This window comes from Anguilla rostrata, chromosome 10, assembly GCF_018555375.3.
Source record: "Anguilla rostrata isolate EN2019 chromosome 10, ASM1855537v3, whole genome shotgun sequence".
Taxonomy (NCBI): Eukaryota; Metazoa; Chordata; class Actinopteri; order Anguilliformes; family Anguillidae; genus Anguilla; species Anguilla rostrata.
This window is the reverse complement of record NC_057942.1, coordinates 33,517,660-33,806,017: the sequence shown is the minus strand read 5'-3', so window position 1 is coordinate 33,806,017 and position 288,358 is coordinate 33,517,660. Positions and strand designations below refer to the sequence as shown.

The following is a 288,358-nucleotide window of genomic DNA, read 5'->3' as shown; positions in this document are numbered from 1 at the left end:
GCATACGATGACACCATTTGTCAAGAAATAAATGGCAGTCCTACTTTGCAGATAATCCAGGGTTTAATTCTACTTCAGTCCATTTGCATAAATGTTGAGCTGCAATTTGGTGTTATAGAAGGCCGAAGAGGGTGATATTTATTAGTCAGTCAGACAGCATTTTCCACTCAATATAACCTTTAACCCTTTGAAGAGCGGGTTTTTGGAACATTCTTTTTTCAAAATTCTAAGTCAGTGTTCTAGAACTTCATTTCTTTCAACTAGCAGTAGTGATTGTTACATCAGCATTAGAATTAAGAACATTCTGATCAGATATTTGTGAACCCACGACCCTACATTCCACCCAAGCCTAAGGTCACTGCAGCCTGAATATGGCCATGCCTTGCTAGGCCCAGATTCCCTTATCTTCCACCTGCCTCCCATAGCAAACACACATTTGTTTTTGTGAAGAGGCTCGTCAGGGAGGAAGGCTGCGGTTCCGTTTTGAGAGGGGACATTCTGGCCTGCGGTTAGGGACCCGCCGAGCGCCCGGGGAGCATTGAGCATTGAAGTCGTGCGCTCACCTTAAACTGAAAGGTATCGCTGGGCTCCCCCGCACCAGAGTGCCGGTACCAGACGACGCCCTCGTTCACGTCCTGCTGGGTGAAGGAGGAGGTGGGCGTGGCGGCCCGCCCGTCCGGCAGGCGCTGCCACCCGTCCACCGGTCCGTCGGCTGGCATTGGCACCAGGAGCACCACCTCACCTGCGCCGGGCGGACCCAGGTGGGCAGAGAGAAAGGGTGATTACTCCAGCGGGCACCTCCGCCAATCACATTTTCGAAAAATGATCAGAGGATATGAAATGTAGTTGCGATTGCTGGGCATAGCTATACAACACTGAGGGCCTGATTTACCAAGACTTTCAGCATGTGCAAAACCTTTTAGCACATGCAAGACCAATAACATGACCAATGATTGGTCATGGTATTTATTTGGCACCAATCATCGGTTGTGTTATTAGTTTTGTGTGTGCTAAAAGGTTATACACGTGCTAAAGGTCTTAGCAAAGCAGTCTTAGCAAGTGTACTGGTGGACAGGCATACAAATACGATGACTGGCATTGCGTTAGAGGTCACCGATTCAGTGCTTACCATATCTCGGCTGTTCTTTGGATGGGACGATGTTGTAGTGGATCTGAGAGTCGCTGGAGCCTTTGTACTCAGCTTTCAGGTATTTCTTAGTGATTTGGACCATGCCTCCCTCCCTTACCCAGGCCATGGGCCGGGACAGCAAGTGCGGAGAGTTCTCATCCTGTGAAAATAAAGCGAAAGTAACTGTAAAGCATGATTGAGATTGCTGCTTCAGGGTGTGTTTTTCCTTGCCGATAAAAAAAGTTCAGTTGGGGCCTCTCATCCATATATTCAAAAGCCAGGCCTGAGAACTCCATGTCAAGTAGTTTTTCTTTTCTTTTTTTTCTTCTTTTTTTTCACTGGGACCCTTTGAGGCCTCGTGTGTGGATGGTGAGGCGCGCGGACCTCACAAAAACCATGTCTCAGCAGCACGAGCTGGAATCGGCGAAGGAAGCACAAAGTCAGCACTGCGCCCGGACTTCAAAGCGCCATCGCCGGCTCTGATGAGCTCCAAGGACTCGCAAGGGTACGCACAGAGCGGAAAAAAAAGAAGACGACTCGCTGTGGAAATACCTGCGAAAGAATACCAGTGAATACCAGGTGCTACCGTTGACATATGAGGTTTTGAGAGCCTTTGGCTTGCAGTGATGCATATTCTCATCAATCTGCAGTGCAAACAGGCACTGATAATCTCTCCTGGACCAAACAGATATCAGCATGAGAAAGATCCCACAGGCTCCGAAATCTAATTTGTGAGAGCTCAGTAAAAAATAGATAAAACATAAATATAGAAAAATAAAGTAGAGAACAAAGGATAACGAATAAGTAGAACCACAGACCTTTTCTACAGTGGGTTTTTCCACTCCTTCAAAACATCAAAGTCGACGGATAAGTAAATGGGAGACCGAGCCTAGGGGGCCAATCTAAATCTCGACTTAATCATCGCTGCCAGGAAATAATAGAGTCGCTGACTGTCCAAATGCTAAAAAAAAAAAGACACGACACGCAAAGGCTTCACGTGAACCCTCACCGGGAGCCAGGGTTAACTTTCCGCCCCGCGGAGCGACAATAGACGATGGTTTCCCGGGGCCAAGAAAGGGGAGCTTTGCTCGCGGGGAAGAAAAAAGGAAATCAATCACCGCGCCGCTACGGCCTCGTTACTGTACGGCCTCGTTCATTAATCCGGCCCGCCGGACCGCCTTTCATCCCGGGACGCGGCCTGGCACCGGCACAGAGGCCTCCGCGCCGCCGCGGTCGCCAGGTAAGCGCCGCGCGGCTGATCCCGGCGATGAGCGGCGTGAGCCCCCGGGCTTCAAACGCGCCGCGCGGTTGTCCCCCCCCCCCCCCCCCCACAGAATCCCGTGGGCCTCGGGGGTCGCTCGGCTTTCGCTCCCAGCGCTGGGGCTCAGCCGACGACGCTTAGCAGGGAAGGGACACCGTCCGGATCAAATAACGGACAAAAAATACATTTTAAAAAAACAGCCGTGGAGGATTCGAGCGGAGACGAAATCTCCGACGCGGCTGTCGACTGGAGTTCACGACAACCGGCTCGGAAGGCTGTTTTGTAATTCGACGCGGGTTTGTAGGACGACATGTTCCACAGAATATGTTGTGTGAAGTGCGTGTGTGTGTGTGTGTGTCATCTGGAACGAAACGGTGTCTGCAGACAGAGAGCACCGCACGGGAACGGATGGCAGGGAACTGGAGAGGACCCAACAGACCGCTGCTATCTGTCTAGACATCGCCTCTGCGGAGGCAGGCCCTGCCTTGTTCCCCATCTCCTGGCATTCAGAAAAGGTGATAATTAGGGGAAGGAGCCGGCTTGGCCGACCGCCAACCCTGCGCCGCTCCAGGCGACTGGCTCAGCCCCTCGGCAAGGAGAGCGGGCGGCCCGCTCACCTCCTGTCCTAGCCACGGTTAGCATCTCCATACCATACACCCACATTACCCCCATGGGAAACAGCATTTTTGAAATATGTGAAGCCTTCAGACAGCAATAAAATGCTGAAGACTACCAGTGATTTTGAAAGAAGCATCTTCACCGATATTCAGAACAAAATACTTTATTCATATATAGGGCCTAATTTACTAAAACCTTTAGCATATGTGAAACGTTTTGCACATGAAAAATCAATAACATGACCAATCATCGGTCATGGTATTTATTTTGCCCCAATCATTGGTTATCTGTAATAAAAGGATTTGCATGTGCTAACGGTCTTCAGTAAATCAGGCCCATAATTGTTTCCTTTGATTGGATCCGCAGGATTGCTTTCAAACAGGACTTAAAGCAGTTAAAGCATTTAAAATACATATTTGAACAAGGTCTACACCCCACACCTCCATTGTTCTAGTACCTTCTGGGCCACATGGATGTGGAAGAGAAGATTCTGGTAGCTGTGCCCATCGTTGACCTGCAGCAGGATCTGGTCGTGGGGCCGGTCGGAGCCGTCGTGGACGTACCGCACCTGCTCCTGCGCCAGCTCCTCCAGCTTGAACTGCATCAGCGGCTGGTCGCTACGGAGACGCGTCAACCGGCCGTGCCGGGGCGGGTCCAGCACCATGACCAGCACGTCCTGCGGGTTGTCGTCGTCCTCGATCCTCAGCGTCTCCCCCTTGACGGTCGCCGCCTCCCCTCTGCTAATGAGCATGGGTCGATTGGTGAGGACGTAGGGGGCCTAGGAGGCAGGGGAAGGTCACGTTAGGCTCTGTGCCAACAGGAACAAAAGCAAGAACTGATCTCCATCTTCCCCCCATCCGAGAGGCCCCCACCCCCGCTGCCAGCGGATAAATATTTGGGCTCTGTGAAATATGGCCCATCATCTCGCACTGCAAGCCTTATGCGGGCACTGATTTTAAAACAAGGGGGAACGGCTATGGCATGTTTCCATTTGCCTCAGCCATACCTGAACCGCCTCACACCATCCGGGGTTCAGAGAGCCTAGCCAATTATGGAGCGAGGCTAAATTCTGTTCCCACTGAGATCAAAAGCTGCAGCAGACCACCTACCGAGACTGGTATTCTTTCAAGTGGCTACACATTCGCATAAGGCACATTAGCAGACATATTATTCAAGGACGTTTTAGACTTATTAATAAGACTCATTTTCCCACTGCAAATACACACTGTGGCTATGCACAGTGGGAGGGCCAATGACATATCTTCCTTTTCACAATTCTGCTTGTACAGTAGAATTTGCAGAAAATTAAGACCGAGTGGCTAGGTTTAAGCCCTTTCTTCTGGTTCCAGGCAACAAAACCCAAGCACCAAAATCCCTCACATTTTGGAAGAATCGACCAAACTGGTAGAAGAACTGACCAAACTGGTAGAAGAACTGACCAAACTGGTAGAAGAACTGACCAAACTGGTAGAAGAACTGACCAAACTGGACGAACCGACCAGACAGATGCCGAACGGCCTTCGGTCTTGAGAGCCCCCCAGCCTCTTGGATCTTGGCAGGCTCAAGCAGCGGTTAGCCACCGTCCGCAGCCGCCTAGTTGTGGCTGACAGTCTATGCCGCCAGCGTAGTGAGTTTTGGAAAACAAAGAGAAGTTCTCCCTGTCTGCTACGTGCCACAAATCGAACACTGTTGTGCAAGGCCCCGGGCGTCTGCAGGCTCTTAAAGGTCCACGCTTCTCCCTTCCTGTTTATGGACTACCCGGGAGGTTCATATTTTTAGCCGGCTGCCGCCACGTAGGCGCTGGTTGGTTCTACTATGTTTGTGAGGACGGAAAAAAGTTTTTGTTTGGTGCCCTTTTTCATTTTGAGTTTCGGATTTGAGGACACAGCATCAAAACATTATTACAAAATGGAGCCTTCCCTACGGCAAAGGTGCTCTGAACAATACTGGCACTGACTAATCTCCATCCCTAGAAAAGGAAATAAATCACTGAATAATTCAGTTATTTCCTTTTGGAAATATATACCCCAAAATATGCTTGAATCTAGAGATATGACATTGATTTCATGGCTAAAAGTTAAAAGTTGTGTTCTCTAACTAGATAGTGTTTAAGGCTCAGTATTATTAACAAAAGACACGTCACTCTGGAATACTAGGACTTTGTTCAGTCCTCAGAGACAAAAAATTCTCTTCTGATAAAGCACCTTGCATTTCACAATGCGAGCTAAACACCTGAGGTCAGAGACAAAGCCACATCCTTTGAGACTGCAGATGCTACCAGTGAAATTTTCAGCTGCATAAAAAAGAACACAGAGCAGCACTCCATTTGTATGTCACTGGAATAATTCTCGGTTCCAAAATTCCAAGATTGCTTTGCCGTGTCAAATAAGGGAGCCTTTGAATCCGTGGCTTGCCTCTCTGAATTCGTGTTGAGGATTCTTCCCACAATCCCCGGCGTGGCTGAGGATGTGTGGTGATACGGGCCTAGAGAAGAGATTGCGGAGCGTGTGTACCCAGCATGCTTCGCTCTGTCACCGTCTGGAGCAGAGCGGATGGGTGGTAGCGGCCGTTAGCTACCGGGCCTCGTATCTGGGGGCTGGCCCAGGGGCAGGGGCGCAGGCTGGGGGAACCCCCTTACCTGCAGGGACACGGCCTGGACGTTAACGGCCTCCGGCTGGGAGAAGAGCTGCTGATCGCTGACCCGCAGGGTGAAACGCCCGGTCCTGCAACAAAAAGCAGAGCGAGCCGCTAATTAGCCTCAAATTAATGAGGTGGGGGAAGAGAAGAGAACAGGACACAGAGAGAGAGAAAGAGATAGAGTGAGAGAGAGGGAGGGGGAGAGGGGACAGAGAGAGGAAGAAAGAGATAGAACGTAGACAAGAGACTGCAACAGAAAGGCAGCTATAAACATCAAAAGAGAGCGAATGAGTAACGGAGAAGTCAAGGAGAGAAGATACAGACTAACATAAAGAAAGACACAAAGAAAGAGAGAGAGGCGCGGTAAGAAACTTCTAGAGTGACCGAGCTGATACAGTAAGTGACTCGGGCAATAGAGAGAGCGGGAGGGAGGGAAAGAAATTGAGACAGAGAGAATGAAAGAGCAGAGGACGGGGACGGGGGGGGGGGGGATGGGGGGGGAACAGACGAGGTTCGACTGGATCTGCGACTCGCCCTGCGGGGAACACAAAGCGCTTCAGTGCGGGAGGCCGTGAAGAGTCACTTGGGGGGTCTGATTGGATGAACCCTCCGTGAGGTCATTATGAACCCTCTGTGAGGTCATTACATTTAATTACCTCTGTGGAGCCGCTGGAGCGTTTGACAGGGGATTGGCTCACCCCCTCCAGCCCCCCTCTCCGCACACCCCCCCCCCCCACACTAGCATCAAAGAAATTATTTTGACTCTGCAGCCCCTGCACAACTCACACCAGTGAGGGGATGAAATCACATTTTGCTTCAGTCAACCCAACACACCTGAATGTCATACAAAGAAGGTGTGGTTACATTAAAAGGATGCTAAAAACCAGAAGTTTTTCCTGAAATATCTTTCTTAAAAATAGCCTGAATTCTCCATACTGCTGCAGAAATATAAGAAATATAATATCAAATGAATGAATTATCAATGAATTTTGATCATTTTTATTATGTGTAAAAGTGGAGAACGGGTGATCTACGCAGACCCCTCCCACAAATTTTGGACACACGACATGATCCGCGATCGATATCTGACCGCACCGGCGACTCTGACCGAAAGGCAATTGCACCTGACGCGGATGTGCAGTGACCGTCACCGGGAGATGACAAACAGAGATTTCCTCAAGAGAAATCGTCTCGGAATTAGAAGAGGCGGCGCCCGGGGGAGGCGGGGAGGCCGGATTAGCCGCGTGTCACCGCTCTCACTTTGATTTCTCCTTGGCGTGGGCGAAGCGGATGGCTCCGCCCCGCAGCTCGGCGAAGGTGAAGGTGTCCTCCTTGCTCAGGCCCGCCTCTCTCCCGTTGGCCAGGCGAAGCAGCCTGCCGTTGCTGGGGGGCTGGACCAGCTGGAAGACCAGGTCCTCCGCGGAGCCGTCCGGGTCCTGGGCCGTCATGAAGGACAGGTCCAGGGGCCTGGTCCCGCCCACCTTCACCAGCAGGGAGCTGTTCACGTGCAAGGAAGGGGCGTGGCTGTTCGCTAAAGGGATGCAGAGGGATGCAGGGTAAATTCAAATTCAGTTTTTTAAGACAAACTTTTTTTTTCAAACCAAGCAATTTACCCACTACAGCTCCTATGAACAAGGGGTTTTCAATACATACAGCGCCCTCCATAATGTTTGGGACAAATACTTTTTTTTCTCTCAATTTGGCTCTGTACTACATAATTTTAGATGTGCAATCAAACAATTGGTTAAAGTGCAGATTCTTATCTTTTAATAAATGGTGTTTTTACACATTTTTGTTTCACCATGTGGAAATTACAAGACGTTTTATACATAGCCCCCCCCCACCCCCCCATTTCAGGGCACAATAACCGAACAACAAAAAAAGTGTCACTATCCCAGTTCTTTTGCATTTAACTGTATATACACACTCTCAGAAGAAAGGGTTCCAAAAGGCTCCTCTGTGTCTCCATAAAGGAACCCTGTCTAGTTCAAGCGTTCTTTGTCAGGCAACATGGACCAATCTGAAAGTTTTCACACTTTTCACAACCCACCATAGTGGGTTTCATAAAGAACGGGAGACAAAAGAATCAAATAACCTTTTCTGAGAGCGTAAACGTGTTTTCATGAAGAACAGTATTAGGTTTCCTACTTTGGGGATCAGATCTCAGTAATAAATATACTTCATATCCCTGTCTCAAGAGCAGTGCCTCCCATAGACTTTCAATATGTAGGACATCCCCAGGGCATGAATATCTGTAAAATACCTTTACAATGGCCACATGCATGTTTCGAATACCAACTTAATTACTTAATATGGTAAGAGGGAGCAACCTATCAGTTAAAACGCCCGAGAGGGGGGCGGTCCTCCAGTACCTTTGCAGGTTCTGGTCCTGGTGTCGGCGTAGAAACCGTGGCCGCAGTCGGCTGCGCAGAGCCCGTTCTTCAGGAAGGCGTTCTCACTGCACAGAGTGCAGTCCTGGGCCCCGTCACACTGCACGCAGTGAGCAGGGCATGCTGGGAAAAAAAGACTCAATGCTGAGTGCACAACCTGCGAGGCGGCCATTCTTCCTGTTTGGCAGTTTCATCTGGTGTTCGCTACAGCCCAAGCATACTAATTGAAAAGGCTTTGGCCTCAGGGTATTGGCTGCATTTTGGAATGTAGGTAAATTGCTCCATTGCAAAAGTGATCAATCAGAGGTTTGATTTTCAAAAAATCCAACAAATTCCCTCTATTCTCTGTGACAAAGCACTCCCCAATTCTACGCTTCTACCTAGGAGACATTTGTCTTTATGCAATAGATTTCACACATGAAATTACACCCATATAATACATCAATCTATCATTTGTGAATGCTAAGTGACTGAACAGTTTTGAAGGCTTTGCTCCATTTAAATAAATTACTGTTTGTATTAACAACTGCTTTTTCAGTTGTTTAGATATCTATCAAGTAATTATGTGTTAAACCGTAACAAATACATCTTATTCCCTTTAAATCACTTTAAATCACTAAATACAATCTCTGTGTTTTGCTTTGCGAGTGCACCATGACGCTCCTGCAGTGAATAAATCAATTTGATTGGCTGACAGGCACTAGAGGAACAGCTTACCAGCACACTGCCATGTAGAAGAATCTAGAAAGTGGCGCTGGCCGCATTCCTCGACGCACTGTCCCTGGAGCAGGGCATAGGGTGTCTGGCACTTTCTGCAGCGGCCTGGTCCCTGGCATTGCTCACAGTGGGCATCACAACCTGGGCACAGACAGCACTCAAGGCTCAGAGCCCACATGATGCAATACGCTACACACTACACGAGTAGTAGCTACACAAGTCACGCCAACCCTTTGAAGAGTAGATTTTTTTGGACTGTAATTTTTTTTTCAAAATTCCATGTCAGTGTTCTACAATTCCACTACTATCAACTACCAGCAATAACATTGTTACATCAGCATTAGAATGTTCTTAATGGAAATTAATCACATATTTTTGAGCTTACATCTTAAAGCAGGGGTGTCCAATGTTATCCGAAAAGGGCTTCCGATTTTTTTTGATTTTTGATTTAGCCCAGCGCTAAGACACCTGATTCTACTTATCGATGTCTTGATTGAAGACCATGTTGAGTTAATCAGTTGAATAAGGTGTCGGGCTAAAAAATAAATCTGCACCCACACCAGCCCTTTTCATTTAAGACTGGACACCACTACCTTAAAGGGTTAAAGGGAGTCTAGGTAACATTTGACCAGGTGGAAAAGGATTCATAAAAGTGAAAAGTACTTTATATTGGAATCCATTCTTGAAGTCAATCAACATTAGCAACGTCAACATCAAGTAAATGTGAGGCACTGACTCAGACAGCTGTCTCCATCCTGGAAGGACCCCACGGAGCAGCCATGGACACAGACGCTGTCCTGGAGGACATATCCCTCCATGCACTGGAGGCAGTCAGTGCGCAGCGGACCCCTGCATGCGTTGCAGCTCCAGTCGCACTCTGGGAGAGAAGGGGCGGGAGGAAGTGACACCGTCATGCACAAGAGCACCACTGGCTGCCTTCTGTAAAGTGTTGTTGTGACAGTTTTCTGTAAAAAGTACTATAGAAATAAAAATGATTTGATCTGATTTGATTCTGTCACAGTGATTCCATGGTCCGTTACCAGGGGTGACACAGAGCACCAATGGCTGGCTTCTGTCATAATCATTCCCTGGTTTGTTGCCGGGGGAGAAGCAGAGCAGAATGGCTGCATTCTGTCGCAGTCATTCGCTGGTCTGTTACTGGGGGAGACATAGCGCTGTCTGCCCCAGTAACAGAGTAAATAAAATCTAAAATTTAATGCATAAAGTTTACTTATACAGTCTTTATTTAGGACCTACAATTTAGTCAACCAAGGCTACATGAGCCAGTTCCACGTTTTTCATGTCACTGCAACACTAAGCCAATACTTGTCATTCACAGGACGCCTGTTGAATGCATGCCAGGAGGCTTTGCATGTGTTCCGATCCAAATACGTGCCAGGCGGCTTTGCATGTGTTCCGCTCCAAATGCAGGCTGACCCCGGCGACTAGATTTTAGCGCCTAGCGACAGCCACCCCTAATGCTTCCAGTGTCTTAACTGTAACATTCTATCACCTGCTCCAGACACAACACCCACCCGGCAGCATAAACCAGCTCGCGCTGCCAATGTGTTCCCCGCGTCTCCTCCCGCAGGTGGCTCAAACAGCAGCATTCATTCGCCAGGAAAGCCTCCCACCGAAAAGCCTTGGCAAGCCGGGCTCAGCCTTGGCAAACTCTCCCCGGAAACGAAACTTCTCCGCCCACCCTCCGCACTTCTTCTCTTTTTTTTTTTTCATCTCGAAACGGAGGTTCTGTGTATTCGATTTCCTCGTCTCCGCGGCGCGGCGCGGTGCGCCGCCCGAGCCGACCGGATCTCATTAAGTCGGCTTCTCCGGAGGAAATGCGGAGCCAGGAGAAAGAAAATAGCTGTTCTTTTTGAGTCGCGGTTTACTTTCCCATAAATAAGAGGACTGTCAATCTTCTATACGGAATGAGAAAAAGTTTCTACATCGACTGAGAAGGATAATGTAGAATATATGCACTCAAAGTTTCAACTGTGAAAGATGAAAACGAAATAAGAAGGATGGCTGGCTACGCCAATCCCATTTTAAAAACGAACATCAGTGTCGCCATGAGTGGTTTTCTACAAAAAAAACTGTCGCTCATCTAGCCAGTAATATGTAACGTGCGTGAGACTGAAGCTTGATGTATTTCCAGTTGCAGGAAAAAAAAAATACTTTCAAATTAATGTTACAGACAGTTTGCTTTGTCATTTTAAGCATACTACACGCATAACAAGTCAACAGTCCATACCAGAAGTCCGCAACTTTTTGTTACCACCCAGCAAACATTTTGCCAGGGTACCAGCTTCCCAGACTTACGGTAGTGCCTTTAGAGTAATAATGCTGAATTAATTCCATCTTTCCAAGAATTTCTACTGTGAGGTGTCTCCAGAAGCACATACAATCTTGCACATAAAATACAGCATAATCACAATATAATATATAATGATGAAAAAAATGCATTTGTAAGAAAAATAATGAAAACATAAAAAGTAATGGCAGTAATATTTCTGGCATCCAGACAATTTGCTCTTCAGCACTGTGTCTTGTAATGAATACAGAGAAAACTAATTTAAGTTATTTTAAAAAAAACTTCTGTACTATTGCATGATGCAGTACTGAGCCAGCCACTCTATATAACTTAATTCCCATTGCACCCGTAGAACAATTACTCATTAGAACATGTTTCAAAGGAAAAATGTGTTTTACCAATACACAAAAACCCATATCTGAAACAGCCAAAGAAACAATAAAAAATATTGAAGTATCAGCACATCTACAGCAAATCTATCACTGTGGAAAGAAATCCCAATCTTCTATTGAGCGAAGACACTCTATGGTATCCGGGTAGATCTGATTCCAGTAAGAAAGAGTGTGAAATGGCCTCCAGGGGATTGTTACCTCTGCACGCGCGGGTGGTGACGTTGAGGTAGTACTGGTGGGCGCAGGTCTCGTACTGGCACTCGCCGAAGAGCAGAACCTTAGCGGGGTCGCGGCAGGACGCGCACACCCCCGCCGTGTCGCACGTCAGACACTGGCCGTCGCAGGCTGTAAATCAGACGCACGCATTTACGCAGGAAGAAAAAAGCACACACGTATGCACAGACACACACGTGTGCACATACTCAGACACACCCACACAGGAACACACGAAAACACACGCACATGCTCACACACGCACACACACGTACACACACACACAAACACAATCCACGCGGAGACACACACAGGAGCACGCATGCACACACACACACACGTACACACACACAAACACAATCCATTTTACCCTTCACTCTACAATTCCAAGCATGAGTTTGGAACTGAGCTATCATCGAATGCTAATATCACATAAAGCACAATGAATACTCAGCGAATCCCCTGAAAGCTATCAGTGTCCTTGAGTTAAGTCTCTTGCTGAAAGCAGGAGTAAAACCCCATTGTACGACGTGTGTGAGAAACAGGTCCAGGCAGCACCCACCCTGACACACACGGCCTCCGTCGGCGTAGTATCCTTGCTGGCATCGCGGGACGCACAGGCCGGAGGGGGACAGGACCGAGGGGGCGGGGCAAGAGGTGCAGGACAGAGGCCCCTCCCCTCTGCAGCTCTCACAGGACGGGTGGCACTCTTGAGGAAAGTTTAAAGTGAAAACAGAATGCACTTACTGTGACCCCCTTACAGTGACTCACTTCAAAAAGCCATTTAAAATGTGCCAAAAAACAGAAATATGAAGCGAATATGAGCATCAGTCATATTTCATGGAGGTCCATTTGCCCTCTCAGGTCAATTGCTTCCATTATATTTTTGGAGAATAGGTAAACCGTTTTGGATCTCCAGAGTGCCACAGAATTTATATCAGACGTCTGGCGTGGCCACTTCCTGAAAACACCTTTCCAATGCCCCCTTCCAAAGCAAAGATCCGCAAAGCACAGTGAACTAGAGAATGGGGGTCTTTGTGGAAACCTGGTTCACCTCAAAGCACTTACACAAAAAAACACAGTTCCAGTGAAAACCGATAGACTGAGCAAGATCGTATGAAAACCTCTAATGTGATTCCACATTAAGTTTAATTTAAACTTGATCTGATTTCCTCAGCATATCTAGTTCTGCAAAATGCATGTTAAGTATGCACACATCTTGTTAACACATGTTCCTGATAACAATCTCATTTTCACCATATAATGAAACACTACGGTATAACAGACAGCGTTAGCCCTATAGAATGCATTTAATTAAACAAGCAATACATTTCAATGGCTAATGAAGAGAAGTGCCTCCATTTTAATTTAATTGAGAAGGTTACCAGACCAGACCAAAACTAATTCCGTCAGACAATGAAAACAACAGACGGTTCAATAAAGAATGTATGTGATGCCCCACAGAAAACTGGTTTAATACAAAGCAAGGCATTGTGGGTAAATATTGAACTTTGAAGTAGAACACACGCATCCTTTGGCGTGAAAGTTGTTCTAGACTGATGAAAAAACATAACTGCAGGACAGAGATCAATAATCAAAACATAATGGATACTACACAAAAATATTCAACAAAAAATTCAGAAATACACATATATGAGCAATACAAACTAAATTGGGCGGTATGGGTTATCAAATTGAGGGTTATATAGTAACAGATGGATATTGAGGGGTTATCCACTACAGACTGGCAGATTTGACAGGCTCATGCACAGCAGTGATAATTCAACTCTGACAGAGTACATACATATGAGTCCAATAGGGGCCGTGTGTACTCTGTAAGGACTGATTTAACACTGGACATTTTATTGTGTAATGGTGCAGTAAGGGACGACACTCACTGCGGCAGGCTCCCTGCTGACTGTAGGACCCAGCCGGACAGTGAGCGACACAGCGGTCGTCCAGGAGCAGGCTCCTCTGGCTCTTACACCACAGGCACACGCTCCTGTCGGCCTGCGGGTCAACCTGGGCCACGCAGCGCTGGCAGTCTCCATGGCAATCTGAAAGAGCGGGAGGGAGAGAGAAAGAGGGAGAGCAAGAGAGAGAGAGGGAGAGAGAGAGAGAGAGAGAGGCAGAAAGAGGTAGGGGTAGACACCAGGGGGAGAGGAAATGAGAGAGAGAGAGAAGGAAGAGGTGAAAGAAAGACAGTCAGAGAGAGGGAGAGGAGAAAGAAAGATGGACAGAGTCAGAGCGAGGGAGAGATAGACAAATGGAGAGAGAGAAAGAGAGAAAGAGGAAGAGAGAGAAAGACAAACAGAATCAGACAGAAAGGGGGGAGAGAGAGAGATAAAGAGAGAAAGATAGTGAGAAAGAATGAGAGTGTGAGTGTGAATAAGTGGAGCAATGGGAGTAATCAGTTCAGGGCTTGTTGTTACCCCCATTAGGGCCGCCCTAACCGGCGTGTGCAGACACCGGCTTAATCTCAGCCTGCCTCCATCAGATCGCACAGGGGATGCGTCTGACTGACCGTGAAGAAACCCTGACTCCGAGGCGTGAAGATACGCATCTGCAGACAGCGACAAGCGACACGAGAATAACAAACAACGCCTGGCCTGAATGGGGGTGGCGAAGCATGCCCTCAAAGAAATTCTAACCATTATTAAGTTTGCACGCGAAATCTGTGCCAACACACAAAGTTCAGTGAAAGAATTACCGTGCGTCCGGGCGTCTTAAGAACAAAAACGCAACACGAAACCAGGCTTTTCAAAAGGAGAAAAAATAATCCTATTCCTGGACCTGTTCCCGATCCACTTAAGTGAGACATTAGGAGGTATTTGGAAACCACATTTAATGAAGTCCTAACTCCCCAAATGTCAAATTACATACCTTCTAATTCCTTAATAGCGCATAAATGAAACCAAAAAGTCTGTGACCAAATCTCATTTTTAGTTGCAAGTTTACGACACGACAACTGTTTTGTGTGCTTCTGTGCATTGTTGAAGAAGTATGCAGAAAAGATTTTCATTAATACCTGCCCAGGTGGGTGCCTGTCTTTGCTGCTAGTGGGGCCAAAACCAACAGTATGGTCCCCAACCAGACTATAGCCTCATTTAGAGCCCTTGAACCCAAAGCTGCACTTTCAACAGAGAGCAAGTCTAGAAGCTTCTGCACGTCTTATAGGTTTGAACACTGACAAAGCCTCACCGTGCAAAGATTAGTCTGTCCACATCATAAAAGGGTACAGCACAGTAGCCATATGGGGGGGGGGGGGTAGCCTCTGCGTGTTTTCATTAGCGATGAAGGCATCAATGCTATGTCGCATTACATCGCATCAAGCAGTCAAAACAACGCATGCGGAATCCCCAGAGGAAAAAAATGATTGCGGCTACACGGCAAATCAAACGCGCTGACACGTGCTGCTCGCGCGGTCACATGGGAGTCAAATAATTATGTCTCCAGAGAGTTTCTTGCCACCTGAACACGCTGTCACCGGCATACGAAATCGAACGATTCAAAGCCTAATTAACATCAGGAGCGGCGGCGAACAAACGCAGACGCCTGCCTGAAGCCGCCATCGGGGATGCGCGGCTCGGTTCGCAAATAAGTGGCCATTGTAATTTGGAACAAATAAATAAATAATAAATGAATGAAAATAGCGCGGATCGCACAATATTCTAATTAACGTGTTAACGCGTTCTCTTGTTTACATTCACGGCTGCGTATGAAGATAACACCTAAATGAAAAGATGAAACGATTTCCATGGCTTGTTTATTCCTTTTATTTCTTTAATATTTAAAGGCAAAGTACGCCCTAGATCCATGTTATGGTATTTTATTGATCCCCTGACTGTTGTTAAAAAATATGTTATTTTTCAAAGTTGTGGCTGTCTAGATATCTTACTTGCCTGGTTCCGCATCCAAAATGACTCAGCTATGTAGACAGGCTAAAAATTCTTGTTAAATTCTGTAAAAAGGCAGGCCACACAGTCATTTGTGGCCAATGGTCAAATTAGGGTTCCCTCTACTATCATTTTAGTGCAATTTCATATTATGCATAGTATCCATATTAATAAAAAGAGGCACCATGCCCTTAACACCTTGGGAAGCTACCGTTGACATTATTCTTGCACCTTCCACCTTATAAACCAGAGTACACTGTAGTTAAACTGATAAGTTACGGCATGCGATGGTAACAGACAGACAGTGATTGATAGCAGCGTTAAACTCATACACCGGTGTTTCCCGCCACTCCCGCAGCTGAAATATCTGATTAAAGATTTAAAGTGCCGTACTCAGGGGACACCGTCTCGCAGCTTAAGAAGCATCCGCGACTCAGACGCAGATAAATTCATTCAGCTCGGCGCTTTAAACATTTAACAGCCCCTTCCGTTCAACAGCTGTTTCCCATAATTCAGCTGCTGCATGGGGTCACCTTGCAACAGATGATGAATTGGTTGATTAGATTTTGAGCTTACTGGCTGCTACTACCGACTGAGAAAAGTAATCGCATAGTTCACCACTGCCAAGGAAACAGATCAACAGATAAGGAATTGATCAAACCCAAAATAATACATAGAAAAGAAGAATAATTTCATAGTTTCTCTCCTTTTTTTTTCTTCTTCCCTGGTGCTGCAGTGTGTACAGCCCTCCTATGCACTATATAATGAGAAAGTGAATTTTTTAATACCATACAGTCTTCACAGAACTACAGGAGAGAGCTGGAACCAATTTGCATCTCTAGCTAATGACATTCGGTAGCCTGTGTGTACCTGGAATGTTGCTGGGAGTAAGTATACTTTTGCTACCTCATTGGGCTCTGGCTGGCATATATCAGCTACAACTTGGTTAATGGACAAGGCGTCACCACTGTGGAGTCCCAGTTCCAGTAGGTTGACCAGACCACATACCTGAGGTCGAAACATGAGTGCGAACGAGGCTTGAATCTGTGAATGTTGAACTGTGCCCATACCTGGCTGTGCCTGGCTGAGCCTGCTAGGAGGGCCTTAGCAACTCTGGATCATGTGACACAGGTTTTATAGGTGATCACAACTTTTCAAGGTCCAGGATATCTCCCATATGTCCCCTAACTGAAGAGTTACACCTATTTAACCAATCTCATTCCAGTCACGTCCTCGTACACAGACGCTCTCTGGAAATAAGGTTTCCTTATTATGAGAGTGTGGATGCCACTTCCCTTGGCATGCCCTGAGTTGGTAATGACTCATTTTGGCATGATGTAGCTGCATATGTTCTCACCAGCATAATTAATCACGATTATATGAGGTACGCACATTTCTCAAACACTGCACAGAGCTGGGGCGGCCAAGGCACAAAGTGTCACTCAAAGATTTCCGCGTAAGAAGGCATCGAAGGGTCCCATCGTCCAACATAAATGCTAAATCTCTATTCTGAATTCAAGAAGCACTTATTAAACCCAGAGGGAATCACTCTGTGGCCATGTTTTTCTCCATAAATAGCCTAGTGAATTCAGCCATCGCCAACATTAACTCACCAAGCCACGGGAAAAAATAATAAATAAAATGCTTGAGTGTGCATGCATGTCACAATTAAGGGCAAATGGGAACTGAATCAAAGACCACACCCTGGTCCTGATCTACTAAGACCTTTAGCATTCTCAAAACATTTTAGCGCATGCAAAAGTAGTAACACAATCAGTGATTGGTGCAAAACAAATACCATGACCAATCATTGGTCATGTTATTGGTTTTGCATGTGCTAAAAAGTCTTAGTAAATCAGGCTCTTTGTGTGGAAGCATGGAATTTCACCAAGCACGAGAGAGCTAATTGAGAGAGTTCAAATCAGACTCACGTGAGAGGGTCACGCTGGGCAGCATTCATGCATTTCTGGACGGGAAGATAAAACTGATTGGTAGCCATATGAGTGGTGTTGTTATAATAGTAATAAATCCAGTTAAAGTAGTTCTGGAGCATGCAGAGTTTCAGACAGGGTCATGGGGAACTATCACGGAGGGACCAGCGACCCTGGGAGGCTGGGAATTTGTGTCTTGAGTGGCCGTGAACCTAATGAGACGGAACAGATAAAAACGGGATCGTATGCGGGTAGGAGAGAGCAGGGATGGGTCAAGATGGAGGGAGACCAGGGCTACCTGGAGTAGGAGGAGTGGTGTGTGGCCACGCAGGCTAAATAAATGTGGAAAATATGTTTTTTGGGGTCTTGATACAGAACTGTAGGGCATATTTTATAAAGGCTTGCCCTCAGCATGAACAGTAAAAACGTGCACACTCACACATGCGCATAGACTAGCACACACACACACACACACACACACACACATGCAGGCAGGCATGCTGGCACGCATTGTACACACACACACTCATACACGGAAGAACATAAATGCAATTAAAATCAACTGAATGTAATTTGAGATTCATCACCCCTCTACCCTCCTTTCTCCAAAGGGGCTTATCTTCCTTGTAAGAGAGGGGTTTATCTTAGGCGGCGTGTGGGGCAAATTAATTATTCATCACGGTTTTAATCAAGGGAGAAAGTGATGGAGCATTTAAAACACAATAAATTCAATTTCATACTGTTAACTCGCAGGAAAGCTGTGCTTTATCACAGTCTATACAGTAAACCTATTTCTCAAGCGAAGGGCAGATTAGGTTACTTAAACTGCGGTGGTTACTTCTACAATTGTCTCCAGCTTCTTTCCTGTGGGAAAATCTTGAAGAAATTATTCATTTGAATTCAACAGTTTTCTTATTTTTTTTTTAGGGGAAAGAGAATCAATCAAGACACGAAAATTGAAAATGCCAACCGGGGCTTCAAATGAAAGAAAAAAACAAATGTGTTAAAATGGAGTTTGCTGACTGCTAATACGAACGGAAGCGTGGGCGAGTCACACAGCCAAAGACTTCTCCATTGTCTGCGGCAAGAGACTACGTGAATACAACTCCCTGGACAGCCCGCAAGTCTACTAATGACAAATGGCTGTGACTTAATTCATGACTAATGACTGTAATTGTGGCCTAATCTAACAGATAGAGCCCCTTTCTGGGAATCGAATCAAACCTGGTTTGTCCCGTAAGAGGTAGATTACACAGGCACGTCATCACCGCTCCGGGGGCTTTGAACACTGTTGACGTTAAAGCACAGCGTATCATTTAGCTCATTCCATCGCCGGCATGGAGCCCATCTTAAAAAAGCCTTCGCCCCTCTCATTTCAAATTTCAAAAGCGAACCGCCTGTGTTTTCAAAACAAGAGGGAAAAAAAAGAAGCGTTTAAAGCGGCAAAAGTGGAAAAACGGGGGAGCGGAGACACGGTAATCTGATTTTCCTCGCTGTGTCAGGACTGTGGCGGAGCACATCTGGGCCAATCGCCCTTCAGAGAGACAGAAAACCAATTCTGACCCGGCCGATTATGTCCTCCCCTTCGGTTCTCATGTCGCTGACGGGAACACATTGGCCTGCCGCTTCAGGCCAACCTCGCACGCCCACAGAGCTGCGCTGTCAAGGCTATCTACGCGGCTAGAGACCGATACGCTACAGACGGTTCCAGAAGGTTCCGCTGAGGTAAACCAGGAGAGCCAACATCAAAAACCCAGAGCGCCCAGGTCCCATTCATTTTGTTCTTTGTGAAAAATCTGATACTTCTGCTTTGCTGGTACATCAAGTTTAAATCCTCGACAAGCAAAAGCTTGCAGTATAACCTCCCTCACCCGCAACGCCACCTCCACCTCATCCTCCACCTTCACTCTTCTTGGCATTACCGTTAGCAGGGTGGAGGCTCAACACAGGTGACATAGAGATTAATCATTATAATAAAGGTGAGACAATGACCAGCGCCCAACTTTGTCTATGGAAGGTGCAAGACCAAAACAATACTGATCCCCCAGCCCTATTCAAAAGACCTATGATAGTGCCAAATCTGAAACAGGGGGCCACTTCCAGGTGTGACTCATACACTACCGTGAAAAAGATAAATAAGAAGGTCAAGTTAGCATGAATTTACAAGACCTGACTTAATTCACACAAATGTTCAGCTATAGTATGCCGTGCTCATGGGAGCTGAAGTCCAAAGGTGAAGTCTGTAGAGTGCATTTAACCTTGCCCTGGACTTCATTTCCCTACAGAGTACAAATTGGTATGCAGTCCAATGATCTTGGGTCAAAGTTCCTAACTTTAGACATTTAGAATAGGGCTTGGTAGTACCAATGAGTGTTTTTCAGTTGACCAATGTTTGAGTCTTTCATTTGCAGAACAAAATGTCCACTGGTAATTTGACTCTAACAGAGTACATATAAATCCAACATGGAACATTTTACTGCGTGGTTACGTATACACGGTCAATTATTGACAGCAAACAATATTTCTTTCTGACAAGAAATCTTTGAGGAAGCTCCTCCTTCTCATTATCATAAAGTGCCCGCCCACCAGCTCCCAGTCCTTACCAGCACAGTGTCCCTCAGAGTTTAGGTACTGCCCCTCAGGGCAGCTGGTTCTGCAGTATCCGTCAATCAGGCTGGCGTGGGGCAAACAGGCCGAGCAGTCCGCCTCCGAGGGGCCTGAGCAGTCCCTGCAGGAGGGGTGGCAGGCTGGGGCGGGGTGAGGGGGGGCGGGGGGAAAGGAACAACTGTCAGCACTGAACACAATACTGAACACTAAGTGCCAGAGGCCCAGGTCAAAATGAGACCCTATTATCGACCCACGCTGAATGCATTGAATAATTCATCCCTTGTGGTTAATTCATTCACTTTCAGGATTATGCGAAGCCTGGCATGAACCCAGTATCAGATTTTCAGCTTGTTTTAGACCATCCAGAAACCTTACAGCAAGCCAGCCATCAGTTTCAATCCATGTATTTAGGAAACTTTTGGCTAATAAAAAAAAATCTAATTTGCTGGGGCTCAACTTTCCGACTATGAAATCGTTCTTTCTGGATTGGCTGAATCAATCCTGCTAACGTAGCCTCTGGGATTTCCAGCACAGAGACCGTTGTCATGCCTTTCTAATATAAGGATCATATTAACAACTACGAAAACAGATCCATAACAATAAACTTTGAGTTATTCTGACGTTCAGCTAGCATTACGTGCACATTGTGACACCTCCAGCACATTTAAATCCCATACAAGTAAAATATTACTACCCCCCCTACCACACTAGATGGGAAAATACTGTAAGTGCTGCATAGAGGAGACTGCGATGTAGATCATTGAACATTAAGCACCCATCTACAGAATGCTGCTTCATCACTGCTTTTATGCAATGCAACGGTGGGGTTTAAAATGCTGACTAAGGATGCCGTGTGTTTCATTAGAGCCAAATCAGGATAATAACATGGAACTAGCTGAAATCCGTGCATATTCAACGAGGCCTTTTCAACGAATCAGATGAATTTTCCTGAATGGTGGAGATGAAATGAAATCACTTAATTCCCTGAATGATGGAGATGAAATGAAATCACTTAATTTCCTGAATGGTGGAGATGAAATGAAATCACTTAATTTCCTGAATGGTGGAGACTAAATGGAACTCAACCCGTCTCTGGTGCCTACTCACCGGAACATGTGCCGTCCTGGCCGTGGAAACCGTGGGGACACCTCTGCAGACACCGCCCCCGGTGCAGGAGGTTCGGGGCGGCGCAGGCGGTGCAGTTGAAGGCGCTCCCCCCGGCGCACTGCGAGCAAGAGGCGTCGCACTCTGAAGAGGGACACGCTAGAGGTCAGCGGGGTCATTTTTGTCGCTACGTTTTTGGTGCATCTCATGTTCTGCAGAAATGAACTACCTCCCGACCTGCCCTCAAACGACAAACCCACGTGGATTCAGGCATGCTGGGAAAAGAAGAAGGCCGCCTCCGCCAGCCCCGCGACCTCGTTCAGTCTAACGGCGAACCTCTGAACCCGGCTGTCAACACTCGCAGGCAGGAGTTACGGCTCAAAATGAGTTCAATAAGCAGACGGTCGCACCTTTTGAAGGCATCTCCATACCCCTCAGAGAAAGGCCGAGTTTAGAGTCGCCTTACACCACCCCCCCACCTCCCCACCCCTCCCACACCCACCCCTCATTCTCCTGACAACCTGTCAGGGATACACAACCTCTAAACAGCTCAAGGGCGCAGACCGAACTGACAAACACTCGACTTTTAGGAAAATAAAAGCTCGGCCTGCTTTTTTAGCGAGCCCCGCCGGCTCGTCTCGATGACACCAGACGTCCCTCACGGCAGAGACCGCGGCCCCCGCGTCTTTTATGCGCGCGTCTGTTTGGGCCGCTTAAGCTGTCGGCGAAAAAGAAAGGGCTACCTATAGCAACGATCGAGTTCTCTCCCTCCCTCCCTCCTTCCCATCACTGGAAGCACAATCAAACACCTCAGCAGAACCGCCTTCTATTGCGAAGAAATAAAAAAAAAGGCCAACAAAGTCATTTCGTTTCTTTCATTTAATTTGAGATATCTGCTCTCACACAGAGGCCGGCAGGCAAGGCTGCATATTGATTTCTGTGCCGTATGAAAGATATATTTTTTTTCGATTGACATTTTCCTGGAAACATAAGGAAAAGCCAGGGGCCTGGAACGTGACTGGTGCAATATTGTTTGAAGACTCCTCCTGATCTCAGAGGTGGGATTCTTGGTTTTTTGTGATCCGCTTCCTCGGGGGGTCTTCAATCATTGTAGCAGTGCAATGAGATTCCTCCATCGCTCCTTGCCAAACGCAATACCCAAACACAACTTTGGCGTGAGATCCCAAACACAGTAAGCCCTTCAGTAAAGCCTCTGTCTCCACAAACAGGCGAAACAAGGAATTCCGTCCAAGAATTTCCCCCGGCCGACATCCAATCTTTCAGCAGGCAGAGGTTATCCTCAGACCCCCCCCCCCACCCCTTTAGCCTCCACAGCATGGTATCCATCAAATAGTGGAGATTGTGTTTTCCCCGCCCCCTTCCTGTGACATCACAATCACAGACAGTAGCCCTGAGGAAGTGCTGCAGCTGCCTGAGCATGCTCCCTCAACACAATGGAGCCCATTGAAGTCCCTGAGACATGTCTCCGACACAGACCACTGGGCCATGATAGGGATCTCTTTGACATGTGCGTTTGCCTACAGCTCTAGTTCTGGCTGTTATAAGGACTACAAGAGATATCAGTTCCATGAAGGACAACAAAGAGTTCAACTCTGCTAACAAATGTATCGTGGCAGATTTGTTTCCATTAATAAAACAAATGGGAGAGCGTTCACCACAATGCATTATGGGAAATAATCCGCCCTTTTCTTCATTGTCAGTGTGATAATGGCTTCTACTGAATAAACCATTAATGGGACTGCCTACTTTCGTTCAACCAAACCGAGCCAACCCTTTGAAATATTGAGCATCCCTGATCACCACGTTAGGGGTCATTTGTTCAGCTGATTTTTCCTTCCTTCCAGAAGAGGCCGGAGAGTGAGCGCAGGCGGACTCGGCGGTGTGGCGGGCGGCTATCTACCGGAGGAAAGCGGCGCGGAGGAATGCGAGGAGATACGCTTGTTTTTAGAAAGGTCACCGTTTCTCCCGGCTCAGACCGTGAACTGCATGTAGCAGTCTGTTAAAAACGAACATATCATAAATCATAACGGCGAATCCTGCATAGGGATGCTCTTATAATCCCCGTGGGACCGGCGCTACCCTTTCGCAGAAAGCCTTAGCGGCGCTAGATTAATGTGCGATTCTCCAAATAAACGGGACTGACAGAAGACTGCTGTTTAAATTTGCATCAAGCATGCAAAAGCACGGTGGCGGGTGATAGTCACTATTTTTTAATATTCATTACATTTTTTGAGCTCATTTAATTTTTCATTTGTTTATTTTTTTGTTTAACTATTTGTACCTCTTACTAAATTAAAACCATTGAAAATGCTTGTGGCAAACCTGCTTACAAAAACAAGCAGGTACAATCATTCACTGGAACCTTTGCTAATCTTTAACAAAGATGGTTATAGTTTCAGCAGGCTTGTTACCATCGTGGTTTTAAGAGCTTATTATTAAGCCCAAGGCATTAGCTCAAGATGCTAAGCCCCCTGTTCATAAAGATCCTCAGCCACAAGCCCCAGGTGTAGAAAGTCCATTTTGTGGACTGTGGACAATTAAGTGTCGGTTTGCATGACTGCGCCATATTTGGGGTCTGCATTATCCTTTCTATAATTGCATGAGTTTGTCAATAATTTGTTATCGAAACGAGCACTTTTTTAATACCAACACAGATTATGGCCCAGCAGCGTGACATCGCTGACTATCTGGGAATATATTATTTCTCTACGATTGTATTGCATAGGCATAAATATATATGCAAATCCTCTCAGTGAAGGCAAATGTGGGCATGTACTGCATAATCACTATCATCATCAATTTTACCATTGTCATCACCATCAACAGCGGTTGTCATCATCAACACATTCGTCAACACAACACAAGTTATCAACACATCCATAATCTTCAATACATAATCATAATCACATTCATCGTCATCATTTGTCATCATAGCAAGTCGGGATTGTTTGCATCACCCCCACCATCATCTCCTTTCGCCACTGTTACGATGGCCATAATTACAATCGCCCTCGCCATTGCCGTGACTACCGCCCCGCGCCCAACACGACGCCCACCCTCGGGTACTCGCCTCGGCAGACGCGGTCGGGGTCCGGGTAGGAGCGGGCCTTGCAGGCGGAGACGCAGACGCCGTGCGCCAGGCGACCGCTCTGAGGGTGCAGCGCCTCCTCCGGCTTCCGGCAGCGCAGGCAGTCTGAGTGTTTGGGCCCGACGCAGGACCGGCAGGACGGGTGGCAGCCTGAAGGGGGGGGTGGGGGTGGGGGTGGGGGCGAGGGTGGGGGGTGGTGACAGGGGCCCTCATTAACTCCCTGTCTCTCAGGGGCGACGCTGGACGAGCACGTCCGAAAAAACGGGGCCGCTCAGACAGCCATTTGTCTTCGGCGCGGCAGACAAGCTGACTCATTTACATTCAGAGCCAACGGGCGCCATCCTGCAGAGCAATTCTGACTGATGCTGGAGGACAATCCAAAACGCAGTGCCCGGAGGTACAATTCAGGCTTTAAGGACCACTTAGTTTGTCAACAGAAGCTTCTGCAGTGCAGTAAACGCTGTTACAATCCCCTGAAGACTGTTTTTTTGTTGTTAAAAAAGGTTTGCTAAAAACTACTTTCTGAGAATTCATTATCAGCGTACTTTACAATTATAATTTAACCTGCATACCGAATTGGAGCTAGGAATCAATTATGGGTTTAAAGCAAAAAAAAGTCAATAAGCATTTTAAAGTGCCTGAAAGTTGAGAAAACTAAGCGTAGAACAAGTCATTGACCTTGAAAAGGCTGTCCTATCAAACATTGGCATTGTACATTGAACAAAGCAATTCGCTTCCATTTAATTATCATGTAATAGCAGGCTTTGTTCCATTTTTAGCATTCTTCTTGTTCTCTAGTTAGCTGTTGAGTGCTGCATTAATGCGTGTATTACACATAGCTCTCCAACCGAGTTCCTATGTTGCTAGTCGAAGGTGGATTTGTAAATCTTTACCAGGCAGGTCAATTAAGAACAAATCCTTATTTACAATGACGGCCTGGCCCCTAACCCCTGGACTTTCCACCTCTGGTATTAGAGGACTGTATGGCGCAGATGGGTCAGCATCTTACTTTTACAGGCCCCCTCATGGGGGTATTGACCCTGTCCGCAGCTGTCCAGACACTGTCCGTGGTACAGGGCGAACGTCCCGGGACAGAGGGTGCACTGGGATACCAAGGGGCCCGAGCAGGCCACGCAGGAGCTGTGGCAGGCTGAGAGAAGGTCAAAGGTCACATGTACCAATCAGGCAGAAACAGCACAAAGAATAAAACAGCTACCATTTCCTGTCAAAAGTACAGTATATTCTCCCTTTATATAGTATATGTGGACTCACAGATACAGTAGGTAATTGTTTGGCTTTCAGCATGTCTTAGCTATGTATCTGTGGGAAAAAAATTATGTAGCACACAGTGAATGTATATTAATAATACATACCAGTACAGTATGCTACTCATGAGAGGGTTAAAGCCTTGAGCAATTTATAACACTTTTCTTCAATCTTTAAACACATACTTTGAGTAAGAGAATAAAAAGGCGACGATGTGGGATGGATCTGCAGCATAAGGTGTTGTTCAAGCTCCTTTAAAAAAATAAAAAGATGAAAAGACACCAACCCCTGCATCTGCCATTACTGTCCCTGTAATGCTGCTCTGGGCAGTGAGGGACACATTTCCCATGATGCAGTGCGGAGTCCAGTGGGCACGTCACGCAACTGGGGTTGTCGGAGTAACAGGTCAAGCAGGATTCATCGCAAGCTGAAAGAGAAAAAGCTACATTTTAGGAAAAGTGGGGAAAAAAGCTAATAGGTAACAGCTTCTATCCATCCATCCATCCATCCATTCATTATCTCAACTACTTATTCCTGCTCAGGGTCGCTGGAGACTATCCCAGGATGCACTGGGTGAGAAGCAGGAATACACCCAGGTCCACAATCTATTGAAGGACACAGCTTCAATATATACGTACACACACACACACACACAAACATATATATATGCATGTGTGTGTGTGTGTGTGTGTGTGTGATTGTGTGTGTACATACTGTATAGTACATGTGTGAGCATTTGAAAACATATTCAATATAGTTTCATTTTACACGTCACATTTTTTCAAGAAAGTTCTGATTTTCCCAAGTTCCTCAAACTTGTAATTCTTCTAAGCACAGTTAAATACCCTAATAATAATAGTACAAAATTACATTACAAAAAAAGCTATGTAAATCCCCATCACTGTAGGGCACTAAAATACCGGTGCATGTTAAAACAGGAATATGACTTCAGTTTCCAACGCGGAGAATTACTCTCGATATTCCACACGCTCAAGGGGACAAGAACATCCCTCAACACCTCCCCTCAACACAATGAGGAAGACCGAGGGAAAGAAATTCACTGCAAACAGGGCTCATTCAGGATTTAGACTTTCCCAGTTAACCTGATTGGGACATATTCAGATTGGCATCTGTCGTCTTGTCTTTGTCTAGCTTTGCATTCACGGCGTTCTGAAGCGATAGATCTGAGCAACAGTTGCATATTTGCAGTTATTTATTCATTGTGTTTTCTTCACCCTACTTAATTAGGGACATTTGTTTGAGACCCAGGGGGACGTGCTGGGTTGAAAACAACTTCACCACACACTATGCTGGCTGAAGGGTCTGTATTTTATCGCTTTCTACCAATCAGCTGTGAATTTAGAAACTACATTTGCTTATGGCTTTTTTTAGAAGAGGGAAAGCATCATTAACAAAAACTAAAACAAAAAAAAAATCCTGCCTGATATTCTATTCTGGTTGACCATTGTGGAGTTACAGCACACACACATACATACACACATGTCACATGCTTTTTATGCTTTCTGCTGGCTAACCTTGACTAATGTGGAAAATGCAGGACCATTCACACACTCACCGTGACAGGTGTCCTCTCTGGCGTAGAAGCCCGGGCCACATTCCGGAACACAAAGTCCGGCTTTGAGCAGGAGGGAGGGGTCAGAGCATGACTGGCAGTCCTGCTGCCCAGGCCCATGGCACACCGAGCAATCGTCGTGGCAACCTGCCAGAGAGGCCCAATTCAATCAATTAGGTCCAACTAAATTACACTTGTAGGTAATATTGAGTACGTGTCCTGATATGCAATTCTTTAAATGTTTTTTTTTTCTTTACAACAACACACTAACTTCACCTCACAATTTGCTTCAATGAGGAGAGCGTTAAATTCCTAGCGAGGGTGTCCCGCATTGAGTACATGGTTTTGTCAATATAAATTTTGAATAAAGTCAATATTCGCTGATGGAATAAATTAGTCGGGCTTAAGCAATCAGAGAGAGTTCAGCCTCGGCCCACCTACAGCGCAGGAAGTTCTTTGTGTTGACGACAGACATTAATGAGAAACACGTCGGGCCACTTTTCCGAGATCACTCAAAAATGCCCTCAACGATCCCTCAATTAATTTCCAAGGCAGTATCTCACAAAGCCTTTTTTCTGGAGTCTGTGAGTTTGTGATTAGAAGTGCCAGCACAAGAGGGAACAAAAGGCCACCTTTTACGAGCTCCGGCAAAACCCATCGTCTCCAGAGGCAAGCAATAAAGAACGGCCGTAGGGAGGCAGGGGTTCCCGAATCTCAGCCCCCCCCCGAGAAAAATTTCACAAAGCCCCAACCGAGTGCACAGCCCAGCCGCGTGAGAACCTCAAGGCTTCGCGGGACCCTAATTACCGCGCCCCCTTCTAATGCCTTCATTATTAAGCCTCGCCGGGCGCTCCGGAGAGGACCGCGACGTGGCGGGGGGATCCGTAGGCACCCCAACGAAATTACCCAGGATATTGCTTTTCAGGAATGGTGACCCGGGGACACCGGAGGCTTACCGGGGGTTTTGAAAAGGGAGCAACACATCAATGAATATTTCATCTCTGCCTTTTCCTTTTTCATCGCCATTTGCATTTTGATGAAGTGCGGTGGCTTCGTCTAGCCCGCAAACTCGTTTGGGCGTACCGTAAGCAGGCCTGGTGTGCACGCGTGAATATGTACGGCTTCCGGCATGCTCCCCCCAAATAATTAAAGACCCCTCTCCCCTAAAAATGTTTTTTAATGGTTAACTCCTTGTGTAAGCATGACTTTCACGATACAGATAGATTTATGTAGAATTAATTTTTGTCACCAGAGCACTTTTTTCACATTCTTTCACAGTAGACAGAGAGTGTCTCCATATTTCTCTGTAATCTTTGAAAACATGAATATATAAAAATTTGTGATGTCACAAATATGTTGACCCTATCATGGTCCACTATGAAAAGATATGTCAATTACAGGAGAGCAACATGGGCAATTCACAGTGAGGGTAAAGTTGCTATTAAGCCATTTTCTGTAGTTTATTGAACATTTTTGGTGGAAAACCATATTAAACAAATTATTATTCAATTTTTTTAAGGTTTTAAAATACATCTGGAGGGGTAAATGACCTGCATTGTGGCTTCAAAGCTGATCAATGTAAAGTCATGATGCAATAACTTTTCAACCTATAACAGATCAGTGATTTGTACTCATCAGATTACCAATGTTAAAAAAACCTTCATTAATCAACATCATTTTGACCTCAATGACCAACGTTGACTACATTTCTAACCAATGTTAACATAGGCCAGCTGAAGTAATTTAAAGAGGAAAACGGGAATTTCCCAGGGTTTTTTCCAGGACTCCTAACCCTGACCATATTCAATTGTATCCAGCTATCCCATGATCCCTTGCTCCTCTACCATACCGCTATAAATAGACAGAGTAAATATAAGAGGGACAATTCCCAGGGAGGAGGGCATAGCAATATCAGAAACAAACAAATAACCTTTGAAGTGAGATTAATGAAATCAAAAAAAGAAAAAAGAAATGGACCAAAAATAAGCTTACTTGAACTTATTACAACCTCAGAATTTACCTCACACTCTGGCTCAGGATTTATGAGTTTTCCTGTATCATCTGCATACGTGCAGCTGCTACAATGGCTCACCAAACCCTCTGTGATATTTATATCTCCTCCAGTATCTCCCTCAGTTACTTATGTGTTTTGAAGGCTACAAATGACATGATATTCTCACATCAAAAGAACAAAGCAGAATGAGAGAACAAAACAATTTCCAGAAGGGTACTGACTACAAGGAGACAATGTGCCTTCTCTCAAGTTCTCCTCGACAAGCAATTTATTTTCCATTTGGCTGTCTCAGGTTCTGAACCACTTTTTCTCTCTTCCTGTAACCCTTTTCAGGAAAGGATATGATTTTACATGATAGTTTGAAAGCTTTAAAACTTTTAGCAATGTTTCTCACCACAACAACATAACGGATTTGCCCCCCCCCCGTTTTCCCTCAAGACGCACATTTTCACCTAACAGCTCCTGTTAAAAGTGTCATGTTTGTCACGGCAAACGTGCTGTCACAAATCAGAAAAACAAGCTGTGAAGAAACAGTTGCGGAATTCTAAGAGCTACACTACGATCAAGCAGGTCAGCCAGTCAACGAGACAGCCAACTGTTTCCAACAGCCCAACGCGGAGAGGGGTCATCAGGTGCAACGAAGACGCTAACCCGATGAGTGAAATAAGAAAGATGTTTGGCCCACATTCGTACGCGGTACAAAAGCGGGGGAATGCGCCCCCATTCTTCACCCATGATTCAGAGCGGAGGCATCCGGGACCCAGAGAGCCTGGCGCCCTGCCAGGGGCTGGGCTCCGCTCTCCTGGGATTCCCGTGCCGTCCGGGGCACCGTCCGGACGGGGGGAAACGGCGGCCGTGCCGCGCGAGCGTAGCGTGCTTGGGAATTAGCCACGCCGCGCGCGGCACCAGCGCCCGGGGGCAATAACTCAAAGCCTCGGGGAAGGGCGGGCGTCAGGAAGCGCGGGCGAGGGAGGGCGCAGAAACAACGGGCGTGCGGCGGAGGGGGAACGCAGCTGCAGCGTAGGCTAACCAAACCATCAGCCCCTATCACCACTTCACTACACAAAAAATACCGTCCGCTAGGAAGACATGCCTGCCAACCACTGAGGACCACATAACAGTTTTGTAGCACATTTAGCATATTTTAGCACATTTTATCCTCAAACTCCATTGCAAGGTGGTTCTCTAATGCACACTAACACAGTCAACAAATTGGGAGAGGTTTTTTCAAAGGTCGCTTGCTCAAAATTTTTACATATTCAAACTGCAGTATTAGTGTATGTAGTTATGTGAAATTAAAGGAATTCTAAAAGAAATTCTGAATAAATTCTAAAATAAGGTTATAGTTTTCAAAAAAAAAAAAAAAGCCGGTGTCCCATTTTTCAACAGGGCATCCAGTCATAGCTTTCCCAAACTGAGAGGGGTAAATCCATGGCACAGCCCCTCTAATAGTCTCCACAAAAGCACTGGATTTATAACCTATTTGGGCAACATTAACAGATTGAATTCCAATCTCTTGGAGATGCTCATTAAAGTGTGAAATTGAACTACAGTATGAATCACGTAATTACTTGGAACAGACCAGGGGACTTTGGTCTGGGCCTCTGAGATGAAGGGTTATTGCTAAGCCCTTTTGTTATTCCATTACATTCTCAGATCCATATTGCCCTGCGCCCTGGACAACTACAGCCAGAAATCAAGCCTAGATTACATTCAAGCACAAATCTTTACACTTCCTTTTTTATATTCCATGTAATTGAATAACTGCTTCACACCATGAAACTGTTCATTTAAAGCAGCGATTAAATAGAAGATTCAATGCTGAAAACAATGCACGCTCAGTCCTTAAATTTAAATTTAATCAATGAATCGAAAGTAGCAGCGCTAACATTCTCACACAATGTTGTGAGCTGTGATAGAAGAAATGAACAAGTATGTTGGATTATAAATAACAATTGCAATTCAAAGTAACGCAGTGAGTAAAACCTGGAATCTAGACGTCTAGAGGGGTGGAAATCTAGGTTGAGAGCTGTTTTGAAAAAAAAAAAATAATAAAAAACTTTTCACAACTTTTCACAACAAGAATGTTCATTGGGAAGGTACACTGCTCATTTTAGTTTGACTGAGTCCCACCAGGTGTCAGCCTGAAATATCTATCCCAAACAAAGAATTCCAATGAACTGTTACATTCCCCCATAGGCACTCAGCTATCTTCATTTCAGCAAACTACACAATATCCTTCTTATAGCCACGGCCAATCAAACTGTTTCATGGAAACCAATTAACCTTAGTCATGTGGTAAAGAGGAAGCGGGTCTTTCAGGAAGTGACTGATTCCTGGAGAGCTGTGGAGAGCAGCACAGATGGGTAATACTCACGCTGGCAGTGCTGGTTATCCTGGAAGAAGCCCCGCCCACACTCGGGCACGCACTGTCGGTTGCTCATCAGGAAGGAGCGGGCACAGGACGCGCACTCGAAGCCGTTTACGCAGGTGGAGCAGGAGTCCAGGCAGGCTGCAGGGGGGGGGGGAGGGGGGGTCAGGAGAGACGACATCACTACGGCGCGCATGTGAACGTTACGACACGTCACTGTCCACGTCTGCCCGCCAGAGGACCTACAACCTCTCTACCGCTGGCCGTGAGCCCTGAAACACAAGCCGCTCCAATATCCCCATCTGGATTCATGTGCTTCTCTTTGAACACCATGAGATGGGGGCCACATCAGACAAACCGGGAAGATAAAATGAAGTTCCATCTTTTTTCAGACTTCCAACAAGAAGTCTAAAAAACATCAAAAATGTCGCTATAATCATTGCCTGCACTGCACAATAACGGCAGTCCTCACACCCCCCCTCCCCCCACCTACCCACTAAAAAAAGAAAATGAAGGACAAGAGGGAAATGCTGAGCTGTGTCAGGAGCAATGGCATTATCCAAAAACTCCGGGCTCCTTTGGGCAGGATTAGGTATTCAACAAGTGATGCCTTAATCCTCCGACTGTAAGCAAAGCCTGTCCCTCCTCGGCTGAATTCCGATGACGGCCCGCCGTCCTGTTCTGACTTGTTACCTCCGAGTGTGGCACTGAGGCGGTGCCCGACAACGCCACACGGTCTTGGCGCGAGACCTCCAGGATTACAGCATCCATTAAACAGGGTGCCGTGACCCCCTTTCCAGTCAGAGATATTTATGCCACCCCTGAACTCTTACACATTGATAAGTTGTGACTGGTTCCCAAAACATTGCTACGGCTAGAGAGGAAAGAAAATTTCACTCGTCAAGCGCGAAGCAACTTAAAACAAGCTAATATTTTCTACTTGAGTGAAAAAAAGAGCTTTAGTTTCATTACAAGACCAAAACACTTTAAGACAGATGTTTTTGCAGTGTATACCCTAATGAGCATACTCTACTAACCTAAAAGCGTATCTGGTATTAAATACAATGCTATGCTTGAGCTAGAAATACAATGAGGGAGTGATAAACTGCTGACCAGACGACTGTGGGAGAAGAGGTGTAGCTGGAGGCCAGTCTCGTACCTGTGCACACTCTGCCGTCGGGGTAATACCCCCGGGGGCATGTCTGCATGCAGCGGCCATCCAGGAGCAAGGACTGGGGGTCCTTACAGCTGTCGCAGTGGTCCGGGGTTCGAGAACACGTCAGACAGTCAGGGTGACAGTGAACTGCAACAGAAAACGTTGCACACACATAAGAAACGAACCCATAAGAAACAACAAGCACAAAGCAGAATGTTCAGCGTTAACTCAACTGTAACCGAGTTCATAAGTCTGTGAATGAAATCGATTGCACTCAATCAGGGTGAAGCTTACTCTATCAAGAGCTGATTTGACTCTGATTACTATGCTGTGAAAACCCCCAGACACAACCTGAGAAAGCAACTCGGCTTGTTAAAGGCCAACCTTATTTGCGGGCACATAAATATTTCCATGGTTTCCGTACTGTAACGCGACTGAAATCCAACCGCGTGGCAAGATTCAGCCAACCGTGAATGACTGGACGGCTGGACGCCAACCAATTTGTAACATTTCCAAGGAAACGCTTTGAGACGTCCAAGAGCAAAGCATTACCCATTAGCAGCGATATTTATCGGCCAGTGGCGTTTCAGATAATGTTTTGCTTTAGGAATAACAAGACGGTTCCAGACAATTAATTATCAAAGAAAAAAAAAACGAAGGAAGGGCTTTTGATCGGACAGTTTGGCCATTTCTCTCGTTCCCGCTGTAAGCGAGCCTCGCTCCGATGGAAACACAGAAATTGCTTCTTGGCAGAAAAGTCCTGGTGCAGAACGTGTGGGGAGAGAAAGCGACTGGAATTGAGATGCCGAGAACGTTCCCCGCTATTGAAAGCTTAATTGCATTCCAGTTGCGGACTGATTATCTGTGAAGTATTCATTACCGACGGAGAATGGGACAGGTTTCAGCCAGACCCCTTTCTAGAAACGGTAAGGAACAGAAGTGAACACGTGTGTGGAAAATAAAGTTAATGCTCTATTCCCTTAATTATACAGGGGATGGTTAATAAACTCCCAAAAGAAATTCATAAAGGATTGCTCCTTTTATGTGCTTTCATAAAATAGGGGCAGACAAGGTGAGAGAACACAAAGCCAATTGAGTTTTCTTTAAACTTCAACCGCCACTTAACCAATATGAGCAGTACTGGGCTAGTGTACAGCCCATAGACCTTATAAAAGTACAGCCAACCTGCAATAGCATACGGGATAAGTGCTTTGGTTCAGGAAGTCCTGAGATGGGTGAAAAGGGTTTTCAATTGACATCTTTCAGTGCAAACAAACAAGCCCAAGTATAGAGATAAGACATATATATTTTTAAGATATATACTTTTATATTTTTAAGTGATTTAAATTCACTACAGAGAATACTGTGACTGAGGTGTGTTGTGGCTTTTTTAAAGAGAACATTATACTTGAATTTGATGCTTATGTATTATTGTGATATATGCTATCGTAAACGTACATTCTATCGTGAATGAGACATCGAGTGCCCATCAGTGCTTTCTTCATTTTGAGGCAGTTTTAGAATGGTCCTCTCAGGCTATTAAGTTTCAAAAGCTGCCACAGTGGCCAGCTTAAGGAGTGCACTGTCAGTACTTTTCCCCAACTAACTGCACAGAAGGTCACATGCAGAAATTGAAGTCTTTGGCTGCAGGGAATAAGGGAACTAAGCAGCCGTGTTAAACAGGGAGAAATATAAAACCACGGCTTCAGCTCCGTCAGAAGAAAGAGGATTAAGAGTCTTTTAAACTTTTTTTCTGGAGTTATTCCGAAGTTAAGTGACTCACGGAAATTTGGGAATACATAGCACAGTGGTGGCACGGCACCTAAATAACATTGTCTGAAAAGAGAAATTTAAACAAAAACCACAGGTGAAGGACAACTTGTCTGGTATGTATAATTTGTGTATTGTACAGTTCACTGAAAAATGTGTTATCATTATTATTATTATTATTATTATTATTATTATAGTGACACTATATATTACAAATCCGAACTAGAACTCCATTGCTTTCAGTTACAAATAGTGATTGCTACATCAGCATTAGAATATTCAGTTAAGAACATTCTAAAGACACATTTGTGTTCTTGAAGGGTTTAATGAAAATGTACACCACACACTCCTTTTTCCAGAAGTTGTACTCACCCTGGTGGCATTCGGGGCAGCACTTCCCCTCCACGGGCACGGCCAGGGTGCCCACGGGGCAGGTGGGGCAGGAGCGCTGGTAACAGGTCACCCGGGAGTCCCGACACTCACACTGTCTGCACGGCCCCTCCTGCCAGGTCTCCAGGTTCTGTCAAAGGAGAAACCGTCCTGATCCTGACCGCCTTCTACGTTGCCACCACATAACACCCAGCCAGGCTTCCCAAGCCAAAAACAGACATAATATTATATATCCTAAAATGTATAACTCCAATAACAAATGCATGTGCTAAGAATACATAAGAATGTGCATAAACAGCTTAGTTTGAAAAACACATTAAAAACACACAAGAATTGGTGACTCCAAGAAACAAAAAGGGTATGGAAAATATAGGGTTAAAGCATCCAGAAGGTGCAGTAATTACACTGTATCAGGCTTGTATATTATAAACCAGTCATATTATATTGCGTATGTACGTGAAATATACTTTCAGTAATTTATAAAATGAATAAATTAAATGAAAATGCATTTTCTTTTAATTAGTATATAAGTTAATATGTTGTTTATTTGTATTTTTCGGTACAGATTCTGGGAACTCACAGCAAGATGTTTCTGGCCAGTCAGATCTGTCTGCGGTCCCTAGGGAGACGAACATAATCAGAACCGAACACTGTGCCCACGCTAGGGCAATGCTAATTTAAATAATGCCCAAAGTTGCTCCAGCGCTGTTCATTGTTACCGCAGTTCATTGTTTGACACTTATCCCAAGCTACGAGATTCAGATTTTTCTCATTATCATTTTAAGCGCTGTGCATGCACTCGTATCGGAGGGAGCGTGTGCTTATCTTAACGCTGTTTTTCTCAGCTCGACGGTTTAGCGCTGATGTGTAACACCCGCCATTCCGTGCCTATGCCCTCGGCACGGATGTATAACAGATTTATGATATGCACTGTATACGCCAGCCACGGTGGCCTCGTAGCCCTCTCCGGATAAGCGCGCGTCAGCCAAATAAACGAAAAAGAATAATCGGATAAAAATGAAAACAAAGACGGAATTGAACGCGGTCGACACCAAAGCTTCGTCGAGAGGCAGCAGGGGGACGGTCTCATTTCTTCAGCGGAAGGCCCGTGCCCCCGAGGGTCAGGCGCGCACCTGGATCTCCAGGTTAAAAAGCATTGCCTGAACTTTGTGGAGATAAACCTGAGGTGCTTCTCCTGACTAATTGCCCGCCTTTTGAAGGCGGGACTGGAAGAACATCTGTGAATGCAATGATTTACAGCGCTTCATCAAAGAACACATGTCAGAGTTAACCTTTCCAAAAACCAATTAAAAATGATGTGCAACAGACAAGAATTATACCACCCCCCTTATATTAATACAGACCTGCAACAGTCATAACATTTTTAAATGAGTTTCATTGTGTGGTGTTTTTAGACACCTCACTCACTGTGAGAAATCAGCAGTGCAATTCACATTATAATCCATCTTAAGCAGGGAGAATGGGCGCTAATTAGCAGCACACAGAAACAATAATAACAAGCATAGGAGCAGTACTTTTCAGTTTGGTTGTAAGCTATTTACCCCTTTGGCTTGCTCCCGGAACACGCAGAAACTACTCATGGACATACATTCAGGACAGCACTTCCCCGGTAGGTGAACCAATTCTTCTCCCTGTTGAAGAGTTTTGAGAAAGTGTTTGCTCATTTCCTCTCTGCTAGGCGCCTTAAACAAATGACTCGATTCAGACAATCTCCCTTGGAACCCAACCACGTCAAACTCAATTTACAGGCCATTTTGTGCCTCCCACCACCAGCCTAATTGCTATTCACAGGAAAATCATTGTCTGTTTCTTTCTTTCTTTTTCTTTTTGACCTGGGTTGATTATCCAGGCTGTAGAATTCTCATCAGATGCTTGACACACAAATATTAAGAGAATATGAAATTCCTGGAAAAGTATAGCCATATGGATGGTAAAAGATGGAAATAAACTGAAGCATCACTAACAGGGTCTTACTCAGCTTCAGTGCTTCCCATGGGATAGCATGGAGCTAAATGAGAGGCAAAAAATTAAAAAACACTGTACCAAATATACACAGCATTTATGGTATGACAGACAAGTTCAACATTACAAAGAAACATAGTTGGGGAAATCATGTTTGATCCTATGTCTCACGCTGAGCGAGGAATGATAAAGATATTCCATATATGATTGTGCCATCAATACCACAACATCAATAAAAGAATTTAAAAAGCATTGATCTTTGAAAAATGCATGCTCTCACAATTATAGACAAGCCATGAACCGATAAAATCAGGTAGATTTGCAGGGAGCCCATACTGTGTTCAATACTATTTAATTTAGACAAGATAAAATGTTATCACAACCAAAACACAATATAAGCTCTTTCAGACTCTGTTCCGCAGTAAGCAAAATTACACTGGAAGCAAGCCAAAACTCTAGTTTTATCACAAAAGAGAACACAAACAGCGGAGCAATCCTCATATCTGAAAATGATTTATGGTTGGTTACCTAATTAATATTTTAAAGTTGATAGCAACAAAAGTAAAGGTGAAAGTGAAATTTCACACAATGGAATTTTACTTTAAATCGGATGAAAAAAAACACTGATCGCAGTGCCCCTTCCCAACCTGTAGTTGTTGCAGTCAAATGTTTTGAACATAATCCTTGCATTTTTGTCTGTAACAACTCAAATCTCAAGTTTAAAATTCTTAACTAAAGAACCTGAGTGAGGTCTTACAGCCATGCTTAGAACAGATTTTGTTTACGTTTTTGAACGAATTATGTATGAAGCATGAATTAATAAATCCATGCAGCCTTATCACAAATTTAAGGGAACAGGAAATCATTTCTCAGTTTTTCCCATAGGAATGGGAATTGTATCAGGATTGTTGGTTCCCTGGAAAAAATGTCTATTGCAAAGAGTTGTGTAGAAACCTGTATAAGAAATAAAAACCGACTGTTGTATTGCTTGATTGATTGATTGAATGGTAGATTGGCTGACTGATTGGATGATTAATTGATTGGTTGGTTGATTGACTAATTGATTGGTTGATTGAATGTTTGACCGATTGACCGATTGGTCGATTGACTGATTGGTTGATTTAATGGCTGATTGACTGATCGATTGGTTGACTGGTTGGTTGATTGATTGATTGATTGACATGTGCAATATCGCACTCAGGCAGGCACGCTTACCCACGAGCACTCCACTCTGGCACACTCCGCCCTCTGGCACAGGACCTGCCCCCTCTCGCACATGCAGAACTCGCAGCCCGTGCCGTTCCACATTTCGCCATGGTAACGCACGGTGCTCTGGTAATGGCAGGTCCCCTTGGGGGCCACGCACTCCTCGCAGCACTGCCCCTCCTTCTTCACCTTCCTCTGGCCCTGTACGGAGGAAGAGTGGGGCGGGACTCGGTGAGACATCCACTCCAAGAGGAGGGGCGGGGGCTAAATTTTAGGCGAGAGATGGTCAGTGGCAATGAGTGAGGGGCTTAGCGTAGGTGCAGGGGGTGGTTACTGACCCTCTCACAGGTGATGGAGGGGCATTAGCATAAGTGCAGGAATGGTTACTGACCTTCTCACAGATGAGGAGGGACATTACAGTAGGTGCAGGGGTGGTTACTGACCTTCTCACAGGTGAGGGGGGTTATTAGCGTAGGTTTGGGCGTGGTTACTGACCTTCTCACAGGTGAGGGGGGGACAGGGTTGGGCGTGGCAGCGGGTCTGCCCCTGGTCACACAGGCAAGTGGTGCAGCTGTCCTTCTGCCACTGTTCACCATGCGGGGACAAAAGCGGATGCAAGGCTCACTGGCAACACACACGCAACACAAAGCACCTTACCAAACCAATACGCAACTCTCCACAGCACACACACACACACACATGCACTCTCTCTTCCACACACACACACAACACACATCCACCACTCTCCACACACACACACACACACACACACACACCAACAGCACTCTCTCACACACACACACAAACACACAAACAAGCACTCTCCAACACACACACACACACACACACAACAAGCATCTCTCACACACACACACACACCCACACAAACAAGCACTCTCACACACACACACACACACACATACTCTCTCACACACACACACACTCTCACACACACACACACACACACACACATGCACTCTCTCTCTCTCACACACACACACACACACCTAGAACACAAACACTAATTCTCTGCTCATTATACTGCCAGCTCAGTTTCGTTAAATAAAAATGAGTCAAAGTCCTTGATGAGACAGGAACAATGCCAGCACTGGCAGGAAGGCAACAAGCCCAGGGGCGCCATCGAAAAAGAACACCGTGGGGACCACGGGGAGGAAGATAATGCAACATGTCCCCCAAACCGGGTCTAACCTTCCTCTCACATGACAAGTCTTTATCTAACACGCCTCCTCACTTAATCAGGCTGAGTCATACTATTAAAGCACATGCAGCATTTACACGCATGTAACGTGTTATATGCCCAGACGAAACCGCACATACGTGCGTGTTCGGTTGGCGCAAAGATAATCCTAACCCAGATGAAAAGCCACAACAGCCAAGTGTGCGCGTAAACTGATTGGCCGGCAGGGGAATAATCTTGCCATGATGAAACCTTATATGAGCAGGAGGGCGAGTTTGAATGGGCGGCTGCTCCGATGATCAAAAGAGCAGAATTCCACAGAGTGCCAGAGAGCAGCGCTATCATATCGCTCACGCTGCGCCAGGAAGCACAGGCCAATGATGGGCCCCACTGAGAGAGAGAGAGAGAGAGGGGGGGGCAGAGCAAGAGAGTGTGTGTGTGGAATATAATAATATATATATATATATAGAGAGAGAGAGAGAGAGAGAGACAGAATGAGAAGGAAAGAGAGAGAACAAATGAGAGAGAGCGGGTGAGCGCGCTGAGAGAGAGAGTGAGCGAGAGAGGGGGGGAGAGCAAGAGAGAATGTGTGTGAGAGAGAGATAGAGAGAAAGAGAGTGAGAGAGGAGAGAGAGAGAGAGAGAGAGAGAGAGAGAGGGGGGGACTGTGGCTGGCTTATCTCAAACCCCTGGCACCCTGCCAAGAAACCCTGTGGAGAGAAGGGATCCGCTGCCGAATTTCGATTCTACCCCGGCCCTCCTCGTTCTACCCTGCGCGCACCCTCAAAGCCCGCCGTGCCGCGTTATTCGCTCGCGCCCCCCAACGCCGGGGGGCCAGGGCGGCGGTGACTTTGTTCCCCCCTAAAAAAACGCCGCTCGCGGAAGCCTCCCTCAGAGCCCGGTTCAGTCAGGGTTACCTTGTACTCCTTCCCCGCCACCAAGCACGGGTTCGGCACACACTGCGGGCAGCACGTTCCGGGGTAGATCACAAGGTTCTCCCGCTGAGGAAACACACACACACACACACACACACAGATATCAGCGCTAGAACTACAAGGATATTACTTTCCTTTCAATTAGGATCAGTAGTTGGCAAGTACAGACTTCAACGTAGTGAGTTGTGGCTTCTGCCGTTGTTTGCTTCCTTTGAGGATCAAAAGCAGATCTGTATCCACTTTTTGCAGACACAGATTAAGCCTAGTTTTCAACAATATTCAATTTTGAATGAGATTCCCGATACAAAACCCAATTTAGTCAAAGACTAAGATTGATCTGTGTCCGTGAAACCAGAAGTACAGCTCATGAAAATCCTGTAAATTGCTTGTACAAGTTCCCCATAAGAATTCCAAGATCAGGACTTGAACTGCCTTCTTCCTGGCTGGAATTCTGTTTCCCTACTTCCATATCACCACACTGTCGCTGTCTTAAATGTGTGCATTTATGTGGTCAGATGCCCTGCACTGCAATGACACTTGTAATGACACTTAAGATCTTATTTTTTTAACTTTTTCGCTCAACCTCTTGAATAATAGCTTGTTTTAATTTACTTTTTGCTTGACAAGTGAAATTATCTTACCCCATTGGCCAATCTTGAAATGAGGTGAACTGTTTCATCTCACTGGCAATCTTTTTGTGACATTAAGCAAAAAGGTCATATAAATAAGATGGTAAGTCTAAATATGAGACTAAAATACTTGCTAAGATTGATTTATTCTGTACTGGATTGACTGTGCCGTACAGCACAGCGCAGTGTGGTGCCGTGTAGGCGTGGCGCACGGCGGGCAGTACTAACAGGCTGGCAGGCGACGGGCTGGCATTCGGCTGCAGAGCACTGGGTCTCCCCGCCGTCGCACACACACTTGGTGCAGGGCGTCGGCCGCCACTCCTCCCCGTCCCGGTACTCCTGACCTTCCGAAGAACAGGACGCTGCTGGACGCCATGTCGACGGCAGAACAATAAGACAGAGAGGTGAGTAAAAGTCCCCTATAACACCACCAAGAGAGCCGCCCCTAATTTGCATCGAATTACATCACTGGCATTTAGCAGACGCTCTTATCCAGAGCGACTTACACAACTTGTAGCATTTTACACAGCATCCATTTTTTACAGCTGGATATATACTGAAGCAATGCAGGTTAAGTACCTTGGCTCAGATGCTATGGTGCTAAAATACTCAAAAAATGAGAGGAAATGAAATTCAAATCAATCTGACCACTGCAAGAACCCACCTATATAACAAAAGATTACCATATCTCCACAGTGTAAATCATACAAGGAACAGTTCATGAATAGTAATTATCCATTTGCTACATGGCTAGAAAGATCACCAAAAAGTGTTTGCATAAACCTCTTTTGAAAAATTAATGACATTATGTTAACTGGAAAATGCTGGTACACTTCAAGGCAACATCCCTCACAGTTTCCCCCAGGTATTAAAAATGGAGGCACAGTGTCTCTACTGAATCCACAAGCAGCTCCACAAATATCTGAGAAAAATCAATAAAACCTCAGACTCAGACTCAGATCTCCATAACGTTATGTTGAACCGCTCAATATATGTGTGCTCTTTAGCAATGCCGGCACGGTGGAGCCATGTTTTCACCAGGTCAGAGGTAATAAATACTATGTGAATTCCACGGCTCGCCAATTCGCGCCACCGCTGCTTAACCACTGAGGCACCCCCCCCCCCCCCCCCCGCCAACTATTTCCCTGGGGGAAACCTTGCCTGGAATACTTACAGTACACATAACAGGACAAGCACGGCTCTCAGGTGGAAGTTAAATTTGTTCAAGCTTATTTCGAGGGCTAATCGGTCACTGCGCTATTCCCGGCTATTCCCGCGGTGCTGTCCAGGCCTGGCGGCTCACCTCCGTCACGCACACACTTGGGGCAGCACTCTCCGGGCGGGGTGAAGCTGCTCTCGCCCCTCCTGCACTGGAGGGCGGGGCAGGCCCGGTGCCCGCAGGACACTTTCCCGTGAGAGCAGGAGCAGACGGAGCACTCGGAGCTGCTCCACTGGCTGTCGTGCTATGGGGGATGAACGGAGAAAGAGAAGAGGAGAGGGGAGGAGAGGAAAGGAGACAGGAGGGAAGGAAAGGGGAGGATAGGAGAGGAAAGGAGAGGGGATAAGTGGAGACGAGAGGGGAGGAGAGGGGAGGAATTAACCAGCGCTCAGACAGATGTGCCATTTCCACAGGCCAAATCCGCTGCCTTTTCCCAGCAGGGAGAAGCTGGGCTGCAGCTCCTTACCCCAAGAGAGCCACGTCTGGCAACCCTGCTCCAGTCATTTTGCCATTTTCTAGGCCTTTGGCTGTTGTTTTATTAATGTGCTCGAGGTTAAGTCAGTCTTGGAGGTTTGGCTGGGAAGACAGAGCCCTTTCTCACAGTGGTGGGGTGGGAGGGGGGGCTGAAGGGTGTGGGCTGGTGCCACTTGAGTGGGGGGGCACATCAATGGAATCTTATACAGTCTAAAGTACCTCCACAGAGGTTGGGAAAGCCAGAGTGGAAAGAGGTTTGAGCAAAAGTGGGAGTTATCTGGGAAATGGTTGCACTCCTGCTGCAGCAGTCGGTGGGCGACCACCGAACAGAGAAATAAAAGAGCCTGTTCAACACCATGCCTCTGTTCTCTTCTGCTTTCGACATCACCAGCGGGAACGGGCGTGTCACTCACCCCGTACACGGCCCCGTCGTGCTGACAAGAGCCCTGGGATGGCGGATAACACTCGGGACAGCATTTGTTAGGAGGTATTCTCAACCGTTCCCCCTGCAAAAAAAAAAAAAAAGACAAGACATTCCAATACTGTATACTGCACCATTACAATGCTAGGAAAATAGCTGAAAATAATTAGCATAACTTTCAGACTCACCTGAAATTAGCATTTGTTAAAGCTATCCTTCACAAGTTAAGAATAGTATAAAAGTGGAAAGGCTACAGGTAAGCAAGAGAGGTAGACCAGTTAGCTAGCAAGTGCTAGCCAACCAACATTAAGCAAATTGGCATTACAGTGGATCACTAGCCATGGACACTTGGTTAGGATCAGCTGTTAAGAGAATGTGACACTTAAATAGTGCTGCTGCTAGCAGACCACTGTTGTGCCTATTTACCAAACACTGACAGACCTACAGCTGGCACTGTTGCCAGTCCCAATAAGTGCTTTCCGGCTTAAGTAGAAGAAGTAAAGCAGGGAGGCCATTTTCCAGAGCATGTGACAGAGTACAGGAGGCATTGTTTGTGCCCCGGCCCAGAGAGAGCGTTTTACTGAATTTAACATGACGACAGACCTGGTGTCAACCTGATGGGACCTGACGCCTGGCTGAGGAGAGGACAGAGGAGAGGGAACAGTGGGAGAGAGAGAGAGAGGGGACCAAATCTAATTCGGCTGGTTCCACCTTACCTTCTGGAAGTCACACTGGGGGTTTTGGCAGTGGGAGTTTTTGCAGATCACAATGTCACTGAGGCAGACGCAGTCTTGGCAGGAGTCAGGCTTCCACGATGTTTTATTCTAGAAAGGAAAGGGGAAAGACTTAAGAGTTGGGAAAAGTAATCCTGTGCCTCTTTCAAACAAACATCTCTGCACAGTGCTTGGGCACTTGGTTAAACATGCAGAACCACTCTCTGAAAAACATATTTTATAAAATGATTTTTTTTTTACCCACAACTGACTGCAAAGAACTGACCATGACCTGTTTTTTTCTCTTTTTTTGAAATCTCTCTAATTTTGTCAAGATATAAATAAATATTAAGATGGCATATTAGTCTCACAAGCGTTATCCATTTATTTGAATCTAGAGGACATATTAGGTCAGGCATCTCTCGTCCAAATTTAGTGCCTTTTAGTGCAACTCTTTTAAAGATTAAATCAGAAAGAAATCTGAATCGTTAAATATTTTAGCCCACAGTACAAAATGCATCTCAACAGTCTTGAGATCATCCTTATAGTCGCACACTATTATCAATATCAGTTCTCAACAAAAAATACTTGGGTGAAAGAAAATCTATTTGATATGTGGGTTATACTGACCTTGGAAACTAATAATTTATATAAATATTGACACGTTCTAAAATATTTCACTGTGTGAGTCTATTCTGTGGAAATGAAGTCTACCTGGGCCATAACATATGGGTGATAACTCCTAGGCTTCATGGGTAACCTTGCCAGCACTGACATCCTTCACTTTCACAAAACAGAATCAAACGGGAATGGTCTCAAATTTCTCTATTTAATAAAACAGAGAGGTACAAGGTAACCATAAACAAGGTACAAGGTAAACCATAAACAATACTGGAATTTCATTGTAATGTTCTCTTCTACTAGCTTAAAACTAGCTGAAATACTAGGTTAAAAAAAACTTGCATGTGTTCATTTACTTCAAAGGCATTTTTGTGTAGATATTGCTGATAAAAAGAGGAGCCAAAGAAGCAGAATGCGTTAAAAAAAAACAGCAGCGAGATTAACGTCTGAAAGAAACGGGGGAGAAAAGCTAAAAAGAAAATCAGGCTTTCTAGGCTGTATACCGGTTGTTTAAAGATGCACTCCACCTTGCATAGATGTGTCAGGCAGATAAAGCCGGTGAGAAAAGAACACGTGGCCTTTTCAACCTCCAGACCCTCCCAGGAACCATTGAGAAAGAAGCCCTCAGGCATGTTAGACCAGACACTGCCCAACGAGGGTTCGTTCAGGTCAGAGCCCTGAAAACTACCAAGCACTGAGAGTAGAAACGATCTCAGGCTGGCTATAGCAGCTGTTGAAACTTGACATTTCACTCAGATATTCACCTTCAAATGTTCGTCTACTGAAAACAACGGGGATATTCTCAAGATTGGAAAAGCATTAGAAGGCATTATGAGACTACATAAGACCAGACAGCAGAGATAATCATTTATAGCACGTAATAAGGCTGTATCTATTTTTAAAAATTATATTTCAAATTGTAAACAAGCTGTATGACTCCAGGACATAAAAACATAATGGCGGTTTACTGTATCAATCTAGACATTTCATTAAAACAAGCACCGCGCCGCTGAACATAAACACAATTCATTTTTACAATACACGGCTCTTCTGTGACAGAAGATATCTGTGTTATTAAGAGTAAATTTGGAGCAAGTGATGATGACAGGTACAAGCCAAGCGCGTGAAATGCCCAGTGTGTGAAATACTCTGCAGCAGCACAAGAGAAACGCCCTCCCAACCCACAGTGCTGATAAATGAAGAGCCCTTCTGAACTTTAATAGGCTAGTGACTGCTTCCAGTTGTGTCCTTACTTGGCAAGCTTGGACTACTATTGCTGGAATCGTGAAATGATACGTGACACCTGATAGGCTACCCACGACAAAAATACAGCAAAATGCGGATGCGTCGCCCAAGCTAGCATCCAAATAATTTTTTCTCCCAGCGCTTCAGGAATGCCTGAATGCCAGTTACACAAATATTTGTGGAATTCTGAAAAATAAAAAGAGCACTGTCGACAAAGAGCCATTTGGAGGTCTAAACAAAAAAAATTCTAAGTGGTCCTGTCGCTCTGTGATACAGCCTATTATTGCAAGTGGCTAGAATAACTACATTTAGCTGAACACACACTCGCCAATCATCGGATTCACAAAAAATAAAAGACTGTATTTACACTGTCCCATTACCAAGAAAGTTGCATACAGTTGCATCAGCTGTTCCCAATATAAACGTGCGTCAAATGAAATGTCAGAGTGCATTGGTGTACTTTCAGTGGGTACTTTTCAGTGTACTTTTCATATCAGCTGTATGACTCTGAATCCTGCGTAATAAATATAGTCTTTCTGCAGAAGGATGTCCGAAATGAATCTTTAATTGTTCCGGGTTTCAGAGATGACCACACAGCAATTTTCCCAACGGCCTCCGTTCCTAGAGCTGGGAATGTTGGTAAATGGAATCTTCCTCAGCTGAGCACTTGGCAGGACCGATGGCTTCCAGCAAAAGCCTTCAAAAAGAACCAAATCTGACAGAAACGCAGGCTCAAGGGAAATTAAAAGGGTCACAGAATGAAGAGGCAAGAGACAACTCTTGGCTAGTGTCTCTGGATGCAATACCTGCATAATGCATTGATTATGTAACTCGCTATTTCTCTGTCCTTGTGCTGGTGGTACAGACAGTTGCATAAAGTTACGACCCATCCTGACACGTGTTGTTCACGGTCTAGAGATGTGTTGGCTGTGACTCACCCCAATGTGTGACAGCAAATGAATGGCAAATTTTTGCTGGTGTCATAATACGGTTAAGTAACTTTATGTTGCTCCTTAATTTAATATGCCTTTAAATTCACGGCTAACCTTTAATATTTATTCATTATTGAATAAGTACAGAGAAAACTGCTCAACAAATCGCTGTTTTTCTTTAGCCCACTAATTTGCATTCAGAAAATTTTGCAATAAATGAGGAAGTTTCTGTAGTCCAGATGGATGCCCATGTCACTTAAAATCTGCAGCCATAATTTAACTCACGTTTCATGCAGCTGTATGGATATCATTTTCACAAGGCTTAGGTCTGAATTCCACTCACGTGAAGTCCGTTTACATTTTAATGCTGAATTCAGAGATAAGAATGGGTGATTAGAGGTGATTAAATCCAAGCCGTTTCCTGGTTGGTTTTTGAATTGGATTTCCATAACAAAATTATAACAGCACTGTCATTTTCCAGAACACACTTCTGAAGTGAAAAATGTTGACAACAATTTCACAGATTAAATGTTGAATTTAATGTTGACCAAAATGTTCACTGGCATATTGCAGCAAAGAAAGTGATACTGCATGCTACATCATCTCTGCTTTGCAATTATATTCAGCAGTCACCCAAAACCTTTTTTTATGTAGTCACCGTTTGTAAAGATGAGTATCTGATCAATTCTGACAGGTAATATCTCAAGGGGAAGAAAAAAGAATCAGTCCACACTGTACTGTTTATATTCAGATCCACCTTCAAAGGGCCTGATAATAGCTGACATTCCTGGCTCACTGAACACACTGACATGAAAAAAGACAAAGACAAGTATATTTGCATACAGTACAGTACATGGTTACACGTATGTAGACACCCACTCATTTTGGTGATAAATCTTTGCGTGCGCTCTATAACAGCTTGGTGACACCTACCCATAATTCACTTAAAAGAACAATAACCCTGACTTTCTCCCGTCTGAAGCCAACGGTGTCCTGATTTAGACTAGCATATCGCGCATGCTTTCCCAGACAGGAAAAAAAATTGGAGCGAGCTGCTAAACATAAAGGGCGGCTCTTAATTTAAGCCGTGCGCTGTCCGGCTCGTTTTAGAATCGAATGCAGCTGGACTCTCTGGAATAAGCCGAATGACTGTGATGGAATGACAACGCGAGCAATTTAGTCTCGGCAGAATGTCTCCTTGTGAAAACACAGCTGCATTTTAATCGTTTTATTCGGGGACCCGGGGTCAGATTAACACAACTGAATGTGCCAGGATCAAGGTCTGAGTGAAAGCTTGGCTCATGTTTTACTGTGAGCAGCCGAGCATCGGGCAGGCGCTAAAACAGTTTGTGAAGCTCAAACGGCAGATGCTGAGCATTGTAGCGCTGTTAGCGCAGCACAAGATCAGGATGGATTTCCCAGCGAAGCACGAAGGGCTGGACGTGACTTGCCTTCCACTTGCTTTGACACATTTATGTCAATGGGACCTATACTGGAGGCAGTGGGACGCTGCTAACCCACATACCCTCAAACCCCTGCACAGCGCTCCCTGTCAGCAAAAAACACCGGCTGCTGCCTCTGATTTACAGGCTTTAGAACTAACACCTCATTTTGTCCCCTTGAGCACAAAACAGAGAGGACCTTATTCCTACCATTGCTTTTTAAAAAATAGATCACGCCTACAGTTGCACAGAACGTTACATATAACATATACAGTTTCATTGTGAGCTTTAAATAGCAATAAATTAGCTTTAAATAACAAAACGAGAAGAGTCTCATCTAATGAATATACACTTTGGTCCACCTATTCTTAACATGTAGGTTAATACAGCGCAGCCATCTTGTGTGTCTTGCAAGCCACGGACAGAACTGACAGCCGGCATTTATGGAAAAGTACAAACATCCTTTCCAGGAGCGGAATCATTTTGAGATTAGTTGGGGGACGCGTCAAAATTAATTCAAGCTCAGGGTCTGTGAGATGTGGTACAGTCGCCTGAACGGGGGGTATCCACCTTTTTTCATCCAGAAGTCTTATTACCGGCGCCGTGGAGGGACCCCTGCCAAGTTTGCCGACTGTAATTGAGCTAAAATTGAGCTGGCCTAAAAATGAAGAACAGCGAGAGCAGCTGGAGCTTTAATCATTACCCGGGTCTCTCTATCACAAGGCCCAATAAATCTCTGTCTGTGCGACACCACCAGTATGGAGCAGTACCTGACAAATACAGCCATTACCTCTGTAACTTACAATATCCCCCTGAGATCCAGAAAAAAAAAAAAAGTTTATGCATTTCAAATTTTTCGACATAATACAAGTGGATGTCGCGGTGAAAATATTTTCAAAAATAATATTTATTTTATTTTTTATGGAATGCGCCTCGCAGTGTATGTTCAGGCACAACAGAATGTGCGGTTGTCGAGATTAAGGCCCGGAGACTCGTGTCCCCTACAGGGGACAAAAATGAATTGCCTGGCCTCGGGAGCATAAGCGAAGCCTGCAATAGCTGACACTAAAAATCGGTCTAGGTAAGCACATCTCTCATCCATGGGCTGGAATGTAATAAAATGGTCTAAGATTGGGGGGGGAACGCTAGCGGGACTTGAGGCACTTCTTTTCCACACATCTTTTCCACACGTTCAAAGAGATGAGCCTTTTAATCAGCGGAGTAGCATGTTATCATTTGCAAATTTAGGCGAGATGTAATTAAACTAAACAAGATTTCTCCTCTCTTCCACCATGGTGAAATAGTGCCAAGCCAGACCTTCCGGACCCCATAACTCAATAACCCAATCTCACCATTTAACGGAACTGTAATAAAAAAGAAGGAATACATTAAGAATTCAATTTATCTGTCTATGCATCCTCTTTTAGTTGACTGCTAATGCGAATCAATAGGGGGAAAAAATGTTGTTTGAAGCTGGCAGTTTCTTATGAGATTTTTATTGCATTTTTTTCTGTCGGAAACAACAGCTGTGCGCAGGCATTGTTGGGAATAAATCCTGGGTTAAGCACATTCAAATGTATTCTGTCTCGTGGTTTAATTGCTTTCCTCGCAACTTCCTTGAATGTCACACATTCCTGATTAAATGCAAATTTCTTGCAAGGCAAGCTGTGTAAATGAGGAGGTCCCCTAAAAGGTGAAGGACATCTAAATATCTGTCACTGCCTTCCCTTAGAAAGCTGTATGTATACTGACAACATTGAACCCCGGCAAATGCTCAGGGCATTTTGATGGCTGAACTTTTATTGCACTGTTCATTAATTACATTGTAGAGTCACGTTTTTTTTGGCTGACCCCACCGATCTCCTTTGTGCGTATTGACAGCACATTTTTTTATGTGTTATGATTGCCTATACTCCAATAGTGTTCTGGTAAGCTTTGACCTGATATGGCATTTCCTGTGAATAGTGCAGACCTCACAGCTGTATTCTGGGATAACATCAGATAGCATCCAGTTCTAAATGCCCTTATTCTCCCAAGACCCAGAAATTCATTTTTGTCCCCTGTAGGGGACATGGGTGTCCAGTCTTTTTCTCAAGATTCTACCATCCTACCAACAATATTCTACTATGCTGAAACCTACACTACAAGGGACATTCAATAAATATTAAATAAGTTATATTTTTGAAAATATTTTCACTGCAACGTTTTTTTCAACCAAGAAACAAAAAATGTAAAAACCTTTTTTCTGCTGGGGCTTGGGGTTGTATATTGTATCCTTTTTTCAGAGATTTGAAAACAGCATGGTGCTACTATCCTGGAATGTGCATGTTTTGTTAACAGCATGCTTGGCCAACATCCCAAGGCATAACTTAGGGGAAAGGCTATGTTCAAGAACACTTGATCACACTGCACCAAATGTTGAAAACACTGACGGGTAGATTGTTGACTCTCTTCCACCTTGACTAATGACCACACATGAACTCTGACCCTAAGCAGGCCAAACTGTCCTGCTGTGTCCACCCATTCACAGGGGACCCCAGAGTCTGTACCCTGACCCTCTTGCCTGATGATTTACAAGACCATGTTGTGTGGAAGACCCACAAACTACAGAAACTACATTTCTCAGCCAGTATACTTAAAACGACCTGACAGTGTGTTCTCTATGCATTCAGATTAATTTTTAATCCCAAAGCAATAATCATTATCCACCCCAAACATCACTGCTCCTGGACTATATGCAGTTAATGATGTAAGTTGCTGGTAATTACCTGAGTTTTAAAGGGTTTACTTTTGCCTTAAAAGTTATATAATGATGTATCACTGCATTTTATTTAAAAAAATACTCTAGAAATGCCTGGTTTCTATTTATTTATTTATTTCATTTATTTATTTATTCTTTACAAAAGTTAAGAGCAAAGTTAGATTAAATGCCCTGGATACTGACCTCTATATTTTGTCAATCTATCATTAAATGTCATCCAAAGTCCTCAAATTTCTCAACACAACATTCTGAGTTAAAACTTGAATGATTCCCTGACATATAAAAAAAGAGTGTGTAGGCCAAGACATTTCATCACAAGATCTGGAGCTTCCACTGTCAAATGCAACACAGAGGGAAAATTGCCCTTAAATCACAGCAGACTGAGTGCCGAGCTCATTGAACTCAATCCATTTCACTATTGCAAAGGTCATGGTCTAAAGGCTTTTCAGTTAATAGGAAATACCTCAGATAGTTCACAACTTTAATTACCGTTCTATACCGAAAGTGATAGGCTTTCGTCTTTAACAGAGCTGTGAATAGAACCCACCGCCTTTTTGAAATGGATGGCGAGTCTGTAAAATGTTTAAATGGGAAAATACATGCGGGGGGGGATGAAGCAAAACATCACTCGCTTCCATGAGAAATGGAGAGAGAGCGGTTTAGTCAGGCAAAGCACCGGGGCACTTTAAGGCAGTAAACCGTGACGGCAGACAGCGGTATTCTCTCCTGTAACACCTGCCACACAAATAGGGCCCGACCGTTAAATCATTCCCCCGTTTCACTGCTCCTCAGCTCTAATGAATAACACGGAAAGGGAAAGGCATCCCCCCCGCATGTATTTTCCATGCATAAACTTTAAGGGGATAAGCGCACGTTGGGGGACGATTCCGAGTGCGTTTTGGTTGTACAGTATCCTTTCTGCATCCTCTCTTTTGACTAATTGCAGCTCTGAACCTTAGGCGAATTTAACGGTTGACCAACCATAGCTCTGAAGAATAACAACAAAAGGATACCCATACTATGTTTATATGACAACAAAATCTCCCTCTGTAAAGGCCTTGGCATTTGCACTTATCCTATTAAGGCATTCGTCTTCTGGATTTCAGTGGCAAACACCTCCGAGGCCTGCTTGAACCTTAGATTTGAAGCTTTGTGACTGTTGAGAACCCTGAAAAATAGATCCTCCAAGTCTAGCAAGAATACTACACAGACACATTGGCTCATGAAGCTTTGTGTGTGAAGAGGAAATGCTCGTGCTGATGAGCAAACTCAACAGCATGAAACAAATAGCAAAATGAATAATATATATTGCGAAAAATAATAATCTAAATGTTTACCGGAGAAAAATGTTCGATAATATCTTGTCTTGTTAATGTTTTTTTATTTTTTTTATTATCTCGTTGATGTTTCCAGCAAGGAAGGTTTTTTAAGCCTTGCAATCCATGGGGACATAAAATCAGCCTTAAATTATTCATTATCAATAACGCAAGACTACAGGGTCATGTCAAGTGTCAGATCCGGTTTATCATCCATTCCCCTGTGACAATACAACAAACAACTAAAATTCCAACTAATTTACCTCACTGCTTATCACAAATGTGAATTTGGTAAATAGCACTTGTTTAGCATTTTAAGCGTAGAATCTCAACAGAACTTTAAAATGACAAAAGCATTTAAAAACATAATAATAAAATGTTAAGGTTAATCAGACTCTTGCAGCCTTACAATTCCTACCACTGACAACTTCAATTTCAACAAATATGTGCTTTCTGCTAAACATCCTTTGACAGGCTTAAGTGATTCTAATTTCAGCTGGTAGAAATGACTGGAAAGAGGCTGGGTGTGCTGTGAAAGGTCAAAGGTCAGGGACTTGCCCCCTCACAAAAAAATGAACCCATATTGGGGTTTGCATTCCTTGTGGACTATGCTCTCTTTCACTATACAACACTACGTCAAGTACCCTGGACAATTCACAGGGAAATCACTGCTAGTCATCCCCCTTTCAATTAATACACACAAAACAAATTTTAAAGTAAAAGCAGGCCCAACATTGGTCATGGGCTCACGGAGGAAGGAGTGCATGCAGTTATTCCATTCCCCCAACCAGTAATATTAAAATAGGGATAGGAATGGCATGCTGTTACTTTTCTCATAGAGACCAGAGAGGAACTCTTCACCAATCAAGGAGTACTTTAGTAACAACAAATAGCACAACTCCAGCAGTAAATTGAGTATCTCTTTCGGCTGCAAGGACTCCCTGAAGTACAGTCAGAAGTTATCCACCAATCACCTTCAGGGTTGTTCCAGGTCTAATTACCAATGTTCTGTGTGATTGGTGGAGCTGCTCCCTGCATGTTTCCATGTGAAAAGTAAAGACAGATCATTCCTGTCTCTATTTTATTAGCTCTACCCCCACCCTAACCACCCCTCACACCCACCCCAAGTTCAGGAAAGTACCCCGGGTGCACATGTGACAAGTGCCCCAGCTCTTGACAGCTTTAATAGACGGGAGGAACCCGACACAGGAAATGGATGCCACAGCCTCAAGCCTGAGTCAGGCGGAAGGCTGAATTTAATTCCGCACTTGAGGAGTCGGAACACATGCCTGGCAGCACCACACAGGGAGCTTAAGGAGGTCGTGGGAGGAGGGAGGTGAACTGGAAACACACGGGGGTTCCTGTTCATTTCAAGGGTCCCCGTCCCCCCTCTGTTTACCTGAGCGAGCCTGAAAAATGCACAGCCCCTCACAGCTGGGCTATTGTCATTCCCATCTAAATAGATTCAAGGGTTATTATCACTTTAGCATTTGCGCTAACAAATTGGCCAATCTAAAATGAGAACAGGTGAGGCTAAGAAGCACCAGAGACCATTTCGTCCAAATAGGTTCCTTAATTCTTTTTCTCAAAATGTAATTGAGGAGAGCCATTAACTACATTTTTCAAGTAGTCTTGTCCACTGCTGGGAAACCACTTGAATTCCCAAGAGGAATAGCTACACAACACAGAAACTTGCACCTAATGCACCTATCCACAGAAATGTTGGAAGGGATTTTCCTGAATTACACCTTTGGTTGCAATTATTGCTCAAGGTTAGCGATTCAACTTTAGTGATTTCTACAAGTTCTTTTTGAGACTTTTACAGAATTTCGTCAGGTTTCTTTTTTTAAATCAGAGGAAATCATCAACGCAGTGCCTAAAGGGATTGATCCGAAATTACAAGCATCAAGCCCTTGTAATGGTGTCAACAGGAGAACACGCCCGCAGTAAAAGAGGGCCCCCGCCATTTGAACGCAGCTCACCAGCTGTCCAAGCGGCGATGCGCCTAAGGGGGAGCAGAGACTGTAGGTACATTGTTACCGTTTGGCATTTTCAACGTCGGCTTGCAGGAAAAGAGTCATAAATCCGCTGCCACTGTCAAACGATGATTAGCCGGAAGAATTAAGAGTTGAAAAAGTTCCTCTTTAGCGTGACTGTACGTCAGACTGTGCTGTCTCCACGGCAATTAGTTGACACGGTGGAAAGGTTGACATTCGCTCAAAGGCTGCATTTTTTGCACAGTGTCATCTGTCCAGTAATTCTTCAATCAACTGTGCTCAATTCAAATTTGGGTATGTCAAATAAGCTGACAAGTGACTTTACTTTCATATCCATTACAACAGACAGACATTACAACAGAGATTTGAGCTCTCTTTAATAAACATGGAATAAATAATGCAACTGGGTTTCCCTCCATATTTTGCCGATAAAGCATTTTGAGTGATTGAGTGATCGACTACACATCATATGGCTGAATGATTGAAAGTTTGATTTTGAACAAGACAAAAATCCACAGACAGCAATAAAATACAGCTCCTACTCATGCACCAGAAAAACATCAGTTTTATAAAGATTTCCAATAATAAAAAGGATAGCAGCTCAAAAGAATAATTAAACAGATTAATTGATCAGAAGACAATATATAATATCAACTGATGAGACTGCAAGTACAAACAAATTTGATAACTACGTACTGCAATTCTTAAAATGGAAACAATTGTCTAAAAATCTATAAATATCCTGTAATGTACATTTAATGTAAATAATAGAACATCCTGTAAATAATTAATGATCGTGCCCTGGTTTTGAGTGAAATCTGGCCACAAAAGAATATCAACCAGCCCAGCTCTTGTGGTCATTACTTCTTCAACTGCAACAAAAATTCCCTTTGTAAATGCACTATTTTCACAGGTTTCTTTTTCTCTGCAACATAGCCAGAAGCCTTCAGACACCTTTACACCTGAATGTCTGAGCCAGTAAAGAAAACAACTGGTTAAGAATACATTCCCGTTCACAGTAACTACAACACAGTACAACCAGGATTTCTAATGTAAACAGAAAGCTGATGCTCGTGTAATCCCGATGCGTTTTCTTATCTTCTGCAGTACTGAACTGTTTGGCGAATGGTTAAATGCGTGAACACTGAATGTCGAGTCATCCCTGCATCGTGTCAATGACTGAGGCAAAAGAACCAAATTGCCACTGAGTAAAAATAAACAGAGAACAGCTTGTGGCCGACAGCGAGCTCCGTTTCTTTTTCCTTGCGCTGTTCAGCACAGTACCTGTTTATGTCCTGCTTAATTACAGAGGGAGATTACAGCAAAGGCATGACCCGGCTGGTACAGGGACAGGGTAACTTCTGCCCATAACGGATAGCCGTTTTCTACACGGCGTTCTTTTGGACACTTTTAGCTTTTTGAAATTTATTTGGCCAAAGATCCCCAAAGAAAGTATGCCGTTCCGCTACCTTCTAGATTGTCCATTCATTAAAAGAGATGGTGCATCGCCTCACGGAAGTCCTGAATGAGCCTGAACTTGGGTGGCATTTTTCTGGGACGCGATTCTTCGTTTTGAATTTATCTAGGTAGGGAGAGATGTCCCAGGGCACCCAAGGCAGGTGCTTGTAAAATATTTGATGATCTGGGTCAGTTTTCTTCCTTGAATCCGTATGCCTCAAAAACGTATTTAATCCGCTATACGTGTTTCGCAGAAGGAAAAGCTTTATGTCTAATCTAAAGTGAGTAAAATGTCTACAGATTTGAATCAACGGAGCTCAGCAGCCCAATATGAAGGGAAGGGGGGGTATACCTATTGCCAGTATTAAGATTCATTAACCCTTACCAATAATATCAGCTTCAGACAATCACTTTTTAACATATTCAATTTTCCTGCTCCCTCTCTCTCTCTCTCTCTCTCTCTCGCTCTTTCGCTCTCTTTCTCTCTCTCTTCTCTCTCTCCCTCAGACTTTTCAATTGAGAAAGCAGGTGTTTCCATGCATTTAATTCAGGGCCCGTCCATATTTAGTACACCCTCCCTTAACGCCTGCAGCGCAGATTATTTTGGTGTTCAGGCTTTCAAAGCATCAAAAAAGAAAAAAAAGAAAAAACAGCTGCCAGTGGCGCCAAGCTGAAAACACGCCGTCTATTTTAACTCCGTTGTAACTGTATATTGAAAAAAAAAACATCTAGAGTGCAGGCTCCAAGCCATTTGATAAGCTAGTATAATGACATGACTCATACATTCACAAACACACACACACACACACACATACCTACACACACGCGCACACACATTTTTGTCAAACAATGGGCACTGTACCAAATTCCTTTCATTGATTAACAGACGCCAGAGGTATACAGAGTTTGCTCCGATAATGAATGAGGTGATATCCTCTCGCAGATTGGCCTATATTTGAGCAGCAAACATGATACTGCAAGCCGGCTATTTGTGACCCCATAAAGAAAACAGGGGACATATTCATACATCTAAGCCTTACAGTCAGATGTGAGTTTCCATTTTGGAAAGAAAAAAAAAAAAAAAAAGATCTGTCTCAGATGTCCATGTTATAGTGTCACCCAGTTTTTCAGGATGAAAATTTTAAGACTGCCTGCTGTTTTCCTACTCCTCAAAAAAGCCCAAACACTCCATTTTACAGCTGCCGCTTGAAGATAAAAATTGATAATCCGGATGCAAGTTAAACCTGCGCTCCATTTAACCCTTGGCACATTAAGCCACTTGTATTGCTGACAACCAGTACTTTTATATTACTTATGGAATTTATACTTCTTTTTGAAAGCACAAAAACAAACAGGCCATGACCTATAATTACCAATGCAACATGTTTATCTGGACTTTTACTGACTGCTTGTAAAAAAAATAATTGCTCAGGGCTAAAGCTGCAGCAGGACCCATTTTGCCCTTGTGTTGGCCGGAGGCCTGTTGTGTTTGCACAGATGTCACTGAGCACAGCTGAAAGAGAAGCTACCTGCTATTTTGCCCCGGGCGATTCAGTGAAAACTAGCCAGGTGCCGAGGTGACTGAATGAGGAACATTAGCAATTCTAAAAATGTAAACAACTACCATGGAACGTTGGCAGAGTCATGCCCAGAGCTGAACTAGGTCATCAGTGTCTACCGTTAGCTGTTCCTTACATTAAGGCCCCAAAGTCTTATGAAAGCATATAAATATGTGCACAGCCGCAACAAACAGTACTACAGCACAGTAGTAAGCACTAAGGCAAGTGTCCGTCATAACAGGCAGACAACAACAAAGTGTAGACCATAGAAAAGTTTTAAAATATCAGAATCAAATGCCATTGCATGACCTATGTATAACAGTGACTAAAACAATGCTGACATTATTTCTGAGTCATGAGTTTTGCCAACTGAAGCAAAAGCTCACGCCTTTAAGCACTGCAACATGTCTGAAGAGTCTGAATTCCTGGATAGGCCTGCGTTTTCTCCCACCACAAGCACTCTTGGCTTCCATGCATAACTGCTCCCAAACAGCTTTCCCATTGGTCTACACTAATAATGTGACTTGCCTGGTAAAGATTTGTTACAGAATCTGTGGAAGTAAAATTCATGGGTGCTTCAGGGTGTAAAAGACTTGCTGAAATTACTTGCAGGCTAAGCAGTTTCAGCAGGGGCTGAACACACCCATCAAAACAGCTTTTAAGAACAGACTTTTCCTGTCTAAGCTGTCCGACATATCTTTACAAATTAGAGAGAGGGATCAATTGAGGTTTGCTCCAATCCTAACCTGCTCTTTTGTATTCAGTGTTTGGTCTATGTCTTCCAGTCCTATCTTCCGGAGCCCTTTGCACAATGCAATTTTTCCTATAAACCCATTCTATAAATCCCACAACTCATTAGGCAGAGTCGATTATCCAATTACCACACGCTGTTAACTATGTCCACAGGTAATGACAGTCTTTCTGTCATACACAGTTAGTCTCATGAGAAAAACGTGAAAACATATGGCCAGAACTGACTGGGATTTCAGTAGTGAATTAGTCTTCATTATGTTTGATGAAAGAAATATGCTATATTCATCACAGTAACAGAAAGAACATGGCTTCTTCAATGCACATGAAACTGCACGTATAAATAAAAAAACAAACACCAAATCTGTCGGTTTACATCCAGTAGACTGTCATAGAAAATGAGTTCCTGATGTACTGCTAAAAAGGAGTAGGAACTGGACACACACAGCCGTTATGCATTCTGCTGCCGCGTGGATGAAATGGCATCAGATAAAATATCGATTTGCATCGAGATCGATGGCGGACACAAGTTAGCAGGCAGTAATGAAGCCGCTCGCGACACACAGACACTAGATATGATGAGGAGAGGGAGGCCATAAAGTGTAGTGAAATACAGAGCTTAACTGAGTCAGCAGGGCCATAAAGTGTGGCCTGCTGGGATAGGGTGTCCCTGCTGGAACAACACAATAGTAAAAAAACTGACACTCTATCTGTGTACATAAACTACCGACTTTTTAACAACTTTCTACCCCCGTTCTGTTTTTCTTTACTCCCCAGTTTAGAGCAGGCATTCGTAACGGAAGGCCCGTCATGTCGGTGCCGTGTCCTTGGTCGGTTTGAGAAGATGAACACTAACAGGCACATCCACTGAAGCACCGCAGCTAGCCGCTCTTTATGAGCAGCTGAGCTGCACAGTCATTATGACAGGGGTCAGCACAGTTTATGCAGCTGGTACCTGGCTGACCAGAGGGGGCGCTATTGCACAAAGTGCAAAGCCATGGGGGATTCCCTCTAGACCAAACCCTCCCTCTGTGGATCACAGCACGGCCAGTTCTGGAAAGCTCCGTGAAGCTCCCAGCCCTTCTCCCATTGTGACATGGACTGTTGTTTTTCTATCTCTCCATTTCTTTTTTCTTTTCTGCAAAATTCCTCGCTTCTTATCAAGGGTGCATTTTATCTTTGACTGGTCAGGCTTTCGAGCCAAAGCAGTATTTCAGGCCAGTCTGAAGTCCCAACAGGAGTGGCGGTATCAGAGCAAGATACACATACCAGATACAAGTTTCGATAAAATTCAGAATAACTGCTTCTGTCGTGTGAACACTCAAAACCAAAAAAAAAATCAACTGAGGAGGAGCACTGAGGGGGATGCTTCCAATACATGCCTGATGTTCAAAAGACATTTTGGGAGCAGGGAACCGCCTCGCCCCGCGAATAGCACCGGCACCTCCTCAAGGGCTCCCTGATGATTGGGTAAGTGGGGGCACCACTAACTCCCCCGTGTGATGATGTGTTCAGCAGGAATGCGTCCGTCCTGTCCGAGCACCCCCTCCCTCCCTCCCGTTCTCCCTCACCGGCAGTGTGTGCTTTAATTACCCCTCGTTGTATGTTCAGCGGTTTGGGCAACAGATGAGAGAACTCCTGACCTCTCCTCCCAGCTCCTCCCTGGGTACTGAGCGTTAAGAGCTAACTCCTCAACCAGGAATTGTAAACAGAGAGAACCGTGCCAGTGGGGAGACACACTTCAGCTGGTTCTTCTGAGCCCGAGTCCCTGACCAGCATGCGCTGACTTCTTCATCAGGGAAGGAAACCATTAGCAGAGGCCAGTGACAGAGCAGCCAGCACAACCATTCATCCTCTCAGAGTACCTAGGGCTATTCTCTGGAAAAAAGAAAATCAATAACGCACCAACCAAGTATAATTTAAAATGCATATCTTGCAAGAACTTGAAGTTTAGGGTACCGTTTCTGCAACAACAACAAAAAGAAATCGATACAAATTTCTAAACGCACCCTAGGGATAGGGCACAGCCGAACACACTAAGCACAGCCCAAGTCAATGAACCCTGCATGGATGAATTTAAATGGTTGGTGTAGACAGCCAAACACATTCTATGGGTTTCCCTGCCAGAACTACTGCGCGGTCCCATAGCAAATACCTGGGGACACACAAGTACAATAGATAGCTTATACTCCCCTCAGAGTGCAGTGTCTGGCATACTCAAACAAATACCACTGCAAAGACCTGAAAAATGGCAACAAAAAAACTAATGCATCACTGTGATATACTGGCCAGGATATTTCAGTGCATGTCATTATCTCCTAGCCTTGAGATAGCAATTGTAAAAATTACTGGCAGTTCCCAGTATTTCCCACAGTGGTAGCATTACTGAATACCTGACCAAAGGGAAGGGATTTCTTGCTGAAGGAGAACAGATGCAAAACATGTCCAAGCTTTTTTTTTTGGCATAAACAGACCTGACTGTGCCCCTTTTAGTTAAACAGTACTTTGGTGTGGGAAAGAAACTGGCATTCCTGCAGCCTAATTATTTTCAAAGCCGCCCGAGGCGGATCCTTCCTACATGGGCAGGTACGACCTCTGTCCGGGGAGCGAGGTTTACCGGAGGGCAGGTGCAAACCGTCGGAGCGCGCCAGCGCATATCAGGGCAGAAAAATGCGCTAACCGGCACGTACAGCACACTTCTCAGGCCCGGGGGCCCCTGGCCCCTGCCCTACAGGACGTCTCGGCATTCGCTCTCTGTCTGGCATGGCCGAACAGCACCGGGGAAACGGTCAAGGGCACAGGGCCGGACCTTGAACCCGCGCAAACGCTTTTTACGCGGCGGAATGCGAGGCATGCAGAGGGCCTGGCTTCCGCGTATCCAGGAAGCCGAGGGGGGAGACACAAGCCCACCTTTCAGACACCGCTACCCGCCAAGCAGCACTTTTCACAAACCCACTGAAAACAGGGAATAAGGACGCGGCCAAAAGTGACACGCTGGAGCCGAGCCGGATCTCCGTCCAATGAGGACAAAGATCAGTGGTGACGGGAGCACAACTTCACAATAAGTGAAGGTGTGAAGAGGGCAGACAACACTGAGCATTTCTGTGCTTGTAATGCCATGGCCACTTTCAACCAAAGCTCCTGAGTAACGGCGCTGTCTCTTCACTGCACAGGTTACGAGTCAAAGAAATAACCGACTTCTGCGTTCGCATTTGTCGAGAACTCAGAAAAACATAACTCCCTCGCTCAAAAAAGTTTCCATTATTTATAACAATATCACTCCCACAGTGTTCATTCTTCAAATAAGATATTCCGAAGTCTGAGAAAAATGAAATAAAAAAGCAGGCTGTGTGTATTGATATATTTTGAGGGCATGCTGTTGAAGTATTTTTGCATCACTAAATCATTTTGAGAATCAACACCCACTGTTTGTTTTTATTATCGAATTTGAAATGTATTCCTCAACCTGGAAGGTTTTTTTTCATACCCTTAAAAGCATGAAAAAAGTATTATCTACCATATCAGTCGTGTGTGGGTGTAAAAATACTTGCTTGAGAGATTACAGTTTTACTCCCCGTTTCAAAGGCCGCCAGAGCTTTGAAATCAATGAGCTTCTGAAAGGGCTCTGAGAGCTAAACTTCAGAGGGAGTGGTAACAGCCAAAACACATTGCATGTTTGCAGCAGTTCCTATGGCTGCTGCACCAAACAAAGCACACAAAAGGTGCGAGCCAAAAGGGGTTTGGCATGAAGCAAAGCATACCTCACTGTGGATCAAGAGAAAGAGCCAAGGACTGGACTAAATTTATAATATAGTTTGGCATGTTCATACACTACATGGCCAAAAGTATGTGGACACCAGACATCCAACATCTCAAAATTATGGGCATTGGTTGGTCCACCCTTTGCTGCTATAACAACCTCCACTCTTCCGGGAAGGCTTTACTGTATACTAGATTTTGGAGCATTGCTGCAGGGATTTGCTTCCATTCAGCCAGAAGAGCATTAGTGAGGTCTGCACTGATTGGGCGATTAGGCCTGGCTTGCAGTTGGCTTTCCAATTCATCCCAAAGTTCAGTGCTCTGTGAAGGCCAGTCAAGTTCTTCCACAACATTCTTGAAAAAACAATTCCAATGTGGACCTTGCTGTGTGTTCGTGGGCACTGTCATGCTGAAACAGGAAAAACCTTCCCCAAAATGTTGAGGAACCACAGAATCGTCTAGAATATTATTGTATGCTGTAGCATTACGATTTGCCTTCACTAGAACTAAGGGGGCCTAGCCAAAACCATGAACAACAGTCTCAAACCAAGGGTGCAGTGTATTTTTAAAGGAGCAGCTGTGCACTGAAAAAAAGGCAGCAGCTGAATTTATTTAAGTCAAAGTTAACAGCTTTTTTATGTATAATTCAGTGGAAATCACCTGTCGGTGTGGCAGGCATGCTAAATAAGTGAGTGTCCAGAGTTTGACCCCCTTCAACACCCCCGCCCCCACCTCCCACCACAGGATCACACAGAGTTCAAAAATCTCTCACAAAAAGCCAGAGTCCTCAGGCCAGCGGCTGAATCGCGTAATCACATTGCTCAGGTAGCGCAGCGACAGGTATTGTGTCTCCGGCGGTGCCGTAGCTGTCTCGCGACGCGAAGAATGCGGCCACGCCGGGGCCTTGTCCCAGAGACACAAGTCCCTTTACAAGCGACCGGGGGGGGGAAGAAAACGAGGGAGCCAAACAGAGGCGACATTTTGTACTTTTCACCTTCTTTGTGATGCCGCGAGAGGTTGAACAAAGGACCCATTCATGGGACCTCTCTCTAATCACTGTAGCTAGATTTTTGGCCATAACTCATCCTCAAACACTCTTTTGTGGGAGATGCGCAGTGGATTTAGACCGACAAAAGAGCCCTCATTCGCCCCCGTGAGCTGTGTCAGCCCTCCCCCAGGGACTCCACACTCTGTGTCATCCTTTCTTTCAGAGCGGCAAATCAGCCATTTATGGAGGCTCACTAGCCCATCCAGCAGGTGAGAAATGCTCACTAGTAAAAAATGTATCAGTGCTGGCCAGGTGACGTTAAATGATTTTGTTAGGGGGTTAAGTGGATAGATGGTGAGTGAATGGTGTGTGTGTGTGTGTGTGTGTGCCCTGCGATAGAATTGTGTATAGGTTTTTAGTAGCTTGATTTTGACAGGTAAGTAATTCTCCACACTTATTGTTATTCAAGAAAACAGGTAATTGTACTACAGCATAAACGAATGAATAAAACAAACAACAAATTACTACACATAACTGCAAAACCATTTTGTATTACTTGTGCAAAGGGTAGGTTTTATTTTTTAGAAAATACATTGAATTGTTTTTATTAAAGCAAACACAACACCACACTCCCACAAAGACCAGATGAATAAATTTAAAATACCATATACAAGTGCCACAAACCCAAGAATGAGAAACAACTATGAATAATAATTCCATGCACCCTGTCTTGCAATCATTGTTCAAGCAAAACCAGATCAATCAGAGATAGATTATTTTGGCAACTGTTCAGAAACCAGACCTTCGCCAAACATCCACTTTTCTCCTTTATGACTGAAAAGACTATTTCCAAACACTTTTCCATTTTCACTTTTTCAAACATAATTTTCATGCTTCAGTCCTTTTGTGCAGAATTTAAACTGTCTCCTCTGTCCTAATCCCACAGTTAATGCAGCTGATCCACAGAGCGCTCATGAACAGGACCTTCCTCTTTGGAATGTTCCCTTGAACCAAATCACTTTCAGTCTAAATGAGGAAACAACACCTGACACTCTGCCTTGTGGAGCCATGTGTGCCAATTACTCATATTTTCCCCAACACAGGAGTGTGTGTGTGCGTGTGTGTGTGTGTGTGTGTGTGTGTATGTGTGTGTGATATTCTATCGGTATCTCCCACAAACAAGGAATTTATCAGAGGATACATTATGACTCTCAATACATTGTCACTGAGAAGAATAACCCAATTACATGTCCAACAAACAAACCTCTGCTTTTTATGTGAACTGCAAGGAGGCACAGGAAAATAATTTTTTGAGAAAGTGGCAGTGGACAAGGGATTCTTCAGCACTGCTTGGTCAGCTGGGCTGGGCTTCTGTTGCAGGAGCTGCCTCGCGAACACCAAAGTGAGTGACCCCCCTCCCCCCCACCCCGTCACGATGGCAGGAGCATAATAAAGTCCCGCCGGTGGACGATGAGGAGAATCCTGCTTGCAGATCCGCAGTTGTCTGCAGCTACGGCCCGTCTCTCTAATCCTTCCCCCACTGCACGGGGTCGGGCAGAGAGCAGACACAGAGCTTCTGTCTTCTCCTTAATGAGAGTCTGCCACAGGAACTCCAGGTACCAGGAATGAGCCATTCGCCCCCATTTTTTTCAACCCAACTCCCTATAATCTTTTGCGCTTCATAGACTGCCCAGACACCCCAGAGAACATTTTTGTGGTGAAAAGATGGCGAAACGCCACTTAGGCATTCAGGTGAAAACCGGGCGACATTTGGTTGAAAAGTGAAAGCTGTCTACCCAAACAGGATGTAGCCAGGCTATATCCGGGTAAAACCTGTACTACATTGGGGTTAACCTAGTCCACTCACACTTAAATGTCTCTCAACCTATATTTGCACTCCAGATTAGATTCTGTTTTTCACACAATAATGAGGCAGAAGATGCATGGAAAATTTTGAAAACATGTGCGGACCATGTTTACAAAGCCTTTGGTCCAGATCTGGAAGAGGAGGTATGCTCATCATGCTTACAAGCAGTGGCTATCTTCCTCTCAGACTCACTGATACACAACCAAAGCACAGAGATAGTGTGCAGGACATTTCTAACTTAGACCATGGATACTGATATGGTATCTTGCTGTTACAGTTACAGTTGCTGTCACTATATATAATTTATATCTAATTAAAGGATCTTGAATACCTGAGCTTACATGGAAACACCTCATCTGAAATTAGACCATCGTATACTTGCAATTTTTCATGCAACTACCGATAAAGAGACAAAAGGTACAAAACACAGAGTGAGGTTGTTCTTGAATTCATCTACATAGGTACCATACTGAATAATGCAGCGATACCAGCGAGCGCCATTTTCTCCACCATGCTTTATTGCTCTCCTCAGTGGCTTATCTCCCAAATTACCTTCAGCTCTGGCCATAGGTGTTAAGAACAACACTCCGCTCTCCAGAGACTGGGAAACCATCCACGCCCTTGTGTTGGAAATAGACATAATCTGACCATAAAAGTATTACTGCTCTATTAACAGAAGTTAATCATCCTCATAAACTGTGAAAGACGCACCGGTGAACCAGGTCCACAAAACCACGTTCCTGACGCACCTTCGCCTGTTCTGTTCTGTCCGGTTATTTTGACAGGAATGCTTGACTGCCTTGGATTTAATAGACACCCCGGGTTCCAGAAGGCTAATGAAACAGCACTCGAGTAATACGTTTTGTTGGACATTTCAAGAATTAGCAAATAACCCATTGGAGGGAAACTGTCTCAAAGGGACTCCAAGGTACATCCAAATAAATACTACCTCGGGGTCATTTTCTAATCAACCCATTTTTTTACGAGGAGTTTTATTTCAAGAAAGCTTCAAACAAACTCCCAGACAAATGTAAATGTTAAATGATAATTATAAGGTAAAACGATGCCACTAAAGAGCTATGGCAGGCTTTTTAAACAGGCTGTTAAAGGAAGGCCAGACACCTGGCTGTCGAGTGTATGCTAGGGGGAGGATTCGAGGGTCAAAACCGACAGCGAGGCGGAACTGTAGAGACCACGCGGAAAAAAAAAGAAAATCCTTCTCACAGGGTTTAAGAAGCTCATCAGAAAGAAATGTGTCGAGGCAAGCATTTCAACCGCTCTCAGTCTTGAGAGTCGATTATTTCCCTTCGAGGGATGTGTCTTTAAGCCAGGCAATCCCGCCCCCTGTCACACGTGTCCCGTACTGCACGTTTCACATAATAATAACACAGATGTTATTGAGTGAAAGAGCAGGTCATTGTTTTTTTGTTTTTTTGGAGGGGGGGGAGGTTTCCCACATGCGCCAATATGCCGAAGTTGCGGGTAATCCGGAAAAGTCCGTGGAAAAACCCCAGGGCACGTACACCCAGCTTTGAGGTGCATTATGAGGAGCCTGGTCTCGAGCTGAGGTCAGGTCAGCTCGGGGCTGACTTTTGTTGCAGGAACACATTCCCCTCAGGGCTGTCGTGTTGCTTAGGGAAGAGGAAGCAATTACTAAAAAGGGCCCATGGCACTGAGAGCAGCGCGAAACTGTAGGAAGAATACCGCTGTCGCATAAGCTGGCATCCCCGCACTCCAAAACTAATGAGATACATGACAGGTCTTCCTTTCTTCCTAAAAGATTACGACCAAAGGAAACCCCATGATAGCCTACTTTCTATGCATTAGAGTACAACGCGTCTGACAGAGCTTTCAGAGAGACTGGTGAGAAGGATCAATATTTCACTGGCTATAATCCAAGCCTTCACTGGTTAAAAAAAAAAAAAAAGGAAAGGAAGAAAAAAGAAAGGGAGGGAAAGATGATGAAAGAAGAACCGGGGGCAGATTGGGCTTTGTCGCCGGGGATTGGCCTCCGCGCTTCCGAGAACAGGAGGTCCCGGACAAACACGCGTCTTCCTCAAATTGGCGGTTTGGCATCCGGTAAAGCGCACCTTTCGGGCCATGGGAGGCGCGTTCCCACAGAAGCCCTCCGGTAGCAGGGCTTCGCGGCTCGCATGCCATCGAAAGGAGCGAGCGCGCGGCGTAATGACAGATCAGGACCCCGCGGTGAGAAACGCGCGTGGGCTATCCTCTCCTTTCATGGCTTTTATTGCTGTTCTTAGGCAAATTACAGCTCACCCCGGGGTAGCAGCACTGAGGGAGGGGGAGTTGAGGGGGGATGGGGGGGAACTTTCCAGGTGTTGCTCCATGACAACAATGCGCTAGGCTACACCTGTAACGAGGCTACGACCAGTAATCACGGCGTGCCTTTCAATTACGGACCGGCAGTGGTGCTGAGAAAGCGTTCCACCCCACCCCTGCACCCTCCCCCCCCCCCACCTTCAGGGCTCCAGGTGTGCCAAGGAGAGGGGGGGGGTGAGGGGGGTGAAGCTCTGCCACTCTGTCAGTCTGTCAGTGAATCAACACCGTGCTGGGTTCTCAGGAACCTGGCAACCGGCCAGCAGAGACCTAAGTCAGAAGACAGCCAGCACAAAGAACAAGGACATTCCTTTCAACAAAGAGCTTTCGGGACGCCATTGTGCCGATGTGCTGGTATGGGTTGGGGGGGGGGGGGGGTGTAGATATATCTATGCCCTCTATAAAGCCATTCTTTCAGCAAAATATCAACTTTCAAAAATAAACAGCCACGGGAGTGACAGTTTGAAGATATCGCTTAGCGATTTTTTTTTTCCCCTTGGCATATGTGAAGGTCTCTTATATCCTTTAGTTTATTTTATTTTATTTTACTTTTTTTGTCTGCGGCCACAAATGTGGCCACTGGTACTCATGTGCAGCCTTCAGAATGTTTCATTCATAATGCAGAAGACTCAGAATAATGCGACAGGAAGCGCAATCACCTCCACAATGGAGAGCAGCATGTTTTAGGGGGCTGCTCAATTTGTGTGATGGACATGCGTAGCTGAATTGCAACGGCTTAAATTTAACCGATCATTGTTCTTGCTTTTTGGCTTCCGGTGAAACAAAAAATAAAAAATTAAATGAATTGGGGACAAAAGGGGATTATGATTATACCTTTTGGCTTTTTGCATTTCAAAACCAACAAAAAAAGTATCCAGAAGAGGCAAGAGCTTGGCTTGCATGTCTTTTGTATTTGCATATACTCAACAACCAAAACAAAACGTGAAATGTTATCGCCACAGCACACTCAAGCCTGATGCCCACCCCATAGCTCCGAGGCTGAAGTCTTCAGACTCATTCATTTGCCAAAGCCTTTTGTATTAAAAGGAGCAGCGATTCAACAAACGCGATACTTACGGCAGTTCGAAAACTTCAGATCAGAAAATACAATTTAGGAATTAGCTGCTGTTTACGCAATTCTTCCCAGAAGCCTAAAAAGCCTGTGTGTGCGTGTGTGTGTGTGTGTTTGTGCGTGTGTGTGTGTGTTGGGGGGGCTGGGGAAAGCCTGTGTGTCGAGGGACTATTGAGACAGTGAAGTGAAGGCAGATCCTGGAACTCAAACTTGCTTGTTGTGAAATGGTGGCACGTTCACAGCCTGGATTAATGATTACTTATTGCTCCCGTGAGCCTGACCACCACCCCCCCCCCCCCCCTCCCTCTCACCACACAGAGCACTGTGCTGACTGGGACGTTGTGGAGCAGGGTAGCAGGCAGCAGGACCAGGGGGGGCTATTTCCAGAGCGCGCATGTGAGGAATGGAAGCCGTGGGCTCAGCAGATGGGAACGCCGGCTATTATTGTATCCGGCGGGAGCTTATTTACGGAGACTCTCCGTGAGCTGGAATCCGTCCTCTGCGCTCCGCAGCTTTCCAGATCTTTGCCAAAAATCCATCTGCCGCCCAGGAGCGTCCTCGGGGGGTCACATCGGCGGTTCACTTGAGGCCGAGGGCGGATCTCATTAGCCCCGTCGAAGCTCTTAGCGTACGGGGGTACGCGAGTTAACGTGGTCAAAGAGTCACTCCATCAACAATGGCCTGGAGTCGGCGAAGTTTGCACAGTTCAGTGCGTCTGTGCTGAAGCGCTAAAGGGCTAAAGAGTGGAGGGTGTGTAGTTATTGAATTCCAGCCCTCTGAAAATGTTTGCCATTGTGAAAACCTCACGTCTGTTCAGGAGTTGACTTGCGGTGGCCTTTCACCTTCTGTGGTTTTTTTTTCTCCCACAGGTGGTTGGTTGGCTGTTAATGCTGTAACCAGGCTAAATACAGACACGCTAGTAAAATGGCTCCCTATACAGCAGGCGCAAGCGGGAACAGGCGACAGTTTCTCTAACAACCAGACCTTGCATTAGGCCACAGAACTCAACTTTGAGCAGTGTCTATGTCCACACTTCTGTGTCTGAATATTCCCCCTAGGCACTGGGTTTTGGACAAGAGTCGGGCCGAGTTGCAAGTTGCCATGTGCTAGGTCTTTATCCCCTGCTGTGTCCAATGTGGGGAGGAGTCTTCATGTAGGGTCACTAACCTCCAACCACCTCACTTAACCCCAAGCTTCCACACATTCATTCTCTTGTCTTTGCTGTGTGCCAAAAAGCTCTCAGATTCCTCCTCAAAATGACACCCCATGGGGCTGGCAACAGGGAGCTGGGGGTGGGGGTATTAGGGGGAGGAGGGGGTGGGGGCACACTGTGAGAACTTCAGTCAGCCAGGGCTGTAACACAAAACATCCCCCGCTACTGTTTCCCAGGTTCTTTTGAATTGCTAATTGGGCTTTAAGAAGTGACCGTAAACTTACCAAACTTATCAGTGTCATTTTGAAATTAGCTCTATGATGAAGGAAAAGCGATAAAATGATATTTGCCTCAGGTCCATTTCAAATAAGATTTTAAAATTAAGTCCATAATTTGGTGAGTAAAAATCATATTTTTGAGTTTGCCTTAGAGGGTTGTATCCTATTTTCAATTAGGTTGTTCCATTCCCAACTTTATCTACTTCTTAGACTATTTTATTATTCACAAAGTTAGCTAACTCAAAATATCCCACTGTAGAACTAATTTCTGAACATAAATCCACACACACAGTCATATGGGAAACTGCCCTTACACCCAGATATGTGCTTTGCAATTATTACATGAATATACACATTAGCAATCAGAGTTATCTACTTATTGCATTTTCTGCTTGAACCTAAATATCAAACACATGGTATTTGCATTATTGCTATGTTGTTGTTCACACTGTTTATGTAGGGTTCTCCTTTAAGGTTTAAGATTTGGAAACAAATCCCTTTTACAGATTAGCTTTTAATACTGGTACAGTAAAAGAGTGTGGGACCGTTTTCTAAGGATTTTCCTATTTGCAGCAATTCTTAAAACCAATCCCAAATGACAAGTGTTTCCTACCAGCATGGGGCTTCCTTACTACGTTATGAGAGGGGTCCCATAACACAAGGCAAACAGGTAAATATTGACCATGAGGTCCTATAAAACAGTTCCGGTAAAAACATCACAGTTGGGTGCAACTTTCTTAATAATACCCTAATAAGGTCAGTTGGAATTCCTTCTGTCTCCACTGTTACCTCAGAAAGAATCCAACCTCCGCACAAAGTGCACTACAATGTAAACACCTTATAATGCCGTGTGCAAGCTGAACACCGCACGCACTGTACACTACGCCAGGTGCCGAGATCTTTCATTTGATTCGATCGACGTGAGCTACTTCTTAGAGCAGTGTATCCGGAGACATAATTTGGGTAGGGACATTCAACAGAACATCAGGTGCATTAGAAGGGGACCTTTAAAACCAGGGCTTGACATAACAAGACAGACCCTGTCATTCCACATCTGCACAGTGTCTGAAACTCGGTGAGACAGAGTTTGTTCTATGGTGCTTGAACTCAAACAGGGTGGTAATAAAATGAGTTGCAGGAGGTTCTTAAACTAACTAGTAGGCAAAGCGCACCCAGACTTCTGCTTGCATGCAAAACTGCACAGCCTCTTCTGTTTTCTCTCTACTTATACATAATTGTTTAGGTACTGGAGAACATGAATTTCTCACGGGAAGCATTGTTACTTTATTCAGTATACATTCTGGCGACAAAATGTATATTTAGTTGAGCAACAGAAATTTATTTAACACGTCTCAGTGTCTGAACCTATTTACAAGTGCTATGACAAAAAAGGATTGTTCTTAACAACTTGGCTCAGTTTTTAAGCCATACTTACCTTATTTAGAGTTCTAACCCAGAGGTTTTACCCACAATACACAGCACCAAGGTTACACAGCAACATAAGAATAGCAGCCTCAAAAGAAATTGGGACAGTGACTTATGCTCTTCAATTACACATTAAACATGTCAGGATCTGTATATCCTAGAGTTATAGGGCAGACAGAACAAGATGATGGATGTTTTTTTCCCCAAAAGGCGAACGGTTCCAACTTCCCTTCACAACGGAAAAAAGAGCAAGAGGCTGGTGCAATCAATGAGGGGGGAATCTCGCTGCGAATCAAAAGAAGCGTGTGCAAACTCAATCCCGGCGACTTGTGGGGCCTGCCGCGGCAGGGCCTGCTTCTCGCTTCGCCTCAAACGCACCGCGGAATAACCCAGACAGGCCTCGTCTGGCTGCGCACCTCCTCGGGCTAACATCCATCCACCCCCGTCAGCCCAGGACAGAGGCTTAGACTTAGACAGTCATTAGGCACAGGGAAATGAGCGACTGAGGCCAGTTATGGGCATAAGGTGTAGAACAATTTGGGCGGCAGTGTAGTATAATGGGTAAGGCACTGTCCTTGTAACCTAAAGGTCACACGTTCGATTTTCCCATGTAGGCGACTTCCGTTGTACCCCTGAGCAAGGTACTTAACCTGCACTGCTACAGTATATATAGTATATACCCAGCTGTATAAATGGATGCAATGTAAATGCTATGTAAATGTAAATGCTAGCATCTGATAAGAGCCTCTGCAAAATGCCTGTAATGTAATTTCATGCAACAGTTCCAACTGACAAAGTGGTGAAATCAGAGGCAGTGTCATGTATGTGTGGACCTATCCCCCGGTATGCCACTCTAATTCCTTTCAGTTTGGTGGCCTGAATATTGACCTGTGGATAGTTCCACAATATCTAGCATGAAACTAATACGCTACAGAAATACATTAGCAAAAAGTTATCTACAGCATTCAAAGCAATACTGGAAATTGGTTTCTGAAATGGCTGTTTTAAAATTGCAATGTCCAGATGAAAAGAACTTTGTTTTGGAGAGCTCTAGATCATCAATACTATAAACTCCATAGGGGAAAATAAAGTTCCAAAAGCAATGCACCTTCAAAGAGGCCATAAACCTCCTTAAGGGCACCTTGAGCGCATCCCAGAAAATTAAACTGAGGAAAAGCACCTTGATGGATATGCCAGGCATTTATAATTCAGCATTCTAAATGTCATCTGCTTGTTTTGCATTTGGTCTGTCCTACTCCAAGTGGCTTTTATATTCCTCTTTTATTAATGCTTACTAAAATTGAGCCAGGGGACATTTTCCAGCTCCTACTGATACATGAATGTTAAATAATAACAGCCAGGCGAGTGAAAGATTTTTTTTTTCCCTCTCGGAAAACGCCCTAGAGACTTTGAGAGACCTGAGAACTTTGGCAAATGCGCAGTCTGCTCACTCATCAGTGAGAGACCGCAGACCACCCATACGAAAGGACTCCACATACACAGGGGGGATCGGGGTTTGCCGAAACGGTGGTAAAATTTTTTTTAGGTTTTTTCCTGGGCCCCAGAAACCACATGGAACTCATCAGCAAACGTGGCTGCTGAGTAATGTAGAACAACACCACAATGGCCCTTGGGGGGGTCTTCTGCAACAGCTGCATTCTAAGAGGGTAAGAGTGCCGGTGAGAGGCAGCTGCCTTGGTTCCTCCCCCGAGGAGCCTGCCCACGCCGGTCGATTCGACTGAAGAGCTCTAAAGTGCCATAGTTACCTTTTAATGACAGATCAAAGACACGTAGTACAGAGCAGAACCAACAGCACTATGGACACAGGAAGAGGCATGCTGGAAGCACGTTCAAACCTAATACGAGAGGACACATAACCATAAAAGGTACAATTAGGGTGACTGTGTCCCTTGATATTAAAATTAGTGTATAAGAAATTAGTGTATAAGAGACAAAGAAAGTAATGCCTTTTACCAGTGTGTTTTCTCCTGTTTCAAGTGGAAGGTTATTACTATTCGTCAGTCTGATTTAATGGTACAGGTGGCTGGGCAGATTTGGGGATTTGGGGATTTCCTTGCCTTTGACTACCAGACTTTTTTGTGTTGGTGGCCAGCGTGTCTTGGCCTAGCAGCGCTACCGGCGGACACAATGGCCGACAGACAGGAGACGAGCCCGTCGTCTCCGGAACCCTTGTTCAGAAAAGACAGTGAGGGCAGCAGACGCGGCCAGGAGGAGAAGAGGTGACGCCTCCTCTCCGCAGCCCGTCCCGGAAGACAATGGGCTCAGGGGAGTGTGAAATCCAGCCTCTTAAACGCCGGGGGCCGCACAAGACGCCGCTCCTCTTCGTCAGGGTGGCGGATGCCAAAAAAACGCACAAAGCTGGCAACTGCGTCACAGGGACACAAAGGCCGGGCCTGATTAGAGATGAGCCAAAATGGGGGGGTGGGTCGCGGCGTGATAAAGGGCGCCGCGATAATCATCTGCAGTTTGTGGACTTACTTTTACCGGAGACTGAGAACTTAAAGGCTACGCGGGCGCACAGAGAAACAGAAGGAGAGCATTTCCAGGCAAACAGCACAGAAAAGAATCTACCAGCCAGAAACAGACTGCTCTGGAGGGGATTAGCGTCTTGGTTTGTTTGCCCATTAGCCTAGCTGGGTGTTTGCCAAAGGTTGCACCCATTCCAACATTGCTGGCTAGCCTGTGATAATGCAAGAGCTTAGTGCTGCTCCACAGACCACCACAAACACAATGGCTGTCCAGATATGGGCAAATGTACTGCAGCGGTGATAACAGTGGGTAATACTGTTCTCAACTGAGGTACAACTCTGTTAAAGCTTTCAATTATTTCTATTTTTGCAAGCAATTAGCCTGTTGTCTTTTCCCATCCAAAAAAACTTTTTTGAAAGAACACTTCTTTATTTGAAGAACACAAACGATGCACTTTTGGATCAAATACTGCTCAACCTATATGAGTACGTTTAGTTTTTGTATATTTTTCTTGTAAAATAGTGACAGGAAGCAAAAATAAATATAAAGTGTGTATTCCCACCAACATGAATCTGAAAAAAAAAAAAAAACCATAACGGCAACCATAACCTACACTCTACTGCCTGCTTGACGTCATCACTTCCAGGCCAAGTTCATTTTTGATGGTGATAGAGGAAGCTATGATTACTCACTGAACCATTTGAAATCAATAACGATGCAAATCTCTAACTGCTAGAAGGACTCATAGTGAGACATTTTATGACTGAACAGCCGGTCTGCAAAACACGGCAACTTCTTAAACTTGTAAAACTGAGCCATTGAGCACAATCCAGAAAACACACGCTAAGACTCAAGGGCTGTTTACCCAGACAAGCATATGATTGAGCAACTGCTTCAGGCAGTTTACAGCCCCTGGGAAACTTCAAACACAGCAGAGGAAAAAAAAATCTCCCTTCTGTCCATTTTTTTCTAGGTCCCTATTCAAATCTATGTACCCTCGTACCCCTTCTAGACATTAAAAAATCATCACTAGTACTCCACTGGCTTGCTGAACCACTTAAAACTGGTTAATATATGCAAGGGCTCAAAAATGCTGTTTACTCACAACAGTGAAGTTTTCCACATTTCATCTGAGGACCACTCATATCTCAGCACACATACTGCATATCTCAGCACACATACTGCATATCACACATATCTTCCAAATCTGGCATTGGGGCTCTACTGTAAATACCACTGCTGAGATTAGAAACAACTCTTATTGCATCTCCTATCATTCATCTCTGGGCTATCATCACTTTTGGTATGATACCAAAACTGCCAATCAGCTATAGCTGTACCCAGACAGAAGTATTCATCTTCCCTGGAGCAAAGTCCCGGCCAAGTTTTTTTCAGAGGAAATCAATTACTCAGTCAATAATCCTGCATTTAGCGTTCCACTCAACACCCCTTTTTGAATAGTCAAAACATGCACCAGTGAACAATTATTGTGAGTTGGCGTATTTAATTTAACAGTCTCTTGATCTCTCCTGCTGTCCATTACATTTTTCACCGTGCAATTTTTTTTTTTTTAAATCAATCAGGAGCACAAACATTCCAGACAGAGAGCAAAAGATGAGATAAAATTACGCTAAGATGAGCAGAGAAGAGTAACTTCTTCGTTACATATCTAACAGGAAAATAATTCTGCTGCTGTGCATGCAGACATACTTATATCACCTGCTCTTTATCGGCAGAAAACCTTGCCCTGTGCAACACATAATGCAATGCCGGACAGGTGTTGAACAAACCAACTATGAGCAACATCACAGGAGAATATTGGAGAAGCAGCAGCCAGTGATGTAAAACCGTGGTGCCCAACCCTGCTCCAGTGCCCCAACAGGATTGGGAACCACAGATGTAAAATATGGCCGATGTATGTCAGAGGGGGCTTCTGCATGTGAGCTGATCCACCTGTCCTGCTTTGACTCTCTCTGCTCGGGCAGAAGATAACTTCCTGAAACAGTCAGCATTTCTGCATGGAGGCAGGTTAAGTCAGGTCAGCACTGGGGTTCCTGAAGTCATACAGCAGCTCATATCTTATCACAGGGAAGTGTTGCACCCTTCGCAGCCCTCCTCCACCCCCCATGGACCAGAGCTGTCTGGTTTATACTGATCAATCCAACTTATATATATTGCAATATCTGAAAGTGGCAATAAATGGTATACTTGCACATTCACTGTGAAGTGCTGCAATATCTCAATAATATATTTTATTCAAATATTTTCAATATACAGGCCAAGCGTTTTCATAAGGAATTCCTGGTTTAGTGGTTCTTGTCTGGCTGCAATAGTAAGACAATGGTGTGTTTGCATCAGATTCAGGACAGTTGCAAACTCTTTACCCAAATGAGAACATTAACTATTAACAACCAAATTATAAAGACATTCTGGTACATTGGACATTGGAAGTGGTTAGTGAGACTGTCCTACAGTAGAAATATAATATGAACAAAGCTGCCATGACAAGTAAAAAAATGTTTTAATTTCCCTCAACATAATTGTATTCAATCATATCGACGATGTATTCATGTATTTCAAGCAAAATATTTCTCAACATGATGTATATTTTTAAATTATCTTCGCATGAACTTATTTAAATACAGCATATAGTCTGCATTAAAGTAAAAATCACCCGTTAAATTAAAAATCTCAGACAACAGCAAATAATTGCATATACATCAAAAGGCAAGTTAATGCCAACAGTTGCAACGACAGCAAAATGTACAGATCCATTCACATGCAAATCGCTCTCAACGCCCTCTCCCCTCTCATTCCTCTCATCTCCCAAAACCTCACAACAGCTTGTACCATCAGTACATCCCTAGAATTAATCAACTATAGGATGAATGCCAGTTGATCACAGTGTCCCAGAATTCCGTCTGCTGAAAAGCTTGACGCTGTACACCATTTAAACCAGGGATCACCAGTCTTATCTGCAAAGTGTCAGTGTGGGTGCTGGTTTTTTGTTTTGTCCCAGCACTGAGACATCTGATTCCACTTATAAAGGTCTTGATTGAAGCCCTGACTTGACCATGACTAGTTATTTAGTTGAATAAGTGCTGTAGTGCACCAAAACCTGCACCCACACCGGCTCATTTCGGATAAGATCGGACAGTCCTGATTTAAACAGTCCCATTCTAGCCCTGGCCTACATTTTGATCCCTACAGGGAAGAGTGCTTACTTGCAATTCCAGGAATGCATGCCCCAGAGCACTGATATATTTGGATGTAGTGCTCCCTAACGCTTTTTTTTTTTTCGTTGCGGAGGGGGAGATACAGTATAGTAAACGCGTATGATGTTGTAGGAGGACACTCTGAGCATTGGTGAATGGTGCAGGGGTGTTTATAGAGCCCTGAATGAAAATTTCAGCATTATTTCACCATTATGCCTGCAGACACACACGCACACACACACACACACACCTCACCACCAATGTTTGCCCCTCGAGAACTGGGCTTACTTGGAGAACTTTAAGAAAACTAATAGAGGTAAAAGACAAACACTGGAGTTAATATTGCTTATTAATATTGCTTTGGCCTTAGTATGCTCCCACTAGTACGCCTTTTCCTTAGAAAGCATTCAGGAAAGGTCATTCAGACACCCTGAAATCACCTACTTCAAAGTATCAGCTTGCTGTCCCTTTACTTGGGTCTATGTCATGTTAGGGTGCAGCTGGTGCTGTCACCCACGGCAGCCCTCCATGGCTGGGAACCCGCTATTTCTCACCGAATCCATTCCTGGTATCGGCAGAATGCACAAAGACTCTACTTTAATTAAGAAGGAAGAACAGTACAGAGTGATCAATAATTGATTTCGCCCTTACCACAGCTGCAAAAAAAAGAAAAAAAAAAAAGCCCTCTCGAAATCCTTCCCCCCCCGAGCCCGTGGAAAGACAGCTGTCTCCTCTCATCTGGGTCGGCCCAAGATGAGAAAGTTAACCAAGGTGAGCGAGGAACACTGCCCTCCCCACCTCTGCTTAATTTTCCAACAGACTAAACAACCCGAGTGAATTTTCTGCCCTGGCTGCGTTTCCAAAAAGATGTCGAGAGCACAGGCGAGCTCTTTCTCCTCACCAGAGCCACCCACCGTGCGAAAAACAGCCCGGCCATGCCCTCCCTGCTCCTCCTTCCCCCTCTGAGGGTGTTTTGAGTTCCAGCGCATTGTCCGGGTGTTTAAAACAACACTTTAAGAACGCAGAGCGCCCCATTGTCGATCCTTGTTTTGTTTGACCAATCACATCATCTGTCCGGTAGTTCCTGGCACCCTCGCCAGCTGTTGGTACATTTTGTCTTTGAACTTCGAAGGGGCCTCTTCCTGAGTGTGTCACAACATGCCCGTGTCTCCACCTGCCCGTTTCCCCGCCCCCTTTTTCCCCCACATCACCATGGTTACCTTCACAAGGGCCACCGGATGGTTGAAAGAGATTGGATGGGAAAGCACCACTCAACTTGACGACTGCGTTCTTAAACACACAGAGAGGGGAAGTCGCTGGTCTACACTTATGCTTACTGTAATTAAGGTCATTACATAGTAGCTGGGGCAAGAATTTGGCCGCTGTGTGCCATTAAAGTCTAGCGTGAACCCCATGTAAAGTGCTCTGCTTCCTCTAAAAACAATGTTCGTGGCTGAGATTTGGGGTTTGGAGAAACAACCAGTTGCTTCAAACAAAAACTAAATAACTATTCTCTCCATAATTGTGCTTCTCGCTTACAAAGGTATTCATACCTGAAAGCCATTCAATTACAGACAGGAGTAAAGACATGTCTGCAGCTAGGATTTGTGTTGGTTTCATAGACAAGGTACCCCTCAACTATTTGCTAAATCATTAATTTATGCCACTGTCTCTTTGGATTACAGCATCTGCACAGAGAATATGGCCGTACAAAAACTGCACATCTTTTACAGTATTTTCTCTTAAAATTTGAGTATAAAGACTTTGCTAAACTCTATTCTGTTAATCACGATAGATAGATAAATAAATAAGAATCAACAGGCACCCGCAGAAAAAAGAATTAATTTAAGATAAAAATGCTTTTACATTATACTGAATTACCATTAGCAGCCAGATCAAAAAGCAGTTCAGTCTTCCTGTGTGGCAATTAACCTGTCACACTGTGTCTCTGCAAATGACTGTGACCTTCTCCTGTGTACCGCCATAAACCACAATGGTTCTCGGGGAGAAAATTACCGATCCATCAAACACCATGATCTGGTCATCCCTGTTAACATTCACCAAGTCAGCGGCTGTGAATTATTTATGGTGCGCGTCTAGTCGCGCAGACCTCAAGCAACTATTATGTAAAGCAATCCTGAAGGATAGTGTATAGGTGAGTGCTATTAGCCGCTGCCTTCACAGACAGCGCCGTGACACCGTGCCAGAGCATTATCTGTGACAAAGGACTCAGCATCTTAAGTAGATGACCTGGCGTGATAACAAATCAACAGAGGCAAGGGTGCAGGTGCACTGTGCGTGTGCCTTTGTGTGTGTGTGTGCGGGCGTGTGTGTGTGTGTGTGTGTGTGTGTGTGTGCATGTGCGCAACACAAGACAGGTAAAAATATCAGAGTGAAAATCAGAAAATCTACCTACCGCAAACAGGGAACCCTGATAGAGGCATGCTCCTGTGGAGAGAGAAAAGGCACCATCAGGGGACAAGCTCAAAAGCAAAGGTCATTCAGCCATATGAAAAACCGCATAGCTTCATTAATTAACCGTAATTGGTCCAATGGGGTAAAACCATTTGAATTTGTTGAGGCTATAAAAATATTCCACTAGAAAGTGGACACCATCAGTAGAATTTTGCATTTTTAGAACCGTTCTTTTCACAGGAGCTGTTTGTGCAATTCTAAAGCTCAGCAAAGCTTATAACGAAGTAGCCATTTCAGTTTGCAAACCAGGACACTGTGGACCTAATATCTCCACCTTGGACACACTTTCCCATCCTTATTAAAAATACACATTTGACATCACACAAACTTCAGACAGGTTAAGTGCATAACTGACCTAGAACTGTAACCATTTGAGAGTCATGTCACTAATACTTGTGGTGCTGGTAGTGGTGGTGGTCTAAGGATAAGGAAGTTATAGCCTTCACCTGCTAATTTAATACTCAAGTGTTAGGTAAGACATTGGGTATGTACAAATGCAGTAACAAGCACAATACTGTAGTTCTCCCAATTTTGTGGTAAGTTCTTAAGTGCATTCTTCTGTGCAGTGCGTTAATTATATGTTCAATACTCGCTCTGTTTGGCATGTACTGTTTGTTCTGTGCTTCAGAACATCCGAGAACACCTTTTACCTGGAGAGAAAAGCCTACAGCAGAATTTGTGTTATTTTATTAACAGCACCTTAACATGCAATATGGCATGATTCAAGACATCAAAGAGTCTGTGATCGTTCTCCTCAATTACAGAGGGATGCTGAAAAGACAAACATCCTTGTGTGTGCATGCCTCAGAGGAAGTGGACGGAACGATAGTAAACGACTGGGAAATGTTGAAGGTACATTATTACACAGGAGCAAGTCAGGCTTTGATGGATGAGATATGGCAGCTGTACTGGAGAGCAGTAACCAAGGGTATGAAATGAGTCACCACTTTTTATTCACCCATAGCCACTTCACATAGGCCACAGACTCACTGTACTTCACTGACTCTGGGCGTATTGCCTTTAACTGATTTCTGATTCCCATGACATATGATTTTAAATAGCGAAAACTCGCTATGGAGCTAACACGTGCAACATTCCTTTGGTAAATCCAGCTAAAGATGTGCTTCTTCAAATCATCGCACATGTATTATTACCTTAGCCGATAATGGAACGTAAAGTGCAGATTCTGACATTTTGTAAAGCTTTACACACTGCGTGAACGCTTAGATCTCAGATGCCTTAAAAGTTAACACTGCCATCAACACGGAGCTATTTTGTGTCGCTTGTCAATCATCGGGTGCGTGCGCAATCCTGAAGCAGCATTCCAATAAAAAACGTGAAGCTGGGGTAGAGCTGAAAAGATAATTGCGTCCGTTCACTGCAACCGCCAAAATCCTAAAGCAAGCTAACTTTGATTGACTTCATATTTGAAGGACCTGAGCAATGAAACCGAAAGTGCTAAATTAATTCAACGATGCATGAGCCAATAAGGAAAATATTTCCGAGATACGCGTGTGTGTGTTTGTCCTAAACATGGTTGGCTTTTATTCGCCGCTTATCCGCTTATTAAATAAAACTTTATGCCTAATGTTTTTTAGATGATTGGACGTGCCTCGATGCAAAATTGCTGTCTTTGCAGGGACAATTTATGCAGTGAAACTTGCATGAATGTATCATTGGAATCTCAAAACAAATTGTAATAACGATTTGAGGAGTTCACTTTTTGTACCAGAACTGGGATGGATTATTTTAGATTACTTCCACCTAGAAATTAGCATCACTGCCGCTGCAATGCACGATAGGCTATGCCAACTATTCGTTTTCAACTTAGATACAGACAAAAAAGTATTTTTATTTTTTTTCATTTTAGAAGGCTAGAGATAATTTTATCATAGTTGAAGGAGCCCAATCTAAAATAAAGACCAAAAATAATCTTTCGAAACCTTCATGTTACCTGTGGATCAATTTCGACATAAAAGGATCCCATTAATTCATGTAAAAGATTTAAATATGAAAATAAGTGTAGCCTAATACCCGTACACCTAAGGTCGTGAAAAATGTAGCAAACAACACAATCGATCATCTATGCATTGTACTGCTCTTGCTCTTTGTACAACTCGGACCTATGGACTGCATACATTCTTACTGCATGATGCAGGATTATTTTACGTAGCCGCTACTGTCTCTATTTAACGAACGCGATTAATACCCACCGTCAGTTTGTAGAGGGATGGTGGCAACTCCGATCAAAGCCACAAAAATTATCCATATAGTAAAGCCCATAGTGTTGCCTGAAATATATGCTACGAAATACTTCCAGCGGAGCAAAAGTAAACTCGTTTTCTATAGTAAAGGTGAACTGCAATTCATACCAGTCATTGTTAAATTACACAGGTAGCATAATACGCCAGAAACTGCGGGTATCGTGATGTAATGTTTGTTATGAAGACAGAGAAGATAATAAAACTGTTCAATTAATCGCGAGGACTGCAGGTAGTATCCGCTCTGCACGGTGCCTTATTTCCAGAATGCAGTCCAACTGTTCGCAGTCAACGGAGCTCCAAAGCTGGACACATTTCTCCGGGACAAAAAGTGTAGTTTTTAAAGTCAAATTGCATGACCCAGGATCAGTTGTTTGTTGTAATAAGTGCAGTTCAAGCGCCGTCCACTTGCGACTGTTGCGTTGCGGCAGCCTAGCGAGCTGCGGAATAAAATATAGCTGTAAACTACCGAAGCCTTGCTACCGGTCTGCTTAACTCCAAAGAACGCCCCCCACACACATCACGGTAGGAGTGATTCTAGCGCAAACTTCTGATGCAGCTATAGCTATCCCCTTTCCTGTAGATAAAGCAAAGCTGTGCTTTACAGCTCTTCTTCAAAGCGACTAGCACTTCACTCATTCACAAAGTCATGTCTGGACGGATCCAACTGTGGGTTACCAATTGCAATGGCCCACATTCGTGCCTCCAAGCTATAGCCTACCTACACTTTGAATAAGCTACGGGGGGAAAAAAGGACAACAGAAACATTCTAGGGCAGCTGCAATGGCACGGCTCGATACAATTCTGAAGAACAGAAGAAAAATAATGTTTTCTTTAAAATGCATTTAAATTTCAAATTAGACTGAGCACGGGAACTGGGTGCCGGGGTGCTGAGATTCCTTTGGGTCACGTGGGAGAATCTGATCCTCAGCATGCTTTTGTCTCCGAAAGAAGCCCACTGATCAAAAAGAACCTTGCATTTGAAAGCAGCCGCGAGATCGGGTCAGCGGTGTCAAAAGTGTGTGATGTTGTGCTATTATTTTGTTTGAGAAACCAAACGTGAAATGTTTATTGTTTCCCCGGTAATGTTTAAATAAATAAACGCAATGGGGAAAAAACAATTAGGGTCTTCTGTCTTCTTCTGTTCATGCTTCAGACAACAGCGATTAACTTGAAAAATTAAGCTAATAATCTCGGAGATTGAACGCATGAAGCAGTAGAATTTACTTTTAACTTCCTCTACTTACGATCTATTTACGGGTCAGAGCAGTATCAAGGGTCTTGGATCTTCGTTATTCCAAAATAACTGTCTAACAGTGGAGGCTAAAAGTCAAATACGGTTTATAAAAGACAGGCCTCCACCTGTCTTTATTAAGTCAATATTAAGGCAATATTTTACATTTCTAAATCAAACTCCACTTATTTTTATTTGCAACTCTTAACTTTCTTATTCAGCAGCACATTCAGAAAGGCCTACTTCCATTTCTAAAGCTTCCACCCCATCCAGCCACGATCCATAGACACGAGCGTGGATACAGTAGGCAATATGTGTATGGCTGAGTCACATAGGCTACATATGCACCAGAGACATCATCAGTCACTAGTCATTCATTATTGTGATTAATTTACCATTTTGGCCGTGACACTGATTCAATTTCATACACAATTTAGGAAGGCAGTAAATGTGAATGATATTCAGCAAAAATATAACGTCAGTTTAATTTAGTTAATGCTGTCTGTATCAGAGTGCCAAATGCATCATTTTGACTGAAAGTTCCAAAATGCGGATTTTGTGGTTTGGAAGAGGAAACAGGAGAAAACTGGTCTCTTGGTAGGAATAGAGAAGGTACACCTGGCATTCATATTAATTATTCCAATTAAATTCTTAATTTTAAAAAATATTTTTGCAACATTTATGAGTTTTTATCAGACAATAATAATCCTGAGTATGCGGAATAGTGGTGAACGAGTCTTTGCATTTTAAAAATACATCATTTCATATAAATGTTGAGTGAAATTAAGTGGCTGGCTCATTGTGTTTCATCAGTGACCTGCTGAGGGTTGGACAGGGGTTGTACATCTGAGTGCAGGCATAGATTCTATATCATAACCAGATGGTCACCTCCTGCATTCCTTAGTCAGGGAGGTTCCGGCTGTCAGCAGGAGTTCCTAGTGTTATATTACCATACAATAATGTTCTTCAGAATGCCCAAGGACAAAATATCCATTGCTATTGCCATTGTTCTCAATTGTGCCACTTCATGAATATTCACAAACTGCATCTGTGATGTGGGTGGAAAGTGAGTTCAGCTCTTCATTCAACAGTGCAATGTAGCAGCGAATGGAACTCTGGAACATTCCGTGTTTCCGAATTTCTAGCCAAAGTCCCAGAGCTACCTGAATAACAGCAAAGTAAATGCCTGTGGTCACTAAGTCAACAAAATCAATGTACAGTTAACTTTGCTCCCAGACATTTAACCTTGCAGTTAGAGCTTACTCGAGAACATGGTTGCTAGCATTCATTGACCGCTAGATCAAAATTCTGACCACGGAGTAAGGGTGCTTACCAAAAGCCAACCGTTACAGCACTGTTAATCCAGGGTTCAGCGAATCAAAGAAGACCTCTCCTTGTAGTTTACAATCTCTGCACACACAACCACTCTTTCCTCAAACTCTTTATCTCTTCAAATAATTTCCCCAGTAGTGAGTGCCTGCCAATTTAAGTAATGAAAGTCATCATCACACCAACATTTATTACATCCCAAAAACATGCCACTTCTGCAATGGTCCTATCATAAGTTAACTGTAGACAACACGCATGACTCAATGTTACATGCCAACATCCGAGACTAATCCCAAAGTTTTGCTCAACTGCAGTTTGGTTAAACATTTATAATTAAATGTCCAAACACATTAATTGCTTTTTTTAAGAACATAAACTTTATGGTAAAAACAAAGACATTGCCCTTGTGTACTGCACAGATGACAACGTATACAAAGGCAGTGATTCCTGCACCTTAACAGCTCTCTGTGTGCTGACATACATACTGTATATGACACTCAGCTGTCAGTAATTAGCAGAGCAGTTAAAAAATTTCAGAAGTCAAGTACATTGATGTAGTTTTAATGTATGAATCAATCAAATTTGCATGAGGTACCGTAAATTAGGCATCAGTTTAGACAAATGATGAATCATAAACGGCAATCCTTCATAAAGTTCATATTAGTCTCTAATGTATACATTGCCATCTTGTGTTCCACGCGAGTACTGCAATAACACAGTAGCAGAAGCACTAAAATTTAATGACCATAAAACAACCCACAGCCAATCGAATTAGACACACTCTGCAATAATGATTTTTTCCCCTTCTGTGCAGGAAATACCTCTTTGTAAACTGGAATGGCATTAAATCCTCACACAATGCCAAGTTAAAACAAACTAAAACCATTACAGTGGCATGTACAAGACACAATTGCACACAGTGTTGTTCGAGAATCGGGTGCACAATTCAGGCAAAACATTTACTAACCGATCTCGGTGTGCAAGACGTCTGGTGAAGACGTGCTATAGCTCATATAAAAAGCTTATTCTAAAGCCTACCGAGAGTTTAACTGCTGGATAATTGAAAGCCTATAAAGTGCCACTATCTTCCAACAAACAGGCAGTTACAAACACACAATTCATACTGAATAAAACCAAGGTGGCTAAACGGAATGAGTGTTTCAAAGTTCACTTTAAATTTAGTTACGCAAAATACCATTCACCAGTGCTCAGTTCAATAAGTAATACCACACAAAGCAAAAAGTTACCCTTTAACCCTCCAAGATCAAGGTTTCAATTCAAAATTATGCTCAAAAAAGGGGTTATTTACAACATGCCGCTGCAGTTATTATATGACTGGTTACCTTCAAACCTGCGATTGACTGCAAGCACAAGAACAAGAGAAGGATTAAGAAACACCAAATCCAAGAGTCAGTCGAAGTAAAAAATAATTTTCCTGGACGTTATTTTAGACGTATGCACGTGGGAACATGAGAAGTGTCCTCAGGGACAGAGGGTTTCATACAGCAGGGTATTCTCTGCTTTTTATGGGCAATGCCAACTCCTCTCAGTGATTGGTCACTTACAGCCCCCCACACCAGCTGTCCAACCAGCACCGCCCTCCCTAAAGAGGGTTTTCCGAATTAAAGAATAAAGGAAACTGCATAAATAGTTCAAGAATACACCCATTAAATGAAGACCACAAAGTTGTAAAAACGATTTTCTTTTGCCATGAACAAGCAAGATAGAAACAGAAATTCACAGACTTTAATATTTTGAATTTTTGGAATTTTACAAAGGGACACAATGCGCTCGGCTTCAAATGGTCTTTCAAACTGCATCCTCCTCCACGGCTGGAGGGTGGAACTGGAATTCCAGTGCTTCGCTCGTCGCGCTGCTAATGATAGCCTTCTGAATGAAAGGACCTGTAAAATCAAGAGGTTAAAGGTCAGACGACGTGCGTGTTGAGGGATAGAGTGCCGCGCTTAAAAGAGAACCACGCTTTGATAATTAAGACACAAATTTCATGTGATAAGGCTGTGCCTGACTTCTTAAGATCTTAAAAAAAAAAAAAACACATTTACACCTGCGTGAAAAATGCTTCTGAAAATCTTGTGGGGCATTTCCTCCAAGTTTCAGAATAGATTACTAAATGAATGGAATTTCTCTGTCATGATGCCATGCTGACTTATTTTAATGACTTAGTTTAATAATCGTACACTTAGGATTTGCATCAAATTATAAAAATAAACATCCCCGAGAAGGCCTCCTTAATAGCATTTCTATGACTCCAGAAACGCTTAACAACCTCTTGTTAATTGCCTTTGGTATAACAACATTGCAGAAATATTTTTTCAACAGTCTCATTAAGACGGAGTTGGCATACAATTAAACAGAAATGAAATGGAGAAGGACCACTTAACATTTGTATAACAAAATCCCACAAAACTAGGATTACAGTACAAGGCTTTATCTTTGTGTGAAAGATAAGGTTCCTTTGAGACAACATAGGTTCCTTTTGTTTTCCTGTGTGTCAGTGAGTACCCAGTGCCTGCCCGGGATATGGCTGTTTGCTGAGCAAATAAAATGTCATTGAATGTGGCTTTTCATAAGGCAGCTGTCCAGGCTGATTTAAGGAGGCTGCAACTGACGGTGGGAGAAATCACAGGGAAACAGGCCAGGCAGAGGGGGACATTGTGTGGGGTACATACTGAAGCTGGCCAGCTTACAGTGGGAGAGATCGCAGGGAAACAAGCCAGGCGGTGGGGGGTACGTACCGAAACTGGCCGGCCTGTGTGTGCACACATCCTCAATGACGGTCTGCAGGTTGGACAGTATGTGCTCCTTTGGCATGTCCAGCTGGCGGAGACACACAGGAAGCCTCGATTAAGCGTTTGAAGGCACGTACTGTAGCACTTCCAGCTGGACACTTTCCCTAACGTTTCTTTTCAAAACCTCAACAGATTTCTCCGTAGTATCGCAAATCAATTTCGACAACCAATCTCCGTAAAACAAACCGCCGGGGATGCCCTTTCAAAAGGAGGAACCAAATCTGAATCCCGCCAGGAAGCCCATTGTGAAACTATGCCACTTTTAAAGACGAATGGCGCTTGGTTGAGCAATCACTCTCCTTACCCTGGCTGTTTGTTTTCCTTCCGTAGATTGATGTGCGGCTACATTAAGGCCTTCAGGCTCTCTGTACCTTGTTCGCCCTCATACACAAACTGGTGTTAAAGCAAACAGAATTAAAGTGCACACTAAGGGTTAAAGAGCCAGGCCTTCACAGGCACAGGAAGCTGTGGACTTCACAGAAAGCCAGCTACCATGTTCACGCCATCAAAGGGCCTTTATGAAGGCCCCATCAAAAAAAAAAACTGAAATCCCAGAGTCCTTTAAACCAGGACGGCTGTAGGATAAAAACACTGAATAATTCCCACTGTGAGAGAAAGGGAGACAGACCCCATCACAGTTCACAAAGGTTTGAGAGAACCCATACCATCGACACCTCTGGAAGTCTCTCAGTAGAAATAATAACACTTTGACAGGAATGCCAAATATTTTACTTGCATGAGTCGCATTTTGGAAATGTATCTACTGACCTACTGTATACTGTGGGAAAAGAAACAGTAGCGTAATGCAATATCATCAAGTGGGTTACAGGTTGGTGAAAACTGCATAGCAATAATTTCATCATTTACCCTTGGATTCTCAGTTGGGTTTCAACTTTCAAACTGTGCACTACATCTATGACATCTATTTGATCTGTATTCCTCTGTTAGCCTATTATTCAAGACAAAGACGAAATATTCTGCTTTACAATTAGCTTCATTGGGGTCATGACTGAATTGAACCTGAGCACTAAATGTGTCAGCCATAAACCTACAGATTTGACTTGTTTGCGAGTTATGGTTTCTCTCTGCAATGGGAACAAAGCCATTCTGTGCTGCCTTCAGCATACTAATTTAATAATGAGCTTCACACATTCCTCCACTCTCCCAGGTACAGTTATTTTCTCTTACCGCAGCCAGTCTGCATATTCACCACAAGGGCCCTCAAGAGAGCAAAATAAATGATTAACCTCCAGCGCGAACGACAAACTCCCGTGCTAACGTCAATCTCCCGTGCTAACGTCAACCTCCCACGCTAACAACAAACACCCGGGTTATATCTAACACAATCTAACACTTTCCAATGCTGCTATGAATTTTCAAACACAAATGTTTCAAAACACAACGGTGACCTCGATTGATCAGTGACCTCGATTGACCTCGACTGCAACGGTGAGCCTACCGTAGCTATTTTCGTCACGACGTAACAGTCTCTTTCCACCAGGTATTCGTGGCCCGTCTTGAATAGCTGAAGCATTTTTAGAATATCCACTCCAACCAGCCCTGAAGGAGAAAACAAGAGGGCCTGAGCAGAGCTGTAAACTGATGGAAATGTTTAACCCTCCAATGGTATGAGATCACACATGTGATTAGAATGTTCTTAACTGAACATTATAATGCTGATGTCACAGTCACTACTGGTAATTGGAAAGCAACAGAGTTCTAGAACACTGATATAGAATTTTGAAAAAACATTCCAAAAAACCTACTCTTCAAAGGGTTGACATATTAATCTGAAATGTGTGTGCACACACAGACTTCTGCAAGGTACATTTACATTATAAGAATCCCTTCCCCACCAGACTGTGGTGCACAGCCACACACCGGAACAGAGCCAACCAGCAGCCTCTCCTTAACGGACACAAAAGGTTCCTCACTGAGAGTTTAACAACCTCAGTCCAGCTCAACGCTTTCTACCTCTCTTGCTCTTGGGAAACTTCTTCCGGAGCTTGTTTTTCAAGGGGTTCAGTTTATTGATGAATCCCGGCACCGACAGGTAAAAATCGGCTACTATTTCCTCATCCAGTATCTGAAAATAATTGAAAATATTTTTTAAAAAGGTTATTAACAAGTGATTAACAAAATGCACCACAATGATGCCCAGGCACAAAACTCTAGATTTTTCCATCGCTAACAAAAAGACTACTTGACTGCAGTTGCGGGGTACTGATTTGACAGCCAGACTTGTCCTGAATCATCCGATTGGCCATCGCTCACCTTCGGAATGAGCTCCTCCCCTCCCGCAAAAGCCGCGCCGTTCTCCACTGCTAGTTTGGCCTGATCTGGATCCTGTGAGAAAAACACATACTGTAGAGATGCTCATTCACAGACAACTGCATGAGCTCAGGCACAATGTGTTGGAGGTCTCGATGGCTTAACCAACCAATGAATAGACATATTATATTTTATTTCTATTTCTTCTTATAGATATTTCTATTTATTTTCAGGGAAGTACACAATATATCCCAGTAAGAGCCAGAGGGAAAAGCACAATGCTACCAAGTACAAAGTAGCAACGCCACTGTAATGTAGAACTTATCAAAGGCTGAATTTACAATAATACTTGTATTTCCAGGGACAGTATGCAGTGTTTCCTATTAGTACAGTAACCTTTTCTTTTTTGACAGAACAGTCAAAGATTTTTTTTTTTTTTTTAAACAAAAACATTAGGTGACACCCACTCTGAAATCATGAGTCATGGATATTGTTATCTCATGATCACCACTTTTCTAACGTGCAGATAATGCAATCGTGCATCTCAAGATCAGCACTGAGATTATATGCAAGAGTTGAAATCTCCAAAATATTATACGACAGCTATCACAAGCTAGGCGCCACCACGTACGACTCACCTCTGTGAAAACCAAGACTTTGTTCATTTCTGTCTTGAATGGGTGTGGCAAATGAACCGTGCTCACAAATGGATCCACTTTTTTCTGCAAGAAACGTTTAAAGTGTCTGATAACTGGTGGTTGAATGCTGACTTTGAATAAAGAAAACTAGTGTTTTATAAAAGTTTTTTTGAGAAACAAATACTCAGAATAAGCACATTGCTTTCCTAAACGCAGAAAACATCTTCTTCAATGAGTGGTGCAGCCGGCTCATGTGACACATCTTGGCCAATCACAGTAGAATGCTAGTTCGTTGTGAAGAATAAAAGCAACGCAACTGTAATTAATTCGATTGTAGAGCTGCCAAGATGCACGTACATTCCCAACTGACTGTGGGGAGTGACAGCTGAAGCACTTACCTTCTTCTCCAGCTTCATATCCAGCTTCAAGTCGATGTAAACTGGTTGCTTTGGGGAGGTGAGATCTATCCGCTGAAAACTCTTCAGCATGTCCACTGCCGTGCCGGGGTCATAGACTGGTTTGGGATAGAACTTCGTTATGTAGACGTCATCAGTGGGGGACCAGGCCGTGTAGCCGTATGGCTTATGCCGATTTGTGTTGTCAATGATCCGCTCCCTCTTCTCCACCGTTGTCTTTTCATCTTTCTTTTCTTTTTTGGCTGGCCTGTGGTGGAGTTATTATTTTTGCTATTATTTTCTGCAAACTATGGTCATTTAAAAATATTTTCAAAATGTGTACCTCATTTAAGCAGCCCTCTCTACTACATACCTCCTTGCATAAAAAAAGATTTTACTCAGGCATATCTGACAGTTACTCTCAACAAATTATCAAAATCTTGAAACAAGCACTACCATGATGACTGGAAGCAAAACATTTGACACGACAGTGGACGTGCAATACATGGTGCGGAAAATGTATCAGTTTCTAGGTTACTTTGCGAAAACAAAACATTGCGAAAAGTCGAAATAACTACACTTACTTCGCTGCTGCAGCAAAGTTCCTGGTCGGGAGATGTCTAGAGGCAGTCTGTGAGATGCTAGTCAAAGACTGACCGCAAGGTATCAGCAAGTGTCTGTGGCATCCAGTTAAAACTATAAAAGAAAATAAAAGCCATGCAGGGTCCAGACCATTAAAAATCCTAAATGTAGAATGCAGCCATGCATTTTATGATTGCCTTGCCTGCATCACCTTATTTTATCACACATACATAACCATGATGTCAGCATCTTAGGCAGCTGGCAAGCTAATGCTCGCAAAACGTTATTAGCTAGCACTCCAACTTCCTGTAACTAAAATTCATTTTTGGGTGTGAACAAAATGTTTAGCGTTCGCTACAGTACATATATGTATCGCAACAGTATCAATATTACCTGCCCTCTTCTTAATTTACAAATTGACTGCTACTAGGTTACCTCTTGGTAAGCTAGCTAGACACAGCAAACCTGCGTTCATGTAAATGGCTTCTTTAAAATGACACTCAACACTTACATCACGAACTAGATTAGCTACTTTGGAAAAAGAGAAATACAATAATATCCAAATCTGAAACGTATCTACGTGCTGTTATTAAACTGACCTTTTGCTATATTCCTCGTGCAGGCTGCCATGTTTACTCGTCGACGTGTTACATTAAATATGTTCGTTTGGATTTAGGAACAGCCGATCTGAGTTCCTATCGCAAATGGAATTTCCTTTATCTTGAATTAAAGTGAACGGAGAGAACCTGTTACCGCTTACTTCGCGGACTCGTCCATTTGCCTCACTGTCGACCTGTCGGAATGCCATTGGATCTTTATAATGAATCGCATACAGGTCCAGTTATGTGTCGCTGATGGGCCAGATGAGCGAGCTGCTTCATGTGCCAAGTTTAAACCAGTCAGGTGCTGCATCAAATTCTGTGACCCTAGAATAGTATGTCACCTGGTTAAAACTATGTCTAAAGACTAAGAAATTCACCAAATATTGTCAGGTGAAGTCTCAAACTCATTGCTGTTGTCACTGAAGCATTTTTCGCAGGGCACTATACACTGACCATACACAAGGTGCCACCAGCTGTGGTAACACAACTCTATCAAAACAAGTGACCTGGTGGTGAATTAGCTGAAATTGCTATTCAACACCCCCTAGGGTCACAGAATTTGACAGTCTCAATTTTTGGTTTAACACCGTTATACATGCCCTGCTGAAAATTGTTGAAAAGTGTAATAATGAGCTTCACACATTCCTCCACTCTCGAAGGTACAGTTATTTTCTCTTACCGCAATCAGTCTGCATATTAACCACAAGGGCCCTCAAGAGAGCAAAATAAATGAATAACCTCCGGTGCTAACGTTAACCTCCTGTGCTAAAAGTGATGAAAACACAACTTAAACCTGCTTATCCAGCATAGGCTGGTTTAGACTGAAATGTTCACCAGGATAGGCTTAGGGAAGTATTTGTGGTAATCATTAGCAGCAGTTCTATATCTGCAGCACAGGGTGTAGATTTCTACTCTGCAAGACGTGTGGAATTTGTTTTGTTTTGAGGGGGTAATGCATGTGTCATGTGAACATGTCATATCATGTGTTACAGTACCTTTATTTCCTTGTAGTGTGTATATCATTCTGCCTAACACATTCCCCCCTCAGAAATGAAATCATTAACCAAAACAAATTTTCTGTTTTTACTGCCTTTGAGATTCCATCATGAAATGATCAATTAGTCTGCATTTTTAAAAAGTCACATTTTATTGGAGTTATTACATTCAGCAATGAGTTCAAAGTTGTTTTGTAATGCATTGTATAACTAAGTGAGAATATCCAATGTATTTAATATTTTTGTTACATACAAGAGAGATTTCACAAATTGTACATAAATTGTTACTTTCTTCAGGATGTATTTGTGGGCGTGATGATTTTCAGGTGCGTTTCTTATTCCTGTACTTTCTGGTTGTCCTTTCTGTTCCAAGATACAAGAAAAATTAGAATAGTCTTTCATTCACGGAACCATTTAGTAATGAGGCTGTCAACTGTCAATTTTAATTGTTCAACTTAATGTTTAGCACAAGTCTTAGCATTTTCCTCAAGTGGTGTGTGTGTCTGTATGTGTGCGTGTGTATGCTTGCATGTTTGTGCATTTAAACTGCATTTATGGAGACACTGTACTTACGGTATCACTCTTTCGATGACGTTTTTGATCCATTTTGCATTCGGGTTTGCACAAACAGTCCTATCATTTTTCAATGTGATTCTGTTTGGGGAATGAAAGATATGGTAAAAGTTAAATAAAACAAAACTAGGACAAAAAAATTTAATTTTAAACAGTCCTAAATTGTTAGTGTATGAGAATTTAGGCTTGAAACACTAAGTTAAAGTTTTATTGTCTAGACTAGGCTATTTGCAAATTTGTCTGGCTATTTTAAGAGCTGGAGAACTTTTCAGATTTTTTATGACACGAAAAACCCCATTTCAAATGGTGGTCCATAACTCAACGATAATATGAAACCACAGGAAGGCACGGTATATGCTGCCAAAATCTTCATTAAGTTTCACTTCTCCGCTCCGAGTAAAGGAAAATAATGTTTCACTGTAAAGTGTGAAGAGTCGCGTGGGTGGATAAACATGCCGCATGAACAATTGTGGCGTTGGAAAACAGTTGATGAGTAATGGATTATTTTCCCTGCCACCACGCTTCGCTCTCTGCTGCCCTGCCAGCGCTTTTCACGTCTTCTGACTTTTTATCTGAGGCGCTGCGGTTAGCTCTCTCCGACTCACAGTATCTCGGTTTGCCGACAGTGCGCGCCCAGCGGAATGATCTCCAGGCGCTTGAACTGGCGTGGGTGGATGAAGGTCGAGGGCGTTCTCAAGCAACGGCAAGAAACACCAACGGCGAATCCTTCGATGGGAAGAACTGGAAATAAAATGACATAATAATAATAATAATAATAATATAATGATAATAATAATAATAACAATAATAATAATAATAATAATAATAATAATAATGTTATTATTATTATATTATGTAATTATGTACGACAGAACCCTGCAGGCTAAAGACTCATACATGAATAAATGAATGAGACCGAAATAGCTTAGGCCTATACTATGTAATTATGTAGGCTAATTACGGTCTGAATTTCAATGGTAATTGAAGGATACAATATGAGCATATATTATTGTAAATAATCTTATGAATATGAAAAAAACATATATTTTTTTTCAAACCACTGCTGGAGTAAAAACGTTTCACCAAAGTGTAGAAAATGTCCATTACTGGAAATAATCTTAAGACTGAAAAGTTTTTTCCCTCAAATTAATTTTGATGACGGTATGTAGTAAAAATGCAGTATCTTACCAAAGAGTGCAGCAAAACAGCAGACGGTCAGGGCTGTCAGAAGAGAGCGTGCCATTGGCGTCATCCTTTCCGTGGTTTGCGTACTTCGAAACGTCGGTCTCGTGGAGCGGCTTGATCTCTGAAGAGGACGAGCTTCAGAGTGGTGTCCTCCCAGGAATTTATATCTGAAAAAACGGAAGCAGGGAGAACGAAAATAGAAAATCGTTCTCATATTTTCCTTATATGCTAATTGAATTATTTGAATGCACTTTTTTTTGCTTTTGTATATTCATAGGTCAAAGCAATTAGGCGGTAATATGAATGTATACATAATGGAATATAAATTATATGTATATAATCAAACAATAGATAAAATAGCATTGCCTATAAAGCCCTATATATCCATACTTCAGTAACAGTGAATTTGTGTTTGCACATCAAAAAACAGGCTATGAATCTTTTAATTGAAGTGAATCTGGATGAAATTAATTGTACAGTATTTAGTGGGTTATTACTGATGCCCCATTTGTCTTCACTGTTGATGGACACTGTTGTGCCTTACATTTATTTCAAGACTGATTGTCTGATGAAGCAAAACATGATATACATTTGGACTCAATTTGGAAAAATATATTAAATGGAACAATTTATTTACAGTAATCAAATTTACAGTTGTCCTCCAGTGCATTCAGAACTTTACCAGGAGTGTGGCAATGTTGTGGTTGATGTTTTATTTTATTTTGAGAATTAACTTGGTGGAGTTTAATTTGAAGCTGGGGTTGTAATTGTTAGTTGAGTTTTTCTCAATATGGAAAGTACACAGATACATTCAACAAGCATTCATGGCAAGGATTTTTATTTGGAGAGCATAACAATGTGTCTACCACACATTCCAATTTATACTCTGGAAATTTAGGGGGAAAAACAAAAAGAGAAAGTGAATATATGAATATATAAATAAAAAGAGGGGAGAAGAAATGGAGAGAAAATGGAAAGTAGAAAAGTTTATACAGTTGTGAGAAGGGAGGGTTTGGGCTGCATGTTTCTCCTGAACCTGTGCCCTGGGAAACCTTGAACCTGTATTTCAGTCCTCATTTTCCGGGGATCGGTTTATCCACCCTCATTGCAGTAATCAGTAATGATCATTCGTAGGGACACCACCAATGATGCAATTAGGGACCAGCTGAACAGCTTTTTGGGTGCAACTCTCTAATCTGTCTAATTTTCTCCAAAAAGGGCTAGTGCACATGCAAGTTTTTCTCCAGCACTGAAACACATGATTGCACTAAACATGGTCTGGAAAGGCGTCAAATGAGGCCCTCTATTTATCATATAAAAATACATCCATCCATCCGTCAATTATCTACTGTATACCCGCTTATCCTGGGCAGGGTCGCGGTGGGTGCTGGAGCCTATCCCAGCACGCATTGGGTGAGAGGCAGGATTACACCCTGGAGAGGGTGCCAATCTACACACACCATTCACTCACACACTCATACCTATGGGCAATTTAGAGTCTCAAATTAGCCTAGTCTTTGGACTGTGGGAGGAAACCGGAGTACCTGGATTCGAACCCAGGACCTTCTTGCTGTGAGGCGCTGCTTTAAGCATAATTTACAACAGACAGTTGTCAAATTATGAAAATAAACATATTATGGGATGGTGTGTGTATAATTTCTGAATTACCCATAAAAAGAATTAATTACATTATTGACATGGAAGTTCAATTATTGTGCTGCAACAACCAATTTTATGCATTCTGTAAATGTTACATGTAGTATATTGCCATGCCCAGAATAAAGTTATAAAATTTGTGTAATTACAAGTCAAATCCCTCAGTCTTGTTTCAAGCTTCAGTTGTTTAGGACAGTAAAATATTTCAGATTCAGGAACAGAAAATGCAACCATGCAAGAAGGCTTCAAGTCTATTTCCAGATTTACTGTCTGGGTTCAGTTTGAAATACAAGTCCCGTAAAAGCAACATTTTAATTTGGGTATTTACTGTATTTAAAATTGTGGTTAACAACATCTGCACTTCCTGTGAATATTAATTGCAGTGGCATTTCCCAGAAAATTCGATCAGACAAATTGCTACAATCTTGAAGCAGAATAGTACATCTGCTTCACAAGGTCGAGGGTAATGATTTGTATTTTACACCAGTGAGTGCTTTAATTATTATTCAATCTCTTTTCAATGACATTGATAAGGATAAATGATCTCAGAAAACATGTAAATTGAGTATTTTTTTAAATGAAAAAAAACTAAATAAATTAAATTTAAAAAAACTAAATCTAGAAAGCAAAAAATGTTGATAAAATCTAAAATTCAGACATTTCAAGTGTCAAGGCACCAAATGAGGAAATTTTAGCAAGGCCCTGGTCATGGTTCACAATGGTAAGGTCTGTGTTGCAGAGAACTGCTGCCATATGATATTGTGCTGTAGGACAGTATGTGTACATTGCCCAGTAATTAAAGTTGTTTGTCATCATTGTAGGCTAGGTCATATAGTTGGAGTCTCAGATATGTCATTTTGCCAGGAGTCCACAGGAGTTATAGACAGTTAACCTAATCCTGTCAGGGGTAGGATAGGTTTTTCTTGGCCAAGATTCTTTGGGCTACCACACAAGTTGCTGCTGCGTTTGCTCCCAATCATTTTGGGGCAAACAGGCTACAGTGAGACAGACATTTTTTTTTTTCCAGAAAGTACATGCTTTCCTGTAGCGAAATAGAACTTATGGCTAGAACTCGTTAAACTGAGGTTAAGGAAAGAATTGTACCATTCAGCATATATTAAAAAAAGGAAACGGAGAAGAAGTGATAAGTGAAGAAATGAAAACCACAAAAGCCACCAAATAAGGAACCACAAGAACTTAAGGTTCCTGTTCCAGGGAAAGGGTTTGGAGATTCAATTTCATGACCAGAAACTGCGCCCTTCCAAATGTGCTCATGCACACACTCACCCACACACAAACGAAAAAAAAAATACACGATCATCATTATCAACATCATATCACCATCATCTTCCTCCTCCTCATCATCATGAATGCAATACCACGCCAGAAATAAGTGTACTCTTAAATTTGTAGTACTGTACATTATTGTGATACTGTGTGAGATGTCCCGTGCTTAGTACTCTGGAGAAAAAAAAAATCTAATGATGCGTTTTTTCCATGTTCCATTGGGTTTAACAATGAACATAAAGATGGGGAAGGTGGTCTCCTTAAAAAAATGCACACGTACTGTTAAATTAGAACATATTTCCATAAAGCTTAATATTTACATAATATCAGTACACTTCTAGTGGAAATGTTCTGGTGAGCATGAACAACTGAGAGACTGGATTGTCTTAGGGATTTTTCAGTCATTATGTATGCTATGTTTTTTCTATTATGATTTAAGAGTATAATTACAGAACCATGTATTTCTCTGTAACACTTTGTTAGAGGAATCAGTCTTACTTTTTTCATTACATTTATTTTCGGCCATGCTTAAATTTTTTCTCCGTCCAACTTCTGGTGCGTATAATTCGGATAAGCACAGTTGAGGCCAAAAGTTTACATACACCTAGGCTAAACACATTCAAATTCAAATTCATTTCATGTTACCATACATTTCCTGTGTTAAGTCAATTGTGGTATCTACTTTATTTTCATAAGATGTCATTTCAAAATAATACCTAAGAGACAGATTTATTTGATAGTTTATGTACTTATCAGATTTTCAGTGGATCAAAAGTTTACCTACACTTTGTAAGTATTTAGTGGCATTAGTTAATTTAAATTAACCTTAACTTCACTTAACTTGAATCAAACACTTGGGGTAGCTTTCCACAAGCTTCTCACAATACTTTGCCGGAATTTTTGCTCATTCCTCCTGACACAACTAGTGTAACTCAGTCAGGTTTGTGGGCCTCCTTGTTCGGACACGCTTTTTCAGTTCAGTCCACAAATTTTCTGTGGGATTTGTGATGGCCACCCCAATACTTTCACTTTGTTGTCCTTAACCCATTTTTTTATGACTTTGGAGGTATTCTTAGGATCATTGTCCTGCTGGAAGACCCAGTTGCGACCAAGTATTAACTTACTAGCTGATGAGGTATTGCTTAAGTATTTCTAGATAATCCTCCTTCCTCATAATGCCATATATTTTCTGAAGTGCACCAGTCACTTTTCTGGTAAAACACCCCCACAACATGATGCTGCCACCCCCATGCCTCACAGTTGGGATGGTATTCTTCTGATTAAAAGCCTCACCCCTTTTCCACAAAACATAGCGCTGATCATTATGGCCAAAGAGTAAAATTTTTCTTTCATTTGATCAGAGAACGCTGCTCCAAAATGCTAGGTCTTTGTCCTGGTGATCACCTGCAAACTTTATTCTGGCTTTTTATGCCAGTCTTGGAGTAGGGGCTTCTTCCTTGCGCAACAGCCTTTCAGGCCATGGCGATGTCGGACTCTCCTAATGGTGGATGTAGATACTTTGGTATCTGATGCCTCCAACTCCTTCACCAGTTCCTTTGTTGTTGTCTTGGGGTGTCATGGTCCTGTTTTCCTGTCTGTGTTTCCCTTGTTGGGCCGCCAGATGGCGGCACTTCTGTTTTGTGTCCTGTTCCCCCCTGTTAATTGTATTATTGTTTGTCTCGTTATTCTATCATTGTTCCCACCTGTGTCTTGTTATCCCCTCCTTCTGGTTTGATTGTTTTTTGAGTTCACCTGTGTCTTGTTAAAAACCCCTGTCTATTTAAGTTCTTTGTGCCCTTGACTCGGGTGCTGGTTCCTTGTGTTTGTTTCCGACGTATGTTTCAGACCATTTGTACCTGCCTGCGTTTTTTGACCCGTTTGTGTTTGTTCCCGACTTCTGTTTGTTTCAAACCGCCTGTACCTGCCTGTGTTTTGTTTGACCTGCCCTTGTGCTCTGCCTGCCCGTGTTCTGCCCTGCCCGTGTTTGTGAGTTCCTCTTGTTCTGTTTTATTTCGATATTTTTTGAGTTTGTGTTTTTGCCCATTGTGGCCTTGTCTGTTCCCTGTTTGTTTGCCTGTTAGTAAAATCTTTGTTAATTTTCCCTTTTTGAGTTTTGTTCCTCTGCGTTTGGGTCCCCCCTACCCGTACCGTGACATGGGTTCAGTTGAACCTTTTGGACCAAAGTTTGTTTAGCCCTGGGAGTTATTTTGTGCCTCCTTCCTGAACGAAGCAGTGTCTGTGTGGTCCCAAAATTTTTATATTTGCATACAATTGTTTGTACAGATGCTCCTGGTACCTTCAGTTGTTTGGAAATTGCTCCTAAGGAGGAACCGGACTTGTGGAGGTCCACAATTTTTTTTTTTTTTTTTCTGATCTTAGCTGAGTTGCTTGGATTTTCCCATGGTATCAAGGGCAAAAAGGCAGTGGCTCTAAAGGTAGGCCCTTAAATACAGCCACAGGTGCCAATTAACTCCTAATTATGACAATTGGCCAATCAGAAGCTTCTAAAGTCATTACATCAATTTCTGGAATCAATTTCCAGACTGTTTGTAGAGACAGTCAGCTTGGTGTATGTAAACGTTTGACCCACTGGAATTCTGATATAGTGAATTAAAGCTGAAATAAATCTCTTTATTCAATTGTTTTAAAATGACCTCTGATGTGAACAAAGTAGATGCCCTAATTGACTTGCCAAAAAAAATATGTATGGTAACATGAAATGTGATTTGTTAAACTGAGTTTGAATAACTTTAGCCTAGGTGTATGTAAAATGTTGGCCTCAACTGTAAATTTAACCTGTTTTTGTTAATGAAAGAGCTTTCTAAAATTAATATGCTTCAGCCATTCTGTCAGCTTCGGGACAGTCAACGTGTGTGGAGAGAAGATTCACTTCTCGTTTTCTCAGAAGGCATCATGATTTAGGATCATGTTACTAGTGTGAAAATTGCTTTTAGCGTATAAAATAAGGCTACATTATCAGGGTGGAGAGCCAGCCAGTCCTGTGTGAAACTGACCAATGCTGAAAAGGAGGAAGTGACCTTCTCTCTATCTGTAAAGTAATCCGTTTGATTCTGTAACCCCCTAGGTTGTTTAAATTTGCAGTAAAGTATCATCAACTCTTCACTCAACCAGACTTTGAGTATTGACTGCTCTGTCAGCTAGCTTGCTGGCTAATAGAAAATAGTAAGTTCTGGTTAATAGTGACTGTCGAGTGAGCTAGTTGCCACAAAGCAAGGAGTTTGATTAAATGAAGCAAGTGAAGGAAGTCTTACCCCCCCCCCCCCCCCCCCCTCCCAACCCTACCTTTTTGGATACGCAAAAAATAAGCTCTTGGTACTTGTTCTGTGAGAGACATGGTTTCCACAGAGGAGATAGAGGCCACAGGATCCCACACACCTCAAAGGTCATATTGCATCAACATTCCTACCATGTGCCTAGTCTTATCGTGGGGGATATCAGACTGAGAAAAACAGATTTTTTTTTTCATAAAGAAGTTTCCATTTGTACTTAGAACTCTAAAAACATGTCAGTGTTTGGAATACAGTTCTTTTTCAGCACACCACTTAAATAAAACCATTTTAATTCAGTTTAGAAAGAATGCCTTTTTTATTTCCCAATGAATATTTTGAGCATTGTATCTTATTTAAATTTAAATTGATGTCACAGCTGCCATTGAGCTGTGGTTTGGAGAGAACAACCTATGCATTTGTTACACTCTTTCATCGAACTTAAATATTTTAGATTTAAAGATGGGTAACCACACAATACATGCACATAAATAACTGTGTACCAGTAAAATTGTCCTGCATAACTCCTATGTCTGGATTGAATTTGACCTCATTTGGACTAGTCTGTGGACATTATTTGGGATAGGTTTTATGTTTATGAATGATATATAAATCTCCTGTTCCATATTTGTACTTTATGGTTATACAGCACTTATTATACTGATATAGGTTATACCAGTACAATACTGCACATGTAATTTGTAAAGTTAATTTGAAAAGATGATAGTTTTCTAAACGTTTTAGTTTAGTTTTTTTATTATGCATGACATGTTCATGCATGATATTTAATTATTGAATCACTGGGCTTTACAAAAGCACTGCTGTTCAGACAATTTGAACATTTTTGTTTACATACTTTCAAACATTGATTTATATATACAATATGGACCTAATATGATAAATGCAAAACAAAATATATTCAACTCTAAATTTGATTAGGATTACATATTTGATTTATTGACTTGTATTGGCTTGTCCCAAGCATAACTTTTATATAGCTTTTTATGCTACCATAATTTGCATCCATTCTATATATGAGTAACTTCTAAAACCACCTTGTGGTATGAATTCTGATGATGAATACAGATGACAGATGGTCTGTTTTATTTCCTCCTCCAAAAATTCAAAATAAATAGCCCCAACAGTTTAAAAAGCATGAATCTGCAAGTTTGCAAAACAGGAAATTTGACAGAGAGAGAGAGGAGAAAAACACATCCGTAGACGTTGGGGGAAACCCACGCACTTTATTAGCTGCCAAATTCTCTCCAAAATTTTTTTTACTAATCATAACACAAGGCTTCTTACCACACTGATGAGAATAACCAAAAACGGCTTTTTGCAAAGCACTTTTTGAGAAGACAATTGAGAAATTAGATCCTAATTCATAGGAGATAATACGTGTCCCCAACAAACTGGAGATGAAAAGCGCTGTGCTAATACTGTACCACTGTATCATGCTGACAAAAATCAATTTGAAATGATCAGAATTAAAATATTGCATGAGAAATGTTGATTAAGGGCGATTATGTGGCACAGTCCGTTTCTTGGTGAGCTCTTGAGTCGTAATTGCCAGCAACGGCTGCCTTCTCTATCTGTTACCCTCCTACTTTCTCCGTGTCTGAATAAAGCAAAAATATTTTGATTTATTCAGACAAGGGAGGGGAGAATAAGGGAGGTCAGACTGTCTGCCCTCTTCTTAAAAAAATAAATATTGTTTATGAAATATTGTATAGGAACAGGCCATGATTGAATCTCTTGATCTTTGGCATCATGACAAAATCTTTTTTTCTTTTTGTACCTCACATTTGTTTGATTACACACTTTTATAAAACTGTTATGAATAATTATGTTCTTGTAAACAGGATGTTTATTATTCTGTTCTAAACAGGATGAAGCATCTGAGGAAACCAGACACATATGAAGACTGAATCAGTCGCTAATTTTGAGATTAAAACAATATCCTATTCAGCCGACCCTGCATAGCCGCAGAAACTCGACTTGCGCACCATTCCTCTCATCTTACTTTTCAGCTCCCTCTGCTGGTAAAATGCATTCAATACAGCAAGCAAGCAGTGGTTTCTGGATCCTAGACCATGGTAGACAGTCACATACACACTCACCGGCCACTTCATTAGGTACGTGCTAGTACCAGGTGTGGTCTTCTGCTGACCTCGTTTGTAACGAGTGGTTATTTGAGTTACTGTTGCCTTTCTATCAGCTTGAACCAGTCTGGCCATTCTCCTCTGATCTCTACCATCAACAAGGCATTTTGGCCCAGAGAACTGCCACTCACTGGATATTTTCTCTTTTTCGGACCATTCTCTGTAAACCCTAGAGATGGTTGTGCGTGAAAATCCAAGTAGATCAGCAGTTTCTGAAATACTCAAACCAGCCCGTCTGGCACCGACAACCATGCCATGTTAAAAGTCACTTAAATCACATTTCTTCCCCATTCTGATGCTTAGTTTGAACTTCAGTAGATTGTCTTGACCATGTCTACATGCCTAAATGCATTGAGCTGTTGCCATGTGATTGGCTGATTGGATATTTGCGCTAACGAGCAGTTGAACAGGTGTACCTAATGAAGTGTATTTGCACACAGAAATTATATCGACAGAATGAAGGCCAGGCTCCTCTTCCTTAGTCTATAGGGTATATTTGAGCGCACCCTTCTGATTGTCAATACTTTGTGCCCCATATCTGTCTCAAATCCACTACAGTAATGTTCCTCAGATTCCACATGAAACAATGGTGAAGAAGTGACCCATATTCAGTTACCATATATAATACAGAGATGAGCTATAATAAAGCCAAATCCCACCAGCAAACAAAACTCTAAAGTAGCTCACCACATTAAATACCAGAAGTGGCCTACGGGCAGCTTGCCACATGAATGTGTGACTACTTTTTTGAAACAGAAAGATTTTTGTCATATGCCAGAATTTTCCCAGACTTAAACTGCTGACTATGCCGACTTCAGGCCAGAATTGAGCCATGTGTATCTAGTCATTGCCCACAAACAATCAGCCAGTTGTGCCTACACTGAATCGGGATCAGAACTGACACGGAATGAACCCAGTGCTATGCGCTATTTGAACCTTGTCCAAGGCCATTCTTTTCAGACTCAGGCAGACAATGAGTCTAATTATGCAGAAAACAACAAATGCTTTTATATGTAGCCATGTAGCTGTCTGAGTCATGAATACTGTTTGGTAGCAAAACCCATTAGCAGGCCAGATTCCCATACGACTGTTAACATTATTTACTAGACCGAATCTGAACGCAAATTCTGGTGCTTAATTTCGGTGCTGTCCATACTAACGTCATACAATCAATATGTTGACATGTTTGGAAGCTAGCTAGTATTGAACATGGCCAAAATTCTGAAAGCAAACCTAAAGTGTCGCTGTATTTTACCCAGAAGGATTCATACAATGGGACATGCCTTTGCAATAAAAAAGATGTTATTTAATGTTGTCGTTTGGCCATTCTTTTTGATATTTAATGAATTTAAAGAAGGTAGATTATCGTTTCAGGTTTCAAAAGTATTGTTTTAGCAGGGATATCATCAAAATGTGAACGTACCCATTCCTAATCATGAAAAGATCTTATGAGGGATTTACATGTGAAATTATAGAAAATGAATTTCAGAAATATGTAGCTATATAAGTAATAGTTAAATTTTTTATTTTCTTTTTTCTTTTTTGGTAAACAAGCTAGCTTCCACACAAAGCAATGATGGCAACTGCAAAATGAAATAAAAAATGTGTGCACTTCCTTATTCTGTAGGTGAGTATTCAAGGTTGTTATTGGCTTATGTAGCTAAATGTCCAATGGGGAGGATTATTGATTGTGGGACTGGAGAATTTATGATGATGTAATCAACAGAAAAAATAAGAAGGAAAAAATGCAAAATCACCCAGGTATTGAGTTTTATTGTATTGATGTATTAAGTATGTTAATTGTGTCTGTTTACACGAGGTCAGAAGGTACAGAATTTAATGTAATTTTTTCAGTCTTATTAGATATGACCCAGGGGTGAGTGAAGATGTTCAATGGATGACTTCAGACCAGATGTAATGTATGGCAGATTTAATTCCAGTAGGGCAAAGTTACACAGTCCACACTGCTAAAAGTGATGCTGGGATCTGTCCGACAGGTTGTAGGAGATGAAGTTACATTACACTAAAAGACTGTTCTCACTGTAATGGCTTACAAATGCACTAACTAAGGGCTACATTCCTACTATACAGAGTATATTCTTAATATCTCAAGGCGCTCTTGCCTGTTACAAAAACAATAACCGACTAACAGACACAGGTTTTCATCTGCTTGGTTTTTGCAAGATGAGCAATTGTGTGTTTGATAAGAAAATTACAGTATTCTTCTCGCACAACTGAAAATTAGATAAAGAAAACTTGTCTTGTCTCTTTCCTCTTCTGAAGGTCAGTTTTCCGTAATTTTCCACAGCAAGGAATCTTCCCCATTAGGAGGGGTACTGTGTTTGATGAGCTTTCCATGCTAAAGGTGTGCTGCAGTTCCCCGGTGGCCATTGGACAACCCCCTTTAATGTTAATAACCAGACAGATTTATAAGAAGACAAGCACGCTTACAGGAACTCAAATCATCAGTGCTTTCATATTCCTTTTAAAATAAGGACTAGGTATTCAGAGTATGTAAACAAAAATATCACCTTGACATCAGCTTGAGCTGATAACAGACAAGTTTGTTGTTTCCGTGGAAACATTTCAATTGTGTTATCTTATTATCTGTCATCTTATCTTATTATCTGTTTTTCGAAGGTAAAAATATCTGACTCTCAGAGTGAACAGGTTATTTGTGAAATTAGGTTCTTTTGCTCAAATCAATATTTGATCTATTGGAAAATGCCAACTAATGTCTTATTTCACACCTTTGTCTAAAATTTGCATATTGCATGACATCTGTGAACTTTACAATTGCATTGAACACAGGAGTTTATTTATTTATTTATTTATAGATCATTTTATTGTAGTTCTTTGCCCTTTGAATATCAGCATTATACTTTATGCATTGGAAAATACATACGCAAAAGAAATGGGCAAAATAAAATGAGGAAAATATATTTTTAAAACAAGTTTGCCCTTTGAATAAGTGCTTGTCCAATGGGATAGTTCGGGTCCAGGCACACGGTACGTCTTGGTTTATTCAGGAGCACACTGTTTAAGACACACACACACACACACACACACAGACAAAATCATTATTCCTCGTTTCAAACTACCAACTCTTTCTCATCAAGAATGGAAATACGTGATAAGAAGAAACATACACAATTTCAACCCTGTCACATGCCGGGGTCTCTGGATACACCTGGTACATGAGGATGTTCTTGGGCCTGATCTGAGACCTCATCTTTCCTGTGCAGATGCAGCGTTGACTGTCACTCATTGGGTGAGCTGGAAGGCAAAGCAGTGGTAGTTATGAGTTATGAGTATATTGTAATTTTTCTTCACTTTTTAATGAGTATACTGTAATTTTTCTTCACTTTTTAATGAGTATACTGTTATCTGTTCTTTACTTTTTAATGAGTATACTGTAATATGTTCTATTTTAAGGCCTCTTCTGTGGTACACACAAAATGGCCCTATGTATCTCAGCGGAAGAGGTGTGAAATAGTGTTATTACCACTGTCAACACAGAGGGGCAGTGTTTCAGCTTCATTCATTGTGCTTCACAATGCAATTCTACCAAATGTTATATTTAAAATGCATCAACGCTTTGTAAAATTAATCCAACGTGACATGTAAGTAATCACTTTATGATTTTAACAACTGCATTTTAGGCTCTGTGACATTTCATCTCAACCTGACTTCTGCAGAATGAAAGCATGCTTACCTGGACCATTTATGCAGTTTTGCCATTTTGTCAATTAACCTTCTACTTATTTAATATAGACTTTAATATAATGTCTGCAGAGTTGTGAAAATAGTCATTAAATAATTATCTTACCTTCAGTCATGTCTGTGATCACCAATGCAGCACAAATCCAGAACAAAATGATAATTCTCATTTTCCTGGCTGTGTGTGATGGAATGAAGTAACTTAAGTACTTAAAGCGAAGAAGGATTGAAGTCAGGATGACAAGATGTAAGGTATTTAAAGACTTACAGGGGGTGGGCACCAGTACAGTATATGGGTTGTTCCTTCCATGAAGTTTGAAGGGGGAATACCGATCATCTCCCAGCTTTTGAAATACGTCCATGTATTGTTACTGCAAATAAGAGATTTCTTTGAACAATACCCTTTCCAGTAAGGTTTGTAGATGCACTGTATTCATCTGCTTTAACTTTGTGTTGATTACACCAGACTGTTCACACATTTTGGTGCTCAGCACCAAATATTGGCAAAAGCATGTCTTGAATCACTATGAGATACTTGTTCAGAACTTCTTTTTTTATACCAGATTGGTAAGTAATAATTGCATACATATTTCCTGGTGTATGTTTCTCACACAGAAATATAAAAAATGACTACTGAAAATCATACAATAATATTTTTTAGAATGATGTGTTTCATGGCTATGCATTAAATGGCAAGCTGTATTACATATTCTGCAGGATTTGTACTGTATTTCAGAATCACGAAAGTAAGAAAAGCAAAACTCACACATATCTTATTGTAATTCTTTAGAGTACAGTTTCTGGAGTCGTTTTAAATACATTAGTTCAAATGTGAAATCCCCAAAGAGTCATTTAAAAAATGCAGCTACTGAAAGTAATTTTACAAAATACCATTGTGTCAGTGCATGTCATAGTGAAACCTACATTGGCATGCATGTATGGCACAGTGGTAAAACCAGCTTCTCTAACGGTGCAGCGAAAACTCATCCAGAAACCCAGAAAAGATCAAAATAACTGCAGGCCTCTCTAGCCTCAGCTAAGTTCAGTGTTCATGACTCCACAATAAGAAAGAGAGTGGGCAAAAATGGGCTTCATGTGAGAGTTGCAAGATGGAAACCACTGATAACCAAGAGAACCATAAACGCTCATCTCACATTTGAAAAAAGCACCTGGATGATCCCCAAGCCTTTTGGGATAATGTTCTATTGACCAATGAGACAAAAGTGGAACCTTTTGCGTGATATAGGTCCCATCATGTCTGGCGTAGAGCAAATACAGCATTTCACAGTGAGAACATCACACTAACAGTCAAACATGGTGGTGGTAGTGTAATGGTGTGGGAATGCTTTGCTGCAACGGGACCTGAATAACTTGTCATGATTCAAGGAGCCATTAATTCTGCTCTGTACCAGAAAATTATTAAGGAGAATGTCTGGTCATCTGTCTGTGAGCTGAGGCTAAAGCATGCAGCAAGACAATGTCCAACCAAACAAACAAAATTAAAGTTTTGGAGTGGCCTAAGCAAAGGCCTGACTTGAAGCCAACAGACACTCTGTGGCAGGACCCGAAACAAGCAGTTCATGAATGCAAACCTGCCAATTTGCCTGAATTAAAGGAATTCTGTAAAGAACAGCGGGCTAAAATTCATCCACAGCGATGTGAAAGACTGATATCAAATAATATAAAGTGTTTGGTTGCAGTTATTGCTGCTAAAGGTGGTGCAACCAGTCATTAGGTTCAATTACTTTTTCAGATGGGTGATATGGGTGTTTGATAACTTTTCTGTAATCTTCCACTGTAAATGCAATAATATTTTTAAAATGTTTTGCGTTTACTCAGGTTCCCTTTCCCTAAAGTTCCCTTTTTCTAAAGATCTGAAACCAGCACTGTATGTCTTATATTAAGCCTACATTGTATTCAAATTAAAAGGCTGTCTTACAAATAAGTATGGTCACAAGATTGCTTCGAAAACTAGATATGTCTTGTAAATACTGAGAACAGAGGAGAGGTTTTTGTTTTTAAATAATACCCGTGGAACTAGAAAATCTTATTTCTTCTTTCCATTTTGGAGTAAGCCAGTGAACCTGATCTTGTACTGCACTTAAGTCACCTGATATGAGTCTCTCCTTTTTGTAAGACTACTGTCATGGCAGCTAACCAGTTTCACATGCTTCGTCATTAACGTCTTACATAGCCACTGGCACAGACTTTCCCTATCTCTTCAGCTCTCCTGAGTCTGAAATGTTAGATATGATATGCATCATATTACTCATGTATAAACCGTAACATGGGCAGGTGAAAAAACCTGACATCTGCCTAACTCCACAACTTATGAAAAATGACAGTTCCAAAGGTAATCGTTGTCTCCTTGCAAAGGTAACTCAATTCAAACTAACAGACAGCAACTGAAGAGACCTGTTCAACTGGCATTTCTGTTTGCCGTACACACAGCACAACAATAGAAACCAAAAGTAAAAGAAGCTATTTCATTTTTTTCTTTCACTATACATGGGCAAATAGACCCCTTTTAATGTATTGCCTAATGTTTTTGAAAATACATTTATGTGAAATATATATTCATCATATTTCCAAAACAGTCCACATATCTAAAATGTATTGCATTATATTGTATTTTTGTCAGGGAGGGGATTTCTTGAATGTGATGGACTTATAGCTTTCACCTGTAAAACTAGAAGACTAATAAGACTAAAGTATAGATAACGGAATCAATATCAAATACATGCTTTGAGGAAGTTTATTTCATTTTTACTATTCATTTAGTCAAAGCTGTTCATTAGTGGCTCTCGAGAAAAAAAAAATCTGGAAGCAAAATGCCTAGGCCTACATACTAATTAAAACGTGTCCATTGTTTTCATTAATTACACAAATGCACAATCAATAGCAATGCAAATCAACATAACCATTTAACTAAGTGTATTAATTAATTAATCCATAACTAAACATATGGTATGCAAGTATATGTCGTAATAAATGGAGAATCATGCACCCGGATTTTATATATATATTAGTCTTACTAGTTTTTCAAAACATTTACCAACCATTTTAAATATGTGTTCATAGCGAGCACAGGAATATTACAGCTCAAATGTAAAATGAACAACAGCAACATCAAATGCAATCATCCAAAGTGCTTTCAATTTCCCCGTTTTTTCTTGCCTCGTTTTCCTTTCGGATTTTTCACTTGCGGCTGTGTTCTGCAAAAGGAAGGCACGTGTTTTAAATATATATATACAGTATCTTACTAACTATAATTCAATATTTCCATGCATTCGCTCTCATTTTATGACACATGAGATTGCTATATGTTATTCAAAATGTGCTTATACATGGACGGCAATAATGTGCAGACATCACTCACTATTTTGAAAATGTTGAACATATTATGAAATACAATGTAATGTGTTGTACTTTACCGTTTGTGGTTCAGGAACATTTTCCCTTGCCTGCCAAGCGGATCGAGACAGAGTTTCTTCCCAGTCTTCTTTAGAGTAACACTGCCAGAGGAAATGGAAACGTATCATCTCAAACGTGTAACTACGCTTGCTTAGAGCTACTGCTAAATCCCCGTAATCGTTAAACCTTTCAGTCAGAATTAGCCAATTATGGCAGTGACTTTAGCGTCAGGGCAACCACGGTAGCCTACTTACAGTATTTCAATCTTTGAGCAAAAGGTAGATGCTGGAAACGTTTCAATGGTCTTCACGCGTTTTAAGTGCACGAGCTTCCTGGGATTCCCGGTGCATATGCATCGTTCGGTCCCTTGAATTTGTCCTAGAAACAACAACAAAAGTTATAGTCTCTTGTGTATGATCACTTTGATTCATAACACAGGAGCGGCAGGCCAATATATGCTTACAGATTTATGTAATCAGAAATCCTGCAATACATATATGTATAACAGGGCAGTGCATAAATATTTTGACCAGGCGCTCAATGCGAGACATGGGCTCACCAAACTTGAAAAACCTATTTTATGTTTATTTATTTACCAAATCAAAGCGGCACTTAGGGCAAATGGGATAATAGGGCAGGTGGGTTCTCTGGCACCAAAAGGACCCCCCCCCCCCCCCAACCCTGCACGTTCCTGATACATACAGTAATGTTTTATTTTAATTCAAGTATATGCGCATAATTTTATCCAAACCATCGCATCCTGACCCTTGCCAGACATTGACAAATGTCACATTAAACGTGACCTTTCCTGTCTAATGCCAGCGTTTCGATAATTCCTGCGTTTCTATAATTCCTGGCAAAATCTGCAAAGTCCATGGGTAACAACGTACAACTGTGTCCTATGGAAATTCGAGGATCAGCTGCGATATGCGTTAAAATGTTCGTGAACTTATCTCTGGAACATCTGACTTTCTCAGAAGCAAACGCATGATCAAAACCACAACTAATTGAGCAATTTAAAGGCCAATCCTTACCGTTCACATAATGCTTACGAAGTCTCACTCTTGCGCAATATTAATACTGGCATGAATTTTGCGTGAACAGCAATGCACAGCCCATGAACTCAAAATGAAACACTGACCACACTTTAAGTAAACTTGAAATAATTCAGCTAATTGTACTATCGTGCTTAGTTTATTTGAAGGGATGTTCGCTGTAATCGACACATCTGCAAAGAACACACTACAATAAAAACATAGGCTATTATAAAAAAAAATAACATCATATTGAATAAAATCATGGCTTATCATATTTAACAAATTGTACTGTAAAATGTACATTATGGAAACATGCATTATCTGACCTGCACAATGAGTCACTCCAACTCCAAAGATTATGACGCACGCAAAAAACAAAGTAGCAGTATTCATTTCCCCTTCCTTGAGTGAGGAGAAGAAATTCGATGTACGGTCAGCCACTCTTCAATACGACCATTACTGATTTACTTTCTCTTTCCCAATGAAACGGAAACCAATGAGATCCCTATCTGTTAACCTCACTGGGTCTCACAGTGTTTCGGGAATTCTGGGTTCGAAATAATTTGATATCGCCTTATAAAATTACATAAAATTAATACATTAATAAAATAAAATTACAAGGTGCAGAACCTCTGTAGGCTATTCACCTATATTTTCCACGTTTGAGGCCCTGGTCTGGTAGAATAAGTGATTGTGCTACTTTAAGCCGAAAGAACTAACTTCGGAAGTTACCATTGCTAAAAGGTAATTTAACTTTTGTGTAAGAAACAATGACTGCAATTTTGATCTGATAAGCGCCCTACAAGGCCCAAAAGTTAGCACACTAAACCATGTAAAAGAAGCACTGCATGTGTTAATATGTTTTGTACATTTTATCTATATATGAATATTAAATATCTCCTGATATCGTATGCATTGACTGGTACCTAATCTCGGTTCTTGGAATCGAAAGAACTGTAAGAAATCAGACAGTACATTCTGGTCCAGGTCTTAGTCTGCCTCCTTGTGGTTTTTTTTTCACATGCTGATAAAATATAGCGAATACTTCCGTGGAAAGTTCAGGAGAATGGGACCTGTACGTATACATCGACAAAGAAATAGTAGTCCTTAGTTACAGTTCCTATTAACTATTTACAGTTATATATACGTCAGCAGTGTTAGTTAAACACACTGATATCGATGTAAGAAAAACATTTTTGGAAGTACCTTGTGATGAGTAAATATTGCCTTTTTCAACAAGAGGAAAACAGTATAATTTATTATAATGTGCACCAATGAAACAAATCAATTTGAAAATAAGTCACCATTAAATAATGACACCTAATTATGGGCATCAAGTCACTATGTTTTGTGATGTTATAAGCTTCTGTGTAAAGCATCTTTGTGCTATTGCTGCCGGCAGTGGTGCTGAACACGCTGCCCGAGGAATGTAAATGGGAAAGCTATCTCAGGTCAGGGGAGGTAATGTGTTACCTCTCATTTCCCAGCCCAGGGGCTTTTAAAGTTGCCGATGTGCTCTGTCAGAGTACTACCTTTTATTATTACCCTAGAAACATCCATGACTCTGTCTCCACATCCAAAAAGATGTGTTTTATGGTTTACCATCTTTATCTTGCCCTTTCACCCTTTCTTTCCCTCCCTAACTCTGTGTTTAATCCAGAAAATGTTTATAAACCTGACCAATCAACCAAACAATAAAAAAAAGGTCGCATGCAGTAAATGTGATAACCAAAATTATTACAGCCTATAAATCCATAAGGCACATTATAGCTGACAAAACTTGGGCGAATACAGAGCAAAAACAAATGGCAGTAATGCTCATTAAAGTATTCAGAAAAGGGTTGAGGCCAACTGTAGGTTTCTGGCGTTTGGCTCCCATTCCAAGGCACTCAGCTGCATTCACCGTTGTACTAAATTGCTTTGGAATAGATCATTTGGAAGGCACCATGCTATTAGATGTGTTTGGGGTTTAAATGGCGAGAAGAGAGACAAATGCGTCAAAGGAAGCTGTTGGTGTGAATGTAGGCTTATACCTGAAAAAAATTAAAAAAATTTTTTTGGGAAGTGAATATCATGGGAATGTGCAGAGATGTTTAACTTGAAAGACATCCTGTAGCTCCTGAATGCTTTTGTTTAAACTTGGTAGTTAGGGCAAAGGACTGTGAATAATTGATAGCTTTACCAAACAGGAGTAGATTTCTCAAATAATCTTTCACAAGTAATCCACAATCCTAATCTGCTGGAGGTCATAAGGCCAACTCGTTAGTGAGCTGTTCTCATATCAATGCCCATAAATGGGAGATTCCCCCAGTGCTTGCTTATCGATGGCAGCTTGTCGCAAGCAATGAACAACAGGGCTCTCTTCCTTGGAAGAGTTAGCAGCAAGTGCAAAGTGGAATGCAGTAGAAATGTCAATTTCTCTCCTTGAACCCTTGCCTCAGACATAGTATGTCATTATAGGTATTTTCAGATGTTGATGCCCCCCTGTAGTACCAACCCTCATTTTACTACTGTTTTTTTTAGAAAAAAAGCATGCAGGGAAAGTACTGTAATTACCACACAGAAACTCTGTCCCCCAACAAACAGAAACTGAAAGGAGAGGGGAGGGGGAGGGGAGAATGGGTATAAGAAATACAGATACAAGAAGTCTTAAATAAACATTGATTCAAGGCATTAGAAACTGGTTTTGGGAAATGTAAGAAGGGTAGACTGTTCATTTTGTTGCTTGGCTTGTTGATTCTCTTGTCCAGGGCTCGCTTGAAAAAGAGATGGATATCTCAATGGGACTCACCTTGCAAAAAAAGGAGAATTTAAATAAATACATCCATGTTAAACAGTAATACCAGCCCAGACACAGCATAATCAATTTGGATAAATTACATTTATACAGCTTGCTTTCAATATTGAATGCTCTTAGGAAGCAGTAGATTTAAATAATAATAAGCTTTAATAATAATAATAAGCTTTATTTGTATAGCACCTTATTCATACATAAAATGTAGCTCAAAGTGTAGCTCAAAATAAAACACCCAGTAATGCAGCCTCCTACATTGCATTACTGTGTATTTTATAAAGAATCTGTGCTCTCCTGTTTGCAGATTTGTGGTAAACTTTGTACATCCACTTTGTTTTTAATGTAAGCATTTTGAGGGTGTGTGGTTTTCATCACGTTCTCATGAGCAGGGAATTCCTGGACTCGGAGGGCTGACCTATGAACAGCTGATGAACTCTGTAAACAACATGGGAAATTCAGGCATGTGTTATTGCTGGAAACGTTTGAGAAGGTGAAGGCCCCAAATAAAACAGGCTACATCCAGCAAGCATGTTAACAGTAACATTACTGATATCCTGAAAACATTTTGTAATTCTTGATGTCATCTTTATTTTCAAAGGACTGCAGTCAACCTGCCCATTTTTTTCATCCAATTCATTATCTAATGCCAATCAGGGATGATCACAAATACGATGCTTTCCATGGACAAGCAACAACATAACCGTGAGAAATCACAACAGCAGGATCCACTTGTCAATCAAAACAATGCACTTCCCATATGTCTGTGAGGGGTGGGGGCTTTTGGCTTCTTGAGGTGGGGGTGGGGGCACAGTCATAAATGTATTTGTTAATCAAACTAATAAAGATGATCTCTAAATTGGGGGAAAGGTGGTGGGATTAAAAAAAGACAAAACAAAACTGTCCCCTTGGAGATGTTGCACTGAATTAAAGCTTCATCAGTGGCATACTCTGCACTGCCGACAGAGGGAAAACCCTTGACTGTGTGTTCATTAAAGATGACCCACGCCACCTATCGCAAACATTGTTATTTGCCGTACTGGCCATATATCAAGCCTGTTACTGTGCGTTGTCATGACCCAGTGGTTACTTTGGATGTGCGTACACACTGTCTTAAACCCACAAGCATATGTGCACACACACACACACACACACACACACACACAGACACACAGTTTAACTTTCCTCCAACAGCTTCAAGTGAAAACAAATAAACCAAAAACGAATTTATATATTTTATCTGCATTTAAAAAAAAAGTCTTTATTTTAAAAAATGTTCTTACCTTTTAATTAAAAATAATAATAAAATACTGTCAACTGTAATCCACCTGCTGCCACCTTGTGGTTCATTTGAGAAACTAATACAAATGAAAATGTTATGGCGCAATCACAATGAACTCGCAAACAACTTAATGTTAGGATGATGCCACCTGAAATAGGAAGGACATTTTATTTATTTTAATGTTAGCCCTTCAGTTCACCAGTTTGGCTCTTTCTGGAGTAATGACTTGTCCGTGTTATAAAAGGCAAAAAAGCTCCCCTATACATACAGATAGCATATATATATATATATATTTGACCTACATTTTTTCTGTGTGCGCGCGCGCTTACGTGCTTCTTACATTTCAGCAACGATAACCTATTATTTCTAATTGACGTAAGCTGGCTCTCTCGCCTACGGCAGTATTAGCTATTAATTTTACAGGGTAAAATTATTAACTAGTTTGTCTTCATTGCTTGGTTTTAAAGTAATTCCCACCACGCCTTCCATTCAACATTATCATTCATAATCATCCATATTGCACAATCATTGTTGTGGCATTTTATTCATTTCTGGAAGTGCACTATGCCTTTAAGAACACTGGCAAGTTTGGTGCTCAGGTAAACAAACGGCGTAAACGTCATACTAGAGACATGAAGCTTGTCCTTCTCAAGTTCTTACTTTTAGAATAGGTCAGAAAATGCTATAATGCGATATGACAGATTCTTTCCGTTCAATAAACCCAACAGAGATCACAGCCTTTCACGAGGATTACAATCGAATTTAAGTTTGGCTATGACTTTGCATTCGTTCTGCTGAGACAGGAAAAGAGTCACATGAATTTAAGCTGAAGATGGCGGAGCAGTATTCAGCATCACCAGGACGCGTCAGGGATTTGCAAGTTTCAGAACATTTGGCCCCTTCTGATGCGGGTGGAATGTCACAGCAACAAGACAATAACGGACATTACGCCAGCAGCCCAGAAGAATCGTTCTCTCCTACCTCGGTCATATACTTTAAAGAGGCATTAAGCTCTGGGAACATACAGTTCACAAAGCGGGAGCCCCAGCTTCCTGAATCACCACAGTATGAGTTTCAGATTCAGAAAATCAGGAGTAAAAGTAAGTGTTGACATTTGGCGAAGTTGTTTAAAACGTCTGCGTTGAGTCCCAAAGGTAAAACGAAACCTTTAACGTTTGATTATGTAGTTGATTTGCTGTAACATTCGCTGGTTGTGTGCAAGGAGCGTCTTTTCGCGCACCGACCGCCGCAACACGAGTGAAACGAAGCGCGTTCTTCCGAAGTAGCATATGGAGCTGAGCGAAATGATCTTTTTCTGTGTATTTGGGATGTGGGAGAGTAAACTGGACATTATTTCCAACACAAAGCCTAATGCATTTTCCACCCTAAACTAACCTAGGCTACTAAAATATCTGGGTGCCCTTCCCAATGTCCCATCTATGCTATATCATTTGTGTGCGGTTGTTCGTCACAGTCACATGATAAATAAGCCATTGATGGCAGGTCGATCTGTTTAATTAACATTTTTTTTCGTGGTGTGTGGGGCGGAAAAAACAGGGTATGCAACTGAATGCATTACAGGGGAATTCATCTACGGTTAGGTTAGCTAGTTTAGCAATGTATCTTCATGGGTCAAAAGGGCAAACGGAAACGGTAGGCATTGGCTAACGACAACAGCACTATCTGCCCAAGGCTCCTAATAACAGCTCCACCAGTCGTTGAAATTTTAATCACCAAAACATAAGCAAATAAGAACCGAATTTATGTTAGTTTCCCCAGGCCGTTGCTTTGCCAACCTAAAGTAGGCCGTGTTGGCTGCGTAAATTAGGCGATGTCGGACAACTTTTCATGTAGCCTACTTTGATAGGCTAATTAAGTGACAGTTCACGAGCGGGTATCGGAAAAGGCAAACTAATAGTCCAAGCAAGTAGTGAGACATCGATCACTAGGGTAAAAGAAATGAATGCTGACACGAATGCCTATTACATAAACTGCATTACTAATAGGAAAAAAATGTTATCGTCAGACGGATGTTGGCCTACAAATGGTCCGTATTGTCAAATCACAGTTGAGGCAACATCAATTACGAATATTACGGTAAAACTAACAATCCGTGTGGGTGCAAAGCATTGAAAACATCAAGCTAGCAAGGAAATCTCGACAGTGACACCCGTATCACGAGTGGCATGTGTTTGAACTAGGATATAAATAGGATTAACTCAGGAAATTATGCGTTAACTAAATTCGGTGTAGGAGATGCCAGGGGGAATTTTCAACTTCTGCTTATCTAAACAGAAGTAGTCTACTGTTGCAGCGATTCAGATGTGTGTCTGTGAAGAGGATCTGAAATCGACTAGGCTAACTCTTAAATTGTATATTTTCCATTATAATCAATGGACATTTATATTTATCTAGCTTGCTTTACGTGCTCACCTCTTATGGGTAGCATATTTGCCATGTCTACTGGCGTATTATTGGATTGGATTTAGCCAGGTAGTATGGTAGCTATCTCCTGAATTGACGCAAGCAGATACTGGTAGTGGACAAACACAAAAAACTTGTCTAACTGGAAAAAGCTTCATGAGTAGGGCCTAAGCAATAGACGCACGCTGTGGTCCCAGAAGCGGCGGTTTCATATTTAATTCATCGCATCGATAGAATCTTATGCGGCATATCACGGCAACTTAAAATATACTGATGAAAAGCGGTCATTCGTGACCCAAAGTGACGCTCTCTAGACATAAATAATAGGAAAATAATGGGGGAGGTAGGTGTGCCATATTTAATTTATTAAAAAACAACGATGTAGGCCTATTTGCTGCCCGTGTAGCTAATGTAATTCACAATTTTGCTAGAAGTAATTCCTAACACCTTAAAGAGGAATGTTGGCTGCCACCCTGTCTGCACTTCGCAAAACCTTCAAAATTAAGCGTAAATGCATCTAATACATTTATGCCATTGCTTTGCGATTGCAGGAAAGGTAGTCTGTCAGTTCTGGATGTACTGGAAGACGGCGATATTTTTATTTGAAACTGAGAATTGCCTTTTTGTTGGCCGGTCTATCAGATTTATTGATGGTTGTCTGAAGCGCAAGCGCTCGCCAGTTTGCATAACAGTGCGGTCTTTGTTTTAGTACTTCTTTAGGCTAAATAATTATTTTTTTTCCTCTCAGGCTTAACAAAACGCAATACATCAAACTGGGTCTGAGCAAAAAACAACTCATGAACGCACGTCTAACTGTATTTATTCGTCACATTACTTTCAGGGAAAGAAGTAGGTTGCATAATATAGCCTATATAATACATTACCATACATTGTTTTACTCAAGATACACTACATTTCCAAAAGTATGTGGACACCCCTTCTAATTACTGGTTTTGCTATTTCAGCCACACCATTGCTAACGTGCATAAAATCAAGCATACAGCCACGCAATCTCCATTGACAAACATTAGCAGTAGAATGAGTCGTACTGAAGAACTCAGCGACTTTCAACTTGGCACTGTCATAGGATGCCACCTTTCCAACAAGTCAGTTCGTCAGATTTACGCCCTGCTAGAGCTGCTCCAGTCAACTGTAAGTGCTGTTATTGTGAAGTGGAAATATATAGGAGCAACAGCAGCGCATCCATGAAGCAGTAGGCCACACAAGCTCACAGAACGGGATCACTGAGTGCTGAAGCATGTAGCATGTAAAAATCAACTGTCCCTGGTTGCAACACTCACTACAGAGTTCCTAACTACCCCTGAAAACAACATCAGTACAAGAAGTGTTTGTCGAGAGCTTCATCAAATGGGTTTCCATGGCCGAACAGCCTCGCACAAGCCTAAGATCATCATGCCCAATGCCAAGCATCAGCTGGAGTTGTGTAAATCACGCCGCCATTGGACTCTGGAGCAGTGGAAACGCATTCTCTGGAGTAAGGAAGCACACTTCACTATAACTTCACTGTCTGATCGATGAATCTGGATTTGGAGGAATGCATAATTCCATGTGTAATGTTTGGTGGAGGAGGAATAATGGTCTGTGGCCAGTTTTCATGGTTTGGGGTAGGCCCATTTGTTCCAGTGAGAGGAAATCTTAATGCTACAGCATGCATTGACATTCTAGAGAATTGTGCGCTTACAAATTTGTGGCAACAGTTTGGGGAAGGCCCTTTTCTGTTTCTGCATGACAATACCCCCGTGCACAAAGCAAGGTCCATAAAGAAATGGTTTGCTGAGTTTGGTGGGGAAGAACTTGACTAGCCTGCACAGAGCCCTGACCTCTACCCCATCAAACACCTTTGGGATGAAATGGAATGCCGACTGGGAGCCAGGCCTTACGCCCAGCATCAGTGCCCAACCTCACTAATGCTCTTGCGACTGAATGGAAGCAAATCCCCGCAGCCATGTTTCTAAATTGACTGGAAACCCTTCCCAGAAGAGTGGAGGCTCTTCCAGCAGCAAAGGAGTTGTCCACATACCTTTGGAAATGCAGTGTATAACCTCGGCAATGGCATTCCATTCCACTTACATTGAGCAGCTTGCATAATTATTTTTTCTTCGGGAATCACGTTGATGGTATTAACTTACTGCAAGAACACTTGAAAATGAATGGACATTTCTGGGGGAAAAACTATACAGGGCAATTTCCTTTGCATGTTCTTGTTAAGATGCCAGTAGGTTGGCAGGAAATATATTTTGTTTTCTGGGGGTAATTTTGATGTTGCTTGTATTATACTGCATTCTGATCTCACAAAGAACACCTTGCCACATGCATGCATCACATTGGCCTTTTGTTTGATTGTCATTCCCATTAATGTCATTATCCTTGTCATAGGACTAGTCTGTACAGTTGCAGGGAGTTCATTTTTTTGTTATTGAAAGTGTTAAATTTTTAGGTCTGTGTAGGCCTGCTGATTCTCTTTGCTGGATAAGAAATGTGTGTGGCAATTGCAGTTGCCACTTCAACGGTGCTATCTAAGATCTCATTAAACTTTAGTTTGGTCAAATTTTACAGCTCAGAGCACAGATGGTCTTGTGCTAAAGCGAAGTCATTGTAATGACGTTGCTGCAGTCTCATCACTCAGTGGCTGAATAGCAATTTACTCTGAGCGATAAAAGTGTGAACATAATGGCCTTTATTGATTTTCCTGGATGAGATGTTAAAAGATTTGAGAAGCAATGGAGTGTTTGCACATTGCGGCATCAGTCTTTGTGTAACAGAGTTTATTTCCTCCGGAAGGGAACATTTAATATTTAGCCGTTAAATCGGACAGTTCACCAAACTTCTAGATGCTATCATTTTCATTATTTTCCTAATGCTGAGCCTGGATTTTTATGACAGTAGTTCTTATGCAAGGTGGCAGTGGGCAAAGGATGCATGGAAGCATTACATTGGAAACAGAATCAATCTGCATTTGATTAACAGGCCTGCTTCTCACACAAGGAATGCTGTCAATACCAGAGAGGTAGATGCGCTTCCATTGCATCAGCAGCATCAGTCAGGCTTCTTGGGATTTTCATTTTTTTTTTTTCTGCTGGTACCCCCGGCACACGTGACGCATGAATTTCAATACAGCTCATCAGGCGGCCATTTTGGTATACACCCACCCCACCTCAGCACACTGCACTGCACTGCACGCAGCCAATCCAATTAGTCCGAGGCCAGCTCAACAGGGGGAGCGGAAGGTTTTCGTTCCGGGACCGGTGACAGGCTTTTTGCGGCTCTTCCAAACCCCCGCGGCCGGGAAGCTGGGAACAGCAGAGTGAGCGGCGACAGCTGGCCGGGCTTTTGTTTCCGAGACGACGGCTCTGTTGCCCGCGCGCATCTGTGATCTGTGGGAGGGGGGGATGAGGGGGGCGCGGAGGGAGTTGAGGAGGTAGAGAAAAGAGCAGCATCTCTTTTAGTCCTGCCGCTGAGGATCGCTGTCAGCCACTCCTCCTTTCCTATTCCCCCCTTTTTTTGTTTTTTTTTGTTCTTCCTTTTCTCTGTCCGCTGTAGCTTGTGCATCAGCTACCAGGAGAGCAGAAGCTGTGGGTTTCTGTTGCCTTTTTTTGTTTTTTGTTTTTGCTTTTTTGGGGAGGGGGGAGTAGGGCGTTTTTTCGTCACCTGGCATCGGGGATAGAGTTTTCCGCTGCCGTCGCCGTGCCAGCTGAGTCATCATGTCTGACCTGACGCCCCAGAGCGAGGCCCCGACCCCCACCACCGACAAGATCACGCAGGCGGCCCGAGAGACCATTTACCTGTGCAACTTTAGGGTCTCTGTGGACGGGGAGTGGCTCTGTCTGCGCGAGCTCAACGACATTTCCCTCACCCCCGACCCTGAGCCGGCCCACGAAGGTACGTAAGGGCGGTGCGGGGGTGTTGGGCGGGGGGGGAGGGGGGGATGAGCAAGCTGCGAGGCGGGGCTCGCCAGGCTCGCTGTAATCGGGGTTAGTGGGGTCTGCGGACTGTCTGTGGGTCACTGTAATGGTATTCACAGAACGCGCTCTTTCATGCGTGATGCAACGAGCCAGAATGTTGTACTCGGCTACTGTGCAAAGCTGTGTTTATCGGCAAGGTGCATGAGAGCAAAAAGCTGCCATTTGCAGAAAAATAAAATAAAATTCCTGTTAATTCTGCAAAGGGCAGAAAGTCAGGATGTGCATATGATACAAAGAATAAAGAATTTTCTAATTACACGCTCATACCTTTCATTGAGCTGTTTTTTTTGCAGAACTGCTCGCGTGTGTTATAGTTGCATTGCAGTGAGGTTTGGTTAAAATTGTTTAACATATGGCACCTGCTGTTTTAGGTTTTTTGAAGTGTATATGGTCTGGATTTTTGTCCGCGTTCTTTGAAAAATATTCAATTTTCTGTATTTAGTACAGTCATTTTTTGGCAGAAAAGTTGGTATTGACCGTGGCACACAAAATTTAACTATTTGTATTTTTTTCATCTTTGCACCCTTGGTCCTACAGTAGGTCAAAATAATGTTTTAGTTATTCTGAGAAGATGCAAAGCTATACAAAATCTACTTTTCTGTGATTACTGGATCTAATGTAATGAATCTAATGTTTGAGAGTTTTCCATATGATTAATAAATATATTTACTTTTAAAGCAATTTCCTTGATGAAGATTGATGCAAACCCAGGCTAGGGTACCCTCTTTAAGATATATTAGCCTTACATTCATGCCACTGTTTATTCTAGGCTATTCAAGAGGTAGGCTTATAGTCTTGAAAGTAGTTCACAAAAATCTTATACTGATGTAAGAATGTGATATAATAGCCTACAAATCATCAATAGCCTATTTCTATCAGGACATATTTAGCCTAATCTTTGTAGGCCGAGGCAAGCTGCAGTTGTAGCTTACAAAATAAGATCACGTTTAGTGCAGGAGACTCACACATTTTCTCTTGCGAGCGTCACACATTTCTGTTCCTAATTAGGCTATCGCTCTCTCTCCTTTTTAATGGTTTTGATTTGGAATCATTGTCAAGCTTAAGATATAGGCTAGTTAACGTAACTTAGCACATTTATTTTCCACAATGAAATGTCCAGTTGCCAGTTGAAATTCTTCATTCTGTCTCTTAGCTGTTAGCATCTATGTTTAGTGAACCGCTGCGTGTAAATTATTGAGGGAGGAAAACAGTTCCTCAGGATTCTCATCTTAACGGCTTCCTTTAAAGAAAATGCTCAACCTGTTACTCCTGCAGCGTAAACGTGTTGACTAGGTCAATGATAAGCCCACTCGCTCTCGATTATTGGAGGTTACTCATTGATGCCCGCATTAATAATTGAATTTGCTGACAGTTTAACAGGATGGGGGAGTAATAGCCTATGTGTAGTAATGTGTGATTTTCTGAATTAAATCAATGCATGGAGCCTGAGCTGCCTTTGATTACGTCTGCTCTGATGTTATATGGCAGCATGACACAGGTTCCAGCAGAACGGATATGACATTGGATTGTTTTATGGTCACCATGAGTTACAGACATTTTGTATTCCTGGCTCCTCCTAACGCCTATAAAAACCAGCCAGGGAGACAGCGAGCGGGTCGATGTGCGGGAAATGCTCAATAGCCTACACCGTTTACGATGGCCCCCGTCTAGTTTGCATTTAATAACCCTGCCAACTAAGGAGGGTTAATAAATCAGGTCTGTGCATTGATGGCTTTCCTCTATTGCATTGGAGACCAAAGTCCTGGCAGCCTGTGCAGATAAGCTGTTCCTAATGGAGGTAGGCACACTTGGCCGACTGTCGTACTCAGGTGGGGAAATCTCATTGTCGACTCATCATAAATTGATTTGGGTGCATTCAGGTGCAGCACCTTGTACTGTTTCGGATGCAACTGGGTCCATATATTTACAGTATGTCGATTTAAACTGGAGCTATGCAAATGCATTTGTCATCGAATTGCCAAGGCAGGATCAGCATCCGAGGTTTCAAATGTGCCACACTGAATTTGATTCCTGCCTGGGGTGTTATTATTGAGATGCAGTTTTTTGGCTTGCAAACCTATTGGTATTTCAGATCTAGAACATAAAAATGAAAGGCATAAATATAATTTCCGACTTTTCATAACCACCGAGGGCAGGATTTCTCCTTTGGTCGTGAAATGGGTTTTGCGGTATTTGCTTCTTATTATGAAAGGCAACGGAAATGTTTACCAGGGCTGTGCCTTTCACCTCTTTGTTTTCGGTAACTTATGAATGTAGGCCTACTGAATGCATGACACACTTCTTTTTTCTTTTCTTGTCTTTGTTCCTTTTCGTTGCTCTTTGAAAAAAAAAAAAAAGAAAGATTTTGACAGATTTGGCAGAGTAAATACAAATATTTGATCAGTTCAAAGGTGAGTATTACAGCATAGCATTCAAGCCCTCTCCCCGACCTGTGTTCTGTGAGAGGAGCTTCTGCAGCAATAGAACCTTACAGTACCTTAACCACCGTCTCGCTCTCTTTCTCTCTTTCTCTCTCCGATGTCCGTGTGCCTCTAACGGGCCCTCACTGTCAGCCTACAAGGTCTTATTTCCCACCTCTCTCTGACTACATGTTCCAGATCTATTCGTGGTTTTACCCACCGGCTGTAGCCATGCTACCCTCTGTTTTATAACCTTGAGTCCCATGCCAAGGCTATGAAGCCACTGTATGAATAACCTTTATGTATTATCAAGTGCACTGTGTTTACTGCTTGAATGTGTCAGATTTCAAAGGTGTGAAAAAAAATCTGTTCTTGAACTTTGGAAAGCACGGTAGAAAAATTATAGTGAAAATATTTGTTGTCATGCGGCAGCGAATGGATTCATGTTGTGAGTCACTGAGTTTTCTCATAATGTCCCGAAAATTATTGTTATTGTGAATAAAAATATCTCCTGTGTCTATATATGAGGCAATTCACAGTGTCAAAGAAAACAAACACATGACTGTATTTCTAGACTGCATGAAATTACTGTTTTTAATGCTACCAAGTTCACATTAAATTTTTTCTCTTGGCCATTCCATTAAGCTTTATTGATATTCTCATTTTTTTTTCCCACTGTTCAGATCTTTGAATCTGCTAAAACTATAACCATTTGTAGCAGTAAGGATAGAATGCACTTGTTATGACAAAATGTCAGTTTACAACCATTTTTTCCAGTCCTTCCTTCAGTTTATTCTATGAAGCCTGTAGGGGCTAGCTCTGACAGACAATCTGCCCTTATAAAGAGCAGCACACTTCGGGGTCTGTGGTGCTGTACAAAGTCTGTATTGTGAAATGCACACACACACGTGCACACACACACACACACACACACACATACCGCCACACGCGCACACACACACATTCTGCAGCCTACTAACAGCCGTCTCTCCAGCCACCTGCACTGAATAACACTGAATTAATTTCGCGGGCTCTCATTTCTGTCTCTCTGCTCATGTTCTGAACCACTGCTTTCCAGAGATTTTGCTTTGCTTTCCAACCACATTTCCTGGCTTCAGGCTTTAATTTTCCAGCGGTGGGTTTTTTTTTTTTTTTTTTCTTTTTCTCTAGTAAATGAAACGTACATGTGATGAAATGTAAGTTTTGGTTTAAAAATTTTACAGGCTTCTAAAGCGTTATAGAATTCCGAACACATATTTGACCCAGGCCTTACAGATAAAAGTAAACACTCTTTCATTTTCCAGATGTAGGCCTAATCATAGCTGAATGCCATTGAACGGCTCTTCAGCTTGTTTGAGTGCCATCACCATGGCGACCAGCACAAGGGCTCCTTTTATCCTCACCGTTCTCGTCCCTCTGCTTTAGATCCCAAAGACCCAATCGCCATCGAGAGGCTCAACCTGATGAACATGGCCAAGCTGAGCATTAAGGGCCTGATCGAGTCCGCCCTCAACCTGGGCCGGACCCTGGACTCGGACTACGCCCCCCTCCAGCAGTTCTTCGTGGTGATGGAGCACTGTCTGAAGCACGGCCTGAAAAGTACGCCCCCTAGTGGCTTCGCCGGCTTTCTTTGTTTGGCCAGGCTTATTTACCGCTTGTGACGGCTGTGTGCTTAACTGCACTGCTAATGCACAGACAGCCTCTCGTTGCAGGGCGGAGTATCACTTGTTTATTATGTAATGACAAGACTGATACTGCCTGCTGATTGGTAGGTTCTGTTACCTGTCAATTTTGATTGCTCTGCCATTCTGCATATAATTATCTTAGCTTTAGACCACAGTTGTCTCCAGCTGTGTTGTCAGGTGTGGGCTTACGGATGCTTTGCTTTAGTTTCGGCTGATGTGCAGATTTGTGGCACAAGCTGTATGATACAGTTGCAGTCGTAAAGTGAAGTCACACAGTAGTAACATGTCTGTTTGTTGCCTGTTGTGTGAAATTGATATTATGGCTAATCCGAGGAAGAACTATATCGGCATGTTCTGCTTCAGACAGATACTTTTCCACTTGTTATTCATATAGTGTGCTCAATTTTTGAACATCAGTTTCAAAACAGCACATGTCCTTATATAATAACTGGTTGTGTAACTCCTTTCAGCGTTTCATGCCTAGTCATCTGGAAAGCTATGCATTATGATAGCCTTGCAGCTTGCCAACTGGGCAGCAAGACCTCAAAGCCTATATAGCAGTCAAAACAAACTCAAGCCCAAAACCTGCAGCAGGATGCTTCAAATGCCATTGTTGTTATTTACAGCAGTGTGCACACTGAATGTCCATCAGAACATATATGCTCAACATCTATAGTAATTAAATGGGTTGTGTTCTGGAGAAGATTGATTGATGTTTCTGTATTGTAGGCAAGAAGACGTTCCTTGGGCAGAACAAGTCTTTCTGGGGCCCTTTGGAGTTGGTGGAGAAGTTAACCCCAGAAGCAGGTGAAATAACAGCCAGCGTGAAGGAGCTTCCAGGTCTGAAGTAAGCAACTTCTTAAGCATCTGGTCTATAGTGCCATATGAAAGAAGCTATATTTTTGACCAATGTGAGGTTTTTACCAGAGTAATATTCTGTCTCTGGTGACAATAATGTAATGGTGACCTATTTTTGTTCATTTTGAAATGAAAGCAGGCCATACATTAATCATGTGTCTCATGGTGCCTGACAACCAATCCACCAAAGGATTTTGTGAATTTAAGGTTCCAGGCTGTGGACAATGTCTAACTAAGATTAGCTTTTTATTCTCCACTTAAGACACTGAACCATATACTGCCATTGTGAATTTAGTGTCTATTTGGTGGGAAATGAGAGGGAAGGCTAAAAGTCAAGGGTTTTAGGGTTTTTGGGTTATTATTTAATACAATATGTAATCTTATTTGATCTAAAAACTTTGCTCCCCCCTCCCTTCCAGAACACCCCTGGGAAGGGGTAGGGCATGGCTTCGTCTGGCCCTGATGCAGAAGAAACTGTCCGATTATATGAAGACCATAATCAACCGGAAGGATTTGCTCAGGCACGTCCGTTTTCATACTGCACATTTCAACACTCTCTCGTCCTTTTATATGTTACCAAATTTATTGTATAAATGTGAAGATTTAAGGGCATTTTTCCAGTTTTTACAAAAACACCAATCTATCTGAACATGAAGTAAAATATAAAATCATATATGTAAAGAATAAGATATTAGCATAGGTCATATACTGTATATTATGGAAAGCCAACAATTGATACATTTTCAAATATATACAGGACAGATTTGACAGGCATTAAAATATTGTATACTTATCAAGTTTAGGTGTAAAATACTAATGAAGGAAGTGTGTGGTTTTTATGTGGTTAACAGTGTGTGCTTTTTCCCTCAGTGAGTTCTATGAAGCAAATGCCTTAATGATGGAGGAAGAAGGAGCTGTGATCGCGGGCCTGTTGGTGGGGCTCAATGTTATTGACGCTAACCTCTGCATGAAGGGAGAAGATCTAGACTCTCAGGTGACTTCACCTCTTACTACAGGATGCATATCATCTTCGTGCTGCTCAGTCTGCGGATGGGCTAGCATTTTGTCATTAGCGCACTGGTCTGGTTATGAGCTGCATGCATTAGTTGAGCACGGTTTCTTCTGTTACAGTTCGGCAGCATGTGGAACCGAGTGAGTTAATGGCTACATTTACATGCACACCAGCACCCCAATAATGGGAGCAATTTATGGCAATATTTAGATTGAGTACACATGGATTGAAGTAATGCAGTTACTCCAGAAGCTGCATTTGCATGACTCTTTCTATAATCAGTGTGTGCTCAACGGAAACAATGCACACGATACCCATTCTTGATTTCATCTGTGATTTTTAACTTCTACCTGACACGTGCAGTTTCGAAATGCGGAAAGAAATCAGGAGTAAGATGTCTGCATGCACCAACAAAAATCAAATGATTGGGCAAAAATCCAAGTGTCTTAATTGGGATTTGAAAACGCCGATTGTGACCTTAGGCCAATGAAGATAATCAGATAAAGGCATTTACGTGACCATTGCAAATTGTGTGCATGAAAACGCACCCTGTGCTGTTAACTCCATATGTTGTTTCTGTAATGGTGGTTGACGTTCCTCCTCTGTCTTGCGCGCACTTGCAGGTCGGTGTTATAGATTTCTCCATGTACCTAAAGGACGGAGGCCACAGCAGCAAAAGTGCAGAAGGGTGAGTCTGTGTCGGGGATGAAAGCTTTTTTCTGCTATTTCCTCTACCCACTGCTTAAAAACTGCATCCCTGTGTCTCCCTTCTGTGTTTCAGTGATGGACAGATAACCGCCATTCTTGACCAGAAGAATTACGTTGAAGAACTAAATAGACATTTGAGGTACGGGTATTTAGACAGACCTGTCATTGAAGACATGTGCTCTATGCCTATGTGGATTTACTGTTTCCCCCTCTTTAAACTGCTGGAATCACTGTTATTCCTCTCCTTAAACAGTGCCTCGGTCAACAATCTCCAAGCTAAAGTGGATGCCCTCGAGAGGTCCAATTCAAAGTTAACAGAAGAGGTTGGAATTTTCCCGTTGTTTATTCTTTTGTGTTCTGATCTTTAGTGTTGGGAATGGAAGGCTTTCTAAACCTCATTATGGAAGGAGCTACTGTGCATCATTAACTCCAAGAACCAATCAAATTAGTACAATTACCAGCAGTCATTAGCTCCTATCCAATCAAATTACTATGCTCTCCAGGGGAAAACAATATTATTAGTTCACATCAGCCAGTTATTGATAGTATGTGTTATTTTATTCTTTATTTTCCTGTGATTATGTCCGTAGTTCATATTTGGCATATTATCCATTTACAAAGCTGGATATTTATTGAAGAGCAGACTAAAGTGGTAGAACATTCATTTATAGTCAGGTTTGAATTCAGAAAATGCAATTATTTAATTGGCATGGTGTGCCAAGTAGACAGGGTTGTACAGGCAGAACATTATGTCTTTTGTCTTATTCTGTCCTTTCAAATCTGGTTTGAAACGGATGCCCTTCTGATATTGGCTGTTCAGTGGAACAGCAGCAGTGCTCCTTGTATATGAACTTGCAACTCCACAGGCCCATTTATGAACACTGCTGCAATGCCCCCACAGATGCAAGTGCACATGCAAGCACACACATCATTTCATTTCGTCTTTTTGTCTCCATTTTACTCCACACATTTTATGAAACTTTGCTGCTCTGTTCTCCTTCCCCTTTTTTTAGCTTGCAGTTGCTAACAACCGGATCATCACTCTTCAGGAGGATCTGGAACTGGTAAAGGAGGAGAGTTCTCACATGCTGGAGTCCAATCGCAAGGTATTTACACCTCCTTAGACCCTTGTTTCTTTATTTTGGAAACACCTAAGCATCTGAAGCCTAATCAAAACATCCTAGGTTAAAACTAATAAATATTACTGACAGACATTTTCATTTCTTACTCTGCTCATATCAGACTTTATTGAGTACATGTGCATTTTGGAGAAACCTTAAGGGATCATTTCTTGGTAGGACATTTAAAGAACATTTACTGGTATATATTTGCTGTGCTATGTCTCCATGATATTCTTATGCTTGGATAGGCCTTAATTACCTTCCCCCTTAAGATGTCTGTCCCAGGGGTGGGAAATCCAGTTTCAGAAAGTAGAAATCCTCCCCAGTATTTTGTTCCAACCTCATTGTGAATTTGCTAATTAGCACAATTCTTCAGCGGGAGGTAGAACTAATTAGCTAGCTGAGCTGAGTTCTTAGGTAGAAGAAGCTCATGGCGGGACCTTTGCTTTCTGACCCCTGGACTTTCCTCCGCTGTCTTTCCTGGACTTTATTACTGATATGGCAGACTGCCTGAAGTGCAGTCTGAGAGAGCAGCTTAGGATGATAGCTTTATGACACTGCAGCAGCCCATGTGTAATATAGAGCATTGAGGCTGGAACTGAGACTGTAAAATGGCCGACTGTGGAGTGGATGTGTGGTGTGTCCACGCAGGCGTCAAAACCTGATGACGTGGCGGATGGCCAGGTCCTGGGAGAGGCGCGCAAACAGCTCAAGGAGGAAACCCAGCTGCGATTGGTCAGTATCTTTTTGATCTGTCCATGTGCATCTTATTTTTTTGGTAGTTACACGTAAACATTGGTAATTATGTCTTGTCGTAAAAAACAAGTGTTGCATCAGCATTTGGCATCATGGAAAAGGAGAGTATCAGGATAATGGTATATGAGTGTTACGATAGTTGAATATGAGTGTCACGATAGTTGAATATGAGTGTCACGATAGTGGAATATGCTAATAGTAGTTGATTCCAGCACTTAGTGCTGCATCATTACTTATTCTTTTCTGTAGATAGCACTGCTCTTAGGCCACTGATGGTTCTTTAAGTTTCTCCAGGTGCGAGCGGCAGCTAAATGAATGCATTGCCATGTAGTGCCATGTAGAGAGTGAGCCTGGAGCCCAGTCTGAGGGGTGTTAGCGCGAGCCTAACCTTGGGCCCTCCCTCAGGACGTGGAGAGAGAGCTGGAGCTCCAGATTGGGATGAAGCAGGAGATGGAGCTCTCCATGAAGATGCTGGAGAAGGACATCTGCGAGAAGCAGGACGCCCTGGTGGAGCTTCGGCAGCAGCTGGACGACCTGCGCACCCTCAACCACGAGCTATCCCACAAGTCCCAGGTACCGCTGGGGCCCAGTCACACTCGTCCAGGGGAAGGGTGGAGGGAAAGACAAATAGATGGATAGACAGACAGACAGTTTTTTTTGGTCTGTTCTCAGAAATGTGCTTTAAATACATTTAAATGTTTAGAAGTAATTTACAGTTCACACATCCGAAGGATTGCTTTAGTATTTCCCCTGAGGGAGGAGATGGTTCCCTTTAAGAATATGTTTTATGTGTTTGTCTTTGCAAGGCAGCATGTTATTCCAAGGAGAGCACTGGCTGTAAATAACAGTTAAACAAGGGTAGTCCAGGCTGTCAGGAACGCCAGCTCTAATATACAGCACAGTGGTGTGATGTGGTATGGTCTGCACACAGGGTACAGAGGTCGCCGTGAAACAGAAGAGTGAAATAATCAGCCGCTTGGAAGACAAGGCCAACCAGATGGCAGCAACTATCAAACAGCTGGAACAGAGGTAGGTACTAGTTTACATCGCCCACAAGGCGTCATCTAAAATACTGATGTAAGCCCAGGCCAAAAGCTCTTTGAAGAAATGCCCACTGGTTTTGCAGTTTATGATTTGTAATTCAATTTTGACGGTTCATTTTGTGGTTGCCTCGTTCCAAAGAGAAACAAGGGAGTTGTTGTGTAAAGATTGTTTTGATTAGTTGTCATAACCGGAACACGCTCCTTGCCAGCCTTCCCCCTCATTACTTCCTGTTGGAGATGCACACTTCCTCTCTCCCTCGTCAGGACATGCTTTTTTCAGGCCAGCGGGTTATCCTGTCCGATAATAATGGCTTTTTTTCCTCTTCTTTTTCTCATTATTTTGTTCTTTCGCACCATTTTCACCCACCCCCCATTGCTGATTTTATTTTGTTTCCTGGACAGGGAAAAAGACTTGGTGAAACAGGCCCGAAATCTTAACTCTGCGGCAGAGAAGCTGCTTCAGTCACAGGACTAAGCAGTGAACGTGACCGTTTCATTAACCCGTCAGACTCAGATTATCAAATCCTGTGTAATACGGAAATGGGAAAAACGAAATAAATAAAATGTAAAACACAATCAATTGTTTTACAAAACCCCAAAGTCTGTCAGACTATGATTATCAATTCTGGCATAATATCAAAATATGGGTGGGGAAAAAAAAAGAAAAAACAATTCTGTTAAACACATTCGTTTGTTTCACAAAACCCCAAGGTGGTTTTCTGTAGTCTTCAGGGAATTCCCCCTTATCTCCATCAGCACCTGCTAGACCAGTTCCTTTTCCTATGTTTGTGCGGATTACAGGAAAAAAGACCTATATAGCTGGAAAGAATCAATCCATGAGCAGTTACTTTGTATTGATTTATTTTTCTTTAGTACGGTTTATATCCTTGAACTATGTCTCTTGAGAATTGCATTTCCTTCCTGTTGCTACTCCCCATGTCTAGTTTAGTTTAGCGTCAAAATGGGAGATGACATCCCATTCTGTTCATAGGCAGAGTAATGTTTTTCTTAGGGATAGAGGGGATTAGAAGTGCTGCTCTGTGTGAACATCATTCTAGGTGGCCTGTTCTAAAGAACGTTTGGATGTGGAAGAAAATTCAGAGTATTGTGGCACTGATATGTCTAGGTGTCTAAGGAATACTTAAACACACACTACTCTTAATTAATAATGCCATTTATCCAGGCTAAAATGCAGCTGTGTCCCTCTCATTGTTGGACAATGGATTCCCCCCCCCCCAATAACAATGAAATTGAAGAAACATTTAACAGTATGTAACAATCTGTTGATTATACAGTATTTGGTATTCATTAAAGGATTCTTCAGTTTAAAAAAAAAAAAAACTGTGGTTACACTTATATTGCACTGGTGAACAACAGTGAGCTCTAGGTTCTGCTGCAGCATTCATGCTTATATAGATTCAGATTTAAAGGGAGCTGGTTTTTTGGTTGAATGGCTGTCATCCATTATGCAAATGAGTTGGAAAGGCTGATGTCGTCTTTAAATACAATATAAACGTGTGCGAGAGGTGTGTAAAAGATTTGGAAAATAAACATGTACATAATTAAAATTAACCTTTTGGTTTCACTTCTGTGTGCTGATCAATGACGTGGCTGAACTACATGAAGTCATTGAACTCACGTTAGCAGGAATCACCGAAAGTGAAACACAAAGTGAATTACTCATGATCCTAATATTTCCCTGGGGTGCAAAGTTTAAGCTGCCTAACGCATGTGTAAGGTTGTTGTTTGTATGGAAGTTGTGGCTGAGTTATTAATTAATCGGCAGCATATTGGAAGGAAAAAATAGGAAAATGTGTGTTGTTTTAAAACTGATGTAAAAAGCAGTAAAAACGGCTTAATAAAACGACAGTTTGAAAACGAGTCGGCCTGGTTCACCATGTTTGGACGTAGCCTTCCATTCTTTTGGTGGAAAGAATGATGTCACCCCCCATTCCTTTCATCTCCAAGCTGCCATTTGCGTTTTGCTTTCTTTTTTTCTTTTTTAACCCCCCACCCCCCCTTTAATATGGGAGGGGGTGTTTCTCCCCACCCCGACTTTCGGTTTTACCACAAGTTCATGTGGCTCGAACCCAGATCCAGGCAGGCCGAGCGGGAGCGGGACCTGGCCAACGAAGCCAACCGGCTCTTCAAGCAGGAGTTTGGTGACAAGATCGAGAGCCTGCAGCTGGAGGTGGAGCAACTGATGAAGCAGAGGTACAGTATCAGTGTTAATAATTACAAAAATAATAATACTCATGTGCTAGCATGTTTTTATTAATGATATGTTATTAATATTTATATACTGCTTTTCATCAATGGTCACTATGTATGTCACAGGCAAGTATACAGTAAAACGTTATCCAAGAAACAGAAGTCGACAAATTAAGCCACATTAGAATCACAATGCAAAAATATGTCCACAGTGTCTAAAATGCTGTACTCTAATGCTGTTTTTTTTTTTTTAAAATTTTAATGAGCCCACTTGGGGCACTCACCAGATCAGTGTGTTCCCTTTGAGGAATAGTCCACCTGCTGTAGCACTTAATAGATGTACTTCATCTTACCTGTACTGCTAACAATCCCACTGGAACTCAATATCTTTAAATCATTTGCACAAAATGTCTTCGGTGATCAGTGTTGCGTAGTTATTTACATTCACAGTTGAACATGTGGCTGTGGAAGTTGACCAGGCTCTGGAAGGCAGTTGTTTCTTCACTGATTGGCAGCATAATCAGGTCACATTTATTAGATCAGCCCACATGACAGAGTTTCAGTAAAGTCGTGACTGTACTAGAGCACGAACGAACATCATGAGCCTTGGTCTCATTTAAGGTCAGGATCATGTTCGGAGGTCTGGACCAGACCTGAGGCTATTGTTATCTGTGGTAGTTTTGCATGTATATTCCAATAACTGAAGGAGCTGCCAGCAGAGCATTAAGAAAAATTAACGTTTAACCTGTTATTAACTGCTCACCTGCTAAATTTTCAATTTTCCCCAAACTGAAAAACATGTTTGTCATGATGAACACCAAGGCAAATGGTGGGGTGTAGAAGGTAGCGGTTGTTCGGTGTGTTTGACAGGCATACGTTGGGGATGCAGCTCCTGAGCCCTAATGTTATGCGGTGGGTGTAATAAGTTAGCAAGTGTTGGGTGTTTTACAGTTGTGCACTTGGGGATGCAATTGCTGAGGCTAACGTTATACGGTGGGTGTTGGGTGTTTTACAGGCATGCATTGGGGATGGAGTTGAAGAAAGAAAGGGAACGGAAGGGCGGGGCTGCCCACATCGACACCCCATCAGGGGAGAAGCCGCCCCCCTCCCCACAGAAAGATGTCAAGAAGCAGATGGAGGACATAAGAAAGGTGTGAACAGATGCAGTGCCCTCCATAATTTTCAGGACAAATACTTTTTTTTCTTGATTTGCCTTTGTACTCCACACTTTTATATTTGCAATCAAACAATTAATGTCGTTAAAGCATAGATTCATAGCTTCAGTATTTTTATACACTTGGGTTTCACCATGTAAAATTTGCAGCACTTCTTATAGGTAGACCCCCCTTTTCAGGGAACCATAATGTTTGATCTGAAACTACATAGCTCTGTTCAATAAACTTTTCGGTGGTCCTATCTATTGTTGGACAATTAAGCCTTGTGGAGTGAATATGTTCAACTCTAGGAGTGTTCATTACAGCTGTTAGAGTCTTTCTGTGATGTTTAATTTTGTAGAATCAGGCCAGTTTTACTGACACAGTAGTAAATGTCCATATTTTTCCCCCAATTAGGAGTTGGAGGCAGTCAGGAAAGAGAACGATCAACTGCGGACAGTGTTGGAGAAGGAAAGTCTTGGTTCGAACACGTGAGTGGGAGGAAGTGTCTGTCCAACCCCTTGTTTGTAAACGATCTGACCATAAATATCGTTTAATTGAGAATTTGTGCAGTTACGCAACGTGTTTTTCTCTTCTTTAAGGTCGTTGTCACAAACTGAGGATGATCAGGTATGTTGTGTGTCCTTGCCTGGAATGTTCAGTAAGGTCTTTCAACACTAATAGCATTATCATTACCATAACGTTGTCAAACTGACACAGTTTTCTTCTTTATAGCTACTAATATGGACAGTAGCCTGCCCTGTATTTGAGCCCTGATTTACCTGCTATTTTTTGAGTACAGAAAAGGACATAATGCTTCTATGGTGAACATTTCATTCTCTTTTTGTAATCTTTCCAAGGATCAGTCATTAACTGAAGACATTCAGCCATCAATCTGCAATATGTGTGAGGAGACGGACTCTCTGACAAGAACCAAGGTACTGTACTTAAGACATGACAGAATGACTTATTGCCATCTGTAGTCTAAACCACAGATAGTACTCTGCTCTACTCTTTTCATTAATCTTTGCACCCCATTTTAAGCGGAAAACAAGTATCACTTAACTAAAGTTAAATATGAATCACCTCTGCTGTATTGCGCCTTCAGTCATTATGGGATATGGTTTGCCCTCTTGGTAATGGTAACATACTAGAAACACAGAAGCATGAAGAAAGGTGGGCACTTTCTATGAATGGTCCTTTGTAAGAGTGATATATTCCTTCATAAGCCCTACATTAGACATTCATAAGTGCTTATGTCACTAACCACAAGGAGGCAGATGGTGTATGCCATGGTAACCGTCACTTGCTGCATCGGTGGTGGCATAACAAACCATAACCCCATTTGTGCTTCCTGACATACACATTTATGTGTGCTTATATCACTTATGAAGGAGTAGTAAAGTTTTTTCAAAGAAATGATGTATAGAACATATACAGTATGAGTGGCATGGAACCTCTATGGCTTTTTGTTGCAGAGACAGTGCGAGAACTGCAGCGAGGTGTTCTGCGAGAGCTGTCTGGCCAATGAGCTGCCTCTGCCCTCTTCAATCAACCCGGTCCGAGTCTGCAACACCTGCCACTCAAAGCTGCTGCAGCAGTACGCTTCAAGCCCATCCTGACCCTCCAGGGAAACCCAAGAAACACAGCTGATCAATAAACACACAGTATCATTATCGAGAAATACCAGACAGGGAAGCAGCGTGACTATTAGAGTCCTTTTGAGTCTATGAACCTGGACGGGTATGAATTTCACACATTATAAGGACTGGCCTCTGGTTGTACATTTTTGGTAGAAAGGGCGTGAATCATTGTGTGAAAGTTTTTATCAGTGTTGCGCATGTTCATGTCTACATTCATCACGGTAACATGGAACGAATGGCGAACCGCAAATGTCCACTAAGTGGATCGAAACTGCACTCGTGCAGGCCAATACAACTTCCTCTAGCACAAACTTTATGGAATATTATATTAATAAAACAGTATCTGGGGTGATTTGCAATTGTAATACTTGAATTGCTCTGAGTTCCTTTCCCCTGTCCTTGTCCCACAACCCTGCTGTGAACATTATATCTTAAGTCAAGACAGATTATGATATGCATTTGTGATGCAGTTAGCATGCCAGTCTTACCTTGGCCTTTTCCCATTACGAAACACAAATTCTATCTACTTTATTTCAAGAAGCTACCAAAACATAATGGTGTTTCCAAAAGGGTGACAGTGCATTGCGCACAGTGGTTTCATTCTGCGTTTTAGCAATAATTATTCTTCAGTAGTAGTTGCTTTTGTTGAATTGCTGAATGTCTCATAATGCACAAACTGAATTCGAATCGGACACCATTTCCCCAGGGACTTTACTTTTAATAGCATTTATGCTTTTTTTCCCCCATTTCGGCAACTTTTCTCCAGTAACCACTGTGTTTGTCTTTCACAGTGTCGGACTCTGGGTAAAACATGGAATGTGCGTCATATCAAAGATAGCTACTTTAATTAAAGCATTGTACAATCATGATTTATCTGCATTGCTTTGAGTCCTGGGAGCTTTTCTCATTACTTTGTGGCTACAAGCTGTTGTAACTGGAAATTATGGTGTAATATTTTGCTGGGGTTAATTTCAAAGGATTGCTGAACAATAAACGTTTTATTGCAGAAAAATGCATGAGTGATTACTTTCGGTGTTGATCTTGACACATGAAAGGAGAGCAGGAAAGACTGCAAACAATCACGTTATTACTGTGAACAAAAGATTCATGCGCTTTGTATTTGGATATTTATGTAAAGCTGTGTGTCCAATATTTAAATGAGTGTTTGCAAGTCTGTTTTTGGTAGAGTACTCAAACTGGAACTCCAGGGGAGACCAATATGCTTTTAGTAGAACTTTAAGATGGATCCATTGAACAGACAATAATTCACAGGCTATTCAGTAGGTTAGCACAAAGATAAAATCACCGTCCCTCAGAGTATATTTCTGGGGCACAACAATCTGTTTTGTAGGAGCACTCTTTAAGTGCAATCTCTGAGCATTTCAAGAATAAGAGGTGGTAGTGCATGAGAACCTAGTGTTTCCATAGCTGGAATTTGTATACTTTGTCTGTATACTTGATACAAATTGAAACTTTTTACTCAGTTCACAGTTGTACGGTTACACTTTGGTTTATTTCTCGAATGACTCGCACTGAGAATTAAGTCTAAACAAAATTGAGAAGCAGCTGCAAACAAATTTTGAAACGACTGTGTTCCAAGAATGGCAGACAAAGGCTATGATAATTTAGCCAAAGTCCAAACCAACAGGCCTTGGTTTCATTATTAGCTTGCTTCCACCAAAGACAAATCGATTCTTAGCGCTCTGCAAGCATTATGAATGGCATTTCGTCAACAGTCTTCAGAAAAATACTGGCAGAGCCTTCATTTGCAGTCTACAGCACATCATCTTTAAAAAAAAAAAACAATTGTTCATTTGCATAGTACAACAGTACTTCACAGGAATGTGTTTATTGATAGTGGCCATTCTATGATTTAATTGTACACTAAACCCAATGTCAATAAATAATTCAGATGCAAATAGGAGTTCTTGGTATCTGGACTTGCACATGCTCGCCTTTTGTTCATGTTTTCACCTGCAAAACAAAAACGGTTATGAAAATTGACCATCTAGTAATATTTTTTTCACCAAGTTATAGGCTAGAGGAGCATACAACAAATCTGCATCAAACGTTATGCTTCTCAGGCTTTACAGCAGTAATAGTTCCAATGAACACAGACACTCATTCCTAACCAATATTTACTTGTTCACCCTGCTCAAGTTTAAATGTTTTCATGCCACTACAAAAAAATCATGCTGTTTGACAAATCACAGCACATTTAAATCAAATTTTTAAATCATACCAATATTTTTCAGCCAGATCTTATTGTCCCGGAGAATTCAGGAACAACTCAATGTATCGTTCTTCTACAGGAGGAGGAAAAAAAAAACATTTCTGTTACCACATAAATAACAATTACATGCAATCTATTAAGAACAATGCCTCTCAATGCTACTTCTACATGTTCAGTAGATAATTCACCCAAGTTGGAAATGAACAAATTGACCATTTAACATTTAAAATTTTTTATATAAAACATTTTTTAGAAAATGTAATTTTATTTCAGAGAACACAGATTTCTATCCAGAAGGGTGACACTGATACATAGAATAAGACAGCTGTAAATGAGCAACTAATAATAATAAGCAACTGAACTAAAATATAGGTTTTACTTATCATTCACATTTACTACACAGCCCCATATTACATGCAGTCCTAGGTGGGCTGAACATCCTGTTCTCGTTGTTACGTATTCTTATATCCTATTGGTTAACTTACGCATGTAGGCCTTGTCTTTAGACATGGCCGACAGTGCGTCTTCGTGGCTGGCGAAGAACACGTCGGCCTCTCCGCTGGCTCTCCCATCTGGGCCGTACTCGATGAGAATCTTCTTCAGTCTCACCGGTGAGAAGAACTGGAAGAGACACACGTGCATTTCAAAAACGTGTGACAAGCTATAATTAGGGCCCTTTGGACTCAACGACCGACCAACTCAACAGCCTGTAACGCCGTTCACCAGGAGCAAGACGCTGGTTTAACGAGGAAAACCTCCTCGTTAAACCAGCTGTGGAGCAATATTAAATTATTCCAGTGTAGCATCTCAATCATCGCAATTAATCACTTAATGAATACAGATTATGCGCAATTGTGGCACTCTTGACTAATGTTACATTTCCCGATTTTATTCAGTATTCACAGTAACGTGTCCATAATACATTCATTTTAACCCATAACAAAATGCAATTACGCAAATAGCTATATGGAGCTTTTTTTTGTATTACTTTGCATATTATTATAAAGAGAAAATCTCAACAACAAATAGTTTATGTATGATATATTGTCAAGACGATAATGGAAAACCAAAGGAAATTAAATATCGTTCATTACAATGTCCTTGCTTTCCTCTCATTTCCAATGTCTGCCAAACTGTGTCATTAGCACACAATGTTGTGGTAATTGGTCTTGCTTTATTAAATTAATCACTGCTTAATCACGGCCAGTTTACATATTCAGTTATCAGAACTTCAGACTACCAATCACGGTCACCAAAACGCTCAGGGTGTTAACAGTAATCAATTGCCCCTTGACACTACTTTAAAACTGATATTCTATACATTCAGAATTGATGGTATAGCTTTTCTTTGGTTGTCTTGTCTCACATTTACAATGTCTCGTCCAGTCGCTTGAAATGGCAAGCCTCTCATGTGTACGTAGTGTACAGCCATTCTGGGGACTGCGTTTGATATGGGTACTGAATCAGTAGTTTCTGTGAAAAAAACAAAAACACATTCCAGATACAAGCGCTGTTCAATTAGATTTTCACTTAATATTTGAAGAATAGTGGCTGCAGTAATAATAAATGAATGATTAAGAGTTTCATATGAAAATAAAGGAAGTGCTGGACACAGCAAGCATTCATGAACTAGCCCAGCGAGGAATATTTACTGTACAGGGTGTGTGCTGGGTTTAGGAGATTAGACAGAAATATGCTTGGGATTTATTTAATAATGTTGGACTTTTTCAACAAAACTGAACAAATGTCAATTCAAGCTCTAACCACTGTAGTGCTTGTTATCTAAAAACTGCATCGTAAATACTGATATTATTCCAGAGGATAATCCACAAATCTCTGTTTGTCTTTGAAGTTTTCCTTACAAAATTGAAAAAAGCCTTTAAAAGTGTTGAAGTTAGCTACCGTAAAAAATGAACATCTTCCAATGTGTCAAAATCACTTATAAGATTACAGATACAGTATTTCAATGTTCTTCTATATATTAATGAACAAAAAAAGAAATTATCGTACTGCTTTCAGGTTGAGGGTGTGGCTCAGCAGGAGGTAAAGATGGAGACACCTCCTCCCTCTTTCTCCTCTGGGACTGGATTTCACTTTTCTGGCTGGGAAACACCTCAATGTACCTGAACGCGAGCATATCAACACAAGCCGTCAATCACTCCCAATAAACCCCGGTTTTAGCTTTCTCTCCAGTCCTGAGTAAATATTTTATACAGGCAGGCTTCCCAATATTTCATTAAAAGCTATGGCAAGCAGAGATGTTGATTTAAAAGTGGCACTTTTGTTGGGGCAAGCGTCAGTTCTTCTGGATGGTTGTTCCAGATATGTGTAGCATAGTAGCTAAAAGCAGCTTCACCATGTTTTGCTTTAAAGGCACAACAGTCAGAGGAATTGCTTACCTGTTGCCCATGGCCTCTTTGTGCTTCTCCAAAGCCTGATCCGCCATTTCCTGCGAGGCAAACTGCACATAGCCGTGCCCCGTGTTTCTCCCCCTGTTGCTCGTGACCAGCGTCACCCCGCCCGGAACTATCTCCAGACCTGAGGATCACAACAACCCATTACCCCGTTAGCTAACCACAACAGCCCATTACCCTGATAGCTAAAACTCAGACAGCGTTTCCATAAAGGGTCACACCATCTCCAGACCTGAGGACCACATCAGCCCATTTTCCCCAATAGCTAAAACTCACACAGCATTTCTCAAACACATTGAATCAATATTGCTACTATGTCAACAAGAAAAGGTGTCACATATGCCATTTTTATATGAAGAAATTAAGGACTGACACTTTAAAGCACTGCATTCTGAATCACGCACCGACTTACAGCACTTCATTTATGTTGTAACGTCATACATGAACATCTTCTATTGGTTGTGACACAGATCACTTGTCATCAACTCAGGAGCTCAATGACTAAACTTTAGTGTGTGGACTTATGCAAGCCGGTCTGGATAGGAGTGTTAGAAAGTTCCTTCATGTACATTGCATTTATGTCAAACAGAAGGAGCACAATGGGAGAGATGGGTATCCAGGGAGCCTGACCTGAAAAGAACCGAGCAACGTCCTCCTCCGTACAGTTGTAAGGAAGGCCCCGGAGCTTGACCACTCCATCCTGGGCCGGGGGATGGTCTGGTTGCGTCAGGATTTCCTCAGCTTCTCTGTTTGTCACTTCATAGACTGGAAAATAAAGCATGAATCAGGCCTACCCACCTTTTCCTGTACAGGTGCAACCATCACATAACACCACAGTTTGCCTGTTGCATAAAGCTTTGCTGTTTTTATTTTATTTTTACTTTATTTATTTGGGGGGGGGGGGGGGGGCAGGAGGTCAGTCAAGGTTGCATAACCATGGCTGACTGCTGAAAATCATTTACTGGTGGATTTAAAAATAATGTGGTTGAGACAGTGCTGGGGGATCAGCTTGTTCACCTAAATAGTTTTCCTCCAAAGTGGTTGAACAACTCAAATACCGATCCACAATATACATGCTTGCAGACTTCAAAAAGTCGGTTGTCAAAGTTTATCATGCCCCCTCCCGAACATAGTGACTTTGAACAGCATGAAAACGTGACAAACCTTCCACATATCGGGATCCCATGTACTGTCTGTGTTTCTCCAAAGCTTTGAGGACGTCCACTTCCTGTTCCAACTCAATGAAAGCTTGTCCGTTCTGTTTCCCCTGCTTGTTTACAGTCAGATGTATTCCGTTCACCCCATCACGAATTTGGCACTCTTCAAGCCGAAAAAACATAATGAATAAAAAGCAAAATTGTTATTAAGTCTGTAACCTAAATTAGAAATGACATTGTGAATACGTTGATATTAATTCTCATGTCATATATTTTCATGACGTCTACTATCATGCCATGCATTTTCAGACATTTCAGACTACATTTAAAAATACGGCTAGTAAGTAGCGGCTGTACAGCAGTGAGGTGTTATTTTTGTAAACAATGATAACCGTATTCCCCACAGACCTTTAACCATATTTAAGATCTTACCTGAGAAAAATTTCAAGAGATCTTCAGCTGTACATGACCACGGAAGTCCTTTAAGGCGGACGATGAACACCTCCTTTCTGTCAGGTTCTGGGTTTGAATTATATTCAGGTAAAGGTGGATAGTCGCCTTCATTGAAAGGAACTCCTGTCTGATGCCAAAGAATACGCCTTTAGTAGGCCGACGAGATATCGTTTTATTCATCTGTTCATTAAGTGGGTGGCAACATCTTTACTTACCTCGGTAGACAGTTTTTGCAGAGACAATACATTTCTGAGAGAAAAAATCCGAAGGTGGCGAAGATGTGCAGCTGTCCAGTGGTGATAGAACTGTGGACGTCCACTTGAGTCTTTTACCATCGCCAGAGTTCTGGCTGCCCAATTACATTCCCAAATTTTCCTGGAATTAATATATCTTGCGGTAAAACTCCTAAATATTGAAGAGGTCAGCAAAGACCTGCAATGTCCACTGGCCATTTTTGATAACCTTAGCGCTGACTGTGCCTGAGTGTGGTTCTAAGCCACCTAACTAGCTACCAGATTGCTAAGAGACTACAGACTGGTATCGCTATGGGCGGACAAGTCTTTTATATAAAAAAATAATAGAAAAACATTTTCAATACAAGCTATTTTGGTAAAAAGTTACCAATGTCACCGTCCATCCTGCAACACGTTGGTAACAAAAGGTCAACAAACCTGTTCTGTATAAAGAAGACAATACCTTAGTATGAAGTAAGCTCTGCAAATATTTTAATGTCGCCATCTAGGGGAGTGGTAGACCTTTCGCATGTTTGCTCACCTGATCTACTGTAAGCAATACAACGTATGTACCAGACGAAATAGGTACACAAAGAGTGGCCCTACTAAATATTAATCTTGTTTTTTTTAATTCAAAGATTGAGTTCTGCCATTCGTCTGTCATTGTTTGTGGGGTAAGTAAACAGTACAGATGCAGACCTAGACAATGTCACAATTTAAAGCATATTCGCCGCACGTTATTTTTTAGTTTAACTGGTGATTAAAGGAGAGAATACTTTGGGTCACTCCCTGAACAGCCCTGTCTGAAATGTATGGTACTGTTTATGTTCGTGTGCGTGTTCTCGCGAGAGTCCCTAGAGCTGGTACTTACTGAAGGTAGGAGAAGTTTGGCATTCGATTCTGGAGACGGAGAGGTGGTGACTGTGGGTTCTGTATTGTTTTGTGGACTGTCAGACAATAATAGTCTTTTACATCTTGGACAGACGGAGATAAGCCTTTCTCGCGTGCTCGTGTTTTTGAGAGCTTCTTTCACAAAGGGAAATGAGCTTTTTGTTGTGAGTATACACTGCTAACTCTGTCTTTGTGTCTGTGTTATCAACTTGCTTTTGGAAGCTAGGTTACTGCATCATGTGCTGCTCACAGTGCATAGACAGCGAGTCTTTACCGCAAGGCACAAGGCGGTAGCGAATTTCTCTAGTGAGCTACTACTAACGAGGTAGATTGTAACTGTCTTTTTTTCTTGGTAAAATGGGTTGCTTGCAAAGACCACGTTAACCCTGTCTTTGCGTTTATTGTTTTTATTGACGTTAATGGTAGCAAGCTAACGTTCGCTAGCTAGCTACATTGACAGTAGCCTCTGGATTGAATGGTCGCTTTATCAAATCTGCAGTCGCTTGCATTCATTTGAATTAAGTTAGGTGAGCAATAGCTATTTTAGTCACTTTCTCAGATTTACTTGCAAGCTACTGTAGGTACAATCTACCATGTGCATTCTGTTTGATGATAGACTTACAAATTGGCTTTAGATGAATCTAGCTGGACACATAGTCGTAATTAATCAGTTTATTTAGATTTATATATCATTTATTTATTATTTTTTTGGTAGAATGCGTTTAAATTCAATTGCATTTCACTTACAGTTAACTTAAATGTCATGGCTTGAAAGCTAAATTAAGTGGTTTGTTAGATCTAACATTAGCTGTGATAGCCAGCTGTGTCTAACGTAATCAGTTGTTTATTTGCTGTTTGTTTAGTTATTCATTTGTTTAAGACAGTGATTGAGTATCTAAACTTCTTCTACCACGGGGAACAAGGATGGACATGCCTTGTGGAAATATTGCATTGCTGCTAGATTCATACGCAGTCAACGCAAAAGGGCAACTTGCTTCCTTATTTCGGTATGGCTACTTTGACCCAGTTATAATTTACACTATCATACATTATTGTATGATTATGTATGCTAACTGACCTTACATGTCAACAGTTCAGATCATGTTTTAATGTCTCTTGGGGTATCATTTATTGTGTGAAGATTTTACAGTATGTTTCCATTCTTACTCCTGGGAACGATGCATTATATCTGTAACCAGTGTAGTCCAAGGGCGACTCAAGCTCTCCACTTTCCACAACTGCATTACCAGCTCCAGACAAATGACCCGGGTAGCACACTAAGATTGTGTGCGGACTGTGCGACGCAACAAGGCATCATTCCGGGTATGCGTCAAACTCAACTGAATAAACGTACTCGCACACTTTGGAAAGTTATTGCTGTTGTGTGCCAGTTCAGTTGCATATTTGTGTGTATTAACGGATTTTCGTTTTGTTTGGGCCTATTTCTTCTAATTGTGCATATGGAAACTTGAACTCACGCTCAGTACTCACACGCTGATGTGTGTGTTGTCTGAGTGTTTACGTTTACAGTACATTATATTCCAGATACCGTTGGCTCACTGAGATTTTTTTGTTGCCGCACTTTCAGTTAGCAACAGTGAAGTGCTCAAGCAAATGCCTGAATTAAAATGATTTGATACACCCCGAGGAGATCTATGTATACATGCAAAAATGAATTTGCCTGATATTAAATTGTAATATTCATGTCAGAAAGCTGAAATGGGTCAGTTTTCTCTGTTTCGGTAGTGAAACGGGAAGCAGGCATTAACTTGTTGCAGCATTCTGTTCATTCGTCTTTTGGTTCTCCATTTCGGGAAAGAAGGAAGCATGCTTAGACAACAGCCCTGACTCACCGCTTCTCCACCCTGACATGTTTTTCTTCTTCAGATGCAGCTCATGTCACAAGATATTTGTGTATGTTCATTTGTCATTCAGTAATCTTTGAGAATGAGTACTTGTGCAATGTTTTGGGTAAGAACAGCTGGGGCGATAAAACTAATTATTGTTATTTTTAATACAATACAATTGACAGTAACTTAAAGGATCTCAAAGTATAACTTGTAGGGTTGACCTAATTACGCAATTCGTCTGGTCTGAGCTTTTAAATTGCATAGGCTATTTGACTGGAGTGAATGAACTCATGGTGAATAGTCTGGCTGATTCATAGACCACATTTAACTTAAGGGCTGTGCTCTTTGTCTTTAACCTTGAGTAGACCTAGACTTTAAGAAGCTCTGCCTTTTTTTTCATTCTTACCCGTTGTTTTGTTTGCATCCACCAAACTTAATGCTGTGCAAGGCATGCTGAAACAAACACGTGTTATTTTTGTCAAAGGAAAGAATAGTGTCCATTTTCCCTTAGATTAATTTTGAGCCTCTAACACTTACAGGTAGGCTATATGTAGTCATCAGTGGAAAGCTCACAATTGTGTTCAAGTCTGCCAGTAATCTGCTTGTCAAAAACTGTTCTGTTGTGGGTTGCAGAAGGGACAATCTTCTTTGTCTTTTATATTCATCTGCTGTAGATTTGGTCATTTACTTCTGGAGTTTTTTCAGTCACAAAATGGTGGGCCTGCATATTGTATTCTGTAACTTCAACCAAGCTAGCTGTGATTGTTATTGTTTGGCAGGACAAATAATTGCGGTATTTCAGCTTGACACCTCATGCATTTGGGAATGGGCCAGATGAGTCACATGTTCAGAGGGCATCACACCGTCTAGCCTATATCTTGATATCTGAACAGTAATATAGGCTACATGGTGTTTGCACAGGACAGGTGTACATGGAGTAGTAGAATTGAGCTATGTTGCTAACAGCCTCAAATCTTGGATGTTGATTTCGGCTAAAATAGTATTTTGTTTTGTTAAATGCAGTTTTTAAGCTTTCATCTTAATTTCAAAGAACCAGGCAATTTACATGAAAGGACTCCAACCATAAAACAAACCCGGACAAAAGAATGTGAATGAGTATGTATCGATCAAGGCTAGTACAAAACAGTGCTTTGTGCTTTGAGTCCTTTCGCAAGACATTTTTCAAATTTATTTAAAATCTGTGATCTTCTATGCTAGGCCGTTGATACTCATGTTAGCAAGCCTTTGCAAATATGGGGCCATTAGACACATTGCAAAATATAAAATATGAACACTGCCTGGTCAGCATTGGATACGATTGCACAAAATCCACATTTAAAATGGCCATTCATTTAGGACATAAAACATACTAATACATCTACACTATACCAGTAGCCTACATGGTACACATTTAACCCTGTGTCTCCTTGTTGTGTGGGTTAGCCTACATCTTGGCGCTGGATACTATTATTATAATGCAACATTATAATACACTTTAATGATAAGTAGGCCTAGATATAATTCGAATGGGGATGTGGATCTCATTACAGTTAGGTTTCAAGTTTAAATCCCATGAAGGACTGCTGCACCCTTGTACAATGCAATAACCCTGAGCCACTTCAGTAAATATGCAGTTTGATAAATGGCTTCTGTGTAAGTCCCTTTGGATCAGACTGTAAGTTTGGCACATGGAGTATTATGCAATGCTCTCCAATCAGTCACATGGGATATCTTTCATAATGTGTCTTTTTGTTAAGTGTGTAAAAATAGTACCCTTCCAGTAAACTTAAATCTTATCACAAGGAAGTGATATCACTTAAGTAGGCAATGCATTCATATTCAACAATTTATTTTTATTTTTTTATTTTTTTGGATTGTTTTAAAAATGTGGTTTCCTGCATAAATTCAGTGATGCAGTCACGTCGCTCCCTGTTTGTTTTCAATAGCGCTTCTCACATAAGCTGTGAGTGGAGGAACATAACCCACTGCCCCTGGGCTGTTTCTCAACGCTGATCAGGCCCCTGTTTAATGGCGTGTGATACCGAGCTGCTGTCAGTGCCCAAACCCAGCGCCCCGGAGGACGCTGCAGTTTGCGGAGGGGGAAGGCGGAGTCTGTTCTGCACACCGAGAGGCCCGGTCAGCAGCCGCTCGACTCGACCGAACGTTCACATAGTACAGTCTCAGCCTTTCTAATGCTCAACCGGCGCGATAGCGCCGCTCGTGTTAGCGTTGATGTGTGACTACAGGAGGAATTCCGGTAATTACAGGGCCTTAAGAACGTAGCCGTGAGATTTAATTACAGGCCTAACTCAGAAGGATAAAGATCTAGGCTGCTGTCTCTGGCTGGGTCTATTACAGTTTTAAATGGCAGATCTATTCCTGTCTGTTTGTGGCACCGGGGGACTTGGTGTAGCGGTGCAGAGAAGACTGATTGGGCTTGGTTTTTTTTTTCCCGCCGTCCCCCCCCTCTTTATGTCACGTGCAAGCAGATGCGGTCCAGTGCTGGGCGAGGGGGGGCCCCGTGGTGCTTAAGCGGTCAATTCCCGTGTCTAATGTCCTAAGGTTCGACTGCAGCAGGTGCAGGACAATGGGCCGCCAACTTAAACTCACAATGCCGTGCTCTTATTACATCCGCAAGGCTACAGGATGAACCTGAGTCGGTTGCGACATCATTAGCAGTCGTTGGTTTATTCGTTCATTGATGCTCGCCTTGTCAACAAACCTAGGTGACTGTGTCTGGTGGTGGTTGCGTGAGGCGGCCTTGATTGATTGTGCGCTGTCTTAAGTGCAGGAGATTAAGTCACAGTTGATTTCATCATGCTCAGGTTGATCATATCTACACAGAGAAACAACGTGTAAATAACGTTGCAGTTTCGTTGTGTAGTCTGGCTTGTAGAAAGATTCATTATGTTCTCGGAATAGAGAATGAAACGGCGCAGAGGGACACTTTGTATCCTTAGGGCATGTTTTCTGTGAATCCCCGGACACATAGGAGAGATTTTATGCCACTCTCTTTAGGAATTTAATTAAGCTTTAAAAAAAAAAAGAAAACAGGATCCAGTCGTAAACTGTTTCAGCTCAGGATGCCGAGCAGTCCTGCTTATTTTTATTTATTCGTATTTTAACACAAAAGGTCCTGACGCCTCTGGTTCTTCCTGAGATTGCGTCTAATGTCTCAGCGGTACACACACACAAAGCCCTGCTTTCCAGATAGAGCGCAGTCAGCACTCACGTTTCCTTGTTTCACCCCCCCCCCCCCGTTTATTGTTTGCCCCCCCTTTTCTCTCCTCCGCCGCGTGGCCCTCCTTTGTTTACGGCTGAACGTGTTTACCGCACCACCTCCTGACCGGAGGAGCGTCTGAAGGTTCCTCCGGACAGACGGACAGGAAGTGTAAGGAGGAAGTGTAGGATCTCTCCTGAATGAACCGACAGCAGATGGCCTTTATAAATACACATGTAACAATTGCCTCCTGTCTTCCTGGAATGATTTAATTGGCTGTGAAATCTATAAATAGCCCTGTCGTTTTTAGTGTGAGAAAGTTAATGAGATGATACTGGAAAAGAGCGTCTTACAGGGAGTCTTGTGCCTTGTTGAAATAGAAGCAGATTTGATAACCTATGGGACTCCCATTGTGATGGAATTAACTTGGCTATTTATTGACACTTCTTGCCTGCGTAACGGCATTAAACCAAGGAGCTCTCAAGACCTGCAGGCTTCTGTGGTCTGAAGGGAGCGTGAATGGACTCGCTAAACAAATCAAATCCAGACACGATACGACATTGTAAAATGACTGCACGATGAGCAATTTGGAGGAAAGGTCTTGTCATAAAAGAACCAGCCGCCGTCCTTATCGTCTTCAGCCCCAGTGCTGTTTACTTAAGGTGGGCTGGCTGGGTAACCAGGCAACCACCCCGCAAACTCTCCAGCCGCCCCGTGATTGATGTTAGAGTAGTTTGCATGTTCCTCGGTTGACTGCAGCACAGGTCAGATAGCTCCATTTCACGCAACCGACTGCCTTCAGGATTGCGCTGAGACACAAGGATGTCAGTGAGGGGTGGTACAGAGTCAGTGCTTATAGCACGTAGGCTTGCCTTCTTTTAGTATAAAACAGGAATATATTTAATAAGAGAAATGCAGAACTCCCTACACAAGTGAGGACAGCAGAAACCCTACCCATCTTCCAGCAGCGACCAACCTCTTCAGCTTGCACCATGGCTCCCCTGACCTTCAAGCTGTTATTTATTTATTTTATTTTTTTGGAGAGGATTTCCTTTTGGGATGATAATGTTATAGGTCAACATTATTGTGGTATTTACAGTACTGATTGCTGTCTAGTCAGTCAGCTGTACACTGATTATAAATGAGCCTTCTGTGCGAAGGTTAATGCTGATGTTCTCCACTATTGTTAGCTGCTCAGAGCAGAGCATCTAGTCAGTGATTGTAATGTAATGTAAGCCTAAAACATAATTTTTAAAGTACTAATGTAAATACCTGAATAGCATGCAAGATATGTTTGCATGCATATATGCCTACATGCATTTCTGTACTGTTTGTGTTTTATAGGTTTAAAAAAAATTTTTATAGACTGGAAATACTTTAGTAATGTATAGATTGTTGCATATTAATGTTTTCAAATTAATGTTCTAAAATAATGATAATAGAAGTTGAATAAATGCATAATTTATCAGCCTATCCACATTAAAATGTGCAAATGTGCAGACAGATGCAGTTTTGGGTTGAAAAGTGAAGAGATTGACCCTCCTCTCTGAGCATGTACACTCATGCTCACAGTCTCCGGAATTCTGCCCCCAAGCTGCTTTGGCACCCAAGAGTGGAGAATTAATTGCGGTTAAAGTCATGATAATGAGCAAAATAACATGGGAAAAAAAGCACATCATTTAAATTGAAAATGACCTGAAGCTACACAGTCACACTTGCTTTGTTGCAGTTTCACGGAAAGGTAGACACGTGGCATTGCTTGAAGCAAACGTTTTGTTATTCAATCAGAGGATCCAACACATCTTAGCATATGCTAGCCCTTTAATGTTTTTAACTGCATATAGATCTTTCAGTTGTGTTTCTCTTTGAGAATGGCTGAGATCCTTCAATTCAGCTCCAGCGTGTGTAAAATGGGTGGGCCGTTTACGTGCGTTCCTCCTCTCTGTCCCGCAGCGGAAGTCGCTCGTCAAAGACGTTCAAGCCGAAGAAGAACATTCCGGAAGGGTCGCACCAGTACGAGCTGCTGAAGCATGCGGAGGCCACGCTGGGGAGCGGGAACCTGCGCATGGCCGTCATGCTGCCCGACGGCGAGGACCTCAACGAGTGGGTGGCCGTCAACAGTAGGTCTCCGCAACCCGGCAACCCGACGTTCCATAAAAGGGCAGTGAATTTACCTTTTAGCATTTAGCATCGTGTGCTCGTCTCGACTTGCGGCCGTGTACATTTAGCATTTTCAGTTAGAAGGTCACTTGCAGCATTTATGAAGGCGGTGCTGGAAAAGTGTTCAGGCACGTGCGTCGGAAGAACATGCCAAGTAAAGGCCGGTGCAGGTCGGAGCACGTGCCTGTTCTACATCGGAACGAGGCGGGGCGGTGTATCGGTCAGTCTCGAACGGCGCGCTTGTCGCCTTGCTTGTCTGCCCAGGGCAACCGACCTGCATTCAAAAAGGCTGCACGTACGTCCCGGGCCGAGCCAAATGTGTCCCCTGAGAGTCTGAAAGTGATTATGGCTGAAGTGTACTGTGTGTTCTCTCGGGCTGGATTTATCGCAGCCAAGCAAGAGATCGGGTTGGAGGGGTGGGGGTGGGGGTGGGGGGGGGGGGGCACGAGGACCTTCTACTGCCGAGCGCCAAGGGGAAGGGGGGGGGGGCACTTTCTGGAATAATCTTATTCAAAATGACAACGCAGCATATCGTAGCTAGTGGCTGTTTCCCACTGTGGAAAAAGGAAGCGCGCTGTTTGATTTCGGTGGACCTTGCTGTCGTGGAAGTGGCCGGAATAGCTGGGTAAACACAAAGGACAAATGCACCTCCCGAAAGACAACTCGAACATTGTTCTCATGGATCTTGTAATGCGTGAGCACATACAGTAGAGTATGTAGGTCCCTGTTCTCTTCTGTTTGCTCTATAGGCCATTGAGCCGTTGTTAACTTGTATTGATTCTCCTCAGTGGTCTGCCGGGGCTTCGCTGCTAGATTTCCTCAGGCATTCTGGGAGGACTGGAGCTGTGCAGGGTGAATGGGGATCCCTCAATGGGCAACTGACCTGAATTTAAAAATAAAAAAATAAATGGAATTGCTTTTACTAGCAATGACTTCTGAATGTAGCTGGAGCTATGGACTGTGTACATTGCACAGGAAAGAAAATGGTACAAACTTAAAGATGTTTGGCTTTAGGGGTTAATGCAGCACAGTGTAAAGCAATGAAGTGAATGAAGTGGTTCTGAGGGGGAGTGGAAAGAACCAGGGTGCAGTGGTAGGCTCTTAAGATGTAGCTGTAATATAAAATGTTCAATAATCCATAAAATATTTAAAAAAAATACTCAGCCTCTGTGTTTGTGTATGGCTAGGGGTTTTTTTTGGTCCACATTCTCCACAATGTGGTATACTGACTTTACAAATAATTTGTTATTGAGTAGCCATCTTTGGAGGACTTGGCTGCATATGAAATAGAAATTTGAGTTTAACATGTTTGGGTTTTATGTTGGCATATCCTAAGTAACTGCAATGCAATCTAATGTAAAGTAGCACCGTGAGTAGTTATGTTGCTCAGATTTAATCCCTGCCTGCAGGGATAGAATATGAGTGAGGTGACGGGACCTCACCCTGAGCAAAGACGAGGCTGGTTTCACGTCTGTAATCTCGCACTCCGAGCCCCTGACCACAGTGCGGAGGGTCCTCTGTCACGCCATACCACGGGTCACCTCAGGGAACTGCAGAATGGCTCGTCAGGGCAGCCTTCCAAACGGGATTCGAAGTAATGGCCTGGAACCGGTACTGCGGGTTAAGAATGGAGCTGCGAACTTGATTGATTAGGCCTGCCTGGTCGCTCTCGGTAGAGGGGAAGCGTTCAAGAAAAAAGAAAGCTTTGAGCTTTGGCCGCAGATACGGAAAACAATCTGTCGGCAGGGGTCTGTATTAGCGACAGCAGCTGGCTCCGGTTTGGATTTCACTAAGTGGCCCTGTGTCCTTAAGGAACGACGGACACACTGGTCTCGCGATGAGTGATCTTGATCTTGCCTCGCCCATGCTGGAGAAGAGGATTTCCCGTCTGTCAGGACTTGCGCTTAATGACTTTACACTGCCTTATTAAATAAAACGAAGACCGAACTATAGTTGATTTCACAACTTCATTAGTCGGGTAGCTCAATCGATCCGATTCTCATTTGTTTCAATCAGCTGATGGACCGCCATTGTGTTGTACCTGAATTTCACATTCAGTGAGACGGGCTTGTACTGAGGGAAACTGACATGCAAAACGGCATTCAAACATGAAATCCAAACGTCCCACAACACGCTCCTTTTTCCAGCCCGGCGTCGGTGCTCCCTTTGTGATTTTTGCGTGTAGACAAATGAGCCGGAGAATGCGTTTCGGCGTGTTGAGCTTCCCCAGGGACACGCCCAGCTCGCGCGCAACTCCAGCCGAGGGCCAACGCGGCCGACGCAAGACAAGCGCACCGAATGTATGCGGGATTCCTGGTGGCAGAGCCCTTTCTTTTCAAGGATATCTATATTTTCTGCACATTTCTGTTTCTTCCCCCCCCGACTTAATGAGGAGAAGTGCCCCCTGGCACTGGCGTTATTGCGCTGAAATCAGTGGGTACATTTAACACCAGCTGCTGAACGCCCTCCGTTTCCTTTAAGGCTGAAGTGCCGGGGTGAGATTCGGAGGCTGGCGCTAGCCGAAGGTCACTCTTTGTACGAGCGCTCGCCGTCCTCGCTATCCGCAATGCCGTCGCGGCCGAGATTTTCAATTACCAGGCCCTTTGTGCTGCGGTGAACAGATGGGCATTACCTTTTCTTAACCTCGCTCGGTGCATTTTCTTTCTGCCGTAGCCGTTCCCTGGAGGGTACGCGCCGCTTTAAAACAGAAATTTGTTGCTTTTAATTTCCAGGGCCTCGACAGCATTATCCGTCTTCAGCGGTTATTTGGCAGAAGGGCCTTCATTTTAATTTATCTTTATATTTAATTTATTTACGGCGTGTGCCAGTTTAGGGAGGTGATTAAAAGTATCTCCTGATAGATGAGCAAAGTCGTAAAAAGTACAGAAGTGCCGTCATAAGCCGCCGGTACGGAACACTGCGTGGAGGCAGTCTTTCATTTTCATCTCGCTGGGAAAGTTAGGAGCAGAGCGGCGGTATCCGCCGGGTTCGGTCCTATATATCAAAGCCGCGTCCCAGCCGCTTCCCTTTAGCGTCTGAGCAAGGTCTTTGCACCGCAAGCGCTTTTGGGAACGACGAATAACGCGAGCTCGCTGTGGCTCCGAACGGTTCTTTCCCTGATAATTAGGCTAAGACCTACACGGAGATGTCCTTTTTTCCTCCATTTAAATAAATAGCTTCTGGAATTCTGGCAGTACTTCAAGTAATCATTTACCAGAACTACAGGACTACTTCACCACTGCTGAATGCGGTACACATGCTGCAGCTTGCTACTGTTATCAGGAGCCGTAATGGAGGAGAGTTCTTTACTTACTGTGACAGCTGGCCATTGATTTTTATACAAAAAAGTAGAAAAACTGGCCCCAGTGATGGAATGGGCTGCAACCCAGAACTCTGAGCATTGATTCTGCGTTGAATGATCTTGCTTGTTCAATATTTTACATTGTACCCTCAAATGAATATGTTATTTAAAACGCTATATAGATCCGTTGTGAATCTATTTAAAGTTATATTTGTTGGTTGATGCAGCTACTGCTGTCAGTTGATAATGTGGTTTGCTCTGCTTCCTGCTCTCACCACTCAGTAATGAATTCTAAATGTAATGTATTAAGGCAGTCAGGAATGGATTATTAAATTTAATAGCAAGATATGATTATTACATGGTCAGTAATACCTACAGGTGCTCTCAGCACTGAGATTGAGTGCCTCTACCCTTCTCAGACAATTTAACATGTAGAGGGAAATGTCCCATTAAACACAGCTGAATGTTAATTACCCCAGACTGTTGGTTCCCAAGACACGGGACACAAAATAAGCCAAAACCAGAATTGAAAATGAACTCACAGATATGCGCATAAACCAGTCATAAGATTTCTGAAGTGTGTGAATCTTCCCTAACTTTTGACTAATGAGTTTAATTTGCGTGTTCCCACTTTCTTGTTACTTTGGGTTGTGAGTAGCTAGCTGAATGGGCTGTCGTACACCGGCTGGCAGAGGTAATTTGTCTTGCCGTCTTGCTGCGTTACAAACAGCCGTTTTTAAAATGTAGTGCCAGACTGATTGCGCTACGTTGAGCAGCTGTGTTAGCCGCCCGCTCACACACAGGCCCTGTTTTCATTTCTGCTTCCTCAGCTGTAGATTTCTTCAACCAGATCAACATGCTTTACGGGACCATCACCGACTTCTGCACGGAGGAGAGCTGTCCCCTCATGTCCGCCGGGCCCAAGTAAGAACTCCCTCCGCCTTCACGGCTTTCCGTTCGACTTTATGTGAAAGCTACAATGTATCGTCTTCATTTAATTAGTAAAGCCATCTTCCAGCTAGTTTAGTCTAATTGCGTGCTGTTAAATACATGTGGTTTTCACTTACACGTAATTATCTTTTTAGATGTTGCTTTCCCTGTAATTGCTGCTATAGCCCTAATAGGTTGTGCTTTATTACCAAATTAATTAGGGCTTTTATCCTGTTGATTTACTCTCCAGATTAAGTGCATGCTGAAAGAATAACAAGACAATGTACTGATTTGATTTAATTTCATTTTGTAGGTATGAGTACCATTGGGCTGATGGGACCAATATAAAAAAGCCAATCAAATGCTCTGCGCCCAAGTATATTGATTACCTAATGACCTGGGTGCAGGATCAGCTCGATGATGAAACGCTGTTCCCTTCGAAAATAGGTAGATCCAGCTATTCTGTTTCACACCCTTTAATTCTCTCATCGAAAGTTATTTCTGTCGCAAATCTCTAAAATTAGTTGTTCTTTTTCTTTTCCATACAAATGATCTTGCTCTCTCCCACCTTTGTATATTGTCAAGGAATATGGAAACGAATGCAAATATGCAATTACATAAGGCATTTGAATTCCTTGTGGTGAAAGGGGTTTGTCTTTTTGATGTATTTCCTGTTGAGTCGGTTGTCCAGGCAAATCTCCATCAAAGGAGGCGTTTTGACCGTAGGCATAGACTGGATTTAATAGTCCTCTCACCCTCGCCCCCTCTGATTTTAGGTGTCCCCTTTCCGAAGAACTTCATGTCGGTGGCGAAGACCATCCTGAAACGTCTTTTCCGGGTGTACGCCCACATTTACCACCAACACTTTGACGCCGTCATCCAGCTTCAGGAAGAGGCCCACCTGAACACGTCTTTCAAGCACTTTATCTTTTTTGTTCAGGTAACCGGTTTTATTTACCGGGTGTCTACACTGGGGAATTCTGCCGAGTCACAATGTCCATTCTGAGACCATGTCTTGCCAAGGCCTGATTGTGTTTTATTTGCCGCCATCTGTTCGAGGATTCATCATTTACCAAGATGAAGTCTTGGTAAGCCTAGTTCGACAGAGCTCAGGTACTTAACGAAAATACTGAACTGTTAACTTTTTTTTTTTTTTACCTTTTCCTTTCAGGAATTTAATCTGATAGACAGAAAAGAACTGGCTCCGCTGCAGGAGCTGATCGAGAAGCTGACGTCCAAGGACAGATAAACGGAGGGGACGGAATCTCTCCTCGCCCAACGCCACGCAGCCGATCTCCTCCAGTCTCCCCCACCCCCATGTTTTCTACGACCCGGCTTCGTTCTATGTGCTACACTGCGCGCTAACGTTTTAGGGGAATGTCTCTTAGAGTCATGGGGATGTAAGGCACTCTCCGATGCTTAGCTGGGTGTTGGCAGGTCTCGCTTCAGGCATGCGACTTTAAGCTCGGTTCCACAGTGGCGAGCGAATGCTTTATTTTTTAAGAGTTGTCCCACTGGTGCCCTAGCCCCCCTCTCTGAGCCCCTGACCTTTTTTCAAGTGCCTAAGAAAGTTCACCGTCAGACGCCAAGCAATCGTAACAGTCCCTCAGATTTATAACGCAACCAGCCCCAACTTCAGTGTGAAGAAGGGAACAACAGTGAAATGTACGGTCTCCTTTTATAGGTAGGTTTTGTGTGCAGCATTCAGATGTTTTCATCCCTAGAAAACTAATCAGAAGTTTGAAAACCTTTCTCAATTAAAGCAAAAAAAAAACCAAGGTCCCTCCAGTAACCTAATTCCAGAATTGTTTTAATACCTAGGGAATGTTTATTTTCTCCGTGTTCTAGAAATGATGTGAATCGAATGGAGTCTGAGATTTTGCAGAAGATGACAGTTCAGCGTAGTCTCATAAATGAGCCCCTTTCTGCAGACCATACCAGGCTTTTATGTACATGTTTAGATTTTGTATGTGCATTAATGTTTGATTTTACTTTCCTGTGTGCCATCTGCCATACGTACCTCATATAATGTTTTTCTTGAGAAATAACGCTAAGCACATGTTCACCAGAATCTGTTCCTACTGACTGCAAAAACGATAGATTTTGATGACTGCAATGCGCTTAAAATGCTAATTTTATAATCCGCACCTTTTACTTTATGTTGCTATCGGAAGCCACAGGAGAATTGCATCAAAAAGCCACAAGCGTGACCGTATTATTACGGTCAGTTCCCAATACAACTGAAGTCTCTGGACTTTAATAGCAATGGGGCCATTTGTGCAGGTTTTTCTGACCGTGCACATACAATTGCCCAACTTCGGTTTAATCGTTTCCTGATCGCTTCCAAATCACTTGCACACCACCCTATGGTCCTGTCCTGAGTGTGCTTGCTTTACCTGCTTTTGTCATGGATGCACAATGTAGATTTTGTCCTGTTATGTGCATTTGACCTTCTGTTTATAAATGGTTTCAGGCTTCCAATACTTTGACCAAGACAGTTAAATGCCCAACACAACTCTTGATATCAAAATGGAATATACACAGAATTTTTGTTATACCACACACCCACAGTATATTAAATTGAGGGCAGACATGTTTGCCTAGGATGTGAGATCCAGCTAGCTGTGAGGCTATATTGGTGAGGCTGTTTTGGCAATCTGGTAAAATGTTGTCCAAACCTCCCCATTGAACCCTTCTGTGTTTTATATCCCCTCCCCTTTCTGAGCTCATAATTAGCCCTTCGAAGAGCACGTTTTTTTGTAATGTTTTTTCCAACATTCTAAGTGGTCTAGATCTCCATTGCTTTCAATTACCAGTTGTGGTTGTTACATGGGCATTAGAATGTTCAGTTTAGAACATTCTAATCACATATGTGATCTTACACCTTAAAGGGTTAATTGTCTTTGACGGAGTTAATATTGGCATGTATTTGGCATCACTTGCAGTTTGTTGTTTTAAGACCTCAATGAAAGAACTTTCTTTAAATGATGTTCTCACTGTAAAATGATACACTTAAAGGTCTTTTTTAATGTGTTGTTTATGTTGCCTTTAACACACTAGTACTGTTAAATAGTGTTGAGCATAAGCACAATTACGGAATATGGCTTATAGCTATTATTTAACGGAACAACAAGAACACTTATTCTGTATTGATGCTACAGAATTACCTTCACTTTTATTTTTGTCTCAGTGGTTGCCAGCAAAGCCTTAAGAATTTGAACCTTTATTCTCTGGTATTTATTTAGCAATTTTGTTCTACACTGAATTTGTATGACCAAAGGAGTGCAGGTATTCAATTGTAATCTAACTTTTTTTCTGATGAGGGTGCGGGGGCCTATGCACCTGGCGTCCATTTCATTGATTACCAGCCATGCAGATTTTTTGTTTGAAATCGCTTTGAAGCACACTTCAAAAATATCTGCCTTAGAGGACAGTCACCAGAAAAGATATCAGATACAAGGTTGCAGCTCCTCAAACCTAATCAGCTGAGTGGAATTTTGGTCAGAAACCAGCATTATTGTCAGCTTGGTAGCTTAGCAGCTGTATTTAATGATTTCTAGGGCTCAACCCATAACTTTTTATCCTGATAGCACCAGCAACAAATTTGCATACTTTTAAGAAGTCGTTGATGCAAAGTGGTTGGTCAGTGTGTACATGCATTCATTCATATTTTTTTCTTCTTCTGTATTTTACTTTTAGTTGTATTTTCTTTTTTTACCTGCTGATTCTAACCCCCACAGTTGCATTAATGTCACAGTGGGTATTGATGCCATACAATAGAATCCGTAAATCTGATTGTGGAAACTGTGTGATACAATTTCCCCATGTAAAAATGCCAAAATGTCTTCTGGGGACTTGTTATTGAGGGATTAAGGCATCCACCACAAGATGGAGCAGTACACATAATTAACACCCTGATAACCAGCACCCACATCAGTATTCCAGGACCAGGGTTGGGGGGTGGGCGGGGGGGCAGGGGGAACCTTGCTGTAGGCTAACAAGATGTCCACCTTACCATTTGGGCATCGTAAAGTTGTCCCATGGTAGTGTCCATACAGTGCGGCCTTGATTGTGAATGAAGCCAGTGCAAATTAAGGGATTGTTTGCAATGGATTTTCAAAATTATGATCACCACACACATGCACACAAACACTTGGCTTACTATGCAATTTGTATGTGTACCGCTCAGTGGTTTTGCAGTACAATGGGATCGGAATATGGTATATGCCCCTGACACCTAACTACAGCTTATTGCCTGTTTTCAGTACAGTCACTGTAACTCCTGAAATATTGCCTGAGTGAACATGATGATTCAAATGATTTAATGAACAATAAACTGCATTCAGAAATCCTGTACTGCATGTAAGAAGACAATTATCATGTTTCAACTTTATCTTGTTTTTTTTCTGCATTGGCAGAACTAATATGTATTTAAATAACATCTACTGAGGGACAGTTTTAATTGTTTTATATTTGGATAATTCAGGAATTTTAATACATACTATATAGTATGTATAAATATGATTGATTTCTCACGGTCTTTTGTCAAATATACATTACCAGCTTTAAGTAAATAGGCATGTCATACTAGAAACCTGTCAATGGTGAGACTAGCATATGGGAATTATACATTTTAAGAATCCAACACTACTGTTTGAAACACACTGCAGCTTTGTATTTTAAGTCACCGTATAGCAGCCTTTTGAAGTCATTTGTGGGTAATGCTCATGGCTTGCACAATCATATGTTCAAAATATGACTTCTGTTACCAGGTGTAAAGGTTAAAACATTGTCCCATTAAACTGCAATGTTAGGGTTTCTACATACCCTCCGGTAGCATGCAGTCTTGCTCATTCCTGAATAACTGAATTTGAAAGCTTTTTTTCCCCGATCTGCATTTTTCTTTGCTGAATTTTTTTTTTTTTTTTTTGAACTTATCTGTTAGTGAGCATTTATCCCAGTTAATGCAAAACGTATACGATGTCATGACCTGAAAATAAACTGTTTGTGTAAAATTTGGGATGTTGAAAAATCACAGTGCTAATTTTGTTGAGATCTATACGAGAATGGAGGCACACTGGCAATGTATGTAAACAGACCTTTCACATTTTCTTGGTTGTAGGCTACTAACCTATACCACTTTTTTTTTTTTTTTTTTTTGACGAGAGTTGTAAATACGATGTGTTATGAGGTGGAATTAAAGATACTTTAATCAACTGCAGGAATTTTGCGGTACGACAAGGAATGCTGTTTGTAAGGAAATAAAAGTTATGTTTGAACACTTTGACATTTGATATCTTTGACCAGAAATCCCTGTTTATTCCTATGATTTGACACTACAGTTCGCGCAGCTGGTCAGGCGACAGGCTACATGGTCAGATTCGGAAACGACGAGAATCCAAATAAAAAACACTAATATAAACAACCAAGAAATAAGTTTAGCGTAGGTCTACTTGGTTACCGAACATATTGTGTGTAGCCTACGCTATATAGCCTATAGAACTGTTGAGCTGAAAAAAGCTTTTTTCTCCCAACATAGGCTACAGTAGAATACGCGGCCTGCCAATATAAGAGTAGAGCATAGGATACGACTCATTCACTTGACATTTGTTTATTCTGCTGTGACGCGTACTCATAGGGAGTCCCGTGTTGATCGCCATTCGAACTGCCTGTTATCGCTGCTCTTTTGTCACAATGGATTCCTTTCATTGCATTATGACATCAGGGCAGAATGTCGTTTATACTATACTGTCAGGCAATCTGCAAACGACAAACGGCACAACCAAAACATCATTTGGCCTAATAGTATAGCCTAATGACAGATGGGTGGTATGCCGTTCGGATAGATGGATTTAGGCAGAAGACCACATAGGTCCTGGTAAATAATACTGATAACCTTCTTTCTGCTAACATTTACTGCCGCACTACATTCTACTTAGGTTAAATTTAAGTATTTCAAGTTCCATGTGTCTATTTATTTACCCAGAATGATTATTTGAATTGAATTTGCCTGGTACAATCGAATATTTTCAGTGCCTTAACGTTATGCAAGTGCGGTGTGTTGGCCTACGCTGTAGACTTTTCCTCCGTCCAGGTCTAACCAGAGCCTCAATTTACTGGGCCCAACTGAGGATGAGGTCATGCTGAGAAAGCGTCTCATGGCTGAGGAGTACAAGGTATGACTAACATCGATACCCTATTCGCACTACAGGGGTGCAAAGGGGTTGAAAGTGAAAATTCCAGACTGCACATGGGCTCAGTGGAATCATCAACTCAGTAAGCATAAGTCTTAATCTGCAACCTGGGCCCAGCCAGTCCCCATGAGTACACAAGGTTTTACATGTTTATAAAGCAGTTTTGATTAAAATATATTGGTTTTGAATTTTCAACAAGGGATTAATCCTAACATTCTGACAACCTACCAGTAACGTTTCAAATGAAGTAAGGATGAGGACTGTGATATAATGTAATTGTTACGTTATTAAATTACATCGCATTTACGTAATTCTATAACGTTACTGCAACGTTGCAGAACAGTGTCCATGAGGACTGGTTATTTTGCGACCATAGAGCAATGTTGTCACAACGTCACCTGACGTGGACAGTGTCCGAGGACTATTATTTTGCGACCATTAGAGCAAGTTGTACTTTTAATGTCAGCGCTATTGAGGCTATAATAGCATGATACAACTATCCTGAACAATGTACTTTGTAATGCAGCGATAATTGTAATCACTATTTTAGCCATATTATCTTATCCAAAGCGTAAGCTACTAATGGGCTAAAATAATAGCGTTTTCGGATCATTTTTTCGCTGTGCTAATGGGCTAAAATCATGATCCGTCGTTTTCAAATATTTTCTTTCCCTGTGTTAATGTGACGTTCGCGCTGTCGCAGCGGGCCTTGGTGGCTCAAATAGAGGAGCAGAGGCAAATGCGAGAGCAGGAGAAGACGGCGCGGGTGGATGAGGATAGGAGACGGATGCAGAAGTTTCGAAAAGACGCATCTGCCAAGAGACAGGAAGCGAGTGTTCTGCATGTCTCACAGGTAATGCTCCGGGTCCCATTACCTTATTGAGAGAGAACATGTCGTTATGAATCCATGCAGAGAAAAAATAAGTTTAGAGGTTCCCAGATTCCGGAGACTAACCCAGAACCATGTACTGTACTTCAATGTAGCTGACAGGACGTTCTTTTATATAAGGGGGTGATATGAACTCATGGCTTGTTTCCATTTTCCCTCTGTCCTATGCTGTTATGTGGGGGATTTTAGGTGCGCCCACGGAAGTCAGAAGAGCCTCAACCCATTATGACGTCCTCACAGAATTTCAGGTACGTTATTTGACCATGACGCAATGCCGCAAGCTGACCATGACGCATGCCGCAAGCTGTTTACCCCTTTGAAGAGTACGTTTTTTTGTAAATGCCCCCCCCCCCCAAATAAATAAATAAATAAACTTAAATAAATAAATAAATAAATTGGGTGTTCTAGAACTCCATTGCTTTCAATTCCCAGTAGTGATTGCTAGGTCAGCATTCGGATGTTCACAACATTCCAATCACATATTTTTGATCTTACAACTTAAATGTTAAAATGTTAAATGTTTAAAGTATACATATGCAGGTTGAGCTTGTGGTGCTAACGCCCTACAGGAGGCTGGGGGCATCTTCTGCACCAAGACCTTATCTCTATCCCCCCCACCCCCACCCCCACCCCCACCCACAGCACTGCCAATTACGACCCAAGGTTGAACGTGTCTGTACTACAATGTTTCAGGAGAGTCTCTGCACCCAGAGCTGACCACAGCCAAGCTGAGATGCTACAGAAGAAGCACCTTCGTGCTGAGGAATACAAGGTATAATTTACATTTGAGTCTGTTGATACTGTATCAAGACAACAAGACAGCAAAAAGCCAGTCCAGTGCCAAACACTGCCTTTATTATGATAATTATTCATGTTTAAATATGTCTTTTTTCTTCCTTCATAAGGCCAAGAGTAGGCTACCATTACAATGATATCAAATCAGGTGTTAAAATGGAAGAACCTAAAAAATCTGGTTCCCGCTCCTGTTGCAGCGGGACTTGGTTGCTCAGATTGAGGAACAGAGGCTGCGCCGGGAACAGGAGAAGGCCACACGACTGGAGGAAGAGAAGAAGATGGTCTGGGAACAGCAGATCAAGCAGGAGCTATCGCGGACTAAAAGACAGGAGGTGAGCTGTGTGCATGTACTGTAGCAAGCAGATAGTTCCCTCAGAAACCTTGTCTGACAATGTAGGTCTGTACCTGTCTCCAAAATTAAATTAAAGTGGCTATTATCAAAAACACACGTTTATTTTGACATGTTAAGCCACATATAGGCATATATACGTATTTACCTTGATCCAAGGTCCCACCAACAACATCTTGAGAACCTCTGGAGGTATGTGTACCCTTGCTTGAAGACCTCTGTATGTGCAACCATTGCTGCTAGAATTATGAAGTTATTGGGTTGTATTCTATGTATAATTACTGGTAGCTGGAGACGATGTGGACTATGCATGAGCAAGCATATAGAAAATATGAGTATGTGATTCAAAGCTCAATTTTGTGTGGGACCAGGGAGTGTCTTTGGCTATGACTTCATTCCCCCCTTGCCTGGGTAATGCTTGTGTGGACCTCTGGTGTGCTGCAGTTGCTGCTGAACACCAAGAGAAGAGAGGAACCTCAGACCAGCAGTGAAGCCACACAAAAACACAAGTTAGTACCTATATATGGGCTGCTGGGTGCCGCATTCATTTAAGGCACTGTTCTAGTACATGGATGGGCCCCATGGTCTGGCACTGAAATTTCCCCATGCCTGTGCAAATAGTGGATGGCAGCCCTGCAGGACAATTTACAGTTGACTCTAGTGTCACCAGGAATGGGAGTTTCATTAGGCTGCGATGACATCATCTCATCAATCATCAGCAACCCCCGCTGGTCAAAAAGCAGAGCCCATTTATATATCAAGCCCACACCACTTGCATACTCTTGCACCAATCTCAGGAGCGCATAATCCTTTACTGCACCCCTCCCCTCCACCCCGTACATCCGTCCAGAAATTTGACCGATGCCAATGTTTAATTAACTCATGCCCATGTGCATTATGTAGGCTACAATATTTCAACGAGTTTTTTTATGTCTAGATATATCCACCACGCCCTTTGGGATCCAGTGAAGTCTGAGACCGCTCTGAGGAAACATCTGAAAGAAGAGGAATATAAGGTGTGGTTCAGGCGTACGCGGGTCACGTTCCATTGAGTAATTTAATAAAGACTGCTTTAAAACAAAACCAATACCACAAATCTGATGATTTGCCAATAAAAATGTCCAATTCCAGACTTCAGGCTCTTACACTACCCTCTTCTGCAGGGATCCTCGCAATCAAGTATCACTTGTATTTTGCGTCTTGATTTGCGTCTACATCTTGTTTTCATGCTGCACTTGTATCTTCAGCCTGTAGTTCCTTATCATATCTCTTGTAATCATGCCTCTTAAGTTGTTGCTTCAGTCTTAGCGATATACTCTCCTGTGTGAACCAGACTTGGTGATAATGGCTATAGATAGCTGCTACTTTATGAGAACTGTCTGACGTGTTTGCATGTGTTCCAGTGACCTTTAGTATGAACTTATCCTCATTATGGAAATGAAATCCCACAAAATCTTTGGCGGTAAACGAGCGGTCTGTAATTTTCCCCCTGTTGCAGCGCGACCTACAGGCACAGATCGAGGAGCAGCGGCAGCGGCGGGAGATGGAGAAGGAGGAGCGGAAGGCGGACGACCAAGCCGCGGTGCAGACTGAGGAGAGGCGGCTGAGGAGCGAGAGGGAGGTGAAGGAGTGGCGCTTTCCGCAGGACACGCTGGGCAGAAGACACGAGGTGAGCTGTGCACGTTTTACAGACCGGCAGTTACCCTGAATCTCATCTCCCTGCCAATGCTGCAGGCTGCATGCTTGTCTCTAGATATCAGATGTTATGTAGGTAATACCTAAAAGTATTCTAATCCTTAAAAATTCTGTTACTCAGGGTAGTATAGGCTCTTTTTGTATGTATGTATGTATGTATGTATGTATGTACATATTATTAGGCAGGCAGCGCTTATCAAACATCAACATGGCATTTATTCATGTATTAGCAAGAAAGATTTGATTTGGGGTGAGGGCTGGAGGATGGCAGAGTGGGCTAGAAAAACGTATGGCCAGTTTCACCCTGTACACACGCACACACACACACACACACACACAGTGCAGTCTGTTGGCCCCTGATGTTATTAATACCCTATGATGTACTGCACCAATTGTAATATCTGTATGTATTGCATTGATTGTAGTACTTGTACTGGTTTTGTTCAGATGACAACGTGACATGATTAATACTATCCAGTGTAATACATGTGTGGGTCTTCGCAGGTGACCGTGGATTCTCACGCCTCCATGGAATTCTCAGAAAGTAGCAAGTAAGCACCATATATATGGCTTTATGCGATCTAAATATTATCCCCAAGCAGCACACATCATGCATATACAAATTATAGCATTCAACTTAAACATCTCATATGAGACTCTGTTAGCAAAAATCTCACCTTCACAGTCCTTATAGCCACGCCCCCTGGCTTACCCTCCCTTATGTTAAAATTTCACATTTATGTGTGTTAGGGATGATGGGTATTTCAATGTTATTTATTTTTATTTTTTTAATTTAACCTTTATTTAACCAAGTATACCCCATTGAGATGGAAATTCTTTCACAAGGGACCTGACATAAAACACAAAGCTACCCAACAAGACAGTTGACTATCTAGTTACGAACATCTAATGGGGAAGGTGACATTAGTATAACGGTAATTAAATAGCAGAGCAGAGGTTAAATGCAGGAGCATACTTCAATCACAGAGTGATGAATTGCATGTTTAAAATCAGCAATTGAAATGAATGTGCTGTATGTAAACCTGAGTATTTCATGGAGGGCTAAGTTATGAAGAGGGTTTTCTCTGCCCAGATACGCCCATAACCTGAGCTGCCTTCTGGACCCCGCCCAGCTTGAGCTCATGCAGAGGAAACGCATCAGAGACGAAGAGCACAGGGTGAAGTTTGTGTGCTCGGGTTATGCGCATTATATTTACACATGTAAGGCCATTTTATACACACTTCCACAGATAAAAACCATTGACAATTCCAGAGGTGGAAAATGCAGGTTCAGAAAGTAAAAGTTCTCCCCCGTATTTTGGTCCAATCTCCTGTATTTGCTAATTAGCACAATTCTTGAGCCAGAAAGTAGACCTAATTAGTGAAATAAGCTGGCTGAGTTTATGAGTGGAAGAAGCACATGGCAGGACTTTTACTTGCTGACCCCTGGACTTTCCAGCTCAATTCTAATGGCACAAAAACTAACTGAGCAGGAACTTCTCAGACAGGAGACATCCTGGGAAAACCAGGTTGGTACTGATAGTGTCAATGGAGGACCAGTAGGGGGCACATTTCCCCCAGGACAACATAAATTCAATGCCAATGTGCAGTTACAGTGGTACCACAGCATAGTAGGTGCTGTCCTTCAGAAGCACCACTGCAATAAAGGTCTGCCTTAACAAGTCCTTACAATGAGACTTAAAATCTTTTAGAAAATATTAGCTTGATTTACTTCTTGCTTGTAAAATTGTGAAATTGTCTTACCAATGAGGTGAGACATTTTATGAGTCAAAATGCCTCACCTCATTGGCAATCTTTTTGTCTAATTAGCAAAAAGAGTAATAGAAATAACATTTGAAGTATAAATACAAGACTAAATTACTTATATACTGAAGCAATGCAGGTTAAGTACCTTGCTCAAGGGTAAAACAGCAGTGTACTACCTGGGAATTGAACCTGTGACCTTGAGGTTACAAGACCAGTTCCCTTTCCCATTATACCCATACACTGACACCCACACACCTTTACCGTGCTTATGTGAGGTTCTCCCCATCGTAGCGGGAATTAGACATACAGGTTAAAGACCAGCGGCAGCGGCGGGCGAAGGAAAAGGAGGAGCTGCTGGTGAAGGAGCTGGCGCAGGAGCGGTCAGAGGACAGGAGGCTGAAGAGGGAGGAGGAGTTCAGGCAGCAGAAGCTCCTGCTGGAGCAAAAGAAGGTGAGGTCGACCGAACAATGTCCGGTTTGAGTAATTGATGGAAAAGGTTTTACCGGAAGTTTGTAATGAATGAGCGTGTCCATGACAGCCTGGTCTGACAAAACCCACCTGGTCCGACACTGGTTCCAAGAGGGTCCTTCTGGGTCCAACAGGACGGTAGATCTCCAGGAACAGGGTTGGGCAGCCCTAAACTAGAGAGCATCCATCACTGCATCAAGCCTGGATTTGAATGTTATTTTATAAAATGAGTCGTTGCCTGCTCTGCCTACTGTCTGATCCCCTCCCCCCACACATTCTGTGCTAAGCCGAGGTTCTCCCTTTTGCAGAAGGAACTGGAGGCGCAGATGGAGGAGCAGAGGCAGTGGCGGGAGAAGGAGGTGCGGCTGGCGAAGCAGCAGGAGATCAAGCAGCCAAAGTTCCAGCAGGATGCCAGGAGAAAGGTGCGCCGTTTACTGCATGCTTTAATAAAATCATGTGACACTGAAAGGTGAGCTTGGGCCACAGACAGGTTTCTTGAGCAAAGACAGACAGTAAGTTAATCACAGCTTGGCCATTGAGTCAGGACACATAGTCCTGGCACCCTCAAAGAAGAAAGGTCGTCACTGTGATACAGGCGAGTTTTGAGACAAAAGCACACGTGTATCATGTGTAACAAGATACATAACAAACCGGTGCCTGCCCGCGGCAGATGGGTTCCCCCTCTGAGTCCGGTTCTGCTCAAGGTTTCTTCCTGCTATCAGTCAGGGAGTTTTTCATTGCCACTGTTGCCCTAGGCTTACTCTTCGGGGGCCAGTTCTCTGTAAAGCCGCTTTGTGACAAAGCTCCTTTGTTAAAAGCGCTATACAAATAAAATTGATTGAATTGATTGATTGATTGATTGACATAAGTAACAGCCTGCTATTACAGGTTTAGATATATGGCCAAGCTTCTCCCATTATATATAAATATATGTAAGTTATAAAATGTAATTATTGAATTATGTGTAGAATTGAATAGCTTTTTGTCAGTTATTGTTGTTGCCGCGTTTGCATTGGTAATACTGTGTAATTTAATACCAATAAAGCTCCTCAAAGCTGAAAAATGTAGCCCCAGGCCCTCCTAGTTTCACTAGTACAGTAATACTGTACGTGAGTCATCATCATTAATTTGGTCTTGACCCAGAAGGCTAAATACCCCAGACAATGAAAATATGACAATTGTTATCACTTTGTTTGGCATTCCTTATAATATATATTTTTGACTGACTGCGCCAGTGGCATGTTTGAGCTGCGAGAGGGCGAGACAAAATCCGGGCTGTCTTTGGCCTATTGCCTTCATTCTTTGTATTGTAAAGTATAACATGTAATGTGTATAATGTATGCACTGTGTACTGTGAGTAATTTATGTGATGTGTGTTATGTGTGCAATGTGTATAATGTATTTAATGTGCATAATGTGTGTAGCAGGTCATTTCTGTAATGTGTGTAATGTGTGGATCCTGAGCAGGGTCTGCATCCGAATTGGAAAGAGGAGCAGTTGGACGGGACACAGGTAGACGTGGCTTCCCAGCGGTTGCCTTTGGTGGCCAGGAGGAACCAAGACGTCTCCAGGCAGCTGCACTCTACAGAATACGTCTCCCTCAAAGGTGGATGAGCATCTGAATAACTGCCAAATGAAAATACCTCTTCCTCCATCTTGGTAGTTTTAATAAAACTTGATTTTGTTTTGTTTTACATCTAGTGTGCAAGAGCTGGGATATGCTTGGCTATACAGTGCTGACTGTCCACACAAAGGATGCAGCGAGCCAGACAGATCCTCATGGTACTTTTCTAATACTGCCTTGATCTTTAGCTTACTGACATCATTTTAACCCCAGCCAGCATGTTTTTTAATTTGTGGAAATGTTAACCTATTACGTTCTTATGATTTGTCATGTTTCAAAATGGTTTCTAAAACCTACATGTGCACAAATTTTCCTGTATAGTTGGAATGCTGTGGTTTGGGGGTTGTATAAGCATTGTATTAATGTTGCCATAATGTTGATATTGTAGCACAACCTTAGACAGCCTTACTGTAACAGTTGAGCGGGCTCTGTTCAATAACAAAGTTTTGCCTTTGCTTTGTCCCTCAATGCAGATGGTTTCATGCAAAGCGTGGAAACGACTGTACGCCCCACACCGCACCATGTGAACCACAGGCCCAGGTACGCTTATCTCAAATCCACAGAGCAGCCGTGGGAGCCACCCAGAGCTAGCGCCTTCTTATATCAAAAACCAGTCAATGACGGCTGTAGGACCACATCACTCCCACAGTATGGAAGCAAATGAAAGGAAAATAAAAAAACAGGGAAATGAAAAAGTTCATTAAAAGACTAAAATCATTACATGTGCCTGTATCTGATGAACAGCTGAAGTAAAAATGTAACATTTTGGTTACTAAAAATCACTGCTACACATTATGTTTATTAAGTTGAATTGTTAATTCAGCAGTTTCAACAGTTCATTACGTGTGTCGTCCAGGCTACCGTCGCCCCCGGTTCCCGCCGTACAGAGGTGGCTTCAGGACCAGTCAGCTCAGCCTGAGTGTCCTCCTTCGGAGGGGGGGGCCGAGGTGGACCGTGCGCGCCCGTCGTCCTCCTCCGGGCCCTCCTCCTCCTCGGGTGGCTTTGTGCGCAAACCCCCCTCTACCCCCCCTGTGCAAGACTTCCTGCAGAACGCCGATCACACAGTGCAACAGCGCAACAGTGAGCACGGCAGTTACGTGCGTCAGGTAAGGAGGACCCCCCCCCCCCCCAAAAAAAGGTGGTTCACATCCCTGGAGTCAGTATTCTAGAACTAATTGTTACCTCAGAATTAGAGAATGTTCAGTTAAGAATGTTCTAATCACATAGCTGTGATATTACATCTTAAAAGGTTAAGCTACAAATGGGCATATTTGTTCCTCTTGGGTCAGGTTGAAGAATGTGGAAAAATATATTCAGCACTATGCTATGTGTAGCATGTGATTATCCAGCAGCACATTCAGTGCTTGAGAGTGCGTTTAACAGGTGTTTTGACTTTCAGAGCCAGCAGGAAAACCAGACCGATTTGGATCCAGATTACTAGTCATCTCAATGTCCCAAAGAGCACTTCTGGACAACCTTTCACTCCCTGATCAATATGCGTGACCTTACTGAGGATTGTGTTCAGAATCTGTTTTTGAGAGACCTGTATATGAATTACCATCTGTTCTCATTAAATGTTAATCATTATTATGTATTCTGACTTGAATGCTTATAGTAAAGCAAGCAGCTTTGATGCACACATCTTTCAACAGAGATTTTAAACCAGTTAAGATGACCTAGCATATCAAATAAATGAAAATAATGACTGAATCACACCTTCCATGAATCGCACCTTCAGTTCGACTCCAGAAGCCCCACCCTGGACTGCAATGGACAGTAAGCAGTGCACCTTGTCTTGTCTTAAGGGCAGGGAGGAGGTGGCTTTGTCTGTTGTTATCTGGAATTCATGCTGCCATCTGTTGGATACAGTAGCTCTGTGACAGCAGCTGGCGGGCAGTGCTATCAGATTAGATGCAGCAGGCCAACAGATGGCACGGACTTGAACAGCGGCGATTTGAACCTCGGTTATCAGACCGACCATTTCAGCCGTCCACCTATCTCTCGTGCCCCTGCTGTCTCTCACACGTGCTCTCCCTCTTTCATGTGGGCGATAGTGTGGCTTGTTTTCATTAGGTTGGCAGGTGTGTACGTATGTGTGTCTGTGTGTGTGTGTCTTTGGGGAAGAGGGGGAGGAGTGGGAGTATGTTAAAATATAATTTGTCAGATCTATCTGTCTATTATTTTAAATTTTATTTATTACTTAATTTTTTTTTTTTTTTTTTTGGATGCACTGGCAACCGAGCGTCAATTGGGGAGTGTCCCCCTGAATCGCTGGCTTGTCTTCCAAAAAAACATTTTTGAAAGCATGGCATAACATTCCGTCCAACCATTTTGTCAAGAGGGTACGGGGGATGGGGGAGAAAGGGGGGGGGGAGCACTAACACATGCCATTCCTTAGAGCATAAAATGCTTGCTACTTGGTTCTTGGAAGCGCAGTAATCACAGAGGTCGGGGAGGAATTTTAATATAGTGACCACTAGGGGGCGATAGTTACCTGCTTAATTCATTCAGATTACGGGAAGCGATGTCTCTTACGTGAAACAGACATGCAGGGAAGGCTCTCGCGGGAAGCTGAGGGTAAAACAGAACTGAATCATTGAATTGCTTTTAATTTTAAAAATCGTTTTCTTTGCACGTCAATCCCTTTGCCTTATGACCTTTGTCCTTTTAGTCCAAACGGAATGCAGAGAGAAATGAGCCGCAGGCACTGCGCTGTTCAACAGCTTTGGAGTCCTTTATAAGATCATGCCAGATGTATTGCTTTAAGTACGTGCTGTACCTGCTGTACCTGCGTGTCATTGTGGTGGCCTTTCAAATATACAAAAAAGAACAAACTAACAGTAAGCTTTTGTCAGCCATATTAGTGTCCAAACATCAACAAAACCTCACACAATACATGGGAAAGCATCACATTGGATAGCACAATGTTACATAGATTCAAGGTTGGCTGCAATTCTAAGGATCATTAAGAATTATCAATGAAAACTGTTTGCAAGAATAAATTGGAGTTTTGTGTGCGAGTATCAGCTCCTGGATCATATCTTTGTGGGAGCAAAGTAATAGCCATGTGAATCTGAATCCCAAGGTTATTTTCATTGTTTTGTGGGACCTTGTAGTAAAGCCAGGAGATCAATCATAATTTTATTTCTTCCTTTATCATTATAGATACACAATGGAAAAACCTTTGAGCCTTCTGGAATTTGATACGCAATCTTTGTGGGACCATAAAAACAAAGGTCTCTTTTCTGATTCGTATATGATAGTGTGTCATCTTGGCCACAGTTTATTCTGCAGACATCCGTTCCATCGATCATTTTGCTACACTATATCCATCAATGCTATGATCACTGCATCCTGTCGAAAATGTGCAGAACACTGGTAGGCATGCACAACACGTTTTTTTATTTTATTTTTATTTTTGAACAGGTGCGAGGGTTTTACACAGGTGGGAGAGATTGTTTGGGTGTGGTGGAGGCATTGTTGTCCCAGGGTAGCTGAAACTTTCATAATTGTCCCTGGTGATAGAACATTCTTTCAGAAATAATTTGAGAAGCATAAGTGAACATTCATTCTTAAAGGCCTCACCACTCAAACCCCATTCATTGTCTATCTTGTAAATCTTCACTTTAATTGTAGTTCAGAAGACCCTGCAGGTGGCACCGTGCATTACCTATGAGTCTCAAGTCATTACATCTGCTACACAAGGCAAGAGGGTCTCTGCTGTGTACTGTATGGCCATGGAGCATAGCCTGGCTGCTTTGACCTTTGCCCATTCCCCAAAGAAGCATACAGACCACAAATGTCACACAACACCAAGCGCCTATGGCCTACAGCTACAGACGCAGGGCCCCTCCCTGCCTACCCCGGCTGGCACCTGCCGTACTGCCACGTCCTTGATTGCAGCAGTCAGCCAGTGTATCCTCTCATCACTGCACTGCGTCCCGGTGCCAAGTTCACATCTACACACGTGTGAGAATGATCTGTCTCAACTGCGACTGCTAATAAGTCACATTTTAATGGCCCGTGTTGTTCACATTACCTGAGAGCATGCTCCGTTGGCTCCGTGCTGACTAGAGCTCAAATGTGTAATAATGCTAAAGTGTGATAATGTTCAACCATCGACTGGGATACTGTCTTCTTCTGTGGTATAATGACTTTCTGTCCGGTATCTAATGACCAAATCCAGTTTAGCTCAAATGATGGAAAACCTCAGTGAACTGGTCTGCCTCTCAAGAATACAGCTTCTTAAATGCCAGCTAGTCCATGTCGCTCGATGTCATAAATGATTAGAGTCATAACTGTTCGGTGTCATAACCGATTGATGTCATAATCCTTTGTATGTTTGTTTTATTACTTTGGAAAAGGGCTAATGTGAAAGTGCCTACAGGATGCTCATTGTTTGCTGTTTATACAGGGAAAATTGTGAATTATACCTACCTCAGCCAACTTTGCAATTGTGATGAGCACGTAATTGTTCAATTGCATCATATAGTTATACAAAGAGATGGAGTCATCCCCTGCATCGTGTAGTTACACAAAGAGACAGAGACATGCCCTGTGCAGAGTTCTTTTGCAAAGAATCAGGGTCAGTTCCAATTAGCCTCAAAGCTACAATGCGCAGCCATGTACAAGTGCTGCATTACTTCAGTTACAGAGACTTCAGTGGCGTAACAGCCCTGCTCAAACTGCACCTTTTACAGCTGTAATTTGTTACAACCACTCCGGACAGGTGCATTTGTATGGCTTCAGTGAACCAGCAGCACTAGGCTGCAGAACTTAATTCCGGGGCTGAGGGAAGGCGATTTACTTCATGGCTCGGTTTGGTTACACATTAACTTTGTATGCCAACCTCGGGTTAAACATTCCAATAGTTGACTTACACCGTCAAATCCAAGATGATATTTCTACCCCCTCTCTCCGTCACAGATGGGATACTCAACATAGACAACCTACAGAGTGAAATCGTCAGTGTCATCTGAACTCAATTTATATTTTTCCCTGAAAGAATAAGCATTTACTCCATCAGTGTAAAAGGTACTCTGTTAGAGTAGATTTAACACAATGTAATGTAACGTAGCACAAACTATTTTGCTGTGTACAGTTCTTATTGAATTTAAAGTCACGACGACAGCTGTTTTTGCTTCCAAACTTTTTTTTTTTTAACTTAACATTAATAAAATTAATCTATGACAGGGCTGCCCAACCCTATTCCCTGAGATCTGCTGGTTTGGGCTGCCCTGACTTACGGCTTCTTTAAGAACCATGCGGTTAATGAACTGTGAGGGACGACCTGTTCAGTATCCATAAGGTTATAGAACAGACACTGTTGTAAAAATGGTACAGATTCAAGGCCCATGTGTACCGCATGCCTCTACAAGAGTAGGGCCGGCGTGGCTGGTTCCATGAAACATTTTGGGAAGAACTCTGAGGTATCGTTAGTGTCCGGGTGTTACTGTCCCAAAAGAGGTCTGGATCAATCTGGATTTTAATGCTGGAATTTCCCAGGGCCCGTCTCACGAAGCAGGAGTTCAGAGTTAGCTGGATAACGGAACTTAGTAAAACCTGGAACAGCTCTTTTTTACTTCAGTAAATGTTCAAGATTCTGAAGGGTTCGGGGTTTTACTCGGCAGAGTTATCCAGAAACCTGGGCAGTATTTCACGATGTAGGATTACTGAGATAGCTGAGTAACTGTGCAGAGTAAAACCCAGAACAGCCAGGTTCCAGATTTGGGAGGGTTTAAAGTTTTACTCAGTGCAGTTCTCCACCTAGCTCAGTAATCCTGCTTCGTGAAACAAGGTCCTGCTTCGTGACACTGACCCCTGGTCACTTTAAAAACAAAACAAAAGAAAGAGAGAGAAGACTGCACAGACCCAGCCCTTCCAGGAAAGTGTGCGCGAGCCGGTTCAGAGAAGACCCTCCCGGCAGAGCACGCCCCGTTCCTCGCAGTACTTTTCCACGGTGGGAGGGGCCCCCCGCTTCGCATGCGGCAGCAAAGGGCACGCAAGTGCAATTACAAATTAGCAGGAGCCCCCCCCGAGGCTCTCCGCCCCCCGTGCTTAAAACCAGAGAAGAAGAGCCGGACAGGAGGCTCCCCTTCCTTTTGCTGTTCGCCGTTCGGCGTTCAGAGAAGGATCGCACACAACTTGCATTGTATGGACATTAAATCCTTTTATACAGCTGGGGCATTTACTGAAGCGATTCAGGCTAATTACCTTGTTCAAAGGTACAATGGCAGTGCCTCACCCAGGGAATCAAACCTGCAATCCTGGGGTTACCGAGTCCAAGCCCAGTTTCCCTTAAGCTACACTACTGCCCCAGGAGAGACAACCCCCCAAACCCGCACCCGCAATAAAGTAAAACTATAAAAGAATGAAAATAAAATATGTGAACAATACATCTACAGAAGCACCACTTCAATCCAGTGAGCTGGCTCCAGCATGAAAGGATGTGATAATACCAGAGGTATCAGATGCACCCTCCTCACACTTACTGTTAGAGAACTCAATACAAACTTCAAAAAGGCTAAAAATTCACCTAAAGCCTTCCCTGGCTGAGACACAGGTGAAATCCAGACAGAGGCTGGTATGGTGGTTACTGCAAGCCATGCAAGTCTTTGCAGTGAGCTGCAGGGTTATGAAGTCCTCTCGCTAGCTGTGGGGTTATAGTGGTTCAGGCTCTCTCATTACTCCCAGTAAAAATGATACAGTGCGCCGTGCACCTGTAAATACCTCTTCAGAGACACCTGTCAGACACACAGACTGCTGGTAGTTGAAGTTGTTTCAGGCCTAATTATGCTTCTTTTCTGTTCATTTCTGTTTATTCGACAGTTGTTTTGACTACAAGTTCTGTACCGTCCCAAGACTAGTCTCGCCTGGCAAAGCAGCAGCAGCTATGCAATTATAATTTGGATACAGGTGAAAAAAAATACTGCAGTAAAATGGAAAACAAATGGAAGTAGGCCATGGAAACAACTCACTCAAATAAAAAATAAATGTTATATATTATAATAATATGTTATATATTACTTATTGGTTAAAATATGCTTGCTCGGAAAAGGTAAACATTGTCATATGAAACCATTGGACAGGATATGTGATGTAAAAATGTGAGAAAAGCAGTTTGATTTTGTATTAGCAGTATATAATTCATTTTTTTAGACTGGGCATACTTTAAGATAAATTATTATTTCACAGGTTGGCTGGTTTTGGTCACTGTCAAATGCAAACAAAACAGCATAGAAGAATAATCACCTCAGTTGCTTTCTAAAATCGATTCTGGAAAACACATAACAGGAAGAACTGAACAAGCAGGCTATTTTTGGTTATTATTTTCCATGTTCTGTAAGCTTTATAAATTCTTCCTGCAGGAAACACCGTTGGTGATAAGGTTTCAAGGGCCTACAAGAACCTGCCTGAGAATATCCCACCAGCTTCTTCTTATAGAAAACAGAGAAAAACAATAAGGAATACTGTTGCATGAGAATTATTCTAACACAAAAATGTTTCACCAAGCAGAATTCCAATGTTTTCTAATGTGGTGAGGTCAAACTGCATGTCATTTTCATGGAATTTGAGTAGTCCTACTCAATGATATATTGATATTGATAAAGTACGAATACAAAATGCCAACATAGTTAACTGTTTGCGTAGTACTTTTTGTGGAGATCCTGTTCAATTATTAAGCAATGAATTCATCTGTTATTTAAAATGTTTATTTCTTTTTTTGTTTTTTGCTAGAACAGATGTGTTTGTAAAGTTAGCGTAGGAAAGTTTGCACGTGTCTGTTTTGAATAACAACATCTTTCTTGTTTTGAGAACAAATTATAAGTGGAGGGGTTACGTAAATCCCGTTTTTCAATACTAGAGCAAAGTTTACTGTCATGTTTTCGTCCGTGTCCTTGTCTTTAAAAATTTTCTGTCCTTTCCTGTCTTTGCAGTAAACCAGAGAAATCTTGCACTGAAACCCCACAGCCAAGCCTCTGAAAAACAATGACTTTTTTGGACTTCAAGGTGGGCGATATTTTAATGTTCACCAGACACACGGACACACGCTTTCGCTGAAAAGAGACTGTCGTGCTATACTGAGCCACTTTGGAAAATGAGGCCTGACGCTCAACAAATGTAGCGTTCATCTGTTGAGGATAAACAGAAAGGGCACCCGATATAATTCAACCTTACTCAAGGGAAAAAAAAAAGCCCAGAAACAATAAAAGTAAAAATAAGCCATACTAACTTCTCGTAAGGCTTTATGCAGACGCTGTCTCATCCTCTGGTTGCACTTCATGTAATATCTAACAATTTTACCCTCCTATTATCTTTGGGGTCAATTTGACCCCATTCAATGTTTAACATCTCTAAATAAATGATTGACATCATATTGACGTCATATTTTTTTCCTAATTTAATGGGGACAACTGGGTAAACATAAAATTAACATGATGATATGTTTTCATGTCCTGTACACATTTTGTACGCATTGGTGTTATTTGGGGTCAATTTGACCCCAGGCTGTTTTAGCTGTATAAAACATATAAGAAATATCAACATTTTACAGACATTTGTTTTGGTTGTTTTGGATGATATTGAGGTCACTATAACATGCAATTTTATAATCCTCAAAAAACTTCACTCTGCTTTAGGGCCCTAACCTAACATAACCATACCTGTAGTAGTGCAAGAACCACTGTTCACTTCCCGCGCCCTGGGGGAGGGGAAATATGGTTCCCGCAAGGACATTGATAGTTCACACAACATAGGGGAGGAGAAAACATATAAAAGCTTGCACAGCAGCCTTCTAAACCAGTGAAATAGAGGAGAATGTGTCTGAGACAGAGGGTAATGTTGAGGAGGACCTTGATTATGAGGCATCCTCCTTTGATGAGAATGAGACCCTTAGTGTCGACCCTCCTGTTGTCTCTCAACCACCAGCACACACGTTACCTTCCAAAAATGGAAAGTTATTATGGTCCCTCTCCCCACTTGAACGACAGGGTAGACTTAATGCTGCTAATGTAATCAAAATGGTTCCAGGCCCCACCAGATATGCTGTCAGCCATGTCCAAGACATAAAATCAGCATTTGAGCTTTTCGTAACACCATCAATCGAAAAGGACTTGGTATGAGTCTGTCTACTAAATCAGGACTCTTCATCCTTCCTGTTTTAGCACATGACAGACATCATGTGCGTTAATGCAGGTACTAGAAAGAGGTCAGTGTTGAGGAATTACAACATAGGATATTTCCTCCACAGATGCTTGCCACTGATAAGTACCTGGCTCAAGGTTACAAGAGCAGTTCCCCACCCAAGAACAAAACCTACAATCCAGTGGTTAGAAGTCTGCCCTTAAAACCACTGGCCCGAACTGTTGCGGTAATTCATGACTGGTGCCATTCAACTGGACCTTTAGTGTTTTTTGGGTCATATGTTCCCGCAGGAATGTTTTGACAGTGTACTAAGACTTAACTGACTGTGTCTGCACCTTGCCTGGAGAAGGATGTTGGCTGGCATGTTAAAAATTAAATTAAGTCATGGGTAATTTACAAAGCCCTTGCTGGTGTCTCGTTTGATTCCAGGTCAACAGAGGCACACCATGTCTACATATGGGTCACATATTCCTTTAAGCAAAAAATGTAAGTTTCTCAGATGTGTGTCAAAATGTAGGAAGTCATTTTCTAGTGGTGTAAAAAATTCTTGTCACAAAAACAATGAGAAAGAGCATGCTCAACATAACTACTATAATTGGCTCTCGGACCGTTAACATTCACCTGCTCGTCCAACTTCCGAGAGCCATAACTAGGTATACTGTTCCTTCCCCAGAGAATTTAAGAGGACAGATCTCCCAGAGTAGGTTATGAGCATGTGAGTGGCTCCAATCAGTTTACATGCAGTGGCAAAAGAGCATCACCTAGTCTGGGAGGGAGTGCAACCTATTGAACTCTCTGATGAGTAGGTTTTTTGAAATTTATTTATTTATTTTTAAATTCTAAGTCAGTGTTCTAGAACTCCATTGCTTTAAGTTACCAGTAGTGACATCAGCATTAGAAAGTTCATTTAAGAACATTCTAATAATGTTTGTGATCTTACACAAAGGGTTAAGAGAGCCTATGGTTTAAGGGTTCACAATACATAGATAAGTAATTCCTCCCAGAGAAAAACAATTCTGTGTACAATTCTCTGAGTTAGGACCCTATCAGACAACACTTCCAAGACAAAAAAAAATCATGTATTAATGGACTTGCAGACAGAATGTGTGACTATCAAATCTTGTGCCCCTGTAGAGCTGTTTATGCTGGGCCTGGTCCAGACCCATGGCCCATATGGTCACTGCCACAGGGGAAATATCAGGATGGATGGTTGATTTTCGGAAGGTCAGCAGAAAAGGCAGGGTTGATGGTCCCACTGAAATGGGCAAAGTCCATGCATCACACTACATACCTGCACACACCAAACATGCTGGAGCAGGAAATGAAAAACAGCAAATCGACACACATTATTCTTAACTAAGAGTATTAGAGATGAAAGTTTAATGAAAAGGTACATTCAACTCTGTACCCCAGGTTCTAGAAAACAAACACAAATCACACTCCTAAGAAACTGACTGTAGAAGCAGATTTTTGATTCACCTTAAATTTAGCAATCCAAAACAAATAGCACACATACTGGGAAAGAACTTTGTCAATGTATTTGCTTGTTTATGTGTGAATATATATATAGTTTTAAAAAATTATATGAAGTCCCTGTGGTCCCGTCCCCAGATCTGGCTAGTTTCGCTCCATTTGCCCTGAAGTGAACCATGACTGAACATGCTGGCCTGAATGCTATCCTCTCTCCTGCTCTGTGTTAAAAAAGCTCAGCGTTTTTTCTACTGGGCACGGAGCTGGTCCAAGTTTATTAACACTCTCTCTCGTGCAAACTGCACGTTGCTTTTCAAACCGAGTTCAGGGGGTGAAATGCAACTGGCCTGAACTGTTAACCGGACACACGTATTCTACGTGAATCATTCACATTAATACAACAGCAACACACAGGTCTTTGCAGGTCAGAACCAGAACAGATTAAATATCTTAGCAGGGTTTTAAAGTGGGGTTTTTTTCCCCAAATGAGTCAGTACTTAACTGTATTTTCACGTAAATGTGTTCCCCTCTATTTACAGTCAACAGAAGCAGTATCGTGACTTGTGGCGGTCAGTACAAATGCTCCTTTTGTCCTTAGCGTCCATCTTGCGGAAGCGCCTTCAGCTGAGATACAACGGTTCTGCTGGGTTTGACTTAGCACACTGTGATATAACAGCATTTCCTTCCATGGCGTGAGAGACCCTAATTCACTGGGAGAGCAGGGCTAAAGTCAGTGTCATGCCCAGCTTAAGGGGAAATATATTGCTTGTATTGCTGAGGAAGAGTTTCCCCTGATACCTGCAACAACAGAAACAGAATTTAAGGACGCCCTCCTGAGCTTACTCTGTGAAAACCAACTGCATGCAGGGGTGACGCAGGGGGTTTTATGAAAAGATCTCACCTTGGGCTCCACCACCTCAGAAAATAGTCAATATTTTTTAAGGGCCCCTCTTGTCACTTGAATCGTCCGTCCTCAATAACAGCACAAAATAAATAATTAAAAAGCTTCTCACCAAGACTGACGATTATCATTGCTTCATATTTACATGAAGGGATTTGGAAGCGAAAAATAAAACTGACCCCTGGTGCGTGGCCTACACTGCCCACCTGTCATATGTGGTATGAGCATGTCTAACATAGCATGAGATTAACATGTCCCTTTGACAGATTAATATTACCGAATATTAGTATTGACCCGCTAGGCCCTGATGGTAGCAAATAAGTTATGCAGTACTCATTTTCAGCTCCAGTATAACAAATGTTGGAAAACACACATGCACACACACGCAAGCACACATGCACACACGCATGCAAATACACAAACACACATACACTTAACCTTGGCCGTCAGCACAAAGTGCTTACTGAGCTCATCCAGTGAAATTCCTGGTTCTTCTGGCTCTTTCTGGTTCATGATGCAAAACATAATCCAACAGAATTATTTCACAAAAGGATTTAATTCAACAACAGCCTACCAGCCAGTACTACCACAGCAGCCAGAGATGAAAAAACATTGAACTTTTGGTTCTATTTTAAAATACATTTAATAAATAAATGATTTATTATTTCTCCTAAGCCCAGGCAATTAATGTTTGCCCCCTGAAAGGAATGTGAATCTCTGGTCGTAATCATATATCCTACTATGCCATTCAATAAACATTCAATAAAAATAAATCATGTTTTTGAAAATACTCATTTCAAACATGTTGCAGTCATCCAAGACACTTGTATTATGTTAAAAATGAAAAAAAAAGAAATTGCTGGGTGTCAGGAGGATATAGTATGCAGACTAATCTTTCATGGTTTACGTTATCTAAATATATACAGTATATGAGCTATCTTCATCGTTGCAGTGATCCACACTATATAATATTACTATTTCTTCCTGCAGATGTCGCTATATCACCTAATCTTGTGATCATAGATCAAGGAAAAGAAGTAGCGATTAAAGAATTCGTGCAACTACAGTAGGCTAGTGGTTTACATTATTTGTCATCATAAATTGATATTTTAAATGTGCTTTATATTTTAGCGTCGGTTCAGGTCAAAATTGTGTTTTCTTTTTTATATAAATATCTAACCCATGTTTAATGCATTTTCAAGAGCACCCTGGTTTTTATTATAGGCAACGTAGGCTAGTTCCCAAATTGCTGTACCTTGAATATATTAAACCTGCTGTACCACTCTAGATAGTACCACTCCTAAGCTTCTACTGAGAAAACGTAGTATGGGGTAACTCTTCCTCGATTTTTCAGTTTCTTGTCCAAACCTCCCACTTGTGGCGTGACGTTGAAGGAGGGATGGTTCTTTAAATATGGAAAATAGACACACGTTGAACGACACTGAGTAGCCTAGCTAGAGTTACCATTGCCATACCGATAGGGCAATAGATTCTGCACATGTCGACACCAAGAAAGGACGCACAGAACGCTTTGGGTATTCCAATGTCATTTGCCCATTTGGTGGGATTTACGCATTTGTGAATTTTGTTTTATTTATTTATTTTTTGTTAGCCTAGTCTAGCTGGTAGATCTGACTATTGCTTAACACAGCTCCCCGGCTATGGTTGAACTTTTTTCTTGGAATTTATTGTTGCGCCTTATTCCAATGTATTAGAATTTTATAGCGTAGAAATCCCGCCTATAACAATAAATGAAAGTTCGCATCCTTTGACGAAACTGATAAGACAGAACTTCGTCACAAGCAAGAGGACACCAACGCTGGATTGCGACTTCAGTTTGTCTTGGAGTTTTGGAGGAGGAAGTCGCTGGAGGTTGAAGAGCTTTCAAAATGAGCAGCTACAAAAACAAGTTAGTGATTAAATTTGTTTTCAAAAGTAATATATGTGGTACCTGTATGTGTAGTTGTTTTAATTGTGTATGGTTTGAATCTGAAACAAATTTAGTCTTTGACATTTCAAAAATAATAGGTCACCATTTTAAGGCTATATTGCACAAGTAACATTTAAATCTGAGTGAGCATTAGCCTAAAAACTAGAACAATTTGGCAATATTGCAGCTGTGCCACGGCTTGTCACGCGACATAAATTAATAGTGGGGCTGCAGTACAGTGCATTGTAGTTTTGATGGCACTTTTGACAATTGTATTGTACACTATCCCTCCAAATTGGTAACAGAAGAATTGAAACCAGTATTTACAAAATAGATAAAAAGTTATTGTGTCAACAGCTTAACTAGTATTTTTGTGGACGTTTGAACAGAGCCATCGACATAATTACTTATGGACAGGTGACAAAAAGAATGCAGACTGCATGCGTAATATGCACGCTTGAATTCTGATAATGAGGCGATGCCCTGCATTGACACGAACTCGAATAGCCTACCAAAGAATGTATTACCCCCTGTCTTTTGTTACTGCGAATCTAAAGTTCTAGCCGAACTGGTAAAATGGAAAAAAGAGAACCAAAGTCCTCAATTGTGACAGTGTCCACGACGCTTTTGAATATTTAACATATCAATGTGTCGTAAACGTTAGAATTAAGCCTCTTGGTCACCGCTTTTGCTGTAAAGAAGCATGTACACGGAATGACAGGTCATGGGCCAAGGATCCATCACAATGCATGTAAGCGCGCTCTTCATAGTGCAGGTGCACAGTGCAGTATTCGGTTACGTTTATGTCTTTTAATAGAAGATGGGTTTTACTTCTGGTGACGTTGCAGGGCAAATGTAAATCCGTACTTGGAGTCTTGATAACGAGATTTGTACTCAATGTAAATGTTATTCATCTTTAAATCCCCTTGCAATATAACGATTGGTCTCAAGGGAAATATAACAGATTTTTTTTCAGGCAAATATAATTGCTTTATTTTGTTCATTTCAATTCAGAGATGAGAAATGGAAATACCCCAAACTATTGCCCGAGATATATATCTGTTATAGGTGAGTGGATAATCTGAGAGCAACAGACGACAATGGAAGATAAAATATCAGTGCTGCAAAATTATTAGCATAGACCGTCCTGTCAAAAGTATGTCAGGGTAGATGGTTGTTTTCGGTCATGAGAGGAAAAGAAACCTCAACTTGATGAACCACCCTAACTGTCATAAGTAGGTCTATTACCTTGTTTGGCATGCTGGGGCTTTCAGGAAGAAGTGTAGGGAACATCTAACTCACGAGGGGTGGGGGGTTGTAGCCTGATGAGAGGTCAGGCAAAGATTCAAATATACAGATTCAGCACCATTCATTGCTGCCCAAAGGTTGAAGTACCATATAAAGCTGACCAGACCTCCCAGAAGATGCTGAGACAGAGAAGGCTTATCAGAAGTGACAGAGGAGGCTTATCGGAGAATAGGTGGCAGTGTAGTATCAAGTTTTGGGTGGCACTGCTTGCACTGTTGCCTCGCAAGAAGGAGGTTCTGGGTTTGAGTCCCGGCCAGCAAGATCTGCTCTGTGTGGAGTTAGCATGTTCTCTCTGTGTTTGTATGGGTTTCCTCTGGGTACTCCGGTTTTGCCTCTCAGCCCAAAGCATGTGGGCTCTAGGGCTCATTTGCAAAAGAGACGTCAGTCTCAGTGTGACTACTCTGGTTAAATAAAAGTAAAATAATAATAGGGTTGTAGGTTTAACTCCCAGGTAAGTTCACTGTTGTTGTCCTGTTTAGTAAATATCCAGCTACATGAATATGTAAAAACAGTGTGATATCTGGATAGGATCGTCTTCTAAGTGCCTAAATACAATGTAGTTTGGGAGAATTTGTATTCCCAATTTATGATATTTAATTCCCCCGCCATGTTTGTGTGAAATTAGCAGGAATTGTGTGATGCTAAATATAAAAATTACAAAATGATCTATAGTACGTGTATTACAACGGTATAAATTGTAAAGCTAACAAGTGCAGTTTTAGCCAAGGTACTTTATGGAATTTAAGCTTGTTATAGCAGTGATCGTTCCATAGGTGGCAATGGAGTTAGGGAGAAGGTTGTTTTAAAATAGCAGCATGTTACACACTGCACTTCCTGCAAGTATCCATGAAAATAAAACTAATCAATGGTAACATATAAAGGCCAGAACATGACCTAAGCAGTGAAAATGAAAATCTCCATAAATATGTACAGTATTTGTATTTTTAATAACCAATATCTTTTATAAATTGGCTAAACACATTTCTGTATTATTCTTAAAAATGCAATAGATTGTTGTAAAATTGCTCAACATGCCATAACTTCACAAACTTAATTCCAGCAATTATAAAAGCTGAAATTGTGTCCCTATCGTCTGGGAAACACCTTACAGCAACAGTTTTAATAAAGTTAAGCCATATTTACATTGTTTTCTCCCCACAGAAACTGAATATAATGAAAGTATATTGAATTAAAATATCAAATTATTGCAACACTTCACAGTGTGTATTGGGAATATACACAGTATTACTGCTTTGAGGTATTGCAGGTCGTTAAACTGTTACATAATTACATTTTCCTTTTCAAAAAAAGTCCACATATTTACAGTATATCGCAGTGCATTCCATTTTTGTATGGGTAGCTTCAATTGAACATCTGTAGCCACTTCAAGCACATCTTGTCTTCTCGAATCTAAGCTTGCAACATAAGAGAACAGAAGGTTCAAAGCAAGGATTCGCAGCATTTGTTGGCAGTTGTTTGCCTCTGAACCATACAGGATCCGCAGTGGCATCATTAGCAGAAATGCCAAAGCGGCTAACGTTTCTTTAACAGCTTTAATCTACCGTGGGTTGAAGGTCACTGTTATTTTTACGCAGAATACTGGATTTGACCTGTCCTTTTCCTGCGTCAATCTAGACTGCTATCACACTAGCCCATATGCAGGATTTCTGACAAATCCTTTATTAATTGTGATAAGGGACGTTAAGCCGTTAAAAAGCCCTGGTCTGCCAGTTTTGTTTTTTTTCTGAATCAAGTGCCACGACTCGGATTTTGCCATTTTTTTCCCCGCTGATTAATTCTGACGTGAATCGCGGGCGGGGCCGGCATCCCTGTGGCCGTGCACACCCAGGCGGCGAGTTTCACGATGGCGGGAAGGCTCTGAGGTTTCAGCGCTTGTCTCCGAATTACCTGGCGGGGTAATCCGGTGCCCACCCGGCTACCTGCTCATTCGCTGTGGTCAGAGGCCCTTGGCACGTGCTGCTTCTCCATTTTTAATAATTAATCACGCTCATAAAAAGCTTTTCCTCAGATCTCAAAGCCCTCTTATGCGAGAGGGGGGAAGCCCACCCGGGGGGTTCCCTTCTGTCGCCGGTCCGAATAACAGAAGGAATTAGGGAATTAACCTTTGGAAACAGGCGGATCGGTTTTCAGGTGGAACCGGGCATTTCACAAACAGGAGCCAATTGAGTAGCGTGCACCGCATTGTATTTAAAGGGCAGTTTGTACTTACAGTGATTGCTGTGTGTGTGAGTGATTAGGTGTGTGTGCTTGTGTGCGTGTGTGCGTGTGTGTGTGTGTGTGGGTGGGGGGATTTCAGTGGCCGCTGGGGAAGGTGCAGTGCCAGGAAAGGACAGACTGAAAGACCATGAAAAGGAACACGTCGGCTATGATTCCATGCACTTTTTTTGTTTACTTTCTGTTCCAAATCTTTCCAAAGTTTTTATAGTTAATTATAGTTTATATCTCAACGTGGTTACTGGTTACTTTTCCAAACATCTTTTCACAATTATGCCCCTGGCCTGGCTTTCAGTTCGAGTGCTGTCTGTCACTGCTGTGAGTTTGTGATCAGCTCGTATCGGTGGAAAAGCCAGCATTTCTCCTGGAAGCCCAGGCAGTGGTATGCATCACGCTGGAGAATCACGGTGATAAGTGGGAGGAAACGCTCGTGGATTACATTTCCGATGAACCCACAAACGTCAGTTTCCCTCAGATCGTTCTTCTGTTATTTTTTTTATTTTTTTTCAAAGCTTTCTCGGTCACGAAAAGAAAGCCATAACGTAATTATTTCTTTAAGCTAGAGGAAATTCAATACGGACAGCTTAACTGGATTCCGGGCTAAAAGCTTTCCTTTTTTAGTCCAATATCACTTACCTTTAAGTCTCTTTGTTTTCTGAATCGTACTGCTCAAGCTGTATGTCCCTTTAAACTCTCGTCTGAGGGCTGTGCAGAGGTGGAGAGTTAAAGTCCTGCCATGTTCCTTCTACCCATGAGCTCAGCCAGCTGATTTAACTAATTAGTTCAACCTCCTGGCTGAAGAACTGTGCTAATGAGCAAATCCAGATGATTGGAACAAATTACTGAGGAGGAGTTTTTTACTTTCCGAAACTGGATTTTCCACCTCTGGGGCTGTGGTGTGGGGAAGTGTGTGAAAATAGTAATGTATTACAGACAGGTGTTCCAGGTATGTCCTTTAACCAAAGGTGACCTCCACCTGCATGCAGGCTGTGGTATCTCTGTTAGCTCCGACATTGCGTTAACTACTGGAGCCAACAGCCTTGTTAGTCAGGTTTACAGGTTGAGGGTCAGTCTCTGGCGTACTGGCGTCTGGAGTGATCTGATACCCTGTCTTTTTTTTCTGCAGTCTGCTGTAGGCCACACTGCTAAAGGAGGAATGGGGCGAGAGCTTTCGCTTCTCGTATCGCGGTATGACCATTCTCAGCTTGCGAAAAACACAAAGCGCCACTGTGCTGTGTGCACTCCCACCCCTTTGAGACCTGCCTTGAAATCGGTTAACATTTTATTTGTCAATGAAATGAACACGATACACAGACTCATTGTGTTTTTGTGTACTGAACTGACCCCTCTGTCTGTGAGAAGGGGGGGCGGGGGTATTACATTCGGGGTGTGTACGGGTTGTATCCACACAGCCGTTTCGTATTCTCACGGGGCTCATGCATTATTGCAGTGTTGTTTGAAGAACAACTTACGAGGACTCGTTTTTGAACGGTGGGTTTTCCTCTCTAAGAATGCTTCCCCGCCATATTATCTTTGTGGCGAATTAAAAAGTGACATTGCTTTTGTCACCACCCCCTGTGCAGGTGAGTCGTACATCTGCGCATGGACCCTGTCTGTAGACACTGGCGAATACGACCTGTGAAGCACGTGACGTAACTTATCCTTTCAGGAACTAATCCAGCGAGCCGCATTCCCCTGGAAAAGAACAAAGGATGACATTTGAAATGCCCCCGCCCCACCCCCCCCCCCCCCTGATCCTCAGCTTTGAGTGTTTATTAAACACCAGCGCAATTGGCAGGGCTGGTGTGACCGTTTTTTTTTTCTGAAGAGGGTCTCGGAAAGCAATGGCCCATCCCGAGACATGATGTTAAGTCAGAAAGTGGCTGCACGTAACATCCTAGCGTGAACAGCAGTGCGGACGGGGAGCGGGAAAGACACGCGGCCCTTGCTGGAGGTCCGTGCGCGGTAGCGAGCGCGTTCGTGCTGCCGCCCAGCTGCCCATTCCCCCCTGGCAGGGGCCTCCATGTCTCCAGGTAACCCGGAGAGCCACGCGGCTGAGCCTGCGCTGTTCTTTCCAGCGGCACCCTCACGCCGCCCTGGTCAGCGCTGAAGTACTCCCAAGGTGAAAGCGTGTCACTGGAGGACACGCCCGAGCACGCGGGGCTGTTTCTCATTCTCCGGGATTACGGACTTGTGCCACGGGGTGTTTACGGGCGATCTTCCTCGTGTTTGGTGTGAGGAATTGTCTCTATTTTCCCTGAGTAACTTGTCCCTCCGTTGGCAGAGTCTGAGGGATTATTATTTTAATTGCGTGCTAATGATGACGAGGTGTGTCGGACTACCGGTGCCCCTGAGAATTTCGGATTGAAACTGGAGCACAACATAGCATGCAAGAGTCATTTGTTTTTCATAAGGCCGGTCTCTGGTTTTAGCCCATTCTCATCATAGTCCAAGACAGGATCAGAAGCTTGTAATGAGCAACAGACTTAAGTGTAAATCAGTGGCGCCTGGTTGGTGTGGAAACAGGAAATGAAATAAATATTTTTGTCCAATAATTAAATAGGGGTGTGGTTTGGGGGGGTTGTGGAAGAGGGGGGTCTGGGATGACATGGCCCTCTGAAAATTTTTCTTGCTGAAATCATCCCTAAAATAATTCCTAAAAGTTGATAAAAATGAATCTTATAAAAATGTATAGGCTAAAATGGGTATCCTACATTCTGTTACCGGTTAATTGCATCTCACATAATTCAGAAACATTTCCATAGTTCAGTGAAATGAATATGTCGCTATATATGTAACACTTTATAAATGGAACATGGCCAATAACTTAATGTACGGGCATCAATGTTTTTTCATGAATAAAGCCCCTTGCTTCATAATCTGATGATGTGACTATTCTCACATTACCATTGGTAAAGAGTTTCCTTGATTAACAATAGTATGTGGAGATAAAAACCTGTGTATGCACATTATAGGGTATTTTCATTTATTATTCCGCATCTCTGTTACAAGCATACCGACTAGGTGCATGTAACATGAAACATCAGGCTGCGCACTCGAGTAACGTCATACATGACTGCTTCCCCATCTTAAATTGCCAAATTTGACTGTGGGATTAGAGCTACTAAACTGACTGATATTTCAACCCATTTTTTACTGCCGTGCCATACCGTGTCATGAAACCTTGATCGCAGGTCCTGGAGGCATTTCCACTGCCAGGTGAAGCATACCATGAAACACCCTTGGAACTAAATTTCGCTACCCTTCCAGAGAGGTACAGCACATTGCTGATTGGTCAAACACAAACATCCTGTGAATCCAAGGAAACCACATGCCATTTTTACATACCCAGTAGCTACAAATTAGTTGCTGAACTTGTATAAGTATATTGTCATCTTTATGATCGATCACGCTGAGATTTTCCATGGAGTTGTGTTTCGACGATCCTGAGTTATCATTGTTATTTTTTATAGAATTGTTATTTTTTTCTTTTTTCCTATTCAAATTCTGGAGGAGAATGTTACTCTGTGTCCTCTATGGAGGGTGTAAATTGATTAATGGTGTTTTAAAAGATTCTTATTTCCTAGTGCTTAACTGACTCATTGAGAATGAGAACATATAAATATTAAAATTATTATTAATGGGTAACAGTGGGGCGTAGTATGTTAATTAGGGAAAAAAAAGTAATTCATTGTAAAATAGTTTGTATTTGAAGACATGTCTGGGATATTGTTTAGGATTGCCTAGAGCATGTAGCTTGCTTAAAATCATGCTTAAAGCGATCAATTTTTAAAAACCGCAACGCATTTAGGCTTTTGTTTTCCTATGTAAATATTTATAGGCACTATCAGCCAGAACTTGCATGTTTGAGTCTGTGGAAATGGATTTCTTGTGCTTACCCTTGTTGAACATACTACCAGCTGAATAAATCCATTTCATTTACTAATACCATTGGGGCGGCCTTTTCCCCGCATAGTGAAATATTTATTACACCGCTGAAATACACCACCATCCTCTGGGTCACCCACGGTGTCGCTCAGCGAAGGCGGGAACCGCGCGAAAGTTTGTTTCCGTTACGAGGGCAATTTAACGAGGCCTTTGAGGCCCCCGTGTCTGGCACCCACCTGTTCCCGCCGCGATGGCTTCGGAGCACATCTTGGCGCTACCTGTGGCGGAAAAGGTTAACGGTTAGAGAAAACACAAGAGAACACATGGAGGTGTTGACAGCCTTCCGAGATATCCTATTTTTGGCTCAGGTACCTCTGTGTTCACTCTGAGAACCCTAACCCCCCCCACCCTCCCGCCCGACGCACATCTGGTCATACATTTAGATGCCAGGCTCATGGTGATGCCTCTGTACAGGCTGGTCCATGTAAGTGCTTGCTATTGCTATCTGAATCTGAGAATGTAAAAAAAACTACAAAACCCAGAATAAGCTCATAAGAAGCCCAATAGCATTTGTTTGTCAGTGTCTGTGTTTCCATATTTTCTTCATAACCAACAATGTCCTAACTATTCAGTCGTAAGGCAAACAATTCTCAGATAAACAGAGTGCATGCTAACTAAACAGAGTGCATGCTACCTGTTGTAGCTGACCCTGCTTTTAAAACTCAGTCACAGCAATCAAAGACCAGATGCTGGGAAATTGAGTGTGCTTTAATGGACTGCTGCCCTCCCAGTGTATACTTGTGTCTCAGACAGAGGGGGGGAGCTGGCATGACCGCACCCCCACCCCCCACCGCCTGCCCTACCCAGGGAGGCAGAGGAAGAGCCAGTGTCTTCAGAACAAACGGCTGTTGTGTGCTCGTACATTACACACTTCAGAAAAGCTGGCCTAATCCTCAGAGGGAGGATCTTCGTAAGACAGCCACGTGATGGGGATGGGTGGGGGGGGGGTACTCTCGCATTATAGGCCAGCTGGAGTAGGCATATTGTGTGTGTGTGTGTGTGTGTGTATCTGTGTGTGTATGAGACAGTAGAGCGAAGCTCCTTGAAAGGTGTGGATTTGCGTGCGGCCAATGGCTGTCACCCTTCCGTCACATCAATCTCAATTAGACTTTAATCGCCAGACCCAGCACTTCCTGCACCCCCCCCCCCCCACCCCACGGCCGCGATTCACTCCCCCGTACCTGCCGGTAGAGCCGTCGCCCGAGGGGCAGGATCCTCCTTCCGAGCAACAAGGCTTACCCCCCTCAGAGAGCGTCCCTTCGCTTGTCCTTTCCCCTTCTCCTTCTTCTATTTTCTCATGGCGGCGCTGGGGGCCGACCTCCGGGGGGCCCGGCGACGGCCCGCCGACGGCGCGGACACGAGCAGCCCGAGCAGCACGCTGCGGGTGGCCGAGCCGCGGAGCTGCTACGGCTCCACGGCCTCGCTGGAGGAGAGGTGTGAGCAGTCTTTCTTTCTCTTCTACTACTACAGGATGGAGGACGAGGCCGTGCTGGACCGGGGAGCGTCCTTCCTCAAGCACGTCTGCGACGAGGAGGAGGTGGAAGGTGAGGCCGCCGCCATTTTTTTTTTTTCTTTCTTCAGATTCTTTTTTTTACTAAAAGAACAAAAAAACAAACAAAATGAGCAGATAAGGAATTTCCAGCAGATTTTAAGTTTATCTGTGGGCTTTAGCCTTTTCCTTCTTCCTCCCCCAGCCTTCCCTCTTTTCCAAATGATATTGTTCTTCCAAATGCCACCCTCTCCCAAGGAAATTAAACATATTGAACTTTAGCTGATTGTCATTAGATGTATTTCTTTTGTGCTAGCTAAATGTGCTGACTTAAGGAAGTAGGATAAGTTTGTGAGACATGAAATAGGGCAGAAGTACCATGTGATGATGTTTACTACTTTAACCTCATTCTGGTTCAGTTAGCCAACACAAACAGTTTCTGTCTCTGTCTTAGCATCTGTATTTAGCTCCTTACCCAGACAAAGCTAAATGTGAGAAATGGCTTATTTCAGTTCTCACTGTTTATCGGAAGTCAGTGACTATGACTTGCTCTTGCTGGAAAGTAAATGAATCACAACCAAAGCCATATTTTGACACAGATATAGTGTTGTTGTGTAGGGCTTGTTTTTCTCAAAAATGTATGCAGTGACATGGATCCACCCGATTACCGTGTGTAATGAGTTGTCTACACAGTAAAATGTCCACTATTGATTCAACTTGAACAGAGTACATATGAGTGCAATAGAGACCATGTGTACTTTGTAAGAGTTGATTTAACACCAAAAATATTACTGTGTACAAAGACACCGGTCAGAACTGGCGTTCGGCCATACTGTAGGAGCTTGTCTTGTTTTTCCAAGAGGGTCCTTTTTCCCCGCTCCCCCCCCAATTTGAGCCCAAGTGCAATCTCTGAGCTTCCTGTGGACAGACTCAGAATAAATATTGCGCCCTGCGTAGGGGTTACGTGTGTCTCCCCGACTGCGCCTTGTTCCTGGTGCCCCCTCCTGCTTCGTGTCTTTGAGCCGGCTTTTCTGAAAGGCTACAGCGCACTTCCGGGCGCTCTTCACCCCTGCTGCTCTGTCATCTGTCTTTGAATACAGATATGTCGTACTTACAGCTGTCACATGGAAATTTCCGTGACTGAAAGTGTGAGGGCCCTAGTGCAGGCTGTATTCCAGGTTTTATTTATTTTGTTTCCATTTAAGCTCCTGTTGTAAGTGCCACTTTTAGTTTACAGTTGTTACTCTGGTGCCTTGCCAGAAAGTAATAAATTTCAGGGTTTGACTGTGTAGTATTTTGGAAAATCATCTTGAGAACAGGTGTTTCAACCGATTAAATTAATTTCCATTTCCATTTAAATTCTCAGAGAAAAGATCAAACACGCTTAAATGTGAATATATGAAAATGTAGAAAAACTTTTTCAAAGAAAAAGCATATTAAAAACACAAAAATATTTATGCTGAGTGTTTTAAAAAAAAATTTAAACACTGCAAGCAGATATAAATGAACATGATGAGCAAACGACTGTCCCTGTTACAGATCACTTAGAGCCTTTGAGATAAAGATGTGGATACACTGAGTTGTTAATCCTTTTCCATGCTCTACTGTAAGTGGCTACTTCTGGGTAATGCAGGAATTGTTGTAATGCCACAGTCCACCCACTAGGGAGGGGAAAAAACAACTAAGAGTAATGTTCTAAATAGTACAATTAACATAACATTAAAATTAATGAGCCTTTTTTGTTTGGGTGGAGCCCCATTGATTGAGTAGGAGGTCCTTTTTGTTTCGCTGTTGTAATTAGCATGCTGTGTGTGCCGTGTGGCTGAGTGCCACCTTCGATACCAGTGCCCCCCCGCTCCCCCCCCCCCCGCCCTCCGGCTCCCCAGGCCCCCCACACACACCCCACCCCCTTCCCACGCTGACACCTCCCCCCCCCAAAAAAAAAACCCCAAAGCCTGGTTACTGGGGAAACTTAAGCACACAACACCGGGAAATAAATGGACCGAACAAGGCCGACTGCAAACACAAGCGATTTTCTTCATCTGGTGATAAAACATTTAGACTCTGTTTTCTGGTAAGGCTCTAAAGAAATCCTTCCAGCAAAGGACAGGAAGTTCGATGCTAGGCCATGCTGGCATTGTGCTGAACCAGGACACTCTTTCTCCCCCCCCGCCCCACCCTTTCCATTGACTGTAAGCTGGTTGCCATGTCCATTTTGATTCTGTTGTGGTTGCACAGATAATTTTTTATTATATGTATTTTATTAATGTGTGCATATAAAGCTCATCAAAGTGTCTGACGGGGATCATGCACTTCTCCCGGTCCAGCCTGAATCAGGGTTAGAGAGGATTTGTCAAAGGGCAGTAATGCAGTAAAAGCAAACACACATTGGAAACTGTGAAATGGTGGGGGGAAAAAAAAAAGAAGCAAATATAGGACTTTAACAGATCAGCACAATAAAAAGCTGCTAAATCATATCGGCCTGCTAAATCTGGACCCACATTGTGCTCTTAGGGCTTGTAGTAAGACGTGGCCAACAGTTGTAACCCACCTACCCCACGTAGCTTATGGGACGGACTGGCCGCCCCATTTTTACATTTACTGAATGATTTATACTGTGGGTGTGTACGAACTGGACCAAACTTCTGCGCTTCAGGGCGGGTTTGTTTTTATATGCTGGCAAATTTTAGACATTTGCCTGTATTGAAAACCACTGTGACTACAGAAACACTGTGGATGGAGTTTCTTACAAAATAAATTTGGAACAGCATAAACACAAGCAGGTGCAAAAAAGCACTTGCATACCAAATCCGCTGTTGTGGCTTGATGCAGTTACATACAGTAATCCCTTGTTCCGTGTAGTTATGCTTTTATGTTTTCGGTGTCTGGGCTGTGAAAACTTCAGTGCCATTGAAGTGCAATTTTTTTTCCAAAATCCCCTTGGAAAGCTTGCAATGCAGGTGATACTGGCACACAATATGGCTTCAGCTTGGGGTTAAGAAGTTCACTTCTAATGTCTCTTATTGCTCTCCCTGATCCATTTATTCTGAAGACAAAAAGGATATGTGATTCACAAATTCTCTTTGTAAAGCCTCACCTCCCCCCTCTCCATAATGACATATTTGCCCACATGTTTATATACTGTAGATATAGGCCTAGACTAAATAAATTAAACCCAAATTAAATACAATACAATTAAATAAAGTTCTCTTTTTCACTTAACACAGTTTGGTGATTTCATCTTGGTGATTACAGACTTTGCCAAGCTGTGTTTGATTAGAAATAATCAGCTATGAAGCTAAATAAGTCCAGGTTTTACTGTATATTTTTGAGGTGCATTCAAAAATCAGCAGTCCCACATTTGGGCATATGAGGAACACGTCCGGCGACCTGGCTGGGAGAGGGTGGTGGGTTCACTGTGTCTGCAGGGAAAGGTTTGACAGCTCTGGCTGATTTATATGCTTGACCTGCGCGCATGATATTCCCTCCGCACACAAAGCGGCACATGGCTCAACTGTGTACCCAGCTCCCTTAATTGCTGTTAACGGCATTAAAACAGTCCATTTACCACTCTGCTGAATAAATGTGTTTTTTTTTTTTTTAAGCGAATGAGATGGGTGTGTCACTTTTGCCTCTTAATGGTACATTGTTAACTTGACTTTGTCAGTTTCCTCTAAAATGTGTTTAACCCTTTAAAGGTCAAGATCATAAATCTGTGATTAGACTGTTCTTAACTGAACATTCTAATGCTGATACACAGTCACTATTGGTGATTAAAAGCAATGGTGTTCTTTAACATTGACTTAGAATTATTAAGGCAGTAACTGCTAAGCACTGAAGTTGAGCATAGGCTTACAATCACTGAAAAGCATTCTTATATGCTCTTATATGTTTCGGCTACAATATCTAGAGAGCCTTTAGCAATGCCTAAATAATGAACATTGAGTGTGAACATGCTTATTGTGCGTATGTGTTCATGGAATATGCGAAAAGAATGCTTAGCTTGGCCAGACAGCTGTTAACCTGAATATCTGGTGTGGCCACCGTTTTTTCGGTGACTGTTCCCGGGAAAGGTCAAGCCCTTTCCTGTATAAATCGCATTTGGGAAGTGCTTGGCATTTATTCATATCCTTGCTTTGTGGACAGATGACAAAACCTCTGCCCCTCAGGACCAGAAGGAAACTATTGACACCCAAATGCTGACTTCATCGTTTCTGTTGAATATTTCCCCCCTGAAGTGTAAACACCCAGGTTTCTCAGGAGAGCTAGTGATGTCATGCTGAATCTGGACAAAAAAATGCACTGCCACTTCATCTCCTTCACTGGAAAAACAATTGGCTGTAAATGGACAGATAGATAAATACATTTAAAAAGTAAAGTGACATGATTTTAAACCATGGGTAAAGCAGTGTGTTCTACTGGAGCTGGTCCGGATCTGCTGTTCTCCACAGTTAAATCTAATGTATTGTATTAGTTTGTCAGTACACAGATTACTGTGAACAGCTACACATGTAATGGCAGGGCTCCAACTGGCGAACAGTGTTTAAAAATGAGTTAACCCATTTGCCCGGTAAGCCCCTTGTGTCTCTGTAATTGATTTCCCAGCGAGTCGCTGTAATCTGTTGAAATGACTGACTGCTCCGGGCCCCCTTGCAGGTCACCACACCGTCTACATCGGCGTGCGCGTGCCCAAGAGCTACAGGAGACGGAGACGCCACCGCAGGAGGCCGGGCCACAAGGACAGGAAGGAGAAGGCGTCGGAGTACGCCTCCGACAAGTCCGACACGGAGAACTATGACGAGGTCGGGAGCAGCATCCTCAAACCTCTCAGTAAGTGCGCCCAAAACGCGTGTCGCCCGAGATCACCACGGCCCTGCTCTCTCACCGAAAAAACGCCCCGGGGCGGCTCGGCCGAGGGGACCGCCGACTCCGTTTAGTCGGAACGGATAGCCGGGGCCCTCTCGGCGGGGTAACGAGCGTGCTCAGACAGGCGGGAGCGAGCCTCGGTGTGTAAGTAATAGCCTCTCGAAACGGGGACTCGGCTGCTAATGTGAGCCACGGACTGGCGTGCGTTGGAGGCCGCCAGTTCCATCTCTGGGAAATTGCTTTCCCCCCCGAGGGCTGCCACTTATGAGGCGTGCCTTTCTGCTGGTGTCGACGCCAGGAGCACGGAGGCTAGTTAATAACGCTGTGCTTGCATTAAAGCATAGAGAGAGAGAGAGAGAGAGAGAGAGAGAGAGAGAGAGAGAGGCCTACAAATGAACCCTTGTAAAGTCCCCTGTAAAATGTCTTCACTCTGAGAGCTATGCCAAATGGACTGCCTCCCCTGATGTCAGATGACTATCAAATTACCCCATTAAGAGTATTGTACATATAGAGAGCTCATTTATGTTATACTGTGAATGTTATAAGGCAGATTCCTGACATTCTTGAAGTATGCTTGCAATGATGAATGAGCAGAATCAAGCATTGGCCCTTGCTCAGATGAGTTTTGGAAAATGAGGAATTCTGTGAAATTATCCCCTCACTGTACAAAATTGCTCAAATTGATGTTGGCTTAAATTGATGGAAACGCCCTAGCCACAGGACATGGAGCTAGTTTGCACCTTTTCTACCACAGAAAATCAAGCAACCACATAACAGATAATAGAACTATAGTCTGAGTTCTTTTCTGAAACTCAAGGTGAAGCTCAATAGGAATGGTGTTTGACAGTTGACTCAGATTGGTGTCAGCTGTTGATCAACTTGCCAGTAAAGCATTGACACGGTTCTTTTACAGTATCATTTGTGTGATACTTACTGTAAATTCCACAACTGTCCACAGATGGTGAGCAGGATTAGCAGAATATAGAATTACACCAGTAAATATCTGACAATGCTTCCCTGAAGCCTGAGGATGGAACTTCTATGCCTCTTTTGTTTGCAATGTGATTTTATCTCCAGTGGTAGGCATACATGAATAAAATATGCCCTCACTGTGACCTCAGATTCTTCCAGCCAAGAATATGGAGATAATATCCCCCCAGGCTGTTCCACATGCTGTTGTAGAATTACAGTAAATGCTTCTGTAGGGCCTGCAGCACCCCCTTCTGCAGTGCCAGACTGTACTGGTAGTCATGATATCAGTCTGCTCTTGGAAACAGCTACTAGGCTGGAACCATCCTTTGGAATGTAAACTTTTACTTTAACGTCAGTGTGCTTCTCCACTTTGCTGCACTGTTGATATTTTCATATACTTCTGGCAATGCTTGTTGAGTTTTCTGAGCAGCCAAAATTGAACAGAAACTTTTCACAGTGTCCGTACATAAGCCAAGATCATCATTGATACATTAGTTTTGTTCTGTTTTTGTTCCTACAATATATAAGTGGATGTGCTCGATCACAGACAGGGATAGCAATTATCTGAAGTGAGAGTTAGTGCTTTAGCAAAACATGTGAGTCTAAAGCAATATATTACTGATTTGCTGAAATCAAAAGAAGCGTAGGAAAAGGCATGCCCATACCAGTCTCTCCAGTTTCTCTTTGAGGTATCAAAACTTTTAAAAAATTTTTTTTTTTACTGTCAGTTGAAGTTAAAGAAATGAACCAATAATGATAGCCCTCACTGAATTCTGAATTTGTGATTAATGGAAATATAAACATTTTCACATATTCTAATTTACGTATAGGAAAAGGGCTGTCTGTGAGCCCCGGAGCGTATCAACATTTCCTGTTGCTGTCAGGTTCATAAATGAAACAATAATTTGTGAAGTTTTAAAGCCGTTCCAAGCACAGAACGTTCTTCCATTTACATTTTGCAGCAATCAGATTTATCTCAGTTACAACAGATGTCCAGAGGAAATGATTATTTTCCCGACGCACGCACACGTGTGTGCGCATGCATACATGTTCCCTAAGGCATGGTGGATTTGTCTCATGTGTTTCAATCTCTGTGCACCTACAGGATTTTCTTAGAAAGTTAATATCACAAGGGATGAGATTACAGCTCAGCTGAGACAATGGCCTTTCCACACGGATATCTCAGCTCTGAGGCTAACACCTCAAGGGACAAAGGCCACTCCATTTTAAATGACTTTTTCCAGATCTCACTGACTGCCATCAAGTACTTACCAACGTCATATTCCAAGAGTACTTTCTGAGTAAATCCTTGTGTGGATACTATTTAAAGCACCCACTTTTATACAACGGCTTGGTAATTTAGCCCATGAGAGACGTAAACACATTTCCTATGAAGATTGCAGAGACTTTTAAACAGCATCACGTTAGGTTACGACTTAAATTTTATGTACTGGTTTTTGAGACAAAAGATGGAACCATACCACTTCTATCTATCAGGATCCACTTTAACTACAAAGGGCTGTATCATGGCTGCCATTGATTTCTTACAATAGGCCGTGGCTGAGGCAAACCTTTAACCTCATTTGTTTATATATGCCTGGCTCTCCTAAATACGATTCTTATCTGTAGGCTAACTGTCTCCAGCTGGACATTTCAAGTGGTCTCTCAGCTCTGTCCTTCAGTGTGCCTAAGCCTAGAAAATATGGAAACCAAAATGACCGAAAACTGAAACTACAGATCTTGCTGGTTGACAAGGCTGGTATCCACTGGTGGGTCATTAGAGTGACTGAAGTGGGGCACAAGTTGCATCTGAAAAGGGCAAACTACCCTTTCCGCTGTAATTCACACAAATCATCCTAAACAACATATGCTGTAAAGAAAATGTAAAGTATTTATATTTTCCATATTTCAGCATATCTTAAAACTATAAATTACACAATGGTTGGGTACGAATATTCTCCCCACCTAAGAACTACAAAAACTAGGGTGCTGGGTACTCGCTGGAATAGGAAATGATACAATATGGTTTTGGAACCCCTGTGTCAGTCCGCTAAAAAACTACAACAACCAGAGGTATCGGCTTTGGCAGGAGTAGGGATTGATATGATGTGAACAATGAAGTTTTGCGTAGCGTTAGCGCACCCTCTGGGGTTGGCAGTCATTACATATGCATTAGAATTATAACCAGGGATTACAAATTTTCTTTTGTTCCTGGCTGTTTCTGATACATCTGGCTGTATGAAAAAACCTCTTGTTCTCTCGCTCACGTCCCTCGTCAAAGACGGTTCATTGTTCTGCGCTTTGAGCTCTGTTGGATCTTCATTTACATGCTGTGGCCTTACCAGGGAGTAGGTGGCCATTTTATTCTCGAGTTCCGGGCTTAGCAAACAAAGCAGGGTCTAAGTATTCCCTCACTGTGTGTTCTTTCTCGTCATTTCGGCAATTCAGTTCCTGGAAATCTCATCACTCTTTTGGCCTTCTGGAGAAAACTAGGTTATCACGTGTGCTCATATGGTCCAACTGACAGCGAGACTTCTGCGTTTTATAGTGTCGGTCGTACGCTAGTCTGGAGCCGGGGCAGTCATATCTCGATAGATCTCAAGAAACTCTCATCTTACTGTTACTGTAGCAGTCATAGTCACGCCAGGGACGTGACCGACATTTAACAGATTCTCAGGCGCAGTTTACGGAAGTCTGCTGTAATGGTCACATGCTCTCACTATTCAGTTACTCCTGTGCTTCCCAGTGAGTACATTTTCACTGGTTTGAATCATTGGCTTCACCTTAGATTCACCTGCATTCAATGTGTTGATTTGATTGGCTAGAAAACATTACTTTACATAAAAAAACGGGTGCCTTCCAACAGGCATTTTTCATTGCACGGAATCGTACTGACAGCATTCAATTTTTTTTTTTTCCACCCAATAGTAAAGCACAATAAAGGTGCTAAGGTACACTTGTATACATACACATGCATATATACAAGTGTGTCAGGGATCATGCGCTATCAGTGTTGAAAATCTAAACGCAGACTTTTTTACTTTGAAGGAAAGTCCCTCGGTCAGTCACCCATGCTCGTTCACAGCCAACACATTATTGTATAAACACTGCAAGGCCATTCACATTAGAGGCACACACACATGCCTATGTTATATGTACACAGAAATGCTCTTTTCGGATGTGATGCATTGCCACCATTTACTCCTTAGCTATCTCTGCATACGGTTTTGTTGTGTTTTTTTTCTGTTTGAAACTGATTACATTTGTTTTGTTTTTGCCAAAATTAAGTAAATATAATGAAAATATTATTAGTAAAAAAGAAAACTAACTTCTGTCGATCCCTTTTTGGGATTAGTTAATGGCTAACGTTTTTCACACAGTGATGTGGTATTTGTTTATAGGAGCAAATGGATTTCCTTACACCACTGACCTGAAACACATTTAGAAAAACTGCCAACAACCCCTTCACCTCTCATTAGAGTAAGCACGTATTGCTGAATCTACTCTACTGGACCTCGCCCAAACGCATGGGTCTCCTAGGGAGAACGAGCTCCCGGTAACGCGTCCCATCGCTCTTGCGGATGGAACATGCGCACGGGGAGGTGAGCGGGGAAGGAATGTGTGCAGTAAATATCCTGTGCCTGCTTTCTCCATTCACAACGGAGCAAAATGGCCCCCGGGAAGTCCTGCCATTTGCCTGTGGGAAAAAAAGTATGGCCTGAGGTACCCTGACTGAGCAATGGTGTCACTGGAGCGGTGCTGGGGTCAGGTTTCCTGGACAAGATTCATCGAACCTGGCTCCCTCCGACTCTCCCGACATAATTACCCAAAGCAGATTTAGGGAGATTATTCGCAGATGCCCCTTCGGAACTGCTCTGCGGTCGGTATGCTAGCGTAACTCGTCCGCTTGCGTGGTGTTTGAGGTCACTGTGGTGGCTGTCGGTGACCTCAAAGGCATCCCAGCAGGGTTTGGCTTGAGAGAATAGGTTTCCTCCTTGCAGAATGAGATCACCTTTGGCATGAGTGGACAGTGGAGTGAGTGAATAATACTGAAGTAAGAGGTTGTGCTTTTGTATGTCCTTTCACTAAAAGTGCCTGCCAAGTGACTAATTATAAACTACAGGCAGGCCTCCCTTAAGTTAGTTTGTGGCCGTTCAGGACATTGAAACCCCCACGCCCCCAGGTTGAACTGGAAGACCTGGAGGACACTGTCTCACTGAGACCTCTTGCCTGCTGGTCACTTAAGATGGCTCCTCCCCTTCCTGGAGCGCCAGCCTGCAATAATCCCCTGTAAAGCAGTTAGATCCCCCCGTCATAATTAGTTAATCCAACCTCGTTCTTTACCTAAGTCTGGTTTGTGTGTCAATGATAAAACCATGGGAAACTGTAAGTGTCATTCGTGCTTCCTTCTTTTTGAGTTACATGAGCAAGCATTTCATTTCTGTAGTTCTTTGGTCAAGAGGGGGACTTATTAAGGAACTTTAAGTGGAAGTAGTTTTGGTTGTGTTGGGTTCCCTTTATAATGAAGTACCTATTGGGGACTAACAAGCTGCTCTGGAACCATGCTAACATCCTGGGGTGTCCTGGCTGCAACCACACCTTAGGTGACCTATTGGAGGAGGAATTGGCAGGACGTACCGAGACAGAGAGCTATGTGGTGTAAAACAAAGGGTCCGACTGTACACACACAGTTTTGTGCTCATTAGTGAGGACCTGCCGAGACGGTGCATTGTCATCCAACTCTAGAGCCCACTAGACCACAGATTTAAACCGACAACCATTCACACTTCTCCATGGGAAAAAGACATCTGTTGATGTCTTGATTTCACTGCATGCAACGTATTGAAAACTGTTGTTGATTGTTGAAAGTGTGATTTACAGATTAAAGGTGCTTGTCCTCTAGCACAATTAAAATATAAAAAAAAAACTTGCATACATTGCTTCTAGAAAATGGAAGTACATTGTTTCATGAGGGAAAGAAATGTGATAGTGAATCCTTTACAACCTGAATATAAAGTGACACGTAGTTTCTTTCGTGAAAACGTCACATTTGAGCAAATTCATCTCCTCTACCCCACCCCCAATTGTGCCCTCTGCGGACTCAATAAAGCTGAATAAATATCTTCCGAAGTCACCACTTGTTGCAGTTGCAGTCTTATTAACAAACATGTCGGTGCGCTTTATTTGGCTTTACGGTCTGCTCCTGGAAACAGGAGCTAATTATGCGAAGTGCTTTAATCCCCACGGAGATGAGGCGCCGGGCCTTGCGCAACGGCACACGATTCGCATGACAACTTCCACTCCCGGGGGAAGGGGGGTGGGCGGCCTGGGATTAGATATTAATTAGCCGTCTGCACGTGGTCCGGCAGCAACCGCCCACATCCTCTTCCTCCCGAGACCTCGCTAATTAAGGAGCCGCGGCGATTAAAGGCGCCTTGCAGAACCCGTGGTTTCTTCCGGAAACATCTAATGCGACCGATCTTTCCCACCATAGCTTTGTTTATGCTTGTGGCACTCGCAAGATGGCCGAGATGAACCAGGGGTCACCAGGTTGATTGACATGATAGGCAGCAGATGGGATTTGTAGTCTTGTTGTCGTTGATTCGGTACTGGCTGGCAGATGCAAAGCAGGCCTCTGTCATCAAGCCTGGCGTTTTTTTTCTATTTGGAGTTTGTTGAAGTTTGGCTGGCATCCTATGATAAATGCCAACTACATCATCGGTCAGCATCATCAGGCCAAACATTGCTTTTTCCAGAAGTCCTCATAGCTAGTTTATTCTGAGATGTAGAAGTTTCCATGGGCATAACTTAAATCTTGACAAGAAATATGCCTGTTCCATGACAAGTTTCCTTTTGAATTGAGCAGTAGCCCAAACTTGATTCTGGCTCAAATTATTGTCATATTTTTACAATGAAACCTGAATCCACTGAGGTTTTGCTTACATATTATTTATTTATTATTAATATTTTTTCAGTTGATTCAACTTATGCAGACATTGGAAATTGTCCCCCAAGACTGGGTTAAGGTGAAACAAAGATTTAGCTGTTTGTTACCCCACATAAATAGACACATTAAAGTGCATGCTAGAGCACCCAAAGTTAGCTGACCTGAGGTTACTCATTTTCAGCTTACAAAACAGGTGCTGGATTTTTGGTTTTTAGACCACTGGAATTTTGAACTTTCGGACACAATTATCATGTTGTATTTTAGGAATTGAATTTAAATAATTGTACATCAAATAAACACATTTGCAATAAGGCATATGGCAACTACAGGCAACAAAGCAAAATTAAACTAATTTTCACACAAAAGCACAAAGTATCAATGGAATCTACTGAAATAACCATTGATTGTGAGTATTTAAATATATAATGTCTGCTGTAGGTGCTGTAACTGTAAACAGCAAATCGATTCTATTTCTATCTATCTTCCTTGAATGGCATAAATGTCATACCAAGTCCCAGTATTTGAGCTCCTGTAATTTTATCATTTTTTAACATTTACATGTGAGTAGATATTGTTGGAATTTTGGGCTTCAGTGCCTGCTACTGTGAAACCCTGGGGAAAGTATTGAGTTGGACTCATTATGCAAGCCCAAAGCAAAATGAAGGACCCTGCAAGGGGTATTTATAGAAGAACGGTACTGGATGTCAGACCAAACAATGTCACTAGGTGTTATTTTTTCATAGTGGAGTTTTAAATATAACTGACATTATTTAGCTTAAACCTCGTGCAGCTCATCCACAGGATCAGTGCAGAGATGGCCCTGGACCTTTCATTTTAAGCATTTCATTTTCAAACAATATGCAGGGTTCGGAGAAGATTATGCTGGATGTGATCTTGCATTAGCCATTAGTGCGCGGTAATCCTCTGCTTGCTTTGTGATTATCTTTGTATTACAGCAGCTGATGTGATGGACGGAGGGGGGGTGGGGGGGTGGAGGGGTGATGGTGGTGATAGAGGTTTTGCTCTTACAGAGGAGGTGAAAATAACCAAGCAATCCAAACAACTCTCCCAGGGCCACAAGAGCTTTCATTGTGTTTGGGAACAAAGGGAAGAGTCACGGTACGGACCGGAGAAATGTGACTCCGCCTGACGTGCATTCTGTCCGTTCATCAGCTTCTGTCTGCTGGCGCAATGGATCCCCGCTCCAGGGAAAGTGATACTCACTGTCTGCCGTCTACAGTTTGTCTGCGTGTCTTGGAAGCCTTTTAGGCTCTATATGTGTGCAGATTCAAGGCAGACCCATTCTCTCTGCTTCAGACCTGCGGGCCTCGATGCAGTTTTCATAGCAGGGTACCCATTTTATTCAGTGGAATGAATTTCTATGCATGCAATGAGAAGAGAATGCGCAGCACATGCGGTCAGGACAATTGTGCTTCATAGGAAATGCTTCTCTATAGAAGTGGATTGTACTGTAAGATAACCCTCAGATACACCAAACAGCATCGAGGTCGCCAACTGTAAGAAACCAGAACTTATCACGTCAAGGTCACAAACTGTAAGAAACCCTACCGACACACTAAACATCTGAATTGACAAAAGAGCCGTGTGTAATCTTACCCGGTGCTAGTGGAATGGGATTAATCTGTGTGGCTCTATACAGATTGCTATCTATCTTAGTAGACATGGATGTGCCTCTGGTTTGTGTAGCCTGCATAAATACAATTGTGTATTTTGCTATGCCACTAGTGTATAGGCGAGTGACTACTGGGTGCAGATATCCTGACTTCTATGTGTATATTAAAATGAATGCCGTTTATTGTACAGTATGTTAATAATGGCTGTATACAATGGTGCAAAAGTGTACAATGATCATTATTGATCCTTCTTGCGCTAACTCTGTAAGCATGCCACACCCATAGGTATCAAGATCTTTATTCAGCACCCCACCACCAAAGACACCGACTTGTTCCCCACGACCTTGGCTTTCCAACAATCCAAATCGTGATTACACTGTATTATGTAGAACCCAAGTTTTACATAATGCTGATCCAGCAGGATGTTCTGCGACTGAGCACTGTTTTTTTATTTTTTATCACACCCACTGACTCCCTGTCAGCATAGCAAACAGTCTGTTTTCCATTGGGGGTCTGATGTCTGATAAGGCGCACACTTCTGTAAACGTCCTTACAATACTCTATACTTGGATGGTTGCATGCACCAGCGGCTCCTGTGAACCAAACCTGGAGGAGTTTGCCTTTAAGGCCAAAGCACATGCTTTGTGCTCTTACACAGTACTTGAGCACGGTACATGAGCATCAGCATGATATTATTACAATGGGTTATGTGCCAGCATCCTTTAAAGTATAAGTTAAACTTTCCTGGTTGGCTCATACTCTTGATATGCATGTGGATATTTGGTATGTAACAGCCTTCAGAAGCAGAGAGTTCATGAGAAAGATGTGTCTCACTGTAAGCGCCTGTGATACCACTGTTCATCATGGGGGCTTTACCTCCTTTTCTCCGACTTGCGCTGGAAGCTCACTCCAGGAACTCGGCTTGTTTATAAATTTGGCTGCTCTGGGGCCTTGAAGCCGCTGTCCGTTGCTAAGGGGAAGCACAATACGGCATCATTGTCCCCTTTCACAGTGACTGGCAGTTGCTTAGCGCTGGACTGATGGTTTCCTCTGCAGTCTCAGTGTTGAATTGCCCCGGTCCTCGCCAGAGACCCTTCATTGAGAACCGGCTCTCTGGCTGCATAGTTTTTTGTTTTACATTCACCGCACGCGGTGCTTTTGCACTACTGCTCTGTTGTGGTTGCAAATACCCTGATCTGGCAGTACACAGCAAAAAAAGGTCTCTCTTAACTAGTGTTTTAGTCGTATACTGAGACTTCAAATCTTACTTTTTTCTCTCAAGTAGAAAATGTTAGCTTATTTTAAGTTACTGTTCACTTGACAAGTGAAATTGTCTTGATTGAGTGAAACTGTCTCTCCTCATTGGTGATATTTTTGTCTTATTTAGGGAAAAAAGTAATACAATTAAGATTTTAAGTCTAAATATGATAAATATTTTTATTTTTTGCAGCATAACTAGACTACACATTTGAGAGCTTAACAGCGATAGCTCAAGTCTTTAGCAAGAAATGCACAGCACATGCATTTCATTACATTAATTCGACAGGCACTCACACCCGGAGTAACTTGCAAAACAAAGTGCATTCAAACAAAGTTCACTCAAAATAGCTTGGGATTCAGTCGCAGAATAAATGAGTCCTTCGGCGGTAATGAGGTTATCAGCAGGAGACGTGAAGAAAATATGGTGGGATTCCAGGAGGCACTATAACAGGGAGAAAAGTAGCGAATGGTGGTATCCCATGCAAACTTCACCACAGATCTGTGGAGGAAGGAACACTGCCAGAGGAGCAATAGCCTTGGTCCATGTGGACAGGTGTGGGGATTTACTGAAGAGAAATTAATTTCATTTAATGTATTTATTTAACTCCTATCTATCCAGGAAGTCCACTGAACCTGAAAATCTCGAAGGAGACCTGGCCAAGATAGTACATCATTCGGTTCAATTCAACACATCATTAAACAGAGCAAAATTGCACTTTTCAGTTACAGTCTTTTATCATGGCTTTGAAATGGCTGAACCTGTTCCACATAATAAACTGTTTTGCAGTGAGGCAAATAGGAAGAATAGGGTTGTATAGGATGAGGACTTTAAATGAGTGTACATTCAGATCATGTAACAAGGAAAGCCACAGTTCACTAAGGGGTGACTGATATTAATTTATTTAATATAAGTAGTTGTGTAGTCTGATAGCCCAAAGCTGGCCTACCTTTACAGTATTGTGTGTAATATGATTGTGATACTATAGGTGTGTTTGCTCACTGGTGGGGGATTGAAACAAAATATATTTTTTGGGATTTTCTTTCTTCTCTTCTTTATTTAAAGTGGGCATATACTGTACTGTGCTTCATATGGAGCAAAGGGTGAATTGCTAGGAAACTAATTATTTAGATAAGCAAATACAATACCATTTTTTACATTCAGATGAACACCCACACTTAAACTGGTGGCAAACTAGTTGTGTTATGTATAGTAACACTACACTTTAATAAGAGGATGTGCTGTTCTTATTCAGCCTTCGAATCTTGGCTGGGTCTTGAAAATTGAGCAAAGCATTAATTTACTTAAGCCTGTCATCCACCGTATTATCAAAAAGATACTCTGTGGATATTTTGGTAATGCATTATAAGTGGTGCTAGTCAAAAAAATATTTGTACTGCAAAGCTGGCTTGCCACAAAACCACCAGCTCAATGCAGGACCATGCGTAGTCACGCAAGGAAAGAATGGGGAAGGCTAAATGTCCGTCATTGAGACACAAACAATGTATTACTGACGCTCATTTGGAGAAAACCACACAGATCATGTAGCCAGTGTAATTGTATATAGCTTAGTGCTGCTGGTGCTCTTTGCTGTGAGAGTTTTTTTCTCAATCTGTCCAATGAGTTCTAATGTTTGTAGGGTGTCAGAACTTCTGTGCAGGTTGCCCAAGATCTGGTGAAGACTCCTGACCATGCCAGCGTCTATGTGAATGATGTTGTAACAGGCTTTAGCGATACCCAGGAAGCTAACCAGTCTTACCCGCTTTTCAATTTCAGCCACAATTTACCTTAATAGGATGAGTCACCCAGCAAACCATGTAGGTTTGCTGTAGTTTTGCAAGTCAAATTATTTTGTACATCAATAAATACTAAAACAAAACCACACTTGATGAATCAAGTGATTCGGGGATGGATTGGGACCCCTTGCATACAGTAAGGCCCAACTGTTGGGTACGGTTTAGTTTTGTTTCCTCTGGCTCTGGCTTGAGGTATGTTGCAGAAGTTGTCAGGATCTAAAGACCGTTGCACTCTAGTTATAAGTAACAGAATAACCCCTGCATTCTCTCAGAGCGATGTTAAAAAGTCCTGAAAGCGGGAGATTTTGGGAGGGCGTACATCTCGTCGAAAGTCGGACGGTGCTAAAGCCGCCCGGAGTGGCAGCTCTAGTAAGCCCCTTTCGGGCAGCGAACATTCTTTCTCCGCTCCTTTCCCATGTGCCCACTCGGCTCAGACAAAGTGCCCTTTGTACGGACGCGGCCCTTGGCTGCCGCGCACGAAGCTTTGGAGCTCGTTTGAACGATGGGATTTTCATTTCCATCCCTCCCTTTTCGTGCCTGGTCTCCCTTTCACTCGACCATATTGAGCGCCCATCTCCCTAGCAACTGAAAAAAAAACCCAACTGCAGTGGCTTGAATATGCCTGTTTATTTCACAATGTAGTGCAGTTTAAACTGTTGCTATTAACTCTGAAATTATATTCTTTATTGCAGTGCATTATTATCAGTGCAAATCTTAGCACCATTGCCCAGGGGAACTAGGTCTTTTCAGACCTCAATCCAGATATCTCCTGAGACCTCAAATAACTTTTTCCCCCACCAGCATTTTTTGTCTTCTGTTGTTTTGCCCTCCAAAGTGTACTTAATCCTGTTGGTCTGTGAAATGACAGTCTGTGAAGCCTGCCACTTATATTTGTGTCTGGCAGCGAAAACCTCACTATTGTTATTGATAACAAGCAGTGTGAAGCCAGAATGTCTATGCACTAGCAATTATGCAAAATACCATAGAGTTGATGCGTCTCCCAGGTTAAGCTGTCAAGACACCAGGTATAACAGAATCCAGTAGTTCTGCAAACAGTTTGGCACGTTCAGCAATCACCAAAATGATCTACTATCTACTTTTTTGTCTACCTGTAAATTGTGTGTGTTGTGGGCATTGCTCTTACACAACCAGCTGGTCAATGTTACCATGATATCATCACCAAGGAAGGGCGGGTTTTAGTTTGCAGGATCCCACCCTGTTCTGTGTGTAAAAGTACCTCAAGCCGATTGGTCCCCTGCAGGAGGTGCATTCTGGTCTGTATCCTCCCAAATTGAAGAAAGATGTTATTGTGAAGGACAAGCCTACAAATTTTATTAGGCACTCAATATTAGGGAGAAAAATTAATAATTAGTATTAAAATGAATATTTGAACATTTTATTTAAAAATTGGAGTAATTCCATGTATACTTCCACCGACAATATTATACCGTATTTCCAGCTGGTGCTTTCTGGTGATGACAGTGCACAGTGAACCTTGGATGGGAGTGAACCTTGGGGATGATGGAATTCGATTGGGTGGAAAGGGACTTTTTGTCTAGGATATTTACTCTAGCATATTTAATTGAAACCCGTACATGACTGAAACCAGTGAGATGGCTAGCTGTCAATCACAGTGGTGTGCTTGTATCTCCATTTATGACATTGTTTGCTGTTTTTTCCATAATTCTGGTAGAGGTGCTAAAATTCAGCCTGCTTTACATATTTTTAACGAATGATTAGTTCACTGAGCTTGATTTCATGAGCATCCGGGTCACCGCTTGAAACAGAACTGAGTGGATATAATGGCTCTTTTTTGAAGGGAGTAGAGTACTTGTACCATTATGCATAAACTGTAGCTTATTATCACATGCCCTGTTTCTGGATGCCGTGAATAGACTTGTGAATGAGTCCGCACTTCTAATACAGTGCCCACAGCCCTGTCGCCGTGTCCATCGCTCGAGATGCACTTCGCAGGCTCTGCAGTGGGAAAGTTGTATTTATATATCATCAGTACTGAGCGCTGCGGGTCTTTTTTCAAGAGCACTGATGCTTGACTAAATATTCAAATTAGAAGACAAGAGAGAAGGAAAGCAAAGCCCCTCTTGTGAAGAATGAACAGTTTGTGAAGCACTTCCTAATTGTTAATGAGGGGGCCGGGGGCTGGTTGCCAAGCGTCCCCGTGGACCAATGGCGAGGGGGAACTGTTTGGCCTGGAGGGAGGGCACTGGCAGGGGGAAAGACTGGGTCCCCCTTTACCTGGGTCTCATTGCTTGCAGTGGGGGACGGAGTGCGGCCGTTGGTCTTGTCGAACCGGGGATGAATGTCTAGCTCCGCTTTGGCTGCAGAGGGGCCAGTATAGCTCTCCTCCTACCCACCCGCCCCCACCCGTACCCCCCTCAGCTCTGCTGTCCATTGGTTTGATGTCTTCCACCAAGGAGGAGAATGACTCCAAGGCGCAGGAGAAGGCTCAGGAGAAGGCGGAGGCGGCGGTAAAAATTCCTCCTCCTCCGGCCGCGAAGCAGCCCCCGCCCGCCGCCAAGGCCCCCCCGGCCCCCGCGACCATGAACGGGTACGGGGACGAGGGCAAGACTCGCAGCCGGACGGCCGTCATCTGCTACCAGGCAGTGAGCCGGAGTATTTTCCCTTTCCTAGTCTCCCCGGCGGCCGAGCGCATCCGCTTCATGCTGGGGGAGGACGACGACGGCCCCCCGCCCCCCCAGCTCTTCACCGAGCTGGACGAGCTGCTGTCCGTGGATGGCCAGGAGATGGAGTGGAAGGAAACGGCAAGGTGAGCGCTGAAACAAACCACCCACGCATGCACACACACAAACGTCTTCATGTGGTAAATATACCACCCACTCACGCACACACACACACAGACATACACACGCACAGACAAACTCCTCCATATGATAAATATACCACACACACACACCCACAGAGCCATGCACATACACATGCACATGCAGATGCACACACAAGCACACACAAACACACACACACACACACACACACACACACACAGGCAGGCAAGTGCACACACTCACACACATGCATCATGCATATGGAAAATATACCTTACACTCACTAACTTACGCATGCGCACATGCACACACCCACACACCCACACACCCACACACACACGCACACAGTAAGATTCCCTTAGTTTGAAGACACTGAGAGAAGTTTTGACAGCAGCCTAAGACAGCAGAAGGCATAGCCTAGACAACGCTAGTCTGGACTTGATGGGATTCGGAAGCAGGCTGGTTGCCATGTGGTGATAAAATCACATGCTAAAAATGATTAGACTCCTAAAACAAACACAGACTCCACTCAGACTTGTTTAAAAAGCTGTTCCTTTAATCTGATGGAATAATTTCACATTTATTTGGATAACAATGTTTACCCATTGCTTGTTTATTATTTAGCATTTTCTACATTGTTGAAATGGCCTGAACATCAACTATCTTAATCTACATATATGGCCTTCAGGATATAGCAACAGATTTTAGATGTGTAGGACATGTTACAAAATAACAGTGATGTTTCACAATTTGGATTGTATGTATGTAATTCCCAAAAATATAAAGTTCCAAATGGTTATTATTTGAGTACTGGATAAAAGTATTATGTTATTATCTTCCCGGAGCCCTCTTAAAAGACCTCAAGAAGTGGTGAACAGATCTTTTCATTAACTGCACTTTTGGCTTCTTGCCATGTGCTTGCTCGTGTCAGAATGCCAAAATAGACGCTTCAATGGGACAGTGTCCTCAAATGCTATTTTTAAACTTGGCCACCATCCTTACCGAAAACATTGTTAAATGAATTATGAATTATGATTTTCTTTTTAGCACTTTTATTTTAGGTAGTAACTGAAAACAGTTAATACTGTTTCCCCTGATAAACTTCTCATTGCTTGTTCGGCTTGAATGGAACCAGTTAATGAACATCCTCCTCTGACTTGAATAACAGGTGGTTGTAGAGAGCAATTGGCTTCAAATAGCGGAGAAAGTTTGTTCTGTCTCTTATTTTAGGTCCTTCGTGTTTTTATCTGTCCTAATTTGAACTTTTAAATTTAAAGTACACTCATTCATACTATCATGATCACTACCAATTGCTATCATTATTGTAATTATATTGGAAAACATTACAGCTTTGTTTCTGTTGGTGTTCTGAAACTGTAGAATGATTGGTTATGAGTAACCTTCCAACAGTGCAAAAAAGGCTACAAGTGCATATATTGGGTTTTGCGATAACTTATTTAACAGTCAAGTGCAGCAATGTTCAAAGGCAGTGCTCTGAGTTTCACTTCAGTGAGAAAGTTCAGAGATTCAGAAGTTGTACTTTATGAGAAGCTACATCAGTGGAATGAAGAAAGAGCATTCTGAAGCCTGGAGCATCCTGAAGTCATGGTTGAGACCTACTGGTACGACTGGTACAGAGAAGAGTACACTCTGTACAGCCCTCATTTGAATCAGCACCATTTTGGATGTGATGCAGCTTCACCCCTCCTCCCCCCCAACCCCCAAGCACAGAGCTGTGAAACAAGACCAAAGTTTGTTCTTCGTGGAGGAAGTTTTTTGTCATTTGGTGATATAATAATAGCATTGATGCACAGGCCTACAGTGATTGAGATGCAACAAAAAGTAAAAGGGTCATAGGAAGTTATTTAAAAGGGAGAAATGTATTGCAAAATTATCAGTGGTTTGAAGTGACGTCATGGATACTCTCTGGAAATTTATTTCAAGGTGTACTGTGTATGCATATGTTCAGTTTAAGAATATGTTAGGAAACATCTAAGGAAGACGTGTGAGAATGTGTGTGTGTGTGTGTGTGCGCGCGTGTGTCTGTGTGACTGTCTGTCAGCAATGTCTGTGTGTATCTGTCGTATATGCAACTATGGAATGTTATATTTAGCCCACATTGTTCTTCTAGAGATAAATGACTTGCTTGGTAACATACACAAATAAAGGTGTCAGATATGTGGGTCCACTCCGAATTTACATTATTCTCCTTCTTCTTCTAGTGAGTAGATTGGAGCTAGTCCACCTGTTACTGAGGGTGTGGAAACTGAAACCGCAGCAGAATGGCAGTGAGGATAGCAGTGAGCCTATAGCCCGATAGCTGTGGTATGGGGAACAGTAAGTGCTTCACGTATTTACCTTCAGTCTCATGAGGCCTTTTTCTCGTCCTGCAGGTGGATCAAGTTTGAGGAGAAGGTGGAGAAGGGCGGAGAGCGGTGGAGCAAGCCCCACGTGGCCACGTTGTCCTTACACAGCCTGTTCGAGCTGCGGACGTGCATAGAGAAAGGGACCATCTTGCTGGACCTGGAGGCATCGACGCTCCCCCAGGTTGTGGGTAGGTACCGGCAGGTGAAGGATTCAGCTCCTGAAGTCGCTGCCTCTCTTCACGTCCCTGCTGGGAAACTACAGCAGGGGGTTGGGATGGGGTGGCTGCGTTGTGATTGGCTGAGCTGGAAAAAACCCAGTGCTCAGGACTGGAATAATGTCTGTCCTTGCAGAATTGCGCCGGGGGCCAGGCTTGTCATGTGACACACTGGCCTTTGCGGCTCTCAGGGGCCGGGGTATTTACTTAGTGTCAGACCGCTCCTTGTGTCATGTCGTATTTATAGAGGCATTCAGTGCGTCTATATTCATCCCCCTCACTGTTGAGGTTGTGTGGATATCCAGATGGTTGAATCCGTTGAGCTCAGGGAAAAATGTTCTCTTATGCAATAGCTGGGACTACAACACAACAAGTTCAGGTGTTTAATTATAAAATCACCTTTTTTTTGTAATCCGTAGAACAATTGTAATGGGCCTAGATGAAATTTTTGAAGACATACCTGCAATTTATTGGCAGTCTGTATATACAGAACATCTGCTAAGTTTAATTATAAAGAGAACAGAGAATGCACCCTCTAGCAATATGCCTGTGACCAGGGATTAGCGTGACAGTTAAAGACTAAATTTATCTCTGCTGCCAGTTAAGACAAGCAAGCATTCTCTATCAATTCCTTCTGCGGTGGTAATTAATATCAACAGCAATGCATATGGTCCTACTGGAGTCAAACTGAACCATTATGGCGTGGAAATATTAATCTGGACTAATTTTTGGAATCAAGTGGACACTGGTGAACCTTTCATTGAGGAAACTGAATTGAAAGATTCACATAAAGGCCATTTATGTTTGTACCGTTCAGACAAGAGCCTAAGGGGCCATAACCTTACATTGAGGTTCCAGACCCTCTTTCACAAATAGATCTTTGTTCAAAATGTACGGGGCGGACCGTCTGGATACCTGCATCAGAGTCTTGGTGTAACCATAGACTGCAATTAAGACTTCTTATTCCCATTGATAACGACTTAAAATCTATTTTTAATATCATATAAAGGTGTGGGAGCAGCACTGTTTCAATTAGGCTATTTAAAAACATGATGTAAAAATAAATGAAAAATGAATGTGTGGAAGAAAATTATGCACCAGTAGTAGTTGTGCTCGGTGTGCTTTAGTTAAATTTGCCATTGAGACTATAAATGAAATACATTGTATGGCAAACGTTTTATTTTAATTCATTGTCTTTGGCTTGTGTGACTTAAAGGTAATGATACATTCAGTATCAATTTCTTTGGTCTAACATTGAATATCATATATTTACTGACAGTAAAGTCAGTAAATATATGATTTTCAATGTTAGACAAAGAAAATGTATGGACAGACATAAGACAATTACATAACCCAATGCCCAAAGACACACAAATATATAATACTATATACAATACCATAGTGGCATTGGTTTGAATAACTTGTCTCTTTGTTATTGACATAGTGCTTCTCTTTGGTGTATAATATGTTTTATTGAAGCTTTAAACAATGACACCGCAAAGCTAACAGCAGTTAGAACTCTATAAGCTCTTGCAGTGTTAGCGATAACTGTGAAAACCACCGCCTCTACTGTATGCCTCACTCTCCTTTATTCTCTCTCTTCCTCTCTCTCTCTCTCTCTCCCTCCCTCCCTCCCTCTCTCCTCCCACTCTGTGCAGAGATGATCACTGACAGTCAGATTGACAACGGTTTGCTGAAAGCCGACCTGAAGGACAAGGTGATGTACACCTTGCTGCGCAAGCACAGGCACCAGACCAAGAAGTCGAACCTGCGGTCACTGGCCGACATCGGCAAGACGGTCTCCAGTGCAAGTAGGCTGTTTTCCAACCAGGATAATGGTAATGCAGGTGCCAGTTTGGTGCAGTCTTCTTATTTCTCATTCATAGTCATTTTTTCTTTCATATTTTTTTTTTCCTATTCTCATCAGTTTTTGACATTTCCATTCCCTTTGTCTTGGAAAATAACCAGATATGCCTCAGCATTTTTATATGGAGGCCACGGTCACCTCAGTTTTTGATTTTTCTTCATCATCTTCTAAGATAAGCTCCCAGAAAAGCATTTTTAAGCAAACTCCGCCCCCACAAACAGAAACAGAACACTTAAAATAAACTATAGATTAGATTTCCCCATAGTTTCTCCATCCAATCCATGGCAATCTTTTGAATGGTGCTTCCAGCTAAAATGGTGCATATTATTCCTAAATTAAGTGATGAACCTCATCTAATCTGATGCTATCCCCTGGGGGAACAATTTATTGGTCATCCAGAGAGGATGTGTTGTATGCCCCACTCTGACTCCCCTGCTTGACAAGATGCTTAGGGTTTGCCTAAGCCAAATGGATACAGGCAATGTAAAGTTAATGAAACAATAATCAAGTGTCTCTATTGTTAGCAACATTTTTAGAACAGTACTTACTAAAGATAGCAACCACTTAAATTCTGGATGTTGCTTCACTTGAAGTGTGTAAACTGGTTTAACGGTTGCCTGAGCCTTGCTCTGGTGGTAATTCTCTTCAGTCTTTGTTGTGGTGCGATTCATATGCACTGAAGTTTTCACTCGACATCCTAGAGGCTTTTTTTTTGTTGACCATTCTCAAAATAATTTATCTAATTTTGACTCAGATAAAAAGATTACGTGAACTGGAACCCCAGTAGTAGTAGTAGTAAAACAAACACAAACCTTGTGTTATGCCACCCTACACTTAAAGTGCCTTTTTGTTTTTGTTTTGTGTCAGGCATGTTGAGTCACACCAGTAGTATTAGGTTTCTTCCTGCTTACCTTTGAAAGGTCCTCTTTTTTTATCTCACCATTGCATGATTCTGAGATTGAATGCAATGGAGGCAAAAAAATCCACAAACATAATTTGAATCATAATTCCAGACATATCGATAAATTGTCTTTCGGTTCTGAGAAATCACTGAAAGTTGAAATACACGAATGCCTTAAATCATCTGTGAAATCACACAATTTACAATGGCAGTATATATCTTATTCTTAAAATATATTGAAAAATATAATTTTCCTTTATTGTCAATATAATTTTTTTTTACAACCAATATAATATTACTAATAGCAGTCCTTTGCTTTTGGCAAATTGAGTTATTTACCAGCAGTTTTTTTTTTTTGTTGCTGTTGATTTTTGATGGAAAAAGATCAACTCAGATAGAAAATCAGTGTTGGTATAACCATAATCTCTAAGCAACATTGCACATGTATTTATACTGTATGTTATCGTGTCTGATGAAAGCGAACTGGAAAAGTAAACTGGAAGGATATCTATTGTCTGTCATAGCAACTTATCAGATATAATGATTACATGCTAATTGTTAGCTTCTGTAGAATACATTTTTAACTGTTTTAGGTACCTAGTTGCTAAAACTAGCTGTGCAGATTACTTTGCAGAAGGATAACATGCTTTCTTTATGAGTTGATCTTTCTCCTTTATTTATTATGTGATAACTGGACATGTTTCATGTTCATTCACTTTATTTTGATCTCATCACTGAAGTGGATTTGTGTTTGCTAAACAGTGTGCAGTGTGCAGCTTTATGGCGTTGATAAGGAAATACAGCTCCTATGTGCCATGCAATCAGAAATAAATAATCTGGTCTGTTCATTAATAGTCCAAAGTGCTTTGTATACCCAATAAACTATGGGTATATCTGATGTATTGCCATTGTAACATTGTAATATGGTTGACAGTTAGCCAAGTGTCCATATCAGAGAATGTCTACTACTTGATAAAGAAGTTTCACAAGTATTGGACTATTATGTGCAAATAAATGCAATCATGCAGTCTTTTGCAATTGCTGTGCATAAAAGACTCAAAAGTCAAGGACAGATTTTGATCGAATCCAGGAAAATGGACAAAACCCTTCACGCAAATGGTTAAAAAGTAAACTTAATGCCATTTGAGCCAATTGAAAGTGGTTGAAAAGAACAATGCAAAACCAATACATCCATCCATTTCAGTAAGCCTGTCTCTCTTAAACAGTGGGGTGAAATGAAGTACTTCCTTTTTGCGCCGTACAGCTTGCACTGTACTTCCTGTGTGAACTGATTGCCTTTTGGCGGCATCAATCAGAGCACTAACAGTGTATGCCTGACCACCACTGTGGTTCTGCTTTGGGGCTCTCTCTCTTTCTCAACACTCTCTCTCCTTCCTTCCTTCCTTCCATCCTTCCTTGCTTCCTCCCTTCCTTCCTTGCGTCCTTCTCTTCCTGCGGCCTGGCTCTGCAACCCGTTTCTGCCACTAAAGCACGTAGTCCGCTTGAAAACTCTGTGCCTTGCCTAACGGTGCGTGCTTCAGAAGAGGAGCTCCACGTCCCGAGGAGCCCCAGCATGGGATGGCTTAGTAAGTCCTCAAGAGGCGTGGCCCCCGTCTGTGCCACCTGTCTCGGACCTGCCCCACCCCCATTTGTTTTTCTCCCTCCTGAAAACATCCCTCCTCCAGCTCTGAGGAGTACCGTTTTGGAATAGGGTCTGTGGATTAACAACAACAGCAGCACCTGTAGTTTAACGGTCATCAAAGTAGCAGTCATTTAAAAAATTCTTCTTGGGTTTTTTCTCTCTGTGATCCAGAAATTTCTACATTTGAATTGGCTGCATAAAGACAGGGTCGTTTTGGGAGTTGAACCTTGGATGCTTTTCCCCTAAGTTAGCGCCCTACTGCTTAGCTACATTTGTCAGCTATGTGCAAATGCCTGGAGGTTGAGGTACACCTGCTTCTTAGAACATAGACAGACATGGCAGACCAGCCAGGACATTTAAAATATAAATCTTTTGACTCATTTTTTTTATCAGATGTTATATAACATGCTTGTTAATTCATTTGTGCGCACAGGCACACGCGCACACGCAAATTATATATATTTTTTTTCCATGAATGGCTGTTTCTAAAGAACTTTAAAAGAGAAAACGTTTTTCTCATGACTGCATCAAACTGACAAACCACAACATTATCCAAGATTTCCCGCGAAACTGGTCAAAAAAGATGATTTTTAAAATTATACACAACAGTGGCATCAGATTAATCACACTCTTCTGATTTTGCTCTGAACCTCATGGCAACTGTATACTTGACAGCTTTACAGATGTGGATCTGGTTAAAACCTCTGAATGCAGGTACCCAATTGGGAATGCCACCTTGCTGGCCACATGCTTCTTTAATTGCACCAAATGTTTTTTTGAGTGAGAGGATTGCTTGAGGGAATTTGAAGGGCAGCAGAGTTATTTTCAGCTGGAGCATAAAGGAGAATTTAAAGTGTAAGGTATTCCCATCTCACGCACAGGTAGGTTAGTGGACCACCATTCCCACTACTCTTTACCATGCTGTGGCAATTAAAATGCTTGAATTTAAGGTCATTCTGTTTAATCATGATACACACGTCACACATTCTGCAGCAGGCTCAGCCCAGTCTGAAACAATCTAAAGTGCCTCACCTAGATTTGAAGTCCAGACAGACTCACCTGAGACCTCCAAGGTAGCAGTCGAGTCAGCCAAAATTTTAGTGACAGTTCACACAAGTCTTCTTGAAAGCACAGTTCAAGCGTCTAGCCACCCAGGGAAGGGCAAGTGTATTTTGGGGCTTTTGTAAAGAGAGGGGTATTAGAACAGTGTGCACAGTGCACAGGGCAGCTGCCTTAGTCCCCGTATCTGCTGATGCAGGTCCTTTTAAGGTTTGCTTCCACTTGAAGCATTGTGTAGTAGGACATAATCCTCTATTAAGCATGGCCAAACAAGGTGTTTTCCCAATGTAAGGCAGTAAACAGACATGGCTTTAATTTAGTCTGCTTCTATTTCTCTCCTGTTCTGCATTCCGAATCATTTGGGCCACTGTAGTTTCTGGGATTTAATTTTTCCATTACTTTCCATCAGCTTTTTTTTGGTGTGATGCTTGAGTCAGGGTTAACCGTTTGAGGTGTTTCATCTTCGTAGGCAGCCCAGCAACCACCCCTCGGAATCTGACGTCCAGCAGCTTGAATGACATCTCTGACAAACCTGAGAAAGATCAGGTGAGCTTGCTTTCATTACTTAAAGTTAGACTGTGGCGTGTAAACATCAGTGCGTCTTATCTTTGATTGTGGTTAAGCATCTATGGGTGAATCCGTTGAATTGCAGAATTTTTTCATTGTAATAGGACTCTACGTTATCAGGCACAGTCAGAAATTTCCAAGTTAAATAGAAGTTTTGTATTTCAAATGGATATGCAATTTAATTATGTATCAGGAAAGCTTTGTTAGAGCTGTCCAATAAAGTAAGGAAGTGGATCGATCAAATCATTGCATTGAATTGAACCAGTTGAATGACAGTATCAAGGCAGCTAGCCCGTGGATGTTAATTTTTTAAAAACCATCACACATATGCGCCATTCTCAAGGAATTACATTACCTTGCTGTCAAGCAGTATTGTTTTAGTTGAGTTTTGATTATAAATTGAACGTCCATTCCAGATGTCCTATATACTTATCCCGTTCTTCAGGTGACATATTTAAATATGTAAAATCTGCTGATTATTTCTGAAAACTGTAAAACCGCGAAGGGATTTGTGAGTCTGCCACTGATCTATACTGTGCGACTGTCAGGTGTCCTATTTTTAAAGTAACTGTGGTTATACTTGTGACTCATTTAAAACAACAACAAGACAGTGGTAAGCCAGGGGATTACAGAAGATACAGTGTGTAATTACGGATACGCTGACCTGTTCCATAATGGTTTTGCTCGTGTGTGCTGTGGATGTGCTAAAACTTGAATATGATTGGTCAGCCTATTGTCAGTGAGCAAAACGAACCACTAAGCACGCTCCTGGCAGTCAGATGAATTAATGCAATTGAATAACACAGCTGCCTCAAAATCCTCTGTTTCACACTGTGCTCCAGATTAAAGCCATAAACTGAATTTTGTTGTGATTGACTTATCAATATTTTGAGAGGCCAGATAAGGAAAATATGTTTCTGTTTTCTTTATGTAAATATCTGTAAAAAAGCTCCTCGTAAGCCTGGTAAGTGGGTGGACACATATTACTTACAGCTGTCAATCATCCTACAATACAGTGAACTTGAAATAATGCAGATATTCACTCTAGTTCTGTCCTTGGGGCTTGACTTTGCAGATAAATTCAAGTACATTTAACTGTTTCGTGAGACCATAGCACTATCTTTAACTCGATGATTCATGCTTGGAAACTAATTAAGGCTCTGGTGGGTTAACGGAGGAAATTGCTGGTGGGTTTTGGATGAGAGCAGCTTGCTTTCTGCTGAGGGTGGACGGCTTTTCTCTTCGCTGTGTCTAACAATGTCTGATCTGGAAAGCATCGGGTTTATCGTGTCATACTTTTCTGGTGACGAACCTCACGCTATAACTTTCACATAATTGCTACTTTAAACCGGAATAAGTGCAAGCCTATTTGAGTTTGCTGGGTCTAGAGACCTAGAGTCAGAGAGTTATAAATATAAACTCTTAAACAGAGATGCTTGCCAAGAGTGTCTCTGCTTGCCAAAAGTAATGGTGGACCATCATTAGTCACGACTACCCTGAGTCCCAAAATGCACTAAAGGTATACCGTTGGCCTCTTACCATGAAATTGCCTATACCAGTAGTGAGGGAGAAATTAAATTCTTGTTCATTACATGTGGGGGGGGGGGGGGGTAAAGTTAGTCCTTTTAGTTGCTTGTTGTGCTTATATAATCTATATATGGCTGCTCCTCAATCTGGCAACCCTCCTCCAGCCCCAGAGAGGTTAATCCTTTCATGTTTGATCAAGGTCAGTGAAAGAAACATAATCTCACCCGTATTGTTTCCCATGAACATCTCATACTGTATTATCACTGATAGATTTTCAAACATGCGAACGCGATAAACCCTTGTTAATTATTTCACCTTCTGTCATCGTACTTTGCACACTTTTCCAGCGCCTGCATAAATAGGTCAAAGAAATCAGAGACAGCTGGAACTGAATGAGGACAATGCCGTCACATAAGAGTTACAAAAAGGCTTTTTTCCAAACTGCCTTTTTTTGAAGAGGCATCTAGAAACTTTAATGTGATTTATGTACACATCATTAACTATAAAGAATTATTTAAAGAGAAATATATTTACTATATATTTTCCAGACAAAATGGTGGAAAAAAAGGTTAAGTTGTCTTTTCTTGGATGATAAAAACATGTTGCAGTAAAAATATTTTCTAAAGTATTTTATTAAAATTAAAATCTTTTTTTGTCTCATGTCCCCTACAGGGAACAGCAATGAATTGCCTGGTCTTAGACAGATAAGGCATTCAAGTAGCCTTTTTTGTTGTGGGAGGTGGATACATGCCATTGCACTCAGATACGATGCCCTTGCGGACGTCAGTTCTGCTACAGCTGAACTGACGCTGAACGCTGTTTGGGCGAGAGCTCACTCTCGACACGTCTTGCTCGAATGAGTCGGCCACCAAAGTTGTAGTAAGAGGCAGCTGTCTTTCTGTGAGGGAGTGAGCACCGATTTATCTGGGTCAGGGAATCCCCCCCTCCCCTTCCACCCCCCCCTCCACCCCCCCATCAAATTGGGACAGTTAAAAGGTGAGCGGGCGACGGGATCCTTGCGCGTCACCAATGGGACAGATGCCCGAGTGGGCGAGAGCCCTGCCCCGTCGTTTCCGCTCTCGGGCCTGGTGATGATGTCATCCCTAGCTTAAAAAGCCCGGGGCTTTAAAGATTTAGAGATTACAGCAAAGGGGCACGAAAAGGTAATTTCACAATCAGACAGAACGATAAGGCGAAGGTAGGCTATAGGGGAGGCAGGGGAGCTGACAGAGGGGAGGGGACTGAGGCTTAGATAGAAATAAATATGTTTTTCCTGGTCTGTACCTAAGGGAATAAAGTGAACCTTGTAAAAGTAGTGTTGCAGCTTTAGAATCTACATCGGACGTCTGCCCAGACTTACAGACAGGAAGATGCAGCCATTTGTCGCTGTCTGATCTAACCCTGTTCCCCAGCTCTTACTCTTACACTTGTCCCATACCACCTAAGGCCTTGTGGGCTAGTGTGCTGGGCTGTCCTCTCCTTGTTGTACCAGAGAGACTCTCCTCCGGTCGTTTGTCCATTTTTCTGAGCAGAGGGCCTTTCAGCAGCTATGGCCAGTGTGGGTAAATGAATTATCCTTGATCAAATAAGTGAAATTGATAATTGGTGAGCCTTGACAGGAAGCCTTGTTCATTAGCATCTGTTCCATGACTGAATCGAGTTTAACCCCTTTCCGCTTCAAAAACACCAAGAACTGATGCCAAGAGCGCTATTTTTGTAAATGCTCTTGGCATCAGTATTTGTTATTTCTGAATAGATGGGCGGTTGAAGGTGCCTGGATGCCTTGCCTTCTTCACTGACCTTCTGGAGAGTACTGTACTTAAGTTTGAAATTTAACATTTGGCTACTTTGGGATAATTGTGTTGTACAGTTATTCCAGCACATTCAATTTTATTTAAATAACTGTGTACCTTATAAGATGCAACATTTTGCTTTTTTCGTATGTCTGATAGCTTTTTTTGAATGTAGAGTATTGGAAGATATCTGATTTAAACAATTAATGCAGTTTCACCATCACAGTACACACTCTGGCTAGAACGTCCATTAGGGGCGGGGATGCGGAGTTGAACATTTAACTAGCCAATTAGGAGGACGCTTATCCTAATTAGGTCTTTTGACTGGAATTCAAATGTTCAAGTGAAAGAATTGTTAGCAATATTGATGCTCAGAAATTTTTCTGAGCCAATACATGCAAGCACGTCAAAATCTAATAATAGCATCTTCAAAGAAAAATTCCATAATCACATACAAGGCCATCCATCAGATAAAAAATACCCCTTGTTTATTTACAGCAGTAAACAGCCTTGTTGTGTCAATAACACAGTACCAAAGGCTAATAAATTAAAAGCTGGATAATCATTACCTGCTGTTGTAGCACACCGGAGAATCAAGATATGATATGACATGATATATGGCCTTTTGGCTTTTTTATTTTTTATTATTTTTAACAATCCCCCCGGGCAAATTGTTTTAAGTTATAGACCTGTTGTTTTACTCTGTGCTCTTATTAATAATTACTGTTGCGCCTGTTCCTCCTGCAGTGATTCATTCTCATATATGCAGTCATGCTTGTTGAATATTTGATAATGATGAAAGCCTCAGGCTCGGTGTTATAAGCTGAACGAGTGTATCATGTATCAAGTCTTACAATAGCATTCCTCAAACCTACAGTGACAGGTTTTAAAATGTCCTTCTGTGATAACTAAGTAGTGCTCATAGCAGAATGTATGAATTGCCACTGGTTGAAGTTAAACACCGTTAAATGTTTCAGATTTATTTGTGGCTATTGTTATTTATAAAAGTGTTCAGTTTGATACATTTGTGGCAAATGGCACAGCATTTTTATGTGACTATAGCATTCCGAAAATACCCACAAATGCAGGACAGCACTCAGCAGTACTGACGGAGCTGCAGAGGCCTCATCCTGACAGACCGCTGTTGTTTTGAGCCTCACGATGTCAAACAAATTTTATCTGAAATTTTACTATGCACTCAGGTGGACTACAAATGTCACTTTAAAACTAGAGAAATGCACACCTGGTCCAATATACCAGTGAGGTGTAAACAGCCGGAGAAGTGTGATCTATATATGTTTTATATCTACAGTTTGTAATCTAGTGTACGCTAAATGTGAAGGGACTACATAAGGCTACTTGTGGTGGAATTCAATCAACATTTGTCCTTTATCTAAACTTTCTAGTAAATGCAAACATTACATTTTTTCTTCACAAAAAAAAACTATGTTAGTTACAGTGATCCCTGAATGAACTCTCCGAACTGTGTGAAGAAATAAAAGTTCTTGCTTTTAATTGTTAGTCAAAGTTAAGGACAATTCAGTGTCAAAAAAGGATGTGTTAATATCCAACACAGTTTTATGCTACTGCTGTGTTACTTTAAACACATTTGCCAAATTACTACTTATATGTTACACATTGTGTTACAAACGGAGACTTTTTAACACAGTGTTGAAGGTAACACAAAATGTCTTGTCCTTCACAGATGTGTTAAAGAAATGGACATTATGTGTTGTGTTTAACACATCTGTTTTGAGAGTATTGTTGATTAAATCTCAGCCTTAATGTGGTACATTTTGAATTATGTGAACTAACCTGAACAATTGTATTTTGATTCAGTATCTTTTGCCTCCTAATTTCAGATTAATTGACAGTTTACTCATGATTAACAGTGTAAATCATGGTTTTCAATGATGAATGTAAAAGCTTTGATATATGCACTTGTATAGTACATCTGAACTGCAGTTTACTGAACTGAACCCATCGCACAGTTTATTCCAGGGCCATCTTTGCATTATCATGTTTTTTTTTCCCAGAGCATTAGTGAGATACCTTATGCTCAAAGATCTGGATTATGTAACATGGTCTTATTTTTGAAGAAAGTGACATCACATGCTCGTCATGCATGACAACCTATAGCCATATTGGAAGGGGCAACAGACGCTGAAGGTTGTGTAGGGCTTCATGGCTAAGAACTTAATCAACTTGTCTCCTTACTGTCGTTCAGAGCTTGGCTCCTAATCTTTTTCAGTGACTAATGCACTACTAAAATTCATTTGGTTGTGTTGATGTGTGCATTGTGGACTCTCTCTGTGGTGAGTGACTGTGGAGAAGTTGTCTGATTCTTTTTTTAAAAACTTTATTATTTCAGTTTGCTTAATCACAGCTTTTAGTGATCAGATGCCTTGTGACATTCTCATCCAATGGAAACAGGTTCTATTAAAAATGACATTGAAAGCTGACCCACCTGCTAGTTGATCATTACACTGTCTATATCAGTATATAGCTCTATATGAAACAAGTTATTGTCAGAGGTGTGAATTTGTGAAATAACTGTAAAAACACTACTGCTGACAATTCCCAATTTGATTGTATTATATCATTTTTGGGTTAGATGCAGTACCTAATTATATTTATAGGCCTCTCAACTGCTGCATCCTGCATCTATAAGGAAGTGCTCAGAAAATCCCTTATTTTCTTATTTTCTTTATCTCCTACAGTTTTCCGGTACATTTTTTGCTCAGAGCTTAGGCCAGTTGTACTGTTTAAACTGTCGTAAAAATTCCACCACGGCGAGCTGAATTGCACCTTGACTCACGTCATTAAAATGGTTATTGACCAACTTTGTGGTGCTGAGTTGCTTGTTGTTGCCAAGTGTGTCCTTCAGACCTGTACTTTATGTGCCCGTCCAATGTAATGTTCTGTACCAGTTAAAACCAGGAGTAATCTCACTCTTCTTGAGATTGACCTGTTGTCCCAGCTAAAACTGCCCTTGATCACTGCTGAGTACACTACATACTGCCACAAGGCTATGTCTTTTTCACCTTTGAATGACAGCCAACACAGTAATAGGTCTTATGAACAATATCACTCACATCTTTATGACTGATTATGCATCATGGTTTTTGACAGTGTGAAGTTTACTTTATTAGCGATAAGGCTAATAACTGCCATCCTTGCAACTGAGCTTAATTCCTTTCAACTCGTTGATATCTCTTAATGGCATTGTTCTTAATAAACAAGTTAATATCGTCAAAGTTTTAACCATTTCGGAAAATGGATTGTATTTGATTAAAGCTAGTGTACTATAATATTCACATCTGTACCCATATAAATAACAAGCAGGATTTTCAAATCCCCTGTGGCCAAAAGGCTGCATTGGTTTTAAGGTTGACAAATTGTTTTAATAAATTGGAATTTACTGGAAAAGTCTGTGGTTAGGTTAGGCTAGTGTTCTTACTGTACCTCCTGTGAAGAAAACATGCAGAATTCAATGCAGTAGTTTATTAGCCTGATTCTAAGTGAGCAATGATGATCCGTAAAGACTATTCCTGGATGGTTATTCATCTTGTCACCCCTCTTGCAAAGACAGTTGTGGTCCTCTTCATTGAACCCTTCAGATTCTGTTTACAAGCGAGCACAAGTTATTCATGCTCTGGAATCTTGTACCTGTGTTAATCGTGCTGGTGAAAATCGGTGTCTCGACTGGTTCCTGTGTCGTCGGCTGACGTTCTCGTTTGGATCCTCTCTCTCTCTCTCTCTCATTTCACCCGTACTCAGCTGAAGAACAAGTTCATGAAGAAGCTGCCACGGGATGCTGAGGCCTCCAACGTCCTGGTGGGGGAGGTGGACTTCCTGGACAGTCCCTTCGTAGCGTTCGTCCGTCTGCAGCAGGCGGTTATGCTGGGGGCCCTGACAGAAGTCCCTGTTCCAACCAGGTACTGTAGAGGCCTAGTGAAACATCAGCAACTCTGCAAACAAACCTGATACTACATGATATCACCAGTTGTTTTTATCGTATATGTTCTTTCGAGCAAAATAAACCAGTGGCATTTTAAGAGGCTGTCATGCCAGTAAAGGTGCAGATTTTTTATTAGTTTTTCATCCTGAAAGCAAAAAAAGACCTAAACTCCCCACTTTAGGAGGTATCGATCAGTTAGAGACAATGTTTTTTGCATAATTAACATTTTCATTTATCCAGTCATTTAGTGGACTACCAATCCATACAGAATGGTCACATCATGTAGACTTACAGATCTTATGTCTTAAAATGACATACTTTTATCCAAATTAATTTTAGTGTATCATCATGTGGCTTAATTAACTCTTTAAATGAAATAGGATTGGCGATTTGCTTTAAAAAGGAATTAAAAATGAGTGACTTCACTGGGTCTTCGACTTGGAATATCAGCAGGTTGTGTGGATTATGTGATGCTGCAGGCATGAGATTCAAGGCTTCGCGACCACAGTTACCTCCATTTTTTAAGGGGACTGTTGGTCTGAAGTCACGCGACATGCCCACTGATTTATCCAAACTGAGGAGGCCTAATGAAGCAGCATTTGGATCACCAGTGCAAAATTCCCTCTTCCCTGTCCTTCTCTATCAGATTCCTGTTTATCCTGTTGGGGCCCAAAGGCAAAGCCAAGTCCTACCATGAAATTGGAAGGGCGATAGCCACCCTCATGTCTGATGAGGTAAGCACGGACCATTAGAAGCATGACCCCCCGGTCATGCTCGTACAGGAAACTCGTTCTTTCGAGGGTCTCCCCCTGACACTGGCTTCCTTGTATCTACACAGACTAAGTCATAACAGGATGGTCAAAACGGTCATGACCTAAACATGTTAGTGTGCTGTAATGTCATAACGTGGGACTCGCGTGTTAAAATTAAAACAATGGTAACCTTGTGCTACTGACCAATTTGTTGTACAAATTTATATGTCTTTCTTGGAGGATGTGATTCAGGGTTCTACATGCCAATATATTGCTACAGGGCGGTCTTATGACACATGCACCGGATATAAAGATTAAGATTGTAACTGCCATATTTGAAGTTTTACAGTGGGGTTAGATGTTAGAATGCCCTACATTCTGTTTACTTATCTTTAGTTATACTAACCTGGAAGCAGATTATAGGTCCAGTATGCTGTATATATATCTTCAGAATCTCAAGTCTTTCTATACTTAATCTCTTGATATGTTAAAGGCCTTTGGGAGTATTCAAAATATATTCAGTCCTTGACTAGGTTATTATTGTATACTATTGTACCAAATAGCTAATCTGACTGTCCTGTAGAGAAATCTGGCAAAGGATTTAACTGGCACAGCTGTTCTTCCCTGTGTTTTAAGGACTGCAGAACATTGCCCACAAGTGCTTCCGGTCCAGAGTATAAACACTCGAGCTATTAAGAAAAGTGACCCCACAAAAACAGGATTTCCTTAAGCAACTGTTCGGACTCACATTTAGTAACTTTCCTGAAAAACCCGTGCCTGATTTTGATCTTGAAAAGAATGTCCTGTTCGACCTTGAATGGGCAGGTACTTCTCATCCTGCCTAGGAAGGATTATGCAAGAGTTTTTGATTCAGTTCTGTCACAGGAGACAGTGTTGTACACACATTCTGCTCATGATGGCAGGAGCATGGGAAGTTCTGTTTGCGTGGCAGGGCTCTTATTTCTGTTTTTCTCTGCTCGGTCACATATGCAGAAATGCTATGCTGCTGTGGCTGCTCTGATAATGGCCGTCCTTGCTGTGTGCAGGTCTTCCATGACATTGCTTACAAGGCCAAGGACCGACAGGATCTCCTGGCCGGGATCGACGAGTTCTTGGATGAGGTCATCGTCCTGCCCCCCGGTGAATGGGATCCCGCCATCAGGATAGAGCCCCCCAAATCTCTGCCGTCGTCAGACAAACGGTGTGGTAAAATGTTCCCTAGTGGATGTAAAGCGTTGCTTTGTTAGAGTGTGGCTTTACCAGGCTGATGTGCTACTGTGATTCCTAATGCAACAAGGCAATGCCTAACTGGATTCCATAATCGTAACTACGTGGACCCTACCCTATGCAGACTGGAATTTTCTTGTTGAGCATGGTTGCCATCAAGGGCAAAGGTTCAGTTTGAATATTGAGGGGATTTAAATGCATAGACCCCAAGAACTGCAAATCTCTAGCAAGGTCTGGGGATATGCCCCAACAGAAGATATTTTTTTAAAAGAACAGCTGTGGAATGATCATTATTTATGGTGAATTCAGACTGCTGATCAGAATCACAACAGGAAATCCCCATCTTTTTTATATAAAATAATTTTTCTCATCGTGATATTTATTTGGGGGGGTGGTTATTTACCCTGCATTGTTATTACCCTGCTTTGTCTAACCCCCTACCCCACCCCCCCTCCACATACATAATGCCCTTGGTTGGCGTACCTGTTAAGAAATTGCATTGTTAGCAGTCAGCAAAGCGCGTGAGTAGTCACGGCGATCTTCGTTTGGCTCGTGTGGCCTCGCAGTAAATCCAGTAAAGGGGGGGGGGCAGGGGAGCGGTTAATTCAATGAATCATGTCATGTTCCCTGGCATTAGGTGAAGTGACAGCAGGCTGTCATGTCTGCCTGTCATTCAATCTGGGAGGTGGGCCCCGGGGCGGCATGTCCATCGCGTTCACCTTCCGGAGGGGGGTCAGCGGCCACCCCTCTGCAGCGCGTTGGTTTGGCCTTTAGGGCTCATTGAACAGTGTATCGGAGCGCGCGGTCTGGAAATGAAATATAAATAGCATTAGGTTCCGCATTAGGCAGAATCACAGATCACAGATTGGGGCCCTGAAATAGCACGCCGGGCGCCAGCCACGCTTTTCGTGAGCGGGTCTGACGTCAGGTCGATCTCCCCGCCATATGGGTGGGAGGCGCTGACGCTTTACTCGTGAGAGAGTTACACCCCCCCCCCCCCCTTTCATCTCAAAGTGTTCATGCAGACGTACGCGTCACACCTAAACCCCTTCAGATACTCAACTACAATATGGGGTGTAATATAATGCTGCAGTCATCTTTCAGGACTGCTCGCTTTTTTTTGTTAGAGCTCACTGAAAATCGAATGCTCTGTTCGTGATACCAATTACGTTTTTTTTTTTTACCAGAGCACATTATTGGCATGCACATTTTATGAAATGAATCAAAGGTGACTTCGCTTTGCAGGGTTACGGTGAATTGACTGTGTAGTGCTCAATATTTATTGTGCACAACCAAGATATTGCTCATCCAGCGTACAGTTAAGCGCCAGTTCGGGAAGTGAAGGAAATTCAGCTGAGTGCAGCACAATTGATAAAAAAATGAATAGTTTGTGTTTCCTCCTCTGGCTGCATAAGGCTTCATTTACCCTGTTTTCAATGCAAGCGATCTGGTTCTTGTTTCTTGGTTTATAGATGAGGTCTCCCTCCTTTGCCACTTTCCTCAGATTAATTGAACCCCAGCAGACCCGTACTGTGGGCCCAGTAGCGTGTCCAGTGAGATTCTGTATTTCAGCTCATCTATGATATGAGATGTGGTCCATATTACATCCGTAAAAAAAAGAAATAGAAAAAAAAGCTATTTTCGTCTTGTGGAATAATTTTGTCTGACCCAAAGTGCGCAAGTGTGTCCCTTTATGAAACCCACAGTTCTTTCTTTTTAAATAACACTTCCTAAGTAAGTGTTCTTTTGAGATAGTGTCTTATGTAAGCGAACCCTGTCTTCAGTGGGACGTGTTTTTTCTCTTCCCCCCCCCCACCCCCCTTTCAGAAAGAACATGTACGCCGGAGGGGATAACGCACAGATGAACGGCGACACGCCCCACGACGGAGGGCACGGGGGAGGGGGGCACCAAGTGGGCGATGAGCTAAAGAGGACGGGAAGGTAATTCGCCGTCTCCCTCGGGGATCCTGATCGCAGCGGTCACATCCTGCCCCCGGTCACCGCTTTCAACCGCACTGGCAGAGGCAGAAATGCCCCGAGCCTCGTACCGTTTCGAGAGAGAGAGAGGCAAACAGGTCACAGATGCAGTGAAGAGTGGCCACTCTTTAGCTCGTTGGCAATATTTGTTTTTTTTTTCCCCTCTTAAAGGAGTACCATGGTGGTTGAACGTGACACTTCCCAGTTGTCTTCAGGCAACAACAAAACAAATGTGCATAATTTTTTTATTCTTCAGTCATTTCAATGCACTTTAAAACGTATTTTTCTAAGCCTAAATTTCCCACTATAAAAATTCACCCGAACCGTCTGGGCGTGGTAATGAGAACTGTCAGTTAGCTATGATTGACAGACCGTGCCCCATTACCATAGCTACCCCATGATACGCGCTCTCTTTGGGAGACTGAATTTTCACAAGCTAGCTAGCTTAGTAGTATATCAAGCATCGATAGATAGCTAAGGTAAGGACGTTGACTTATATCCAATTATAATTTTTGCTATCTAGCTAGCCAAGTTAAGATAAAAGCACAACTATAACGTCCTCATAAAAGCAAACTAGCAAGCTAACGTTATCGATAACATTGCCTTATGAAAGCAAACCTCCTAGCTAGCTAACGTTAGCTAGCTAGCTAAATGAATATAACCAGAAAGAATCTAAAGGCACTCTAATTTAAGTGAACCTAACGTTAGTCAAATATTTGCATTGTCTGAACAGCAGGACGGTGTGTCCTGTCAGATTTCTTTACGGGGCGTGGAAATGGGAGTGGTTACTGTATTCGTGACGTAGAAAAATGACAACTTTCTCAACCGGTTGAAAACAGGACGATGAATTTAAAACGCATATTTCTCCAAAAATACAAAACGGACATATTTAATACTTTTCTCATTGTGTTTCTTCAATGCCTCTTGTGCAAATAGTACATAAAACTGAGAAAGTGTGAAAATCACCATGGTACTCCTTTAAATGTTATGTTGTAAGTGGGGGGTTTGGTCAAGTGCACACATTGCAAAATCACAATGAGCATGCTTCACTGGGTAAATGAGAGCTCGGGCTCCCTTTGGAGTGAAGGCTTGCCTCTCTCTCTCTCAATAAAATCGCATCACAGCACGACTGAGTTATAATCAACCTGTAAGAAGCGGTGACCTTCTTTGTTATGCAAAGTTCGTTTTTTTTTTTTTTGTGCATTTGGTTGAGCAGTTTTTAAAATTGATTTTCTCAGGTTTTGCGGTGGCCTTATACTTGACATCAAAAGGAAGGCACCTTTTTTCGCCAGTGACTTTTACGACGCCATACACATCCAATCCCTGTCAGCCATTCTTTTCATTTACCTGGGGACGGTGACCAATGCCATCACATTCGGGGGTCTACTGGGGGATGCCACAGAAAATATGCAGGTGAGATTACGAGCTTTTTCTTTTAAATTTTAATTGGCATCTTCTTACTGCTAAAATATTTTTGTTTAACTAACACCTATTGCTATGGGATAATAATAACAATGAAGATTTTTTTTAAGGGAAAACATTCAGGTTACAAGAAGTTCAATTATGAACTGCAATGACAGAACCATTTTGCTGTAGTATTCCATTAATCCATTACTTGACTGGAAGAATCTCACAAATCAATCTGAAGACGGAATAAAAAATCTGAGGCTAATCTGAGGCTGGGTGAGCCTGATCACTTCCTAAGAAATGCGCTGGTTGCCCTACGTTTGTATCAGGAAACAGATAGATGCTTGGGTGTATGTGCACTAGACGTGCTGCATGTCTGCCTGAGGTACTGTAGCTTTGTTATGGCTGTACCCTGCGCAGCTGACCTCGTTACACTGACACGACAGTACAGTACCAGTGTCACTCATTTAGCACAGGCACCCGTAGAAGTGGATTTAACCCTTTGAAGCGTATGGTTTTTCAACATTAAGTCAGTGTTCTAGAACTCCATTGCTTTCAATTACCAGTAGTGATTGTGACATCAGCATTGGAATATTCTGTTACTGTAAGAACATTCCAATCTCATATTTGTGATCTTGCACCTTAATGGGTTAAGCAAGCTAACAATAGGTGCAGATTCGGATTGCAAAGCCTTTCCCAGCTCCTGGTTAATTGCAGGTACAGTGTTTTCCCAGGCTGTGGAATTTCTCCACAGACCTTTTTTATACAGTTTTTGACCCCAGTACATTTAAAGCACGGACACCAAGCCACACAAATCATATACAAGCTGAAATAAAACAAACTATATCAAAGCGGCACCGTTTCTTGTGGTGCGATTTCCGTCAAAGGCAAACTTTGATATCACAAACTAAAAGGAATGATCACCTTGCGGGGAGCATTGTTTGCTTATTGTGCAGGAAGCAATCTATAGCACAGCCGTTGCAGTGACGAGAATTTGGCGGCACGAGGCGTGTTTGCGTCAGAAGTGCAGAGTAGATAACCGAGGACGCGGTGTAAAGATAAAGGCATGTCCTGAGGCACACATTCGTGTGTGCATTACTTTGGCGTGTCTTCTGCATTGTAAACAGTGAAGGCATTCCTGAGTCGGCAATTTCAAAGAAAGAAAGAAAGAAGAAACATGCCATTCTTTTTGTGCTGAAATGTCAATGACAAACACAATGTACAAAATTGTCCGCTCCGTACCAAGCATTTTGTTTCACGTCCCTTTTCAGTCAGATAGCTGATATAACTGATTTGTTTTAAAATCTTTCTATCCACTGAGTTGAATTTGAGCCCAAGCCAGACCTATGGCGTGAGATATGAGGCACATGCCTTGGCTGCCCCATTTCCTACTGGACAGGAACCCGCTCAGGGTTCCCTTACATACCACTCATAGACTGTACTGCTTGGCTCACCGGTCAGGGAGGCCCCAGATCGTTTATTCATGCCTGGCTGCGCCTTTCCCCCTCTGCAGGGGGTGCTGGAGAGCTTCCTGGGCACGGCGATTTCTGGAGCGGTCTTCTGTCTGCTATCGGGTCAGCCCCTCACCATCCTCAGCAGTACGGGGCCTGTGTTGGTCTTCGAAAGGCTGCTCTTCAACTTCAGCAGGTTCGAAGCCCATCAGAATTCTTACAGTTTGTTTCCATGGCAACGGGGAAACTTTAGACCTGGAGCAACCTCAACATTTTTTCTGCAGGTTTTCTTTTCTTCATATACACAGGTTGTTGAGTTACTTTTGGTAATTGTTGAACTTGGCAAAGGAATTTTTAATTTGGCCTGAAATTTTCTGCTACCTGGGATAGGTGATACTGTAATTGTGCCTTTTTCCTTTAAGTAATTTTTGAAGAATGTTACCTTCGCTTGTCTTATTGTCTGAGGCATTTACTTCACTAATTTGTGTTTGTTATACAGTAGCTACGTCATTCTTTGACAACTAGCAGGCTATTCCTGACAGCAGTGCCTATTCAAATTAATAGATGATATTACTTTGCCTGAGAAAGCATTTTTTTTGGAAACCTTATATTATGTCCTTGTTATCAACGGTCAGCTTATATGCAAACTGTTAAGAATAATTTATTTTGCACTAATATTTTTGGCTGCCTTGATTACAATCTCTATGTGCATGAATCCCTGGCTCAGAGCTAATACATTGTCTTGACATTTATTAGTTTAACAAATTGCGTGCAGCAGAAATCCCAGATAGGTCCGATTGTTTGTTCGTTTCCCCCTGGATCGCGGTGCTGTATCCTGTCGATATCCTGCACTCCCACCGAGGAACAGCTGTGTTCCTCTGGCCGACCTGCTTTCCCATGGGTCAGAGGGGCCACAGGGCGTCATGAGCGCATGGCAGGGTTCTGCCGCTTCGTAACAGGGAACAGCGTCATGAGATTTAATTTCTGTCCGTTTTAATACCAGAGAGAGAGAGGATGCACGCCCAGGCTTAATTGGATGTAGACTAGCTGCTCAACTCATACTTGGGGAATATTGTGCTTTCCAATGTAAATGTATTCAGAATTGCAGACGTGTCTTAATCAGTGTGGAGAAGGGATGTAAAAAAATATCCTTTTTGTTTCGCCACACTCAGTTCAGTTTGGTTTGGCTTGCTTTTTTATTTTCTAGCTCTGTTTTTGAAATAGGCACTCACAAGTTTGTGTGTATTTTCTTTTAAATTTGTCATATAAAGTTTATATTGGACATTTCGATTTCGTGTTACCAAAAATGTGCAAAATCGAACCAAACTGAAACTGTGGACTGAACCAAACATTTTTTCTGTTTCTGCCACACAAGTGTAAACAAACCCATACCCATGACCTGTACTGCACGATATGCTACCTGAACAAGCATTGATAAATGCAGTCATTGGCCAAAATCATTTGAAAAAAAAGGCACAGAAATAACACATCCTCTCAGCCTGTTCCTTCGTCAATAAATAGTCATTGTGCTTATCCCAGGGACAACTCGTTTGACTACTTGGAGTTCCGGTTGTGGATCGGCCTGTGGTCGGCCTTCTTCTGCCTGGTCCTGGTGGCGACGGACGCCAGCTTCCTGGTGCAGTACTTCACCCGCTTCACGGAGGAAGGCTTCTCCTCGCTCATCAGCTTCATCTTCATCTACGACGCCATCAAGAAGATGCTGAAGCTGGCCCACTACTACCCCATTCACTCAGGCTTTAAGGTGGAAGACGTCACACAGTACGACTGCCTCTGCATGGCCCCCACTGTAGGTAAGATGAGTTACCTCTACAATGGATTACATACAGTGAACTTGCACAGGTTCATTTTTGCTTGATATTTTTGGTGATTAAGATGAGTGAAAAATCATCAAAGAGCAGAGTCTCATTCTTTTTGTCCTTCATGCTTACCCTTACCAGTCGCCAGTGAACATTCCGAACATTTACGGGTTGACACAACTTCCTTTTCGGTCACAAAGGCTGTGGGGGAGATAAACGTAACTAATCCAGTTAACCAGTTAACTAAAGCTACTGCTGCCACAAAATTTTTATTGTAATGAATTCACGTCGTCTGTTTCTTGGTTGTCCATTACTGAATTTTTTTGCTGTTAGGCGTAATACTTAGGCCTTATAGTTTCCTCTGTTGAATCATTTACAAGCCCAGACATTTTGTTACTCATTTTCCAGCATGTATCCAATTTGCTGGTTTTAATAGATTCATATATGGTTCATATATGGTATTTATGAACATGATACTGTATTTGCACGAGACTAATGATTTTTCCTAAGATATTTCTGCTGAAGTGAAGTCAATTAAATGCAAAGGAACAGGGGACATGGGAAGGTTACACCTCTTGCTTTGAGAAGTTTTGATACTGTACTTTTGCAATCACTATTTGGCCTGACCGTGTTATGGAGACAAACACATCATTTGTGATTCTTTCTAACCGCCGTACATTTCACCCAATGTGATGGTGGAATGTTCAGTGCTTTTATATTACACAGTTGTTTTATCTCACATGACGTACAGCGCTATATCGTTCCACCACGAGTGAATCCATGAAGGGTCATGCACTCCAGGTACATGGCTCACTACGCTAATACCTCGTAGCCCAGAATGCCTCGGGCCGCCAAAGTGACGTCGGTGCCAATCAGTCACGGGCATTGCCCCCCGAGTGCGCGGCAGCAGCAGCAGGTTCACACAGAGGCCTCTGTCCTGCCCCGCCTATCCCAGCTACGCTGCCAAACCCAATCTGACAGTCGGGGCGAGAGCAGGAGGAGGGGAGCAGCGCGCCTTGCAGAAGCCCCTCCTCCTTTCGATTTCCGATCCTTCACGTGTCGACATGATGGGTGTTAGCTCAGCTCTCATAGAGTAGGCGTATCCCTCTACATGGGTTCACTCCAGGGACACAATGCAACTGGATCTAGAGCTCTAGCTACTCTCTAATTAAAACATTAAAACACTGATGTCGTAAAATACAACGCATGTATTATAAGGCTTATGTCAAGAATGTATAAAGCTTCATTACCACAGAGTATTTTGCAATGAAATAACGCCTACAAACAACGTAATATGGCGATTATTAGTAAGCTTGGGCTGAGAGAGTTGGGTAAGAGGACTAACTTTAAGTTAAGTGTCAGCATTGTGTTGTGTTGCATTGTAGGAGTAGCATTTTAGTGAAAAGGGTTGCACATACTTCCATGCAGACCTAATTCACTCTCTCCTCAATCACCAGGGGATGTTACTTACATGGGACCGGGTCACAGATGTTTTGGGCATACATATTGAACATAAAAACTGCTTTAAAAAGCTTATTTGATACTTAGACAGCATTGAATTTGTTTATGAGTGATTTATAAAGATGCTGTGGTAATGTAAGATTATTACACAACTTGAAGGCTACTTAGAGGCTTGAGGAATGTTTCAAATGGATAGAGCAATGACTGAGCATTTTATTTGAAATATGAGACGTGAATGAAATGTCAAACAAAATTTAAGATGGCTGGAGATAATAAAGATACTTTGAGAGTATCTAACCTCTTCCTGATTGAAAGCAGTCTTTACTGAATGCCATGTACCAGCATAGTGACCATAGTGGCGCTGTTGGAAAGGTGCAGGCATATGCATACAGAGCAAGGTGACTTAAGGTGACTTGTCTGAACTTTCAGAGTTCATGGTCTCAATAGCAGAAAGCTTATTCGAGGAAATAGCCTCTATATAGTTATATACTCCTTTTCTTTAAAAAATCCTTTCCTTCTGCTTATTCATGTGGTTTTACCAACAACCCCTTTTCATGAAAAGCAACTATATTTACATTGAGTAAGTCAACCAGGTAAAAAAAGGCATTGAATGTACAGCTTTGCACGACCTGCTCGTCCTGTAATAATACATAACGCAGTTTTTGTTACATTACGGCTGGGTTATAAATTGTCAGACGGCACATACGTACGGGGCCTTTGACATTTTGTCAACACGCTTCAGCAAAGCAAGTCTGAGTAGCTGGGTCCAATCTAGAGCTTTTTGTGCATGCACATACGCATGCCGTAAACGAGGTGATCTTCAGCTTCACTTCTTCATGTAAGCAGCTAGAGACATTGTCTCATTGGGATCATGATATCGATGGCTGTCTGTTTTCCTTTGCATTGGGTCTATGAGCGGTAATATTCGCATGAGATTAGATGTTTTTTAGCTGTGGGACATTGATTGAACCCAAATGCGTTTCGCGCGCACGCTGCCCGGTGCGACTGTTTGCTTTCTCAGCACATATTTGACTGGAAACAACAGCTGAGCTACGCGGCAGGATCGCGGCGGCAAACGGAGGCGAGTCGGGGTGACGCAGCTGGCCTGGCAGGAGGGATAATCCCCCTCGGAGTGGGGAAGGAGGGAGGGGAGGAGAGCGGGGGGATTAAGAGACCGGTAGGAGAGGGGTCCACGCTGCAGGCTGTCTGCCTCAAAGGCCGCTCTCCTGGCTGTTCCCTGCCCCCCCTGCGGGGGTTGCCCCGTGCTCGCCCGCGTGGGGTCCTCTTCTCTGCGGCGCCCCCAAGGCTGTGCCAGGAGAAACAGCAGATGTTTGGAAACGAGTCCAGGTTGCGACTCGTGTGTGAAGCCCGGTCTCGGCCGTGAGACTCTTTAAAGATTCATGTGGAGGGAGGCAGGTGTAGGGGTATCCAGTGTGGTTTAAAAGGTGTGTGTGTGTGTGTGTGTGTGTGTGTGTGTGTGCCTGGGGTGGGCAGGGGGTGGGGGGGTTGTGGGGCAGGGAGGGAAAAAAAATAGTTTAGTGTTCATTTCCCTCTCAACTCTCTTTCAGAAATGCTAATGATCATATCAGTTTACAGATTGTATAAATTGTTAGTCATTTGTCTAATCAAAAGGAAGGAAGAGCAGGCTGCATTAAAAATCACAGGATTTGTTTACTGTGCTTTTGAAATTGAATCCTAACTACCAGTTCCAGATGTTGCAGAGTCCAATGGCGAGATACAGACCTGGCCATGGTGTCACCCAAAGATTGGTTTTAGTTGAAGGGTGTTCTCCTCCTAAGCTCACACTAGAGTTTCCTCTGGCACATTGGATGCCTGCTGTCTGTCTGTGTAAGCTGCATAAGTTTCAGGTGGATTGTGGGATTCCTAGTGGAGTGAAAATAAGCAGAATCTGGCTAACAATCTTTACAGAGGATGTACGTGCTAGTGTACGCTCCCCTAAGCTAACATTTTTAGGACATGATATTTAAGTTATAATCAGGCCTGAAATTATGACCTGCCATTTTAATTTGAAGAATTAAAAAAATAGTGGATTAAAGGTTGTCAAAAAGCTTTTTTGATAAATCATCCAGTAGCCTATTTCTCCTTGTGTCCTTGTGATTGGCTTGAAGCTACTGTACCCTCAAATGTTGTAAATTCCCTCTGGAGCCCATCCAAAGCTCCCATGTTCCACGTCACTGTGCCCTGCCTCCAATGACTGGAAATGCATGCACTCACAACACATTAAAGTGTGCATTTATTCATGTACTTATTCAAAGTGATCCACGTTTGAATGCACAGGGTTTTAGCCCACCCTTATTAAGCATGCTTACTGACTGAAACTCAGCGCCTATGATATTGTTGTGCACTTTAAAGTCAAATCCACTGTGCTATTTCCTATCTATAAAGATTTTATGCTCTGCATTTGAAAGCCATTCATTAAGTACTTAGCAGCTGTTCGATTTTTTTTTTTGTGTTGTGTTAACATCTCAATCGCAAGTGTTCTTACAGCAAATTTCTGTTGAGGATTGTGTTCGTGATTGTGCCATTCTGATAAAGCATTTTTAAAGTATTTACGTTTAATCTATCACACTGGCACAAAATAGATCATTTTTGCTGTAGTGCAATTTGTTTATTACCATTTTAATGTTAATTTTCTTGGGGATATAGAAAGAGGGTGCTAAAATTATTTATATAGTATTACTATCTTTACTGTTTATATAGTAGTACTGTTGTGCTGTGTACATGTGGGTTTACCTCGTCCAGATATGTTAATTGCAGGTGACGATAGATATGCCAAATTGTATTTTTATTATGACTACTCCAACACTACCATTCACCCACATTGCACCTTGAACAATGACAAAGTGTTAGCATTAGCACAGTGTGACTTACTTCTGTTTTTCTGAGGACATGGTCAAATCTTGTGGCAGCATTTTGCAATTGTGCATGTAATTGCTTCCAGCTTGGGAGGATGTTTTGCTTAAATTTGTTTGGAGACATGTAATGTTTGGCAGCATTGGGACAATCGAGCATTTGAAGTGTGTTTTTAATTTCTGTTTCCTCACACAGACAATAACTCAGGGCTTTACAGTGATTCACTGGAAGACGGTACCACCACCTGGATAATTAACAATACTAATATGGTGAGTCATATTAAAGGTCACAGAGGCGTCTCAAGTTCAAAAATGTGTTGGTAGCACTTACAACCCTAATCAGTTTGTTGCAATGAAAATGTTCCCCAAGCGATCACATAGAGTGACACATACGTATATTGTTCATATGCTGTTTCAGACAAGTCATAACACAAAAACAACCATACCTGCCCACTTTCCCGCAACGTTATTGCTGTAATTTGTCATTGCTGTAATAACATAACTGAATTTCTTCCTACGTTTGTTTCCTGCAGTGTTCCTTGTAGCTTAAAACTACTGCTCAAGGGGAACTGGACAAATTCATATGTTGGGAACATTTACCCGACCTTTCCAGAAACTGACCTGTAAATGACCTGAAAGCTTCTCGTTGCATGTGTTCTTTTGAAAGAACACATTTTTAAAAAATAATACATTTTGGGCTGAAGGAGGTCACAGGGCAGTGTCATTATTCGGATATTTTGTTCAGTTCAGGTTCATTCAAACATAATGCCCAAATATAATCCCTGCTTGCATTTCTGTGATCTCTCTGAAAGGGCTGTCTGTGTATCCCCAGCTTCCATTTCATAACTACTTACCAGTGGGCACCGATTTGTCAAAAACTCTTGTGTTGGCCTGAGCATGGCGCTAGTATTGCATTACAGATGGTGTAGGCAGAATGTGGGACTTCATGAGTTCAAGGCATGCATGAAAATACAGACTCACTCTGCTCAACATCTGGTGTTCTGTCTGTGATCTTGCATAGTAATACACATGTCATTTTGGGGGTGCTGGATTTGGCAAGAAAACAGATGACCAATGCCTGCTGATTTGTATAAGACATTTTATTTGGAACACAAGTTAGAGATGTGTCAAACCACTACAATTTAACTGTTTGTGGACACATCTTATCCACTATCGTTGTTGGCATAGTTTCAACAAGTACTGATGAACTTTTATGCATTGAATGTTCACGTGTGTGTGTGTGTGTGTGTGTGTATGCTGCTGCATATTGTCCAATATGGTAAAACTGTACAAAACTCCATTGCTAATGAGTAAAATATGTCTTAGTTTTATTAGTTAGTTTGTGGGACTGCTGAAATCAAGGAGTAATTCAGATTAAATCCATTTACTCTAGCATCACCATTACTCTTTGTTTGGGCCTTCAGTGAAACTATTCTGTTGTTAATATGTCTACCCGTTGCATTCTGCCCTCTAGCCCTTTAATGCTACCTGGTCGTCGCTGTCAAAGTCGGAGTGTCTGAAGTACGGAGGAGAGCTGGTGGGAGAAGCCTGTAAATACGTCCCTGACATCACCCTGATGTCCTTCATCTTGTTCTTCGGCACCTACACCTGCTCCATGTGTCTGAAGAAGTTCAAGACCAGTCCCTTCTTCCCCACGAGAGTGAGTGGCGCTGGCCAGTGTGGAGCTAGCACAGCTGTCCTGGGCTGATCTTCTTTTAAAAATATGCGAGACACTGAGTTTTGTGTGGCGTATAGTAAATATTGTATTTTGAATTCATATCAGGGAGCACTGAACCCAGTGCTCTTCACATAATAGAAGTAACAATAGTCCAAGTCAAAGTGTTGATGGTTTCTCGACTAGTTTCTCCTGTTTGGCATGTGGGATGTAGTTCAAGAAGGTAGACTGTAGATATTCCTCTGGCAAGTATACTGTACACTTTTTAATTTTCTGTAGTTGAACTGAATGTGATATAAACCAAAACCTTGAGTTGGTGGGAATGAGATTTAACTAAACTACTTACAGTAGCCTGGGGTTTCCAAGCATTATCTGTGTTGATTTATGTTGTATGTTAAGTTGATTTATGGGTCGCAAAGCCACAGTCAACATCTAAGGAAATCTGGCAAAGCTTAAATAAATAGAATGAACACATTGCCAGGACTTCCCACTTAGATCTGGACTGTAATTTCCTCAACTTCCATTCATTCTCTCATCTATGCATATCTTGAATCTGTTCTTTTGAGAGTGAGATGGGGAGATTAATTTGTCTGGAGAGATATTTGTGTGAGGGAAACTTTCTGTGGGATCTGTTTTGTTTATGGTGAAAATGCATGCAATAGAATGCATATGACAGGTCTTTCTAAAACCAGTCTTGTTGCTGGGGAGAGGGCAGGTTACTTCAGCGCAATTAATGATCTGTCACTTTTCATATAAATAAACATATCTGAAAGCAGCCTTTCTAAAATAAACCATGTCTTCCTTCTCAGGTGAGGAAACTCATCAGTGACTTTGCCATTATCCTGGCCATTTTGATCTTCTGTGGTGTAGATGCACTGGTGGGAGTGGACACGCCTAAACTCATTGTGCCAAGCGAATTCAAGGTCAGGCCCTTGTGTGTGCGCATTTACATACTTAATTTAACATGCATGTGTTCTAACGTACATTGGATACAGATTCTTGCATTGTTCATGAGCTCATAAATGATGAAATGCAGGCCCAGGATATTTTAAAGCCGTTATTCTGAAACAGCACCTTAATGACCTGTGGGCAACACTAAATTGGTGCTTGTACTGTAGGTCTTCAGTATTATAACGTCTTCAACAAGAGTGCTTGCTGGCATTCACCTCCTTACATCTTAGTTTTTGTCATTTAATTAAAAAGAGATAAAGAGGGAAATATCTCTATTTTTTTAATGAAGAACTCACAGTTCAATATACTCAAAATAGAAGTTATTTTGAGTATACCATCTGTGATGGCAATCTAACCAGAAAGTTTAAAAAAGTAATTTTTAAAACATTCAGTCATAATGAAATGGTTTTAAGTCAAGTTCATAAAATATTTTTTCGATTGGACCCATTAGAGCAAAGGTTTGACTTGTCTGTGTGATTATTTATTGTATGAATCCTTCTGCATTTTCTCTTCCACTCAGTTTATGAAGAATGTTTAATAACTATAACAGGCCATTCAGCTGACGTAGGCTCATTATGTTTCTGACTGTCTAGAGACAGTAGCTTAGCACTTTGTCAAACCTGGCTTGAACACCTCTGTAGTTTCTGCATGAAACTAGCCAGCTGCCAGCACATTGTCAAAGTGAAAATATTATATAAAAACGACTTCCTAAAATTAGGGTGCATACGTATTGGATTTCAAAAAAGAGGACAGGGGCAGGTGGGCATTATGAACATAATATTAGGCCATTTGTTTGTATACAGTCTATAGAATGTTCAAAACCTAACCAAACGTTTTTAGGAATTTAGAAATCTCGCCTAAGTCCCAAAAAGGGGAAATGTCCCAAAAACAGAGGACGTCTAGTCAGCCTGTTATCAGAAATATGAAATACCTTTAATTTCCACACGTCCCATTGATGGTACTGTAAATCCGACTTGTATACTAAAAGAATTTCAGCTCGTTAACACTCCTTAACGCACTGTGTCTCTTGTGTTCAGCCAACGAGCCCGAACAGAGGCTGGTTTGTGCCCCCGTTCGGAGGCAACCCCTGGTGGGTGTACCTGGCGTCGGCTCTCCCGGCCCTCCTCGTCACCATCCTGCTCTTCATGGACCAGCAGATCACCGCCGTCATCGTCAACAGGAAGGAGCACAAGCTAAACGTGAGTGCTAGCAAGAACCACAACCACACAGTTCTGTGTGGCACAGCGGAGTTTTGTTTTAAAGAACCTAGCACGTGTGTCATTCTCCATATTCTTTATTTTTACTTTTATTTTAGAAAGACAGAACTCTCCATGCGTCCATTAGAGGCCCAATAGCCGAGCCTCGCCTAGGACGTTAGCCAAAGAATCCACAGTGCCGTCCCTTCTGGGTTAGGGTCGGTTGAATTCGGGCAGGGTTTACCTGATTGCCTGTGCATTAGCTCCTCCTGAAAGCGCTCTAGCTACACACAGGCTTCCAGTTGTCACCAGTAAGGGATACATCTCTAATCTGATTGGACCCACCTGTCCCGTGGTGTTGCATTGTACTTTGTAGTGTGCAAAATTGCTGTTGGCTCATGGACAAGGTGTGCATGAATTTCAGCTGCAGTGCTTTTTACAGGGAAGTGACTCAAGCTATAATGAGCAGAGCAGAAGAGAAAAAAAAAACTGCAATGCAATTGCATAAACCATTGGGGATGCAAGAAAAAGTTCAAAATATGACTGATGAGATCCTTGGTTTTTGCTACACTGAAGTGCTTGGCTATGAATGACTATGAGTGCCCTAAGGAAGCTGATGCTGATGTAAGAGCTTTGGCAGTTTCAGTAGATGGCGCTGTGACTCTAGCTGCCCACGGACCCGCTGGAGCTGAAACAATTTCGGCTCAAATTTCAGGGTGAATGGGGATGAATAGCAAAGCAGCCTTTGATGTTCCGGAAGCCTACCTGCAGTTGGCTGCCTGCATCAATAAGGTTCCCGTGCTCCTTAATGAACACAACGTCCCCCATCTTTCTGAATTTAGTAAACGTTTTATTAAGTGTGTCGTGTTTCTTTAAAGCGTGCAAAAATGGAAATGTCTTTGGCAACTTGGTGTGTGCGTGTTTGTTTCTTTTTTGCCACCCTTGTGATTCGGCAGCGGATCAAACTGTCCTCGCAATATGAGACGTGAATTGACCACAAAGGCACAAAGGCGGAATTGTGCAGGAGACAAAATGCCCTTTTCTGTATCAGATGGGGCTCAAAGTGTTGGAATTCTATCTCAACGTTCTACTGATGGGTGTTCTTTTTAAGAAAAGAGAGATGAAAAACCTGAATTCCAATGCTACCCTCTATTTTATTCGCCTGGATGAAAAACCGCTTTGTGCCTATACCCAAGACCCTTGTTTGCTTTTTTGGTGTTGGAAGCCAAATTCAGAGAAGCTCTCTGCAGTTAGGTTGCCTCCCTTGCTGCTTGCGTAGCAAGCAGGATCAGAAAGTGGATTCGCAATAATGCCGTGACTGCTCTCGATTTCGCCACGGAAATGGTTCGTTCCCCTTCCCGTCCGTGTGCGGTAACGGTGGCTCCTCCCTCTCGCACGCAGAAAGGGGCGGGGTACCACCTGGACCTGTTCTGGGTGGCCGTCCTGATGATCCTGTGCTCCTTCATGGGGCTTCCCTGGTACGTGGCGGCCACGGTCATCTCCATCGCCCACATCGACAGCTTGAAGATGGAGACGGAGACCTCGGCCCCCGGGGAGCAGCCCAAGTTTTTGGGAGTGAGGTATGGAGGTGGGGCACCTGACCCCTGCAGTCACCTGAGGGGGTGGCTGCATGACCAACACAACCTTAAAACCGACACTTTTTTAATATGGTCACCTTTTTTGGCTTCTGAAAATGTTTCCTCTGCTCGAGTATATGACTCCCTCTTGTGGTCAAAAAATAAAGCCAAACACAACATATTGAGTACCTTATCTCTGATATTAATGTAATATTTTTCAAAAGTATACTTATGATGTGGTAGACAGATCAGATGTAATTTTCAACAGGCTGTTGACCCTGTTTTTCATTTAAATAGTTAAATGCTGATTTTGTTGGCCGGTTTGTGTAGGGTACAGTATACACAACCACCTGTTTGTGTGGGGAAAATAGCTTATTTCAGTAGCCCTAGGAGGTGCCTTATGCAGCTGTTAGCTGAACAAACACAAACGGATTTAGCGGGAAGGTCCAGTCCCACCGGCAAGACTGTGGCGTTATGTAATTAGAGTATGGGTTACACAGTGTGACTTTGGCCAAGCAGTCAATGGTGTTGAAAATAGGAAGGAATTCAATCAAAAAGGTGTTTGCATATCCTCATATACAACTGTATCAAATATTTTCCACGGGAAATGCATTCTTATGCGTGTAAGAAAGGGATTAACCAAAACAATAACAATAGTAAAAATAAGCAGTGAAATGGACAGGATTATTTGTATTGCAGTGGTGCAGTTCCTTTCAGAAGTGCCAATGTTACAGTTTCTTTCAGAAGTGGTTACATTGATAAAAGCAGGCTCAGAACAAGAACGTTGTGTTTTTTTTTAAGGGAGCAGAGGGTCACTGGAGTCTTCGTGTTCCTCCTGACCGGACTGTCCGTCTTTATGGCTCCAATCCTCAAGGTGCATTTCTCTTATGAAAAATCCCCCATGATTCTCCCTTTCAGAGAAGTTTTTTTTAAATGACACAGGTTTGAAATATGTGTAGACTTGGAATGTGTAATATTTGTTAATAACTTTGTGGTATTTTCAATTTGTTTTTATAATATTTGCTATGACATCTGACATTTTCTAGGTAGAGCCTGCTCCCTTGTGGACATACACAGTACTTACAGTGCAATTTCACCTGTAATATTAAGCTTTCCTGGTAGTGCACAGAGCTTCTGCTAAACTCAAATTTTTCATCTTCTCTTCTTTGAGAAATTATGTGAATTAGTCTTATCAGAAAATTAATTTTGCCTAATTAATTAACTAGACTTCATATAAATGCATACCTGTCCACAATTAACACACTGGCCCTTTTAAAAAATTTTTAACTAAAGTGTTTTTATGAATTTTTACTTACAGAACTGTTTGTTTGTTTGTTTTCCAGTTCATTCCGATGCCTGTGCTGTATGGAGTCTTCCTCTACATGGGTGTGGCCTCCCTCAATGGTGTACAGGTGAGTGACATGCAGTGGGCGGGACTAGTGAGAGGCAGCTTAACTGGGGTGTGAGTTAAGTGCAAATCGGGACACGCGGTGAAATCTGTCTGGTTGCGTAGACAAGTGTCTTTACCCTCAGAACAAAGTTGTTACATTTTTGTGAATTGTTATGCTTACAAAGTCACTGGTATGACAGAACCCCACATTTGTTTCCTGGAACCTGGCTGGTGGATTATTTTGGGCACACAAACATTTTATTGGCTCATGGTATTGGACCTGTCAATCAAACACTGATAGATAAACCAGTGATTAATGCGTGATTTTGTGTGTTAATTCGGACTCCCCATTTCCTTCTAAAAGGGGCGTTCCTGCCCCAAGCTGGTGGCTTAATTGATTAAGCAGTGAGTTTATTGCAGGGTCACAAGAGGAATGGGACCGGCACTTAATTATGCCTTGGTTTACATGTAAAAGTTGATGGTGAACGTGACTCAACGGAGGTTCAGCCCTGTGGTCAGGGAGCCTGAGGCCAACAATTTTCTGTGTATAGTATACACTGTACATCTATGCTGAATACCACATGTTGTGGATATTAATAGTTAGCCTCCTTTGAATCTTACCGCACCGAATCTTCATTATTTTTCATGAAGGGTTCATGAAGAGTTGATTATTTTTACTCTTGTGTCATGTTTGACTGCTGAATGTTAACATGTGACTGAATTGTACTTGTCTGTCTGAAGTGTTTCTACAGGTTTTATTTGTTTGCACGTCTCTCTTGCAAAAGAGATCTTGGTCTCAACGAGACTACCTGTGATAATAAAGGATAAATAAAAAGAAATTAAATATTCCCTGTATCCCTGTTCCTACCTGAAATGGCTTCCTCCTGGATCTATCCTGTGTGTCCCTGAGTGTCTCCCCCCATCTCAGACGCTGTCTGCCCTCTCCACAGTTCATGGACCGCCTCCAGCTGCTCCTGATGCCGTCCAAGCACCAGCCAGACCTGGTCTACCTGCGTCACGTCCCCCTTCGAAAGGTCCACCTCTTTACCTTCATCCAGGCCCTCTGCCTGGCCCTGCTCTGGGTGCTCAAATCCACCGTGGCAGCCATCATCTTCCCTGTCATGGTGAGTCTTGTCTCCACTTCCTGGAAGACATGACCCTCTTCCTGAATCACAGCAGTGTTCGTTAAATGGGACTAGACTGTGGAATACTCACACTTTGGGGCCAAACTGAAACTAAGAAGCTTGTTTTGGTTACGCTGTAAGTTTATTTCCTGTTTGGCTAGCTCACAGGCTTTGCTAATCCTATATTAATAACGCTGCATGACAGAAAACTCTCTTTATGGAGTATTGAAGCGTGGAACTGAACATAACATGTAGCGGCTAACCAGTAAGTTCAAGTCTATCCCTGGCAAGTTCAGCATGATGTATCAGAATAAAACTTGTACATGTATCATAAAACTCTGGTCCTGAAGATTCACTGAGTCTACTGATGTTTTTATTTGATCTTAAAATCAGTAACCAGTTTAGACCCAGTAATACGTGGGTGAGGTGAGTTAACAATTGTACTAACTGATCCATCAACTGCTGCATTACATTGAAAACCAGCAGGCTATGCAGATCTTCAGGACCACTCCTGTTGTGCATGAAACTCTTACTATAAATACTAGTGACATAATGATTGATGGTGGTGTGTTTGTGCATCACAAGTTCTGAGTGACGTGCTGTGTTTCTTTTAACAGATCTTGGCCCTGGTGGCGGTGAGGAAAGCCATGGACTACCTCTTCTCACAGCGGGATCTGAGCTTCCTTGACGACGTCATTCCCGAGAAGGAAAAGAAGAAGAAGGAGGACGAGAAGAAGAAGAAAAAGGCGAAGGGTAGCCCAGACAGCGATGGAGAAGATGTGAGTGATTTGCCATTCCTGCTCTCTGTCCAAATGTGGTTTTGAAACATCTGAAAGGAGAGTATCGGGCATGTGGTCAGTATTCTTTTCAACCATGTTCAGCTGATGTGTTGGGCTTATTTATGGGTGGCACAAAAGAGTAGGACATAAAATGGCTATACTGAAGATTTACAGTCCCCTGATTTGCCTGTATGTTATTTATCATGATTGTCAGGATTCATTGTTAACTTTTTATTACCCAGAGCTTTGATCTTTAGATTCAAACAAAAGGTAAAAAGGAGTGTTTTATCTCCTGAGTCTTAAAACGGACTACAATACAGCAGTAGGATGATCTTACTTCCAGTTTTCTTTGAAATTTTACAGTCTGGTTTATTGGAGAACAAATTTAATGAGGCTACACATGTAAACGCAGAAATGCTGCTTTTATGTAGCTCTGGATTTCCAAAGTCCAGAGCTCTTAATTAGTTTTTTTTTACCTTAATTTAATCAGATAGGTCAACTGAGAACAACCCAAGTGGGTCGAAATTAAAGGGATTGAGTAGCCAAATAGATACAGAGTGTGATTTGGTGGCCAGATTATTATCCAGTTTTGTGGGATAAATTAATAAACAGTGTTACTTTTTTTGCAGACATGATTTAGCTAATTTATGCTAGTGTTGAATTTGCCACATTCTGTTTGTTAAAAAAAAACTCTTGTATTTGTTGGTGAGCCAAATTTTAGGACAAATGGTGACTGAATCCAGGTTTCACACCCTGCCTGTGCTGTTAGAGTCGGTTGAGTTAAAGCTCTGCAATACAGGCTCTGAGCCTTTCTGCACATTGCCTCTACAGTCTGACTACCACTACAACGAAAATGTCCCCAGCATTAAAATCCCCATGGACATGATGGAGCAGGAACCCTTCTTAGGTGACAAACCCTCCGACAGTGAGTAGAGCTGACCGAGGCTCCGCCCCCCCGACTGGAACTGGAGCATTCTCACTCTGACTTCAACCAATCAGCTCTTCGCTTCTCTTTTTCACCCCTCCCCCCTTCCCTGCTCCGAGGGATGCTAACGCCTTGGTGCTGTCCCCAACCCCTTGCATGATGCTAACTGCCTTCTCTCTATCAGTAGGTCACCACTGTTGTCTAACTTTCCGGTCTTGAATGTGATCTGACTGGCCGATGCTCCATTCCACCCGACTCCTGGGTTCTAACTTCTTTCTGGCTTTCATTGTATTTCTTGTTCGTTTTGTACTTCTCCTGAAGCTTGATATCGTATTCACGGATTGCGGAATTCCTGGCTGCTCCATTCACCTGCCTGATTTTATGGAATGTATATGTTTGATGCTTGGTATGATGGATATTTCAACATTATCCTGCCCATCAGCGTTGTGAAGTAGTGTGATTTGAACTAACACAGCGACCGGGAAACAGTTGTGAGTTTTGCAAAATTTGTGCATACAGTATAGCATTTGAACATAGTATGACGTACATGTTTGTTGTTGTTTAAATCTTGAGATTTATGAATTGGATTTGATTTCAAAAAGAATGGTTTGGGCAGTGTTGAAATATCTTTCTGTTTTAATATTTTGAGTGTTTGAAGCTCCATGCATGTGAGAAATGTATGTACTTGCTTTAGAAAATTAATTTCATTTTTTTGTCTTCAAACCCTAAACATATTTGATTTGGTGTGAGTGTTCATATACTATTCTGTTAGTTTCATTCACTAATGTCAGTACATACTGATCACTTATTCACCATAATATAGAATGACAAGACTGTCATATCACATATCTCTAGCTGTATAAATATAACATAAGTTATTCATAATTAATCATTCATTAATTAACTATTAATGACAGAAGGACATAATTTCTCTCGTAGTATCTGCAGCTTCCTTTAGTTAAACATGGGCTCTTGTTAATCTCATCTCATTAGGTTATTGAATTGAATCCCTAGATCTTATAATCAGCATGAATTATTCAGTATGCCAGCCACACATAATATTGTATATTTATCAATACAGTAGGATAACATTGTTTTTGCAGTTTCCTGTATTTTGCCTGTTATGACAAGACACATTAATTTAACACCGGGTGGAGTGGTAAGATATAATATGCATACAGTTTAAATACACCATTTGACAATAGCCGCACATTGAAATTGCACAGGTCAATAATATTGAGAGTGCACTAGGAACATGGGAAACACCAGGATGTCATTGTGACCATCTGTCACTGGTTTTACTCAAAACTGGCTTATATAAAGCCCAACCTGAATGGGACATGGGTGTTCCAAAAATAGTTGCCCCTGCATCACATGATGCAGGGTTGGTCATCACCCCTGGTTGGCGCTAACAAGAGGCCGTGTTTCTATCTCTCCGCAGGAGAAAAGTCCCCCTCCCTCCTCGAACACCACACGTCGTGCTGATCGGATGCACTACTTCCAGGGTAACTCCTTGTCGAGGTACGTCCTCTGGTGGGGTGAGGTGAGGTGAGGTGAGGTGAGGCGGGGGGGTGAGGTGAGGTGGGGTGGGGTGGGGTGGGGTTGGGGTTGAGGTTGGGGTTGTCCACAGCCTGAATGGACCTGTTATGTGACTGGACTGGGGAGTGTCCTGTATCAAGGGTGTCAGCAACATTTCAGGTAGAGGGGAGGACTGGGTGGACATGTCTGTTATCATAAAGGTAACCAGGGATACTTAAACCTGAATTGCTTCAGTAACAAACTGCTGTATAAATGGCTATATAAATATCTGTAGCTTGCCCTGGGTATCGGCATGTGCCGAGCACATAATACGAATAAATTATGCAGTGAGGCAAGGTTTTGAGTCTGTCATTGGTTGAGGCGTCTGTACTAACCGTTGTTCTCTTCTTTTTTTTCAGTCCTGAGAGAAATCCATATAAATCTGTGCCTCAGATTAGAATAGACCTTGAGCCCGAAGACAACGGGTTCTTCTGGAGGAGTCGGGGTTCCGAGACGTCTCTCTGACCAGTAGAAGCCCCGCCTCTCCTGATGAGCCAACCAATCCTTGTGCAAACTCAAAAGACATTCCTGTTCTTATTTCTATTCTCCTATTCTCTATGAAAAAATTCTTCCAGCGATCAAAACTGATGGGATGCTTATTTGAAAGTGAATCACATAGATGGAATAGTTCAAATTTTTTTTTATTATTTGAAATTGCAAATTACATTTTAAGAATGCAAAACCTTGCTGTTTTTTTGTCTGGATTAACTCGAAGAGAACGATGATTTGTGCAAAGGGTTTGTTCCTACGTACAGTAGGTACTTTTCAAATGGGAAGAAATTTTTACTGTCATTCCGATTCCCAGATCCCCCTCTCTGTTCCAGTACAGTACACAATAGAATGTGTTGTTTCACACTCCTAACTCCTTACTATGCAAAATGTATCTTCTTCTGAAAAAAAACAGTAAAAATTAAGTAGCTGTTTGTCATGCATGACAGTGAGCCTAACCTGCCGTTTTTGCATCTTCCTTATATGAACTTTTTATTTTTTGTTTAAAAATAAGAAATTACTGTAATTACATTTTCCTGTAGCAGGAAAATAATACTTTGATCGGTTTGTAGCTCTACCTCTTATTTCTAGATGCCAGGCATTCTATATAAATATAATATTTTGATTTTATAAAGGGCACAGCATGGAATTTTAATATTGTTAATATTCTTTCTGTCTTTTAAGGGTTTCCCTGGAACGAAGTATTCACAAGATTAAATGTATTAAAAGAGAAAGCAATATCTGTAACATAGAGATAATATAATTCAGATTCAATATTATATGATTTATTAACTTTTACATGATGTTATGGTCTATGTTGATAATATGCCATTGATACAGATTTTTTAATGTTTTTTTTTTTAATCAGTCAGGATACAGTGTTGTCTTTTTCCTTGAACAAAAAGCATAGGATTTGTATTGTGAAGCACTGGGTCAAGCACTCAGCATTAAGTCCCCAGTATTTGTGGGTTCACTGCTGTCTTGTGGTGTAAAAAAAGCTTGTTCGGCTGCCATCTATTTTCTTATGATTTGAACTTGCAGTGCTGTATGCATTTTGAAAGATACATTTTGAAAGAATTTGTCAAGCAAACAAATGGGTGAATTCATTTATTTACAATGAATTTGCTGTGTACATGAGTATCTAATGTCTATATCCCTTCATAAGTAAACAAAGCAGTTCTATTTGCCCAGCTGGTCCCAAAAACTGGCATGAAATCCAATATTTCTCTCAGCCAAAATGTTCTTGGGCAAATAACTGCTATTTCTGCACAAAATGATCTACCTAAGTGGCTTAAAATTGTATGTAACAGAATGATCCAGAAAGGTACCTCATGAGGTCCTAATGAGCAGTAGTCTTTACAAAATATAGCTTACGGAATCTTCCAAATGGGACATTTTCTATAACCAATAGTGAACCACAAATATGTGAAAAACAGGTTTCTTAGACATTTTGTTTCAGTTCATGAGGCTTTTTTTTTTTTTTAAACAAATGTTTATTTATATGCTTGTTTAATAATTCCAATGGTTTTTTCTTCCAGTTTCTATTTAGCTGGGTTTTCTCCCTTGGGGAAAAAAGTAATATACTCTATTTTCTGTGTCTAAGAATGAAATATTAATAACTTATACTGAAATGGGAAAAAAAGGTTTTCAGGATTCTACTCAGGTTCTCTGAGACGTAATATGCATGTCCTACTTTATATGGCCTGCATGTGATCCAGTAAATCCTTGTTTCAGTGTATTTTTATGTATATCTTGTACATTCAAGTATGTTGGGTAATTCCAAGATGCTTGGTTTTTTTTGTTATTTTTTTGTTATTGTGATTCATTTTGATTTCCCCCCTAAACCAATGTACTTTAGCACTGCCCAATTAAGCATTCTCTGTTTTTAAGCTTAAAAATATTTTTTAACTTATGGTTTGGGATGGGTAGTTAGTTTAAACAGAATCAAATTCATTATATCAGCATGTCGGACAAATTCTAAAATGAAATTAACCGTATGAAACGTGAGGTTAATTCTAGTGTATTAAAGACTGATGTTTTTTCATCGATTTTTATTGTGAATTTTTAGAATAAACAAAAACATACACATGTGAAATGATTTATTTTAGAATTTATATTTTTCAAATGAAGTGTATATTAAAATAAACTGAATTTACGCGACTTGAATTATTTCCGCTGTGAATTCTCCTGGAATGGACACATTGCTGATCTGTATCCCGCCTCAGGAAAAGTGTTTGTATGTTGAGATTACTTTAACAGCAGCCTACTAATATGTTTGCCATGTTAGCATATTTTTAAGAGGACATAAGAAAGCCTTACATACATGTTCCACCCAGAGGCCCCTGTCTGACAGGAAGTCAAAAAACACATAATAAATATATGTATGTTATAAAGTGAGACTGGTTACCTTATACATGCAAGCTGATTCTTATACAGGTATTTAGAGGAAATGTTTTGCCGAAATTTGTAGCACTCTAGGCATTTGTTTCTCTTTCCAAGTGCAGTCATGAAAGAAAAAGACCAGAACTTATTGTTGAGCCAACATTTTTCTAAATTATTTTCTGAATTATTATTGCTTATTCACATGAATCAAATTAATGTTGGGCTGCAACAAAAAATCCTGTATGGGTAAGGGCCCTTTTCAGATAAAGGTCAGTACTCACAGGGCTTATTCCAAACGCTTATTTTTTACCTCCTTTCGTCCTTACCTTGTGTCCTTTCCTTGCACCTTAGCTCCTTAGCTTCCATTGGAGGTGGCAAGAAAAGGACACAAAGAAAGGATTCAAGGCTGGAGGAATCACTTTACTGCGTGGGATGGATCTGTGAGCGCATAAAAGTCAAATAAATGTCTGGTCAGGTCTGAGGCACACTGGCTTGGTAACTCTTTCCCGTGAAACCATTTTCAAGTACTTGAGCTTGCTCCAGAGAAATATAGTCTCATTTCAGTGATGAACGTGAAATTATAATTTAGGTAAAGTACCTAACACTGTTTTTGAATACTGATTTGGGCGTCCGTTTAGACCGTCTCTCTGTGTGACTTGTCACCAGTCCAACTAGACTAAAATAGACTCGACTAAATAAATAAACATATGAAAGGAATGGAAAATGCCTTTTTTTATATCAATTTCACCCTCAGGGAGGACAGCTAAATACCTATTATTTAATCTTTTTGCCATTTATTCTCCACAGAATGTCATCTCGTACATTTTGATGGTCTTCTCTTAGGCCTGAGAAAGTGCTTCCACTCGACTTCCAATACATGCACTGGGTTGAAAAGCAGCACTTAAGGCAGTAGGGATGATAAAAAACTGGGGTGTTATGATGCTTATTCCAGCTCTAACAGAACAAAGAAAGATAAGACTGCACAATCAGTTCAATGCCAAGGGAACACATTGATGTAAATAGTGCAGTGTGTGGGCGTTTTACAATTTGGAATGAATGTATGCCCAAAGCTCAAGGGCAATTTCTAAGAATATGTTAGCTTTGATCTAAGAGTCAGATTTCCCCCCATGCATTATTAACAGCTACTTGTACCTTTTTGGACTGTGTCCTGTTGTGCTACTCCAAGTGGACGTAACTGTACCCCCCCAACATTACTGGAAAATGTGTTTTGGCCTGAAGACCTGACCACTAGGTAATGTGTATAATAAAAAAAGGGGGTCAGGTCCCCCTTCTCTTGAAAAGGAAGTAAGCGTAAACTTTGGGTTTTCTATTAATGAGGTACATTTTTTATTAATGTGTGTTGGAGGTTGTCTGCTTAAGGTGTGTCTTCTATCCTTCACATTTTCCATGACTGATGATTTCGTGCAAACATAAAGTTTTCTAGGCCCCGTTGTTGTAAAATATTTTCTACAAATGTGAAATATGAATGAGTTTAAAGAGCCATATTACAGCAGAAACAGCATATGTCACTTTTTATTTTCCTATTACATCATTACAAGCAACCACGACTTTTGCCGTTCAGGGATTTTGTAGTTCCGTAACTTACCCAAACAAATTTTTAGTAAAGGCATGTTTGTATTCAAAGTCTGGTATGTAATCTACACCATGCTATTTCTGACTGTCGCTTCCAGGTCTGCAGCACGGTGCAAAATTGACATAGCATCCCGGAGAATTTAAGGTGATCAAAAGCGACCTCTTGCCCATCATTGCACCATTTATCTTTCTGCTAAATCAGGGCTACCCACCCCTGTTCCTGAAGGCCTTCCATCATGCAGGTTTTCATTTCAACACCCGGTTCTACTAATTAGCAGCTTGATGAGGTTTCTAGCCCGTTGATTGATGTGTGCTTTAATAGGGTTGGAGTGTAAAACCTACAGGAAGGTCGATCTCCAGGAACAGGGAGGGGCTACCCTGTGGAATTCTAATGCCTCTGAGCCTTCTCTGTAACGGCCCGATACCCCCACTGAGTAAGGGGCTGCAGCAGGGCCCGTGAGTGTTGACCTGATTGTAAAGATCCGGGCCCAAATATGGGGGAGGCCAATTGGAATGCACGCAGCCAATATGCAATGGAATTTTATGTAAAGTCTTTGATGCTTTATGCTCTTTTAGCAATTTGTCATGTGGTCGTAGCTATCATGCACCTCATTAGCTTGGCTGGGCAGGTGCAAACATCTTAGCAAGAGGGCCATTCAGTGTCATTACATTCAATCAAAATTTAAGGGTTTATCAGCAATGGGTTTCCATTAATATTATGGATATGTTTATGTGTCCATTTATCTCTGCAAGCAAGTATTTATGAACTGTGTTTATGTGTGTGTGTGTGTGTGTGTGTGTGTGTGTGTGTATGGAATACAGCTTTGCTAAAGTGGCCAAAATGAGTGAAAATGAACTGTTCAAATTGCATTTCTGTTTGATCAAAGCCTTTATTGTGACATTTACCGCAAATTTCAGCTCAGGGTAATTTGTTTTCCATTTGTTGATTGTAATGTATCTATTTAACCACCAGAGGGAGAGATATAGCTATGAATGAAATGGGAACTTACATGAAATGTAGACCACACTTCTCTGCTCTGCTGTGGGTAATATTGTTTTTGTTATAACTGTTGCTTCTGTGAGAAATACAGGTTAGCTCATCATCAAACACTGACCTTTCAAAGAAGCAAATAAAAAAAAATGGTCCTGAACGTATGGGGAAATCAGCATTTGGATTTACATTTTATACAGTACGCTGCTTAGCCATTCGTCAAGTCCACGGTGCTAGTCTCACATGAGCTGTTAAAACTGCAGAGTCATCTTTGCCGTGAGCGATGAAACCTTCAGCCTGTTCTAGGAACAATCTTTAAATGATTCCAGAGCTCTGGCGCATGTAGAACCACCAGCAGACTGTAAGAAAAAAATGGGGGAAAAAATGAAAAAAGCACAGCCAGGCTCTGTACAGTTTGTAAAATTAATGAGCCACCCCTTTGTTAAATTAGCCGGCCTGTCCATAGCTTATTTGGTCACTAAATGCACAATTGAGCCACAATGGCGTTTTGGTAGAAATATTCCTGCATCTGTTTCACGCTGTCTACAGAAGCGTGCTCCTTATGGAGCAGAATGTGGAAGTGGATCCCACTATAATGCCGCTCCCAGCCTTCCGGATCGTTCTAGTCAGCTAACAGGTGCTCTGTCTGGATGCACCTCAGCATCCTGCGCAATTCACAACCGCAGTCGGGAACAATTAGAAGCCGCAGGGCCCTGAAATAATTGGCTTTGCCCCACATTGTGCAGCCTAGGGGAGGTGTCTGTATATTGAGGACAAAATGTCTTTACCACTGTGCTGTGCATTTAGCCAAGTGTGTGGATATCTAGGCCACAGCACCCACAGGGTAATGAGTCAGAGCACTTGCAGAGGGAAGCTAGTTTGGTTACCAACATTCGGCTAAGCCCCAGCTCATGTTTACAATTCATGGTGATAATGGGAAAAAAAATAATTCTTTCCAATACCCAATTAAAGTGGTACAGGTCATCAGGCTTGCAAACAAATGTGGTAATCCTGTTCATTTGATCTTTCCTGAAAACAAATGTTTTTGGGTGTGTGACTGCAAGCTTGAGTCCAAAACCCAAATAATCAGAAAAAGAGCGAAAGAACTTTTACCGAAAATGTTCAAGGACAAGATTCCTTCTTCTTTGACTTGTAAAAGTCATTCAGATAGGTCAGATAAAAGAGACCAGAGATATGTCAACTCCAGTTAACTCTTACTATCCCACTATCCTACTACCTGCTCCCTGGACCTCATCCCTTCACCTCTTCTTCAGTCCATCTCTCCTGACATCCTCTCATTTATCCTCTCTCTGGTGAACTCCTTCCAGTCCGCTGGGTGTGTCTCCACTGTCTTCAAATAGCTGGTGTCACCTCCCTGCTCAAGAAACCCACCCTTGACCCCTCTGTCATCCAGAACTATCACCCTGTCTCTCTTTTTCTCTTTCACTACAAAACTCTTTTTCCCTTTTCAAACAACCTCTTAGCCCAGCGCTGCTCCACTCCAGGCACTGTAGACTACAGTGTCTGCAGCATTTGATTCAAGCATGCAGCACACTACCTGCTTTTCCATACTTTATTTAAACCTCAAAGAAGCATTGAGGCAGGACCCCTCATTTACAATACTGCTGAGAACAGAATGAAAAAGAGAAGAACATTAGGTAAGACATTAATCAAAGAACAAATAGTTAAGACTTTAGTTCAAATGAACAAACAAACAGATAAAAGAGTAATTAAACATTATTTAAAACAAAATTTTAAAATATTAATAATTAAGTAGAACAATGGCAATAAAAAAACAATAAAATTCAGTATTTGGTTCTAAAATTGTCTTAAATATCATAAGGAGTCCTTTTCTTGAAAATAATTCAGAACATGAGGGGCATAAAAGCAAAAGGCTGATTTTCTCCACTACCATTCCTCACTCTGGATAGGAGCATCTGCCAATCAAATGATTGTTATTTAACGATTGTAGGTTTTGAGGGAAGATATAGTATATGTAATCTCTTATTTATAATATCTTAGAAAGGGCATTGATATCTTGCTTCCCTGTCTGTTTAAAACCTGGGGAGCTTTCAGACTCCACTGCTGCTTGGTAGGTTCTGGGAGAAATGGTCTGGCATTGTAATGACACTTTGGGTTCTCTAGTCGATACTCAACATGCACTGAGACAGCCTTAAATTAGACATGTTCACTGATGACTCACCTTACTGATGAAGGGAGGCTCAAATAATCATTCTTAAAATTAGGGGGCCCTTAATGCTTTTTCCCTTCTTTTAACCCCCTAATATTGGGATCTGTATTTGAATGTTTTGCAATGAGATATAACTTGTTGCATACTTTGGCTGATTTCCTGGAAATATTTCTATTATTTTATACATTCTTGAAAGCATGTTTTATCAGTGTGGAGCTAGAACAGTGTCTACAGGATTTTGACAGGATTTTGTCTGTCAAAAGACCCGCCATCTTCAGCCAAATGTTAGTGTTAATATACTAAGCTGAACCTTTGATCCCGTTTGTGGTAGTAAAAGTGCCCAAAACCAGGATTCAATCAATGTTTGTCCTTACCTTTTATGGCAAAATAATTTCAGCAGTAGCTGAAAATCATCAAATGCTGATTGTGAAAAAAAGTTAAGTTTAATTACAGTACATAATTAAGTGAATAATGATTAATTATTTAACATTTAAACATTTGATTAAAGAGTGTAAATCATAGATAAACCTTACAAATGCAGTTGTTTTGACTCTGTACAATACTAAAGCAGTTATTGTGAAGGAGTTCATTTTTTTATGCCTCCGCGACGACACAGCTGTGGCTGAAGGCATTATGTTTTCGGGTTGTCCGTCTGTCCGTCGATCCGTCCGTCCCGATTCTCATGAACGTGATATCTCAGGAACGCCTTGAGGGAATTTCTTCAAATTTGGCACAAACATCCACTTGGAATCAAAGATGAACTGATTCGATTTCGGTGGTCAAAGGTCAAAGGTCAAGGTCACTGTGACCTCACGTCCATCCCATTCTCTCGTGACCGCGATATCTCAGGAACGCCTTGAGGGAATTTCTTAAAACCTGGCACAATCGTCCACTTGGACGCAAGGATGAACTGATTAGATTTTTGTGGTCAAAGGTCAAGGTCACTGTGACCTCACAAAACACGTTTTGGCCATAACTCAAGAATTCATACACTAATTATGACAATGTTTCACACAAATGTCTGATAGAATAAAATGATGAAGTGATGACATTTTATATACAAACTGGCTACTGGTTAGCAGAGGCATACAACTGCGTGGCAGTATTTCTTGTTTTTTTTATTTTTTTTAACCAGTCATTCTTTGATATCGGCCCTGGAACAGCAGGCCACCAGCACTGTCACAGAGGCCGGAAATGACCCCAGAAGGAAGCCATTACTGGCACAAACACAGACAGTTCTTCCTTTCAATTTCAGACAAATGCCGACAACACAAACAGACTACTCATTAAGGATTACTCAGTACTTGTTTTCTTGGAACCAATGTGTTCATTCTCACATCCTAATGGTTGACAATTTTCATTCTTTTTTTGTTAGCCTAGCCTTACTCTGAACAACTCAATTTGATTCTGAAAAGTTTGCTTTTCTGAAATACAGTTGTGCATTGACATCAGCACTTTGGAAGCTTCCAAAAAAGATTTTTAAAAAAGGAGGAGCATTACTGTAACTGCTCAAATCACATTCTGAAGAGAAAGTTCTGAAAAACACTGTGGAGACATTAATAGGTGACAGCTTTTTAAAGCTGGTGAATTCAAGTCTACTGCAGATTCTTTCGAGTGCCTTGGAAAATGTCCCCCCTTTCAATGTTTTTCTTGCAATCTCAGTATGAATTTTAGTCATATAATTGCTAAAGCCATGAAAATCTTAAATGGAATTCTATTTTAAGTGGAATTCTAGAGATGGACTTCTGAAAACTACTGAAAAAACTCAGTTGTACTGTACACTTGTAACAATGGGAGGAGAAGCTTTAGTGGCTCAGTCAATAAAGGCTTCTAGTTTCTATAGTTTAAGCATCGATAGCCTGAAATATGCAATTTGCCAGACTATGACTGGCAGGGAGACTGAATCAAACTGGTTCATCAAAGGCAGACTGGGATTTAGTCCGGGTCCCTCCCACCTGGACCGACATCATAGCAGTTGTGTCTGGAAAGATACTGCTCTCCAGCTGTGAGGTGGTAACTTTGTCTTTTTACATTGACCATGCAGGGAAGGGCACCAAGAGTTAAGGACAGGTAAGGACATCCAGAGGTAAGGGCAGGCCAGGGCATCCAGAGGTGAGGACAGGTTAGGCCATCCAGAGGTAAGGACTGGTAAGGGTTTCATTCCTGGAATTTGGATGACTTTGTTACTAGTATGAGGGTCATTACAGAGGAGCCTCTGAAAGTCTCTGAACTAAGAGGACATGCCGCAAACAGCTTGCACTGAATCTGCTGCAGTAAATTAGACTGCATGAGGTCTTCTGTCACAGAGATTTTCAGTAGTATAACAAGCAGTTTCCATTAAACATCTTAATCTTTTTTTTGAGGGGACAGCACTTTTTGAAAAGATGGGTATTGTAGTGGCAGCTTGCATAGCTGAGTAGCCAGCCAATAGTAGTAGGCCACCGGCTGGCTAGCGATCGGAGCACGGCCATGTTTGTTGATGTTTGCTTGTGGCTCAGCAATCCCTTGTTGATTTGTGTGGATGATGGGTGAGGATGGTCTGTCATTCTCCTGTTTGTTAGCAGTATCTGTGTGATAATGGTCTCTGCTTGTAATAAGCTAACTATTCCATCTGGTTTATGTCAATTGCTAGTGTTTAAGGGTGCACTGCCAACATTGTTACATTGTGGATCATATTCTTACCCTGTGTAACTTCCTAGCATCAGCTCATAATTCAGTTATGCTGACACTAGACAAATGAACGAGGAGATAAAGAAAAGCTGATGGAGGCAAAAGCGCTCTGAAATGGAGGTTGGTCATACATCAACAGAGTAAAACTTGCTTTGGTGGGACAGACACCTGCAACTAATGGTCATTTTTCATTACTTCCCTGGGTGGCTACCTTAGACAATTATCTCAGTATTTATATAGGATGATCATATATATATATATATATATATATGATCATGTATATATATAATGTCCTGAAACATTACGTAGCCCTGTGGCTTTATGGAAAGCTGTAGAACTTTCTGGTACTTTGAAAAGACCATTCATTTCACTATTCCAATGATTAGCTCACCATAGGCCAGTACTTCAATTGGATGTCATGTGAACATAAATCTTGAGCAGTATATTATTGCTAGAACTGAGCTGTTTAAAATTACTTTATGAAATTATATTCAAATTATTAGTAAGAGCAGTGATTCAAGTAATGCTGAGAAGTAAATCTGCAGCAGCTAGACTGAGCACGCATTAATATGTTCAATAATATCAGAGTATCTGAGAGCAAATGTTCACATATTCAATATTACATATAATTGCTTCATTATTATAATAGGATGTGAGTGATTAGCAAACAGACTAATGTTTCAGCTAGAGGAGAAGTAATTTGCATATAATGGGAGTGCTGCTAAGGGCCAAGACAGAAAACATAACAGGCAATAGTAGATGGAAAAGCCCCCCCCCCCCCCCACCCCCACCCAGCCCATCAAGCCCAGAAAATGCTTTATTAAATGCCCATGTAGACTGGCTAGCACTCAGTGATAATGCTAGAATTCAAAACCATTTTTCAAAGCTCACTGTGTGCTGCTGGGATTTTAAATTTTCGATTAGTGCTTTCTTGAAACTCAAAAGCACCTGGGCATGTTCCGTAAGAAACTTGTGGACAAGTGTGGTGTGTGATTCCTGCAAGGCACGCTATATTCCACCACTTCCCAGAAGTCACTCAAAAATAACTGTAATATAACATGAAATTGTCAAAACATAGCAGTGGCTTTTGTCCTTCCTACTCGGTTTTCTACTCTGAACACGTAAATAGTGAACTTAAATGCTCAACTAAGCACATGGCTGTCAAGGCATGATGAGAGATTAGCCTGACTCTCCACAGACCGAGGAAAAACAAGTCTGCAAACGTAAATTCTGCTACAATCTCGGAGATGAGTTCTGAGAGATGGGGATTTATTCTGTAAATAAAAATGTTTTCGGCGCACCAAATCTTGGCTTCTCTCTTCAACAGAAGAAAGCGATTCACCTTAAGGAGTGATCTTTTATCTAAATTGATTTTTTTCTTGATTACTTTCCTTCTTTATATTCATGAATAGTGACATTGAAGAATGGTGCGTGTGCACAAATGCAATATCTGCCCTGATGTCATTGATTCCCCTGGCTTTAGTGGAGTTTTATAAAAGTAGGTATCTCCTGTCTAAATAGATATTGCATCTCCAGTCTAAAAAGATATCACTAGTCTAAGTGCTTATCTCCAGTCTAAACAGATGCATTACATGGCCATAAGTATGTGGATGCCTGACATTCAACATCTCATCCACAATTATGGCCATTAATATGGAGTTCCACCCTCTTGGTTGACTTCCTTGATTGCTCAAGCATATTTATAAGCTTACTAAACTATCTTATAAACAAGTAAGTTTGTGTAGAAAAATATAGTATATAAAAGGCAATTTGTCCACATTGCAGATGTGGCAAGCAGATACTGTTTTGTAGTTTTATTGATGCACTTTGCCTGAAGGCCTAGGCATATAATGATGAGGCAAGAATCACCTGTGTTGGTGTTTGTGTATGGGGAACAGCAGCCGAAAAAGTGTCAAAACAAGTGAAGTATCGCCCTTGGTGTTCTCATTGCATATTACCACTGAAGAAGAGGGTGACAGTTGGCCGCCAGGCTTTCCTTCAGTAATGGATTTCCCCTGTGCTCAAATTTCAGCATCAGTCATGTTGTGTAATGTAATAAAGAGAGGATGTGCTTCAACCCTCATCCTCCTTGACTAAACTGAGGAAAGTTCCCACCCCTGCGGTGTCAGGACTAATGTCTCATCCTTCCAGAGCAGAGGTAGAGAAGAGAGTGGATTCTTTACAGTCGAAATCTGGACTTTCGCCAGTCACTTATCCAGAGAGATACCCCCACATCATTTCATCAAGAGTGGTGTGTGTGTGTGTGTGTGTGAGAGAGAGTGTGTGCGTGTGCTGTCATGTATGTGTGTTTGGCCTGAGGGAGGTGCATCCAGAGGCATAAAGCCATAAAAAGCAATACTTTGCTATCTAAAACACCTCCAACTGCAACTGTTTTATAATGTGCTCTACTGGAGGATCTACTGTATTTGTTTATTTTTTGCATTTAAATGTGCTGCAAAGCATAAAATGTGTTGAATTGTTTTGTGTAAAGATACCTGCAGATTTCATTGTGCTCCACAGGTGAAATGAGGCTTTCCTGTTGCCTGACATTTATGTGACTAGTGAGTGCAGGGGAGTTAATTCCCTGAGGAAGCTGTACTGCTCCCTCATTGCCATACCGTCTGGATGGCATTTACTTGCAATTCAGCTCGACAGTATCTGGGACAAAAAAAGAAAATAATGCTGATGCATTGCGAACTTTAGAAGTAGCCCTTGGAAATTTGTCCTCCTCAATGTACTGTCTGTCTGATAAAGGACAGTGGAAGAAGTAATGAAAGAGGATAAAAGTAATGAAGGTGAAGATTCATCTTTGCTTTGCTTGTTACCTTGTAACTGCTGTGCAATAAAAGGCAATTTGAATGACAACTGCATTTTCTAAATTTTAAGAGTTCTCACTGGTCATTTAAATTTAAATAAAAGGAATGATTAGCGATAAGTGTCCCACTGTTATTTTATCTATCTATCCTCACCCAGATACTGATCCCTGATGATTTAATCACTGACTTGACTTCTCTATGGCCCAGTGCTGCCTGTATATCGACCCTCTCTCTCCTCCTAGCAATCTTAGCCACGGCATCTGTGTTCTCATTACCTTCCGTCCCAACAAGAGCAGGTACCCGGCAGAAACAAACCACTGCTCCCGTCCTCTCCAACCCCATCAATATCCCCATTATCTCCACAGGCAAATCCCCCCTATTCGATGCTGCTGCAGAATCACCTGGGTTTACAAAAGGTAAAACCACCACATGTTTCCATAAGTAACAGATAAATTCTCCAGATCTTATTGTATTGTTGTAATATGACTTCCAGCACATTGCCTGATGCATGTTTTAGGATCACATAACAAACCCTGTCTTCTTCAGTTGCTGTCTTTCCATATCCCTCTAGAGCCCTTGTTCCTCAGCAAATTCTCCACCAGGCATAATTTGCTTTTTTTTTCTTTGCCTTTTGCCTTTGCCTTTTGCCTTTTCTCATATATTTTAAAAATATTTTCCAAACTGTACCAATTTTGGTGCTTGGTACATGTGTGGTGATGTCTCATGTGCTGAACGAAGGCTGATCATTAACAAAGTGATCACTGTACTGAGGATAATTGGTAATAACCTTAGCCTGAAGCCCAGGAGGCCTTCAGGCCCGAGGACAGCAGTGCCATTACGCACAGCTGAGGCTGACGGGTAATAAGCTCACATGTGGCTTGGTGTCATTGGGCCTGTTCACAAAGGCTCAGCCTCTGGAGAGACCTTGATGAACAGGGCTGCTATATGGTTAGCCTCCATTCATCTCCAATCCAGATTCCCACGTGTGCAGATTCCAAGTACCTGCAATCCAGAGAAGTCTGCCATCATGCTACAGCTGTATAAAAAAACGGGCCAAAAACCACAGAAACTACCAAAGCGAAGACTGCATTTTGAAAACCACAGAAACTACCGAAGCGAAGACTGCATTTTGACAGATGAGTTTAGTGTTATTTTTTGTGAGCTTGCTTTTTTTTTGCCAAAGCAAAGTGTGCAATGAAGCACACAGTCCATACAGTCCAAGTTCCATACAGGCAAAATTTATAAGAGTCTTGGACCTTCTCTGTACGGTCATGATAGTTTATTTCTCATAAGAATTTAATGCAGGCATTTGTACATCTCCAGTACTTCTCTGAAAACAGCCAGACATATCACATGCGCTGCAGTGCATCTTCCTTTTGCTTAACAAATCAGGCTGCTCAAAAAGCTAAAATAGCTTAAAAAATTTAGAGAACTAAAGCACGGATGCAGTAGCACTCACTCACCCACTCACACATCCTTGTATGTGGTATCTGTTCCCTCCAGCTAAGCACGGTTAATAAATCTTTGTGAGAGTCTCATTACTCTAAGCGCACATTCGAGGTAAAAACGTTGTATAATGAGCCAGCATTTCAGCATCTTAGAAAAAACTAAGAAAATGTTCATTTAAAATTTTTTAATTTTAAACTGGAAGGCCTCGGCAGCGCACAGCAGGTCGAATAGCCACAGGCGCCCTGCTCGCGCAGCAGAGATGGAATCTCTGTGACGGTGTGGTGCAGCGATCCGGGCTCGGTTTTCCTCTCCAGATCCTGGCCTTTCCATCTCTTGCCAAGGCTCGGGAAATGGCGAGCAGGCGGGAAGAATCTCCGCTAATTTCCTTTGTCTTTCTTCTTGAGCATGTAATCAATTTTCTCAACGCCGCGGACAGCACTGGGTGGGAGTTCGGATTTACAATGCGCCCTGCCCAAAGGCTTTCATTAAGTTTTACTTAATAATTCATCCAGGCTTTTCCGCATAGACAAGCTTATCATGCAGACATAATTGTTTTCCTTTTTCTACGTTCAATATTTTCGAGCAGCCCTCGCTCAAAGAAGCACCACTATTTATGTTTTTTTAAATTAATTTATTTTTTGCCATAATAAGCTCTGCCAAGCAAGTGACATGACAAACAGAAATTATTTAAGGCTGCCATCGTTATTAAAACGTATTATGTGCTGTTTTACTCAATAAGACCGTGTTCATTATATCCTCAGCAAGCACGCAAGCATCGGACTGACAAGCCAACTGTTTGCCTGCCAGCGTTTTGCATTCTTTTAGGAACTGGTCCTTGCTACAGCTGTCAGCTAATGGGGCCACTGCAGTGCTGATTAGCTAAATGATGCTAACAATGGGCCAGTAGTACTTAGGCAGATTGTGGACATTGAATAGTTGCTGGCTCCGTTAGCTGCGCCAAGGTTTTGTATTGAATCATGACTGCCAACGTGTTCGGCAGCCCTGTGGGGTGCCAAAAATAATTGACTGCAGCTTTGACCAGGGAGGAAGAGTTTGACTTGCGAAACATCATCACCGAAGTCAATACTGAAGCTTTTTTCTACTTTTGAAACTTCCCTTTCTAAGAATTTGGAGTCACAGAAGTAGGGTTTCGACAAGCTTCCTATGAAGAATGTAGTCTGATATCAATAATGGTACTCCCAGGCATGATAGAGCATACTGTTTCAGAATGTGTCTTTTAATGTAAAGACCTGGGTTCAAGTCCCAGCTGGGCATTATTGTATTTAAGGTGGTGTTGTTGCATAAGGGTTAGGGAATTGGGCTTGTAGCTCAGAGGTTGCCGGTTTGATTCCCAGCTGGTGTGCTGTCCTTGAATGAGGTAAACCCTGCAGTAAAAATACCCAGCTGTATTGCTAAATAGATTTGTAAAACTTGCTCTGGTAGATGCCAAAATGTAATGTCAACATATGTCTTCTGCACAACTATAACAGTGCAACGTTAGAAACAGATTAGATATTGCTTAACTTTTTGGTATCTTTTAGTCACCTTAGTCTGTTGTTCTCTCAGGAATAATTTTGTATGTCACTTTGACAATTATATAATTATTGTATAATTATTGTCATTTATAATTTTCATTCCAGCTGCACACAAATATCTGTACTTATATGTATTTGGTATCCATGGAGACCGTCAGCCAAATAAATCCTGTGATATTTTTTCAGTATCTTTGCTTTATTAAAAGCCCAGTGGGGCACTAGTAGCTTTATGACCTGGCACCAGGGAGATTTAACTGAAAGCATGGAAACTACTTTTGTGTGCTACTGTATCATTATCACAGTAACTTTGCATGAGCAATAATATGCCTCTGGAGACCAAACAAGTGTGAGGCGACGGTATTGTTTAAAAAAAAAAAAAAAGGTCATGGAATTTTTCTGTAAGAAAAAACTAACAACATTTTACAATGACATAGACTTAAGATATGGAAAGTCCTTGACTTTTGTGTGCAGTCAAAATTAGAACGGCTGCTAATTTGGTAACATCAATAGGATAAATGTACATGGACACTAGTGGAATTTCTCATTTTGTCCTTCAGAAATGGAATAATGTTTTGTCTTGTCTTTAGCAATGTGCATATATGAAAGTTGAGCCTATGGTACAGACAAGGGAGCTGGCCCATATGCCTGTGCTCTTTCAATATTTTTAAAATGTAAGCAATTTTTAAAAATGTGTCACTGTTTATTATCCAGCCTCAGAATCCAATGAATCACTTTGTTGATGTGTTACGTGTAATCTAATAATCAAATAAAAATGGGTAATAGATGCTGAGTAATATATCTGAATGGATTAAATACTATAAGCATACAATCCTAAATTTCTCATATTACAGAACTCCAATTGGTAATGAGGATTCAGCTCAACCAGTTGGATTCAATTTTAAAAATGTGGCAAGTCTGTGGGCATGAGTCTCACCTGTTTTCTCCAGGTCTGTCATCCCTGGTCTGCCTCAGCTCATTTGACAATGTGGTAGAAAAAAGCACAACTTGTAATAAGCGCTTTGAGAATCCTCATGTGGGGTCTTAAGCATTGTGTGAAGGCATCTGTATAACGCCACTCGGTGGGATTTCAGTTCCTACTGTATCTTGTTAACCTCCAGTAATACAGTGATATGAAAAAGAAAGTGCATGCTCTTGTAATTCTACAGTTTTACACATTAGGATGTAACTAACCCTCATTGAGTCCTCACCAAGTAGATAACCGTAGATAAATCTAACCTCATGTGAGAAATAACACATAACAGATTTTACTTTGTCATTATTTATTCAACCAAAAATAAGCCAACATGCAGAATCGTTCTGTGAAAAACCCCCACGACTCAGTAGCTTGTAGAGGCTCCTTTAGCAGCAATAACCTGAAGCTTATCAGCTGTTCCTTCCCTAATTAAGTAGTGTTGCTATATTACCCGATCAATATTTGATGAGGCTAATCATGTTCCAAACTGTAGTTTCACCCTAACTTTATCTATCTGATATGTTTCTCTCCGCCTGTGCGGCAGAGAGCACAGGAAATCTTTACTAACACTTAGTGTTAGTGCAGTCATTTTATACAGTAACCCCTCAGGGGTTCTAAACATCACAGCAATTACCAGGACCCTGTTAGTCCCACTCTAGTGGACAGTGGGCAGCCATACATTCAAAGGAAGAGACACTGTGATTCTTCACGGGTGCATATACATACATACTTTACATTTTGGGTCTGGCAAATAAAAAAATATAAAAAAGTATTGGGGGAAATAAATAACAGGGCTAGAGTCGCTGTTCACTTGATTTTGGAGATAAGTCCTAGAGGATGGCGGTGGCAGAATGATGACATCATTTCAGTTCTGATTTTCTCAGGAGCGAATCGTAATGTGTGGATGATCTAGCCCGACCCCATCACCCCGCTGCCCTTTTCACATTGATCTCTGTAATAAAGCGCAAACCTATGAGCAGATATAATCTACACACAATTACACTAGAGATTAATGAAACCATAAATAAACTGTATTTATGTAGCACCCTTCACACAGTAAAGCAACACAGAATGCTTTACAGTGACACATGCACTTGCTTCTGTAAGTCGGTTGGCTATTTCCAATTTTCAACCTGGAATCATGAAAACACAAAAAGACTTTGATGTAATAATTCTTGTGCTGAGAATAGGTGCGCACCAGCATGAGATGTGTTTGGCAGTGCAAAAAGGAAAACCCAGCAGGGAGATACATTTTTACATTAAACGGTGTCAAAATCTAAAACCAATGGTAGAAATATTTTGACAGTTCGCTCAAATATGACAGCTGGGGATTGATAAATAGGAAGCTCGACCCATGATGAGTTTTCTGCTCTGTTGGGTGAATTTAGGTTATAAGTGACTGGAAATGTCAGAGCACAATTTGCTCATGGACCAGATGGGTTTCAGTACAGCAATTATAGAAGATACACATGAAAACAAGAGCACACACACTCATGAGCATTAAAATGACTGTATGTACACCCATATGCTCATGTGCATGCGCCCACACATTCACATGCACATGTCAACTACACACACAAGCAAGCACACACACATAAAAATGCACACATCACACACACAAACACACACACACATGCATACATCTCTCACACATGCATACATCACACAAACACAAACGGTAATAAGTGCCTTTTCTGTCAGGATGGCAGTTCACTTTGTAAATGAAAAAAAATCTACACTTCTATATACAATCTATATCACAGACAGTTCTGTGATGTTGAGAGTGACAGTTGGGAGCTCTAGTGACTAACTGCAAAGACTTTCTGAATAAACAGAAGATGCTACACCAGTTTGTGTTTATATTAGAGTCTACTAACTTCAGACAGATCTGCTCTGCAAAGCATGTTCAATATTCTTAGCTGTTGATCTAACCATAAAGTATAAATGTATCTACAGTACCTAGCATACTGTTACGCTATTTAAAAACAGTAAAAGGTCACTGACCATGCCAGAATATTATCGTATGTACAGTATAGATCTTCTAATATATGTATTAGCTCTTCTACTTTTTAAGCTTGCTGGGTTTAAGGTCAAGTCATAATTTATTTATCATTTTGCACACTTTCCCATATTTATCTTTATTTCCACCCTCTAATCAGACCAATTATACTTCCCAAACCATCAGCATCTGACGAGCTTTTACCAATGTTTGCAGACATCACTGGATTGAGCCATTAAGTCAATGAGATATATCCTCAACAATTAAAAAAATGAAATTACACACATAAATTATGCATTTTTTGAGAGGCAGACCGTTATAATTATTAAATTATTATTTGCCTAAAGAGCTTTATTGAAAGGAACTGGCTAGATCTGTTGATGCTGATCATTTTGTGTGTTAATAAATGAAATAAAATTTTAAAAGTATTGTTAATCGAGGGAAATTATAGAAAACAGCTTGAGACCAATGATCAATTTCAAGGGAAGTTTTTTGAACGTCTATTTTCAGCGCACAATCACCCCTGGGCAGCCATAAGCTTATGGAAGACTGGGATGACTATAAATGAAGCACAGAATGGAGCCATAGCAGTGTTGGCACATGGTGAGGGGCAGGACCTCTACATGCTTAGCGATAACTCTGCACCTAGTCGCCTATGACTATCTCTACATTAAATGACCTCATACATATGATTTTGCATTTAAATTATAGTATTCATGATATTTACCTTGTTTTCCATCCATTTTAAATGGGTTTTCAGGTGTTTTCAATGCTACCAATGGCTTCAAATTAGAGTTTAGGGCTCAAATTAGGGTTCAGCTAGGGTTAGGGTTAGGAAAACGGTAAGTCTGAGGGTTGAGGCAAGTTTACGGTTGTGTTCAGCAGCTTGAAGAAAGGTTGGGACATGAGTTTTATTGATTTTGAATGAACCAAAAAAAATGTCTAGTAGCATGCCTACCCATGACCATACAAAATGTCTAATACATGCATGTTTTTCTTAGGGAGAACATTTTTCTTTTTTAAATGACCTCATACATATGATTTTGCATTTAAATTATAGTATTCATGATATTTACCTTCTTTTCCATCCATTTTAAATGGGTTTTCAGGTGTTTTCAATGCTACCAATGGCTTCAAATTAGAGTTTAGGGCTCAAATTAGGGTTCAGCTAGGGTTAGGGTTAGGAAAACGGTAAGTCTGAGGGTTGAGGCAAGTTTACGGTTGTGTTCAGCAGCTTGAAGAAAGGTTGGGACATGAGTTTTATTGATTTTGAATGAACCAAAAAAAATGTCTAGTAGCATGTCTACCCATGACCATACAAAATGTCTAATACATGCATGTTTTCTTAGGGAGAACATTTTTCTTTTTAAATGACCTCATACATATGATTTTGCATTTAAATTATAGTATTCATGATATTTACCTTGTTTTCCATCCATTTTAAATGGGTTTTCAGGTGTTTTCAATGGTACCAATGGCTTCAAATTAGAGTTTAGGGCTCAAATTAAGGTTCAGCTAGGGTTAGGGTTAGGAAAACGGTAAGTCTGAGGGTTGAGGCAAGTTTACGGTTGTGTTCAGCAGCTTGAAGAAAGGTTGGGACATGAGTTTTATTGATTTTGAATGAACCAAAAAAAATGTCTAGTAGCATGTCTACCCATGACCATACAAAATGTCTAATACATGCATGTTTTTCTTAGGGAGAACATTTTTCTTTTTTAAATGACCTCATACATATGATTTTGCATTTAAATTATAGTATTCATGATATTTACCTTCTTTTCCATCCATTTTAAATGGGTTTTCAGGTGTTTTCAATGCTACCAATGGCTTCAAATTAGAGTTTAGGGCTCAAATTAGGGTTCAGCTAGGGTTAGGGTTAGGAAAACGGTAAGTCTGAGGGTTGAGGCAAGTTTACGGTTGTGTTCAGCAGCTTGAAGAAAGGTTGGGACATGAGTTTTATTGATTTTGAATGAACCAAAAAAAATGTCTAGTAGCATGTCTACCCATGACCATACAAAATGTCTAATACATGCATGTTTTTCTTAGGGAGAACATTTTTCTTTTTTAAATGACCTCATACATATGATTTTGCATTTAAATTATAGTATTCATGATATTTACCTTCTTTTCCATCCATTTTAAATGGGTTTTCAGGTGTTTTCAATGCTACCAATGGCTTCAAATTAGAGTTTAGGGCTCAAATTAGGGTTCAGCTAGGGTTAGGGTTAGGAAAACGGTAAGTCTGAGGGTTGAGGCAAGTTTACGGTTGTGTTCAGCAGCTTGAAGAAAGGTTGGGACATGAGTTTTATTGATTTTGAATGAACCAAAAAAAATGTCTAGTAGCATGTCTACCCATGACCATACAAAATGTCTAATACATGCATGTTTTTCTTAGGGAGAACATTTTTCTTTTTTAAATGACCTCATACATATGATTTTGCATTTAAATTATAGTATTCATGATATTTACCTTCTTTTCCATCCATTTTAAATGGGTTTTCAGGTGTTTTCAATGCTACCAATGGCTTCAAATTAGAGTTTAGGGCTCAAATTAGGGTTCAGCTAGGGTTAGGGTTAGGAAAACGGTAAGTCTGAGGGTTGAGGCAAGTTTACGGTTGTGTTCAGCAGCTTGAAGAAAGGTTGGGACATGAGTTTTATTGATTTTGAATGAACCAAAAAAAATGTCTAGTAGCATGTCTACCCATGACCATACAAAATGTCTAATACATGCATGTTTTTCTTAGGGAGAACATTTTTCTTTTTTAAATGACCTCATACATATGATTTTGCATTTAAATTATAGTATTCATGATATTTACCTTGTTTTCCATCCATTTTAAATGGGTTTTCAGGTGTTTTCAATGGTACCAATGGCTTCAAATTAGAGTTTAGGGCTCAAATTAGGGTTCAGCTAGGGTTAGGGTTAGGAAAACGGTAAGTCTGAGGGTTGAGGCAAGTTTACGGTTGTGTTCAGCAGCTTGAAGAAAGGTTGGGACATGAGTTTTATTGATTTTGAATCAACCAAAAAAATGTCTAGTAGCGTGTTTACCCATGACCATACAAAATGTCTAATACATGCATGTTTTTCTTAGGGAGAACATTTTTCTTTTTTAAATGACCTCATACATATGATTTTGCATTTAAATTATAGTATTCATGATATTTACCTTGTTTTCCATCCATTTTAAATGGGTTTTCAGGTGTTTTCAATGGTACCAATGGCTTCAAATTAGAGTTTAGGGCTCAAATTAGGGTTCAGCTAGGGTTAGGGTTAGGAAAACGGTAAGTCTGAGGGTTGAGGCAAGTTTACGGTTGTGTTCAGCAGCTTGAAGAAAGGTTGGGACATGAGTTTTATTGATTTTGAATGAACCAAAAAAAATGTCTAGTAGCATGTCTACCCATGACCATACAAAATGTCTAATACATGCATGTTTTTCTTGTTTTTCTTTTTTAACTCCTCTCACAGGTCTATTTTTGCATGATATATTTTGGTTGCTCTTGACGTCAAAAACAACATGCAGAGGCATTTCCATTTGGAAAGAGATGCAAGAAATTTCATTTAAAAAGCCCTCTCTGCTAGCTCATAGACCTTTCTCTTGGATTGTGCTAATGAAGTGAGGATCGGGCCAAGAGTTATATCTGTATTCTGCCACAGTAGATTCTGATGGGAAAAGGAGGGATGAGGTGGAAGATGCTTTATTCTTGCTAAAGTTTAATCCCTGCCATGGCCTGTTGTTACATTGGCATTTTAATCAATTATTCAGGGGAGTTTTCACTGTCTGGTGGAATGTGTCTTTATCTGCTTATCCTGTCTAAACTGAGGCAGATACTTTTTTTTAAAGAGGTCAGAAGAACTAGCAAGTAAACATCAAGGAAAGTCATACCTGACCGATGCTGGATAAGGAATCATTTTCCTTTTAGCTTCTGTTGCTAAATTATGATATGGTTTTCCCTGGAACAGCTCCCAAGGGTTAAGGAAGGGTTTCTGTCAGCTACACGCTTGCATGCTGAACCCTTAGCATCTGCCATGAAGAGGCTTGTTGTCATAAATCTATTATGTACAATATGCATTGCTTTCTCAAAAAAAATATCAGAGCAAAGGAAGTAGTCAGATTAGACATTGCAGAGATTAAATGTTCTCCCAAGTTAAGGTGGTTTCCCAACTATGTATTAATTATTCAGCTTGGTGAAAATGAATCTGTGGGCACAAAATTAACCTTGTATCAATAATCGTGTTTTTAGTGGTCCTTTTCATGACATAATCTAAATAATAGTTTAATCTTAAAACCCACCATGATTAATCAAACTTAATATTAATACTACTATATTGTTTGTTTAATACTATATTGTATTTTACGAGCTCTATGTTATTTGTACATGTTAGCTAAGTGAAAAATTCTAAAAAGTCTCATTTGGAAAGACATCCTGTTATGATCCCTAAACCCATTCCTAATAGAAGCCTAACTGAGTACCTAACCTGGTGTTGTAGTTTAGGTGTGCATGTTTAAAAAAAAATTCACTGCATCAAATTCTGAATGCACATTTTAAATTTTGATCTCTTAAGATTAGATTGAAGAATTAAAATATATGCTGAAGAAAACACAGGTTTTATTTTTAAACCTGAAGTTTATGCATGTGTGTGTGTGCATGCATGCATGTGTGTGCATTCATGCACACATGTGTATGTATATTTTAATAACATCTGCATAATTCATACAGCATACATATTCATGCTTACAAGGACACAAATGCACACAAACACACACACACACACACACACACACTTATACTAATAAACACCCACAACCAAGCACACATACATAAAGAAACACATTTCTGTTCTACATACTCTGAATACACAAATGCATATATACACACTGATTTTTATAGTAACAAGTGTAAAGTTTTAATTTCATTGGATTTAGAATAATTATCTCTCAGCAAACCCATACACTATGTTGCTTGTAGGCCAGAATTTCCGGATGATTTGGAAGACTATCTTTACTACCCTTTAGTGATAACAATACATTCATATTATGAAGACAGAATGAGCCCTTTGAGAGAACTGTAAATGAAACACAGATTAAATCAGTGAAGCAATAATGACATGTATACCTAAAACTACCCTATGTGTAGTCTTCTAAATTGTTAATGCTTATCACCGTATTAATGGGTAGTTGGCTTAATACATCCCCAGTTTTGCTGTAGATGAGGAGATATTGGATAGTCCATAATATGAAACTGAATTTCTTCAGGCACTGCTTCTTATCTGAGGCTGTGAAAGCAGCCTTGTTTTTAACAGGACTATAGGTCAAGTCTTGACAATATCCTTGCTCGGTGATACGAATATGACACTTGTTTTATAATAATACAATAAATCCTTAAAATGACAACTGTTTTTTCATTTCTTATGTTTTTTTATGCACACTAATTTTATGTTATTTCCTCGTGATAAAATGCATTTAGTCTCTTTCCATGCTTAGTCATAGATTTCGAGAGATTAATCTAATGAATCATTGAAGCTTTATTTCTCCATTTGTGAATTTTTCTATTAGCAGAAATATTCCTTTGAGAATGACACTGTGGTACATCGAGCTTATAAAATTCAAACTTACAGCTCCATGAATTTTTCTTTCCTGGAAGCATGGCACCCCATGCAAATCGTTTCCTTTCCCATGTCCCAATAATGTACAGTTCAGGATTATCAGTCAAGCATTAAAAAAACAGAAAAAATGTACATAATTTCTTTCCCATAATTCTTGAGGTAAAAGGTAGGCCACGAAAAGAGCTTTAAGGGTTTTGTTATTCACATGTACTGTAATGATTTCTTCCAGTTTCTTAGACACAGTTCCTGACACAACTAAAACCAATTAAACTGGTTGTCAGAAATGTACATTGGTAAGGGTTGATAGCAATTTTTACCATCAGATATTAAGTAGTAGTTTATGTTTTATTTTACACAGATCTTGGATGTTGAATGCTAGGGCAGATTACTATATGCATGTATTATGCATACATTACTTACTTAATATATATTTTAGGGCACCTTTGAATGTGGCACATACAGTAGCATGTCATTATATGTGTCATTTGTAATTAACAGCATAAAATAACAACTATAATGGAATTTATCATTACAGAATAAAGAAACACATCAAGCAAGTTTCATTTTAAAAGCATGTATGTAGTTATTTATCACAAGATGCATTACAGTATCACGGCTCCATAATTTCACACTTGATTGCTGGTGTGTGTGTGTGTGTGTGTACATGCTTGTGTATGTGTGTGTGTGTGTATGTGCTTGTGTGTGTATGTGCGTTTGTGTGTGCGTACGTGTGTGTGTGTGCGCCTGTGTGTGTATATGTTATAAAAAATGATCATCTTCATTCATTTTAAATTATGTTTTCAACTTCAGATGAGTTGAATATTTCATGAAAGCTGTTTAATTACCTTGTCTTCTCCAGACAACGTGTAAATTAAAGCTTTACTGACAAACAACTAATGAATTTCAGGAGTGCAAGCAGAAAATGCCCTCTCATTGGGATAAAGGCTAATACTTTGTGAATTCTCTCAGAACGTGTTGCCCACATTTGTCCAGGAAAGGGCATTAATTAACTAAATTGTGTATCAGCTCCTTCCAAGAGCACTGAGTGAACTTTATTGACTCCATCAAAGTCAACGGTGACCACAGTGGACAGTTGACATAACCTCTTTCTCACAAAGGAGTAAAATGAGAACACCACAGTATTCTATCCATCCATCCATTATCTAACCCGCTTATTCCTTGTCAGGGTCACTAGGGGGCTGGAGCCTATCCCAGCATGCATTGGGCGAGAGACAGAAATACACCCTGGACAGGTTTGAAATCCATCGCAGGGCCCACACACCATTCACTCACACACTCATAAAGTACGTGAAATTTAAATTCTGCATCTATTTGGACCTCGGGAGAAAACCAGGAGTACCATGCGGACGTTGGGAGAACATGCAAACTCCACAGAGAAAGGCCTCGGTTCAAACCCTTCTTGCTGTGAGGTGACAGTGCTGTTCACTGCACCACTGTACTACCCCACACCAGTGTTATATGACACAATATCCACATTCTTTTTATAGTTTTAACAGCATCTCTATGGTTTAAAGATGAACCTTGAATATGGAAATGATGTGATGTGATCTCAGTTATTATGTATATTGTTACTTTTTGGAATTGTAAGCTACTTGGGCAACAGTCCAATCATTATATGTGCGTCTATAATTAGTCAGCTGACATCACTTATGATGGGACCTTGTGGTGCTAATAACACGATCTGCAGACAAATCCCCATCTTTGCTCGAAACAACTGAAAGCTTTTTCCTCACAAATAATTTATTGTACTGATGGCAAGCTTACATCAGCTTAAACCGACAAGCTTCGCACCATTAACAATAGGTTGAGCCCTATGCTGAGAACATGTAGGCAGCCATAGCGTAAAAAATTACATTGCAATTCTGAAACGTGGAAAACGTTCAACTTTAATAATGAGTAATATTATTTTCTGAAGTATAGTGCTGTAACTACTAAGGTAGGGCACTTACTACATAATACATAATTAGGCATTCATAAATCCTGTAATTACAAATATAATCTAAAGAAAATTTGAGCATTAGGACAATTCCATAATCACTGGAATAACTAGCGCTGCTGGAATTTGGGTTAATCCCGTTTAAACATCATTATGTTTAAAGATACCGAAAATGAAATGATTTGAGTCATTATTTCAGAGCTTGTAGAAACTGGTGGGGTTTTGCTCAACACCTATGGAGCAGAAAAGCCTGCTGATCAGCCATAATTAAATCAAGGTCTCTAGGCAGTAGACCTTGTTTATCAGAGTCACTGTACAATAACATTGGCTGCCTACAACTGAAAAGGTCAATTATTGCCAGGAGCTCAACAGTGATGCCTTTTTTTGGATTACAGCTCAACATGCCTCAGCGTACAGAGTGATGACCCCAGGAATTAATTACCTATCTGTTATTTCAATGTACTTTCAACTAATAAAATATATCTGACAATTCATTACATTTTTAGGGACTTCTTTGTTGTCCATGTGCAAACAAACATACATAAAAAATAGAATATATTCTACTTCCGCTTTTCTTTTTCACTAAAAAGTATTTATTTCAGTATATCCAGAATTAGTTGTAAATGAAATAGAAAATGGCAATGTGAATAAGTATTCTATATCCTTTTACATATATTAGAATGTGTGTGCTAAAAAGGAGGATTTTAGGAAGTTGAAACCAAGTCTGCAAGCATCCTAATCAATTTTCAATCAGCTAAGACAACCTTTGCATTGATTATCTATTCAAGAAATCACCTATTACAGTTGTGGCTATTCAGTGGACAGCATGTAATAAGATGCCCGCAATTCAGGCATTGCCAAAGTCGTCAGTGGGAATTACCAGGTGAAATGGTGAGTGCGATGCCTTAATATAAATGATCATAATATAAATTTTATTGGTGGTTTGAAGTGAGCCAGAACGGGCAAACCTTCTAGACTTTTAAAAAATTATTATTTTACTGGACCTAAATGGATTTTTACCAGATGCCAGTTTGCATTTCAATGTCCATGCTGGTCACGAGATGGGATTTATGGGTCCATTTATATTGGACAACATTTGGAAAAGAAATTGAAAATGAACATGCTTCATAAAACCATGGAATCATGGAAACAGAACAACCTTTAGCTTTTGTTCATACTCCACATTCACCTCAACTCTAAAATAGCCATACTTTAAAACAGGACGTGACATATCCTTAAAGATTAACATTTATATATCTTTTCAGGTTACAACAGGGCACAGCTCTGTTCATATCTTCTTAGCAAAATGCCAAACATTAAACTCTCTCTGCAGGTTATGACAGAGGGCAGTATTGATATTTCTAAATGACAATTAGTTCTCATTTGTGTTCAGTGAATGAAAAGGAGGACCTTGTTAATAAGAAGCATAATTAATAGGAACAGGGGTTAAATATGCATTCCTTTCATGTTTTGCACACAATCCAACCTCTTAATCACACAGGATTAGCATAATATTTCTATTAAACTAAAGTAAATTACTTTACTAGTATAATCATAATATTAAACGTCTTTGAATAATGAATGAATTAGGTTTTTAATAATTAATATGAATTAGCATGTGCTTTCTTGTGACATCCATGGATCAGCACTGCAAGCAGCTGGTCACATTAGCTATAGATTGCATGAAAAAGCTAAATAATGCACACATGCAACAGTTAAACTGCTACTACAACCCAAAATGGCTATAGCTGTAGCTAATTGTACAATATTTTCATTTTGAAAATCTGAACAGAACAGATTGGGGTGCTCATGTAGCACATTCTTATCTACTGTTATAATAGATAAGGATGCAGTGTCTCATCCTTATCTCAGATGCAGGGCAATTGTTACAATGGGGGCAAATGTGAGAGGGATATCCTGGTTGTGCTTGGGGTTCTGATGGCAGTGAGGTTGCTGTGCTCGGTAAGAGGCAGAGTTCATTCAGGACAAACTTTGGTCTGGTTAGTCAGTGCAATACTTCTCTTTCTATTTTGTCTGATACTCAAGGGCATCTGTCAGCCAGCGTCACCATCACCATCAAATCCTGGGAAATTGCATGCCAGCAATTTTGAAGTTGAGTGTTTTAAACGAGAAAGACAGACGGGTCAGTGCAGGCCACAAGTCACTAAAACACTCATTTAGCAGTTATTCAAATAAAGGAAAATAAAGGAAGAATAAAAAATAATACAAGTTCAGACCATTATGTATGGCAGTTAGCACTACTATTTGGTTAAGCTGGTCTTTTGCTAAGGTTTGGTATTGTGCCATAAAAGTGAAACTAGTAAAAAAAACTACATTGTGTGAACTCTCAAAAGAGAGAACTCTTTACTTTTGGTAAAATAATAAAATAATAATATTTGTTTAAAACAAGAGTGGCTATAAAGTCTTATTTCAACTGAGTTACAGGATAGAAAGTAATAAGCTAGTGCATGCAAGAAACGTAATCACAGTAAGGCACCTAACAAGTGTTTAAACATGGTGATTCATCAATGTATCACAAAAGCTATTGAATTTGGCTGAGGATACATAGATATGTGTAATTTGTGAGCATGAAACACTACTAAAATGCAAGGGAGAGGCAGGTTTTCAGTTACAGTCGTCAAAGAGACAAATTCAAGAGACATTTGTTTAAAAGCAATAGACATTAAGCAATCAAAACATAATTTGTCCATTTATTTAATAGTGATTTGTCATTTTCATGATTCTAGCCTTGTCATATTGTTGATTGTCCTATAAATAAAGTCAAGCAAAAATGTTCAATCTTGCACTGTTCTTACTGGGGAAAAAGAAACACGTTAACATTTGGCGTTCTGTCTTACCGTACACCAGCAAATTAGTCTTTAACTTGAGAAGTGCTGTGCAGCAAGATGTTTCAATTTCACCTAAATCACTTTTAAATTCCAATCCGTTTTTCACCTAGGGGAGTGCATTTACCTGTGATAATGTGCCCATTCAACAGTGCAGTGCCTGGAACAAGGTGTATCTAAACAATGTTATTGAAAGGGTTATGTCATTTATCCTGTTTATCTTTTAGCTGTGATTCATATTAGGACCCCCAAGTAAAATGTGAAGTTAATCATGTTTTCCACGACCCGTTATTGCATTTGTTCACACTTTTACACGTCCCACGGCAGATTACAAAATAAAAAATCAAGGGACAAAAGCCAATTTTCTGTTGCTTTTTATTTTCAGATGTAGGGAATAATTTCTTGGTTTCATTGTGTATCAGTCAATATATTAAAGTAATTCATTTTTTATCAAAATCTTTAAGTGTTATGGAGTACATAATGTCTTTTTTTTATTATTATTTTTTTACATCAGCTCTGACCTGGATTATATTTCTTTGTTGTTTTCACTTTTCAACTAGTGGTTTCTTAGACTGTGCTTTTAGGGACTGCTTTGCTTTTGCAAGAAGGACATAATAAAACACAGTTCCAAAAAAAGATTGACCACCATGTATGTTTCTGTATAATATATCATATTAATCATCTGTTGACTTTTTCTCTAATTTACATTTTACAAACAGAAAAAGAAAATAGGTTTGGGATTTGGTTTGGCTGAAGATTTGGGAAGGGGGTTGTGAGAGAATTTGAGAAACAGAACAAAGTTGTAGAAAAAGGACGAGCTTCTATCTCTGTGCCACTCCTGCCAGGACCACAGTGCCATCCTGGCATAGTGCTTAGGAAAATATGCCAGTGTTACATGTATGCATGTACATTACATGTAAAGCCAGAGTATGAACAAGCTACAGTAATGAACAAGCTACAGTACTGTAACAAGCTGTGTAAGCTATTCTATACTGTTACTCTGTATAACAGTGTTATATGTTCAGGTCTAACTTGGTATTTGAATAAATCATTTTTACAGAATAAAATGAAGATAAATATGTCTTAAAGTCTGCTTTATACAATGGTGTGGAACTTTCGGGGTCTAGCTTCTTCAACCCATTTTAGTGACTGTTCTTTGCTGTTGCAAAGAAGAACATAACATCATTAAGCACACATTTTATAACTGCAGGGAGTAAATGTCTTCTTTATGAGAAAAAAATGTATTTTGCTTTTATCCATGTATAAATTCTTTATGTCATAATTGCATGGCTGGTTTATAAATGGTGAACTCATTTAAAAACAAATGATCACTACGGAAAATATATAAATGTGGAGAACACCAGGCCCAACATAACTTGTATCTGCATATCTCTTCAATTTATCATTTTTGACTGCTTTTTCATTTGCAGGGTAGTTCTCCTCTAGAGTCAATGTTTGAGAGAAAGAGTGATAAGCTTAATGAAAGTGGATGCTTTTCAAATTCAGAACTTAAATTGCCAGCATTATAAATTCTCTACTCAGTGGTCTGAATGCACAGCCACCACTACAATGAGCAATCTTGTCTCACCATCTCGAAAGGGCATGTACGGTAGGAACAACAAGCGTTAAAGCGTAAATTCTTAGAGTGCACTTTGTGGATGTGTGACAGTTTGTCTGTTTGTCTTGTCACTGCCTTCCCCTTGGGTCTGCCTTCACTGTGTTGATGTCACTGAGTTGATGATGGCACTGAGCTCATAGATGTATTCTAACGTGGGATAACGGTACAGGTTCTCAAACCCAGATCCTGGAGTGCCACAGGATCCGCAGGTGTTTGTTTTCACCTACCAGTTGTAACCCAAGAGAAGTTGAGGCCAGTCAGCTGTATAATAACTTTCTTCAGCTGGTAAATTAAATGTTGAGACAGGGAAAACCATCAGATCCCGTGGCCCTCCACAACCAGGATGCAGATACCCTGTACTAGTGCAATGAAACTTGATAAGAGGCACACAACTTGTGTAAGGTGAGGAATATATGTTCTCGTAGCAGGGCAGCAACATGAATGACAAAATATCACGCAATGAGCAGTGCTTATAGGCATAAAGTGCATACATATGCAACAGATATAACTAGAACAGATCCACAAGGTGACACAGTCCAGGAACAGGACTTTCATGTAGCATTTGCTTGTTAGGTTGTTTGTTTGTGCGTTTAAAAAAAAAACAATTTGCACTGCACCAATTTCTTTGGAAACACACTCAAAAACCTGTTATCTTTGATTGTAGTGACGCCAGTTTCTGTAAGCATGTGTGTAGCCACTGAATAATTGTGGACGTAACAGGAAGAATCTTTTTTCTTGGTTACTGGCACGTAAATCGCAAAGCCACCAGTGTGTTCTTGCTACCTGGCAAGGCCACACACATCTCCTTGTATTTAACCCTTTAAGGTGTTAGATGCAAATATGTGAGTAGAATGTTCACTTGTGATGTAACAATTACTATTTGTAATTGAAAGCAATGGAGTTCTAGAACACTGACTTGTAATTAAAAAAAAAAAAACATTACAAAAAAAGCCTACTCTTCTAAGGGTTCGGCAGTTGTTCTGTGCCCTTTTTGTTGAAGATCCAACCTAAGTCATAGTCTGCCACAGTCATAGATGCTGTGATTGATACAGCCATAGTTTTATTTCTCACCTGAAGGTTCTGGTGAAACCTTGACAGCATAATACTGCATAGCATTTGGAAAACTGCATCTGAGCATAAACTACGATGAAGAGAAATGAAAATTGGCTCCTCGAGTGGTGAGGAGTCTATTGACATAATGCAGTGCCTATTAAGTGTCAGCCTCCCAGTATTCCAGATTATCCGTAATGTGCCTAACCTCAGTAAATTGCTATGCTTTCTTTGAAACTTTCGCCCAAGAGGTATTTCGTGTCCATGTATTTATTATACAATTAGGTCAGTACTTATTGCCATTTTATATTATTATTCCTGGTCAACTGAAATGGGCCTTCACAGAAAACCTCACAGGCTCTGAGGATGCCATTGTTGAAAGTTTCAAGTAACCCAGCTGAAGCGAATGACTCAGTGAGCCTGCCTCAGTGTTAACACATACGAACATCTGCCTGTGTTTGATCTCGTTTTAGATATCTGCTAAATGCGTTCAGACACTGAGCTGTAATTTAGTCCTACCGTTACGGATTCCTGAGTCACTTGGGGTCATGCTAATTTGGCTAATTTTGGCTCCGACCTCCCGCATTAAATTAGCATTTCCTCCTGCTGCCCCCACAGTTTTGCATGCAGCTGAATCACGCGGTATGCTGAAGTATCACAACGCTGCCTTGTCTTTGATTTCCTTACATGGTTTCTGCGTTGCACCATTAAAATTTTACCTATCTACCCAGGAAGCGAAAGCTGGAATCTAGAAGTCTAGAGGGGTGTAAATCTAGGTTGAGAGACTTCAAAAAAAGAAATGAAAAGAAGTGCTACTTGAATCTGAAGAAATGGCAGAGAGAGAAACAGGTCCATAGTACACAATGTGAAAAACTTGTAATCGAGTATAGTCATGGATCCCCAAAACAAAACAAAAAAAACCAAGGCACTATATCTGCAGGTACAAATGTAAAAAACCTTTATTAAAGTGGCTGCATACAGTAATGAAAAACAGCGACCAATGCGTACCAACCATGAACTAATCTTCGAAAGTACTAAGGTTGAGACGTTCTGACTTAAAAGGACTAGGTTAAAGCCAATATAGCTCAGGCTTTACCTGGATATAGCCTGGCTACTTCCTAGTCAGCTAAGAAACTTTCACTTTTCAACCAAATGTAGCCGGGTTTTCACTTGAATGGCTAGACAGTGTATCACCAATGTTTCAGTGACTTTTCAACCATAAAAGTTTTGTAGACTGTTATACGTCAAAAGCTGGCTGGCCCTGGCCTCCTGTCCCTCTCAGGCTGTTGCATTTTCTAAGAAATATATTAATAACAGGAGTCATTAGTGAGTAGTTTTTCTGCCTTGCACTGCCTCTTTGGTTATTATTAGAGACTTAATTAAGTTGAATAATAATCTGATGTGTCACCATCATCTCCTAGCAGATGAAAAGAATGCTTGGACACTTTGCCTGGAGTGTGTTTTGGTTCTGTGGTATGCTGGGATGGCCCTGCTTGACTGTTAGGTATTCACAGGGCACTGGGTTTGACCAGTTTCGTAAACTGCTCCATTCTATAAAATGATGTGTGTGTGTGTGTGTGTATGTGTGTGTCCTTTGTCAAGGCTGTATTCCTGCCTCCTGCCCAATGTATGCTGGGATAGGCTCCAGCCCCCTGCAACCCTGACCAGGAATAAGTGGGTTAGATATTGGGTGGGTGGTATCCGAGTGAATGTATTAGATTGCTGAAAGAATGTATCGATCCAGAGATTGCAGGGAACAGAGTACAATAAATGCTTGTCAAACAACAGTTGCAGGATGAACTTCTGCCACATAGTTTCTTATGATTTCACTGTTGGCTGTTGGTGTGAACCAAAAAACTGTCAAAGTTAATTTATATAGATGAAATAAGCATGTTACTGAAGGTTAGAGAGAACAGAAATAATTTATGATGTGCCATTAAAATAGAATCTGAAATGCTGTAGAAGGTAATGGCACCAAACCTAATTATAAAAATACTTCTCAGCCAAAGGCTAAATGCATTTAAGGACATAAATGAAAAAAAGATCATGCCATACGGCATTTATAATATGCATTTTTTTAAAATTCATAGCATTGCAACCTACAGTATAAATTAATTGCCTTGGGTTCTCTCATGTTGACATGTCATCATATTGGCTTGATATAAAATGTTTGCCATGCTTTTGTGGCACTCAAAAGCAGCCATTTAAGATCTGAAGCAGTTAAGTTGCATTTTTATTTAAGTTTTTGAAAATATTTTATATTCTTATGTTTTTCATGACTTCATTCAAGTGACTACCTTATAGTCATCAAATGTTTAAGTTGGTTATAGCCTGAATTTAATTGTGTTCTTCCTAAGAACTTAGATAATACATTATTGGAAACAGCTCTATTAAAAAGAAAGTATTGTCTAATTTCCTGGGAAGTCCACAATTACACCCAGGCTATAACCAAGCCAAACCTTTGATAACCACAAGATAGTCGCTTAAATTGATAAGTAAGAGGTGGTGTTTGAGTGTCTCAGGTTTAGTTGTGGCAATTACACAATTATGTGTAATCTTTTACTACATATGTACCTGGTAAATACCTATTATGTAGGAACCTTAAAAAGAAGTGTTAACCAGAAATGGTTAAATTATCGAACTCAACTATTTTTGAGTTTACAAAAAGGCATTATCTCACTGTACTTTGATATGTTTATATTTATGAGACACATTGATGGACTAACCGTTGAGTCATTGCAGGGAAGCATGTGCCCACTAAGTCAATTTGGGGCAAAGAGAAAATTGATTGATGATGGATTTGTACCGCAGAACGAATTACATCCAACTGACAACTCATGAGAAAAACATTTTAATTTGTACTTTTGTTCGTGATGAGCATTTGTATTTGTACTTATGCGATGCAACACCTTTACCTGCTGATCTGGGAATGTTGTTAGCGAGGTCTGGAACTGTTGCTCATGTTAATCAGGTGAAGGCACTTCGTTTTTTCCTATGTTATATAGTAGTGCAGGAAAAGAGGAAAAGTTAAATAAAAGTAATGTAAAAACTTGAGTTCAGGGTGTATTGATCACCTGCTGTGTATCACGTGACTAAATGGATTCCACAGACTTCTAGGTCCCTGTGCTACTGTATATTGAATGTCCCTTTTCAACCGCAGCCTGAAAGATGTGTTCTGCGCTGTGAATTTTTGCCAAGGGCAAATCAATGGGACTCAGTCAAGTCCAAATGAAGGCCAATGGGGTCATATTTTGGTTATGCTAGCTAATTTTCTGCCTGACTGTACGGAAATTTAAAAAAGTTTTTATGCAACAGAAGGACTGTCTTGCTCGATAACACATTGCCTTAAGCTTTCTGAAAGCCTGTCTTCAAGTCTCAATCAATGATCTGCATTTATATATATATATATATAAATCTATATAAAGCAACCATAGCATGGCAACCTGTAAACCAAAACATACATTTTGTGCTAACTAGTAGGAATATGGAAAGAAATGAGTCGTCAAAAACCTGAGAAAAGACCTTCATTACCCCATGTACAAGTAATCAAACACTGTTTTTTTGCAAATGTCAGTCAATAATATGTACTGAGATTCATATCTATCGATGCACACACAAACGGACCTCATACATATTATCTTTAGGTGCTTACTGAATAGGCTACTTCTGTTATGAAACTAGAAATAGTGCATACAACTAAATCAAACCATATAAGGAGCAGGGCTGTAAATGAGTGAATGAAAAGGTTGTATTGTATGGGAAAAAAATGTTTTAATGAGACCCTAATTACTGCTTGTTGGATAACCAGTAGCTTAAACAATTCTTATGCAGTGACCTAGATAGTAAAAATAAGCTTTTTGAAGAATTCCAGTAAATGAACAAATTTAAGTGCTGAAAATTTGTGTATTTTGATGTCACTTTCAAGGTTACGAACATTTCAAAGTGCTGAATGACATCACTCCCAGCTCCGTTTGTATCTTAGAGGTTCCACTGCATCTGCTGATCAGCATGTCTAAGCCGATATTATCAAACACCTCACATTTCACAGTTCCATTATTTGCGCTATGGATGCATTATATAACAAATGCTTTTAGGAAATGTCTCTGTTCTGCCACATTATGTTACGCTGCCCTGCACCAACTTCACAATCGATGATTTTTGTGTGTCAAAAGTATCCTCAGCTCAGCCTGGATTTCAAGTCTGCAATTAAATAGAGTGCCAAATTGTGAGCATAGCAATAAAGCGAGCATTATTGTCCTTTAACAACACAACACTTAACACAGCCCTCAAGGCAACAGTATGTTTCTCATTATGGCTATGAATTTAGAAATTTAAACAGATGCATCTCTGGGATTCAAAGCTGGAACAGCAGACACTAGAGAGCCCATGCCGCCAGCAATCAATTATCCTTAAACCGTTCAAAGGAAACACACCAATGGGCATCTATATAGCAAGCTGCTAATGCAGAATCAAGCATAACCTTCTGAGTACAGAGACTAGGCTCTTATAAAAATTTAACTCTTCAAGGTTTAAGATCTCAAATATGTTATTAGAAGGTTCTTAACTGAACATTTTTATGCAGTTATAAAAATCAGTACCGGTACTTGAAAGCAATGAAGGTCTAGAGCACTGACTTATAATTTTAAATATAAATACATTCCAAAAAGCCTAGTCTTCAAATCAACCTTCAATCTTTCAATAAACCAAGGGATTCCTATGACTAGCATAGCATTATTTCAGTTACAAGCTAAATTGGCAAGCTTAGTTCTCTTCTCAGGAGAGCTGTTGTATGCAGAACAAGAGTATTTATTTATTTTCTTTTTAATGCTAAACGCGTGTTTTCAGTGTTGACTTGGCACAGCAATAGAGCTGTAAATTTACTTGAATTTAATTGAGAAGGATGATCATATTTTGTTTCTGAATTAAACCCTGATAAATCGAAGATCTTCTCCAGTATGCAGTTTCTTATTTTTCAGACTACCGATTGCTGATTACTATGTATCAATGGCTAATTAGGGGGGGGGCGGGGGTTAAGCAGGTTGTGGTGTCAATTAATTTAAATTCAATTAATGTTAATGGTAGCCATGACCAATTTTTTCCCAGGCTTGTTGCATATACTTCCAAAATTGTAGCAAAGAATCATTGCCAATTCCATCTTATTAAGTCACTGAAATTTGCCTGATGAAAAGCAGACAAACTTTGTATTTCAGAATGAACCAGCGTTGCACGGGAGAGAATATTCTCCGAGGAAATGTAACAGAAAGCACTGATCATTTATTTTCAACCATGAGTAGCAAATTGACTTTTCTCTTGATTCTTTTTTAAGTGCTGGATGACCTCCAACGTCCTTCTGTTAAATAGTGACAAAACAGAAATTCTACTTATTACAAATAGTTCTCAGCTGTCCAAACTCAACCACTTCACTTTAGATATTGACGGTTTTTCTCTTCCAGCTGGTGTCATTCTCTATCCCCTGTTGTCTTTTCAACCTCATGTGAATAATCTGGTCAAAACATTTAATATGTTGTGAATTTTTCACATCCTCAATGTTGTAGTCAGGCTTTGCTTAGAATTTTAACTTTTTTTTAAACTTAATTTTATTTGGGGGGGGGGGCAGATGTATCCTCTGTGTATTTAAACTGAATAATCTATTTTTTTTACTCCTTAAACTCCATCTACATGTTGCTGCAGCACCTTGAGTCGAGAAGCAGCTCATGTAGTTAGTTGTGAAATCTTGCACCAGTATCAACTGAAATCGGTGGGGGTGGCTGTGGTCGAGATAAAAGATAAGCACGTGGATCTATCATCTCTGAGCAGACATCAGACCTACACTATTTCAGAGACTGGTTTCAGCCAGTTTAGCATGTGCAGACTACACCTCAATACCCCATTAACACAGAAGAACCTGCTCTCACACTGGTGTATTGTAAAAGTCCTATTTGCATGCCAGGTTCCATTTTCTGTCCGTGTCTGCTCATTAAGAGAACACAAAGAGCAAGGCAACATGCTGAGCTGATGCTGTTGCAGGGACCATTTAGATGCCTCCTTTGTAAATCCGTAAAGAAAAGAAAGTGACTGTCACAACAGTTTTCTCAGGTGCAGATATATTACAGGCTAATGAATAGCCCAAATAGCATGTTACCTGCTGGTTTAAAACACTGTCGCCAGCCATTTGCTGAGGAGGGTTGGCAACAAATGAAAGCCTGTGAGTTTTCAGGAGCAGGCAGCCATGCAGATCACAAGCAGATGTATTTAACTGAGCTCATAGTTACTCTAGAAATTTACAATAAAAATGCATTATAAAAACACAAAAAGTACAATGTGAATGTTATGAATGTTTTTAATTTCATATGTATTCCAATATTCTTTTGAAAAATGAATAACATACAATTAAAATGTCCGATTCCCAGATGTCACACTCAGCTAATGCACAAACTTCAATTACTGCAAATTTCCCCACTATGCCAGTGATGAATATACACTATATGACCAAAATTATCTGGACACCCC

The 288,358-nt window shown here is 41.9% G+C and overlaps 7 protein-coding genes across 26 annotated transcripts in view; 4 read left to right on the top strand and 3 right to left on the bottom strand.

Moving 5' to 3' along the window:
• Positions 1–81,883, bottom strand: part of fras1 (Fraser extracellular matrix complex subunit 1) — a 114,298-nt gene extending 32,415 nt beyond the window's left edge. For 2 of the 3 annotated variants that reach the window (XM_064296643.1, XM_064296645.1), the window contains exons 1-31: positions 80,986–81,883; positions 78,714–78,745; positions 43,636–43,743; positions 42,912–43,004; positions 42,109–42,268; positions 41,034–41,170; positions 40,160–40,242; positions 38,540–38,642; positions 38,054–38,245; positions 36,418–36,507; positions 35,436–35,474; positions 34,838–34,985; positions 32,699–32,842; positions 31,546–31,680; positions 27,158–27,301; positions 25,868–26,008; positions 25,325–25,465; positions 24,298–24,465; positions 21,210–21,350; positions 20,099–20,242; positions 13,567–13,725; positions 12,231–12,377; positions 11,654–11,800; positions 9,489–9,629; positions 8,753–8,893; positions 8,018–8,158; positions 6,906–7,176; positions 5,647–5,731; positions 3,466–3,786; positions 1,130–1,289; positions 564–742 (exon numbers count right to left, since the gene is read on the bottom strand). In XM_064296643.1, coding sequence (XP_064152713.1) covers positions 564–742; positions 1,130–1,289; positions 3,466–3,786; positions 5,647–5,731; positions 6,906–7,176; positions 8,018–8,158; positions 8,753–8,893; positions 9,489–9,629; positions 11,654–11,800; positions 12,231–12,377; positions 13,567–13,725; positions 20,099–20,242; positions 21,210–21,350; positions 24,298–24,465; positions 25,325–25,465; positions 25,868–26,008; positions 27,158–27,301; positions 31,546–31,680; positions 32,699–32,842; positions 34,838–34,985; positions 35,436–35,474; positions 36,418–36,507; positions 38,054–38,245; positions 38,540–38,642; positions 40,160–40,242; positions 41,034–41,170; positions 42,109–42,268; positions 42,912–43,004; positions 43,636–43,743; positions 78,714–78,745; positions 80,986–81,055 — 4,305 coding nt within the window. In that variant the 5' untranslated portion in view covers positions 81,056–81,883. The remainder of the gene's footprint in view (positions 1–563; positions 743–1,129; positions 1,290–3,465; positions 3,787–5,646; positions 5,732–6,905; positions 7,177–8,017; positions 8,159–8,752; positions 8,894–9,488; positions 9,630–11,653; positions 11,801–12,230; positions 12,378–13,566; positions 13,726–20,098; positions 20,243–21,209; positions 21,351–24,297; positions 24,466–25,324; positions 25,466–25,867; positions 26,009–27,157; positions 27,302–31,545; positions 31,681–32,698; positions 32,843–34,837; positions 34,986–35,435; positions 35,475–36,417; positions 36,508–38,053; positions 38,246–38,539; positions 38,643–40,159; positions 40,243–41,033; positions 41,171–42,108; positions 42,269–42,911; positions 43,005–43,635; positions 43,744–78,713; positions 78,746–80,985) is intronic. The other variant, XM_064296644.1, reaches the window with a different exon arrangement.
• Positions 81,884–85,322: 3,439 nt separating this feature from the next.
• Positions 85,323–91,049, bottom strand: mrpl1 (mitochondrial ribosomal protein L1). Its single transcript, XM_064296642.1, has 9 exons — positions 90,892–91,049; positions 90,295–90,406; positions 89,714–89,978; positions 89,316–89,399; positions 88,681–88,752; positions 88,381–88,492; positions 87,866–87,966; positions 86,353–86,434; positions 85,323–85,500 (listed from the first exon to the last, which is right to left on the bottom strand). The coding sequence occupies exons 1-9, from the start codon at positions 90,920–90,922 to the stop codon at positions 85,406–85,408; spliced, it is 954 nt and encodes a 317-aa protein (XP_064152712.1). The 5' UTR covers positions 90,923–91,049; the 3' UTR covers positions 85,323–85,405.
• A 23,819-nt stretch (positions 91,050–114,868) lies between these two features.
• rufy3 (RUN and FYVE domain containing 3) lies at positions 114,869–136,313 on the top strand. 9 transcript variants are annotated; one of them, XM_064296628.1, is made up of 19 exons: positions 114,870–115,383; positions 124,536–124,709; positions 125,525–125,642; positions 126,073–126,174; positions 126,524–126,647; positions 126,785–126,805; positions 127,289–127,353; positions 127,447–127,512; positions 127,627–127,696; positions 128,387–128,479; positions 129,146–129,229; positions 129,656–129,823; positions 130,182–130,279; positions 132,388–132,507; positions 133,520–133,655; positions 134,076–134,149; positions 134,261–134,288; positions 134,519–134,596; positions 135,137–136,313. In XM_064296628.1, the coding sequence occupies exons 1-19, from the start codon at positions 115,116–115,118 to the stop codon at positions 135,278–135,280; spliced, it is 2,031 nt and encodes a 676-aa protein (XP_064152698.1). In that variant the 5' UTR covers positions 114,870–115,115; the 3' UTR covers positions 135,281–136,313. The 9 variants fall into 9 exon arrangements, with proteins under 9 accessions (XP_064152705.1, XP_064152698.1, XP_064152699.1 ...); XM_064296629.1 differs by having other exon boundaries at positions 126,073–126,178; positions 126,528–126,647; XM_064296634.1 differs by lacking the exon at positions 114,870–115,383 and adding an exon at positions 115,450–115,936.
• Positions 136,314–137,557: 1,244 nt separating this feature from the next.
• grsf1 (G-rich RNA sequence binding factor 1) lies at positions 137,558–142,234 on the bottom strand. The gene is made up of 9 exons (XM_064296639.1): positions 141,774–142,234; positions 141,538–141,685; positions 141,113–141,268; positions 140,579–140,713; positions 139,934–140,072; positions 139,545–139,657; positions 138,901–139,007; positions 138,020–138,155; positions 137,558–137,607 (listed from the first exon to the last, which is right to left on the bottom strand). The coding sequence occupies exons 1-9, from the start codon at positions 142,008–142,010 to the stop codon at positions 137,564–137,566; spliced, it is 1,215 nt and encodes a 404-aa protein (XP_064152709.1). The 5' UTR covers positions 142,011–142,234; the 3' UTR covers positions 137,558–137,563.
• A 439-nt stretch (positions 142,235–142,673) lies between these two features.
• On the top strand, positions 142,674–159,427 carry LOC135233271 (MOB kinase activator 1B). Its single transcript, XM_064296641.1, has 6 exons — positions 142,674–142,846; positions 149,706–149,872; positions 154,044–154,137; positions 154,457–154,590; positions 154,920–155,083; positions 155,315–159,427. Exons 1-6 carry the CDS (start codon positions 142,833–142,835, stop codon positions 155,390–155,392), a joined length of 651 nt encoding a protein of 216 aa, XP_064152711.1. The 5' UTR covers positions 142,674–142,832; the 3' UTR covers positions 155,393–159,427.
• A 106-nt stretch (positions 159,428–159,533) lies between these two features.
• Positions 159,534–169,518, top strand: LOC135233269 (trichohyalin-like). 2 transcript variants are annotated; one of them, XM_064296638.1, is made up of 17 exons: positions 159,534–160,319; positions 161,041–161,190; positions 161,416–161,474; positions 161,920–161,998; positions 162,219–162,353; positions 162,815–162,879; positions 163,308–163,386; positions 163,869–164,039; positions 164,570–164,616; positions 165,159–165,243; positions 166,124–166,282; positions 166,609–166,722; positions 167,768–167,906; positions 168,002–168,082; positions 168,398–168,464; positions 168,781–169,030; positions 169,324–169,518. In XM_064296638.1, exons 1-17 carry the CDS (start codon positions 160,284–160,286, stop codon positions 169,363–169,365), a joined length of 1,758 nt encoding a protein of 585 aa, XP_064152708.1. In that variant the 5' UTR covers positions 159,534–160,283; the 3' UTR covers positions 169,366–169,518. The 2 variants fall into 2 exon arrangements, with proteins under 2 accessions (XP_064152708.1, XP_064152707.1); XM_064296637.1 differs by having other exon boundaries at positions 161,869–161,998.
• Positions 169,519–180,867: 11,349 nt separating this feature from the next.
• On the top strand, positions 180,868–251,650 carry slc4a4a (solute carrier family 4 member 4a). 9 transcript variants are annotated; one of them, XM_064296624.1, is made up of 26 exons: positions 180,868–181,348; positions 190,331–190,404; positions 195,006–195,179; positions 209,475–209,610; positions 212,020–212,180; positions 213,866–214,045; positions 216,466–216,561; positions 218,146–218,222; positions 225,344–225,501; positions 226,171–226,258; positions 227,323–227,477; positions 229,331–229,444; positions 230,719–230,893; positions 232,401–232,534; positions 233,878–234,149; positions 238,686–238,759; positions 239,964–240,149; positions 240,974–241,087; positions 242,153–242,314; positions 243,713–243,891; positions 244,690–244,762; positions 245,232–245,300; positions 246,229–246,402; positions 247,020–247,181; positions 249,548–249,627; positions 250,044–251,650. In XM_064296624.1, exons 1-26 carry the CDS (start codon positions 181,329–181,331, stop codon positions 250,147–250,149), a joined length of 3,393 nt encoding a protein of 1,130 aa, XP_064152694.1. In that variant the 5' UTR covers positions 180,868–181,328; the 3' UTR covers positions 250,150–251,650. The 9 variants fall into 9 exon arrangements, with proteins under 9 accessions (XP_064152694.1, XP_064152696.1, XP_064152697.1 ...); XM_064296627.1 differs by lacking the exon at positions 216,466–216,561 and adding an exon at positions 248,013–248,106 and having other exon boundaries at positions 180,871–181,348; XM_064296619.1 differs by lacking the exon at positions 180,868–181,348 and adding an exon at positions 248,013–248,106 and having other exon boundaries at positions 190,076–190,404.
• Positions 251,651–288,358: the final 36,708 nt, after the last annotated feature.

What these genes read in the sequence shown, in the direction of transcription:
- mrpl1 (XM_064296642.1), bottom strand. Translation starts at nt 90,922, where the DNA reads ATGGCAGCCTGCACGAGGAATATAGCAAAAG. An exon ending in ATATGAAGCTGGAGAAGAAG is followed by an intron (nt 89,400 to 89,713) that starts GTAAGTGCTTCA and finishes CGTTTCTTGCAG; the next exon opens with AAAAAAGTGGATCCATTTGT. An exon ending in ACACAGGCCGGCCAGTTTCG is followed by an intron (nt 85,501 to 86,352) that starts GTACGTACCCCC and finishes TTGATTTTACAG; the next exon opens with GTCCTTTCATTCAGAAGGCT.
- rufy3 (XM_064296628.1), top strand. Translation starts at nt 115,116, where the DNA reads ATGGCGGAGCAGTATTCAGCATCACCAGGACGCGTCAGGGATTTGCAA. An exon ending in TCTGAAGCACGGCCTGAAAA is followed by an intron (nt 124,710 to 125,524) that starts GTACGCCCCCTA and finishes TCTGTATTGTAG; the next exon opens with GCAAGAAGACGTTCCTTGGG. An exon ending in GAACTAAATAGACATTTGAG is followed by an intron (nt 127,513 to 127,626) that starts GTACGGGTATTT and finishes CTCCTTAAACAG; the next exon opens with TGCCTCGGTCAACAATCTCC.
- grsf1 (XM_064296639.1), bottom strand. Translation starts at nt 142,010, where the DNA reads ATGGCCAGTGGACATTGCAGGTCTTTGCTGACCTCTTCAATATTTAGG. An exon ending in CGTTGCTCGGTTCTTTTCAG is followed by an intron (nt 140,073 to 140,578) that starts GTCAGGCTCCCT and finishes TGTGATCCTCAG; the next exon opens with GTCTGGAGATAGTTCCGGGC. An exon ending in ACACCCTCAACCTGAAAGCA is followed by an intron (nt 139,008 to 139,544) that starts GTACGATAATTT and finishes TTTTTTTCACAG; the next exon opens with AAACTACTGATTCAGTACCC.
- LOC135233271 (XM_064296641.1), top strand. An exon ending in CTCATGTCCGCCGGGCCCAA is followed by an intron (nt 154,138 to 154,456) that starts GTAAGAACTCCC and finishes TTCATTTTGTAG; the next exon opens with GTATGAGTACCATTGGGCTG. An exon ending in GCTGTTCCCTTCGAAAATAG is followed by an intron (nt 154,591 to 154,919) that starts GTAGATCCAGCT and finishes CTCTGATTTTAG; the next exon opens with GTGTCCCCTTTCCGAAGAAC.
- LOC135233269 (XM_064296637.1), top strand. Translation starts at nt 160,284, where the DNA reads ATGCTGAGAAAGCGTCTCATGGCTGAGGAGTACAAG. An exon ending in TCATGGCTGAGGAGTACAAG is followed by an intron (nt 160,320 to 161,040) that starts GTATGACTAACA and finishes GCGCTGTCGCAG; the next exon opens with CGGGCCTTGGTGGCTCAAAT. An exon ending in TGAAAGAAGAGGAATATAAG is followed by an intron (nt 163,387 to 163,868) that starts GTGTGGTTCAGG and finishes CCCCTGTTGCAG; the next exon opens with CGCGACCTACAGGCACAGAT.
- slc4a4a (XM_064296618.1), top strand. Translation starts at nt 190,158, where the DNA reads ATGGCGGCGCTGGGGGCCGACCTCCGGGGGGCCCGGCGACGGCCCGCC. An exon ending in CCCAAGTTTTTGGGAGTGAG is followed by an intron (nt 243,892 to 244,689) that starts GTATGGAGGTGG and finishes TTTTTTTTTAAG; the next exon opens with GGAGCAGAGGGTCACTGGAG. An exon ending in CAGGGTAACTCCTTGTCGAG is followed by an intron (nt 249,628 to 250,043) that starts GTACGTCCTCTG and finishes CTTTTTTTTCAG; the next exon opens with TCCTGAGAGAAATCCATATA.